Source organism: Papio anubis, chromosome 20 (assembly GCF_008728515.1).
Source record: "Papio anubis isolate 15944 chromosome 20, Panubis1.0, whole genome shotgun sequence".
Classification (NCBI taxonomy): Eukaryota; Metazoa; Chordata; class Mammalia; order Primates; family Cercopithecidae; genus Papio; species Papio anubis.
Genome location: NC_044995.1, coordinates 13,099,800 through 13,335,326, shown reverse-complemented (window position 1 = coordinate 13,335,326; position 235,527 = coordinate 13,099,800). Strand labels below are relative to the sequence as shown.

The following is a 235,527-nucleotide window of genomic DNA, read 5'->3' as shown; positions in this document are numbered from 1 at the left end:
ACAAGAGAGAATCTCCTGACTCCTTTCAAAGAGCTCATAGGATTGTTTATTTGGCAAAATGTGGGAATTAACATCAGGAATAGGGTTTGAAGGCTGGGCGGGCAAAGCACATGACTGGTAGGGCATGCAGGTCAGTATTACCTGGTTGCAATGGTTATCTTGTGTAATGGGCCACCTGGTGGTCTGGGTGGTGGCAACAAGGCTGTAAATCAATTGTTTAGCATTTCATCCTGAAGTGAGACACTCTACAACTTTGTGATATACCAGGGTTCTTGGAACCAATCCCCCACATATACTAAGGGTCAACTGTACTAGGACACTTCATACCTCACTTTCAAATAACCAGACCAAAGATAAGTAAGAAAAAACAAACAAACAAACAAGTAAGGAAATAGAGGATTTGAAGAACATTATACACAAAATTGACCTAAAACACATATATGGAATAACCCACACAACAACAACAGAATATACATTTTCTCATTTGCACATGGAATATTCTCCAGGATAGCTATATATTGGGCCATGAATCAAGTGTTAATAAATTTTAATACGATAAAATACTTTTTAAAATTACAATCTAGATCACAAAAACTAGAAATGATAGCAGCAAGAAAAGTGAAAATTCACAAGTATGTGGAGACTAAACGCATTCTTAAATAACCTATATGTCAGAGTAAATTAGAAGGGAAATTAGAAAATATATGGAGACCATTGAAAATAAAAACAATGTGCCAAAATTTATCAGATGAGATAAAAGCAGTAGTAGGTGGGAAATTTGTACCTGTAAATGCTTATATTAAAGACAGAAATATCTTAAATTCACGACCTAATTTTATATTCATGAACTACAAAAGGGCAAAGAATTTGAACCAGAAAGCTAGTAGAAGGAAAGAAATAATGCTGATTAATGCAATGACAATTGGAGAATAGAAAAACAGAAAATTAACCAAACTGAGAGTTGGTTATTCCAGAAGATTAAGAAATTTGAGAAACCTATAGTTAGATTGACTAAAAAATAGAGAAGCCTCAAGAAACAAAATTTACACACAAAAATGTGAACATTACTGCAAATTTTAGAGAAAAATGATTATAATAGAGCACTATCTGCAATTGTAAGCCAACAAATTGTACCACCTAGATGAAATAGACAAATCCCTTAAAATATATACCCTACCAAAAATGAATCACAAAGACAGAAAATCTGAGTAGATCCTTAACTAGTAAGGAGATTTAATCAGTAACCCAGAGCCTCTCAACAATGAAAGGCCAAAACTAGGTGGCTTCACTGGTTAATTCGTCCATTTAAAAAAAAAAATTATTTTTATTTTTAGTAACCCTTATTTTACTTAGAAGTATTCCAAACGTTTAAGGAACATTTAGCACCATAACTCCTCAACCTCTTCCCAAAAATGCAAGAGGAGGGAACACTTCCTAGTTCCTTCTTTGAGGCCAGGATTACCATGGTACCAAACCAGAAAAAGACATTGCATGAAAATTATAGACCAACATCCCGTATGAATACTGATGCAGACTCTACCATAAAATACCAGCAAAATTCAGCAGTATATTAAAAGGATTATACTCAATGACCAAACATTTATTTCTGGAATGCAAATATAATTTATGACTCAACATACAAATATTAATGTATTATGCTGCATGAACAGATTGAAAGATATAAAAATATAATTCACATGATCATGTCAGTGAATGCAGAAAATTCATTTAACAAAATTCACCTTTTCATGATTAAAAGACCACTGAAACAACTAAAAAGAAAAGAAACTATCTCAACAAAATAAAGGCTAGATGTGGAAAATCTCAAGAGCTTATTTTCATATTCAGTGGTGAAGGACTGAAAGCTCTTCTTCTAGTATCAGGAACACAATGAGTTTGCTCCACTTTTCCACATCTAGTCAACATAGTATTGGAAGTTCTAGGCAGAACAATCAGGAATAAAAGGAAATAAACCTGTTAAAATTGGAAACAGATAAAACTGTGTCTATATGCTGACGACATGTTCTTATAAATGTAAATTCTACTCAAGAAAAAAACCTCTTAGAGCTAACAAAGTCAAAAAGTTGCAGGAAAAATACCTAGATAGAAGAAGCAGTTATATTTCTACACAAAAAAACAATCTGAAAAGGAAAATACTTCTCTTGGCCATAGCATCAAAAAGAAACAATTACTTAGGAACTGTCATAACGAAGGACGAGAGAAGCACTTGAACACTGAACTCTGCAACACCTTACTGAAGGAAATTAAAGGAGGCACGAATAAATGGAGATATATCCATTATTAATGAGTTGACAATTAAATTACAAGGCAGTCAATACCACCTAAAATGGTCTACAGATTCACTGCAATCCTTAACGTAATCACAATGATTTTTTTTCAGAAATGGAAAAATTCACCCAAGATTCATGTGAAATATCAAGGGATGCTCTCTCCCATGGTCATATCCTAAACCTTGTCATTTCCTAGAAAATACTCTTCGGTAAAATTTGCAGCACTAGTCTGCAACAACTTTCACCTGTATTGCCACTTGCGTCGCATCAGCATTCTTGCATCAATAATCTTAGTACCTTGCCAATACCTACAATCCACTGAGGCTATCACCTTTTTGCTCTTTTATCCCCTTATGTCCTCACAGCCAGCCAAGTGCATCTCTTGTCAGGAGACGACTGCTCACTTCCACTTCTATCTTACATCCCAGAATATGTCCCATGAAAATCTCTAGCTAGACAAAGGCAGGGAAAGATAATATTTGATTTTTTAGGCTTTATGGAAGAGAGAGGAATGGCAATAGGGGTTTGGAGTAGACCCTGCAAGCAGCAGTCAATAGGGTGTATCCTGAATAAATAGCCAGTAAAGGACATTTGTTTTGATGCTCTGTCCAATTCCACTTCAGGAAAGCCTGTCACAGAGTTAGAGTGATGTTTTATTAGAATAATGATGACTTCCATGTTTTTGATTTTTGAATTATTCTCATGCTTTGGAATTAAAGAATTTCTCATTACAAATTATTCTTCAGATACATTGTGTATAATCATGTTCTTAGTTTCTAAGCACTTCTGTCGGGTTATACAGGGCAGTGAGTGGACATATCTGTGAAGCATTAACTCTGGGCATTGTGGTGAGTGTAATGGTAGAAGTATTTTCAATGTGTTGTGAGGGAAAGAAGTATACCAATTCATGATAGGTGAGTGGGCTATTGGTGTAACTGAAAGAAGGTCCAGCTGCTCATCACTTATAGAAAAAAGCCAAAATAACAAAAGGAATGTGTGATAAAAAGAGTGAATTTTATTATTTGTTGCTAGCAAGGGAAAGAGTGACTGGAATCTTTTCCAAAAGTTGCCACTTTTCAATTTGTGGAGAGAGGGCCACCATTTAAGAAGCGGGTTTGGAATTCAGAGAGGTAAGGGGGGTTAGGAGGTACCTGATGGCATGTCTCACTCTGATGATCTTGAATTATTGTTCCATCTAGTGAAGGCGCCAGCGCCATCATGGGCTCAATCAGACTATAAATTAATGGCAATCAATTTTGCAGTTCATCTGTCGCCAGGAGGAGAGAATTTCAGAGCTGCCTGATCCTCATCAGTATTCTTCTCATGAAGCTTCTAAGGAAAATATATGAGCAGATAAGTGAGCATGGTGTGAGCTTAACAAGCATCCAAGTAAATAAATGTGCATAGGGCATGGAAGCATAAGGTGAGAAAAAGAAGGGAGTAGAGTTTTAAAGCAGATTTGGAGGCTGTATTTCAATACGAAAGAAAACACATATGTAGTTTGTCTCAAAACTACTTCTTGAGACTGGGGAGAAGAGGTAAAGAAAAAACAGTTTTTAAAATGTAGTTTGAAGCTGAGGTGCTTGGTTACGTAGGCTCCAAAACACTATTAGGCCAACCAGCCCAACCTTGCTTAAACTTGAGTAATGATTCAAATATAAAATGCATCACTTTAAAATGTATCCTTTAGTGGTTTTTAATATATTCCTAAAGTTGTGCAACTGTCACTACTCTCTAATTTCAGGTCTTTTTAATCAGCCCAGAAAGAAATCTCCTATCCTTTGGCAGTCACTCCCAATTCTTGTCCTTTCTCCACCAGCTCCTGGCAATCACTATTCTACTTTCTGTTTCTACAGATTTGCACATTCTGAATATTTCATGTAAATGAAATCATACAACCAAGCTCTCTTCTGTATCACATCTCTTAGCTTTAATTTCTCTTGGTGTATACTTAGGAGTGAAATTGGGTAATAAGCTGTATTAGTCTGTTTTCACACTGCTATAAAGTACTCATATAAAGTATAAGACTGGGTAATTTATAAAGAAAAGAGATTTAATTGACTCACAGTTCCAAGTATTAACAGGAAGTATGACTGGGAGGCCTCAGGAAACTTACAATCATGGTGGAAGGCAAAGGAGAAGAAAGCACTAGAACAGAAGAGAGAGAGCAAAGGGTAAATGCCACACACTTCCAAACAACTGGATTTCATGAGAACTCACTCATTATCATGAGAATAGCAAGGGGGAAGTCCTTCCCCATGATTTAATCACCTCCCACCAGGCTCCTCTCCCAACATGTGGGAATTACAATTTGAGATGAGATTTGGGTGCGGACACAGAGCCAAATCATATAAGCCCAATCTTTTTGTCAGTCTATTTTGCCAGTATCAGCCTCTTTGGGATGTCCATGCCCTGAGATTCTGCGGTCTTCATTCTGGGAATGAACTGAGTCTAGGGCTGCAAAACAGATGAAGAATGCTTCCTGCAATACATATTACAACACATAGGATGATGAGTGTGGTGAAATGGTGAAATTGGCAATGGACAGAGAGGACAGCAGTACTGCCCTTAGATCCAGGGAAGTGATGTCCTGTGTGTCATGGGCCCACAGTTTCCAGTGCCTCCTTCACATTCTTCTTTGGTATCTGGAACTAATCATGCTTGGCAGTGCTGTTCAAGTGGAGTTCCCTGAGCCCTGACCTGGACCTGTGTTTGCCTCATTCTGTTTTCTGTTTTGTTTTGTTTTTAATCTAGAGCAGATGTTTGGTGTTATTTGCAATTTAAATTGCAAATTTCCATTTAAATTGAAAGCAAATTCAGCCTAGCACTATGGCTCATGCCTGTAATCCCAGCATTTTGTGAGGTCAAGTCAGGAGGATTACTTGAGACCAAGAGTTCAAGACCTACCTTAACAACATAGTGAGACTCCATTGCTACAAAAAATCTAATAAAGTAGACAAATACGGAGGCTGAGGCAGGAGGATCACTTGAACCCAGGAGGTTAAGGCTGCAGTGAGCTATGATTGTGCCACTGCACTCCAGCCTGGGTTACAGAGCAAGATTCTCTATCTAAAAAAATAAAATAAAATAGCAAATACAAACTATATGTGAATACCATTTTTATAATTAGATTGGGAAGATTTATAGTAAAATTTGAACCATGAAACTTGAGTCCTCTTGCTTTGTTCTTTTTCTGAATCGTTTTGGACATTCTGAGTCCCTTGAAATTTCATATGAATCCAACATTCAGCATGGTAATATTTAAAGAGAAGTCAGCTGGCATCTTGAGAAGTATTCCATTGAATTTGTAGAACTGTTTGGGGAGTGTCTCCATCAATGTTTAGTCTTATATTCCACGAAGATGGAGTGCTGTTCTATTTATGTAGATCATCTTAGCTTCATTCAACAAAATAGTAGACTCAACAAACTTAAATGGCCTAGTATTTCTTGGGGAAAAATATTCCTAAACATAAAGGAAAGTTTAATGAGTTTGATAAGCATAAAAAATAAAACTTATGAAAAGGGAAACAAACACTGGGCAAAGCTCACCACACATATATTTGACAGCAGAGGTATAAGCAGACTATACAAATACCTCCTACTTGGTGACAATAAAATGAAAAACTAATTTTTAAAAGACCAAAATGGTTAACTATACAGTTTTAAAAATTATATACAGATGGTTGCCAAGCACATTTGGAGGTATGCATCACCATTATTAATGAGAGAAATAGAAATTAAAATCAATATGTAACATCATTCCTCACCACTAGAAAGACAAAAATTAAAACAACGAGCAATACTAAGTCTTGGCAAAGAGTTGGAAGAACTATAGTGTTTAATACATTGCTAGCAGGAGTATAAAACAGTATAAATTCCTTGAAGAACTGTTTGGCAATTTCTTATAAATTTAAACATACAACTGTTCAGTAACCCAACATAACAGCATACTCAGATATGGCAGATGTTGCCACTAAAACAACACTTTAATCAAGCATTATCCTCTGTTTAGTGGTAGGTTGTATAAGGTATAGCATTGTGTCTTTCACCTTGGAGGGGATATCTGTGTTTCAGAAATTGAATTTCAAGAAACATCACCTAGGTCATGGTTCCCTACATTTTCATGGGGTTTATCATACCCCATGGTTTATAGATTTCTAAAGGATCTCATTTGCCACTTTCTGCACATCAGATTCTAACAGCATGGTGTCTTTTTTTTCTTTTTTCTTTTCCTTTTTTTTTTTTTTTTTTTTTTGAGACAGAGTCTTGCTCTGTCGCCCAGGCTGGAGTGCAGTGGCACCATCTCGGGTCACTGCAACCTCCGCCTTCCAGGTTCACGCCATTCTCCTGCCTCAGCTTCCCAAGTAGCTGGGACTACAGGTGCCTGCCACCACGCCTGGCTAATTTTTTTGTATTTTTTTTTTTTTTTAGTAGAGACGGGGTTTCACTGTGTTAGCCAGGATGGTCTCAATCTCCTGACCTCATGATCCACCTGCCTTGGCCTCTCAAAGTGCTGGGATTACAGGTGTGAGCCACCGCGCCCGGCCAGCATGGTGTCTTTAGTGTAGTGGTCCCATGTGATATTGTGGCGAATGCAAACTGTTGAGAGCATTTTAGAATATATGATGGCACAGGGAAGGAGATTCATGATAAGATGGAGAAACTTCACAATGGAGGGCTCAGATATCCCTAACATAAGAACCTTTATTGCTGGCAAACCTAGGAACAAGTTGCAACTACATCAAGCAAGAATAAGACTCTCTAATGAATCTTGAAAAAATTAACTCCTGGTTCTTAAAGCAAGAGGTTCTGCTGTCACATATGTGCCAGAGTTCAGGATTCGGAAGATAAAGACTATGTCATAAATTTTCAAGGAGATAGTTCCAATAATAACTAAAATTAAAAGTTTCCAGGAAGCAGAGCCTAAGATTCTTACAAGAAATTTATAAAAATGACTAAGTAATTAGAGTAGAGGTCAATAAATTTCCTTGAAAAATGTCCCATATAAATGCAATCAGTATCTTTTTCAGCTTCAGTTGGATTTGACATCACTGTGATAATGAAAGAGCACATAATAGTGAGTTTATTATAGTCACATGACTTCGGGAAAAACATCACCTAACCCTGCAGACAAATTTCACAGAAAATCCATATGTAATGAATGTGGACAAAAAAGTAGTGATGGCTCTAAACTTGAAAGGCATCAGTAATTAGATTAGATAGGGAAGCTCCATATATGTAGTAATATAGATTGGGCTTCAGTTATAGCTTAGTTCTTCCCATTCATAAGCCTTTCCAAACTCAAGTCATCATCTAGTCAACTCTGGAGAGAAGCCTTAGAAGTGTGGTTTATCTTCAGATAAATTAAAGTCTTCAAGTTCACAAAGATGTCTATAATAGTGATATATCTCTTACAGCTAATGAGTCTAGTTAGAGTTGTCTTCAAAGTTGAGAATCTTCATTTTAAGATACCATATAAGGGAGACACTCCAGAAAATTATGTGCTTCAAGTACTTCTGCATGTATTATAATCATCTTTATACCAATACAATTATAAAATATAATTTAAAAAAATTTTTAAAGGAAGGAGTCCAAGAAGATGGAGGTGTCCAAAATCTACAAGAGTCAAATGTGGCCTCCTCCTTATTACTTCAATGATATTGAGAGGATCCCTGTAAATGGAAAACCTTTATTAAGTTTATCAAAAGTTAATGCTAAGTTGCACTCAAATAAATAATACTGAAGGTGTAACCTTGCAAGTATTATTCAAGAACACCACCATCAATTCTATGCAGAAAACCACACAATGTTACATTCACAATAACAGAAACTAAAGTATAAGTTATACTGCTATAAGCCAAAAGTTTCTGTCTAGCTTCCAATGAGAGATGTAAAATAAAATTCTTATTATTTGGGTCTGCATCAGAACAATCAGAAATGAACAGAATATTTTCACCTCTTTTGTATTTTTGTTACAATACATACTGAATAAAAATTTTCCTCTTTTTATTTTTTACCTTATTATTATTATTATTTTGAGACAGAGTTTTGCTCTTTTGCCCAGGCTGGAGTGAAGTGGCGCCATCTTGGCTCACTGCAACCTCTGCCCCCCAGGTTCAAGTGATTCTCCTGCCTCAGCCTCTCGAATAGCTGGGATTATAGGCATCAGCTACCAAGTCCGGCTAATTTTTGTATTTTTAATAGAGACGGGGTTTTGCCATATTGGCTAGGCTGATCTCGAACTCCTGACCTTAGGTGATCCACCCGCCTTGGCCTCCCAAAGTGCTGGGATTACAGGTGTGAGCCACCGTGCCTGGCCTTTATTTATTTATTTATTTATTTATTTATTTATTTATTTATTTATTTATTTATTTTGAGATGGAGTCTCGCTCTGTCGCCCGGGCTGGAGTGCAGTGGCCGGATCTCAGCTCACTGCAAGCTCCGCCTCCCGGGTTTACGCCATTCTCCTGCCTCAGCCTCCCAAGTAACTGGGACTACAGGCGCCCGCCACCTCGCCCGGCTAGTTTTTTGTATTTTTTAGTAGAGACGGGGTTTCACCATGTTCGCCAGGATGGTCTCGATCTTCTGACCTCGTGATCCACCCGTCTCGGCCTCCCAAAGTGCTGGGATTACAGGTGTGAGCCACCGTGCCTGGCCTATTTATTTATTTTTTTAAGATAGGTCTCTCTGTGTCACCAAGGCTGGAGTGCAGTGGTGCAATCACAGGTCACTGTTGCCTTCACCTCCTGAGCTCAATCAATTCTACTGCCTCAGGCTCCTGAGTAGCTGGGACTACAGGTGCATGCCAACACACCTGGCTAATTTTTTTTTCTTTTTTTCTTGTAGAAACGGGGTCTCACAATGTTATCCAGGCTGGTCTGAATCTCCTGGCCTCAAGTGATCCTCCCGCCTCAACCTCCCAAAATGCTGAGATTACAGGTGTGAGGCACCATGCCTGGCCCAATAATTGTAGTTTTAAATTAAACTTTCTGTAACATTACACTGTTTTGTTTTTGTTTTGTTTTGTTTTGTTTTGTTTTGTTTTGAGGAGTTTCACTTTTGTTGACCAGGCTGGAGTGCAATGGCACGATCTCAGCTCACAGCAACCTCTGCCTCCTGGGTTCAAGCAATTATCCTGCCTCAGCCTCCAGAATAGCTGGGATTACAGATATGTGCCACCATGCCCGGCTAATTTTGTATTTTTTTTACTAGAGAGGAAGTTTCACCATGTTGGTCAGGCTGGTCTCGAATTCCCAACATTACACAGTTTTATATGATTTAATTTTTTGGACCCTACCTATAGTATAGAGAGAGGACTATTTTCTACTGTAACTCTTTGTAGTTCAGTAAAGTTAATAATGAAAAGACATTTGGGCCAGGCGCAGTGGCTCACGTCTGTAATCCCAGCACTTTGGGAGGCCAAGGTGAATGGATCACGAGGTCAGGAGTTCAAGACCAGCCTGACCAACATAGTGAAACCCCATTTCTACTAAAAATACAAAAAAAAAAAATTAGCTAGGCGTGATGGCGCATGCCTGTAATCCCAGCTACTCAGGAAGTTGAAGCAGGAGCATCGCTTAAACCCAGGAGGTGGAGGTTGCTGTAAGCCAAGATGGTGCCATTGCGCTCCAGCCTGAGTGGCAGAGTGATACTCCATCTCAAAAAAAAAAAAAAAAAGACATTCCTCTGATAATAATCAGTTGTGTTATCTTTTTGTAGTGAAATAATTTGAAATTCACAGGAAATTGCAAGGGAAGTACAGAGAAACCCCCTGGGTCTTCCATCTAGTTTCTTAATTACATTTTACATCATTTTAGTAAAATATCAAAACCAGGAATTCAACATTGGCACAATGTGTGTGTATACTACTTTTATTCATAGTATTTCATGTAGATTTAATGGAACCACCAAGGCAGTGATGATACAGAAAGAACTATTCCATCACCACAAAGATCTCTCTTGAGGTACCCCTTTATAGTCAACCCAGCTTGTGTCCTCACCATCCTCTGGCAACTACTCATCTGATGTCCATCTCTGCCTTTTGTCATTTTGGGAATGTCATACTGATGGAATCATGTATTATGTACCTTTTCAGATTGTCTTTTTACTCAGTATAACATTCTTTAGCTCAACTTATCCAGCCAGTGGCATGCATGCAGCCCAGGATGGCTTTGAATGTGGCCCAACACACATTTGTAAACTTTCCTAAAACATCATGAGTTTTTTGTTTTGTTTTGTTTTGTTTTGTACCTCATCATCTATCATTAGTGTTAGTGTATTTTATGTGTGGCCCAAGAAAATTCTTCCAATGTGGCCCAAGGAAGCCAAAAGATTAGACACCCCTGCTTTAGATCAATGCAAATTGCTGTATCTACCAGAAGTCTGTACTGCTTTTCTTTTCTTTTTTGTTTTTTTTAAGCGTTACATCTAACTCAACTGTACTGTTTGTTATTCTTGAGTGGCATTCCATGGTATGCACATACCACAGATTGATTTAACCATTCACCTATATAGAGAGGCTAATTTTGGCTGCTTCCAGTTTGGGACTCTTACAAAAAAACAGCTGTGAACAATTATGCACAGGTTTTTGTGCAGGTATAAATTCTCCTCATTCTGGCATAAATGCCCAGAAGTGCAATTGCTGGGTCATATGTAAATGGATGTTTTTAAGGAACATCCGATGCTCCTTCTTGGAGGGCTGTGCCACTCTTTACAGGCACTAACAAAGTATGAGAGAGCTAGATTTTCTGCATCTTCAGCTGCATTTAATGTTGTAACTATTACATACAATTCAACTGTTCAAATTTTGTGTAGCGATGCTCATAATTTGTATTTGTGCTCTTAATTTGTATTTCTCTAATGGCTAATGCTGTGAACATCTGTTTCTGTATTCACATACCATTCATAAATCTTCTTGAGTGAGTCGCGTCTTTGTGCTCTTTGCTCCTTTTTTTATTAGACTATTTTATGGTTGAGTTGTGAGAGTTGTTTATATATTGTAGATGTAAGGTTTTTTTTTGTCAGATATGAGGTATGCAAATACTGACAAAGCTCTAGGTACTACAGTTTTCCTACATTGTCTTCTTAAAATTTTGTAATTTTACATTGATATTTCACATTTAAATCTATGATCCAATTGGACTTAATTTTTAAATAAAGTCTCAGATTCTTTTTCTTTTTTGCATATGAACGTTCAGTATTCCCAGCAGTCTTTGATGAAAACACTGTCCCATTTCTATTTATTTGCTTTAGCATTTTGGCACAAATAATTTTGTTATAGTTGGTTAGGGTCATTTCTGGGTTATCTATTGTGTTCCACTGATCTGTGTGTCTGTACTCAGAGAGTATTACTCTGCTTGGTTAATGTGGATATATAATAACTGTTGACATGATTAGAGTGATTCCTTCTACTTTATTCTTCTGCGAAGTCGTTTTAGGTGATCTAGTGCCTTTGCCTTTTGATATGAATTTTTTATCAGTTAAAAAAACTTGCTGGCCAGGCGCGGTGTCTTACACCTGTAGTCCCAGCACTCTCGGAGGCCAAGGCAGGCGAATCATCTGAGGTCGGGAGTTCTAGACTAGCCTCTACTAAAAATACAAAATTAGCCAGGCGTGGTGGCGCATGCCTGTAATCCCAGCTACTCGGGAGGCTGAGGCAGGAGAATCGCTGGAACCCGGGAGGTGGAGGTTGTAGTGAGTCAAGATGGTGCCATTGCACTCCAGCCTGGGCAACAAGAGTGAAACTCCGTCTCAAAAAACAAAACAAAACAAAGAAACAAAGAACAACTTGCTGTGATTTTGAACCCTCCTGGGTTCAAGCGATTCTCGTGCCTCAGCCTCCCTAATAGCTAGGATTACAGGCTCCTGCCACCATGCCTGGCTAAGTTTTTTGTATTTTTAGTAGAGACGGGGTTTCACCATGTTGGCCAGGCTGGTCTCAAACTCCTGACCTCAGGTGATCCACCCGGCTCAGCCTCCCAAAGTGCTGGGATTACAGGAGTGAGCCACCATGCCCAACAGGAAACTCTTAATAATAAATCATGCTCCCTCACCTACAGAATCTTCTCCAGTTTTATGGCATTGAACCATAGATATTGGGTGTCAGATTGATACCAGTGCCAAGCTCTTCAACAGTTATACTTGCTTTAAGATACTTAGCAATTCACTAACTTCTCTGAAATTTAGTGTTTCTATATCTAAAGTAGAAACATTACTGCCATGAGAATGTTAAAGGTGGGAAGATAGCTTTTCCATGAGGACACAGCTTCTCCATTGATGGCTGGAATTTTGTTTTTCTTGCTAAACCAGTGGTACCACAGCATCTGGACTAGGGGTGTAACTGAGAACCACCATTTTTTCTAAGAGACAGCTTATTGATTTCTTTCTCTTTTCTCATTTCCTTAGTTTCCCACTTCCTACGTAGCCCTTTAAAAAATGCAAATATAGACTTTTACCTCCCCTTCACTAGACACTTCCTACAGGGCAAGTTCATCTAACTATGTGCTCCAAGCCAGAACTCTCCTCCGGAATTAACAGTCGATTTATAAACTAAAGCATGCTGACCTCTGAACTCTCACCCACCAGGAGGTTGCCTGAAGAGACAACAGTTGAAAGCATGCCTGCTACTCTCTCCCTTCTGGTTACAACTTGTTTCTGCCCATGAAAAAGCCAACTCAACTGCCTAATAGATAAGGCACCAAGCCAGCACACAGACCCCTGCCCTCTTCCTCCCCTACCTTTTAAAAGTGCCTGCCTTCTGCTCTAAAAGCCAAGCAGTACACTTAAAGACAACACCTGTGCTTCCTACCCTACACTAGCTCTGGATTAAATAACTTTCTTTATACCAGATCTCCCTCTTGTTAACTGGACTTTGCAAACGGGAAGCCACTAATCTACTTTTCAGTTACAGGGGCTGATGCTTTCCTGGCTTCTCATTGTCCCTCCCAACCCATTCTACCTGGCTCATTCTTTAAACCAGTGGTCCCCAACCATTTTAGCACCATGGACCGGTTTTGTGGTCCACCAGGAATGGTTTCGGGATGAAACTCTTTTCCACCAGGAATGGTTTCGGGATGAAACTGTTCCACCTCAGGCATTAGATTTTCATAAGGAGCGCCTAACCTACATTCTTCCCACGCACAGTTCACAATAGGTTTCACGCTCCTATGAGAATGTAATGCTGGGCTGATCTCACAGGAGGTGGAGCTCAGGCCATAATGCTCCCTCACCTGCCGCTCACTTCCTGCTGTGCCGCCCGGTTCCTAACAGGCAGTGGAACGGTACAGGTCTGTGGCCCTGGAGTTGGATATCCTTGCTTTAAACCCTGAGCCTCCTTTCAGCCATCTGACTGCTCAACAGTCACTCCCGCTAGCTCCTTGAATATTGTATCTCCTCGCTTGTTCCCTGTCCAAGAACACTCCTGTCAATCATGGGAGACATTTAGACTTCCCAAATTCTTGTTTATTCAATATTTTCGCTCGAGAACTCTGGGAAGGACAACTGTCAGGGTAACAGTCTACATTCCCCACCAGGCGCCTGGGGCTATGAAACTCATTCCCCCTGGGTGTTGCGGGAAGTGTAATCGAGGAGCACCATGTAGTCGAAACACTTGCGCCTAAAGGGTGAGTTGATGGACATTTTCCTTTTGCATCCGAGGCCCTGCAATCTAGACACCTTGCGGGATTCCTGGTACTTTAGCTCAGGTAGGCATTTCCGGGGACTTCTGGGAATTGTAGTCCATTTTATGGGAAGTGCAGTCCACTGGCTGGTGAAACACCGGGCATTTTGGCTCTGGCAGGTGGTCCGGTGAATTCTGGGAAGGATAGTCCAGATGCTCTGCGGAGTCTCTGGCCCTTTGGCTCAGGCGGGCGGGTCTGGGGAATTCTGGGAAGTGGAGTCCAGACACTCTGGCGCAGAGGACACTTCCGGTCTCCGAGCCTGAGATTCTTGCTTTAATGACCGGCGTCTTGCAGGACATTTTGAACGAGCCCCTTTTGCCTGAGGCTCGCAACCACCTGATGATCGATGATCGTCTCAGGGGAAAAGAAGCCTTGGCGAAGAGCAGAGGTTTAGAGGTGCGAGGGCGGGGTGTTTATTGTTCCCGTCAGTGGAGCCTTCTGGCGTCGGGGGGCTGTGCCGGCGTCCCCGGGGGTGGGTTTGGGGGGCCCTGTGTGCCCTGCTCTGAGGGTTTCCAGGGCTTTGACCTCGCTCAGTCCGCCTCCCTACGTATGCGGCCTCTTTCTCGCAGTGTGATGTGGAATGTTACTTAATGTCTCTGTACTTCCCATTGCTGTTCTTTAAAATGGTGCATATAGGATCATCCTAACATTGTTTTGCGAATTGAAAGAGATAATACAAATGAAAGCCTTAAAGTTGTCCCTGTTACTTGGTGAGTGGTGGTCTCTTGTTTCCTGATATTTTAAAACGTTTGATATCATTTCAAAGCTATAGAAAAATTGCAAAAACAGTATGAGAAATTCTCATATACTCTTTACCCAAATTTGCCAAATGTTTACATTTTTCCTGTTTGCTTTGATACCACCGGGAAAATACCTGTAACCAGAGACTGCTGATTGGTAGCTTTCTGCAGCAAGGAAGCCCACATACCATGGTAATTGTGGGGTGTCTTGGTAAGAGGCATTTAGGAAGGGCTGGTTATAGGGCTTCACATACCGTGGTAGATAATATTGGATATTATATTAAATAATACTGTTACCGATTACGTATCAGATAGATGTGTTAAAAGAATACTAGTATTTGTAGTGTACTTACTAGATAGTGTTGGATAGCATATTGCCTAGCATCATGTTATCTAATCTGCAGTTCCCTATATGAATTTGTTAAATTTTTCATTTAAAGTCCTTATGACTGTCCTCTCCCCACCCTTCACCTATTCAAAGTCCAGTTTATGCGTTGTCTTTAGCTGTCACATTTCCATAGTCTTTAGCTGTCACATTTCCATAGTTGTTCATTTGGAGTTTGATATTGAAGGGGACGTGCCTCTCCACACCTGTGGGTATTTATCACAAGGTGGAGACGAGAGACTGAGAAAAGAAATAAGACACAGAGACAAAGTATAGAGGAAGAAAAGTGGGCCCAAGGGACTGGCACTCAGCAAGTAAGGACCTGCACCGGCACTGGCTTCTGAGTTTCCTCAGTATTTATTGATCACAATCGCTATGATTTTGGCGAGGGGCATGTGGCAGGACTATAGGGTAATGGTGGGGAGAGGGTCAGCAGGAAAACATGTGAGCAAAGGACTCTGTGTCATAAATAAGTTTAAGGAAAGGTGCTGTGCCTGATTTATGTGTGACTTTACACAAACATCTCAGTGCAGTAAAGAGCAGTATTGCTACCAGCATGTCTCACCTCCAGTCATAAAGCAGTTTTCTCCTATCTCAGTAAATAGAATGTATGATCGGGTTTTACACCAAGACATTCCATTCCCAGGGACGAGCAGGAGACAGATGCCTTCCTCTTATCTCAACTGCAAAGAGGCCTTCCTCTTTCATTAATCCTCCTCAGCACAGACTGTTTATGGGCGTCGGGCTGGGGGACAGTCAGGTCTTTCCCTTCCCACGAGGCCATATCTCAGGCTGTCTCAGTGGGGGGAAACCTTGGACAATGCCCAGGCTTTCTTGCGCAGAGGTTCCTGTGGGCTTCCGCAGTGTATTGTGTCCCCGGTTACTCGAGACTGGAGAATGGCAATGACTTTTACCGAGCATACTGCCTGCAAACACATTTTTACCAAAGCACACCCTGCAGAACCCTAAATCCATTAAACCTTGAGTCAATACAGCTCATGTTTCTGCGAGCACAGGGTTGGGGTTAGGGTTGCAGATTAATAGCATCTTAAGGCAGAAGAATTTTTCTTAGTACAGATGAAAATGGAGTTTCTTATGTCTTCCTTTTTCTACGTAGACACAGTAACAGCCTGATCTCTCTTTCTTTCCCCCACAGATATATTTCACATTTAGGTTCAGATTATACATTGTTGGTGGGGATTCCACAGGAGTGCTGAGATGCCCTTTTCTTTTTTTTTTTTTTCTTTTTTTTATCTTTTTCTTTTTTTTGAGACAGAGTTTCGCATTTGTCACCCCGGCTGGAGTACAATGGTGAATTAAGATGCCCTTTTCATTGTAACATAACAAGGTCCAAGTGATGTTCGTTTGTCCCTTCATTGGCGATCTCAGCTTTGTCATTGGCCAAGAAGATGTCTTTCAGATTTGTCCACTCTTGTGTTACTTTTTTTTAAATTATGAAGCTTCTTATGGGAAAACACATTATTAGTGGGCATTTTCTTGTAAAGAAGAGCTTCCATTTCTCCTCTATTGGTTCATTGATGTGTTCAACTATAAATATTCTATCAATATGGACTCAGAATCCAGTCTTATTGATTCTAATAATATGTGCATTAACAGTTATTTAACTCTAGGTTTATTTTAGTTGTAGCATTCACCCATTTCAGGTGTACAAGTCAGTGATCTTTAGGAACTTTGATGTGGAGTAATCATCATCATAATTCAGCCGAGATCACTTTCATCCCCCAGTTGAACTCATGCCCATTTACTTTAAACCTCATTCTCACCTCAACTTTAGAACAACTACTAACCTACTTTCTATATATATTTGTCTATTCCAGACATTTCATGTAAATGGAATTGTAGGGTCTGTGGGTTTTTGTGACTTGCTTCTTTCACTTACTGTAATGTTTTCAAGGTTCACGGGTGTTGCTGCATGGCTCATTGTTTCATTCCTTTACATTTCCGAATAAGATTCCATTGTGTGAATATGCCACAATTTTTCTATCCATTTACCCATAGGAGAGCTTCTTGGTTGTGTGCAATTTGGGGTTAGTATGAATAATGCTGCTGTGAGCATTCATGTGCTAATTGAAACTATGAGTCCTTGTTGGTGGGTGACATCCCTGACCACCCTTTCATGTCTCTTTTTCTGTCTTCATGGCACTTTCCAGGCACAATTCTGCTTTCCCTTGAACTGCATCATTCAGGACTCTGCAAATTCCCTAAAGTAGGAGGAAAAATGACCACATCCAAGGTGAGTAGGGCTTTCCTCTCTTACTGTTAAAATTCCATCTTACTACCCAGATTGTTCTGTGTTTTTCTCTGTCCTGGGAAGACTCAAGGAGAACAACAGGACTTTGATGATCTCTTGTCGCCTGGCTAATTTTTGTATTATTAGTAGAGATGGGGTTTTATCATGTTGGTCAGGCTGGTCTCGAACTTCTGACCTCAAGTGATCTGCCCGCCTCGGCCTCTGAAAGTGCTGGGATTACAGGCATGAGCCACCGCACCCAGCCAGAAAGCCTTCATTTAAAATGTCTAGTAATACTGGGCCGGGTGCGGTGGCTCACGCCTATAATCCCAGCACTTTGGGAGGCTGAGGCAGGCAGATCACCTGAGGTCGGGAGTTCGAGACCAGTCTGACCAACATGGAGAAACCCCGAGTCTACTAAAAATACAAAATTAGCTGGGCGTGGTGGTGCATGCCTATAATCCCATCTACTCGGTAGGCTGAAACAGGAGAATCACTTCAAACCAGGAGGCAGAGGTTGTGGTGAGCTGAGATTGGGCCATTGCACTCCAGCCTGGGCAACAAGGGTGAAACTCTATCTCAAAAAAAAAAAAAAAAAAGTCTAGTAATACTGAAGATTGGCCAGTCACTTGTGTACTGTCACTCATTTACTTCTCAGAGCAGCAGAATGAGGCGGTTCCTGTTCTCTTCTCCTAAACTCATGAAATATGAGAAACCTGCAAAAAATCACAGAGGCAATCAAGGATCAGGAATCTTAGCCATTCTGCTCAAGTGAAAGAGAAAAATTCTTCATTGAGGGTGTGGTGCCCTGTTGTGTGAGTGTCTGGAGTGCTCCCTTGAGTGATGACATCCACAGGTGGCGCTGCTTCTCTTTGTCCTGCGTTGGTGTGACTTCTTCTTTTCCTGGCATCTACTCAGGTGTATTCATCGTTCCAAGTACCCAAGGACAGTGATTACCACAGGTGTTCTTAAAAATCTCTAAACTCCTTCTTATGGCACAAGATGCCTCACACATTGTTTTTTTGTTTTGTTTTGTTTTGTTTTTGAGACAGAGTCTCACTCTGTTGCCCAGGCTGGAGTTCAGTGGCGTGATCTCAGCTCACTGCAAGCTCTGCCTCCCGGGTTCGCGGCATTCTTCTGCCTCAGCCTCCCGAGTAGCTGGGATGACAGGCACCCACCACCACGCCCAGCTAAATTTTTTTTGTATTTTTAGTAGAGACAGGGTTTCACCGTGTTAGCCAGGATGGTCTTGATCTCCTGACCTCGTGATCCACCCGCCTCGGACTCCCAAAGTGTTGGGATTACAGGCGTGAGCCACTGCGCCCAGCCCGCCTCACGCATTGTTACCAGAAAAAAATGACAACCTGGGGCAAAGATATTTACCCCTTGGATAGTTAAGGAAGAATAAATTCAGAATAAGAATCTTCTAAAAGGATAAAGAAAATAGTTCAAACAGATTGGAACAAAGAACACTAAAAGGCAATTGTAAAAGAAGAAATAGAGATGGCAAAAGTGATGGTATTCATTTATAATAATAAGTGAGAATAATACAATGAATTGTTCTTCCTAATCAGATTACCAAAACCATGGGAATATTTATAAACTACCCTTGGCCATGATAAGGAGAATTAGGGTATCGATTAGAGAGGTAGGGAAAAAAGTGAGACGAAAGTATGCAATTATATGATGATAATATTAAATGTGGTTATTTTTCACATTTTAATTTTCACATGAAATTATTTTAAATGAGACAGGAGAGTTAGATGTTCTTACATCTTACTACTTATTATATTATCTTTGCAGGATTGATAATGGAAAATATGTAAAAATATTTATTCTTTAGTGTAGCTAAAAATAGATAATCAGTTCCCTGGAATACTGTGGAACCCTGAAATAGATAACGGTAATAAACAGTAATAAGTAATACTAGCTAGTGTTCATTAAACACTTAGTCTGTGCCATAGACTTTTCAAAATACTGTATATTTCCTTTCTTAATTCTTGAAACTCTGTCATATAAGAACTATTATTCGCAGAGGGAGCAAGGCTTGTAGGCAAACATGTCCGAGGTCACATGGTTAGAAAAGGGCAGACTCTTAGGCTGTGTACTGAGGCATACTGGCTTTTGATCAGGACACTAAATGCTGCAATAAGCATATGTGGTTTGTGCCTTGCAAGTGCAGAAGACACACTACATAGCTGTCTCACACCGAGTACCATGGAGCAGGTTCACTGTGCACTGTTTACCAACTCGTGTGAGTCCTGTGGGACAGAACACACTCACATGTAACAGATTACATGAAGCAGATTTATGACTACAGATTGGCAATAAGGGAGCCCAGAAGCCTGGGGTCCACTGTGAGCCGGCCATCCGGGGCTCAAGAAAGCTTCCTTGAGCAGATGGAATCTTGACTGTATGTGCCCCACTTGCACCAGAGCTGAGGCACCCCAGAAGGTAACCTGCCCTTGTTTATATACTTCAGGGTGCCATGACTCATGGAGAAAAACTTGAAGGACATCCTGCTTCCAGGTGAGAGAGGAACAAAGCCTAGACTGTCAAAGGCAGTTAATTCCTCCCCATAATACTGCATTCCTAGAATAATCTACAGTTATTCTTGAGAACTGCAAGGAAGAAAGGGGAGAGAACTGAGTCTGCCCATTTCTAACCATGTGACCTGGGACATGTTTGCCTACAACTGTCCTGCAGTCCATCCCCTGACCTAGATATCCCCCTTAGCCAACTGGTCCATTTCATGTGCCCATCGACCTCCCTAGGCCTGGAGGTGTTGGTTGATCTTGTTAGATCAGTGTAATACCTTGACTGACACAATCTCTGCCAACTTCATGGAATTATAGCTGGAATACATTCCGTGGACCCCAGAGGAGCATGACCACAAGCAGCACGGCCAGACCTTCCTGAAGTAGCAATCCTGCCTGGGTCCCAGTTATCAAAATAAGAAGCTGCTGAAGATACCAAAGAAGAATCATTCAGATGGCCCCAGTGTCTGAAGCCAGTGGGCCTGCTTCTGGGTTGCCTCTCATTGAGTTTTTACAGTAGCTATGTATCCAGAGAAGACCGGAGGTGTTGGCAGTCGCAGACCCACTCCTCCCAGTAGGGCTAAAAGCACAGAACACTTGTGTTTTTTGAACCTTCCTGAGGGAGTGAAGGGATGTTGCTGGGCTCCCGAGGCAGTGGCCGTGGAAGAAGCAGTATCTATCAACCATTGTCTGTGACAGGTGTCTCACCATTTTTCATGGGAATTGACTTGTAGGTGTAGAACATAAATCTGGAAGCTAGCTACAACTCCAGGCAGGTCCCCAGTCAGCCTGGGGCACAGCTTTAGCCTTCTTGCCCAGTGGTACATCTCGCTCCCAGGGTGAGATCTAGGGGCACCCCCGGCATACCCAATGTTTAGGATCTAACAGTCTGCCAGCTTTCCAGGCATGACATTGCCACCCTGTATCTGGGTCATCCTCCAAACCATCCACAGAGAAAGCCATAAGGCTCAGGTGCACACAACACCCATGCCCTTGTTTGGCTGTTCTGTGACCCATTTGTGGGAATGGGGACATTATCTTTTGCCAGCCAGAGCTCATTTTTGGCACAGTTGCATAAGGTCAGTTCCCCGCGTATGACGTTCATGCGGCCCTTACAGAGAGGAATGCCACTCATCCAGTTCTGGTTTTCATTATATGGAACACTTCTCATCCAGGTAGTCAAAGGAACATGGTGTGAGCAAGCACAGTCCACTGTAGCTTTGTTGAGGTTGTGTGATTCTGTTGCCTTACACCAGTTACCACTGGGCCCTCCAGCTCTCTCTCATGTGGCAGGTGCCAGGTCCTGACTTGACAAGCCAGGGTTATGGAGCTGTTGGTGAGCACTGTGGCATGAGGGATGCTGGTGTGGTTTACCATGGTCAGGATGAGAGGGTCACTGTGGTTGGTGATAGAATAAATCCAGGGTAGCAGATGGAACACTTAGCCAGGTGACATAAGGTGACTGCAGCTTGAGATAACTTAAGGAATGTGCTGTGCTTCCAGGCCTCTGCTGCCACACCCTTGGGGAAACAGCAGATTAATAGCTGTTGGATAGGGGGCGGGCTGAGGTGGTGTAGCGACCCAGTCTGTCTGTCCCTGTCCTGAGGCTACTACCACTGTAGACATCCATTCCCCTGGTTTTTTGGCCAAGACCTTCCTGCCTGAGTTGTTCAGTCAGGAAGGAGGTCATGTCCTGTACAAAAAGATATGCCTGATAGTGCCAGCCACCCAAATGGAAGGATCAGGTGTCCCCAGTACCATCAGAAGGACCCTGATACCCCCTACAGTGTTCTGTGGTCTCATTCTTCACCACTGTGGGATCCTGTAGAAGTCAGGGGATGTTCAGGGAAGCATCACCTCCAGATTAGAGTCAGGAGGACCTTTGTCGGTTACTGTGGTGATCTGAACCACAAACTACCAACAGGATGTGCACTATAAAGGGGAAAAGGAAAAATAATTATTGGGAATACTGAGATTGGGATTTCACAGCCACAGCCTCATCAACCGGCTGCCAGGTTGGGCAGATACTGACTGAATTGCTCACTGTTGCTGGGACTATTAGCAAGGTTCATTGAAACCTATATACCTGTAGCCCAGGATGCAGCATTTAGACTCCTAGGGGGGCTACATACCAGTAAACTCAAAGAGTTCACTAAATAAGACCACAGCACTTCTCCATCGTTGGACTTCTGATGACGCTTGGGACAATCAATGTGTGTCATTGTCAGGACACAGACTAGAATGAATGGGAATTCTATAAGTTGACCTACATCTCTGAAGATCCAGAAAAGCTTTCCATTTTTTCCCTTGACCTCCTCAATGTTGCTTCTCTCCCAGTAACCATTGGTTGTGAGATTGAGGTTGCATATGTTTGATGCTGTAGGAGGCAGTGACCTTCAAGGATGTGGCGGTGGTCTTCACTGAGGAGGAGCTGGGGCTGCTGGACCTTGCCCAGAGGAAGCTGTATCGAGATGTGATGCTGGAGAACTTCAGGAACCTGCTGTCAGTGGGTAAGGACAGGCATCGTCTATAAGGGAATGTCAGGTCCCAGGAGTGGTTTTGTATCCTAGGGTGTTCAAGTTTAAGTGTGCAGTGGGAACCTAAATTTCCAGTAAGTGTTACCCTGATATTATCTAGAATATGTTGGGATTAAGCATGTGACTTTGCCTGTTTACAGGGCATCAACCATTCCACCGAGATACTTTCCACTTTCTAAGGGAGGAAAAGTTTTGGATGATGGATATAGCAACCCAAAGAGAAGGGAATTCAGGTAAGAAGCAAGCAACTGTGTGTCCTTGTTTGTGACTTCCATCTGTTTTACTTCTGTGCGTGTTCAGCTGCATCACCTTGTTCTAAATGGCCAAACATCTTTCCTGGATTATTATAACCTCCTTCCAGCTGGTGGTCCTGCTCCGTGCCTTCCCACCCTGACATCTGTTCTCCTCATGGCGGCTAAAGTGATCCTTAGGACCTGGATGTCAGATTGTCATTCCTCAGCTTAAGAGCCATTCTGGCTTCTTATTTTTATGAAAGCCTCTTTAAGTGGCTTCTAGAAACCCCTGTGGTCTACTCTTCATTCTTCACTGCCTCTTCACTACATCTCCCATACTCTCCCTCTTTATCTTTTCTGGCCACCTTGTCATCCCTCTTGTTTCTCCATCCTGCCAAGTACACTGTATCACCTGTTGCTGGTACCCAATGACCACGAACTTAGATGATTAAATAAGAAGCATTTATTATTTCTCTTTTCTTTAGGCCTGAAGTGTAACACATCTCACTGGACAAAAATCAAGCTGTCTTAGGGCTTTGTTCCTTTCTGGATGTTCACGGAGAGAAGTCTTCGTTTGTTTTACCAGTCCCTAGACACTGTCCACATTCCTTGGCTCTAGTTTCCATTCCTCCATCTTTGAAGGCAGCTACATTGCATCCTTGACCATTCTTCCAGAGTCACGCTCCCTCTGCCACTCTTCTTATGCCTATATCTTCCACCTTTCAGGTCCCTTGTGATTGTATTCATCACTCCTGCATGATCCAAGTTGACTTTCCTACTTTCTGCTTAGCTGATTAGTGACCTCAATGACATCTGCAGCCTTAATCTGCCTTGCTGTGTAATGTTTCAGATTCATAGGTCCTGAAGGTTGGATGTAGACATCTTTCAGGAACAATTATGTTCCCTACTACAGAAGCTTCTGCCACAGAGCCCTCACTTGCTTTTGTCTCTGACTGGAATCCTCTGTCCCCACAAAACTTACTGACCCCCTCCCTTAGTTTATGCAGGTCTCTGCTGAGTTTTACTATCATGGGAGAGGTCATCTTCAAGCACCCTATTGAAAATACCATCCTATCTTTACTTGGCCTGCAAGTATTGTGTGTCATATGCTTTTGTTTACTGGTAGATCACCTATTCCCTTTCAAATATAATCTCCACAAGGTGTTCATCTGTTTGTTTATGACTGCATTTTCAGTGCCTAGAATAGTTCTAGTACATGGAGGGATCTATAAATATCTGGTATCCTGATGAATGAATTAATGGATGGGGGGACTTCACTGTCTGTAGGAATCATGGAGCTAGCTAATAAGTAATACATGAACCAGAGTGAATGAAATATATTAGTCCCTTGGAAGCCATAGGGATTTGATTTCAGGACCCCACACGGATACTGAAAGCCAGAGATGTTCAAGTTCCTGATATATGTGGAGTATTTGCCTATAACCTATGTACATCCTCCCATATACTTTAAATCATGTTTAGACCAGTTATAATACCAAATGCAATGCCTACCTGTCACTTCATTCACAAGGATTCAACATAGGACTTAGTTTGTGAGAAATTCCAGTTTTGCTCTTTGGAACTGAAATTTTTTTCCCTAAATAATTTTTAAGCACTGTTGGTTGAATCCATGGGTGCCAAACCCATGGATATGGAGGGCTGATTATATATTGCAGAACAGTTTTGTTTTTCTCTGTGGATGACTGCTTATCCATTTTCAACTTTCTTAGATTTCCTTGACATGACTGGTTTTATGTGTGTGCAGTTAACCCATGTCCTGTGGAAACTTCTAAGCATAGCATTTTTTTTCATGACCACGCTGAGTAATATGCCTTCCCTGGGACCTACCCTGGAGCTTTCCATAGGGAGCACATTTATATCTGGGAAGAAAGTCTTTTTGAATGAGGATTTCCAGCTACATTTCCTTTGAAAGATTTACCCATTTGCAGCCCATTTGCCTTTTCCAAAGTCGGTCTGCACTTCACTGCCCCCAGGTTCCTCCTTCCTTCCCTTAGAGGGGGAAGAATGAGGATGAGAAGACGCAAGTTATGTAGCTGAATGTTGACTCTGTTTCTGGTCATCTTTCTTCAAAAATGTGTATATTTCCTCATCTTTACATTATGCAAATTTAATTGTCAAAAAGTTAAAAGGACACAGATTTTACAGGCTTTTTGTTTATTTTGATAGATTTAGTGCTATATTTTGAACTGGTAAGCGGTATGACCTGGAAGGAATTGGGGAATTACTTTCTCAAAATAGAAACATCCTGAGAGACCTTCCCTTCTCCTTAAAGACCTCTTATTTATAAGTCACAGTGTATTAAATATATCCCTGTACTGATGAGAGGATTATTCCCTTGACCGTCTTTGTGGGCGGAAACTGCAGGGTTTGTTTCACTCAGCCCTCCGCTGTCCACTCCTTGCGGGAGAGAGCATGCAAGTGAGCGAGTGTCAGAACTGGAGCAAATGAATGCTGGAATTGGCTGGTCGCTCCTCTCTGGTGGGAGCAGGCTCTGTGCATGCCCCACAGCAGTGTCCAAGCATGTTACAACCCGTGCTGTTTCAGCTCTGCCATCTGGGGATGGCCAAATGCCAGCCAGCTCAGTGGAGCTTCAGAGTAGCTGCCCCTGCCCTCTTGGCAGCTGGGTTCTTGTCCAGCATCCAGGAAGAACCGGGTCACACGAACTGTGTGAAAGGTAATGAATAAAGAAGACTTTATTGAGCAGTAGGTGGCTCTCAGCAGAAAAGGAGGCTGGAAAGGGGATGGGAAAGTGATCTGTTTCTGAAACCAGGCCATTTGTGGCTAGACCGCTCTCCAAAGCCACACCTTCTGAAGTTAGCCAGATCTATCTATAGTTTCCAACACTCAGTTGCTTCTCTGCTTACTGCTCAGCAACTTGTATCCTTGCCACTCAGCTGCTTGTGTTGCTCTGCCAGCTGAAATCTTTTATGGGCACAGGATAGTGGCAGGCAGGCCAAAAAAGCAACATTTGGGCAGAAAAATGGGGTCATCTGTTTCCACTTAGGGCCGAGGTTCTAGGCTTAAGGGTGGAGTTTGGCCAGGAGCCCAGCCCTTCTTTGTCACCACTGTACACCAATAGGTATCCACTTACCTGTTAATATTTTCCAAGATTCAACCTTTGGAACTTAACTCTCCATCAGAAAAATTTACCTGATTCAGGACTTGGTAATATCCTGACAAAGGTTTGAACATTTTGTGAGCATGAACCATAGTAAGAAACACCTCTTTCAGTATAACGTGGACATTTTTCATGCGTGTAGATGTATGTGAGTGACTAGCTGACATTTCATTAACGATACCTTTCCTGCTTGTCTCCACGCTGTGATAATTTTCATTCTGGTTCCTTTCTATAAATGTCTATTGCAGGTTTTAACTTTATTTCAGCTCACTGATATGTAGTCTTGAATATAAAAAGTTATAAAGGCCTGTTTATCTACATTATAGGCTTTCTTTTCATTCCAAGTGATTCTTCACATCATTGATTGTCTGATCAAGAGCATCCTCCTTTGTGGACCCCTGGAAGGACAGCCTTTCAGATTCCCCTCAGAACTGCAGTTGTCTGTACTCTTTCAGATAACCAAGTTACTGTCCATATCAAAACAGAAAAGTAAGATTAAGTATTTTATACGTGTCGTGCAAAATTCTTGCATAGGAATACTTTCGATTTGTAGATATAAACACTCTAAGGTGTTTGATGTTTAGTATCATGAAGGGTTAAACTAAAAAGTTTAATGGGACATTTTACAGAGAACTGCTCTCACTTCACTCCAAGTGCAAATTCAGGAGTTTTTCAAAACTACCTTCACTTTCAATAATTTCCTAGAAAGACTCTCAGAACTCACTGGATGCATTTATTCTCACAGTTACTGACATTTACAGGGAAAAGATGCATATTATAGTTAGCCAGTGGGGAAAACCAAATAAGACAGAGTCCAGTGAAGCACCAAATGTGGATCTCCTATTGTATTCTCACAGTAGAGTAGGGCATGTTACATACCCAAAATTAGCATGTGACTTAGACACAGGGAACTACCAATCAGGGAAAGTCAACTGAGTGCTGGGATCAGAGTAATTATTGGGGCTCCATTACACAGCCATAATTGGTTGGTTGATTCCTTTGTGGTTATTTAGTCATTTGGTCCACTGGTTCCCTGTGACCTAAAGCCCCACATTAAATCACATTGTTATTTTTTCTGATATGGGGAATTCCACCTGCCATTTCCCATCCCCCAAAGCTGTGGCCAGTCACAACCCTAAATTATATTATTTCACTATCAAGAGTTACCCAAGATTTGCCCCCAAGCAAACAGAGACACTTTCCTCAGGCATGCCCCTTCAAGATCCTACAGATTATCTCTCAGATACTGAGGACAAAGTCCCAACCTCTTTTTAGTTAGGTTAACTTCTTTTCTTATTTTTAAAAATGTTTTTTAAGCCACCTTGTACAGAAAGGAAGGTTAACTTCTTTATAAGGAAATACAATATACAGGTAAATATACAAAGTATTTATTATGTTACTGCTTTCCCTTAGAGTTCCTTTTGATTCATATTTCATTATGTACATAATAGTTTAGTAATTTATCATGTAAGATTTCAGACTGAGTTGGAAATTTTAATAGTTACAGGTTAAATGTATGTGTCATATTAATTTTTTATTTCTATCAAGGATTTTATATTTGAGATGTGGTATCGTTCTTTCTTTCTCCTTTTCCTTTTCCTTTTCCTTTTCTTTTCCTTTCCTTTCCTTCTTGTTTTGAGACAGAGTCTCACTCTGTCGCCCAGGCTGGAGTGTAGTGGCACAATCTCGGCTCACTGCAACCTGTGCCTCCTGGGTTCAAGCAATTCTCTTGCCTCAGTCTCCCAAGTATCTGGGATTATAGGTGTGTTCCACTACACCTGGCTGATTTTTATATTTTTAGTAGAGACAGGGTTTCACTATGTTGGTCAGGCTGGTCCTGAACTCCTGACCTCAAGTGATTCGCAGGCCTCAACCTCCCAAAGTGCCTCAGCCTCCCAAAGTGCTGGGATTATGGGTGTGAGCCACTGTGCCTGGCAACATGGTATGGTTTTAGATTGCTCTCATGCAAACCAGTAACCAGGGTGCACTTGGAAAACAAAAACTGAATGTTCATTGAAGTTTCATACCATGTCCTAAGTGTGAACTCTTAAAAACACTGAACAGGGCATAGCTTGTCCTGATCTCTTAATTTTGTATTCTGATAGGAGGCAAGATCCAACCTGAGATGAAGACTGTTCCAGAAGCAGGACCACATGAAGGGTTGTCCTGCCAGCAGATCTGGGAAGAAATTGCAAGTGATTTAACCAGGCCTCAAGACTCTACCATAAATAGCTCTCAGTTCTTTGAACAGGGTGATGCCCACTCCCAGGCTGAGGAAGGACTATCTATAATGCATACAGGACAGAAACCTTCCAATCGTGGGAAGTGTAAACAATCCTTCAGTGATGTTTCCATCTTTGATCTTCCTCAGCAAATACACTCAGCAGAGAAGTCTCATTCCCGTGATGAGTGTGGAAAAAGCTTCTGTTACATCTCAGCACTTCATATTCATCAGAGAGTCCACCTGGGAGAGAAACTCTTTAAGTGTGACGTGTGTGGTAAGGAATTCAGTCAGAGTTTACATCTGCAAACTCATCAGAGAGTCCACACTGGAGAGAAACCTTTCAAATGTGAACAATGTGGGAGAGGCTTCAGATGTAGATCAGCACTTACAGTTCATTGCAAATTACACATGGGAGAGAAACATTATAATTGTGAGGCATGTGGGAGGGCTTTCATTCATGATTTCCAGCTTCAGAAACATCAGAGAACTCACACAGGGGAGAAGCCATTCAAATGTGAGATATGTAGTATGAGCTTCCGTCTTAGGTCAAGTCTTAATAGGCATTGTGTGGTCCACACAGGAAAGAAACCAAACAACACTGGGGAATATGGAAAAGGCTTCATCGGTAGGCTGGATTTGTGTAAGCATCAGACGATCCACACAGGAGAGAAACCATATAATTGTAAAGAATGTGGGAAGAGCTTCAGACGGTCCTCATATCTTTTGATCCATCAGCGAGTCCACACTGGAGAAAAGCCATACAAATGTGACAAGTGTGGGAAGAGCTACATTACTAAGTCAGGTCTTGACTTGCACCATAGAGCCCACACAGGAGAGAGACCTTATAACTGTGATGACTGTGGGAAGAGCTTTAGACAGGCCTCAAGTATTTTGAATCATAAGAGACTCCACTGCCAGAAAAAACCATTCAAATGTGAGGATTGTGGAAAGAAGCTTGTACACCGGTCATACCGTAAAGACCAACCAAGAGACCACAGTGGAGAAAATCCATCCAAATGTGAGGACTGTGGGAAGCGCTACAAGAGGCGCTTGAATCTTGATATAATTTTATCATTATTTTTAAATGACACGTAAGTGTTGTACATATTTAAGAGGGAAAATTTGATATTTAAATATACGTATATGATGTATAATGATCAAATCAGTGTAATTAGCATATTTATCACCTCAATGATCTCTTCTTTGTGTTGGGAAAATTAAAAATTCATTGTTCTAGCAATTTGAAAATACATCGTTGTTGATGATAGTCACCTTTAGTGCTGCAGAACAGTAGAACTTCTTCCTCCTATCTACCTGTACTTTTGCATCCTTTAGCCAACCTTTGGCCATCCCACCTATCCCCCACCCTTCCCTGCCTCTAGAGCCATTGTTCTCACTACTTCTATGAAATCAGCTTTTTTTTAGCTTCCACATGTGAGTAAGGACAGTTGGTATTTATCTTTCTTTGCTTGGGTTATATTGTTTAACATAATGTCCTCCAAAGCTCATCCATGTTGCCACAAGTGACACAATTTTGTTTCTTTGTTATATCTAAAGGGTATTTCATTGTGTGTGTGTGTGTGTATATATATATATATATGCCACCTTTTCTTCATCTATTGATGGACACTTAGGTGGGTTCCGTATCTTGGCTATTGTGAGTAGTGCTGCAGTGAACATGGGAGTGCAGATATCTCCTCGGCATACTGATTTCCTTTCCTTTGGATATACCCAGTAGTGTGATTGCTACATCACTGGAAATATTAGGCCTCAGAGGCTTCACATAGGAGAGAAACCATGGAAGTGTGGCAGAATGGTATGTGCTTCATTCAGACTTTAACTCTTCAACTTCATCAGTGTCCACACTGGAAAGAAACCTTAGTAGTGTGATGTGTGTGATAAAGCCTCTACTCAGTCTCACTACAGTCTCATGTGAGAGTTCACAAAGGAGAGAAACATTAAAAATAAGAGGCATGTGGTAAGTGTGAGTTCATATCTTGTCATTTATCACAGAATCAATGCTGCTGATAGTTTTCATCTGGTCTTATGGGAAGTAAAACATTTGTTTAAAGTTAGTGTTTCAGCCATAGCTCAGCATACCCCAGTGGTCATGGGACTGTCATAGCAGAGAATGCTTGTAAGTCGTGCTGCAGGGTTTCAAACAGAAGTTTGACAATTAGTTATTCAGGAGACAGGACTTAGTATAAGAGTTTATTCACACACTTTCAAAACACTAATGAATATGTCGAAATTGATGACCCCTAGAATGTCAGCCATGTGTCTTTGTATTTTTGCTGCATCCTTACATTGCTTGAGTCTGGAAGACTGAGGTTGTAGTGACCTATGATAGTGCTACTGCACTCCAGCCAGGGCAACAGAGTGAGACCCTGTCTCAAAAAAAAAAAAAAAAAAAAAAAAAATTAAATAAATACCTTTGTGTATTTCTGGACAAGCATATCTGTTTTTCTGGAATTTTTTTTTTCAGTGTACATACATAATGTGTTACAATTATATTCTTATTTTCTTCAGCAATGAATATTTGCTGGAATTTTTCTATTTTATAATTGTATGCATTAGTTTTAGATTTCTCAGTGAACATCAGAAACCCCACCTCTACAAGAAATACAATAATTAGCCAGTTGTGGTGGTATATGTCTGTAGTCCCAGCTGGAGACTACTGGAGAGGCTGAGGTGGGAGGATCACTTGAACCCAGGAGGCAGTCATATAGATAAATGGAATAGAATTGAGAATCCATAAAGAAACCCATACATCTAAGGCCCCTTGATTTTCAAGAAGGATCCAAGATTACTTTATGGAGACAGAATAGTCTTCAACCAATACTGCTGGGACACCTATACACAGACACACAACATAATGAAGTTAGATTGTATCTCACACTACACTTAAAAGTTAACTCAAAATTCATCAATGACCTAATGTAATAGCTAAACTGTAAACGTAGAAGAAAACATAGAAGTAAATCTTCCTTTTTATTTGGAATGGATTCTTCAATGAAACAACATGAGCAAAAGCAAATAAAAATACAAAAATGGGACCTAAGTTTTAAAAAATGCTATGCATACATGAACATTGTCAAGAACATGAAAAGACCATACAGCATGAGTTCTATCCAAATTATATAAAGAATTCTTACAACTCAATAACAGAAACCACCCAGTTAAAAAAATGGGCAAAGGGCTGGGCGCAGTGTCTCATGCCTATAATCCCAGCACTTTGGGAGGCTGAGGTGGGCAGTTTACTTGAGGCCAGGAGTTCAAGACCAGCCTGGCCAACATGGTAAAACCCTGTCTTTACTAAAAATACAACTAGCTGGATGTGGTGGCCTCCTGGGCTCAAACCATCCTTCCACCTCAGCCTCTTGAGTAGCTGAGACTACAGGCACGTGCCATTGCCTCTGGTTAATTTTTGTATTTTTTTGTAGAGATGAGGTTCCTCCATGTTGCCCAGGCTGGTCTCAAACTCCTGCACTCAAGTGATCTGCCCACCTCAACCTCCCAAAGTGCTGGGATTACAGTCATGAGCCACTGCACCCAGCCTAAAAAATTTGTAATTTTTATGGGTACACATATAGATTATGTGATACAGGCATACAATGCATAATAATCACATCAGGGTAAATGGGGTATCTGTTACAAGCATTTATCATTTTTTTGTGTTAGAAACAATCCATACTCATTTAGTTATTTTAAATGTACAATAAATTATTGTTGACTGTAGTAACTCTGTTGTGCTATCAAATACTAGATCTTATTCATTCTATCTATTTTTGTACCCACTAACCATCCCCACTTCCCTCACCACTAACCTTACCTTTCCCTCCCTCTGGTAACTAACATTCTGCTCTCTGTCTCCATGCATCCAATTGTTTTAGTTTTTAGCTCCTACAAATAAGTGAGAACATGTGAAGTTTGCCTTTCTGTGCCTGGCTTATTTCACTGAACATAATGTCCTCCAGTTCCATCCATATTGTTGCAAATAACAAAATCTCATCATTTTTGTGGCTGAATTGTGGCTCCATTGTGTATATGTCCATTTCCTGTATCCATTCATCTGTTGAAGGACAGTTAGGTTGCTTCCAAATTTGGGTTATTGTGAATAGTGCTGTAATAAACATTGCAGGGGAGGGTGCAGATATCATTTTGATATGCTGATTTCCTTCCTTTTGCGTACATACCCAGTGGGATTGCTGGACTGTATGGTAGTTTCAGTTTTAATTTTTTGAGGAACCTCCATACTGTTCTCCGCAGTGGTTGTACTAATTTACATTCCCACCAACAATGTGCAAGGATTCCCTCCCTCACTCCTTTCACATCCTCACCAACATTTGATATTGTCTGTCTTTTGAATAAAAGCCATTTTAACTGGGGTGAGATGATATCTCACGGTAGTTTTGATTTGCATTTATCTGATGATCTATGATGTAGAGCACCTTTTCATATACCTGTTTGCCGTTTGTATGCCCTCTTTTGAGAAATGTCTATTCAGATCTTTTGCTCATTTTTAAATTGAATTATTAACTTTTTTCCTATTGGGTTGTTTGAGCTCCTTACATTCTGGTTATTAATCCCTTGTCAGATGTATAGTTTGCAAATATTTTCTCCTATTGTGTGGGTTGTCTCTTCACTTTGTTGATTGTTTCCTTTGCTATGCAGAAGCTTTTTAACTTGATGTGATCCCATTTGTCCATTTTTGCTTTGGTTATCTATGCTTTTGGGGTATTACTCAAGAAATCTTTGCCCAGACTAATGTCCTGGAGCATTTCCCCAATGTTTTCTTGTAGTAGTTTCATAGTTCGAGGTCTTAGATTTAAGTCTTTAATCCATTTTGATTTTATCTGTGTATATGGTGAACAATGGGGTGAAGTTTCATTCTTCTATATGTGGATATCACGTTTTTCTGGCACCATTTATTGAAGAGACTGTCCTTTTCCCAATATATATACTTAGCACCTTTGTTGAAAATGAGTTCACTGTAGGTGTAGAAATTTATTTCTGGATTTTCTAGTTTACGCAGTGCTAAAAAGAATGTACTGTACATGAAGTGATTTCTAGGATATGTTGTTACATGACCATAGAAGAGTTAGAAACAAGCTTTCTTTTAAGTAATAATGGAAAATAAGAAATCTACACACATTGATATGGTTTGGCTGTGTCTCCACCCAAATCTCATCTTGAATTATAGCTCCTATAATTCCCACATGTCATGGAAGGGACCTAGTAGCAAGGACAGATAGAAGAGTGACTTTGAATAGAATGGGAGGCAGGTTTGCCCTAAGCTATTTCCAGCTTGAGGTTTCCTTAGTGATTTTGGGGGCCCAAGATATTTTCCTTTCACAATACTAAGCAGTTTAATTTCTCTGGAATGTGGCGTTTCCACGTCTAAAGAATATTAATATGAAAACTTTAAAGTGGGAAAATAGGTTTTCCAGGAGGGCAATTGGCCCTCCATATTGGCTCTTGACAGGGCAGGAGCATTGCCATCTTGGACAATCACTGCCATTTTAAAGTTCACCTTGATCAAAAACTGCCTAAATCCCAAGGGCATCAGCCTAATGGCTAAGGTCGGCATGACCATAGACCATAAATGACATCTCCAACCAGAAACATTCCAACCATAAGATAAACCCCTCCCTGACCAGAGACATGCCAGCCCTGAGATAACCTCCCTTCCACTGGAGAGATGTCAGTCCCAAGATAACCTCCCCTCCAACCAGAGATATTCCAACCCCACAACAGACTTCTCCCCAACACAGAAACATTCTAAGCCTGTGATAAGCTCTCTCACCCTAAAGTCAATACTCTTAGTCTGTAAGAGACTGTGCTCCTGACGGCAATCGGCCAGAAGCCCCTCTCAGGTTTATTCTCCAAAACGAGCCTGTCTTTGACTGTTGAGCCGCTTTTCGTGTTTCTTTTCTCTTTCTTTAATTCTTACAGCCCTCATAAACACTTAAACCGTGGTTGTTTTTCTTGCCAAAGCAGTGGTACAACAGTGTCTGGAGCAGGGGCTGGTGCCCCAGGAATTGCCTGTCCCAAACCATTTTTTCCTGGCCCATTATTTAAGCTCTTAGATTTAGCTCATACTGTTAGCGTCTAGTATATTAGCCTTTCAGCCATCTCCTGACCGCTAACTCCTTGAAGATTGTATCTCCTTGCTTGAAGATTGTATCTCCTTGCTTTGTTCTCTTTCAGTAACACTCCTGTCATCATGGCAGGCGTGTAGACTTCAGGAATTCCTGTCAATTCAATATTTTCTCTCGAGGACGCAGGGAAAGGGAAGGACCACTCTCAGGGTCACAGTCCATATTCCTCACCAGGCGCTCGGGTATATGGAATTCATTCCTCGTGGGCATTGCGGAAAGTCTAGTCAAAGAGCACCGCGGAGTTCCAGGCTTCCCGCTGGAGGGTGATACTATAGAACGTCTCCTTTGGCATTCAAGGAAGTGTAGCGCCGGCGATCCGTCGAATGACGGGCAAGTTGGCGCAGGGCGGTGTATCCGGGGAATTCTGGGAAATGTAGTCCACACGCTGCGCCGGGTAGGGGGCACTTCCGCTCCCGGGGGGTGAGGTTGCTGCCGTGCATTTCGGTGGTAGTTTTGTGTCAGTTGTGTGTCTTGTCGGTCTTTCTCAGCATGTCCCTTTACGATGCGGGCTCGCAACCACCTGGAAGTTGACTAAGAGGAGAAGGAGCCTCGTTGGAAAACGGAGGTTTGAAGGTGCAACAGCCGCTCTTTTCGTTCTTGACCGCGGAGCCTTCTTGGTCTTGGGGTTGTCCTCGCGTCCCCGGAGATGAGGCTGGGGGTTGGGACTTGGTCGGGACGCCGCCTGGTTTGAGGGTTTTGGGGGCTCTCAGCTCGCTCAGCCCACCTCCCTCCATCCCACCTGTGAGGCTACTTTCTCACAGTTTAGGGTTGGGATGTTATTAACCTCCCTGTACCTCCCACTGCTGTTCTTTAAAATGGGGACTTTAGGACCATCCTAATGAAATCGTTCTGGGAACTGGAAGAGGTAACACAAATGAAAGCCTTAAAGCAGTCCTTCCTTTAGTGACTGGTGGTCTCTTCTTAGTGTTAATTTCCCACGAAGCCTGTCAGGTCCCCGGGTGGGGTCAGAGCTCCAGCTACAGGGATCCCCGCCCTTGTCTCTGATTCCTGCAGGACGCTGGGTGATCCCGGACGCTTCTGACCTGTTTTTAGGAAGGCGAGGGTTGTGTCCATTTCCACGAAGGGAGAGGAACATTTAACTTTTATGCGGGCCGGCAACGCGATCAGGGTGTTTCACAGCTTTCTCCTTCCCCAGCGTGATTCTCAAAAAGACCTGCAGGGAGGGACTTCTTGGCTACCAAAGCTCTACGTGAGTGGTCCTTGGCTTTTTTTCTTTTACAGAGATGCTCACCCCAACCAAGAGTGTAGGATGTGTCCTCAGGCATGGGTGGTGATAATAATTAAGCCTCAATTGGTAACTTTATTCCAAGGGCTTTATAAAAATAATCAAATTTTCGCCACACCATGGCTCTGTGGAGAGGTACTACTTTTTTCCGTTTTAAAGATGAGTCAGATACAAAGGAGCAGGAGTTATCTGCGCATAGTCACCTAAGTAGTAAGAGGTGGATCTGCGGTTGAAACCTGGGCATTACAGGTCAGAGCCTTAGTTGATAATCTTTTGGATACATTCTCATTGAGGCAGAGGAACTGGCTGGAATCTGGTGGGGAAAGCAAGTTAGGACTTGATTGAAGGGACCTCGAGAGCAAGGCTTATGGGCTTGGACTGTTCTGGGAGTTTGTCAACTATTTCATTCATTACAACTATTTCATTTGTTACAAGTATTTCACTTGTTATGCAACGGTATCATTGTGGAGCGTTCAGAAATTGGAGAAATATGAGTAGTACAAGTTTATAATTACCCATGAATACAGCATGTAAAGATAGTAACTGTTAAACTTCGAATGCATTTCTTTTTAGTCTTTCTTTTGGTATATTTGCATATTTATTTATAAACATTTAAAGAAAATTTTATAATTTAAAAAATATGTTTTCCCTTATGTGTTTAACTGTGGAAATTTGGAAACACTGCCAAAAGGGAAATTAACTAGTGAACTGCCATGTTATATCATGCTCATCCTAATTTATCTCATTGTTGTCTAATTTTTTTGTAAATGTTTCCTGATATTGGCCGGGCGCGGTGCCTCACGCTTGCAATCCCAGCACTTTGGGAGGCCGAGATGGGCGAATCACCTGAGGTCGGGAGTTTGAGAGCAGCCTGACCAACATGGAGAAACCCCATCTCTACTGAAAATACAAAAATTAGCCAGGCATGGTGGCGATGCCTGTAATCCCAGCTGATTAGAGAATCACCTGAACTGAGACTAGCCTTAATTCATTATAATTCAGCCTGGGCAACAAGAGCCAAACGCCTTCTCAAAAAAAAAAAAAAAAATAAATAAATAAATAAAATAAAAAAAATTGGCCGGGCGCTGTGGCTCAATGTACTTGAATCCTAGTATCTTTGAGGCTGAGGGCTGGCGGATCAGGGGCGTCAGAGATCGAGATCATGGTGAAACCCCGCCTCCACCAAAATAGAAAAAATTAGCCGGGCTTATGGCTGGCCTGTGGTCCCAGCTACCGGGAGGCCGGAGGACACGAGGAGTTCCGAGGAGTCTGATGAAACATCAGTCTGGGACTCCCCGCCTCAAAAAAAAAAAAAAAAAAAAAAAAAAAAAAAAAAAAAAAAATTTAACACTTATTTTAATATCATTTGAAACCTATAGAAAAGTTGCAAAAATAGTATTAGAAATTCTCATATACTCTTTACCCAAATTTGCCAAGTGTTTACATTTTTCCTGTTTGCTTTGTTGTTGCTCATCAGCCAGATACCACCAGGAACATACCTGTAGCCAGACAGTTGCTTGTAGCTTTCTGCAGCAAGGAAACCCACATTTCAAGATAATTGTGGGGTGTCTTGGTAAGAGGTGTTTAGGAAGGGCTGGTTATAGGGTTTCACATAACATGCTAGATACTATTAGATATTATACTAGCTAGGCATGGTGGCTCATGTCTGTAATCCCAGTACTTTGGGAGGCTGAGGCAAGTGGATCACTTAAGGCCAGGAGTTTGAGACCAGCCTGGCCAACATTGAGAAACCCCATCTCTACTAAAAATACAAAAATTAGCTGATTTGTCCACTGTGAAGTTACTTTTTTAAAATTTGAGGTGGTGCGCGCCTGTAATCCCAGCTATTAGGGAGGCTGATGCATGAGAATAATTTGAACCTGGGAGGCAGAGGCTACAGTGAGCTGAGATGGCGCCCCTGCACTCTGGCCTGGATGACAGAGTGAGACTGTGGCAAAAAAATAATTAAATATTATATTAAATAATATTGTTATCTATTACATATCAGATAGATCTGTTAAAAAGCTACTAATAGTAGTTGTAGTGTTATTTATTAGATAGTGTTGGATACCATATTACATAACATTGTTAGCTAATCTGCAGCTTCTATATTTAAATTTGTTCAGTTTTTAAATTTTGGTCCTTATAACTATCCCACTTTTTACCTGCAACCCCATTCAAAGTTGAATTTTATGCATTGTCTTTATTGTCACATTTCTATACTTTTCTTTAATCTAGAAGGATTCCACAGCCTTTGTCTTTTACATGCATGGTTTTTTGAAGAGTATAGGCAGTTGTTTTATAGAAAGACATTCATTTGGGGTTTATCTGATAAATTTCATGTTTAGGTTTAGATTAGGCATGGTTGGTAGGGATACCATAGTAGTAGTGAGGTGTCCTTTTCATTGCAACATAACAGTGTCCAAATGATGTTGGTTTGTCCCTTCTGTGGGGAAAAGAAAGAGAGATCAGACTGTTACTATGTCTATATAGAAAGAAGTAGACATAAGAGACTCCATTTTGTTCTGTATTTGAGATGCTGTTAATCTGTGACCCTACCCCCAACTTTGTCCTTGCAAGAGACATGTGCTGTGGTGACTCAAGGTTTAACGGATTTTGGGCTGTGCAGGGTGTGCTTTGTTAAACAAGCACCTGAAGGCAGTATGCTTGTGAAAAGTCATCACCCTTCTCTTAATCTCAAGTACCCAGGGACATGTACACTGCCAAAGGTCGCAGGGACCTCTGCCTAGGAAAGCTAGGTATTGTTCAAGGTTTCTCCCCATGTGATAGTCTGAAATATGGCCTCATGGGAAGGGAAAGACCTAATCGTCCCCCAGCCTGACACCCGTGAAGGGTCTGTGCTGAGGAGGATTAATATAAGAGGAAAGAAGGCCTCTTGGCAGTTGAGATAGAGAAAAGCATCTGTCTCCTGCCCATCCCTGGGCAATGGAACATCTCGGTGTAAAATCCGATTGTATGTTCTATTTACTAAGATGGGAGAAGACCGCCTTAGGGCAAAAGGTGGGATGTGCTAGGGACAATGCTGCTCCTTATGCACTAAAAAGGTTTATGGAGATGTTTGTATAGGCATATCAAGGCACAGCACTTTTCCTTAAACTTATTCATGTCACAGAGATCTTTATTCATATGTCTTACTGCTGACCTCCCTAGATGATCCTATTATCCTGCCACTTCCCTTTTTCTAAGATGGTAAAGATAATGATCAATAAATACTGAGGGAACTCAGAGACCGGTGCTAGTGTGGATCCTCTGTATGCTGAGCGCCGGTCCCCTGGGCCCACTTTTTCTTTCTCTATACTTTGTCTCTGTATAGACTTTCTCTGTCTCATTTCTTTTCTCAAGTCTCTTCTTCTAGCTAACGAGAAACGCCCACAGGTGTGGAGGGGCAGGCCACCCCTTCATCTTCACTAGTGATCTCACTTTTGTTCACTTGGCCAAGATGAAGTCTTTCAGATTTGTCCACTGTGAAGCTACTTTTTTTAAATTTTGAAAATAATAAAGTTTCTTATGGGGAGATACATTATTAGTGGACATTCTACTGTGAAGATGAGTATCCATTTCTCCCCCATTTATTTATTCCTTCATTCACCTATAAATATTCTATAGATATGGACTCAGAATTCATTCTTACTGATTTCAGTGACATGCAGATTAACAATTATTTTTTCCAATTCTGTCAAGATATATTTCACATATAGCTTTCATCCATTTCAGGCATAGAATTCAATGATTTTTAGGAATTTTGTGAAGTGGAATAACCATCATCACGATTCAGTTTAGATCATTTTCATCTCACGTTTGGACTCCTTGCGCCTATGTACAGTTAAACCTCATTCTTACCTCAAATGTGAAGCAACCACGAATCTACTTTCTCTATTATACATTTGCCTATTCTGAACATTTCACATAAATGTGATCATACAATCCATGGCTTTTTGTGACTTTTTGTGTCTTTTGTTTAACATGTTTCCAGGGTTCATGCATGTTATAGCATGAGTCAGTACTTCATTTCTTTAAATTTCCAAGTAAGATTTCATTGTATGGATAGGCCACATTTGTCTGTCCATTTACCCGTAGGAGGGCATTTTTGTTGTGTGCAATTTGGGGTTATTATGAATAATGCTGCTGTGAACATTCAAGTGCTAATTCACAATACATGTTCATGTTGTTGGGCGGCATCCCTGACCACCTCTTCATGTCTCTTTTATTGCCTTCCATGGCACGTTCCAGGCACAATTCTGTCTTCCCTTGAACTGCATAACTGAGAACTCTGCAAATTCCCCAGAGGAGGAAAAATGACCATGTTCAAGGTGAGCAAGTCTGGTCTCTTTTGCTGTTCAAATTCTGTTTCGCTACTTAAGATTGTCACGTGTTTTTCTCAGTCTTGGGAAGACTCAAGGAGAACAACAGTTATTTGTGCACCTGCTGTGTGCCAAGTGCTTGCTTGTTTCTTTCGTGTTCAATTTGCATTTGGTTTTGGTTTTGTTTACTTTTACCATTATTTGTGTTATGAGTAGAAATTCTCCCATTTCACTGCATCTCACTAATTAGGGGTTTTTATTTTCTCATGCTATTCCTCATGTATATTCATAACTGTATTTGTATTGATACTTATCTAATTTAAACTGTGTTCTTTTTGTTTAATATTATGTAATGTTCATTATTTATGGTTGCATCATGTTCCCATTGCATTGATGCTTCTTTTTTTTTTTTTTCCTCAAGATGGAATCTTGCTTTGTCACCCAGGCTGGAGTGCAGTGGCATAGTCTTGGCTCACTGCAACCTCCACCTCCTGGGTTCAAGCAATTCTCCTGCCTCGGCCTCTTGAGTAGCTGGGATTACAGGCGCCTATCACTACGCTTGGCTAATATTTGTATTTTTAGTAGAGACGAGGTTTCACCATGTTGGCCAGGCTGGTCTCGAACTCCTGGCCTCAAGTGATCTGCCCGCCTCAGCCTCCCAAAATGCTGGAATTACAGATGTGAGCCACCGTACCCACCAATGTTTCTTTTTAACTACTTCATACTCAGGCACTAGGAGCTCAGTTTTGAAAGGGTACTTTTGACATGTGCCATGTTGGCTGTTTGGTAGATAAAATATCCACATGTGGCACAGCACAGCAGGCTGTAACTGTGGCTTCACAGAAGAATTTTTGGAGATTTTCACATAGGAAGAGCTAGCTTTTGTTTTCCCCATGCTTAAGTCATGCATTGTGTGTATTTTATTTACTGGTCTTTTCTTATTCCTTTATGTGTTAAGGAGTTTGACCAAAATGATAGGTAACTTTAGTTTCAAATGTCCATGATATCAGAAGATTCTCTAGTCACTGTGTTCTGTTCCTTTGTTTGTTCCTCAGAACAGCTGAATGATGCAATTCTCAGCCTCATCTTCCTCTTAAATATGTGAAATATGAGAAACCTACTGAGGTTCAGAGAGGAAACCCAGGGTTGGCATGTTAGCTATTTTGCTAAATTGAAAGAGAGAGAGAAGAAAGAGGATTCTCCATTGAAGGACCTGTGCCTTCTGGTATGGGTGTCTGGAGTGCCCTCTTGAGTGATGACAACCATTGGTTACATAGCTCCTCCCTGACCTCTCCTCAGGGGACCTCTTCTCTTCCTGTTGTGTCACCTCCTCAGGTGCACCTAGTACTCCAGGCACCAAAGGACAGTGATTGCTACACTCATTATAGAAAATCTTTACATTCCTAATGGCAAAGATGGCTTACAGAGTGTTACCAGGAAACATAACAGCCTAAGGTGAAAATATTTACCACTTTGATATCTAAAAAGCACACACTCCAGAATAAGAATCTTATGTACAAAATGGAGAAAAAAAAAATCAAAGGAATATGAATAAAGGACAGTACATTAATTGGTAAATTTTAGAGAAGAAATAGAAGTGGCCAGTACATGTTTGAAAAGGTGATAGTATTATTTATAATCAAATACATGGGATTAATAAGGTGAATTATTCTCTCTAATGAGATTATCAACATCACAGGAAATTTGATAATCTGCCTTTGGCTATTTTAAGAAAAACCAGGGTAATGTATCCCCTTGAAAGATTTTGGAGTTTGACAAAAAATTGGGATGTGACATACATGATCACAATTTTGAACATTCTTATTTTTTGACACTGTAATTTTCATTTGAAATTATTTTATTTTAGTTTATTCTTATTCTTTTAGAGACAGAGTTTTGCTCTGTTGCCCAGGATAGAGTACAGTGATGTAAGTGTAGTACACTGCAGCCTTGAACCCCTGGGGTCCAGATCTCCCTGCCTCAGCCTCCCAAGTAGCTAGGATTACAGGCACGCATCACCATGACTGGCTAGTTTTTAAAATTTATAAAGACGGTGTCTTGCTCTGTTGCCTAGGCTGGTCTTGAACTCTTGAATTCAAGCAATCCCCCCACCTTAGCCTCTTAAAGCACTGGGATTACAGGTGTGAATCACTGCACCTGGTTTGAAATTATTTTGTTTAATTAAATTAATTTATTTATTATTTTATGTTATTTCTTTTTAGAAACAGAGTCTTGCTCTGTTGCCCAGGCTGGAGTGCAGTGACGCAATCTTGGGTCACTGCAACCTCCACCTCCTGGGTTCAAATGATTCTTCTGTCTCAACCTCCCAAGTGTCTGGGATTATAGTCACGTGCCACCATGCCCAGCTAATTTTTGTATATTTTGTAGAGACAGAATTTTGCTATGTTGCCAAGGCTGGTCTCGAACTCCAGAGCTCAAATGATTTGCTTGTCTCAGCCTCTGAAAGTACTGAGATTACAGGCATGAGCTACCATACCTGGCCCAAATTATTTTCAATAATCAGACAGGAGAGTAAGGTCCACATAACACGATTTTCTTTGCAGGATTGGTAATAATGAAAATGACATAAAATTAAATATTCATTATTTAGAATAGATAATGATAGATCATCAGTTCCCTGTAATACTATACCGACATGAAATGAAATAGATAACTATAATGAAAGTTATAATAAAAAATCCAAAGAAATATGAATAAAGGACATTACCAGCCGGGTGCGGTGGCTCAGTTTTTTTTTCCTAGCACTTTGGGGGACCGAGGCGGGCAGATCATCTGAGGTCGGGAGTTTGAGACCAGCCTGACCAACATGGATAAACCCTGTCTCTACTAAAAATAGAAAACTAGCTGGGCATAGTGGTGCATGCCTGTAATCCCAGCCACTCAGAAGGCTGAGGCAGGAGAATTGCTTGAACCGGGGAGGCAGAGGTTGCCATGAGCTGAGTTTGCACCACTGCATTCCAGCCTGGGCAACAAGAACGAAACTCCGTCTCAAAAAAAAAAGAAAAAAAGGTAATAAAATCAACTAATGTTAATTAAATACCTAGTCTGTGCCAGAGACTTTCCCCATTTATATTCTCTTGTTTATTCCTGGAGAAAACTGATGTGACACTCTTTATACAGAAAGGAAACGAATGCATGCAGGCAAAGTTATCCAAGGTCCCGTGGCTGGGCAGGCAAAGGCACAGAGCCTTGGGATTGAGCCTTGTGAGGGAGCACACACGCTCAGTGTGATCATAGGCACACTGGCTCTAGATCATGACATTCAATGCTGCAATTAATATATGTAGTTTGTGTCTTGAATACAGAGGACCCACTCCATAGCTGTCCCACACAGATCACCATAAACTTGTTAGTTTGGCAGATACTGAAAAACATGGGCCGGGTGCGGTGGCTCACGCCTGTAATCCCCGCACTTTGGGAGGCTGAGGTGGGCAGATCGCCTAAGGTCAGGAGTTCATGACCAGCCTGGCCAACATGGTGAAACCCCGTCTCTACTAAAAATACAAAAATTAGCCGGGCATGGTGGTGGGCGCCTGTAATCCCAGCTATTCGAGAGGCTGAGGCAGGAGAATTGCTTGAACCCAGGAGGCGGAGGTTGCAGTGAGCTGGGATAGCGCCACTGTACTCCAGTCTGGGCGACAGAGCAAGACTCCATCTCAAAAAATAAAAATTAGGAAAAAAAAAAAGAAAAATGATTATATCCAGGGTTCAAGTACGAGAGAGAACAATGGGCATTATCAAACAAGGTTGGGACTGAATTGCTAAATGTTACTGGGGCAACTGGCATGATTCATTGAAACCTATATATGCGTAGCCCAGGATGCTGCATTTAGAGTCCTAGAGGGTTACTTACAAGGAGACTCAGTAAGTGCACAAAGTAAACCTATAGGACTTTTTCATCATTGGACTTCTGGTGGAGCTCCGGAAAATCAGTGTGTGTCATTGCCAGGATACAGACAGAATGAGTGGGAAATCTGTAAGTTGACCTACATCTCTCAAGATCCACAGCAACTTCTCACTCATCCCCTTCACCTGCTCAGTGCCACCCCTCTCCCAAGAATCACTGGTCATGACATTGGGATTATATATGTTTGATGTTGTAGGAGGCAGTAACCTTTAAGGATGTAGCTGTGGTGTTCACTGAGGAGGAGCTGGGGCTGCTGGACCCTGCCCAGAAGAAGTTGTACCGAGATGTGATGCTGGAGAACTTCAGGAACCTGCTCTCAGTGGGTGAGCACAGGCACCCTCTGTAATGGAATGTCAGGCCCCAGGAATGGCTTTGTACCCTAGGGTGTTTGTATTAGTTTGTTCTTACACTGCTAGGAAGAAATACTAGAGACTGGGTAATTTATAAAGAAAAGACAGGCTGGGTGCGGTGGCTCACGCCTGTAATCCCAGCACTTTGGGAGGCTGAGGCGGGTGGATCACTAGGTCAGGAGTTCGAGACCAGCCTGGCCAATATGATGAAACCCCATCTCTACTAAAAATACAAAAATTAGCTGGGTATGGTGGCACTTGCCTGTAATCCCAGCTACTCAGGAGGCTAAGGCAGAAGAATAGCTTGGACCCAGGAGGCAGAGGTTGCAGTGAGCTGGGATAGCACCACTGCACTCCAGCCTGGGTGACAGAACGAGACTCCATCTCAAAAATAAATAAATAAATAAATAAATAAATAAATAAATAAATAAATAAAATAAAAAAATAAAAGACGTTTCATTGACTCACAGTTCCGCATGGCTGGGGAGGCCTCAGGAAACTTACAGTCATGGTGGAAAGCCAAGGGGAAGAAAGGCACCTTTTTCACAGTGCAGCAGGAAGAAGTGCCAAGCAAAGGGGGAAAGGCCCCTTATAAAACCATCAGATCTCGTGAGAACTCACCCACTCTCATGAGAACAGCATGAAGGAAATGGCCCCTATGATTCAGCTACATCCCACCAGATCCCTGTTATGACATGTGGGGATTATGGGAAATACAATTCAAGATGAGATTTGGGTGGGGACACAGCCAAACCATATCAGTTTTCAAGTTTGAGTGTGCAGTGAGAACCTAAATTTCTAGAAAATTTTACCTAAGGCCGGGTGCGGTGGCTCAAGCCTGTAATCCCAGCACTTTGGGAGGCCGAGATGGGCGGATCACGAGGTCAGGAGATCGAGACCATCCTGGCGAACACCGTGAAACCCCATCTCTACTAAAAAATACAAAAAACTAGCCGGGCAAGGTGGTGGGCGCCTGTAGTCCCAGCTACTCGGGAGGCTGAGGCAGGAGAATGGCGTGAACCTGGGAGGCGGAGCTTGCAGTGAGCTGAGATCCGGCCACTGCACTCCAGCCCGGGCGACAGAGCGAGACTCCGTCTCAAAAAAAAAAAAAAAAATTTTACCTAAGATGTATTGGGATTAAGCATCTGACTTTGTTCACAGGGCATCAACTTTCCTACCAAGATACTTTTCACTTCCAAAGAGAAGAAAAGTTTTGGATCATGGAGACAGCAACTCAAAAAGAAGGGAATTCAGGTAAGAACCAAGCAACCATGAATCCTCATATGCGACCCTCCCATCTGTTTTACTTCTGTCCATTACCCAACTCCATTGCCCTGGCATAAACGGCCAAACCTGTTTCCTGGATTCTTACAACCTCCTTCCTGCTGGTTGTCCTGCTCCCCCAGCCCCTCTTCCCACCCTGACATCTGTTTTCCTCATAGCAGCCAAAGTGATCCTTAGGAAACATAAGTCAGATTGCCATTCCTCAGCTTAAAAGCCTTTGTGGCTTCTTATTTGTATTAACGTTACAACTGCTTTAAGTGACTTTTAGAGACCCTGGATCTGCTCTTCATCCCCCACTGCCTCCCTGACTACATCTTCATTTTCCAGCCAAGTTATATTCCCTGCTGTTTCTCCATCCTGCCACAGACACTGTATCGCCTGTTGCTGGTACCCAGTGACCACACACTTAGCAGATTAAACAACAAACAATTATCTTTCTGTTCTTCAGACCTGGAGTCTCACACATCTCACTGGACAAAAATCAGGGTGTCCCTAGGGCTTTGTTCCTGACTAGATGTTCTTGGGGAGAAGCCTTCACTTTAGTTTACCAATCCGTAGGCACTGTCCACACTCCTTGGCTTTTGTTTCCCTTCCTCCATCTTCAAAAGCAGCTACATTGCATCCCCGACCATTCTTCCATAGTCATGCCACCACCCTTCTTAAGCCTCTGTTTTCCACCTTTTAGGTCCCTTGTGATTGGATCGGTCACTCCTGCATAATCTAGAATGATCTTCCTACTCTCTGTTTAGCTGACTAGTGATCTTAATTGCATCTGCAGCCTTAATCTCTTGCTGTATAACGTAACAGGTTCATAGGTCCTGGGAATTGGATGTGGACATCTTTCAAGGACCATCGTTCTGTCTACTACAGAAGCTTCTGTCTTAGAGTTTATATATGCTTTTCTTTCTGATTGGAATAATCTTTCACCTCAAACCCTTCTGACCCTTCCTTTATTCTGGTCTCTGTTCAGTTTTAGTATCATGAGAAAGGCCTTCTCTGACCACTCTATTTAAAATACCAGCTGGGTGTGGTGGCTTACACCTGTAATCTCAGCACTTTGGGAGGCTGAGGCAGGCAGATAGAATGAGATCAGGAGTTTGAGACTAGCCTGGCAAGCATGGCGAAACTCTGACTCTACTAAAAATACAAAAATTAGCTGGGTGTGGTAGCACAGTCCTGTAATCCCAGCTACGTGGGTGGCTGAGGCACAAGAATCACTTGAACCCAGGAGGCAGAGGTTGCAGTGAGCTGGGGTTGTGCCACTACGCTCTAGCCTGGGTGACAGAGTGAGACTGTATCTCAAGAAAGAAAGAAAGAAAGAAAGAAAGAGGGAGGGAGGGAGGGAGGAAAGGAGGGAGAGAGAGGGGTGGGCGAGAAAGGGAGAAAGGAAGAAAAAAGAATGGAATACCATCCTATCTTTACCCTTCTGGTGTTGCCTTATACTGTGTTTTATATATTTCTATTTAGCTGTCGTCTCTACCCACTGTAATAGAATGTCTTAAAAGGAGGACTTTCAGCTGTTCAATTTTTATTTTAAGATTCAGGAGGTACATGTGCAGGTTTCTTACCTAGGTATATTGTGTGGTGCTGAGGTCTGCGTTGCAAATGATCCTGGCACCCAGGTACTGAGCACAGTACCCAACAGTGGTGGCAGGATAACCCTCAGGTTTCCAGGCTGTGTGCACTGGTGTTAGAGGTAGTGGTGATGGGCTGGGTGGGCCAGTCCTGAGGCCCCCCATGGTGTGTGCAGGGGAGTATCAGCGGTGGTGGTGGCAGCAGGTTTGTAGGACCTTTCCTCAGGTCACTAGGAGGAGTGCACAGATGCCAGTGGTGGTGATCAGGGCAGGGAAATCCTTAGGCCTCCGGACAGCAGGCTTGGGCACCTGTGGCAGGGTTCTGGGTCTGTTGTAAGGCTCCCTCCATGGTACATGCTCATGCCTGGGGCAACCAACATGGCAGGGTGATCTCAGTAGCCCCAAGTGGTATGCTTGGGTAGTGGAGGCATGACGCCAGGCCAGGTGAGCCTGTCCTCAGGCCTTTCAGTGGCGCGGGCAGATGTAGGCTGTGGTGGAAGAGGCGGCGTGATCCCTAGGCCCCCAGATGGCATGCTCCAGCACTGCCAGCACACAAGCTGGGTCTTTGTCAGGTCTCCTGTTTGCACACACGTGTGCCTGAGGCAGCACAGGGTGGAGCAATCCCCAGGTCCCTCTGTGTCATGCTTTGGCACTGAGATGGGTGGCACCAAGTGAAGTGGGCTTGTCCTGTGCACGGGCACAGGTTGTGGTGGGCAGTGCAAGGGGTTCCCCAAGCCTTTAGGAGGTGTGCTTGGGTGGCAGTGGCAGAGTGTGCAGAGAGCCTTTCCTCAGAGTGAGAACACATGTAAGTGTACAGTGGCCCTGCTGCTGGGGGTGAGGGAGCGTTGCTGTTAGAGGCAGCAGCCCCAGACAGGCAGCTTTCAAGCTCTGGTGAGTGCACACTTTGGGTCCTTTTGTACCGTATTGGGGGCAGACTCCCTGGTGTGCTGCACTGCCCATTCGCCAGAGAATAGGACACTATGTGGCCTAGATTGCTGGGGACTCTGCCGTACTGCTGGGTCTAACAGGCATTGCACTATTGCAACCCTCCGGGTGGCTGTGGGGACATGTCGATGGGGCTCCAGGGATTTGGAGATGCAAGGGCTGTTGGGCCCCAGGACAAGATGCAGTCTGGTGGGGGTGCGGCTCTCAAAATAGCGCTGTGCCATAACTGCTTGAGTCTCAGGAAGTGTGTGGAACCCATCATGAGCGCCTTCTCTGAAGCAGTGCCCTTGCATGGACTCCAGGTAGCCCCCTACACTAGTCTCAGGGCCCGCAGGGGTCGAGGGCGTCTCTCATGGCTGACTGCTGGAGTCCACAGTGGAAATGTAAACCACTAGGGCCCTCTCACTTACCCTTTCCCAGCACTGAGGAGCCTTTCCGGGCTTTCAGGTGATCACGGCTAGAAGGGCTACCTCCCTTCGCTCTCCTTTTGTGCTTTGGGTGTTTCTTGTCACTTCTCTGCTGAATTCCAATGATCCCTCTTAGATGCTATTTGATGTATGATTATCTATTTGCTTTTTAAATTTTTTACTAATAAAATATATAGAACACTTCATGAATTTGCATATCAGCCTTGCGCAGAAGCTGTTCATTCCAGTTTTACCATATGCGCTGCTGAAGTGAGCACTGCTCATTATTTTGGCTCTTTGTGGAGGAGGCAAGCTCTGTGTGTCTTTAGTCAGCCATCTTGAAGTCTTCCTACCCTTAAAGTTCCTTCTGATTCATCACATATATAATTTAGTAGTTACATAATATACCATGCAAGATTTTAGACTAACTAGGAAATTGGTAGAAATAGTAACAAGTTAACTGTATTATATTACTATTTTAAATTAAGTCTTTCTACCACGTAGGAGACATTATGTAGTTCAAACTGGCTTCGTGACAAGAGACCGTGGTGCACTTGGAAAACACAAACTGTGCCTTCCTTGTATTCAGTAAAGTTTCAGGCCATGTCCTAAGTGAAATCCTGAAAACACTGAACAAAGGCTTCACTTACCCACACCTCTTAATTCTGTGTCCTTATAGGAGGCAAGATCCAAACTGAGTTGGAGTCTGTGCCAGAAACAGGACCACATGAAGAGTGGTCTTGCCAGCAAGTCTGGGAACAAACTGCAAGTGAGTTAACTAGGCCTCAAGACTCCACGATAAGTAGCTCTCAGTTCTCCACACAAGGTGACGTCCCCTCCCAGGTTGACGCAGGACTATCTGTAATTCACATAGGACAGACACGTTCCGAGGATGGGAAGTGTAAAAAATTCTTCAGTGATGTCACCATCCTTGATCTTCATCAACAATTGCACTCAGGAAAGATGTCCCATACATGTAATGAGTACAGGAAGAGCTTCTGTTACAGCTCAGCTCTTCATCAGAAAGTTCACATGGGAAAGAAACTCTATAAGTGTGATGTGTGTAGTAAGGAATTTAGTCAGAACTCACAACTGCAAACTCATCAGAGAATCCACACTGGAGAGAAACCATTCAAATGTGAGCAGTGTGGGAAAAGTTTCAGCCGTAGATCAGGAATGTATGTTCATTGCAAATTACACACAGGAGAAAAACCTCATATTTGTGAGGAATGTGGGAAGGCCTTCATTCACAATTCCCAGCTTCGGGAACATCAAAGAATCCATACTGGGGAGAAGCCATTCAAATGTTATATATGTGGTAAGAGCTTCCATAGTAGATCAAATCTTAATAGGCATTCCATGGTCCACATGCAAGAGAAATCATTCAGATGTGATACCTGCAGTAATAGCTTTGGTCAGAGATCAGCACTTAATGGTCATTGCAGGGACCACACAGGAGAGAAGCTATACAAATGTGAAGAATGTGGAAGGAGCTTCACTTGTAGGCAAGATCTCTGTAAGCATCAGATGGACCATACAGGAGACAAACCATATAACTGTAACATATGTGGGAAGAGCTTCAGGTGGTCCTCACGTCTTTCGAGACATCAGCGGATCCACAGTGGAGAAGCAACATTCAAGTGCGATGGATGTGGGAAGAGATTTCATATGAATTCACGGGGCCATTCTCATCAGACAGCCCACAGAGGAGAAAAACTGTATAAATGTCAGAAGTGTGGGAAGGGCTACATTAGTAAGTTTAATCTTGACTCGCACCAGAGGGTCCACACGGGAGAGAGACCTTATAATTGTAAGGAATGTGGAAAGAGCTTCAGGTGGGCCTCAGGTATTTTGAGACATAAGAGACTCCATACTGGAGAAAAACCATTCAAATGTGAAGAGTGTGGGAAGAGGTTTACTGAGAATTCAAAACTTCGTTTCCATCAAAGAATTCACACTGGAGAAAAGCCTTACAAATGTGAGGAGTGTGGAAAGGGCTTCAGATGGGCCTCAACTCATCTAACCCATCAGAGACTCCACAGTAGAGAAAAAGTACTTCAATGTGAGGACTGTGGGAAGAGCATTGTGCACAGTTCATGCCTTCAAGACCAACAAAGAGACCACAGTGGAGAAAAAACATCTAAATGTGAGGACTGTGGGAAGCGCTACAAGAGGCGCTTGAATCTCGATATGATTTTATCATTATTTTTAAATGACATATAATTATTGTCCATATTTATGGGTTACAGCATGATATTTCAATACATGTATACAATGTGTAATGATCAAATCAGTGTCATTAGCATATCCATCACCTCATTTATCATTTATTTGTGTTGATCATTTATCATTTCTTTGTGTTTTGAACCTTCAAAAACTGTTCTAGTTATTTGAAAATAAATTATTATTTATTATAGTCACCTTTAGTGCTGTGGAACACTGGAACTTGTTCCTTTCATTTTACTGTACTTTTGTATCTGTTAACCAATCTTTCATCATCCACCCCCCCTCCTACTTTTCCCTTCTAGTAATTGCTATGCCACACTGCTTCTCCTTTTTTATTTTTATTTTTATTTTTATTTTTTGAGAACAGAGTCTTGCTTTGTTGCCCCGGCTTGAATGTAGTGGCATGATCCTGGCTCACTGCAGCCTCCACCTCCTGGGTTCAAGTGATTCTCCTGCCTAAACCTCCTGAGTAGCTGGGATTACAGGCATGCACCACCATGCCCAGCTAATTTTGGTACTTTTTTTCTTTTTTTTGAGATGGAGTATCACTCCGTCGCCCAGTCTACAGTGTAATGGCATGATCTCGACTCACTGCAACTTCTGCCTCCCATGTTCAAATGATTCTCCCTGCCTTGGCCTCCCGAGTAGCTGGGACTACAGGTGGCCACCACCCCAATCGGTTAATTTTTGTATTTTTAGTAGGGAATGAGTTTTTGCCATATTGGCCAAGCTGTTCTCGAACTCCTGACTTCAGGTGATCCCCCCACCTCAGCCTCCCAAAGTGCTGGGATTACAGGCGTAAGCCACCATGCCCAGCCTAATTTTTGTATTTTTAGTAGAGACTGGGTTTCACCACGTTGGCCAGGCTAGTCTTGAACTCCCAACCTCAAATGGTCTACCTGCCTTGGCCTCCCAAAGTGCTGGGATTACAGGCATGAGCCACCGTGCCTGGCCAATGCTATGCTGCTTCTGTGATTTTTGAGAATAGTCTTGCTCTGTTGCCCAGACTTCCACATATGTGTGATAACCTGTAGTATCTGTCTTTCTGGGCCTGAATTTACATCACTCAACTTCATGTTCTCCAAAGCTTATCTTTACCTTGCCATAAATGACAGCATTTTATTATTTTTTATGGTTAAATAGTGTACCTTTGTGTATGTGTGCCACATTTTCTTTACCATTTTCTGTTGATGAATATTTAGAATTGTTCCATACGTTAGCTATTGCAAATAGTACTATAATAAATATAGGAGTACAGATAGGAGTTCAACACACGAATTTCCTTTCCTTTGGATATACAGCTAATAGTGGGATTGCTGGATCACTTGAATCTTAATATGCATAAGAGGATCTACACTGGAGAAACACCATGGATGTGTGGAGAGTGTGGTACATACTTCAGTCAGGGCTCACATCTTCAAATTCAGTGCCTATTCTGTAGAGGAACCTTAATAATATGATGTATGTGACAGCAAAGAGTTATAAGGTATGAATATGTTAATTTTAGTAGATACTTCCAAAAACTATTTCAAACTGGTTGTACCTCTATAAACTCTGACCATTATTAGGCAAGACTTGGCTTTTTTTTTTTTTTCTTTTGAGACAGTCTTGCTCTGTCACCCAGACTAGCATGCAGTGGAATGATCAGGGCTCCCTGCAGCATTGACCTCCCAGGCTCAAGAAATGCTTCTGCCTCAGCCCCTCAAAAGCTGGGACTATAGGCATGCAACAACACGCCTGGCTAAATTTTTGTTGTAGAGATGGGGTCTCACTATGTTGCCCAAATTAGTCTCAAACTCCTGGGCTCAAGTGACTCTCCCTCCTCAGCCTCCCAAAGTGCTGGGATTACAGGCATAAGCCACTGCGCCCAGCATTTTGTTTTGTTTTGTTTTGTTTTTGAGATGCGGTCTCTCTGTGTTGCCCAGGCTGGATTGTTTATTCACAGATGCATTTACAGTGCCCTGTAGCCTCGAACTCCTGGGACTAAGTGATCCTCTTGCTTTAACCCCCTGAGAAGCTGGGACTATAGGCATGGACCACCACCCCTGACTGATCTTCTTTAGTTTCTGTCAACAAAATAGTACACTGTTTCCACTAACTTGGGAAGGCTAGTATTTTTTGGGGGAATATCACTAAACAAGAAAGAAAATCTGATGAATTGGGCAGCATAAAAATATTGGCATAAAGATGAACATAAGCAGGAATATTTAAAGCACTTACTTTTTATAGTGTCTCCTCTGTAATGTCTCTGGTTAAATGAAAGGCTTTCAACTGTGAAGACAACCCTAACCATACTCATTACCTGTAAAAGATGTAGCATTGTCATGGACTCCTTAATAAACATGAAGACTTTAATCCATCTGAAGGTGCGTCACATTTCTGAAGTTTCCAACACTGACAAGGTGATGGGCTTACAGATGAAAACTCATGAATGGGAAAAACTCAGCTATCGTTAAAGCCCAATATATTTTATTAAAGATATTGGGGCTGTCTCCTAAATCTAGTTAGTGATGAATTTCAACTCTAGAGCCATCACTGAATCCTTGTCCACATTCATTACACATAGGTTTTCTGAGAAAATTGTCTGCTGGTTATGAGAGGTCTTCTCCAGTGCCAAAGTGAGCATAATAAGCTTGCTTTCGGCTGGGCTTGGTAGCTCATGCCTGTAATCCCAGCACTTTGGGAGGCTGAGGTGGGCAGATTGCCTGAGATCAGGAGTTTGAGTCCAGTCTGGCCAACATGGTGAAACCCTGTCTCTATTAAAAATACAAAAAATTTAGCTGGGTGTGGTGGTGGCATGCGCCCATAAGCCCAGCTACTCAGGAGGCGGAGACAAGGTAATTGCTTGAACCAGGGAGGTGGAGGTTGCAGTGAGCTGAGATTGCGCCACTGCACTCCACCCTGGGCGACAGAGCGAGACTCCGTCTCAAAAAATAAAAATAAAAATAAAAGTAAACAAACTTGCTTTCTTTTATGTGCTCCTTGATTTTGATGGTGATGTAAAATCAAACCGAAGCCGAAAATACAATAATCACATTTATACAGGGCATTTTTCAAGGAAATTTGTTGATTTTTACTTTAATCATTTAGTGACTCACTTTTGTAAGTCTCTTGTAAGTGGCCAGGCATGGTGGCTCACACTTTTAATTCTGTCACTTTGGGAGGCTGAGGCAGAAGGATCACTTGAATCTAGGAGTTCGAGACCAGCTTTTTACAGAGTGTCTCCCCTATAATGTCTCCGGAAATGAAAGATTTTCAACTGTGAAGACAACCCTAACCATACTCATATTCTAGTTCCTTTGCCTTTCCATATAAATTTTAGAATAGTTTTATATCTACAGAATATCTTGCTGTGATTTTGATAGTAATTATTTTAACCCTGTGTATCAATTTGGGGAGAATGAACATTTTTGCTGTATTGAGTCCCATGATCCTCAAACATGGAATATCTCTCCATTCATTTAATATTGTTGGATTTTCTTCATCAGTGTGTTGTAATTTTCATCTTACAACCCTTGTACATCTTTTGTTGAACTTCCATCTAGGTAAGAACTTTGATTTCCATTTGTTCATTGCTAGTATAATATATATAAATTAATTTTGGTATGCTGATAATGTATCCTATGATCATGCTGAATTCACTTATTATCTAGGCATTCATGGATTGGAAACTTCACGTTTTTATGATGACAATACTATCCAAACCAATCTACAGTTTTACTGCAATCACTATCAAAATCCAAACAGTCTTTTTTTGCAGAAATAAATTCATATGTAATTGCAATGGATGCAAATAGACATCTTTTTTTTTTTTTAAAGGAACACAATGGGTGGCTCCCACTTTCCCATTTCGAAACTTACTACCAAGCTATAGTAATGGAATAGAATTGAGAGTCCATAAAGAAACCCATACATCTAAAGTAACTTGATTTTCAAGAAAGATCCAAGATGGCTTAATGGAGAAAGCATAGTCTCTTTAGCAAACAGTGCTGGGCAACTATATATACATATGCAACATAATGAAGTTAGATCCACACTTCACGCTATACCTAAAAATTAACTCAAAATGATCAATGACCTAAATAAAAGAGCTTAAGCTATGCAACTCCTAGAATAAAACATAAAAGTTCATCTTTAAAGCTTTTTATTTGGAATGGATTCTTAGATAAGACACCATATGCACAAGCTAAGAAAAGCCCACATAAATTGGACTAGAGCAAAAAAATGCTTTGCATACAGAGACATTGTCAAGAGCATGAAAAGACCATACAGCATGGTGTCTAGTATCAGAATATATAAATAACTCTTAGACCAGGTGAGGTGGCTCTCACCTATAATCCCAGCACTTTGGAAGGCTGAGATGGGTGGATTGCTTGAGCCCAGGAGTTTGAGGCCTGCCTGGGCAACATGGTGAAAACCATGTCTCTACAAAAATGAAAAAATAAATGCAAAAAGCAGCCAGGCATAGTGGCCCACACCTGTGGTCCCAACTACTCGGGAGCTGAAGCAGAAGGATCGCTCGAGCCTGGGAGGTCAAGGCTGCAGCAAGGCATGATGTGCCATTGCACTCCAGCCTGGGCAACAAAGAGAGACTCCATCTCTTAAAAAGAGGAAGAAAAAGAAAAAGAAAAAAAAAAAAGAACTCTTACAACTCAATAACAAGAAGAGAAATCATTCAATTTTCTAATGGGCAAAGATACAAATAGAAATTTCAGATATATAAGTTACCAACAATCGTGTGAAAAGATGCTCAACTATTAGTCATTAGGAAAATGCGAATCAAACCAATAATGAGATACCATTTTAAAACAGCTATGTTGGCTATCATCTTTAAAAATAGAAAATAGCCGATGTGGTGGCAGGCACCTGTAGACCCAGCTACTTGGGAGGCTGAAGTAGGAGGATCGCTTGAGCCCAGGAGTTTTGAGGTGTAGTAAGCTATGCCCACTGGGTGTCCACCATCAACATGGTGACCTCCCAGGAGCAAAGGACCATGAGGTTGCCTCAGGAGAAGTAAACTGGTCCAGGGTGGAAACACAGCAGGTCAAAACTCCCATGCTGATCAGTAGTGAGATGTTGCCTGTGAATAGCCACTGCAATTCTGCCTGCACAACACAGGGAGACCCCGTTTCCAATTTATACATACACACATATACATATACATATATATTTTATACATATATACACACACACACACAAAATAAGTATTGGAGAGGATGTGCAGAAATTACTACCCTCACACACTGAAGGTGGGAGTGTAAAAACGGTGCAGTTGCTGTGGAAAATTGTTTTGTGGTTCCCAACATGGAATTACCATACGAATCACTAAATTTCATATCTAGGTGTATACCCAAAAGAACTGAAAGCAGGTGATGAAAGAAATACTTGTATGCCACTGTTTGTAGCAACACTATTGACTACTGCCAAAAGGTGGAAATAACCCAAATGTCCCTCAATGAATGAATGGATAAACAGTGGCACAGGCCTGTAATCCTAGCACTTTGGGAGGCTGAGGTGAGTGGATCACCTGAGGTCAGGAGTTCGAGACCAGCCTGAGTAACATGGTGAAACCCTGTCTCTACTAAATACAAAAAAATTAGCCGGGTATGGTGGCACATAGCTGTAATCCCAGCTACTTGGGAGGCTGAGGCAGAATAATCGTTTTAACCCAGGAGGCGGAGGTTGCAGTGAGCTGAGATCACGCCATTGCACTCCAGCCTGGGCATCAAGAGGGAAACTCCATCTCAAAACAAAACATGATAAAGCAAACAAACAAAAAAACAAATCGTAGCGTACATATAAAATATTATGAAGTACTGGTACATGCTGTGATGTGGATGAACTTTAAAAGCAGTATGCTGGCCGGGTGCGGTGGCACATGCCTGTAATCCCAGCACTTTGGGAGGCCGAGGCGGGTGGATCACGAGGTCAAGAGATCGAGACCATCCTGGCTAACACGGTGAAATCCCGTCTTTACTAAAAATACAGAAAAATTAGCCGGCGTGGTGGCACGCGCCTGTAGTTCCAGCTACTCTGGAGGCTGAGGCGGGAGAATCGCTTGAACCCGGGAGGCGGAGGTTGCAGTAAGCTAAGATCGCGCCACTGCATTCCAGCCTGGCCACAGAGTGAGTCTCAAAAAACAAAACAAAAACAAACAAACAAAAGCAGTATGCTAAGTGAAAGGGGTCAGAAACAAAAGGTTCCATAGTTTATAATTCCATTTACATGAAATGTCCACAATAGGTAATTCAATAGGACAGAGATTGCTTAGTGGGTATGGGGTCTTTGGGGTGATGAAAATGTTTCCTAACTTTTGGTGACTTTCACGTTTTGTGCATTACACCTCAATAGAGATGTTTTAAATAATAAAATACGTTAAAATGTTTCGCATAGATAAGAAAGAAAAAAACAAACGTTTTTGTTGAGAAAATCTTTGCGAGATAAAATGTTAATATCATGAATATAAAAACAGTGCTTGAAAAGTGAGGGATAAAACCAAAAAATAAAAAAGTGGGCAAAACATCTGGACAATTTACAAAAACTGTAATAATGACACCTGAAAATATGCAAGAATATTCCATTTTGTTTACAAGAGATTTAAATTAAAACTACATGCCATTTCTTACCACTGGCAAAACTTAATTATTTTATGATTGTATCATCTCGCTTGGTCCCTTTCCAGTAACCCTCCTGTCATCACTAGAGGCGTTTAGACTTCAGGAATTCCTTTCTATACGATATTTTCTCTTGGGCACCCAGGGAGAGGAAAGGAAGGACGACTCTCAAGGTAGTCCACATTTCCCAACAGGCGCTCGGGGATATGGGATTCATTCCCGGTGGGAAGAGCAGTCAAGGGCTTCCTAGTAGTCGTCAACACTTCCCCTGGAGGGTGATGCTGCAGGAGTACAGTCCAGACTCTCAGTGAAATCGCGGTCAGTTTAGCTACGGCAGGCGGGTCCCAGGGAATTCTGGGAAGTGTAGTCCAGACGCTCAGTGGAGTAGCGGTCAGTTTGGCTCCGGCTGGCGGGTCCCGGGGAATTCTGGGAAGTGGAGTCCAAACACTCAGTGGAGTCGCGGGCACTTCCGTTTGGGGACTGAGGTTGCTGCAGTTTTTCTGCGACAGTTTGGGTCAGTTCCGCGCCTTGCGGACCGTTCTGAATTTCCTGGACCTATGCATTGGATCCTCAACCAACTGGCGATCGAATTAGGGGAAAAGGGGCCTCGTCGCAGAGCAGAGGTTTGGAGCGGCAAAGGCAGCTGTCTGCGTTCTCGTCCGTGGCACCTTCTTGGGCTTGGGTCTGTCCTCGCGTCCCGGGGGCACTGGGACTCGGTTGGGTCGCGTCTCACCTGGTTTCAGGGTTTCCGGGGCTCTGAGCTCGCCCACTCCGCCCCCTGCACCCCAAGCGCGCGGCCACTTCTTCGCGATGTAACGTTGGGATGTTAATCTCCTTGGGTTTCCCGTTACTGTTCTTTAAAATGGGGACTTTAGGACCATCCTAATGGAATCGTTTTGGGAACTGGAAGAGGTAACACAAATGAGAGGCGTAAAGCAGTCCCTGTCACTTGGTGACTGGTGGTCTCTTGTTAATTTCCCACGAAGCCTGTCAGGACCCCGGGTGGGCTGAGAGCTCCAGCTGCAGGGGGCCTGGCCCTTGTCCCTGATCCCTGCAGGACGCCGGATGATCCCGGAAGCCTTCTGACCTCTTTAGGAGGGCGAGGTTTGCGTCCACTTTCATGAAGGGTGAGGAACATTTAACTTACGGGGGACGGCGACGCGGTCAGAGTATTTCATAGCTTTCTCCTTCCTCAACCCGACCTTTCCAAAAGAGCTGCAGGGAGGGACTTCTTGGCTACTGAGGGCAAAGCTCTACGTGAGTGGTCCTTGGCTTTTTTCTTTGACAGAGATGCTCACCCCAACCGAGAGTGTATAGGATGTGTCCTCGGGCATGGGTGTCGATAATAATTAAGTCTTAATTAGTAACTTCATTCTAAGGGCTTTATACAAATAAATTTACGCCACACCGTGGCTCTGTGGAGAAGTATTGCTTTCTTCTATTTTAAAAACGAAAGAGAGACACAGGGCGCATTGGCACCCGACTAGTGAGAGGTGGAGCTGGGGTTGGAACCTAAGCAGTCCGGGTCAGGGCCTGATTTGATCTTCTGTTGGATACGTTCTCATTGAGGCAGAGGAGCTAGTTGGACTTAAGTGGGGAAAGCAAGGCTTAGGGGCGTGAACTTTTCTCAGTTTTTAAAAATGTTGTCAACTATTTTGTTTCAATCATTACAAATATTTTGTACTCTTACAGAACCATATCATTGTAGAGCATTCTATTTTTCTTTATTAAGAATAAAATGGGCCGGACGCGGTGGCTCACGCCTGTAATCCCAGCACTTTGGGAGGCCTAGGCCGGCGGATCACGAGGTCAGGAGTTCGAGACCAGCCTGGCCAAGATAGTGAAACCCTGTCTCTACTAAAACATAACTACAAAAATTAGCTGGGCGTGGTGGCGGGCGCGCCACCGGGTACAATCCCAGCTACCCGGGAGTCTGAGGCAAGAGAATCGTTTGAATCCGGGAGGCGGAGCTTGCAGTGAGCCGAGATCCTCCATTGCACTCCAGCCTGGGCGACAGTGCGAGACTCCGTCTCAAAAAAAAAAAAATGTTTTTATTACCCACTAATCCATGATGTAAAGATAGCAACTGTTAAGCTTGTAATGTGTTTCTTTTTTTTTTTTTTTTTGTATATTTATAGGTTTATTTATGAACATTTTAAAATTTTTATAATTTTTTCTTAATGTTTCCCCCTTATGTGTTTAACTATGGAAATTTCCAAATACTGACAAAGAGACTAAACTAGTGAATTATCATGTTATATCATACTCATTAATCTCATTGTTGTTATTATTTTTCTTATGTTTTCTGAAATTATAAAACTTTTTATTTTCATATCATTTAAAACCTATAGAAAAGTTGCCAAAATAGCCTAAGAAATTCTTATTTACTCTTTACCCACGTTTGTCAAGTGTTTACATTTTTCCTGTTTTGTTGATGACCATCAGCTGAATACCACCAGAAATATACCTGTAACCAGAGACAGCTGATTATAGCTTTCTGCAGCAAGGAAGCCCACATAGCAGGAGCTATCTTGGTGAGAGGAGCTTAGGAGGGGCTAATATATGGTTTCACATAACATATTAGATAATATTAGATTGTATACTGGATAATGTTATTTATTTAATATTAGATATCTATCCAGACTGCTAATAGTAGTTTATTGTATTATCTATTATATAGTGCTAGATAACATATTACCTAACTTCATGTTATGTACTCTGCAGTTCTATATTTAAATTTGTTCTGTTTTCACTTAAGGTTCTTACAAGTGTCCCCTACCCATCTGCCACCACCACCCGTGTTCACAGTCTAATTTTATGCATTGCCTTTAGTTGTCACATTTCCATAATCTTTAATCTGGAGTATTCTACACCCTTTGTCTTTCTATGCTTGATATTTTTGAAGAGTATAGGCAAGTTATTTTGGAGAAAGGCATTAATTTGGAGGTGTGTCTGATGTAATTCACGTGCGGGTTCAGATTATGTATTGTTGGTAGGGATACCACAGAAGTGGTGACATGTCCTTTTCATTGCAACATAACAGGGTCCAAGTGATGTTAGTTTGTCTCTTCATTGGTGATCTCAACCTTGTCCACTTGGCCGAGATGCTATCTTTCAGATTTCTCCACTATAAAGTTACTTAAAAAAAAAATGAAAATAATAAAGTTTCTTAGGAATAGATAACATTATTCATGGGCATTCAGCTGTAAAATGATCTTCTCCTCCATTTATTCTTTGTTCAACTACAGATATTCTATCAATATGGACTTAGAATTGACTCTTGTTAAGTTAAATGACGTGTATGTTAACAATTATTTATTCCAACCTATGGTATCATAGAACTTTCTTATATCAGGTGTACATCCAGTGATCATTAGAAAGTTTGCTGAATGGAGTAACCATCACCACAATTCAGTGATCATTTCATTCTCATATCGATCTCCTCATGCCTACTTATGGTTAGATATCATTCTCACTCAGATTTGAAGCAATCACTAATCAATTTTCTCTCTATATGTGTTTTCCTACCTGGACATTTTATAGAAATGGAATCCTGCAATATGTGGCCCTTTGTAACTGACTTCTTTCATTTAGCAATAATGTCTCAAAGGTTCATGTATGTTGTAGCATGAGTCAGTACTTCATTTCTTTAAATTTCCAAATGAGATTCCATTGTATGGATAGACCATGATTTGTCTACTCATTTACCCCCGGGAGGGCATTTTGGTTGTGCTGTTTTGGGTTTTTATGATTCATGCTGCTGTGAACATTCATGTGCCAATTCACAATACACATCCCTGTTGGTGGGTGGCATCCCTGGCCACCTTTTCATGTCTCTTTTTCTGCCTTTCCTGGCACTCTGCAGGCACAATTCTGCTTTTCCAGGAACTGCATCACTCAGGACTCTGCAAGTTTCCAGAAGTAAGAAGGAAAATGACCATGTTCAAGGTGGGTAGGACTTGTTTCTATTACTCTTAAAATTCCATCTCAGTACTCAGATTGTCACAAATTTTTCTCTGTCTTGGCAAGACTCAAGGAGAAAAGCAGACATTTGAGGATCTCTTGTGTACCAGGTGCTTCCTTTGTTACTTTTGAGTGGATTTTGCATTTGTTTTTACTTCTTGTTTTCTTGTGTCATTTATTCCATGGAGTAGACAAGATAGTAGGAATGGATAATTATTTCATTATACTACTTCTCTGCTCACACGTTAGCTGTTTTTATCCTGTGATACTCTTCTTCATGTACATTCATAACTGTATTTGTATTGGTGATATTAATCTAATTTAAATTGCACTCTTTGTATTTAATATTATATAATGCTCATTTTTAATGGTTGCACCATATTCCCATTTAATCAATGTTCCTTTTTAATTACTTTATACTCCCAGACACCAGGAACTCAGTTTTGAAAGGCTACTTTTGATGTGTGCCACGGTGGCTGTTTTGTAGATAGAGTATCCATATGTGGCACATCACGGCAGGCTGTAACTGTGGCTTCACACAAGGAGTGCTGGAAGTTTCCACATAGGAAGAGCTAGATTCTCTTTCCCCCATGCCTGAGTCATGCCTTCTGTGTCTTTTGTTTACTGGCCTTTCTTTATTCCTTTATATATTAAGGAATTTGACCAAAGTAATATGTAAGCTAATTTTTTTTTTTAAATTTTTTGAGATGGAGTTTCACTCTTGTTGCCCAGGCTGGAGTGCAATGGTGCAATCTCAGCTCACTGCAGCCTCTGCCTCCTGGGCTCAAGGGATTCTCCTGCCTCAGCCTCCTGAGTAGCTGGGATTACAGGCATGCGTCACCACGCCTAATTTTGTATTTTTAGTAGAGATGGGGTTTCTCGATGTTGGTCAGGCTGGTCTCGAACTCCCGACCTCAGATGATCCGCCCACCTCGGCCTCCCAAAGTGCTGGGATTACAGGCATGAGCCACCACACCCAGCCTAACCTAAATTTTTTGTGTATGATACTAGAAGATTTGCCAGTCATTTGTGTTTTGTTTCTTCATTTACTCCTCAGAACAGCTGATTGAAGCAGTTCTTATCTTCCTCTTAAACACATGAAATATGAGAAACCTGCTTGGGTTCAGACAGGAGACCAAGGGTTAAGAATATTAGCCATTTTTGCCATTTTCCTCAGTTGAAAGAGAGAGAAGAAGAAAGAGAGAATTCTCCACTGAGGGGCCTGTGCCCTGTGGTGTGGGTGTTTGGAGTGTCCTGTTGCGTGATGATGTCTACAGGTGGCATTGCTCCTCCCTGGCCCTACCTTGGGAGGGGGACGTCTTCTCTTCCTGTCATGGTACCTCTTCCATGGCCCCCAGCACTTCAGGCACCCAAAGACAGCAATTACCATAGTCATTATAGAAAATTTTAAAATTCATTATGGGAAAAGATGCCTTACACAATGTTACCAGAAAATGTAATAGTCTAAGGTGAAAATATTTACCATTTGGATATCTAAAAAAAGATACAATCTAAAATAAGAATCTTATGCACAAACTAGGGAAGAAAATCCAAAGAAATATGAATAGAGGACATTACCAGGAATGTATAGAAGGAGAAAAACAGACGTCAATAAATATTTGAAAAGATGGTGGTATTCATTTATAATCAAATAAGTGAGAATAATAAAACAAAATTGTGGCCAGACCCATGACTCACACCTGTAATCCTGGCACTTTAAGAGGCTTAGGAAGGAGGAGGGTTTGAAATCAGGAGCTCAAGACCATCCTGGGGAACATAGCAAGACTCTATATCTACAAAAAGAAAAAGAAAAAAAGAAAAAAACCAATTTCTTCCTAATCAGATTGCCAAAATAATGGGAAAATTGAAAACCTGCTTTTGGCTATGTTAAGAAAAATCAGGATAATGTATCCCCTTGAAAGATTTTGAAGTTAGGTAAAAAAAAAAGTTGAGAAAATGTGACATAATCACGATTTTAAACATTCTTATTTTTTGACATTTTGCTATTTAAAACTTACTTTAAATAGGAGAGTAAGATCTACCTGAAATGATGTTCTTTATTGGATTGGTAATCATGGAAAAGATATAAAATTAAATATTCATTATTTAGAATAACAATAGATTAGTTCCATGGAACACTATGCAGACATGAGATAAAATCAATAACAATAATTGACAAAAATCAAAGCAGCTAATGTTTATTAAGTATTCAGTCTGTGCTGCACACTTTTGCCCAGTACCATATGTATGTTCCACTGTTTAATTCTTTAAAAACTACATCATGTGACAATCATTATACAGAGAGGAAAGTAATGCATTCAGGCCAGCTTGTCCAAGGTGACATGACTGGGAAGGGACAGAGCCTTATATATGCGCTCTGAGGCATGCTGGCTGCAGATCATGACATTCAATGTTGCAATTAATATATGTAGTTTTTGCCTTGAGAGTACAGAGGGCTCACTGCGTAACTACTCACACATGTCACCATAAGCTTGTCAGTTTGGCAAATGTTGAAGAAAAACAATAACATCCAGGGTTCAAGTTTGAGAGAGGAAGACAATGGGCATCATCAAGCAAAGTCAGGACTGAATTGCGAAATGTTGCTGAGGTGATTGTCAAGATTTATCAAAACGTATATATGTGTAGCCCAGGATAACACATTTAGAGTCCTAGAGGATTACTTACAAGGAGACTCAATGATTGCACGACGTAAAAATACAGGAGGTCTTTTTCATCATTGCGTTTCTGGTGGAACTCAGGAAAATCAGTCATTGTCAGGATTCAGACAGAATGAGTAGGAAACCTATGAGTTGACCTATGTCTCTCAAGATCCAAAACAACTTCCCACCCCTCCCCTCTGTCTGCTCAGTACCACCCCTCTCCCAGGAATCATTGGTCATGAGGTTGAGATTGCATATGTTTGATGCTGTAGGAGGCAATGACTTTCAAGGACGTGGCTGTGGTCTTCACTGAAGAGGAGCTAGGGCTGCTGGACCTTGCCCAGAGGAAGCTGTACCAGGATGTGATGCTGGAGAACTTCAGGAACCTTCTCTCAGTGGGTGAGGACAGTGAGTGTGCAATGAGAACCTAAATTTCTAGTACATTTTACCTTGATGTTACCTAGAATGTGTTGGGATTAAGCACGTAACTTTGCCTATTTGCAGGACATCAAGCATTCCACAGGGATACTTTCCACTTCCTAAGGGAAGAAAAGATTTGGATGATGAAGACAGCAACCCAAAGAGAAGGGGATTCAGGTAAGAATCAAGCAACTGTAAATCCCTGTACATCTCTTCCATCTGTTTACTTCTGTCTGTGCTCAAATCCATTGCCCTGGCCTAAATGGCCAGACCTCTTTCTTGGATTATTGACAACCATCTTACACCTGGTGGCCCTGCTGCCTGCCTTCCCATCGTGACATCTGTTCTCATAGCAGCCGAAGTGATCCTCAGGAAATGTAAGTCAGATTGTCATTCCTCAGCTCAAAAGCCTGTTTGGCTTATTTTTATTAAAGTTACAACCTCTTTAATTGACTTTTAGAGAACCTGTGTTCTGCCATTCATCCCCTCTCTGCCACCTCTCTAACTGCATCTCCTGTCCTCTCCCTGTTGCTCTGTCTTTACCAGCCACATTATTCTCCCTGCTGTTTCTCTGTCCTCCCAAGGACACTGTGTTGCCTTTTGCTGGTACCCAATGATCACAGACTTAGCAGACTGAGCAACAAACATTTATTATTTTTGTGTTCTTTAGGGATGAAGTCTGATACATCTCACTGGGCAGTTATCAAGTTGTCTGTAGGGCTTCATGTTTTCTGGATGCTCTTGGGGAGAAGCCTTTGCTTTGGTTTATCAGTGTCTAGGCACTGTCCACACTCCTTGGCTCTTGCTTTCCTTCTTCCATCTTCAAAGGCAGCAACTTGCATCCCCGTAGTCGCGCTCCCTCTGCCACTCTTCTTATGCCTTCTTTCACCTTTTGCATCCCTTGTAATTATATTGATCACTCCTGGATAATCCAGGATGATCTTCCTGTTCTCTGGTTAACTGACTAGCAACCTTAATTGCATCTACAACCTCTATTCCCCTGCTGTATACGTGATCATATGTCCTGGGGACTGGATGTGGACATCCTTTAGGAACCATTATTCTGTTTCTACAGAAGCTTCTGACTCAGTCCTTACTTGCTTATCTCAGTCATTGGAATACTCTGTCACCTTAAAGCCGTCTGGCATCTCCTTCAGTTATTCAGGTTTCTTTTCAGTTTTAAAGTCATGAGAGAAGCCATCCCAAACCACTCTCTATAATTCCGTTCTATTTTGATTCTTCTTGTGCTGTCTTGTGCCAAGTCTCATAAACTTCTGTTTATCTGTCACTTCTACATGCTGGACTGTAATGTCTAAGAAATTGTAACTCTTCTGGCTGTATTTTCAGTGTCTAGAATAGTCCTGGTACATGGCAGGTTTCCAAATATTTGTTAACCTGATGTATAAGCTATTGAATGGGGTGACTTCACTGTCTCCTGGAATCATGGAGAGAGCTAAGAAGTGAAACACAAACCACGGTGAAAGAGAGATATTGCAGAACGTGTTTTTTGTCTTCCAGTGGCCATGTATTTAATTAGAACATTCTTAGATTCCCTTATTTGACTACATTGTGTGTTTACAGTGGGCCCACATCGCATGGAAACTTCTAAGCATTATTTTTATTACCACACTGATCAATATGCCTTCCCTGTGACTTATCCTGGAGCTTTTCATAGGAAGCATACTCATTTCTGGAAAGAAATCATTTTTGGATGAGCATCCTGATGTCTGCTAGTGAGACAGCTTTTCTACAAGGGGAAAAAATCTCCATTTTGTGATGTGACAGATAATAACCAGCTTCCCAGCTAGCTTTCCTTTGAGACATTTACCCATCTGCAGCCCATTTGCCTTTCCAAAGTCTGCATGCACGTCACTGACCCCAGGTTTCTCCTTCTCCTGGATGGGGAAGGATGAAGAAGAGAGCAACACAATTCACGCAGCTGAACATTGCCTACATTTCTGGTCATCTTTGTTCAAAAATATGTATATTTCTGCATCTTCATTGTATACAAATTTAATTGTTAAAAACATAAAAGAATATAGATTTTTACAACATAACTTTTCCTTTATTTTTTAGAGACCTAGTGCTCTATTTTCAACTTTATAACTTGGAAGGAATCAGGAAACTGCCCTCTCAAAACATCATAACCCTGAAAGAGACTCTCTCCTCCCCAAAAACCTCTTAAGTAACAGTGTGTTAAATATATCCATATTCCAGTGTGTACCATTGGGTACACATTTACCTATTACTGTTTTCCGAGATTCAGCCTTGGAAGTTATCTTTCCATTTGACTGACTTAATTTAGGACTTGGTAATATCCTGACCAACGTTTTCAACATTTTTATGAGTGTGAGTCATAGTAAGAAACACATCTTTCATCATAACCAGGACAAACATTTTTCATGCATGTAGATGTTTATGGGTTACTTTAGTAGGCATTTCATGAAATGATACCTTTCTTGCTTGTCATGAAGATGTGATCATTTCTTTTCTAGTTCTTTTTTCCTAAATGCTCATTAGAAGGTTTTAAATTTATTTCACAGCTCCCTTCTTGTCTATATTATGCCATTTGGAAATAGGTATAAAGGCATATTTATCTATGTCATATATTTTCTGCCTTCTTTTTTCTTCTTTTTTCTTTTTTTTGAGACAAGGTCTCACTCTGTCACCCATGCTGGAGGGCATTGGCATGATCTTAGCTCACTGCAACCTCCACCTCCTGGGTTCACATGATTCTTTTTTTTTTTTTTTTGAGATGGAGTCTCGCTCTGTCGCCCAGGCTGGAGTGCAGTGGCCGGATCTCAGCTCACTGCAAGCTCCGCCTCCCGGGTTCACGCCATTCTCCTGCCTCAGCCTCCCGAGTAGCTGGGACTACAGGCGCCCGCCACATCGCCCGGCTAGTTTTTTTTGTATTTTTTTTTTTAGTAGAGACGGGGTTTCACCTTGTTAGCCAGGATGGTCTCGATCTCCTGACCTTGTGATCCGCCCGTCTCGGCCTCCCAAAGTGCTGGGATTACAGGCTTGAGCCACCGCGCCCGGCCCACATGATTCTTATACCTCAGCCTCCCACGTAGCTGGGATTATAGATGTGCGCCACCATACCTGGCTAATTTTTGTATTTTTAGTAGAGACAGGGTTTCACCATGTTAACCAGGCTGGTCACCAACTCGTGGGCTCGAGTGATCTGCCTGCCTTGGCCTCTCAAAGTGCTGAGATTACAGACGTGAGCCACTGCGCCTAGCCTCTGCTCTTTTTTTTTTTTTTTTTTTTTTTTTATAAAGAGTCTAATACTCCCCCATGGAACCAACCAGGGCATGACCCCTCAGGCATTCTTTTTATCCCAAGTGTTCTCATCACCTTTCATTGTCTCATCAGGAGCATCACCCTTTGTATGCCCCTGTCAAGTCCAACCTTTCAGATTCCCATCAAAACTGCAGTTGTCTGTTTCTTACCTATTTCAGATAACCAAATTATTGTTCACATCTACAGAAAAATAAAATTAAAGATACATGTTATGCAAAATTCTTGTATAGGAATATTATGAATATGTAGATATAAACACTCGTAGGCCTTTGATATTATTGTGAAGAGTTTAACTGACTACACAGTTTAGAGCAAGAGTTTACAGAAGATCATTCTCATTTCACACCAACTGCAAGTGTGGGGATTTTCCAAAACTACCTTCACATTCAGTAATTACTTAGAAAGGCAAGCAGAACTCACTGAATGCTTTTATACTAAAAGTTATGGATATTTACAGGGTAGAGGTGCACATTACATTTCACCAAGAGAAAAATAAGGAACAGTTCTGGGAAGTACCAAATGAGGATCTTGTATTCTTGCGATAAAGTAGGATGCGTTACATTCCTAGAATTAAGGTGTGACGTAGAGAGTACAGCGAATCAGGAAAGCTCACCTGAGCCCTGGCTTTACAAGTAATTTTTGAGGCTCCATTACATAGCCATTATTTGTTGATTGATTCCCATGTGGCTAGTCAGTCTCCTGGGCCACTGATTGCATGTAACCTAAAGCCCCACCTTAAATCACATTGCTTTTTGTGACATGGGGGGCACCAACCCCCAAAGGCGTGGCCAGCCACAACCCTAAATCATATTGCTTCACTTTCCAGTGACCTAGTTTTGCCCCCAAACAAAGACACTCTCCTCAGGCATAAACTCCTAGAAATTACCTCTTAGATCCTGAGAACATCCAGACCTCATTTTGAGTGAGGTTAATGTCTTTACTTTGTAAGGATACACAATATAAACACAAATGTACCAAGTATTGATTATATTACTTTTCTTTAAAGTTGGTTTTGATTCATATTTTATTATATACATAATTTATTAGTTTCATAATTTACCATGCAAGATTTTAGACTGATTAGGAAATTCACTAGGAAGAGTAGCAGGTATAATGTTTGTATCATATTAATTTTATTATTGTCTTTTATTTTATTTAAAAATTTTTTTTTCCAGTAGCTTTTGGGGTATAGTGGTTTTTGGTAACATGGATGAATTGTCTAATGGTGAAGTCTGAGATTTTAGTGTACCCATCACCTGAGTAGTGTACACTGTACCCAACTTGTAGCTTTTTATCACTTACCCTACCTTCCAGCCTCCCCATTTTGAGTCTCCATAGTCCATTATATCACTCTGTATGCCTCTGCATACGCATAGCTTAGCTCCCACTTATAAGTGAAAACATGGTATTTGGTTTTCCATTCCTGAGTTAATTTACTTAGAATAATGGCCTCCAGCTCCATCCAAGTTGCTGCAAAAGATATTATTTCATTTTTCTATGGCTGAATAGTATTCCATGGTGTATATATACCACATTTTCTTTATCCACTCGTTGGTTGATAGGCACTTAGGTTGGTTCCGTATCTTTGAAAATGTGAATTGTGCTGTAATAAATATAGGCGTGCAGGTGTCCTTTTGATGTAATGACTTCTTTTTCCTTTGGGAAGACAGTAGTGGAATTGCTGGATCAAATGGTAGATCACTTTTAGTTCTTTAGAGAATCTCCATACTGCTTTTTATAGAGGTTGTACTAATTTACATTCACACCAGCAGTATATAAGTGTTTCTTTTCACCACACCCATGTCAACGTCTATTGTTTTTTGTAAGTCTTTTATTTCTACCAAGCATTTTACATACGATACTTGGTTTAGTTCGAAATTGGCCTCTTCCAAACTGGAGATTATGGTGCACTTGAAAAATAAAAACTGAATGTTGCCTGTACTCTTGAGAGTTTCATGCCATGGCCTAAGTGAAATCTTGATAACACTGAACAAAGGCTTCACTTGTCCTCGTCTTTTAATTCTGTATTCTGATAGGAGACAAGATCCAAACTGAGATGGAGACTATTTCAGAAGCAGGAACAGATCAAGAGTGGTCCTGCCAGCAAATCTGGGAAAAAATTGCAAGTGATTTAACCAGGTCTCAAGACTTGGTGATAAATAGCTCTCAGTTCTCCAGAGAAGGTGATTTCCCCAGCCAGTCTGAGGCAGGACTATCTGTAATTCACACAAGACAGAAATCTTCCCAGGGCAATGGATATAAACAGTCCTTCAGTGATGTCTCCATCTTTGATTTCCATCAACAATTACACTCAGGAGAGATGTCTCATACATGTGATGAGTGTGGAAAAAGCTTCTGTTACATCTCAGCCCTTCGTATTCATCAGAGAGTCCACCTGGGAGAGAAACGCTACAAGTGTGACGTGTGTGGTAAGGAATTCAGTCAGAGCTCACGTCTGCAAACTCATCAGAGAGTCCACACTGGAGAGAAACCATTCAAATGTGTGGAATGTGGGAAAGGCTTCAGTCGTAGATCAGCGCTTAATGTTCATCATAAATTACACACAGGAGAGAAACCTTATAATTGTGAGGAATGTGGGAAGGCCTTCATTCACGATTCCCAGCTTCAAGAACATCAGAGAATCCATACTGGGGAGAAGCCATTCAAATGTGATATATGTGGTAAGAGCTTCTGTGGTAGATCAAGACTTAATAGGCATTCCATGGTTCACACGGGAGAGAAACCATTCCAATGTGATACGTGTGGTAGGAGCTTTCGTCAGAGATCAGCACTTAATAGTCATCTTATGATCCACACAGGAGAGAAACCATACAAATGTGAGGAGTGCGGAAAAGGCTTTATTTGCAGGCGAGATCTTTATACACATCATATGGTTCACACGGGAGAGAAGCCATATAATTGTAAAGATTGCGGGAAGAATTTCAGATGGGCCTCGTGTCTTTTGAAACATCAGCGAGTCCACAGTGGAGAAAAACCCTTCAAATGTGAAGAATGTGGTAAAGGATTTTATACAAATTCACAATGTTATTCCCACCAGAGATCCCATAGTGGAGAAAAACCATACAAATGTGTGGAGTGTGGGAAGGGCTACAAAAGGAGGTTGGATCTTGACTTTCACCAGCGCGTCCATACAGGAGAGAAACTGTATAATTGTAAGGAATGTGGGAAGAGCTTTAGTCGGGCCCCATGTCTTTTGAAACATGAGAGACTCCACAGTGGAGAAAAACCATTCCAATGTGAAGAGTGTGGGAAGAGGTTTACTCAAAATTCACATCTTCATTCCCATCAGAGAGTCCACACTGGAGAAAAGCCATACAAATGTGAGAAGTGTGGAAAGGGCTACAACAGTAAGTTTAATCTTGATATGCACCAGAAGGTCCACACAGGAGAGAGACCATATAATTGTAAAGAATGTGGGAAGAGTTTTGGCTGGGCCTCATGTCTTTTGAAACATCAGAGACTGCACAGTGGAGAAAAACCATTCAAATGTGAAGAGTGTGGGAAAAGATTTACTCAGAATTCACAGCTTCATTCTCATCAAAGAGTGCACACTGGAGAAAAGCCATACAAATGTGATGAGTGTGGGAAGGGCTTCAGATGGTCCTCAACTCGTCTGACCCATCAGAGACGCCACAGCAGGGAAACACCTCTCAAATGTGAGGAGCATGGGAAGAACATTGTACGGAATTCATTCTCTAAAGTCCTAGAAAAAGTTCACAGTGTAGAAAAGCCATACAAATGTGAGGACTGTGGGAAGGGCTACAACAGGCGCTTGAATCTTGAGGTGCATCAGAGGGTCCACGTGGGAGAGAAAACATGGAAGTGTCAGGAGTGTGATATGTGCTTTAGTCGGGCCTCAAGTCTTCAGCTTCATCAGAATGTTCATGTTGGAGAAAAACCTTAGTGATGTGATGGTGCGATAAAGTCTTCACTCAGTCTTCATGAATGCAATCTCATCTGAAAGTTCACAAAGGAGAGAAACATTAAAATATGAGGCACATAGTAAGTACTTCCCTTTGAGTACTTTATCTCTGAATCCATGCTGATGATAAATTTCACCCATTCTTGGAAGAGGTAAAACCTTTGTTTAAGATAACATCAGTGCTTCAACCATAACTCAGCATGCCCCAGTAGTCTCAGGACCACCATAGTGGAGAATCCTTGTAAATGATGCAATAAAGCTTCATTCAGAAGTTTGATAATTACAGCTATCATTCAGGAGACAGGCCTTAGAAAGAGTAAGAGTTCATGAATTTGCTGAACTCTAACGGTGGACATGCCAAAATTGACGTCCGCTAGAATGTAAGCTACATGTGTCTTTCTTTACTGCTAAATCGTCACAGCCTTAACATTGATTAGCACTTGGTATGTGTTCAGTACTTGTTTGTCAAATTAATGAAAGGATAAAACATATGTATGGATTTGGATACAATTTTATGTATCCAAAAAGGGAAGCCTGCAAAAAATAATTCTGGGAAACATGAGTTGAAATGCAGAGTAAACTCAGTACTGCAATCCATAGCAATATTTTGAATGTTATTATTTTTTCCTTTTAATTTTTTTCTTGATCAGATTTATAATATTCATTGAATATTATTTTATTGCACTTGGCTCCTGACTTCCCCCCATCCTGTGTTCTTAAGTTGGATTATTATTTGTGCCTCTATCAAATGTTCATTGCTTTATACGGCATAAATTTAACCGTCTTTTGTAGTTTTTCTCACAGTATAGACTGAAAAGGTTTGGTTAATTTTGCAATGACAGGCCACTGCATATTTTACAATTAAGTGTTCTCAACAGTATTAAGGCAAGATTTACAGTAACACTTTTAAAGTGCCAGATGTACATTGACAGAAATTTTCTTAGTCAATCCTAGATTGATCATGATTTGTGATTTCTATGCAGGCCTTGGTATGATTGCCTTTTAATTGCTGTACAATTTCTTTTTTTTTTTCTGGTATAAAATATTCTAAATTTGAAGGACAACTTTTGTCAACTTTCTTATCCAATATTCTTCCACCAACCCTATGAAACAGGAAGAGAAACTTAATGGAGTTTGGTAATTTTATCAAATATATTCATTATTGGGGGCAGGAATAACACTTAAATCCTCCTCTTTATTGCTGGCAGTAAAAATATGTCTTTTGGAGAGCAGAACATGTCAGAATGTATAAGGTGCAACTGTTTGATATGAAAACCATAGGTTAGGAAATTATGCCTATGACACTAAAACTCCAAAAAGTAGAAGACCACATTGATGTCACTCCATTTTAAAATGGAAAGAACAAGTGTTCAAGAACAGGAATTTGTGTGAATTGCATTTATTCCTATAATAACATGAAATCAATGAGATGATGACATAGACACAATAACAAAAGGAGAAAATGTGGCTTTTTTTAGCCTTCATAACCTAATCAAATAAATATCTTTGTGTGTTTTGTGTTCTTTTAAGTGTTTACATACTGTATAAATGAATATTTTTACTGATCTTTGCTGGCAATGAGGATTTGCAGGCATTTTTCCATTTTGTACTTCCATGCATTTTTAATTTTTTTATGCCATGATCTTTTTAAACAACCAGCTCTTGTGTGAATTAATAGTGTGAACTCACTCATTACCTTGGTGGGGACACCAGTGTTCATGAAGGATCTGCCTCCATGACCAAGCACCTTCCAATAGTCCCCACCTCCAACACTGGAGGTCATATGTCAACATGAGATTTGGAGGGGATACATATTCAAACTATTGTCAGATGCTAACTCATCAGGTATACACCACAGTAATATCTTAAGTGTGTTAAGTTAAAGTGATATCTTTTCTAAGGTATAGGACAAGTAGGGCATATGACCCCCGCTACAAGCAAAGAAAAGTGTCACAATGCTTAGTGTACCACTTTTGATATTGGATGAAACTTATTGTTTTGATTGTGCTCTCTGACTTTTATGAGTGACCTAAAAACTTTTTGACTTGTCCCAGACAAGTTTGTATAATATGTCCCAGCTGCCACGTAAGCTTCTCTGCCACTAAAACCCTATGATCCCGGAGGTCCAAAAGTGTTTGAAATGTCAGTGGCAGATAGTGATGTTTGAAGCCTATGGCTGGCCCTAATTGGAGAATCAAAATTCAGATGCTTAGGATTTTGAAGCAAATCTCTGCCATCCTCTGCATATATTTACTCTCCTCTTGAGAAGAAGCTTTTCATTTTGCTAGAGTTTTTTGTTGTTGTTGTTTTTTGACGGAGTCTTGCTCTGTGGCCCAAGCTAGAATGCAGTGGCACAATCTTGGCTCACTGCAACCTCCGCCTCCTAGGTTCAAGCGATGCTCCTGCCTCAGCCTCTTGAGTAGCTAGGATTATAGGCGCCTGCCACCACGCCTGGCTGATTTTTGTATTTTTAGTAGAGATGGGGTTTCACCATCTTGGGCAGGCTGGCCTCAAACTCCTGACCTCAGGATCCACCCGCCTTGGCCTCCCAAAGTGCTGGGATTACAGGTGTAAACCACCACGCCCGGCCACTAGGGGTCTTAAAAGGGACAGAACACTTGACCACAGACCACAAAATTAACATGTGACTTACGCTTTCCATCATGAACTGGGTGTCGACCCCTGCATCTCTTTAAGTTACATGTGCAGATTAGTATTCCATTTGGAAGTGGTGTATATGATATTATTTGTGCAGGCTCTGAAGCCATAGGTAAGTGCACCTAATATTCATCTCCCTACTCTTGCTATATTATCTTCAGAATGAGTGAATATAAAGATAAGTCATCTGAAATTATTGTCTCAGCAGCAGAAAGAAGTGGAATACAGTTGGGCGTGGTGGCTCACGCCTGTAATCCCAGCACTTTGGGAAGCCGAGGCGGGCCAATCACCTGTGGTCGGGAGTTCGAGACCAGCCTGACCAACATGGAGAAACCCCGTCTCTACTAAAAATACAAAATTAGCCGGGCGTGGTGGTGCATGCTTGTAATCCTACGCAGGAGGCTGAGGCAGGAGAATTGCTGGAAGGCGGGAGGCGAAACAACGTCTCAAAAAATAACAAAACCAAACAAAAAACTGAAAGCTGGTAATGAAACAAATACGTGTACATGAACATTTGTAGTAACACTGTTCACTACAGCCAAAAGGTGAAAAGAAGCCAAATGTGCATCAACGTATGAATGCAGAAACAAATTGTAGTATAAACATAAAATATTATTCATCTATGAAAAGGAATGAAGTACTGATATGTGGTATGATGTGAATAACATTAAAAATATTATGCTAAGCAAAGGGAGTTAGAAACAAAAGCTTCCATTCATTTTTATGATTTGTCCAAAACAGGTAATAGAAAGGAGAGAAAGATTAATGTTTCCCCAGGAGTGGGATTATGGGCAACAGTAGTGATTTGCGTAGTGGGCATGGGGTTTTCTTTGGGTGATAAAAATGTTTTGGAATTCAAGAGGTAGTGGTTTCACAATGAAGCAGCTACGTTGTCTGAGGTATAAACCCGGGGTTCGTCGTTAAGTGCCCGGAAAATTAAGGACAGGGACACACAAGAGGAGTTTAGGCACGGAGGTTTAATAGGGAGAAGAGAAAGAGAAATAGGTTACTCTATAGAGGAAGGGGTCTCCGAGAGGAAGAGGGTCGGCTGGCAGCGAATGTGCTGAGTTTTACAGTCCAGTTTGAGGAGGCACTGTCAGATTTACATAGGCGTCACAGATTGGTTCCATCAGTTATGACGTTTACGTAGTGCCTGGGGAAGGCTGGTCGCCCCACCCTAATCTTTTTATGCAAATAGACTTCCCAGTTGATTGGCCCATCTTGTCTACTCCTTACTGTGCACCTGGCTGGCAAAGAGAAGGGAAGATGGAGCCGCCATCTTGAACATGATTGGCACAACTGGCGGTATCTATGTCTGCGGCAGCTCCATTTTACAGGCTGCTCTTCCTTAGGAAGGGAAATAATTTGGGGCTGTTTTTCATTAAACAGAAAAGCCTTACCTAGGGCTCCCATACCCTATCTGCCTAAGTGATTGCTTCTTAACTCCTACATCAACAACACTCTATTTGTACTAGATGCCATTGCATTGCATTCAATTGCCATTGAATTACGTGCCTTAAAATAATTTTGTTTTGTGAATTACACCTCAAAAATGTTTTTTAAATAATAAAACGACTATGTTAAAAACGTTCTGCATAGCGAAAAACAGAAGTCAAAGGAAAAGCTTTTTGGTTGAGCAATATTTGATACAATGTTAGTATGAATCTGTAAATAATACTTAACGGAGGGAAAAAGACTAAACACTCAATAGAAATGTGGGCAAAACATTTGACCAATTCACAAACACTATAATAATGGCAACGGAAAATATGCAAGGATGCTCCACTTCATTTACAAAAGAACAAATACAAATTAAAACTACATTTAGATACCACTTCTTACCATTAGATTAGCAAAACTTAACTCCTCGAAGATTGCGTCTTCTCGCTTGTTCCCTTTCCAATAACACTCCTCTTATCGTTGGAGGCGTTTAGACTTCAGGAATTCCCGCCTATTCAATATTTTCTGTCCTGAACCAGGGAGAGAGAAGGACGATTCTCAGGATAACAGTTCACATTCCCCACCAGGCAGGCGCTCGTGAGGCTTTGGGATTCGTTTCCAGTGGGCACCCAGGAGTGGCAACGCTTCCCCCTGAAGAATGAGATTTTGAGCGTTTTTCCTTCGGGATTCGGAGGAGTGTAATCCAAATGCTCTATGGAGTCGCACACACTAGCTCCAGGAGGAGGACACAGGCAATTCTGGTAACAGCGGTCCAGGTGCTCAGTGGAGTAGCGGTCAGTTTGGCTCCGGCAGGCCGATCGGGATTTCTGGGAAATGTAGTCCAGACACTCAGGGGAGTCGCAGTCAATTTGGCTCCGGCAGGCGGATCCCAGGGAATTCTGGGAAGTGTAGTCCAGACGCTCGGGGTCGCCGCGGTCAGTTTGGCTCAGGAATTCTGGGAAGTGGAGTCCAGACGCTCTGGAGTAGAGGGCACTTCCGCTCCGGGACTGTAAGGTTGCTGCAGTTTTGTCCCTGGTGGTTTGGGTCAGTTCCGCGGGACCCTTCTGAATTTCCTGGACCTACGCATTGGATCCTCAACCAACTGGTGATCGAATTAGGGGAAAAGAAACCTCGTCGGACAGCAGAGGTTTGGCGGGGCGAGGGCCGCTGTTTTCGTTCTAGTCAGTGGAGCCTTCTTGGGCTTGGGGCTGTCCTCGCGTCCCCGGGGTGTTTGGGACTTTGTCGGGTTGCGTCTCGCCTGGTTTTAGGGTTTCCGGGGCTCTGAGCTCGCCCACTCCGCCTCCCTGCACCCCACGCGCGTGGCCACGTCCTCGCGATAAAACGTTAGGCTGTTAATCTCCTTGGGTCTACCGTTACTGTTCTTTAAGATGGGGACTTTAGGAACATCCTAATAGAATCGTTTTGGGAACTGGAAGAGGTAACACAAATGAGAGCCTTAAAGCAGTCCCTGTCACTTGGTGACTGGTGGTCTCTTGTTAATTTCCCACAAAGCCGGTCCCCGGGTGGGGTGAGAGCTCCAGCTGCAGGGGCACCGGCCCTTCTCCCTGATCCCTGCAGGACGCTGGATGATTCCGGACGCCTTCTGACCTCTTTTTTTAGGAAAGCGAGGGTTGCGTCCACTTCCATGAAGGAAGAGGCGCATTTAACTTTTATGGCGCACGGCGACCACGGTCAGGGTGTTTCACAGCCTTCTCCTTACCCAGCCCGACCTTTCCAAAAGAGCTGCAGGGAAGGACTTTTTGGCTTCTGACGGCAAAGCTCTACGTGAGTGATCCTTGGCTTTTTTCTTTGACAGAGATGCTCACCCCAACCGAGTGTGTATAGAATGTGTCTTAGGGCATGGGTGTTGCTTTCAGTTGTCAGGTTTTTCTAGTCTTTAATCTCGAAAAATAGCATAGCTTTCATCTTTTTTTCTTGATATTTTATCCTTGTTATTTTTGAAGAGTATAGATGAAGTTATTTTGGTCAAAGATGTTCATTTTGAGTTTTCTGATGTATTTCATGTTTAACTTCAATATATGCATCTTTTTTTTGCGGGAATACCACAGAAGTGGTAAATCTCTCTCTCTCTTTTTTTCCTTGAAACGGAGTTTCGCTCTTGTCGCCCAGGCTGGAGTGCATGGCACGATCTCAGCTAACTGCAACCTCCACCTCCCGGGTTCAAGCTATTCTCCTGCCTCAGCCTTCGAAATAGCTGGGATTACAGGTGCCTGCCACCACACCCGGCTAATTTTAGTATTTTTAGTAGAGACGGGATTTCACCATGTTGGCCAGATTGGTCTCAGACTCCTGACCTCAGGTAATTCAACCGCCTCTGCCTCCCAAAGTGCTGGAATTACAGGCATGAGCCACCGTGTCCAGCCTGAAGTGGTAAATTTCTTATTGCAACATAACAGGGGCATATGTCAGTTTGTCACTTCATTGGCGATCTCAACTTTTTTCACTTGGCCAAAGTCATGTTTGTCAGATTTCTGCATTGTAAAGTTATTATTTTGAATTTTTTTTTTTAACCCCAGGAACACAGATTCAAGTTGCTCTCAATATACACTCCCTAATTTTTTAGTTAAATAAAAATTTTTAAGGAGAAATACATTTATTAGTGCACATTCTACTGTAAAGGTGAGCTTCCCCTCCTCCTTCATTTGCTTATTCATTCGTTCAACTATAAATATTCTATCAGTGTGGATGCAGAATCCAGTCTTATTAAGTTAAATGACATGTGGATTAACAATTACCAATACTTTGTCCAATTTTATTGAGGTGTATTCTATATATCATAGAATCTACCTATTTCATGTGTACACTTTAATGATTTTTTTTTTTTTTTTGAGACAGTCTCACTCTGTCGCCCAGGCTGGAGTGCAGCGTCGCGATCTTGGCTCACTGCAAGCTCCGCCTCCCGGGTTCACGCCATTCTCCTGCCTCAGCCTCCGAAGTAGCTGGGACTACAGGCACCCGCCACCACACCTGGCTAATTTTTTGTATTTTTAGTAGAGACGGGGTTTCACCGTGTTAGCCAGGATGGTCTTGATCTCCTGACCTGGTGATCTGCCCGCCTTGGCCTCCCAAAGTGCTGGGATTACAGGTGTGAGCTACCACGCTTGGCACTTTAATGATTTTTAGGAACTTTGTGGAGTGGAATAAACATCACCATAATTCAGTTTAAATCATTTTCATCCCCCATTAAGACTCCTTATGCCCACTTATAGTTAATCCTCTTTCTCACCTCAAATATGCAGAGATCACCTACCTACTTTCTCATTATATACACTTGCCTACTCTGGAACTTCATAGAAATAGATCATGCAATATGTGGGCCTTCCTATGTGACTAGCTTCTTTTACTTAGCATAATGTTTCCAAAGTTCATGTGTGGTGTAGCATGAACAGTACTTCATTCCTTTTAATTTCCAAATAAGATTCCATTGTAAGAATAGGCCACAATTTGTCTATCCCTGTACTCATAGGAGGGCATTTGTTGGTGTGCAGTTTTGGGTTACTATGAATGATGCTGTTGTGAACATTCATGTGTTCATTTACAATACACATTCGTGTTGGCGGACAGCATCCCTGGCCACACTTTCATGTTTCTTTTTCTGCTTTCCCTGGTACTTTCCAGGCAGGATTCTGCTTTCCCTTGGACTGCATCACTCAGGACTCTGAATATTCCCTGAAATAGGAGGAAAAATGAACACGTTGAAGGTGAATACAGCTTTCTTCTCTTGCTGTTAAAATTTCTTTTTTATTTTTGAGATGGAGTCTTGTTCTGTCACCAAAGATGGAGTGCAGTGGCCTGATTTTGGCTCATTGCAATCTCTGCCTCCCGAGTTCAAGTAATTCTCCTGCTTCAGCCTCCCGAGTAGCTGGGAGTACAGGCACACACCACCACACCTGGCTAATTTTTGTATTTTTCATAGAGAAGCTGTTTCACCATCTTGGCCAGGCTGGTCTCAAACTCCTGACCTCAGGTGATGCACCCATCTCAGCCTCCCAAAGTGCTGGGATTGCAGGTGTGAGCCACCATGCCTGACCGTATTTCATCTGACTACTCGTATTCTCAGATGTTCTTCTCAGTCTTGGGAAGACTTAGGGAGTACAACAGAGATATAGCATGGGAGAAACAGAATCTAGCTCCTCCTGTGTGAACACCTCCAATAATCCTTGTGTGAAGCTGCAGTTAAGCAGTTATAGCCTGTTGTGTTGTGCCAACCTGAGAGCCAGCATCCACACGTGGCACTGCTTCTTCCAGGCACCATTTCGGGGTGACCTTCTTTCTTCCTGACTTGACGCCTACTCAGATGGACCCAGTGCTCCAGGCACTCAAGGACAGTAATAACCATAGTCATGATAGAAAATCTTTACTTTCAGTATGGTAAAGGATACCGCACACAATGTCATCAGAAAATATAACAGTCTAGAGCGAAAATATTCACTACTTGTATATCTAAAAAAGATAAAATCCAACATAAGAATCTTACGTACAGAATAGAAAAAGAAAATCCAAAGGAATATGAATAAAGGGCATTAACAGGTAAGTTTAAAAGAAGAAATTGAGATGGCCAATAAATATTTGAAAAGGCGATGGTATTATTTATAATCAAATAAGTGAAACTGTTAAATTCTTCCTAATATGATTATAAAAATCATGGCAAAATTGATAACCTGCTCTTGATTATGGTAAGACAAATCAGTGTACATGTATCCTCTTGAAAGATCAGAGTTTGGTAAAAAATTGAGACCTGATATTATATGATCACAATTTTAAATATACCTATTTATTGACATTTTAATTTTCATTTAAAATTATTTTAAATAAACAGGAGCAAAATCTACCCAAAATTTTTTTTACAGTATTGGTATTAATAAGCATATATAAAATTAAAGATTTTTTTTTTTTTTTTGAGACGGAGTCTCGCTCTGTCGCCCAGGCTGGAGTGCAGTGGCCGGATCTCAGCTCACTGCAAGCTCCACCTCGCGGGTTCACGCCATTTTCCTGCCTCAGCCTCCCGAGTAGCTGGGACTACAGGCGCCCGCCACCTCGCCCGGCTAGTTTTTTGTATTTTTTTAGTAGTGAATTAGTAGAGACGGCGTTTCACTGTGTTAGCCAGGATGGTCTCGATCTCCTGACCTCGTGATCCACCCGTCTCGGCCTCCCAAAGTGCTGGGATTACAGGCTTGAGCCACCGCGCCTGGCCTAAAGATTATTTAGAGTAGATAAAAATAGATTATCAATTGTTTGGAATACTGTGCAGACATGAAATGAGATAAAATGGATGGCAACAATGACAGTAATAATAAAAAATAATTTTAAAAAGCTAGTGTTTATTAGGTATTTAGTCTGTACTGATCAACTTTCCCAATGCTCCATGTATTTCCTTGTTTAATCACTGAAAAAACTACAATATGAAAATTGTTAGAGAGGGAATAAATAGGTGAACTGGTCCAAGGTCATGTGACCAGGAAGGCACAGAGCCTTGGGATGTGCTCCTAGGCACACTGTCTGCAGATCATAGATCAATGCTGCAATTAATGTATGTAGTTTATGCCTTGAGAGTACAGAGGATGTACTGCATAGCTGCCCCACACAGGATACCACAAGCTTGTTCGTTTGGTAGCAGATATTAAAGAAAAATTATAACATTCAGGGTTCAAGTATGAGAACAATGGGAATTATCAGACAAGACTGGGACTGAATTGCTAAATGTTACTGGGGCAGTTGGCAAGATTCATTGAAACCTATATACGTGCAGCCCAGGATGTTGCATTTAGAGTCCTACAGGGTTACTTACAAGGAGACTCAGTAAGTGCACAAAGTAAACCTACAGGAGGTCTTTTCCATCATTGAACTTCTGGTGGAGCTCAAGAAAATCCATCATTGTCAGGATACAGATAGAATGAGTAGAAAATCTATGAATTGGCTGGGCGCAGTGGCTCATGTCTGTAATCCCAGCACTTTGGGAGGCCAAGGCAGGTGGATCACCTGAGGTCAGGAGTTTGAGACCAGCCTGGCCAATGTGGTGAAACCCCATCTCTACTAAAAATACAAAAATTAGCCAGGTATGGTGGTGGGCACCTGTAATTCCAGCTACTTAGGAGGCTGAAGTGGGAGGATCACTTGAACCCAAGAGGCGGAGGTTGCAGTGAGCCAAGATCACGCCACTGCACTCCATCCTGGGCAACAGAGCAAGACTGTCTCAAAAATAAATAAATAAATAAATAAAATAAATAAAAAATAAAAAAGGAAATCTATGTGTTGACCTATGTCTGTCAAGATCCAAAACAGCTTGTCTTCCCTCCCCTATGTTTGCTCTGTGCCACGCCTCTCTCAGTAGTCATTGGTCATGAGACTGAGGTTGCATATGTTTGATGCTGTAGGAGGCAGTGACTTTCAAGGATGTGGCTGTGGTCTTCAGTGAGGAAGAGCTGAGGCTGCTGGACCTTGCCCAGAGGAAACTGTACCGAGAAGTGATGCTGGAGAACTTCAGGAACCTGCTCTCAGTAGGTGAGGACAGGCGCTCTTTGTAAGGGAACGTCAGGACCAGGAGTGGCTTTGTATCTTGGAGTGTTCAAGTTTGAGTATGCATTGGGAACCTAAGTTTCTAGTAAATTTTACTTATTCGATTTTTTTCTAGGATGTATTAGCATTAAGCACATGACTTTTCATGTTCACAGGGCATCAACCACTCCACAGAGATACTTTCCACTTCCTAAAGGAAGAAAAGTTTTGGATGATGGAGACAGTAACCCAAAGAGAAGGGAATTTAGGTAAGAAGCAAGCAACTGTGTGTCCTTGTGCATGACTCTCCCGTCTGTTTTACTTCTATCTGTTTCCCAGCTCTGTTGCCCTAGTCTAAATAGCCAAACTTCTTTCCTGAATTATTATAGCCAACTTTCGGCTGGTTGCCCTGCTCCCACTTTTCCCACCCTGACATCTGTTTTCCACATGGCAGCCAATGTGTTCCTTAGGAAATGTAAGTCAGATTTCCATTCCTCGGTTCAAAAGCCTTTCTGGCTGCTTATGTTTACTTAAGTTACAAGTGTTTTAAGTGCCTTTTAGAGACCATGTGATATGCTGTTCATCCCCCACCACCTCTCTGACTACATCTCCTGTCCTCTCCCTTTTGCCTTGTCTTTCCAGCCACACTGTCCTTCATACTGTTTCTCCAACCTGCCAAAGACACTGTATTGCCTGTTGTAGTAACCAGTGACCACACATTTACTCGACTAAGCAACAAAAATTTATTATCTTTCTGTTCTTTAGGCCTGAAGTCTGACACATCTCACTGGATAATTATCAAGGTGTCTGTAGGTGTTTGTTTCTTCCTGGATGCTCTTGGGGAGAAGCCTTTATTTTGGTTTACCAGTCTCTAGGCACTCCTTGGCTCTTGTTTCCCTTCCTCCATCTTCAAAGGCAGCTACTTTGCATTTCTGATCCTTCTTCCATAGTCATGCTCACTCTGCCACTCTTCTTATGCCTCCGTCTCCTGCCTTTCAGGTTCCTTATGATTGTGTTGGTTACCCCTGGATGATCCACAATGACCTCACTTTCTAGTTAGCTGATTAGTGACCTTAATTGCATCTGCAATCCCAGTCCCCCTTGCTGTGTAATATAACATGTTTGTAGGTCTTCGGTACTGGATGTGGACATCTTTTATGAATCATTGTTCTGTCTACTACTGAAGCTTCTACCTCGAGAGCCCTTACTTGCTCTTCTCTCTGATCAGAATACTCTTTCACCTCAAAACTTTCTGGCTTCTCCTTTAAGTATATTCAAGTCTCTGTTCAGTTTTAGAGAGGCCACTTCCAGCTACTGTATTTAAAATACTGTTCTAGGCCAGGCACTGTAGCTCACGCCCATAATCCCACTACTTTCAGAGATCAAGGCAAGTGGATCACTGAGGTCAGGAATTCGAGACCAGCCTGGCCAACATGGTGAAATCCCATCTCTACTAAAAATACAGAATTAGCCAGGTGTGGTAGCGTGTGCCTGTAGTCTCAGCTACTCGGGAGGCTGAGGCAGGAGAATCACTTGAACCCAGGAGGTGGAGGTTGCAGCGAGCCAAGATGGCTCCACCACACTCTAGCCTTGGTGACAAAGTGAGACTCTGTCTCAAAAAAACAAACAAAACACAGTTCTATTTTTTTCTTCTTGTGCTGTCTTGCACTGTGTTTTATGTATTTCTGTTTACCTGTCACCTTTACCCCCAGGAATGTGATATCTAAGAGGAGGAATTTTAGCTGTTTTGCTCATGGCTATCTATTCACAGGCTAGAAGGTATTGTTCTGGTACATGGCAGGTATCTAATTATTTATTATCCTGATAAATAAATTAATGGATGAGGGGAACTTCAGTGTCTCCAGGAATCATGGAGATAGATAGTTAATAAGTAATACACAAACTAGAGTGAATGAGAGCTATTGCAGAACATGTTTCTGTCTTTTGATGGCTGCCTATCTAATTAGAACTTTCTTAGGATTACTTGTTGGGATACTATTTTTAGGTACATGCAGTTTACCCACATCCCATGGAAACTTCTAAGGGTTTTTTAATGACCACACTGAGTAATATGCCTTCTCTCTGACTTGTCTTGGAGCTTTTTTTTAATTTTTATTTTTAAAAATTTTTTCTGTAAGTTATTGGAGTATAGGTGGTATTTGGTTACGTAAGTTCTTTAGTGATTTGTGAGAATTTGGTGCACTCATCACCCGAGTAGTATATACTACACCATATTTGTAGTCTTTTCTCTCTTGCCCTCCTCCCATTCTTTCCTGCAAGTCCCCAAAGTCCATTGTCTCTTCTTTTTTTTTATTTTTTATTTTTGAGATGGAGTCTTGCTCTGTCGCCCAGGCTAGAGTGCAGTGGCGCGATCTCTGCTCACTGTAAGCTCCACCTCCCGGGTTCATGCCATTCTCCTGCCTCAGCCTCCCGAGTAGCTGGGACTACAGGCGCCTGCCACCATGCCCTGCTAATTTTTAAAATATTTTTAGTAGAGACGGGGTTTCACCATGTTAGCCAGGATGGTCTTGATCTCCTGACCTTGTGATCCACCTGCCTCAGCCTCCCAAAGTGCTGGGATTACAGGCCATTGTCTCATTCTTATGCCTTTGCATCCTCATAGGTTAGCTCCCACATATCAGTGAGAACATATGATGTTTGGTTTTCCATTCCTGAGTTACTTCACTTAGAATCATAGTTTCCAGTCTCATCCAGGTTGCTGCAAATGCTATTAATTCATTCCTTTTTATGAATGAGTAGCGTTCCATCATATATAATACCACAGTTTCTTTATTCACTCGTTGATTGATGGGCATTTGTGTTGGTTCCATGATTTTGCAATTTTGAATTGTGCTGCTATAAACATGCGTGTGCAAGTATCTTTTTCGCGTAATGACTTCTTTTCCTCTGGATAGATACCCAGTAGTGGTATTGCTGGATCAAATGGTAGTTCTACTTTTAGTTCTTTAAGGAATTTCCACATTGTTTTCCATAGTGGCTGTACTAGGTTACATTCCCACCAGCTGTGTAGAACTGTTCCCTATCACCACATCCACGCCAACATCTACTGTTTTTTGATTTTTGATTATGGCCATTCTTGCAGGAGTAAGGTGGTATCACACTGTGGTTTTGATTTGCATTTCCCTGATCATTAGTGATTTTGAGTTTTTTAAAAATATGTTTGTTGGCCATATATCTATATTCTTTTGAGAATTGTCTATTCATGTTCTTAGCCCACTTTTTGATGGGGTTGTTTGGTTTTTTCTTACTGATTTGTTTGAGTTTGTTGTAGACTCTGGATATTAGTTCTTTGTCAGATGTACAGATTGTAAAGATATTCTCCCACTTTGTGGGTTGTCTGTTTATTCTGATGACTGTTCCTTTTGCTGTGCAAAAGCTCTTTAGTTTAATTAGGTCCCAATTATTTATCTTTGTTTTTATTGCATTTGCTTTTGGGTTCTTGATCATGAAATCCTTGCCTAAGCCAATGTCTAGAAGGATTTTTCCAATGTTATCTTCTACAGTTTTTATAGTTTCAGGTATTAGATTTGAGTCCTTAATCTATCTTGAATTGATTTTTGTATAAGGTGAGAGATGAAGATCCAGTTTCATTCTCCTACATGTGGCTAGCCAATTATCCCAGCACCATTTGTTGAAAAGGGTGTCCTTTCCCCACTTTATGTTTTTGTTTGCTTTGTCGAAGATCAGTTGGCTGTAAGGATTTGGGTTTATTTCTAGGTTCTCTATTCTGTTCCTTTGGTCTAAGTGCCTATTTTTATGCCAGTATCACACTATTTTGGTGACTATGGTCATATAGTATAGTTTGAAATCAGTTAATGTGATGCCTCCAGATATGTTCTTTTTGCTTTAGTCTTGCTTTGGCTCTGTGAGCTCTTTTTTTGATTCCATATGAATTTTAGAATTGTTTTTTCTAATTCTATGAAGAATGATGGTGATATTTTGATAGGGATTGCATTTAATTTATAGATTACTTTTGGCAGTATGGTCATTTTCACAATATTGATTCTACCCATCCATGAGCATGAGATGTGTTTCCATTTGTTTGTGTCATCAGTGATTTCTTTCAGCAGTGTTCTGTTGTTTTCCTTGTAGAGGTCTTTTGACTCCTTGGTTATGTATATTCCTGAGTATTTTATTTTTTTTTTGCAGCTATTATAATAGGGGTTGAGTTCTTGATTTGATTCTCTGCTTGGTTGCTGGCGGTGTATAGAAGAGCTACTGATTTGTGTACATTAATCTTATATTCGGAAACTTTGCTGAATTCTCTTTTCTTTTTTTTTTGAGATGGAGTCTCGCTCTGTTGCCTACGCTGGAGTGTGGTGGCGAGATCTCAGCTCACTACAAGCTCCACCTCCCGGTTTCACGCCATTCTCCTGCCTCAGCCTCCTGAGTAGCTGGGACTACAGGCGCCCGCCACCCTGCCTGGCTAATTTTTTTGTATTTTTTTAGTAGAGACAGGGTTTCACCGTGTTAGCCAGGATGGTCTCGATCTCCTGACCTCGTGATCTGCCCGCCTCGGCCTCCGAAAGTGCTGGGATGACAGGCGCGTGCGCCCGGCCGGCCTTTTGCCATTATATAATGCCCGTCTTTGTCTCTTTTAACTGCTGTTGCTTTAAAGTTTGTTTTGTCTGATACAAGAATAGTTACCCCTGCTCATTTTTTGGTGTCCATTTGCATGAAATGCCTTTTCCACCCTTTTACTTTAAGTTTATATGACTCCTTGTGTGTTAGGTAAGTCACCTGAAGGTAGCAGATGGTTGGCTGGTGAGCTCATATCCATTCTGTAGTTCTGTATCTTTTAAGTGGAGCATTTAGGCCATTTACATTCAATGTTAGTATTGAGATATGAGGTGCCGTTGCATCCATCTTGCTATTTGTTGCCTGTGTACTTTGGTTTTTAAATTTTTTTGTTTTTGCTTTCTAATATGTTTTTGTTTTATAGGTCCTGTATGATTTATGCTTTAAAGAGGTTCCATTTTGATGTGTTTCCAGGATTTGTTTCAAGATTTAGAGCGCCTTTTAGCAGTTCTTGTAGTGGTGGCTTGGTAGTGGCAAATTCTCTCAGCATTTGTCTGAAAAAGACTGTATCTTCCCTTCATATATGATGCTTAGTTTTGGTGGATACAAAATTCTTGGCTAATAATTGTTTTGTTGGAGGAGGCTGAAGATAGGGCCCCAATCCCTTCTAGCTTGTAGGGTTTCTATTGAGGAATCTGCTGTTAATCTGATAGGTTTTCCTTTATAGGTTACCTGGTGCTTCTGTCTCACAGCTCTTAAGATTTTTTCCTTCGTCTTAACTTTGGGTAACCTTATGACAATGTGCCTAGGCAATGATCTTTTTGCAATGAAATTCCCAAGCATTGTTTGTGCTTCTTGTATTTGGATGTCTAGGCATCTAGCACGGCTGGGGAAGTTTTCCTCTATTATTTCCCCAAATATGTTTTCCAAGCTTTTAGAATTCTCTTCTTCCTCAGGAACACTGATTATTCTTAGGTTTAGTAATTTAACATAATCCCATACTTCTTTGAGGCTTTGTTCATATTTTCTTATTCTTTTTTCTTTGTCTTTGTTGGATTGGGTTAATTCAAAGAACTTGTCTTGAAGCTCTGAATTTCTTTCTTCTACTTATTCAATTCTATAGCTGAGACTTTCCAGACCATTTTGCATTTCTATAAGTGTGTCCAGTGTTTCCTGAATTTTGTATTGGTTTTTTTTAAGCTATCTATTTCCTTGAATATTTCTCCCTTCACTTATTGTATCGCTTTTTGGATTTCCTTGCCCTGGGCTTTGCCTTTCTCTGGTGCCTCCCTGATTAGCTTAATAACTAGCCTCCTGAATTCCTTTTCAGGTAAATGAGGGATTTCTTCTTTTTTTGGATCCATTGCTGGTGAGCTAGTGTGATTTTTTTGGTGGATGTTAAAGTGCCTTGTTTTGTCATATTACCAGAGTTGGTTTTCTCATTTGGGTAGGCTCTGTCAACGGGAAGGTCTAGGGCTGAAGACTATTGTTCAGAGTCTTTTGTCCCACAGGGTATTCCCTTGATATAGTACTCTCCCCCTTTTCCTATGGATGTGGCTTCCTGTGAGCCAAACTGTAGTGATTGTTGTCTCTATTCTGGGTCTAGCTACTCAGCAAGTCTACCCAGCTCTGGGCTAGTACTGGGGGCTGTCTGCACAGAGTCCTGTGATATGAACTGTCTGTGGGTCTCTCAACCATAGATATCAGTGCCTGTTCCGGTGGAGGTGGCTGGGGTGTGCAATGGACTCTGTGAGGTTTCTTAGCTTTGGTGGTTTCATGCTTTATTTTTGTGCTGGTTGGTCTCCTGCCAGGAGATAGCACTTCCCTTCATATATGATGCTTTAATTTTGCAGAGCTCACACCTGCAAATTCATCAGAGAATCCACACTGGAGAGAAACCATTCAAATGTGAGCAGTGTGGGAAAGGCTTTAGTCGTAGATCAGGACTTTATGTTCATCGTAAATTACACACAGGAGTGAAACCTCATATTTGTTTGCCTCCAGGCAAACAGAGACACTCTCCTCAGGCATGACATTTTAGGACCGAGAGATTGCCTGTCAGATGCTGAGGATATCACCCAGGCCTCTTTGTGACTTAGGATAATTTCTTTACTTCATAAAGATATGCAATACAAACTAAAATATACAAAGTTTTGATGATGTTGTGGCTTCTCCTTAAAGTTCACATTTGATTCATACTTCACTGTTTACATAATTTACTAGTTACATAATTTACCATGTAAGGTTTTATTTCTACCAAGTATTTCACATCTGACACTTAGTGTGGTTCTGAATTGGTCTCATGCAAACGAGAGTCCATAGTGTACTTGAAAAACACATTGGCTGGGCACAGTGGCTCAAGCCTGTAATCCTAGCACTTTGGGAGGCCAAGATGGGAGTATCAGTTGTGGCCAGGAGTTCAAGACCAGCCTTGGCAATGTAGCAAGACCTCGTCTCTTCAAAAAAATGTAAAAATTAGCTAGTCATGGTGGTATGTACCTGTAGTCCTAGCTACTCAGGAGGTGGACGTGGGAGGATCACTTGAGCCCAGGAGGTCAAGGCTGCAGTGAGCCATGATCGTGTCCCTGCACTCCAGCCTGGGTGACAGAGGGAGACACTCTCTTAAAAAAAGGAAAACACAATCTGAACATTCCCTGTATTTAATACAATTTCAGGCTATGTCCTAAGTATGAAATCTTGATAACATTGAATAAAGGCTTTACTTGCCCACATCTCTTAATTCTGTGTCATTATAGGAGACAAGATCCAAACTGAGATGGAGACTGTTCCAGAAGTAGGAACACATGAAGGGTTGTTGAGTCATCAAAACTGCGAACAAATTTCAAGTGACTTAACCAGGTTTCAAGACTCCATGGTAAACAGCTTTCAGTTCTCCAAACAAGATGATATGCCCTGCCAGGTTGATGCAGGACTATCTATAATTCACATAAGACAGAAACCTTCTGAGGGTAGGAAGTGTAAAAAATTCTTTAGTGATGTCTCCATCCTTGATCTTCATCAACAATTACAGTCAAGAGATAAGTCTCATACATGTGATGAATGTGGAAAGAGTTTCTGTTATAGCTCAGCTCTTCGTATTCATCAGAGAGTTCACATGGGGGAGAAACTCTATAATTGTGATGTGTGTGGTAAGGAATTCAATCAGAGCTCACATCTGCAAATTCATCAGAGAATCCACACTGGAGAGAAACCATTCAAATGTGAGCAGTGCGGGAAAGGCTTTAGTCGTAGATCAGGACTTTATGTTCATCGTAAATTACACACAGGAGTGAAACCTCATGTTTGTGAAAAATGTGGGAAGGCCTTCATTCATGATTCCCAGCTTCAGGAACATCAAAGAATCCATACTGGGGAGAAGCCATTCACATGTGATACATGTTGTAAGAGCTTCCGTAGTAGAGCAAATCTTAATAGGCATTCCACGGTTCACATGCTAGAGAAACCATTCAGATGTGATATATGTGGTAAGAGCTTTGGTCTGAAATCAGCACTTAATAGTCATCGCATGGTCCACACAGGAGAGAAACGGTACAAATGTGAGGAATGTGGAAAACGCTTCATTTATAGGCAAGATCTTTATAAGCATCAGATAGACCACACAGGGGAGAAGCCATATAATTGTAAAGAATGTGGAAAGAGCTTCAGATGGGCCTCAGGTCTTTCAAGACATGTGCGAGTCCACAGTGGAGAGACACCATTCAAATGCGAAGAATGTGGGAAGGGATTTTACACAAATTCACAACGTTATTCTCACCAGAGAGCCCACAGTGGAGAAAAGCCATATAGATGTGAGGAGTGTGGGAAGGGCTACAAAAGGAGGTTGGATCTTGACTTTCATCAGAGGGTCCACAGAGGAGAGAAACCCTATAATTGTAAAGAATGTGGGAAGAGCTTTGGCTGGGCCTCATGTCTTTTGAATCATCAGAGAATCCACAGTGGAGAAAAACCATTTAAATGTGAAGAATGTGGGAAAAGATTTACTCAGAATTCACAACTTTATACCCATCGTAGAGTCCACAGTGGAGAAAAACCATTCAAATGTGAGGAGTGTGGGAAAAGATTTACTCAGAATTCACAACTTTATTCTCATCGCAGAGTCCACACTGGAGTAAAGCCATATAAATGTGAAGAGTGTGGGAAGGGCTTCAACAGTAAGTTTAATCTTGACATGCACCAGAGGGTCCACACTGGAGAGAGACCTTATCATTGTAAAGAATGTGGGAAGAGCTTTAGCCGGGCATCAAGTATTTTGAATCATAAGAGACTCCATGGTGATGAAAAGCCATTCAAATGTGAAGAATGTGGGAAGAGATTTACTGACAAATCACAGCTTCATTCCCATCAGAGGGTTCACACTGGGGAAAAGCCATACAAATGTGAGAAGTGTGGAAAGGGTTTCAGATGGGCCTCAACTCATCTAACCCATCAGAGACTCCATAGTAGAGAAAAAGTACTTCAATGTGAGGACTGTGGGAAAAGCATTGTACACAGTTCATGTCTTAAAGACCAACAAAGAGACCACAGGGAAGAGAAAACATCTAAATGTGAGGACTGTGGGAAGCGTTACAAGAGGCGCTTGAATCTTGATATGCTTTTGTCATTATTTTTAAATGACACATAATTATTGTACTCGTTTATGGGGCACATGTGATAGTTGGTACAAGTATACGATGTGTAATGATCAAATCAGTATAATTAACGTATCCATCACCTCAAACATTTATCATTTCTTTGTGTTGGGAACCTTTAAAATTAACTCTTCTAGCTATTTGAAAATAATACGTTGTTAATTACAATCACCCTGTAGTGGTGTAAAACACTAGAACTTATTCCTCCTACCTGCCTGTATTTCTATATTCATTAACCAACCTTTGGCTACTGCCCTGCCTCCTCACCTCTAAGAACTACTGTTCTACTCTCTACCTCTATGAAATTAACTTTTTGAGCTTCCACATATGTGTGAGAACATGTAGTATTTATTATTCTGTGCCTGGTATATATCACTTAGTATAATGCCCTGTAAGGCTCATTCACTTTGCTGTGAGTGATAGAATTTTGTTGTTTTTCATGGCTACATAATACTCCGATGTGTATATTTGCCACATTTTCTTTTTTTTTTTTTTGAGATGGAGTCTTGCTCTGTCGCCCAGGCTGGAGTGCAGTGGCCGGATCTCAGCTCACTGCAGGCTCCGCCTCCCGGGTTTACGCCATTCTCCTGCCTCAGCCTCCCGAGTAGCTGGGACTACAGGTGCCCGCCACTTCGCCCGGCTAGTTTTTTGTATTTTTTAGTAGAGACGGGGTTTCACCATGTTAGCCAGGATGGTCTCGATCTCCTGACCTTGTGATCCGCCCGTCTCGGCCTCCCAAAGTGCTGGGATTACAGGCTTGAGCCACTGGCCACATTTTCTTTATTCATTCATCCAGTGGACACTTAGGTTGATTACATATCTTGGCCTATTTCTTGGCTATCGTGAATGGTGCTGCAATAAACATGGGGGGTGGAGATAACACTTTAACATACTGATTTCCTTTTCTTTGGGTATGTATCAAGTATATAATAATATGACATGACTCAAAATTAAGGAATAGGATTGTGGAAATTGGTTTTCAAAACAAAATGTTCTCTAGTTTGAATATAGAGAAAAATTGGTGAGTGTCTTCAGCTGTCCTCGTACATAATGCATGTGAACTTGCTTTAAGCATAAGTGAAGGAGTGGAAAAATCCTGGAGATAGAAATAAAGGGGTATACATGTGGACATAAAGAATCAACAAAGATTCTTTTAAGAAAAAGTGTGTATGGGTTGGGAACAATAGCATGACAGCAGTGGGGCCTCTAACAGTCTGGAACCAGTTAGGACACAGAGCAGGATTGTCATTCTATTCATAGACACCGTGGTGACATTTTGGGTACATTAGGTTAAACGGCTTTCTTCAGCAAAATGTCTACTAGAGATAGATTTGATTTTTATTCTTAATGTTCTAGACTGTATCTTTTCAGGATGCTAGGTACTTTATGAACATCCTTGCTGTCTCAATTTGCATAGTGGGTTGGAGGTCCCTAAGACAATCTCTCCAGGTTCTGTGATTTGCTAAGAGGACTCAGAATATAGTTGTACTCATGCCTATATTATGGTGACAGGATACAAATAATCAGTAAAGGGAAAAGGTTCTTGGATAATATCTGGAGGGAATCAGATATAAATTTGTAAAGATCCTTTGTGCATGGAGTAACAGGTCACAATTCCTCCAGTATTGAATTGTGATTGTACTTGTGAAATGTCTACAATGGAAGTTAATTATCAACCCGTACCTAAGGTTCTTATTGGGACTAATCATGTAGGTATCATCCCTCCGGTACATATCAAGATTCTAGACTCCAAGAAGGGGAGCAAGTGTTCAGAATAACTTGAACCATGCCTACCAGTTATGGAATGGTGGCAACCCTCTCAAACTCCATGTATCCTAACACCAGCTAAAGGCCAGTCTTGTAAGCAGTCCTGTCTAGGATTTGCAGTCTCAGGCCTGTTATATTAACTTTTTGTGCACATAGTATTAGAAAACTATTGGCTGCAGTCTTCTTTTTGTTTTGTGTGTTTTGGTTTTTAACTGTCACCAGATACCAGAATAGCTCATCTCCAAGGTAACTGTAACAGAATACTCAGCAGGTTAAACAGAAAATACTTGCCTATTACAATTATTAAAAGTTTGGTAGGGTCTATATCTGCTCTCTGGTGTGTCCTGCATCATCAACTTGGTTACAACATGGTGTTAACATGTGGGACTTATTGTGTTTCTGGTTAATATTTCTGTTTCTCCCAACCACACTGAATATTAAATACCTAGTTTTATATCTAGTACCCTGAGCTTATGTGGGGCTAATGTTCTTTGCCATTTTTCACCACAGATTTTATTTCCTTTTTCTTTTGTGGACACTGGTGAGTTCCCTGGTATAACTTTGACTTGGGTGTATTTTCACAATTGGTGGGGATTATTACAGATTATCATCCTTTCTCTGTGTTTGAAAAAGGAGGGAGGCTTCAAGTCAGGTTAGCTGAACTTCCTTTGTTGGTCTTGTTATCCATAATATAAAAAATAAATTGATGAGGCTGGGCATGGTGGCTCACGCCTGTAATTCCAGCACTTAGGGAGGCTGAGGTGGAGTTTTAGACCAGCCTAGTCAACACAGTGAAACCTCATCTCTACTAAAAATACAAAAAATTAGCCAGGTGTGGTGGTGTGTGCCTGTAATCCTAGCTACTCAGGAGGCTGAGGCAGGAGAATCACTTGAGCCTAGGAGGCAGAGGTTGCAATGAGCCAAAATCGTGCCACTGCACTCCTGCCTGTGTGATAGAGTGAGTCTCCATCTCAAAAAAAAAAAAATAATAATAATAATAATAAATAAGTTTGTGAGAAATCTATTAAATTGTTACATAATCTATATAGGTAGAAGGTTTCTATTTCAAGTGAACCAAAGTGTAACTTAAATCCTCTAATGCAGACTCACAGCCCAAAAATAAATTCCAAGACATGTCCAGTTTACAAATCCACAATTCCTTTGATGGGGTGGGAGGGCAGTTCTGGATAAGGATGGACCCTGCTAGATTGCAAAAGTTTACAGCACTAATTTTTTCCCCAGAGATCTCCATAAGGACCTACAGTCATGAACTTCTGTGACTATGTACTCAAAAAGAGAAATAATCACACATTTTGGCAGCGACTGAATTATTGTTTTCAAGTAGGATAAATCCAAAGAGACCCACACTGAGACACATTATAATCAAAAGACAAAGGAACACCTTGAAAGCAGCAGCATGAAAGTGACTTGTCATGTACAAGAGATCCTCAATAATATCAGTGGCTCTGGCCAGGTACAGTGGCTCATGCCTATAATCGCACTTTAGGAGGCTGAAGCAGGCGGATCGCATGACGTCAGGAGTTTGAGACCAGACTAGCCAACACGGTGAAACCCTGTGTCTACTAAAAATACAAAAATAAGCCAGGCATGGTGGTGCACACCTGTAATCCCAGCTACTCGGGAGGCTGAGGCAGGAGAATCGCTTGAACCTGGGAGGCGGAGATTGCAGTGAGCTGAGATCATGCCCCTGCACTCTAGCCTGGGTGATGGAGACTCTGTCTCAAAAAAGGAAAAAGGAAAAAAAAAGATCATCAGTGGATGTCTCTGCAAATCTCCAAGGCCAGATGATGTATTAAAGTGCTGGGAAAAAACCTGGTGTATTGAGGATTCTATATTCAGCAAAACTATACTTCCAAAATGAGTGATCAATTAATAACTTTTCAGAAAAACATAAGCTGAGAGAATTAATTGCCAGTAGACAAGTTATTCAAGAATTGATAAAGGGGCCAGGTGCAGTCACGCCTGTAATCTCAGCACTTTGGGAGGCTGAGGCAGGCAGATCATTTGAGGCCAGGAGTTTGAGACCAGCATGGCCAACATGGTGAAACCCTGTCTTTACTAAAAATACAAAAATTAGCCGGGCTTGCTAGTGGGCACCTGTAATCCCAGCTACACAGGAGACTGAGGCAGGAGAATTGCTTGAACCTGGGAAGTGGAAGTTGCAGTGAGCCAAGATTGCGCCACTGCACTCCAGCCTGGAAAACTGATAAAGGGAATCAATCCTTCCAAGTTGAAATGAAAGGATTTTAGACAATAACTTGAAATCATATGAAAATATAAAGATCTATACTAAAGGCAATTACATGAAGCAATACAAACAACATTATGATAGTAATTTTAGTTTGTAATCCCAGTTTTTATTTTCTATACGGTGTAAAAGACAAATGCATAAAAATGACTATCAATCTATGTAAATAAGTACACAATACGTAAAGATATACTATGAGATCAGTAACAGTATGGGAAGGAAGAAGCTGTGAAGGAGTAGGGTTCTTATATGTGATTGAAGTGAAGTTGGTATCAATGTAAAACATTGTTATAACTTTAGGATGTTGCCTATACTTATGATAGCTATAAAGAAAATACCAATGAAACATGCACAAAGGAAAATAAGAAGTGATTCAAGGCAGGGCACAGTGGCTCATGCCCGTAATACCAGCACCTCCAGAGGCTGAGGCGGGTGGATCATGAGGTCAAGAGATCAAGACCATTCTGGCCAACATGGTGAAATCCCATCTCTACTAAAAATACAAAAAAAAATTAGTTGGGCGTGGTGGCATGTGCCTGTAGTCCCAGCTACTCAGGAGGCTGAGGCAGGAGAATTGCTTGAACCCAGGAGGTAGAGGTCTTGTAGTAGGCTGAGATTACGCCACTGCACTCCAGCCTGGGCGACACAGTGAGACTCCATCTCAAAAAAAAAAAAAAAAAAAAAAGAAAAAAGAAGTGATTCAAAATGTATCACTACAAAAAAAGACCTCAACACAAAGGACAATAGTAATGAAGGAAATGAGGGGAAAAAACACAATAGGACATACAAAACACAAATTTAAAATGGTAATCCTTACCTGTGTATAATTAGTTTAAGTGAAATTAATGAAACTTCCCAATAAAAAGATGTAGTTTGTCAAAATGATTGAAAGACAGTATCTAATTATATGCTCTGCACATTAGAACTAATGACATGCATAGATGAAAGGCAAATGATGGAGAAAGGTATTCCATGTAAAAAAAGTAACAGTGCAGGTAGCTATACTAACAGCAGATAAATTAGATTTTAAGTCAAAAACTGTTAAATGAGACATTAATATTGCTAAAAGGTTCATTTCACTAAGATGAAACACTTATATATGCACCAAATGTCAGAGTTCTGAAATATAAAATATAAATACTGACAGAATTGAAGGGAGAAATATACAGCTCTCCAATAATAGAAAGAGACTCCCTACCTTTCTTTCAAATGCATAGGACACCCAGACAAAAGATAAATAAGGAAACAGATAATTTGAAGAACATTATACATCAATTCAACCTAAGAGACATTTACATAACTCTCCGTCCCTCAACAGAATACACATTTTCTCAACTGCACATGAAACAGTCTTCAAGACAGACCATATATTAGGCCACAAAACAAGTCTTGATAAATGTAAAAGTTTGACACTATAAAAATGTATTTTCCAATTGCAATCTAGATCATAACAAGTAGACATCAATAGCAGTATAAAAAGTGGAAAAAGACTGAGGCGAGAGGACTGCTTGAGTCTAGAAGTTTGAGACCAGCCTGAGCAACATGGTGAGACTCTGTCTCTACCACAAAAAAACAAAAACAAAAAGGCCGGGCCGAGGTGGGCAGATCACTCGAGGTCAGGAGTTCAAGACCAGCCTGACCAACATGGTGAAACCCCATCTCTACAAAAAATACAAAATTAGTTGGGTGTGGTGGTGCATGCCTATAATCCCAGCTACTTGGGAGGCTGAGGCAGGAAAATCGCTTGAACCTGGGAGGCAGACATTGCACTGAGCCGAGATTGCATCATTGCACTCCAGCCTGGGCAATAAGAGCGACACTCCGTCTCAAAAAAAAAAAAAAAAAAAAAAAAGAAAGTATATATTTGCTAGTTTTGTCAGCTGAGAGGGTCAAGAATCAATAACACTAAGGTAGCAGTGATCACACCCAGCACTCAGTTCTTTGTTTCTAACTACATTTTCCACAAATAGGAACCAGAAGTCCTAGGAGAAATATCTGATCTCATGGCTAGGGTAGGGAAAATACCCAATGAACTTGAAAAATACCTAATGAACTTGGAACACACAGCACACAGTATCAGAAAGTAAACCAGCGCACAAGGAGCTCATATCATGATGAACAGGAAGAGCTAGAAGGCAAGAGGGGACTGCTTGAAGAGGATTTTACTGGCAAAATCTGAGACAACCAGAGAATCAAAATAACAGTAGTAGATGTGAACTCATTAATATAATAAAAATTCACAAATCCACACTGGTATAAACAAATAAATAATATAGATGGAAAGCTTTTGCTTAGAGCATAATGCCAAGAAATAAACAGAATAAGTTGGAGTATCTCAATTTTTCACCAGATAGTAGTAACTTTTTAGGGGAAAAATAATTTTAGAGTGCAGAATTCTGGAGAGAAACACCTTAATCAACTGTTCAAGTTTAGCAGCACCATTAATGGATAAAAACTAGTATCTGGTACATCCTGAGATCATGCACTAAGGAGAGGAATTGATCATAATCCAGAAAGACATAATCTTGAATGTTGGAGTCGCTGAAGATCAAAATGTTAAAAATATAACTCTGGAAAAATAATTTCAAATTATGTAGAAGATATTGATTGATTTCATTTCTTTCTTTCTTCCTTTTTTTTTTTTTTTTTCTGAGACAGTCTTGCTCTGTCACTCAGCTGGAGTGCATTTCGCTTCCTTCCTCCCTCCCTTCCATTTATTATTATTATTTTTTTCTGAGACAGTGTCTTGTTCTGTCACCCAGATTGGAGTACAGAGGTGTGATCTTGGTCTCCCAAGTTCAAGTGATTCTTGTACCTCAGCCTCCTGAGTAGCTGGGATTACACGCATGTACCACCATGCCACGCCCAGCTAATTTTTTGTATTTCTAGTAGAGACAGTGTTTCACTATGTTGGCTAGGCTGGTCTCCAGCTCCTGGCCTCAAGTAATCCACTGGCCTTGGCCTTCCAAAGTACTGGGTTTACAAGCGTGAGCCACTGCGCCTGGCCAAGATAGAGCATCTCAATGAATTTTGTCATTTGGAAGGGCAGACTAGAGCAACAATACAGCTGTAACTAGTATAGAAATGGCAGTCAATTTTCAAAGAAGGGGGATGTATGGCATTGTGTGGTTAGCATAGTAACCTTGTTTTTATGTGTAAACAAAATTGTGAAAATGTATTTTTTTAGTTTATAAAATGAATCTAGAACGTGAGACTTCGTTTTTTAAAAAACAAAAACATAGATTGATGTGTATTAGTCCATTCCCGCATTGCTATAAAGAAATACTTGAGTCTGGGTAATTTATAAAGAGGTTTAATTGGCTAATGCAGGGTCCTGCAGGCTGTAGAGGAAGTATAGCAGCATCAGCTCAGCTTCTGGGGAGGCCTCTGGAAACTTACAATTATGCTGCAAGGCAACTAGGGAGCCAGCACTTCACATGGCCACAGTAGGAGGAAAAGAGCGAGCAGTGAGGTGCTACACAATTTTGAACAACCAGATCTCATGAGAACTCTATCAGGAGAACAGCACTAGGGGGATAGTGCTAAACCATTAGAAACCTCCCCAATGATCCAATCACCTCCTACCAGGCCCCAACTCCAACATTGGGGATCACATTTCAAAGTGAGATTTGGGTGGGGACACAGATCTAAACAATATACATAGGCCAATGTATGTTTATGAGGAGAAAAAAATCTGGTTATCTTTTTTTATTTTTTCCCGAGACGGAGTCTTGCTCTGTCGCCCAGACTGGAGTGCAGTGGCACGATCATCTGCTCACTGCAACCTCCGCCTCTCAGGTTCAAGCGATTCTCCTGTCTCAGTCTCCCGAGTAGCTGGGATTACAGGCACACGCCACCATGCCCTGCTAATTTTTGTATTCTTAGTAGAGATGGGTTTTCACCATATTCTCCTGGCTGCTCTCAAACTCTTGACATTGTGATCCGCCCGCCTCGGCCTCCCAAAGTGCTGGGATTACACACGTGAGTCACCGCACCCAGCCCCTGGTTATCTTGAAGGATTTTAGATGGGTTGTTTTCTGATTTTGCCTTATTCTATTATTAATTTGTATCAACCAACATAAGCCAGATTCCAAATTGCTAACTATAATAACGATATTTTAACCAAAAAATATAAAGGGAGAAAATAAAGTATTTTCCCTATGTATAAGATCCTTCTTAATGCTACTGCATTAAATAAATCATAGGCATTGGGTGTCTGACATCAATGCCAAGCGCTTCACCAGTTACAGTTGCTTTGAAGTACTGGGCAATTTACGGCCTTCTCTGAAATTTGGTGTTTTTACCTCTTCAGTAGACATAATACCACGAAAAGTGTAATGAAGGAAGATAGCTTTTCCATGAGGACGAGGCTTCCCCACTGGCCCTTTCCTGCCAAACCAGTGGTACCACAGCGTCCAGAGTAGGGCCTGGCGCCTCTGTTCTTCATTGCCTCTCCCAAATCATTGTACTTTGCTCATTCTTTAAACTTTTAGTTTTAGCCTTATATTATCAGTTTATAGTAATCAATCATCAATCATCTACTGACCCCTAAAAAGTCATTCCTCGTTTATTCCTTGAAGATTGGATCTCCTCGCTTTCCAATAACGCTCCTGTAGTCCTGGGAGGAGTTTAGACTTCAGGAATTCCTGTCTGTTCAGTATTTTCGCTCAAGGACTCAGGGAGAGGGAAGGACGATCCTCAGGGTCACAGTCCACATTCCCTACTAGGCGCTCAGAGATATAGGATTCGTTCCCCATGGGCATTGCGGAAATCGTAGTCAAGGATCACCGCGGAGTCCCAGCGCTTTCCCTGAAGGGTGAGATTCTGAACGTTTTTCCCTCAGCGTTCTGAGCGCAGTCCAAACGTTCAGTGGAGTCGTGGTCATTTTGGCTCACGCGGGCGGGTCCGGGGGATTCTGGGAAATGTAGTCCCGACAATCAGTGGAGTCGCGGGCACTTCCGCTCCGGGGAAGAGGGAGCGGTTGGCGCGGCGCATTCCAGCGTAGTTTGTTCCAGTTCCGCGACTTGCGGGCCATTTATACTGTCAGGGTCTTAAGCTTGGGGCTTGCTGGGACCTGGTGATCCGGTTATGGGAAAAAAAGCCTCGTCGGAGAGCAAAGGTTTGGAGGAACGAGGGCGGCGGCTTTTGTTGTGTCAGCGGAGCCTTCTTGGGCTGGGGCTCTCCTCGCGTTTCGGGGCGGGAGGCGGGGGGCATTGGGACTTGGTTGGGTGGCGTCTCGCCTGGTTTCAGCGTTTCCGGGGCTCTGAGCTCGCCCAGTCTGCCTCCCTGCACTCCAGGCGCATGGTCACTTTTTTACAGTGCAAGGTTGGCTTCTTAATCTCCCTGGGCCTCTGCTTGCTGTTCTTTAAAATGGGGACGTTAGGACCATCCTTGTAGAATCGTTTTGGTAACTGGAATAGGTTACACAACACAAGCAGTCCCTGTCACTTGGTGAGTGGTGGTTTCTTGTTAATTTCCCACGAAACCTGTCAGGTCCCCGGGTGGGGTCAGAGCCCCAGCCCTTGTCTCTGATCCTTGCAGGACGCTGGACGATCCCGGACGCCTTCTGACCTCTTTTTAGGAAGGCGAGGGTTGCGTCCACTTCCACGAAGGGAGGGGAGCATTTAACTTTTCTCGGGGACAGCGACCCAGTCAGGGTGTTTTCACAGCTTTCTCCTTCCCCAGCCTGAAAAAGGACTGCGCGGACTGACTTCTTGGCTACAGAAAGCAAAACTCCACGTGAGTGTGACTTGTCATTTTTCTTTTACAGAGACTGTGTCTTTGTAGCATGTGTAATAGGGTATGGGCATTTATAATAATTAAGCCTTAATTGCTAACTTCAATTCTAGGGTCTTTATACAATTAGAACGTTTAAGTCGCAGCGTGACTGTGGAGAGGTACTGGTCATCCAAGTAGTAAGAGATGGAGCTGAGGTTGGAACCTAGGCACTCAGGGTCAGAGCCCGAGTTGATCATCTCTTGGATATATTCTCATTAAGGCAGAGGAACTAGCTGGACTCAGGTGGGGAAAGTAAGTTAGAACTTGATTAAAGGACCTTAAGAGCAAGGCTAATTGGCTTGGAGTTTTCTCAGTTTTTAAAAACTGTCAACTATTTTGTGTCATTTATTACAAATATTTCACATTCTAATAGAACCATATTACTGTGGAGCATTCAGAAATTACAGAAATATGAAGATACAAAAATTTTAATTACCTATGAAACCAGGATGTAAAGATAGTAATGGTTAAATTTCTAATACGTTTGGTTTTCGTGGTTCTATGTTTATATTTATTTACTTATGTTTTACAACATTTTTATTATACATTTCTCAGTGTTTTTCTACTTATCTGCTTATCCATGGAAATTTCCAAATACGGAGATAATAAACTAGCAACCTGCTGTGTTCTATCATGCTCATTCTTATTCTTCTCATTATTATTACTCCTGTGACTATTTCCCGATTTTTTTTTTTTTTTGAGACGGAGTCTCACTCTGTCGCCCAGGCTGGAGTGCAGTGGTCGGATCTCAGCTCACTACAAGCTCCGCCTCCCAGGTTTACGCCATTCTCCTGCCTCAGCCTCCCAAGTGGCTGGGACTACAGGCGCCCGCCACCTCGCCCGGCTAATTTTTTTGTATTTTTTAGTAGAGACGGGGTTTCACCGTGTTAGCCAGGATGGACTCGATCTCCTGACCTCGTGATCCACCCGTCTCGGCCTCCCAAAGTGCTGGGATTACAGGCTTGAGCCACCGCGCCCGGCCTATTTCCCGATTTTAAAAAAACTTTAGTACAGTAATTATACAATCTTAAGTCTATAGAAAAGTTGCAAAAATGGCATAAGAGGGCAGGGCATGGTGGGTCAGGCCTGAATCCTGAGTTATGGAACCAAGGCACCCGGGGTCAGAGCCCGAGTAATCCCAGCACTTTGGGAGGCCAAGGCCGGTGGATCACTTGAGGCCAGGACTTCGAGACCCACCTGGCCAACATGGCAAAAACCCCTGTCTCTACTAAAGATACAAAAATTAGCTGCATGTGGTGGTGCACGCCTGCAGTCCCAGCTACTCTGGTGGCTGAGGCATGAGAATTGCTTGAACCCAGGAGGAGGAGGTTGCAGTGAGCTAAGATTGCACCACTGCACTCCAGCCTGGGTAACAAGAGCAAAACTCCATCTCAAATAAATAAAATAAAATAAAATTAATTTTTATGGGTAGATATACTTGTTAGCAGGCATCATACTGTAAAGACCAGCATCCCCTGTTCCCCTGTTTGCTTATTCATTCATTCAGAAGTAAATATTCTATCAATATGGACTCAGAACTCAGTCTTGTTAAATGACATGTAGATTAATATTTTTTTTCCAACTTTATTGAGGTGCATTTTACATGTCAGAATTCACCCATTTCAAGTGTACAATTCAGTAATCTTCAGGAACTTTGCTGAATGTAGTAATTGTCATCATAATTTAGTTTAGATCATTTTCATCCCCCAATTGGACTCCTCTTGCCCATTTACATTTAATCCCCCTTCTTACCCCAAATCCCCATCAACAAGTAACCTACTTTCTTTTTATATACATTTGTCTGTTCTGGACGTTTCATATACATGAAATCATACAATCTGTGGTTTTGTGTGCCTGGCTTCTTTGACTCAGCATAGTGTTTCCAAGGTTCATGCATGTTGTAGTGTGAGTCAGTACTTCATTCCTCTTAATTTCCAAGTAAGATTCCATTGTATGGATATGCCAGGATTTGTCTATCCATTTTTCCATAGGAGGGCATTTTGGTTGTGTGCAGTTTGGGATTATTATGAATAATGCTGCTGTGGACATTCATGTGCTAATTCACAATACACTTCTGTGTTGGTGGGGACATCCCTGGCCACACTTTCATGTCTCTTTTCATATCTTCCATAGTGTTCCAGGCACGATTCTGCCTTCTCTCAAATGGCATAACTCTGGACTCTGCAAATTTCCAGAAACAGGAGGAAAAATGACCACATTCAAGGTGAATAAGGCTTGTCTCTCTTGCTGTTAAAATTCCATCTCACTATTCACATTGTCATGTCACCTGAGGAAGACTCAAGAACAACAGGCATTTGAGGACCTGTTTATGCTAAGTGCGTCCTTCTGCCTTTTGAGTTGACTTTGTTTTTAGATGTTGTTTATTTTATTATTTCAGTCGACCTTCTGTATCTGTGGGTTTCACATCTGGGGTTTTGCATCTTTGAATTTTGCATCTGTGAATTCAACCAACCACAGATTGAAACCTGAGTACACGTAAGGCTGACCATACGTATTTTCCTTTTGTGGTTGATTGAGTCTGCAGATGTGGAACCCATGGATGTGGAGGGCTGACTGTAGTACAAACACTATTTTAGGTAAGGGACTTGAGCATCCACAAATTATGGTATCCTCAGGGGTCCTTGAACCAATTCCCCAAGCATATTGAGGGACAACTGTATTTATTTTATGGAGTAGAAAAATTAGTGGGAATGAACAGTTCTCTTGCTTTACTTCTCTGCTTACATATTAGCGGTTTTTATTTTCTTAGAGTCTTTTCCTAATGTGCATTCATAACTATATTGGTATTCATGATATATATCTCATTTTTTGTTGTTATTTTTTCCTTAAGTACTAAATAATGTTCATTTTTTGAGGTTATGCCATATTCCCATTTAATTAATGTGTCTTTTTATTTTTGACTACTTTCCACTCATGGACATTTAGGTGATTTAAGAATTTTATTGTTTTAAATAACACTGCAATGACAATTTTCCTACATGACCATTTCCTCAAAAATCAATTCTGAAAACTTTCTGCTGATTTTTTTGTCACTGCAACTTCCACCTCCTGGGTTCAAGCGATTCTCCTGCCTCAGCCTCCCGAGTAGCTGGGATTACAGGCGTGTGCCACCATGCCCAGCTAATTTTGTATTTTTAGTAGAGATGGAGTTCCTCCATGTTAGTGAGGCTAGTCTCAAACTCCCAACCTCAGGTGATCCGCCCGCCTTGGCCTCCCAAAGTGCCGGGATTACAGGCATGAACCACCGTGCCTGGCTGTAGATAGAATATTCTAACATGGCACAGCACAACAGGCTATAATGGTACTTCACACAAATAATATTGTTGGAGTTTTCATATAGGAAGAGCTAGATTCTGTGTTCTCTGTGCCTCAATCATACTTTGTATGTATTTTATTTACTAGTGTCTTATTGCCTTTATAAAGTAACCATTTTGACCAAAGTAGTAGGTAATAACCTTCATTTAAAATGTCCAGTGATACTGAAGATTTGCCAGTCACTTGTGTTCTGTTACTGCATTTACTCAGAGCAGCAGAATGAGGAGGTTCCTGGTCTCTTCTTCCTCTTAAACAGGTGAAATATGAGAAACCTGCTCAGATTGGCATAGGAAGTCAGGGGTCAGAAACATTAGCCATTCCATTCAAGTGAAAGTGAGAGACAAAAAGAAACAAATATTTCTCAATTGAATGACCCATGGTGTGGATGTCTGGAGTGCCCTGTTGGGTGATGACATCCACAGGTAGTGGGGGACCTCTTGTCTTCCTAACGTGGTGGCACTGTCCTAACATGGTGGCAAAACTCTGTCTCAAAAAAAAAAAAAAAAGAAAAAGAAAAAGAAAAAGAAAGACCTACATGAAATGATGTTCTTTGCTGGATTGGTTATAATGAGAACAATATTGAAAATTAAATATTCATTATTTAGAACAGGTAGATGCAGATCATCAGTTCCCTTGAACAATATGCAGTCATGAAATGAGGTGAAATAGATGATGACAACAGTAATAAATAATAGCTAATGTTTCTCAGGCACTTAGTCTGTGCCATACACTATTTCAAATGCTATTTGTAGTCTCTTGTTCAATGTTTGAAAGAACTCTGACATATAAGAACTATCATACCGAGATGAAACTAGGTGAGCTTATCCAAGGTCACACAACTTTGAAGGGTACCCTTGTGTGCACTGAGGCATGATGGCTCCAGATCATGACACTGAATGCTGCAGGTAATGATGGTGCTGTGTGCCCTGGGTGTACAGAAGGAAAACTACATAGCAGTTTCAGATACGTTACCAAAAGCTTGTTAGTTTGGCAGACTTTAATGAAAAGGGATAGCATCCAGGGTTCCTATGTGAGAGAGGAGGAAGGTGGGTGTTATCATGTATGTTGGTTCTGACTTGCTAAATGTTTCTGGGGCATTTGGTAATATTTACCAAAAGGTAAAACCTGTATGGCTCAGGATGCATCATTTAGAGTTCTAGATGGTTACTTACAAATAGACTCAGTGAAGCCACAAAGGAAATGTCGAAGGCTATTGTAACTGATGTACTTTTACTGACGCTAAGGAGAATCAAAGTGTGGCATTGATAAGATGGAAGGAGAAGGGCTGAGAAATCTACACATTAAGTCTCTGAAAATCAGGACCAGCTTCCCCCACATACTCTCCACTTTCTCAGTGCTGTTTCTTTTCAAGAGGTTATTAATAAGGCTGAAGTGAGGTGTGTTTAATGTTATAGGAGGGACTGACCTTCAAGGATGTGGCAGTGGTCTTCACTGAGGAGGAGCTGGGGCTGCTGGACCCTGTCCAGAGAAATCTGTACCGAGATGTGATGCTGGAGAACTTCAGGAACCTCCTGTCAGTGGGTGAGGACATGAGCCTTCTGACACTCAATGTCAGTCTCCTGGAGTGATTTTGTGTCTTCATGGGTTCAGCACTTTGGAGGTCTTCAATTAGTTGCCTGCATTTGTGGACCTGACTTTCCTATCAGTAGTTTTAGTGAAATAAAAGAGATAGAAAATATTAGAGTTCATTAAAAGAGGTGGAATACATAGCAAATAAAACTGGTAAATCACATGAGTGGTGTGAGAACCTGTGGGAGGAGATTTATTGAAAATAGGTGGGGGCCAAGCACAGTGGCTCACGCCTGTAATCCCAGCACTTTGGGGGGCTGAGATAGGTGGATCACCTGAGGTTGGGAGTTTGAGACCAGCCTGGCCAACATGATGAAACTCCATCTCTACCAAAAAATAAAAAAATACAAAAATTAACCACGTGTGGTGGTGCATGCCTCTTATCCCACCTACTTGGGAGGCTGAGGCATGAGAATTGCTTGAACCCAGGAGCCAGAGGTTGTAGTGAGCCTAGATCACGCCACTGCACTCCAGCCTGGGTGACAGAGTGAGACTGTCTCAAAAAAAAAAGAAGACATTAGTTAGAGATGTAAGTTTAGTAACGCAACAAGATGTAACAGTTTTTCTGTTGTTTGAGGTAACACCCAGAGTTTTTTGTTTTATTTTTAAGAAGATTAATGAGTGCAGACAGAAAGGTGAGGTTGGAGTAAAAGTTTAATAAGCAAAAGAAGAAAGCTTTTTGCCAGCAGAGAGGGGGACCCAAACAGGGTTCCCCCTATGAGGCAGGGGTGTGGGGTTTTTATGGACTGTGAAGGGGAAAGAATGTGCTGTTTGTGGGCTATTTTGGAGAAAGTGTGACTTAGCTTGGCCCCGGGACCTTGGCCTGGAACCAATCAGGTTGAAGTGAAGATTTATAGAGGCCGGACTTATAGTTTGAACAAAAGAAAGTAGAGTGCCCACTGGAACCCACTAGAGCGCACTGTACCCATGCCCACAAAAGGAGAAGAAACTTTCCTGGGAGCCTGCTGACTACAAAGGACAAAGGCATTCTTATGCCAGGCCTTCCTCCTTTATCTGAGTGAGCTGGAGGTTTGTATAAGTTTTTATCCAAATGGGCTGGAGGTTTTTCTATCTGTGCAGCCGTGGGCATGTCTCCAGGCACAACACCCTGTGCTAGTTCTCTTATTGGTGCCTGCAGCTTAAATTTTTTTTCCAGGCTGCTTTTTATGTTTTATAAAAATAAGGCACTAACCCATGGGTCAGGAGCTCTCCAAAGACCCTTCCCTTGCTGTCTACCTAAGGCAAGCGAACTAACTCCTTTCAGAAATAGGTTTTTATAGCACATATTTGTGTATATGTTTCTGGATCTTGAAATACTGATACTACTTCATTAGGTGTTTCTAAAAGTGTTTGAAAACCCTTCTTTTGATTGATTGATCAGTATACAGTAGTAATTCAAATTGCCAGTAAGTTCAGTTGTACCTTTAGTGTGTTTGTTTTAAACATGTGACTTTGCATGTTCTAGGGCATCACCCCTTCAAACATGATGTATTCCCTTTAGAAAAGGAAAAAAAGCTTGGTATGATGAAGACAGCAACTCAAAGAAAAGGGAAATCAGGTAAGAACCAAGTAGCTGAGAGTCCTTGTACGTGATTGTCCATCTGTTGTACTTCTGTCCCCTGCTGTTGCTGTCATCTGGTCCAAATTGCCAAACCTCTGTCCTGGATGATTGCAGCAGCCTTTGTACTGGGCGCACTGCTTCCACCCTTCATAGTATAAAGTATGTTCTCCTACAGGCTGTTCTCCATGTCGCAGCTAAAGTGATCCTTTGGAAATGTAAGTCAAATTGCCATTCTTCTGCTTAAGACCTTGTACAGGGCTGGGCATGGTGGCTCACGCCTGTAATCCCAGCACTTTGGGGGGCCAAGACCGGAGGATCACCTGAGGTCAGGAGTTTGAGACCAGCCTGGCCAACATGGCAAAACCTCATCTCTACTAAAAATACAAAAATTAGCCAAGCGTGGGGGCGAGCGCCTGTAGTCCCAGCTACTTGGGCAGCTTAGGCAGGAGGCAGAGGTTGCAGTGAGCCGAGATCACACCACTACACTCCAGCCTGAGCAATAGAGCGACACTCCATCTAAAAAAAAAAATAAAGACTCTGAATGGCTTCTTATTTTTCTTAAAGTTGAAGACTCTTAAAGGAGCTTATGGAGTCCTACGTGGTCTGCTGTTCATCCTCCTCTGCCTCACTGACTACATCTCCTGTATTCTACCTCTTGCTCCATCTTTTCCAGCCACATCATCCTCCCTGCTGTTTCCCAGACCTGCTAAGGACACTGCTTGCTCTGTCGCCCAGGCTGGAGTGCAGCGGTGCAATCTCAGCTCACTGCAACCTCTGCCTCCCAGGTTCAAGCGATTCTCCTGCCTCAGCCTCCCAGGTAGCTGGGATTACAGATGCCTGTAACCACGCCCGGCTGATTTTTGTATTTTTTGTAGAGACAGGGTTTCACTGTGTTGGCCAGTCTGGTCTCCTGAACTCAAGTAATCTGCCTGCCTCAGCCTCCCAAAGTGCTGGGATTACAGGCGTGAGCCACCGTGCCCAACCTGGACACTGTATTCTTACTGCTCTCATGACATATTACCCCAAACTGAGTGGATTAAATGATAAAAATGTATTGTCTTTCAGTTCTTTGTTGGAAGTCCAACATGGGTCTCACTAGGCTGAAATCAAGCTGTCAGCAGGTCCGTTTCTTCCCGAAGGCTCTAGGGAGGGAGAATCTGTATCCTTACCTTGTCAGTGTGTAGGGGCTGCCAAAAAATTTCATAGCTTGTGACCTCTTCACAGCCCAGCAACATTGCTTCTCTGATCATTCTTCCATAGTCACATTTCCCTTTTATTCTCTCTTTATCCTTTTTCCACTGTATAAGGACCTTCTAATTACATTGGGCGCACTTGGATAATAGAGAATTGCCTTCTATTTTTAGTTCAGCTGATTTGCAACCTTAATTCCCTCTGCAACTTAAATTACCCTTTGTCATAACCTGACATATTCTTAGGATGAGAATTAGAACGTGAATTCTTTGGGGGATGATTATTCTGCCAACTACAGATACTTCTGCCTCAGAGCCCTTATTTGCCCTTGTCTTTGCCTGGAAAAACTCACCTACAATCCTCTCGGCCCCTCTCTTAGTTCGTCCTGGTCTCTGCTGTTTTAATTTCACAGTGGAGGCCTTTTCTGACGACCTTGCTGGAAATGCCATCCTTTACTCTCTGCCCTGCCTTCTCTTGTGTCTCATAGACTTTGGTTTACTTGCTTGTCCCCTCTTTCTCCCCACTGGAATATAATCTCTAAGAGTGGAGGAATTTTTTTGTTTGTTTATTACTCTACCATTGGTGCCTAAATAATTCTGTTACATGGCAGATATCTGTTAATATAATTATTTGTTGGTGTAATGAAGGCGTTATGGATGGATGCGACCTCACTCTAGGGGTCTTGCAGCTAGGACAGGTCATACACAAACCAGAGTGAATGAAGGGGGTTGCAGAACATTATTTGTTTTCTGATGGCTGCACATCCAGTTTCTTCTGCCTTAGGTGCCCTTCACATGAATGTTTGTGTGTGCACTTGAACCTCATCCCATGAAAACTTACAAGCATCGTGTTTGTGACCACACTGAGTAACAAGCCTTCCCGTTGGCTTTCCTGGAGGCTTTCATAGTATGGAACACATTCATTTCTAGGAAGGAATAATCTTCGAATGAAGATTCTGATGTCTACTTCTGAGACAGCTCACCACACAAGAAGATAATTATTTCCTAAGGTGTCAGATAGTAACTAGGTTGCAAACTGCTTTCCTTTCAACAGACTGCCCATCTGAACCTCATTTGCTTGTTCCAAAGTGCCCATCCACATCACTGCCCCCAGGTTTCACCTCCCCTATGCCAGAGGTGGAAGATTTGAGTGGCAAAAGTGACACAGTTGAATGTTGCCTAACTCTCTGGTTCAAAAATATGCTATGCTTTTATTTTCTACAAATGTAGTAGCCACTAAGCATATGCTAAAGAATATAGATGTCATACATTTTTTCCTTTATTTTTATAAAGACCTGGCTTTTATTTTCAACTAGTTGACATTATAACTTGGGAAAAATGAAGAAACTTCTTGCTCAAAATTGTCACATTATCAGAGAGACTTGTCCCCCTCCAAAAACTATTTTTAAGGGTTAGTTTGTTAAATATAATCATATATTCATCATATATATATACACACATGTGTATATATATATAATATACCAAGAGTTACATACTCTCCTATGAATATTTTTCCAAGGTGTCGCGGTTGGAAATTATCTTTCCATTTGAAGCAGTTTGTTTAATTCAGGACCAGGTAAGTTCTAGAACCAAAGTTTTCCAGCTCTTTTGAGCATAAGCCATAGCAAGAAATGCATCTTTCATGGAAACTAGAGAAATGAAACAAACATTTCATGTCTGTATCGATTGACATTATAGCTTTAGTAGGCATTATACATAAGGACCCCTTTCCTGTTGGTGTTAATACTCTGATAGTTTCTATCCTGGTTCTTTTTTTCTGATTGCTTATTACAAGCTCTTAAGTTTATTTCACAGCTCACTAAAGGGCTACAGTTTTTAACTTGAAAAACTGTTGTGAAAGGCCCAACTTACCTACATTGAGAGCTTCAGAAGGAACCAGTGTATAGGGCTTCCTGCTTTCTTTTCATCCCAAGTGATTCTTGCCACCTTCAAATTTTCTTATTAGCCTCACCCTGAATGTGCCTGTCTCTTATACAGCTTTTCAGCTTCTCTGAAAAATTACAATTTTCTGTTCTTTTCCTATTTCAAATAACTTATTTGGAAAAGATGTTTAAATTCTGGCAAAAAAAGAGTCAAGCTGGGGTTCATTTATTCATTTGACATGCATTTATTGAGCATTCACTGTGACAAGCACAGTTCTGGACAATGGTTAGAAAGTAGGAAAGTGTAAAATGAGTATTATGTCAAAATTAGAAAGTGCTTCCCTCATTGATGCTGCATTGTGGTGGGAAGGACATACATTAAACAACCAGTAACTTAGTGTGCCCAGTGGTTAAAAGTGCTGTGAAGAACATAGACAAATTCAAGTTGCCAGAGGTGAATAGGGTGAAGACAGCATTCATTATTTTTCAATGGGTAATAAAGCAAGCCTCATTGGTGAGCTGACATTGAGCAGAGACCTACAAGATGTGAGGAACCGTCCATCTCGCTATCTGGGAAGAGTTCCTGCCTGAATATAACTCCTGCTGTGGGGGCGGCTTTCAAAGTTTACACTGTGACATCATCTTTTTCTTTTCTCTGTCTCCATATCAGTTGTGAAATATTGGAGTCTACTTCTTTTTCACTTCTTTTTTTTTTTCTGGAGGTCTGAATTACTGCCAGATTTTAGAATAATATATGTTATCAGTTCAACTTTCTTTCCTTTTAGTCCTCATGTAGGAAACTTGCTGACAGAAGCTAAAGTTTCACCATCTGCTTATCTGCTTATATTTTAGTCAGTATGTGGTTAGATACTTGCTCCCAGCCTGCAAGTCATGTTAACCATTCCAGTCACCTGGACATTGAAGTAACTTTCCAATAAAATGACCCAAGGCAGAGTTATATAGACTCCATTTAACAAATGTCTACTGATACAGTAGACTTTTTTTTTTTTTTTTGAGACAAAGTCTCACTCTGTCACTCAGGCTGAAGTGCAGTGATAAAATCATGGCTCACTGCAGCTTCTAACTTCTGAGTTCAAGTGATCCTCCATCTCAGCCTCCCAAATAGTGGGAACTACAGGTGCGTGCCACCACATCTGGCCAATTTTTTAAAAAGTTTTTTTGTAGGGACAGAGTCTTGCTGTGTTGCCCAGGCTGGTTTTGAACTCCGGGGCTCAAGTGATCCTCCGGTTTCAGCCTCCCAAAGTGCTTGCATTACAGGTGTGAGCCACTGCACCCTGCCAAGAGGCAGCTTTTAAATGACTATTCCTGCAGGGAGGGGAGTAAGTTTTTCCCCTGTAAAAATTTTCTTAGAGGTACTTCTTTCCACTAAACTTTTGTGGAGAAGTTCATTTAAAAAATAATTTCCAAATATTTATATGTCTTTGTACAAGATTACACATTTTGGAATATTATTAAGGATAAATAAACCTTTCAGAAGACACATTTTAAATCTAAGTTATATTAGAAGTGGTCAAGAGTTTATAATAGCTGCCAACTCATTTAATGTCTATCAACACAGAAAAATAAGATTAAGTGTATGTGTTATGCAGAATATTCAATAATATGGTTGATCCTTGAACAATATGGGGGTTAGGGACACCAACTCCCCTCACAGTAAAAAATCCATGTATAAGTTTTGACTCCCCCATAAAACTTTACTCATAGCCTACTTTGACTGAAAGACCTACTGATAACATAGTCAATTAACACATATTTTTATGTTATAATGTATTATATACTGTATTCTTACCATAAAGGAAGAATTCTTTATTCTTACAATAAAGAGAAGAGAAAATGTTATTAAGAACATTATAAGGAGGAAGAGGAGGGGTTGATCTTGCTGTCTTAGGGATGGCAGAGATGGAAGAAAATCCATATATAAGTGAACACATGCAATTCAAACCTGTGTTGTTCAAGGTTCAACAGTATTTTGAACATGTAAATATAAATATTTCAGGTTATTTAATAATTTGAATATGTAACATGAACCTAAACTGCAAAGTATTTGATTATTTTCTTACTTTCCCTTGAAGTTCTTGTTGATTCATATTATCTACATTTTTTTAACTTTTAATATTTTTAATAGAGATACATTCTTGCTTTGTCTCAAACCCCTGGCCTCAAACTATCCTTCTGCCCCAGCCTCCCAGAATTCTGGGATATACAGGCATTACCATGCCTGGCCTATGCTTTTTATATTTGTATAATTTACTATTTATTATTCTACACTGACTTTAAAATTGGATGGAAATGGCAGTACTTTAACAATTTGTATCATGTTAAATTTTAAAATTAACTCTGACTTCTACCTTGTGTCTCACATAGGAGACTTGGTATGGTCTAATGCCTGGTAGATAGCAGCCAATTGGACCACCTCTTGATTTATCTAGGCATGGAAATCAGAGATCATGATACACAGTGGAAAAGACCATTACACAAACTGGACCTTCTCTGGATTTGTTAAAATCCCATGCTCTCACTTAAGTATGACATCTTGAAAACTTTTAACAGAGCTTCCACATCTCTGAATTCTCTGTCTTTACAGCAGACAAGATCCAAAGTGAGATGGAGACTGTTCCAGAAGCAGGACGACATGAAGAGCTTTCCTGGGGGCAAATCTGGAAACAGATTGCATGTGATTTAATCAAGTATGAAGACTCTATGATAAATATTTCTCGGTTCTCCAAACAAGGTGATTTGTCCTGCCAGGTTAGGGCAGGACTGTATACAACTCACACGGGACAGAAACTTTACCAATGTGATAAGTACAAAAAATCCTTCACTGACATCTGCAACTTTGATCTTCATCAACAGTTACACTCAGGAGAGAAATCTCATACGTGTGATGAGTGTGGAAAAAGCTTCTGTTACATCTCAGCCCTTCATATTCATCAGAGAGTCCACATGGGAGAGAAACGCTATAAGTGTGACGTGTGTGGTAAGGAATTCAGTCAGAGCTCACATCTGCAAACTCATCAGAGAGTCCACACTGTAGAGAAACCATTCAAATGTGTGGAATGTGGGAAAGGCTTCAGTCGTAGATCAACACTTACTGTGCATTGCAAATTACACTCAGGAGAGAAACCTTACAATTGTGAGGAATGTGGGAGGGCCTTCATACATGCTTCCCATCTTCAGGAACATCAGAGAATCCATACTGGGGAGAAACCATTCAAATGTGATACATGTGGTAAGAACTTCCGTCGTAGATCAGCACTTAATAATCATTGCATGGTCCATACAGGAGAGAAACCATACAAATGTGAGGACTGTGGTAAGTGTTTCACTTGTAGCTCAAACCTTCGTATCCATCAAAGGGTCCACACAGGAGAGAAGCCTTACAAGTGTGAAGAATGTGGAAAGTGCTTTATTCAGCCATCACAATTTCAGGCCCACCAGAGAATCCACACTGGAGAGAAACCATATGTATGTAAAGTGTGTGGTAAGGGTTTCATTTACAGTTCAAGTTTTCAGGCCCATCAGGGAGTCCACACTGGAGAGAAGCCATACAAATGCAATGAGTGTGGGAAGAGCTTCAGAATGAAAATTCATTATCAAGTGCATCTGGTAGTCCACACAGGGGAGAAACCCTATAAATGTGAAGTATGTGGGAAAGCCTTCCGTCAGAGTTCATATCTTAAAATCCATCTGAAAGCACATAGTGTACAGAAACCTTATAAGTGTGAGGAGTGTGGGCAGGGCTTCAATCAGAGCTCACGACTTCAGATTCACCAGCTGATCCATACCGGCGAGAAACCATACAAATGTGAAGAGTGTGGCAAGGGATTTAGTCGTAGAGCAGATCTTAAAATTCATTGTAGGATCCACACAGGAGAGAAACCATATAATTGTGAGGAGTGTGGGAAGGTCTTCAGTCAGGCCTCGCATCTTTTAACCCATCAGAGAGTTCACAGTGGGGAAAAACCATTTAAATGTGAAGAGTGTGGGAAGAGCTTCAGTCGGAGTGCACACCTTCAAGCCCATCAAAAAGTCCACACTGGAGAAAAGCCATACAAATGTGATGAGTGTGGGAAGGGCTTCAAGTGGAGCTTGAACCTTGACATGCATCAGAGGGTACACACAGGAGAAAAACCCTATACATGTGGGGAGTGTGGGAAGCACTTCAGTCAGGCATCAAGTCTTCAACTTCATCAGAGTGTCCACACAGGAGAGAAGCCATACAAATGTGATGTGTGTGGTAAAGTCTTCAGTCGGTCTTCACAACTACAGTATCATAGGCGAGTTCACACTGGGGAGAAACCTTACAAATGTGAGATATGTGGTAAGAGGTTCAGCTGGCGATCAAATCTTGTAAGTCATCACAAAATTCATGCTGCTGGTACATTGTATGAAAATGATGAGAATAATAACATCAGAGAGTTGTCAGAGGAAGGAAGCTCTACAAGGTGATTAAAAACAAACAAAAAAAACTCATGTACAACCTGAATGCCTGTAATCAGATTTCATAGGAGAGAAAAAATTTTCTTTATCAACCTCCTTGAATTTATTCGATTTGTAATGCTTCACATTTCCACCTAGACTTTTTTTTTTTTTTTTGAAACAGAGTCTCGTTCTGTTGCCCATGCAGGATGCAGTGATGCGATCTCAGCTCACTGCAACCTCCACCTCCTGGGTTCAAGCAATTCTCCTGCCTAAGCCTGCCTGGGTGGTTGGGATTACAGGTGTGCACCACCACACCTGGCAACTTTTTGTATTTTTAGTAGAGATGGGGTTTCACCATACTGGCCAGGCTGGTCTCAAACTCCTGACCTCATGTGATCCACCCACCTCGGCCTCCCAAAGTGCTGGAATTACAGGTGTGAGCCACTGCCCCGGCCTCCATCTAGACTTTGAAATGATTGCCTTCTAATTACAATAGCATTCTCTTATTTAAAATATTTGTTTTATTTAAGTCAGTGTTTAAGCAATAGCTCAACATATCCCAGTGGTCCAGTGACCACACAGCTGAGAACCCTTGTTAAGTGGTACAGTAAAGAATCTGTCAAAACTTTGACATTTATGACATGTCACCTAGGAAATAGGACTTAGAAAATGAGTTTGACCTGGGCTTTAAAAAAGTATACTGATGAAGGTGCCAGAATTGATGTCCATTACACTGTAAGCTTCATGGGGTCAGGAAGTTTGCTGCTGAATCTATACAATGTTAACATTGACTAGTGCTTGTAGGTGTGCTCAATACTTGTGTGTTAACTGAATCAAAAGGAGTACATGTACAATATTTTAACATTGCATCCAAAGGAAGAAACCTGCAAAATAAAATTATTTGGGGAAATGAACATTGTTGAAATGCAGAAAACCATTGGATACTACAGCCTACAATATTAATATGGTATTACCCTTTTACAGTTGACACCTGTCTTCTCTCTAGTCTCTCCTCTCAAATTTGGTTCTTATTGTTTGAGAGCCTGTCTAGTTTCCCAAGGGTTGTATAAAACATAAGTTGAAGTACCTTTATTTTTAATTTTATTTTTGAGACCAGACCTCGCTCTGTCATTGAGGCTGGAGTGCAGTGGCATAATCATGGCTCACTGCAGCCTCGTCCTCCCAGGCTCAATCCATCTACCCATCTCACCCTCTGAGTAGCTGGGACCACAAGCACGTGCCACCACTCCCAGCTAATTTTCGATGTTTGGTAGAGAAAGGGTTTCCCCACGTTGCCCAGGCTGGTCTTGAACTCCTGAGCTCAAGCAATCCACCCTCCTTGGCCTCCCAAAGTGTTAGAATTACAGGCGTGAGCCACCACACCTGACCAAGTTGAAGTATCTTGTGATTTTTTCTGACAGTGCAGACTGAAAAAAATTTAACCTGACAACAAGAGATTACTGAATATTACATAATTGAGTTTTTAATCCATTAATGTTAAGGCAGGAGTTTAACACTTTTAAAGTGTCAGAAGTAGTTGCCAATGCCAAATTTTTATCAATCCCCTTGAATTTATTTGATTTCTATCTTTCCACATTTCCATCCAGACTTTGAAATGATTGCCTTCTAAAAACTGTAGCATTCTCTTATTAAAACTTCTGGCTGGGCATGGTGGCTCATGCCTGTAACCCCAGCACTTTGGGAGGCCAAGGCGGGTGGATCACCTGAGGTTAGGACTTCGAGACCAGCCTGACCAACATGGTGAAACTCCGTCTCTACTACATACAAAAAATTAGCTGGGCATGGTGGCAGACGCCTATTGAGTCTCCCTCTTTTGCCCAGGCTGGAGTGCAGTGGCGCGATCTTGGCTCACAGGTACTCGGGAGGCTGAGGCAGGAGAATTACTTGAATCCGGGAGGCGGAGGCTGCAGTGAGCTGAGACTGCGCCATTGCACTCCAGCCTGGGCGACAGAGCAAGACTCTGTCTCCAAAAAAAAAAAAAAAAGACTTCTCAGGTAGGGGCTCTACCATATTTTTACCCCACACCCATTAAGCAAATACCAAAAACAGCTTGTGGAAATTTGATAATTTTATAATTATTTGATAATTTTGATAATTTTTTCAAATGTATTATTTGGGCAAGATTGACATTTACCATGCTTTTCCCTATTCCCAGTGAACGGGTTTAAGGAAGAGTGTTTTTCAGAATTTACACTGTATATCTCTGATCTGGAAGTTATATAATTGGAATTTATGATTATGAGATTAAACTACCAAAAAGACTAAGTAACATATCAATGATATCAATGAATTGTTTTAAATGGAAGTGTGTGTTCCTCCGTAATAAGTTGACTTTTGATATTTTCATTCTTGTATTGACCTGAAGCCATTAAAATGGTGGCAGGTATCTGTAATGACAGGATAAAGAAATAATATGGCCTTTGGAAGATCATAGACTATAGCCTTTGTAGCATAATGAAATCCATACATTTTTGTGAGTGAGTGTGTATGTACATGCATAAGATAATGTGTAAAGGATACTATTTTTTTTTTAAGCAATTTTCTCTAGCAATGAGCATTTTGTGGTATTTTTCCATTTTATAATTCCATAAATTAATTTTAATTCCTTATTAAACATCAATATTACCAAAGCAGTAAATTATGTACATTAGAATTTTGAAAAGTGCTACATAATAATCCCTTACAATTAAAGCCTCAAAATGTGTTCTATATCATTATATGGCACATAAGATCATAAGTAATGGATTCTGAAAGCCAATTATAAAAACAAAAAAATTATCTGTCCAAATACGTGGATAAATGGGTGAGTGTGAACAACATTATCTTTGCAATTAATGCCTACTACACTTTTTTTTGTTGTTGTTTTGAGATGGAGTCTACCTCTGTTGCCCAGGCTGGAGTGCAGTGGCACGATCTTGGCTCACTGCAACCTCCGTCTCCTGAGTTCAAGCGATTCTCCTGCCTCAGCCTCCTGAGAATTACAGGGGCATGCCACCAACTAAGTTTTTTTTGTTTGTTTTGTTTGTTTGTTTGTTTGAGATGGACTCTCACTCTGTTGCCAGGCTGGAGTGGAGTGGTACAATCTCAGCTCACTGCATCCTCTGCCTCCTAGGTTCAAGCAATTCTGCCTCAGCCTCCTGAGTGGCTGGAACTACAGGCGTGCGCCACCACGCCCAGCTAATTTTTGTATTTTTAGTAGAGACAGGGTTTCACCATGTTGGCCAGGATGGTCTCAATCTCTTGACCTTGTGATCCGCCCACCTCGGCGTCCCAAAGTGCTGGGATTACCACCGTGAACCACCGCACCCAGCCTAAGTTTTGTATTTTTAGTAGAGACGGGGTTTCACCATGTTGGCCAGGCTGGTCTTGAGCTCCTGACCTCAAGTGATCTGCCCACCTCGGCCTCTCAAAGTGCCAGGATTACAGGCATGATCCGCTGTGCCCAGCCTCGGTTGCTACATCTTTTAAAGCAGTAATCCATAACACACAGAGAGAAAATCCCGGAAGTGAAAACAAAGTGGGATACATATGTTAGGGAAGTATGTTTAAAAAGGTTCACTGAGGAAAAGGTGTGCATAAGGGGAGAATATACTGCAATCCACTTACTGGATGTGGAACAAGTGAGGTCTAAGGGTGGGTTTGAATGCCATTCCACATTCCTTGGACATGATGGTGATATTTTCAGTACAGTGGATTAAAGCATGGGTCCCTACCCCCTGGGCCACAGACCCTGTTGGGAACAGGGCCAGACAGCAGAAGGTGAGCAGTGGGCAAGTGAGCAAAGCTGAGTTCTGCCTTCTGTCAGATCAGTGGCATGAGCCCTATTGTGAACTGTGCTTGTGAAGCACCTAGGTTGCAGCCAGGCGCAGTGGCTCATGCCCGTATTCCCAGCACTTTGGGAGGCAGAGGCGGGCAGATCACCTGAGGTCAGGAGTTGGAAACCAGCCTGACCAATACAGTGAAACCCCATCTCTACTAAAAATACAAAAATTAGCCGGGCGTGGTGGCAGGTGCCTGTAATCCCAGCTACTCAGGAGGCTGAGGCAGGAGAATCACTTGAACCCAGGAGATGGAGGTTGCAGTGAACCGAGGTCACGCCATTGCACTCCAGCCTGGGCAACAAGAGTGAAACTATGTTAAAGAAAAAAAAAAAAAAACTAAGTTGCTTGCTCCTTGTGAGAATAAAATGATAAATGTAATGTGCTTGAATCATCCCCAAACCATCCCCATCCCCTTCACCTCACCTTGTGGAAAAATATTGTCTTCTGCAAAGCTGGTCCCCTGTGCCAAAAAGGTTGGGAACTGCTGGATTAAAGGGCTTTACTCAATAAATTATATCTAAGTGGGGAGACTTTTTTCCACTATTGATTTTCTTCAGTATACCTTCACTGGATGCTTGCTAGTCATTAAGGTCCATGCTACCTCAATTTGCATGGTGTGCTGAGAATTGGTAATACCACCTTCACATTCTTGTAATTCACTAGGAGGACTCAAGACACCCTATGTTATCATAGTCACTATGATTTATTATAGTAAAATATATAAAGTAAGTTGAGCAAAGGGAAAATGTGCATGGGATGAAGTCCAGAAGAAATCAGGTACAAGCTTCCAATAATCCTCTTCCTGTGGAATCATTCATGATGTACTGTTTCTTCAGCATTGAATTGTAACATGTGAAATGTCTATCCAGGAAGCTCAATGGAGACTTAGTGCCCTAGGCACTGTGTTGTGTTTTGTTTGTTTTGTTCTGGAACTGGTCACATAGGCCAGCTTGGGCCAAAATTCTAGATTCCCAGAAGGAATTCAGCATAACTCACATTATACAAATAGCTGGGGCATGGTGAGCCACTCTTATCAGGGAATTCTGGAAATCCTCCTGAAATTCAAGTTCCTGGACACCAGTCAAGGGCTAACCTTGTATCTTGTGCTGCTATAACAGAATACCACAGATTAGGTAATTTATAAACAATATAAATTTATCTGTCACAGTGCTTGAGGCTGGGAAGTCCATAGTGAAGATGCTGGCAGGTTTAATGTCTGGTGAGGGCTGCTGCTTTCTGCTTCCAATATGGCATCTAGTTGCTGCATCTTCTGGAGGAGACAGGTGCTATGTCCTCATATGGTGGGAGCAATGAAAGAGCAAGAAGGGATTAAGTTTTAACAAGGCAACACCATCAAACTATAGCCTGTTGCAAGCAGGCCTTTTAAGTATAACAGCCTCAGGCCTATGTTAACTCTTTTTCTGAACACAGGGCTTCAGAAATCCAGTACCTATATTCTTTTCTTTTTCTTTCTTTGTATGACCAGATACTACATTAAGTCATCTTCCTTCAAGGTAATTTGTAACCAAAACTAGTAGACTAAACCAAATAATTTCTTGCCCCTCCACCCCATAACTGATGACTGTAGGTACAGTCTACATCTACCTTCCTTGTGACCTGAGTCTTCAGGTTAGTCACAAGATAGCTGTAGAAACTGGGAGCTATCTGGCTTTATTTGTTTTTTTTTTTTTTTTGAGACGGAGTCTCGCGCTGTGTCACCCAGGCTGGAGTGCAGTGGGCGATCTCGCTCACTGCAAGCCTCCGGCCCCAGGGAAGTTCACCATTCTCCTGCCTCAGCCTAAGTGGACTACAGGCCACACTCCTGCCAGCCTGCTGTTTTTTGTATTTTAGTAGAGACGGGTTTCACCCATGCCATAGGGCTAGATGGTCTCGATCTCCTGACCTCGTGATCCACCTCACTTCGCCTCCAAAGTGCTGGGATTACAGGCTTGAGCCACCGCCCCCGGCCGCTTTATTTGTTTTTGGTTGGTGGTTGGTTGTTCACAGTCAAGAGGAGAGAACTGTCTCATTTGTAGTATTGTATAGTTCATGTCTCCCAAAATGCATGGCTACTCTAACTCCCATCCACACTCAAGATTAACTCCTTAGCTCTTACCTAGTATGCCCAGCCCTTGTGGGATAATTCAGTTTTGCCATCTGTGGGCTTGACTTTCCTGTTCATCTTTGGCCCTTGGGATTTCCCTGTCTTAGCTTTGAGTTTAGCTACATTTTAACACTTAGGGGATACTGTCACATAACATTTTTGTGTCTTTGAAAAGATCCACGATATTGTGCAATGATTACCACTATCTAATCCTAGAACTCTTTCGTCTGCTCCCAAAAGAAACCCCCTACATGAGCTGGGTGTGGTGGTGCATGCCTGGAGTCTCAGCTACTCAGGGGGTTGATGGGGAGGATCACTTGAGCCCAGGAATTTAAGGCTGCAGTATGCTATGATCATGCCTGTGAATAGCCACTGTACTTCATTCTGGGAAACATAACAAGACGCTGTCTCTAAAAAAGTAAGAAAAAAAAAAAAAAACCCTAGGTATTAACAGTCACTCCCCATTCCCAGCTACATCTCCCCAGGCCTGGAAACAACTAATTTACTTTCTGTCTCTATGGATTTGCCTATTCTGCACATTTGATACGAATGGAATCATACCACATATGGTTTCTTGTGTCTGGCTTCTTTCATTTGGCATAATGTCGTCAGAGTTCATCTATGTTGTAACATGAATCAGTATCTTGTTTGTTCACATTACTAAATATTGCATTATATGGATAGACCACATTTTGTTTATCCACTCATCAGTTGATGGACATTGGGTCGTATCCACTTTGACTATTATGACTAATGCTGCTATGAACTTTTTTAGATCAAGTTTTTGTGTGGACATGTTTCAATTCTCTTGGGTATTTACTTAGGAGTGGAATTGCTGGCACATAAGCCCAAGATTGGGTGCCAGCAGATTCAGTGTCTGGTGAGGTCCCGCTTTCTAAGTCATACATGGTCCTTCTGGCTGTGTCCTCACATAACTAAAGAGGCGAAGGAGCTCCCTCAGGCCACCTCTAAGAGATCATTAATGCTAGTCATGAGGGCATTGCCCTTTTGATCTGATCACTTCCCACATGTTCCACCTCCTAATACCATCATCTTGGGAGTTAGGATTTCAACATATGAATTTGGTGGGGGCCATAAAACACTCAGACCATAATAATACCTAAAGAGAAGTGAGGGATTCTGGGAAATGAAAACCAGGAGCTCAAGGTAGTTGAGTACTACCACATCAGGTACTTCCACATCAGAAGGGTTGGATATTCCGGAAGTGTAGTCCAGGAGGGCGGTACTGTTCTGTTTTTCCCCCAACTCTAGCATTCTGTGATATGTAGTCCGGAGCTCCGTGTACTCGCACATACCTCAGCTACAGTTAAGGCTGTAAACATTTCCCCTGGAATCCTGGGAACTACAGTCCAATCGTTCCAGGTAGTTGTAGGCACTTCCGGCTCGAGGAAGGCAGTGCTGTGGAATTCTGGGAAGTGTAGTCCCGGTGCTCTTGATAATTGCAGGCACTTCCGCCCAGGAAGACGACGTAGCAGCCATCTTTTCCCCGGCTCTGGTGATTCAGGTCAGCTTCTGAGGAACCTTTCAAACTTCCCCGAAATGGGCTTGTGTCAACAGCTAGCGGTCTTTTGTTTGGAGAAAAAAAGGAGTAGCGGCAAAGAGCGGCGGTTTGAGGGGCCAGGATGGTCTTTTGCGTTTCCCTCGACGGAGCTTGTTTGCATTGGGGGCGTAGTGGCTTCGTGCGGTTGGGGTGATGCTTCGTCGGGTTTGAAGGTCTCTTGGGCTATTCGCTCCCTCATTGTGACTCCCCCACCTGATGAGCCAGCCCTCCCACTTCATACAGTATCACACTGGGCGAGTTAGTTAATCCCCGTACCTTCGTTTGCTGTTCTGAAGGAAAATGAAAGCCATACCTTCCTAATGTTTTGAGAGAAAACGAGGTAGTACAAAAAGTTTAAAACTGCCTGGCACGTGAATTACCAATACTACCAAAATTTCCCTAGAAACTCCCATTTTGTAGCGAGCTCCTGGGAGCCCATGAAGCTGGATTGCCTCTGACCTCTTTTTAGGAAGGAGAGGGTTGCTTCTAACTGGTACTGGGAGATGCCACTGTGATGTATCGGGGATGGAGACATAATTCTAGTTATTTCACAGCCCCTTTTTCTTCCCCAGCGCTGACTTCTCAAAAAGCACTGCACAGAGGAGGAGGCAGCAGAGCCCCATGTGAGTAAGATTTGTTATTATTCTTGTTTTATTCACATAAATCAGAGAATGTGTGGGTCATGTATTTGGGCATGAGAAGTGATTATAATTTAGCGTTAGTTGCTAAGTTCCATTCTAAGGGATTTATACAAATGAACACCTTTCCACTATACAGTGGCTCTGTGAAATGATACTCTTTTTCCGAGGAGACTGGGACATAAGAACATAACTTGTTTGGTGATAGCCACCCAGCTAGTAGGAGGCAGAGCTAGCATTGAAAGCGAGACAGTCTTGAGTCTAGACCTGAGTTTTCTTTGGTATGTTCTCCATGAGCCATAGGCAACTGGCTGGTATCATGTGAAAATAGGTTGGGACTTCACTCAAGGTTTGGGCTATTCTGTTAGTTTTAAAAAATAGTGGCTGGGCGCGCTGGCTCATGCCTGTAATCCCAGCACTTTGGGAGGCTGAGGCAGGCAGACCACTTGAGGCCAGGAGTTTGAGACGAGTTTGGCCAGCATGGCGAAACCCCATCTCTACTAAAAATAAAAAATTAGCCAGCCATGGTGGCAAACACCTGTAATCCCAGTAGCTTGGGAGGCTGGGACAGGCGAATCGCTTGAACCTAGGTGGCGAGGTTGCTGTGAGCTGAGATCACACTGCTGCACTCCAGCCTGGGCAACTGAGCAAGACTCTCAAAAACAGAAAAGAGTTTTTAAAAATAGTTTTCTTGGCCGGGCACGGTGGCTCACACCTGTAATCCTAGCACTTTGGGAGGCCGAGGCGGGCGGATCACGAGGTCAGGAGATTGAGACCATCCTGGCTAACACAGTGAAACCCTGTCTCTACTAAAAATAAAAAAAATAAAAAAATTAGCCAGGCGTGGTGGCGGGCGCCTGTAGTCCCAGCTACTCAGGAGGCTGAGGCAGAAGAATGGCGTGAACCCAGGAGGTGGAGCTAGAAGTGAGCTGAGATGGCGCCACTGCGCTCCAGCCTGGGCGACAAAGCGAGACTCCGTCTCAAAAAAAAAATAATAGTTTTCTCAATTATTAGTTTTATTTGTTTCAAATAATAGAGGTAACACATAATCATGCAAATACAGAAATATATTTTTAAAATGTAAATTCGCCATGACCTTAGGATATAAAGATAACAACTATAGTTTTAGTGCCTTTCTGTCAAGTTTTTCTTGTATATATTTCTGTTTATTAGGGGTTTTTTTGGGGAGCGGGACTGAGTACAATGCAACACTACTCAACTGTGGTTCACAAAGCAGCAACGTTGGCATCACCCATTCTTGAGCCCTACCCAAGACCTTCTGATTTAGCATTTTTGCAGATAGGACCCAGAAATCTGCATTTCAACAAGATCCCAGGGCGATTAAGGTGCAAGTTAAAGTTTGAGAAGCTCAGGAAAAGGTCTTATCTGGAAACTCAGGACTAGAAAACTGACCCTGCCAGATGTCACAGATAAAACTGAGCTGGCCATACGAGAACCCTACTGAGTCCAGTGATTTTCTTTCCCACTAAATATTAACTGTCAAGTTTCTTTGCAAAAACCATGACATGAGTAGAAGGCAGCTGGCAAGTCTAGAGTCACAATGGAGGGATTTAGTGTCCTGAAGATCTATGTCTCCCAGGCTTTGGGGAGTAGATTCCTTGCCATCTTTGGTTCTGGAGGCCTTCTGTCTGAAGTGGGAAGATTAGCTACCTAGTTATTGTTAATTTAACATTTGATATCATTGCCATAGTTGTCATCATCGTCACGTCATCGTTATTATTGTGATTAATGACTGTTTCCTAATTTAACCTTTTTTTTTTTTTTTTTTTGGAGACAGAGTTTCACATTTGTTGCCCAGGCTGGAGTGCAATGGTATGATCTTGACTCACTGCAACCTCTGCCTCCCAGGTTCAGGTGATTCTCCTGCCTCAGCCTCCTGAACAGCTGGGATTACAGGCGTCTGCCACCATGCTCAGCTAATTTTTTTGTATTTTTAGTAGCGATGAGGTTTCTCCGTGTTGGCGAGGCTGGTCTCGAACTCCTGACCTCAGGTGATCCACCCACCTCGGCCTCCCAAAGTATTGGGATTATGGGCATGAGCCACCATGCCCAGCCAACTTTTTTTTTTTTTTTTAAATATAATTTCAAACTTACAGAAAAGCTGCAAAAATCATAGTATAAGGAAATCTCATATGCTTCTCACCCAGATTCATCAGTTGTTTATGTTTTGCCTGTTTGCTTTGTTAATGACCATCATCAGCCAGATATCACCAGGAACATACCTGTAACCGAAGACAGTTAAGTTTGTTTTAGCTTGCTGCATCCAAGGAGCCCACACATGCATGGGGTGTCTTGGTAGGAGGCAATTAGTAGGGGCCTGGTTATAGGGTTTTGGTTTATGTTAGCTGAGTTGGGGAGAGTTTTAGGCTATGGGTTTGTTCTGGATTGGATGCTGTCAAAAAGCAGCAGCAATTTGATCAGGCTATTTTAATTTTTATGTAGGAAGTGGGGAAATAACGAGACTGGAGTTGTTACTAATAACAAAGTGGTCATGTTAGATGGAGGAGGCAATTATTTGGCTATTTTTGTCATTGTAGAATGTATTTCTCTCTGAGTTATAAGCTGTCTTGTTTTTTTCTTTTTCACCATGATCACTGAGTAGACCTGTCTCATTCTTGTTGACAAATTGAAAACACCAGGTTCTGGCTGTTGCTGCTGTTAGTTGTCAAAGCAGTTTTTTTTGTTTTTGTTTTTGTTTTTTTTGTCTTTTTGCTTTCACTTTGTCATACTTACATTTTGTTTTTGTCTTTTTGCTGAAGCATTTGAGAGCAAGCTAGAGATAGTGATCAAAATGAAATTAGTTACATTGCTAACTTACTGTTATCTAATCCACAGTTTGTATTTAAATTTATTCCATTTTCCCATTAAAGACTTTGAAAGTCATTTCTTCCCCCAGGTGAGTTTCCCGTCTAATTGTATGCATTGCACTGTTTTTGTTTCATTAGTCACCTTTAGTCTAGAATGATTCCTTAGACTTTCTTTTTTGCTCTTGATATCTTTGTAGAGTATTGAGAAATTATTTTGTAAAATGCTCTTTTTTTTTGTTTCCTTAATATTTATTCATGATTAAATTCAAGCTATGCGTTGTCAGCAGAGATGCCATCAAAGTAGGCATCCTTCTCAGTGCATCATAGGAGAAGTCAAATGTTGGTTTGTGGGTTTGTCCCACTAGTGGTCTCAACTTTGTTTTTTTGGATAAAATGTCTGCCAGGTTACCTTTTTCCTTTTGCACTTAATACTTTGAGACTATGTAGCCGTCTTATTCCTCACCAAACTTTCACCAGTTTTTAGCATCTATTGATGATGTTCTGGTTATCTTTCATTCTACCTTTATTAGTTTATCTGTTTTACTATAGGAGCTTTCTCTTGTCACCCATTTATTACACATTCTTTTATTTGTAACAATATAGAGTAATGTTCCTCCTGTTTCCTTTTTTTTGAGACAGTGTCTCACTCAGTCACCCAGGCTGGAGTGCAGTGGGACAATCTCAGCTCTCTGCAACCTCTGCCTCCTGGGTTCAAGCAATTCTCGTGCCTCAGCTTCCCAAGTAGCTGGGATTACAGGCACCTGCCACCATGTCCAGCTAATTTTTGTCTTTTTAGTAAAGACAGGGTTTCATCATGTTGACCAGGCTTGTCTTCAACTCCTGACTGTAAGTGATCTGTTTGTCTCGGCTTCCCAAAGTGCTAGTAGGATTACAGGCGTGAACCACTGTGTCTAGCCAGGTTCCTGCCTTTTTAATTTAAGTTAGGTGTGGATTGTCAAACTGTGTTTTTTAATTGCAGTATCTTAGGTTTTATTAGTTCAGTGTTAGCAAATTATTGGAAAGACAGAAGATGTTTTTCAGAAGTTGTAAGACACTTTCACGTGACATAGCAACAACCTGTGAACTCCAGCTATCTTATAATATTCTATTGGTGGAAATTATACTTTTAAGGATAATTTCAAACCATAGACTATCTTCTACTTATTGCAGTTGCAAAGAAATAAGGTACCTGACTGTGTTGTAAGAGCTTTCTACCTTCCAGCAATCCGATGAGGTTGGTACTGTTGTTATTTGCCACTTGTAGATGACAGAAGTAAGGCAAAGAGATATTAGTAATTTCCCCAAGGTGATACTTCTAGTGAGTACCCTGTCGGGATTTTAACCCTTGCATATCAATTCCAGAGCCTACTGTGCTTATATTGTCTCAATTTATACCATACTCAGAATAAGAATTACTAGGGTGGAATGACAGGCATGTGGGCAGTGAAGCCACTGTGTGGTTAGCCTGGTTCTGAACTACTGCTGAAAGGGGTAGATGGATATCTAGGATCCATGTCATAATCTACTTAAAAGCCACATAAAGCTGCAGCTACCCCAAGAAGCACACACCTTTGCTAATTCCTAAACAGCAGCCACATGGATTAGCAACATACTTGCCCAGTTTTCATTTACTTCTCTCTTCTTTCCTCGTTCAGCTTCTTAGGACTCTGCACTTCCCCAGAAGGAAGAATTAAAAATGAATATGTTCAAGGTGAGTAAAGCTTGCCTTTCCCACCTGTTAAAAATACCATTTTAGTACTTAGAGATGGGACCAGGTTTTTCTTTTTCAAGTAAGAGTCAAGGCATTTGAGGATCTGTTGAGTGTGCTAGGTGCTTATTTTGTCCCGTTTAAGTTTAGCTGGTTTTGGTTTTAGTTTTATTTCATCATTTTTATTTTACAAATAAAAGTAGAAAAATTAATAGAATGATGGGCGGGCACAGTGGCTCACACTTGTAATCCCAGCACTTTGGGAGGCTGAGGCAGGGGGTGGGATCACTTGAGGTCAGGAGTTTGAGACCAGCCTGGCCAACATGGTGAAACCCCGTCTTTACTGAAAATACAAAAATTAGCCAGGTGTAGTGGCACACACTTGTAATCCAAGCTACTCAGTTGACTGAGGCAGGACAATCACTTAAATTTGGAAGGCAGAGGTTGCAGTGAGCCGAGATCGTTCCACTGTACTCCAGCCTGGCCAGTAGAGCGAGACGCCGTCTCAAAAAAAAAAAAAAAAGGAAAAATTAATAGAAATGACAAATACCTTATTTCTGCAATCTCTTCATTGTATGTACTCGTAATTATATATTTGCATTCATAACATAGATATGATTTTACATTTCTTAAATTTAATATGTAAGATTAATTTTTGTTGTATTTCTATCAAATTTATGTATCCAGTTTTTAAACTATTCTCTCTATATAGACAGTTAGTGTAGAATTTTTTACTATTTTAGGAACTATAGTGTTAGTTTTCTTGCATTTAACTTTTTCTGAAAAAATCAATTTTGAAAAATACTGCCTTTTAAAATGTGTAACATTAGGTATTCAGAATTGAAAAGGTATGTTTTGTGTGTGGTACTTCCGATGTTTTTTGATAGAATATTCAAATATGGCACAGTGCGTCAAGATTTAACAACTGCTTCACACAGAAAAAATATTAGACTTTTTTTACTCCAAGAGCTAGATTCTGTCTTCCCCCTGCCTCAGCCATACCCTGTGTGTTTACTAGTCTTTTTCCCTTTGAATATTTTTTTAGTCAAAGTGTAATATGTGACCTTAATTTAAAATGCCTAGTGGTAGGAAAGGATTTGCCAAGCACTTACACTGTGCCCCTATATTGATACCTCACAGCAACTATGAGGAGGTTCTTTGTTTTGTCTTCGTTTTAAACATAAATAGAAAAGGGATTGTGAAGAATGAGGAACCTGCTCAAGTTCACATGGAAAACTAAAGATCCAGGATCAGTGTATTACATTCAAGTGAAAGACCAAGACAGGAGGACAGAGAGAAAGAGTCTTTCATTCAGAAACCTGACATGCCCTTTACGTTTATTTCCACATGTAGTACTGCTTCCCACCTCAGTAGGAAGACAGGTGCTATCAAACACTGTTGGGACTAAATTGGTAAACCTTTCTGGGGAAATTGGCAATGTTTTAGGTTCAGTAGGTAACAGTTCTAGGAAATGCCCTTATAAGAGTACTCACTGAGAGCATCCAGTAAATATACAAAGCTTTCTTTTTCATAGCAGCACTTTTGGTAAGTCAGTATATGGCATTGGCAAGACAGGAGAAGGGCTGGGAAATCTACAAACGTCTCGGCATCCAGAACAACTTTGCACCTGTTCTCTTCACCTTCTCAGTGTTACCCATCTTCCAGTGGACATTGGTTGTAAGATTGAGGTCATGTGTTTTTGTCGTAGGAAGCAGTGACCTTCAACGACGTGGCTGTGGCCTTCACAGAGGAGGAGTTGGGGCTGCTGGGCCCTGCCCAGAGGAAGCTGTACCGAGATGTGATGGTGGAGAACTTTAGGAACCTGCTGTCAGTGGGTGAGGACAGCCTCCCTCTGGAGTATCTTTGTGACCTTGGAGTTTTAAGGCTTTGTGGCCCTTGAAATGGTTCCCTGAGTGTGGAAACCTGACTTTCCTAATTTTTATGGGATGCAGAGACACTGGATGTTTCTGATCTTTCTGAACAGAGTATTTTAGGTCTTTTTCATTTGTGTTTTATAGAAGAACTATAAATGAACAGAATATTGCTATGCTTTGTCTATTCTTTTTCATATTTTACACCTGTCCCATTATTGAATTATAAAACCAATTTATTGAATACCGCCAGCAGATTTCAATGAAATAATATAGGGTAGAAAATACTAGAACTCCTTAGGAAGAATGGCGCACACTGCAGCAAAAACTGGCCAATTTCTTGACTGATGTGAGAACTAATGGGAGGAGATTTAATGAAAACAGACAATAGTTAAAAATAGATTATTCAAACTTGGTTTTCATAATATGTATCTATGCATGTGTGTCTGGGTCATGAAATAAATGGTGTTTCTTTACTGAGTCACAATTTAAATAAAGGTTTGAAAAACACTGCTTTCAGTGTCTTGAATATGCAGTTGCAGCTCAGATTTCCAGTGTATTTTAACTCTAATATGTTCATTTTCAACTTGTGATTTGGCATTTTCACAGGGCATCAACCCTTCAAACAAGATGTATCACCTATAGAAAGAAATGAGCAGCTTTGGATAGTGACGACAGCAACCCAAAGACAGAGAAATTTAGGTAAAAACCAAACAGTTGTGAGTTCTTATAGTTAACTGTCCATCTGCTTTGCTTTTCGTCAGCCTTATTGCCGTCACCTTGTCCAAATTGCCAAATCTCTTTCCTGGATTATTACAACACCCTTCATACCGCTTGCCCTGCTCCCACCCCTCTCCTCTTACAGTCTGTTTTCTAAGTGACAGCCAAAGTGAGTTTTTGTTACCTTGTGTCAGACTATGTTGCTGTTCTGCTCAAAATTATCTGTAACTTATTTTACATAGAGTAAAATCCACTTAATGTGACTGACAGAGTCCTACATGGTGTGCTCTTCATCCCCCACTACCTCTCTAAATATATCTCCTATACTCTCTCTCTCTCTGTGAATTCCAGCCACATTGTCCTCCCTCTTGCTTTTCAGACCTATCAAGGATGCTTCTGCCTCACAGCCCTGTGTGTGTTCTTCTCTCTGCCTGAAATAATATTTCACCTATAAGCCTTCTGGTCTTTTCCTCATTCAGTTCTTTGCTCAGTTTTAGTATTATAAGAAAGGCCTCCTCTGACCACCCTATTAAAAACACAGTCTTTTCCTTTACTCTCTGTGCATTGCCTTATATTGTGTGTAAGCACTGATCATCACCTCATATATGCTTTCGTTTAGTGACTTACCACCTGTGTCTCCTCACTGGAGTGTAATCTCCAGGAGGGGAGGAATTTTATCTATTTGTTGCTGTCTCTTCAGTACTTAGAATAGTCCTAGTATATGGCAGAGACACTATAAACATTAATTGAATAAATAAATGAGTTAATGGAAATCTGTCTTCTATGGAGCTAATAGGTGGTGAACAAATCAGCATAAATAAGGGATATTGCAAAGTATTTTTTGTCTTCCAATAAATTCCTAACCTAATTTAATTTCTCTTTGTGTATGAGTATCTGTGTTTGTATATTTGCATGTGTTTGCCTGTCTATACAAGTTGACCCATGTCTTAGGGAACCTAGCGTCATAGCTGTAACCAAACTGAATAACATGCTTTCCTTACGACTTTCTTTGAGTATTTGTAGCAGAGCATATTCATCGGGGAGGGAATATTTTCAAATACAGACTTTTATTTCTATTTCTTAGGTATTCCCCCATAGAAGGGAATAAAATTCGATTTTCTTATCCATTATATCAGGAAAGAAAAAGTAAAACTAAAAGTCAGGACATGAGCATTAGCCTTTTCCTTAAAAAGTTTGCACAGTTGGCATCCCATTTGCTTCTTCCAAAGTCCACTCTCATAAAAAGAAATGGATCTTACATTGTTGCCTCTCGAACATTTATATTGTGTAGGCTTATATGTATGTCTTTAGAAGGCCTTTTATGTAATGACACCATTACTGCTTGTGATTATTCTGATATGATACTTTATCTGATTTTTTTCCTAAATATCACAAGCTATTAAATTTATTTCACGATTCATTAATAGACCACTTTGTCAATTTGGAAAACATTCTTGTTAAAGACAAATATATCTACATCCAGAAACTTTCCATACCTTTCTTTCAAAGAGACAACATTCTTTGCTAACCTACCAATTTTGACTCAATGCAAAAGCCTTAGAAGGATCCAGTGCATAGGTCTTCATGCTTTGCTTTCACCCCAAGTGATTATCACCTTTGATTTTTCTCTTCAGCAATAACTCACTTGGTATACCCCTGCCTCAGGTACAGCTTTTCAACTTTGCAGCAAAACTGTACTTTCCAGTTCTTTTTCTATTTCACATACCTTACTTGTAAAAGCTCTTTTGCTCTATGACCTGGCTCAAACTTAAACTTGGATTTGAAGTTAGAAGAACTATCAGAAGTCAAACAAGGATTCATACATGCATACATTCCTTGAGTGACTGTTAATAACTGCCACGCAATAACTTCTGGGCTGTGGTTGTAAACTGTGAGCACTACAAAATGTTTTTCCTTATTGATACCATATTATGGTAGGAAAGACATGGAATTAAAAATTTAGTATGTCAGTAGTTGTGTTTTTAAATGGGTTTCATTAGTGCTTAGCAATTGGGAGCTTGGTGGACCATCTCTTGGTTTCTGTCAGTATGTAAACCAGAAACTTCAAATGTGTCGAAAAAGATGAGCAGAACTATCCCGAGGCTCATTAAAGTCTTTTAATCTGTCCTCAGTGAGAAATCTTAAATCTTTGAACAAAAAAATTCACTGTCTATCTCTCTGAATTCTTTGTCCTTACAGGAGAGAAAAATCAAAGTAAGTTAGTAACTATTCAAGACAGAGAATCAGAAGAAGAGCTTTCTTGCTGGCAAATCTGGCAACAAATTGCAAATGACTTAACCAGGTGTCAAGACTCCATGATCAATAATTCTCAATTTCACAAACAAGGTGATTTCCCTTGCCAGGTAGGGGCAGAACTGTCTGTTCAAATTTCCGAAGATGAGAACTATATAGTAAATAAAGCAGATGGTCCCAGTGATACTGGGAATCCAGAGTTTCCTATCTTGAGAACCCAGGATTCTTGGAGGAAAACATTCCTGACTGAGTCACAGAGATTGAACAGAGATCAACAAATTTCCATAAAAAATAAATTATGTCAATGTAAGAAGGGTGTTGATCCCATCAGTTGGATTTCACATCATGATGGTCATAGAGTACACAAAAGTGACAAGTCTTATAGACCCAATGATTACAAAAAAGACAACATGAAGATTTCGACATTTGATCAGAATAGCATGATTCACACAGGACAGAAATCTTACCAGTGTAATGAGTGTAAAAAACCCTTCAGTGATCTCTCCAGCTTTGATCTTCATCAGCAGTTACAATCAGGAGAGAAGTCTCTTACATGTGTTGAACGTGGAAAAGGCTTCTGTTACAGCCCAGTTCTTCCTGTTCATCAGAAAGTACATGTGGGAGAAAAACTTAAGTGTGATGAGTGTGGTAAGGAATTCAGTCAGGGCACTTATCTACAGACCCATCAGAAAGTCCACGTGATAGAGAAACCATACAAATGTAAGCAATGTGGGAAAGGTTTCAGTCGTAGATCAGCACTTAATGTTCATTGTAAGGTCCACACGGGAGAGAAACCTTATAATTGTGAGGAGTGTGGGAGGGCCTTCAGTCAGGCCTCTCATCTTCAGGACCATCAGAGACTCCACACTGGGGAGAAGCCATTCAAATGTGATGCATGTGGTAAGAGCTTCAGTCGGAATTCACATCTTCAATCCCATCAAAGAGTTCATACAGGAGAGAAACCATACAAATGTGAGGAGTGTGGTAAGGGCTTCATTTGTAGCTCAAATCTTTACATTCATCAGAGAGTCCACACAGGAGAAAAACCCTATAAATGTGAGGAATGTGGTAAAGGCTTTAGTCGGCCTTCAAGTCTTCAGGCCCATCAGGGAGTCCACACTGGAGAGAAGTCATACATATGTACTGTATGTGGGAAAGGCTTTACTCTGAGTTCAAATCTTCAAGCCCATCAGAGAGTCCACACTGGAGAGAAGCCATACAAATGCAGTGAGTGTGGGAAGAGCTTCAGGAGGAACTCCCATTATCAAGTTCATCTAGTGGTCCACACAGGAGAGAAACCCTACAAATGTGAGATATGTGGGAAGGGCTTCAGTCAAAGTTCATATCTTCAAATCCATCAGAAGGCCCACAGTGTAGAGAAACCTTTTAAGTGTGAGGAGTGTGGGCAGGGTTTCAATCAGAGCTCACGACTTCAGATTCACCAGCTGATCCATAAGGGTGAGAAACCATACAAATGTGAAGAGTGTGGCAAGGGATTTAGTCGTAGAGCAGATCTTAAAATTCACTGTAGGATCCACACAGGAGAGAAACCATATAATTGTGAGGAGTGTGGGAAGGTCTTCAGGCAGGCCTCAAATCTTTTGGCCCATCAGAGAGTCCACAGTGGAGAAAAACCATTCAAATGTGAAGAGTGTGGGAAGAGTTTTGGTCGGAGTGCACATCTTCAAGCCCATCAAAAAGTCCACACTGGAGAAAAGCCATACAAATGTGATGAGTGTGGGAAGGGCTTCAAGTGGAGCTTGAATCTTGACATGCATCAGAGGGTGCACACGGGAGAAAAACCATATAAATGTGGGGAGTGTGGTAAGTACTTCAGTCAGGCATCAAGTCTTCAACTTCATCAGAGTGTCCACACAGGAGAGAAACCATACAAATGTGATGTGTGTGGTAAAGTCTTCAGTCGGTCTTCACAACTACAGTCTCATCAGAGAGTTCACACTGGGGAAAAACCTTATAAATGTGAGATATGTGGTAAGAGCTTCAGTTGGCGATCGAATCTTACAATTCATCACAGAATCCATGTTGGTGATAAATCCTATAAAAATAATAGGGGTGGTAAGAACATCAGAGAATCCACACAGGAAAAAAAATCCATAAAATGATTATTTGTGAAGACTCGTGTCATTTGAATTCTTCCAATTATCAAGTCTCAGAAAATTACTAAAGTCAGTGTTTCAGCCATAGCTTGTCTTGTCCCAGTGGTTCAAAGACAACAAAACAATCTTTATGATTAGCATAGCAAGGGCTTTAGTCAGAACCTTGACCTTTATAAAATGTCACTTAGAAGAGGGGTGTTAGAGTAAGATTTTTCTCAGGCCTTTTACAACATGGTGGACATGCCAAAATTAAGTGTCCACTAGAATGTTAACTCCATAAAGGCAGAGACTTTGTTCACTACTGAATCTACATAATCTTACCATTGCCATATACTTCACAGGTGCTCAATATTTGTTAATAGGAAACATTTTTGAAAATTATGTTGAGATCACCTCCAGAATATCTTGAATTTGTAAACAGGAAACAAAGTAGCCTTAATAAGATTAAGTCAGAGACAATTGAAATGTAGAAAACCACTCAATACCGAACTCTCCAATGTTAAGTTGATATTGTCTTGTGATTAGATCCTGTCCTTTAGCCTCACTAATCAAGTTGAGTACTATCTTCCCAGACGTCTAGTTTTCTACTGGTTTTATGTAGTATAGATTCAATTATCTTTTGTAAGAGATAACTTTGTTCATCTTGTAATAAGTGGATGCTACATACTACACTTATGTTTTCAACATTGTTAAGGCAGATTTTAAGTGTCAGAGTTGCTAATGACAAACATTTTTTAGTAGATGTTGAATTTATCATTGGTTTTTTCACATTTTCATTCAGGCTTTGACATGATTGCCTTCTAAGGGCTTTAGCATTACTTTAATCAGAACTTAGTTTGAGGCTATTGCAGATTTCTTTTGTCAACTTCTCTCTCCCATATTCTGAGAAAAAGGACAAAATATTTAACATTTGATAAATTTCATCCAAAATCGATTTTTGGAACGTGACTGACTTTTACCTTTTCCTAGTGGTGGCAGTGAAAAAAATGCTTTTGGAAGAGAAATTAGTATGTATCAATATAGAATGTGCATCTCTTTTTTCTGGAATTCATAGAATAGGAATTTTTGATTAGGAGATTCAAATAGAAAATGTGAGTAACACAGCAGTGTGTTGCTGAATTTTGTAAAAATATAAATAATTTTTTATATATTATAGTAAAAATCCTTGAAAATGATGGCCACATTTTATAACAGCAAAGTGTAATGGTTTAGTTTAAGAACATCATAGGCCGGGTGTGGTGGCTCATGCCCATAATCCCTGTACTTTGGGAGGCCAAGGTGGGTGGATGACCTAAGGTCAGGAGTTCGAGACCAACCTGGCCAACATGGTGAAACCCTGTCTCTACTAAAAATACAAAAGGTAGCTGGGTGTGGTGGTGCATGCCTGTAATCCCAGCTACTTGGGGTGCTGAGGCAGGAGAATTGCTTGAACCTGGGAGGCGGAAGTTGCAGTGAGTCGAGATGTTGCCACTGCACTCTAGCCTGGGCAATAGAGTGAGACTCAGTCTTTAAAAAAAAAAAATCACATACCTTACATTCGTGTGTGTCCATGTGAGTGAACAGTGCATCTAGTGATGTGACAGTCTATCCTATGCCCCCACAGCATCGAAGAGAATGCAGGAATTTTTTCACATTTAACTTCTATATTTTATTTTTTTCACTGAGCATCGGTTTTATAGTAAAATACTGTTAGTTTACAGTAACATAGTAAAACTAAAATATAGTTTGAAAAATTACTAGAAGATATTAATCCCTTACAGTTAAGAAATCTTGTGTCATCATATAGTATATAAGGCCAAAATTAAAGAATGGAACTCTGGAAATAAATTATAAACACTTGTTCAAAGATACGGATGCATTGGTGAGAGTGAATATATATTTGCAGTGAATGCATTTGAACCTTCTTACGTGCAAATCTGTGCAATCAATACGGTTTTAGTGTAATTCCAGTAGTAGGAATGTTGCTTAGTTCTTGACAGACTTACTCACTGGCTGAATGGATAGATAACCCAGGGCACTGGCTTGTCTTTTTAAGTGCTTGATCTGATTGGGGGAAATGGCTGGGCCTTTCTAGGTACTGTATGGCAAGGAAAATCAAGTTGTGGAAAAAAGAAATAAAATTTACAAAGAGGCCAGGTGCGGTTGCTCGCGCCTGTAATCCCAGGACTTTGGATGGCCGAGGCAGCTGGATCACCTGAGGTCACGAGTTTGAGCCCAGCCAGGCCAACATGGTGAAACCCCATCACTCTTTTAAAAAAAAAAAAAAAAAAACAAAAAAAACTAGTCAGGTGAGGTGACAGGTGCCTGTAATTCCAGCTACTCGGGAGTCTGAGGCAGAAGAATCATTTGAACCCAGGAGGCAGAGGTTGCAGTGAGCTGAGATTGTGCCACTGCACTCTAGCTGGGGTGACAGAGGGAGACTCTATCTCAAAAAAAAAAAAAAAAAAAAATTCTGAAGATACAGAGTGGAAATACATAAATTTTGAGGTAAAATTTAATAAAGATTCCCTGAGGAAAAGATGTGCATAGGGAGAGAACAGCATGATGCCAGTGAAAACAAACCATGGGAACAGGCAGTTAAACAGGATTTAATGCCATTTCTTTCTTAGGTGTTTCTGTGACATTTAAAGCTTATTTGGCTAAAGGCTTTACTCAGCAAAGGGTATATCTTTATGAGGTTTCTACAGTTTTCTCTACTTGGATTACAATTCCTGTTGTTCCTGGACTGCAACTTCACATGCTAAGTATGTAAAGTCCATGATACCTCAAATTGTGTTAGATATCAGAAATCCTGAGTCTTCGATGTTTAGTTTGCTCTTAGATATCAGGATAGCCCACCAACTCTCTGTAGTTTAGTGGGTTAAGTCAGGGGTCAAAAAACTACCCCCTGTGGGCCAAATCCAGCCCACTCCCTTAAAGATTTATTAGAATATAGCAATGCCTATGTTTTAATGTATTATGTATGCTTTCTTGCTGCAGTGTCAGAATTTAGTAGTTGTGACAAAAACTCTGGACCACAAAATCTAAAATATGTACTTTCTGGCCCTTTACAGAAAAAATTTACCAACCCTTATGTTAAACCAAAATGATTTGTCTCCCATAACTTAAAAGACCCCAGGTAGAGCAGGACTTAGACCTGCTTCGGTCAGGATTCCAAAATGATTTTCTTTTGATTTTCATATCTACCCTTCTGGTTAACCCTGGTCTTTAGGTTCAAGACGGGGCTAGCAACCAGGGAGCACCTATCTTTTCACTGTCAGTGGAAGGGAGGTGCTGTTTAATTTGTAGTGTTGGGTAGTTTACTACTCACCATGTTTGTGGTTCCTCTGGCCTTGATTCTCACCTACACTCAAGATTAGACAGCTAGTTGTGTATCCAGTTCTTTTGGCCTTTATGAGCTATTAAGTTTCAACGCAGTCAGGTGCAGTGGCTCACACCTGTAATCGCAGCCCTTTGGGAGGCCGAGGTGAGAGGATCTCTTGAGCTCAGGGGTTCAAGATTAGCCTGGGCAATATAGTGAGACCCTGTCTCTCCAAAAAAAGTTTTAAAACTTAGCTAGCCATGGAGGCACACATGTGTGGTTCCAGGTACTCAGGAAGCTGAGGTGGAAGGATCACTTGACAAAATAAGGATTTTTGTAATTTATATCAATAGAAACCTGAGAAATGGTTGTAGATCTCACGGATATTGAATCAGGTGGAAATAATATAGTGATGGATTAGGCTGGATCTGCTGATATGGGTGCAGTGAACAGTGATTCCAGACCCACTGTTAGCTTGAGCACCTGGGAATAGTTTCAGTAGTTTTCTGAGTTGTGTGAAACCTGGATGCAAAAACGTTAGCCTACCCTAAAGTAAAAAAAAAAAAAAAAGCCAGAACTTTGTAAGTATGTTATAGAATTTCTCAACCTTGGCACAACTGACATTTTGGACTGGATAGCTCTGTTCTTAGGGGATGCTCTATGCATTGTAGGATGTTTAGCAGCATCCTTGGTCTCTAGACACTAGATGCCAGTACTGCGTGCGCGCGCACACACACCCCCCTCAGTTAGAACAAGCAAAAATGTCTCCAGACACTGCCAGACATCAGTGCGGGGGTTTGGAAATTGTCCCCAACTGAGAACCAGTGTTATAGAACATATACAGAGACATAGGAATGCCAGAATGCTGGAGTGGATTTATGTAAAGCCTTACTCAACCCTTGTACTCTGGGAAGATTCAGAAGACACTCTTTGCCAAGGACTTGAGAAATTCACTGGCGAGAGGAGCATTGGCAGTTCGGGAGAACTCTGTAGTAACTCTTCTCAGCAGACCAGGAATGAGAGAGGAAAATTGTGACATTGAAATGGGCTTAAAAAAAAAAAATTCAATGAGGATGATGGGATCCTGGAGCATCTGGGGTCAAGTGGAGGCACTTCATTGGTAAAGACAAAATGAGCGTGTTTATCATAATGACCAGTGAAGTCCAAGGGATTATCAGAGATCTTTGCATTTGTTCATAGATTGTGTTGTCCCTCTCGCTGAAATAGACCAGAAGCCTACTGAATCCCTGCTTGATTTGAATAAGTGGAAAGACTCTGGGTCTGGTTAATCAACATGAGAGAGAATTGTGGCCTCTCAGGCAATTCCATAATGTGAATGAATTCTCATTCCCAGAACACCTTGAATGAAGTGTAGACCAAGTCTCCTTGAGAAAGTACACTGACATGCTGCCAAAACTGACTTATCTACCATAAATCATCCTGCACTTCTGCAAAGTGACTTGCAGCCATATTTAATGGAGCTGTGATTAGGTAATTGGAAACAGCCTAAACAGGTAATTGGAATCAATCCCATGGAGGGATTGATTACCGGTCACTAGAGCTGAATTGACATTAACTCTGAGAACCCTAAAATGTTCCTGTAGCCCACCAGGTAGCAGAAGGGCTTATAGAGGACTAATAATTACTGAATGCTTTTGCTCAGGCCCCTTTGTGGCGGTCTGAATGGATGCCTGAACTCATCCTCTGATTATTTCCCAAGTTTCAGAATGCAGAATTGCAACGGCTGCATTCAATCGCTGGCAGAATCCTCATACTGAATGTTCCCTGATCCATGGAAAAAGGGCTGTTTTGCCAAGGACAAACACTATAAATGCTTTGTATGTGCCAAAAAATGGTAACCTGAAAGCAAAACCACATTCATGGAGGCATTGCAGAGGTTAGTGCCACTAGCAGTATCTTGAAAGTTGCAAGGGTTATGGTTTCTGTCACATCCTGATTCAACCCTGGTGATCAATAGGGTGACAGATGTTGCAGCCAGATCACCTTCATGTTTATATGCTGATTCATTCACTCAGTTGACCTGTGCAGAGACAGTTATATCCTAGAGAATTACATGAAATTATTTGAAACTTAATTAGAAGTTGACTTCATTTGCAGTTCCAGATGTGGTTTTATTGGTACAGCAAATCAACATGTCTGCTGACACCTGATATAGAGAGCCACTAAGCCAATATATGCCTTTTTCTCTATACCTGCCTGTAAATATCATCCACAGAAGTTTAGTTTGGTAGGGCCATCAGTACAGTTTTAAGGTCCCAGCTCAGTTCTGTATCTACTTTCTAGTATTTTTCACAATTTACCCAGGGATTGGTAAACTGTATTTCATGGACAAAATCTCCAGCAACTTATTTTTATAAATTGTCTCATTGAAACATAACCATAACCACTCTTTACATATTACATGAGTGCTTTTATGCTAAAATGACAGTGTTGAGTGGTTAGGCCACAGAGATCATGTGACCTGCAATGCCTAAAATATTTACTGCCTGGCTCTTTACAGAAATAACTTTCTGACCCCTACTCTAGTCTGTAGATACAATGCTGATTGTACTTTTTAAGCAGAAAGAAGCAATTACAATAGACATTTTGGTTAGAAGATGGATAATACAAAAATTCAGGAGCTGGCTATGTTCGTTAGATTTCTAGAGGACTGGCCAGGCGCAGTGGCTCATGCCTGTAATCCCAGCACTTTGGGAGGCCAAGGCAGGTGGATCACAAGGTCAGGAGTTCAAGAACAGCCTGGCCAAGATGGTGAAACCCTGTCTCTACTGAAAATACAAAAATTAGCTGGGCATGGTGGTAGGCGCCTATAATCCCAGCTACTCAGCAGGCTGAGGCAGAGAACTGCTTGAATCTGGGAGATGGTGGAAGTTGCAGTGAGCCGAGATCGCGCCACTGCACTCCAGCTTGGGCGACAAAGCGAGACTCCGTTTCAAAAAAAAAAAAAAAAAAAAAATTTTTTTTTTCTAAAGGCCAGTGATATCAGATATACCAAGATATCTATTCCAAAGTAAAGAGCAAATAGCTGCATATGACCCTTCTAAAACCAGCAGAGAAGAGAGACAATGACTAGTAGTAGTATTAGTGAGTTTTGTATGTGTATGCTTGACTTTAGAAATGTATTATGGTAAAAAAAACACACTAAATTTACCATTTTAACCATTTTTTAATCTTAACATTTTTAAGTGTACAATTCATTAGTGTAAATTCTATTCACATGATGCAACAGATCTATAGAACTTTTCATCTTACAACACTGAAAATCTATACCAATTAGATACTATTTCCTCCCCCCTCCTCCCAGCACCTGGTAACTACCTTTCTAAATTTTGTTCCTATGATTTTGACTACTTTAGATACTTCATATGAGTAGAATCTTACAGTATTTGCCCTTTTGTGATTTGCTTATTTCACTTAGCATAATATTCTCGAGGTTGATTCATGTCATGCCATGTAACAGGATTTCCTTTTAAAGGCCGCATAATATTGCATTGTATGTGTATAGCACATTTTCTTTATCCATTCTTCTGTCAGTGAACAGTTGGATTGCTTCTGCATGTTGGCTATAATGCTGTGATGAGTATCTATTCCTTTGAGATCCTGCTTTGAGTTCTTTTGGATATATACCCAGAAGTGGGATTGCTGGATTATCTAGTAATTCTATTTTTAATTTTTTGAGGAGCCTCCATATTATTTTCCATAATGGCTATACCATTCTACATTTCCACCAACAGTGCACGGGTCTTCCAACGTTACATCCTTGACAACACTTGTTATTTTTCTCTTCCTTTACCAGTGACTACAATAGTGGGTATGAGGTGATATCTTGTTACAGTTTTGATTTGCATTTTCTAAAAGTTTCGTGATATTGAACATCTTTTCATGCACTTATTGACAATTTATATATCTTCTCTGGACATGTTTATTTACGAACTTTACCCATTATTTTCATTGGATTATTTGGGTTTTTCTTTGTTGTTATAGAGCTGTAGAAGTTTCTTATATAATCTGGATATTAACCCTTTATCAGATGTATAACTTTCAATTTTCCTCCATTCTGTAGGCTACCTTTTCACTCTGTTAATTGTTTATTTTGATACACAGAAGTTTTTGAGTTTGATATAGTCCCATTTGTCTATTTTTCATTCCGTTACCTGTGCTTTTGTTGTGATAGCCAAGAAATCATTGCCAAATCTAATGTTCTGAAAGTTTTCCTTTATGTTTTCTTCTAGGATTTTAATAGTTTTAGGTCTTACATTTAGGCCTTTAATCCATTTTGATTTGATTTTTGTATACAATGTAAGGTAAGGGTCTAACTTTATTCTTTTGCATGTGGATATCCAGTTTTCCCAATACCATTTTTTGAAGAGATTGTCCTTTCCTCATTGTGTAATCTTGGCACTCTTGTCGAAAGCATTTGATTATATATGCAGGGGTTTATTTCTGGGTTCTGTGTTATAATGGTTATATGTCTATATGCCAGTACCGTGTCATGTTAATTACTGCTGCTTTGAAGTATGTTTTGAAATTAGGGAATGTGAGGCCTCTAAGATTGTGTACAAATTTTAGGATTTTTTTTCCTATTTCTGAAAAAAAGTCATTGGGATTTTGATAGTGATTGCATTGAATCTGTAAATCACTTTGGGTAGCATGGAAATTTTAACATTATTGTCTTCAAACCCATGAGTACAGAATGAGTTCCCATTTATTTGTATCTTCTTAGACTTCTTCTTTTATTAATAGCAATGTTTTGTAGTTTTCAGTGGAAAAATATTTCAGTTATTTGATTAAGTTCTTTCCTGAGTATTTTACCTTTTTTGATGCTATAGTAAATGAAATTTTCTTTTCACGTTGGTGACTGCTAGTACATAGAGATGTAACTGATTTTTTAGCGCTAATTTTGTATCTTGCAACTTTGCTGAGTTATTAGTTGTAGCTTTTGTGTGTACGTGGGATCTTTCTACATATAAGACCAAGTCATCTGCAAACAGAGAAATTTTTAATTCTTCTTTTCCAATTTGGATGCCTTTTTAAAAACTTTCTGATCTGACCTGGATAGAATATCCAGTTCTATGTTAAATAGTAGTGGTAAGTTGGGCATCCTTGCCTTGTTCCTGATCTTAGAGTAAGAGCTTTCAGTATTTCTCCATTGAGTATGATACTAACTGTGGGCTTTTCATATATGACTTTCATTATATTTAGGTACTTTCCTTCCATTTCTAGTTAAGTGGTTTTTTTTTTTTAATCATGAAAGGCCCTTTATTTTGTTATGTGGTGTATGACTTTGATTGATTTTTATATGTTGAATTATACCAGATATAAATCTTGCCTGATCAAGACATGTGATTCTTTTAGTGTGCTGTTAAATTTAGTTTGCTAGTGCTTTGTTTAGGATTTTTGCATCAATATTTATCAGACATATTGATCTACAGTTTATTTTATTGTGTGTCTTTGCTTTCGTATCAGGCTAATGCTGACCACACAGAATGAGTTTTGAGAGTGTTCCTTCCTCTTCAAATCTTTGGAAGAGTCTAAGAAGAATTTGTGTGTTAATTCTTCTTTAAATATTTGGTAGAATTCTACAGTGAATCCATGTGGTCCTAGAGTTTTCTTTCTTGGGAGGCTTCTGATGACTACGTCCAATGCCTCACTAGTTATACAACTGTTCGGTTGTTTTCTTAAAGTTTCTTCATGATTAAGTCTTGATAGGTTGCATATTCCTAGGAGTTTATCCATTTCTTCTAGGTTATCCAATCTGTTGCTGTATTCTTCTTCATAGTAGTCTCTTATACTTTTTGATTTCCATGACATCAATCATAATGTCTCCTCTTTCATTTCTAATTTTAAATGTTTGAGTCTTCTCTCTCTTTTTCTTAATCTAGCTAAGAAATTAATTTTAATTATTTTTACTAATTAATTTGTCAATCGTGTTAATCTTTTCGAAACAGACTCTTTAGTTTCCTTTTTAAATGTTATTTCCTTTTCTCTATTTTCTGCTCTAATCTTTACTATTTTATTCCTTCTGCTGACTCTTGGTTTGCTTGTTCTTCTTTTCCTATTTCCTTAAAGTATAAGGTTAGGTTGTCGATTTGAGATATTTCTTGTTTTTAAAGGTAAGTGTTTACCACTATAAACTTCCCTATTTGGATTGCTTTCACTGCATCTCATAAGTTTTGAAATGTGTATCTCTGTTTTTATTTGCCTCCTGATGTTTTCTAAATTCCTGTATGATTTATTCTTTGGCCCATTGGTTGTTTAAGCATGCATTGTTTAATGTCCACGTATTTGTGGAATTTCTTGTTTTCCTCCTACTATTAATTTGTAGTTTTATTCCAGTATGGTCAGAGAAGATACTTGGTATAATTTCAGTCTTCCTAAATTTATTAAGACTTGTAATGTAGCCTAACATGGTCTGTCTTAGAGAATGTTTCATGTGCACTTGAAAAGAATGTGCATTTTGCTGTTGTTAGGTGAAGTGTTCTGTATATATCTGTTAGATCCAATTGGTCTGTAGTGTTGTTCAAGTCCTTCGTTTCCTTATTGATCTTCTGTCTGGTTCTATCCGTAATTGAAAGTGGGATATTAAAGTATCCTACTATTATTGTGTTGCTATAATAGTATCCTACTATTATTGTGTTTATTCCCCATTCAGTTCTGTCAATGTTTGTTTTATATATTTGGGCACCCTAATGTTAGGTGCATATATATTTACATAGCCCTCTGTATCCGCATGTTCTGCAGCCACAGATTCAACTAATCTTGGATCAAAAATATTTGAAAAGAAATGGACAGTTGCGTTTGTACTAAATATGTACAACCTTTTTTGGGTGATTATTCCCTAAACAATGCAATATAATGACTATTTGCATGGTATTAACATTTTTTTTTAAAATTTATTTATTATTATTATACTTTAAGTTGTAGGGTACATGTGCATAACGTGCAGGTTTGTTACATATGTATACTTGTGCCATGTTGGTCTGCTGCACCCATCAACTCGTCATTTTATTAGGATAAATAGCCCAGAGATGATTTAAAGCATATGAGAGGATGTGCATAGGCTATATGCAAATATTGTGCCATTTTGTGTACAGGATCTGAGTATCCATGGATTTTGGTATCCACAGAGTGTCCTGGAACTAATGCCCTGTGAATACCGAGGAACAACTGTCATTGTTGTATCTTCCTAGTGAGTTGAACTTGTAATCATTATATGATATCCTTCTTTGTCTCTTGTGACAGTTTTTGTCTTAAGTCTATTTTGTCTGATATAAATTTCAATCTAAGTAAAAGAGAAAGAGGCTGTCTAAAATTAAATTACATTTATTCAGGAATGAACATTTCAATGGGAATACAGTGGGTATATTCAGGGAGGTACATGAAGACAAGAGTTTTATAAGGAAAAATGAAAAGGGCCACATAAGTTGCTTTAAAACAATTTTTCTTGACCACAGGGATCAATAACAGCGGTGATATCAGTCCGAGGTTGGACAGCCAGTTCCTGGGCAGATGTCTTCATGGAAGTAGTTTTGTTTGTGTAAGGTCATGACATTTGAGCAACAATGGAGGTTTGGAGGGAGTGGCTCTTAGGCTAGGTCTACCTGGAGTCCATTGTTAAGTTCAATTTTGTTTGTTCTGTAGGTGTTGACTATTATTTCAAAGCTGTGGGTCAGCATTACTGTGTTAGGAGTTGTACTTCCACAGAAATTTGACAGGCAACAGGTACAAAGTTTAAAAAGAAAGATACAAAGTAAAATTTATGATCATCCCAGTTTGCATAATGGTTTCGAGCCTTGAACCTGGGCTTAAAGGCAAGCAACTGAATCAATCGAATGACCATTGGGAATTAGGTGAGACCTAATGTAACTGTGTGCCTGTTTTCTTATTTTGTGTATTTGGGTCTCAACTTCCCCGGAGGAATTTGTCCAGGTACAGCATGTAGTCCTAGCAATAGCATAAACACTACCTTATTTAACCAATAGATAATATAAATTTTGTCATCTGATATCTCATGACTGGGTTGAATTAAAAGCATAGAGTGAGTGACAGTTGTATTAGGAATATTTTTAAAGTTGGACTAAAGGATTCTTCGGTCATGTAAAGATCTAAGGTTGGCATAACAGATCTAACATTTTGTCAAATTGTCCACATAAGCTACTAATTGTGAAATTTTAATTACACCGTTATTGTGCCCAGTGAAAAAGTTAGGCATAGGCAAGAACAAACTAAGAGGAGCAACAGTCTCATTATGATAAAGATTGTTCTGACATCTTGAGAAAACTGTCCACAACATAAAGACATCAACTTCTCATCCTGGTTTGTAGTTTGAATATCTCTGGTTATAGCATTGGGTGGTTTGGTGAACTTTCTACATGACCCACAAATTAGGCATGAGGCTTGTTTCTTAAAGTTTACATCAAGTTTTCTAGCTTCAGCTTACCAGGCTTTAGGAAAGAATAGTTCCCATTCTTAGTAATAACATGGGAGAAAATTGGATTAGGGAACCTAGAATAACTTAGGATGCAGTCTCGTCTACAGGTAGATAATAAAAACTCAAAGACAATGCACAGAACTACAGTCTAATAACAGATGTATTATAGTCCTTTTCTAGAAACATAATTTTGTCTCTGTATAGTTATCCTAATTTCTACCAAAGATAATTACGGTAAGATTGATTTGTTTATAAATAAGTTTAGTTTTTTTATTATTTTAGTTTCTAGTATTATTTTATTAGTTTTATTATTTTAGTTTTTTAAAGTTTATTATTTAACCTAATAATTTACATAAGACAGCAAGAGTAGTAAATTGACAATATAAGAATCTCAGATTTTAAAACCCCTTGAGTCTAGAAAGCCAAACAAAGGCAGACTTCAGACTTTGTTTGCAGTACCAATAAAAATTTAAATATGGCATTCCAGTCAAAACCTTGGTAATACAACCAATGTTTTTAATTGTATCATGTTACAAGGAGGTACAGATTCATATGTATGCAAATAATTATATTATCATTTAAAAAACACAAATCATTTCCAGATTTTGAAGGGACCAAATAGAAAAAAATAAATATTTCCACCTTTGTTCACAAAAGTATATTTTACTAAATTGTTGTAAACTATATATAGCTTAAGAAAAAATGTTTCCTTAAACTTGGAAGACAAAACATTTCAGTAAAAAACCAACGATGTTTAAATTAAAGTTATAAAACATTATCAGTTATTCAGTTTCATGTAATTAGTTTTTGTTATGCTTGATCTTGATTAGCAGTTTCACAAATTCATCAATTTCTTCAGTGCAGTTGTGAAAAGTTTTATTTAGTTCATTAATCTTGAAGTTATTAGAAATTTATATTTAAGAGTACTTATTAGAGTCTTTTCCATGAATCTGATTGCAGATACCTTTAGAGAAAAATCAAAACTGTGGATGTCAAAGACTTAAAATGACCATCATTAAAAATCTGATGGGAGTTCAGCAATTGAGAAGGAAATTCAATTATTTCTATTGTATTTAGCATTTTAAGGTAACAACCAGAATCGTGGTTGACAGCATTATATCAGGACCATCACACCTTTATAAATTTCACATAATATTTAACATACATCAATAACATATCCATGTAACTTAAAGAAAATTTAGCATCACTTTATTACTTGACATTGATTCCCGTACAATTAACTAAATAAGCCAAATTAACATCTCTACAAGATGATACCTCCTTTAAGGTTCTCCAGGGGCCCAACTGGAAAATCTCTCAGTTAATTATAGGTCAAGTGGCTGGGCGCGGTAGCTCAAGCCTGTAATCCCAGCACTTTGGGGAGCCGAGACGGGTGGATCACGAGGTCAGGAGATCGAGACCATCCTGGCTAACACGGTGAAACCCCGTCTCTACTAAAAAATACAAAAAACTAGCTGGACGAGGTGGCGAGTGCCTGTAGTCCCAGCTGCTCGGAAGGCTGAGGCAGGAGAATGACATGAATCCGGGAGGCGGAGCTTGCAGTGAGCTGAGATCCGGCCACTGCACTCCAGCCTGGGTGACAGAGCGGGACTCCCTCTCAAAAAAAAAAAAAAAAAAGTCAAAAAGACTTAATTTAGAACTTTGATCCTGGAGAGACCTGCCAAAATGTCAAAATGCTTAAAACATTTAATTAAAACAGAATCACAGATTATTGTGGAATAATAGTCATTCACTTAATCAGAGTGAAAAGAGATTCCAAAAGCAAATACAGAACATTACATGGATTAAAAAAAAAAAAACAAAAAAAAAAATCTTAATTCTTTCAAAGCTCCTGAGTAATAAAAAACCTAATAAAGACAACACGAAGCATGAGAAATTATTTTGATAAAACAAAAAATCTTCATTTCCTAGGCCAGTTACCAAAAGATAAAAACCTTCTACATATTTAAAAACCCCTTGTGATTGCTTCTCCCTATGGGAAACTCATTTCAAAAACCTGGAAGTTGAGCCTGATGAAAAGGTACTTGAATTCAACTAAACACTGGAAGAGTGTGTATCCAAGGTTATGAGTGTACCATATTATAGAAAAGATAAGTACCTTGAGCAGGGGGATATGTGGCTCTTAGAAAAAGTAAAAGAATGTGGAATTTATTGGTTAAACAGCAATTCAGACACATCAAGAAAAGACAAAATTACAGAATCAAGTTATTCTGGAAGAAAATAATATTCCCCTAGATTCTCCTAGGCCTTATAAGACAAACATTTTTAGTGTTAGGCCGCAATAGCAGAGTCAGAACTGGAGAGAGAGCCATAGAGAGAGAGAGAGAAGAGGTTACAGGAGCTGACACCAAAGTTGAGGGAGAGGGTTATCATCCCTAAGGAGACAAGGAGGAACTGAAGGCAATGATGCATGATTTTCGTCGTTCTCTTAATCAGAGTGAAAAAAGCTTCCAAAAACAGATACAGAACATTCCATAGATGTAAAAAAAAAACAAACCTTAATTCTTTCAGAGCACCTAAGTAATCAAAAACCTAATAAAGACAACATGAAGCATGTTTCTCATCAAATCATGTGCAATGAGATACAGCAAAGTCAAACTGAGATATGAATTTGAAAAGCTTCAAAAGGAAAGTTTTTTTGAGAAACTAAATTACTATTTTTAAGTGAAGGAGATAGTATTCTGAGGCTGGAATAAGGGAAATTAAGTGGAAAGTATAAAACAGGAAAAAGCTGCAGTTCAGAAGACGATTGAAAATTTAAAGAAACAGATTTCAGAATATCAAAACCTCTTGCAGATTTTTTTTAACTAAAATCAGGTAAATACTTCAAGAAAACCTTGTTGCTTTAAACATGGATGACTAGATTCTGGTTGTGTATCACGGTATTAATACTCAATTTTTGATAAAACCTATGAATAATTCCCTTTTAACTATAGGCAACTTGATTAAACACAAATTTTTTCCATAAGATTCATCTTATCTGAAAATACATTTTTTCTTTTGAAAAGAAATTCTCTTTCTCTATTAATTCTCTATTAAATTCCTAACAAAAAAATTTATCCTTTTACATAGAATGTTTTTCATATATCTCTCTCCTGCTGACTGGTTCTTTTCTGCCTTGATTCTATAGTATTTTTTAAATCTATGTTTTAAAACAAGCTTTAAATTACCTCTGAATTAGACAAAATTATTTTTTGCAATAAAAAACAACATTTTATACCTTTTGTATAATTTCTCTGATGAAAAACCCTGTTTTCTAGTACACTTTTTATGCATAATTATATATATGCTGGAATTTTTAACTTTTGATAACTTTAGTTCCTATTGAAAAACCTAGAAAGTAAGCAAACTTTGAACTGTTTTGTATCAGCATCTTGTAGGTGAGAACTATTTTATAATTTTCAGAAACATGTTTCCCCATAACATAGTTTTTTTCATGTTTATTATTTATTTGTTTATTTATTTAATTTTTTGAGACAGGGTCTTACTGTGTGCCCAGGCTGATCTTGAACTCCTAAGTTCAAGTGATTCTCCTGCCTCAGCCTCCCAAAGTATTGTAATTGCAGGCATAAGCCACTACACCCAGCCCAATTTTTTCGTGTTTATTAACAGATCAAGATATTTTAGTTTCTCTGAACCATAGAAAAAGAAGATGCCCAATATATATATACCTTAAACTTATGTTTAGGAATTAATGTTTTAGTATTTTAACTTAATTTGAAATGATCTAGGTATTTAATGAATATCTGTTATGTAATTTAACATATCATATCTTTAGGATTTTAAATTACATGAAAAGTTGGTTTATAAATGTATATCCCATTTAAATTCACCAAATTCACTTTTTTTTTTTTTTTTTTTTTGAGACGGAGTCTTGCTCTGTCGCCCAGGCTGGAGTGCCGTGGCCGGATCTCAGCTCACTGCAAGCTCCGCCTCCCAGGTTCACGCCATTCTCCCGCCTCAGCCTCCCGAGTAGCTGGGACTACAGGCGCCCGCCACTTCGCCCGGCTAGTTTTTTGTATTTTTTAGTGGAGACGGGGTTTCACCGTGTTAGCCAGGATGGTCTCGATCTCCTGACCTCGTGATCCACCCGTCTCGGCCTCCCAAAGTGCTGGGATTACAGGCTTGAGCCACCGCGCCCGGCCCAAATTCACTTATTTTTAACAGATTGCTTATGAAAACTGAAATATTAAACAGAGCTTGTCATTACTTCAAGTTATTACCTTGTTAACCATTTTTACAGTATGTGAATGTTAGATGTTCACCTAAATAATAACCTTAAAGTAAAATACATGGGTATTTTGCTAGTAACTCAGAAGACACAGCTGTCTTCATTAAATCAACAATATTAAACTAGTGTTATTCATCAAAGAAGTACATAAGCAGAGACCATTTTACTCTTAAGCTGGATTTATAGTTATGCATTTGAGTCAAACCTGATAGCATAAAATATCTATCAGAGAAAAATATAAAACTATCTGACAAATATATCCAGGCAAAATGTATGCTAGCAATTCTGAAGACCTCACTATTTTACCAACAATTTTAAAATCAGTTTATTTACCAAAGATTTACCTAAGTCACACAAATTTTAAAAAGTTGGGTTTATTACTATTTTTAGTAAATAGTTATTTACTATTTTTCTGATAAATTGCTTATTTTTTTCTTTACATCAATTACATAGAGCTCTTTTATATATTTCTGTAGAAAAATACTATGTATATATAACACAGACCCAGAAACATACAGAAACACAAAAAGATCTTACAGCTTGTCACTGTAAAATTGTAGTCAAGAAACAGTAAAATATACTAATATAAACTCACTAGTATATAAAAAAGGACAGTTGGATCCAAATTATATTTCTGAAAAAATGGGACAAGTTAAGATCAGTTGTTCATCTTGTGAATTTTTTTTTTTTTTGCCTTTGATAGGTAATCTTACGAGGGAAGTGGACCAGATTTTGGGTAAAGCTGTTTTTATAGCGTTTTAGTTTTTGAAAAATATTTTACCCTTTTTTCCTCCTTAATTTCAAATGAGTTGTTTTAGTTAACTTCTGGATATTTACATTTCAGTTAGGATTGGCTAGAAAAATAAACTTCCAAGAATCCTTGAATTTATTACCAAATTTAATACAAGCAAACAAGTCAGCAGATTCAGAGCAAGCAGAGAAAAAAAGAGAGATAACTTAGAAGCCCCTACATGTTAATCCTACAGTTGCATTCTCTTAATTCAGCTCTAAGGAAACAAGCTTAGAGAGTTTAAATAATTCCCATAATGGCCATACATTATCCTTAGTGTAATTTGCCAATTATCTTTTAAATGTGCATGAGAAAGGATGATACATTTCAAATGTATAGCTGCCTCAAGCACCAGAGGGCTTGGCATTCTTTAGAAGTTGAAGATCCCATTGCATTTCTTATCAGTCTCTCAAGAGCAAAGAAAAGTCCATAAATTTTGTCAAAAGCGTTGAGCAAACTATTTTAACAAGTGTACCTGGCACAGAATTCATCTTTTTATACTTGGCAGATGGCCTTTGTCCTAGTTGTCTAACCTTGGTCAAAGTTGTCTAACTTTTTTTTTTTTTTTCTGTCCCCGGTTGCACAGAAATTTTCTTGAGACTGGCCGGTGCCTCAGTGGTAATCTTCCTTGTCTGTGACTGTTTTATCCTTACATGGGAGATGTTTTCTTTGGAGACTGGAGTCCCTCATAGATGGCAGTGACCTTCCTAGTGGCATTTATTATTATTCTTATTTTGTTGTTGTTGTTTTTGTTTAGATACAAGGTCTCACTCTGTTGCCCAGGCTGGAGTGCAGTGGTGCAATCATAGCTCACTACAGCCTTGAACTCCTGGGCAAAGTGATCCTCTTACCGCAGCCTCCTGAGTAGCTGGGGAGACAGGCGTGCATCACCACACCTGGCTAATTTCTAAAGAAATATTTTTAGAGACAGGGTCTTGTTATGTTGCCCAGGCTGGTATGAAAATCCTGGTTTCATGTGTTTCTCTCATCTCAGCCTCCCAACTGGCTGGGATTACAGGCACAAGCCACCATGCCTGGTCCTAGTGGCTTTAATTGTCCACTAGAATCAGTTTATTTACCAAAGATTTACCCAAGTCATATGAAATTTTTAAAATGTGGGTTAACTACTATTTTTCTGATAAATTACTTAAATGCTTAATTTTTTTTCTTTAAGTCAATTAAATAGAGCTCTTTCATATATTTTGGTAGAAAATATTATACACATATAAGATACAGACACAAGAACATACAGACAACACAAAAAGATATTTTCCCTTTAAAATTTTAGTCATGATACATTAAAACAGTAATATACTGTGCCATTTAGAATGTTTATTTTTTCTCTTGGAAGATGTTCGGAAACAAGTAGGGAAAACAAATAAAAGAGCCAAATTATTTACAGTTGCATGTAACCAAACTGACATGAAACCAAATGAAGCGTGCTCACAAAAATTTTAAGCCAGGCTTGCAGAGCAAACAAAATATAAAACCATGTTTGCAGAAAAACCAAAGCAAATTCACTAGAAAATACATGCCTCACAGAACGTAAGTTCTGTAGGAACCAGAGTAGTCTCCAAAAGAACACTTGGCCTTATACCAGAAGAGGCTTTCCAGAAAAGACAAAAAGTCTTTTGTAGTCCCATAAGCGTTGCAAGGTCATTAATTTAAGGTGGCCTTATAGCCAAACCCAGATCCTGAATAAAGTCAAAAGAACTTACCGAACAAAGGACATCTGAGAATCTAAGCGAAGATTCACTAGAGCAGAAAAGGAAGGCCATAGAAGCATGGGCTCAAAAGGGGTCAACGTTGGTATCTCACTAGGCTCCAGGAGATGCTGGCCCATTTGAGGTCAGCTGACTTCAGTCTCACTTCTTGACACAAACTTTATGTCAACCTAAATAGCAGACACAGAGAGAAGATGTCTAAAAGAAAATTGTATTTATTCAGGAATGAGTATTGCAATGGGAATATAGTGGGTGTATTCAGGGAGGTAAAGAAAGACAAGGACTTTTAAAGGAGAAATGAGGAGGGTTACATGAGTTGTTTGAAACAATTATCTTTTACTGCAAGGGTCAGTAACAAAGGTGGTAGTAGTTCAAGGTTGGACAGCCAGTTGCTGGGCAGCTGTCCTAACCAAAGTATTTTTGTGTGTGTAAGGTTGTGGTGGCCTTTGTGCAAGATTGTGATTTTTTCAGTCTTTTGTGCAAAAGTTCCTCTTATCAGGCATATGTGCATGAGAACCTTCTTTTCATGACCTTCCCTGGTTCCATTTGTCCTGCTATAGTGACACCAGTCTTTTAGTCCATACATTTGACTTCATGGGGAGCTTGCTATAATCAGTTGAATGAAAGAAACATGTGGACCTGGTTTATAGGTAATTCTTCATAATATTCTAGCATCACCTAAAACTGGACAACTGGCACACTATAGCCTCATGCTGTGGTGGCCCCAAAGGAGAGTGGTAAAAGAAAATATTCCCATTTGTTAGAATTTTGAGTAGTGTACTTCAGTTTTTTTTTTTTTTTTTTTTTTTCCAGAAGGAAAGATGCCAGGGGAACGAATAGTTTTGCTAGATGGTCATGGACTTCAAATAAGCATGATTGATAATTGGTGACAAGGCAAATTGACAATGGTGTGTGAGTGGACTACTTTTAATGAGCAGAGTATAAAATTACTTGTGTCCTATTTAATTGTCAATAATGAGCAACCTCACAAGAAGATGAGCTTAAAAATCAGGTGATCAAGATGGTACATTCTGTGAATGTTCTTCAAGATTTTTCTCTAGCCAACCATGTCCATTCTCAGTGGGTGCATGAACAATGTAGTCATGGTGGAGGAAATGGAGCTTATTAGTTCAGTACTATGAAATTCCATTCACTGAATCCAATCTGGCTACAATCACATTTATATGGCCAATCTATCAAAAATACAGACTAACACTGGACTTCAGATAGGCACTGTTCTTCAAAGGGGACTACCAATCTCCTGCTGGAATTTGATTACACCGAACCACTTTCATCATGAAGGAGACGCACTTTGTTTTCAATGGAAAAAACAATTACTCTAGATAGGAATTTGCCTTTCCTGTTCCAATGCTTCTGATAAAAGCATCACTTGTGGACTTTACAAAATGTTTTATTCTCTCCTATGGAATTCCACCCAGCATTGCTTGTGACCAGGGCAGTCATTTTTCGAAAAATGAATTGCGTTTATTGGACTCATGTTCATAGAATTCACTAAACTTACCATGATTCCTGTTACCAGTTCCATTTCAGTAGTGGGACATGCCTCAATTCTCAGAGTCCTACCATCTCTGATTTGTCTTCCCATGTTTGTGTACCTAATTCCTACTTTAAAATGTCCTTGTCCCTAAAATCCTAGTGATTCCACTTTCCTGATTGAACCCTGACTGATATTGAACCATTTCTGCTCCTTTTCAGACACTACCCCTCTCTCAACCATAATCACTTTCCTAACTTCTATCGTTGTTGACTACTTTTCCTTTTGTATATCTTTATATATATGAAATCATACTGTATATATCCTTTTGTGTCTCTGTTTTGCTCAACATTATGTTTGTGAGATTGAACTATGCTGCTGTTTTATAGCAATTGCTTACTTACTTTGTTACTGTAGGGCAAGTATAGGCACACTACATCCCATGGGTGAAATCTTGTATATATTTCGGGTGTGTGTGTGTGTGTGTGTGTGTTTCTGCTTGCTAGAAGTGGAATTTCTGTGTCATGGAGAATGCATAAATTTATCTCTAGCAGATACTGTGAAACATTTTCCAAAGTGATTGTACCAATTTACATTTTTACAAGGACTGTGGTAGAGTTCCATCTGCTTCATGTCCTTGCCAATGCTTGGTGTTGTCAGACGTAAATTGTTTTAAAATTATTTTTTAAATTCATCATTCTAACATTTTAAAAGAAATAGAGTATAATGCTACTCTAGGGGCACTAGAGTAGCTACTCCAACTCCAGGGATTGGAGTGGAGGGATTGGGACATATTGGTCAAAAGATATAACATGTCAGTTAGATATGAGTCTAAATTAGTCATTCTGGTGTGTCGATAGAGTTGTCTCATTGAGGGTTTAATTTATACTGCTGTAATGACTAATGAAGTTGAGCAAACAGAGCATGTATCTGAAGCCTTGTTGTACATTTGTATATTCTTCTTTGTATAGTGCTTACTTAGTCAAGTGATTTGTTGATTTGTCTATTTGGTTGTCAGTTTTATTCTTGTATTTATAGGATTTATTTATATTCTGCTTATAAGCCTTTTGACATGTGTGTGTGTATTGTGATTATCTTTTCAACTGTGGCCAGCATTTTCACTTTCCTTGTGGTACACTTGGTGAACAACCATTCTCATTTTAAGTTTCTCTATTGTATTTTTCAGTTGGTGCTTTAAAAAATCTTTACCAACATTAGAGAAGCCCACAAAGATATTTTAGTAGCTATTTTTAAAAATCCTTTAAGATCCATATTCCATCTCATATTGATATTTACATATGAGACATGCTAAAGGTCAAGATGAATTATTTTTCCATTGAAGAATATACAAAGGACCTATCCTCACTTCTTAAGAGATTTCTCTATTTCAGTTATTATCTTTGTCAAATACCAAATGACTAGATATATGTAAATCTGTTTCTGAACTTTCTGTTATCGTCCGTTAGTCTATTCATATTGCATATATAACACACTGTTTTAATTACTACAAATACATAAAAAGTCTTGATGTCTTATTGCATAAACCTACCTCTTTCTATTCTCTTTTGATGCTTTGGTTATTCTTGACTGTTGCTTTTCTTTACAGATTTTAGACTCAGCTTGCTAGTTTTCACCAAAAAAATTGCTAAGAATTTTATTAAATATATAGAGTATTCAAAGGAGCACTGATAGCTTTATAACATTGAATTTTCCAGTATATGAATAGCACCACGTATTTTAAATTTTCATTGAAGTATAAATAGATGTAGAAAAATGTATATGTCATATGTGTCATGATTGTTTAATTTTCAACACACTCAAAATACCAGCATCTGTATCAAGAAACTGCACATAACCAGCATGTGGTAGCTATGAAAATGTACTTCACAAATATTTTAATGCAAGTAACCAAAGACCCCTATTGTTGTGTTTTGAGGTAAATCCTGTGTTAGAACCAAGACCAGATTTTCTGGGGCTGCTGCTCCCAATCAATGTCTGAGAGCAGTAAGGCTTCTAAGGTAGACCTGTTCAGGGAGACATGGATCTTCTCTGTTGGGTAGATAAGATTGTGAATACCTGACTTTAATGGCTTTTTCTTTAATGTAACTTTTCTTTCTTTTGTTTGAGATTTAGTCTCACTCTGTCACGCAGGCTGGAGTGCAGTGGCGTGGTATCAGCTCACTGCAACCTCCGCCTCCGGGGTTCAAAGGATTCTCCTGCCTCAGCCTCCTGAGTAGCTGGGATTACAGGCACACCACCACACCCAGCTAATCTTTGTATTTTTAGTAGAGACAGGGTTTCAGCATGTTGGCCAGATTGGTCTTGAATTCGTGACCTCAGGTGATCTATCCGCCTCAGCCTCCCAAAATGCTGGGGTTACAGGTGTAAGCCACTGCACCCAGCCTAATGTAACTTTTCTTAGGCTGTATGGAAGTCCAGAATGATTGTATCCAATCTTCCTTTGTTGTTGTTGTTGTTGTTGTTGTTGAGACAGGGTCTCACTCTGTCACCCAGGCTGAAGTGCAATAGCACAATCTTGGCTCACTGCAACCTCTGCCTCCCCCGCTCAAGTGATCCTCCAGCCTCTGCCTCCCAAGTAGCAGGGACTACAGGCATGTGCTACCACACCCAGTTAGTTTTTGTATTTTTTTGTAGAGACAGAGTCTCACTTTGTTCCCTAGGCTGCCTTTTGTTCTTTACTCAGTGTTAGATTTACGTCGTGGTCTGGCAATTAATTCTTCCAGCTTCTCTCCTGGTTTCTCTCACGGTCATTTCCCCTAATAAAATTCTGACACAACTAATCCTGCCTTTGCATTTTTTTTCTTTTTCTTTCTTTCTTTCTTTCTTTTTTTTTTTTTTTGAGATGGAGTTTCATTCTTGTTGCCCAGGCTGGAGTGCAATGGCGAGGTCTCGGCTCACCACAAACTCGGCCACCCATGTTCAAGCGATTCTCCTACCTCTGCCTACTGAGTATCTGGGATTACAGACATGTACCACCATGCCCGGCTAATTTTGTATTTTTCGTAGAGATGGGGTTTCTCCATGTTGGTCAGGATGGTCTGGAACTCCCGACCTCAGATGATCCCACCCACCTCGGCCTCCAAAAGCGCTGGGATTACAGGCGTGAGCCACTTCACCTGGCTGCATTTTTATTTCTAAGAGGACATGCATTAGCACATCACCCTAAAAACGTTCATGCCCAATTCAAATCCCTACTTTTCTCTGAAGGTAGGCACTATTCTGATTTATAATAGCATAGATTTACTTTGCTGTTTTTTATACTTCATATAAATAGAATAATAAAATACGTACAATTTTGTGTTTTCTTTATTTGTCCACATTATGTCCATGACATTTATCCATACTGTTGGAAGTGAATATAACTGGTTTACTCTCATTAATGTGTATTATTTTAATGTATAAATATCACATAACTTATTAATTCATTTAATTGTTGATAGATTTTGTGTAGTTTCTTGTCCTTGGTTATTAAAATCAGTGCTTGTAGGCTGGGTGCGGTGGCTCACGCCTGTAATCCCAGAGCTTTGGGAGGCCGAGGTGGGCGGATCACAAGTGTTTGGATCACAAATTTAGGAGTTCCGGATCATCCTGGCCAACATGGTGAAACCCCATCTCTAGCAAAAATACAAAAATTAGCTTGACTTGGTGGCATGTGCCTATAATTCTAGCTACTCAGGAGGCTGAGGCAGGAGAATTGCTTGAACGCGGGAGACAGAAGTTGCAGTGAGCTGAGATCGCACCACTGCACTCCAGCCTGGGCGACAGTGCAAGGTTTCATCTAAAAAAAAAAAAGATACATAAATAAAAAATGATTAAAATAAAATAGTGTTTGAAACATAAAAAGACATGTCTTTTGCTGAACATATGAATCTCCTTCTATTGATAATATATATATATATAAGCATGGATCTAAAGGTTATATGACAGTTTTAGTAATAGCACTAAAAGTTTTAGTAGTAGCATTAAAACTACTCAGCTTCAGTAATTACTGCAAAACTTTATTGCAAAGTGGTTGTATAAAACTACACTCCTACACGATCCAAGTATTTGCATTTTTGTCAACCTTTCTTTGACTAATTCCTAATTTTTTTTTTTGAGACAGAGTCTTGCTCTGTTGCCCAGGCTGGAGTGCAGTGGCGCGATCTCGGCTCACTGCAAAATCCGCCTCCCGGGTTCACGCCATTCTCCTGCCTCAGCCTCCTGAGTAGCTGAGACTAGAGGCGCCTGCCACCACGCCCGGCTAATTTTTTTGTATATTTAGTAGAGATGGGGTTTCACCATGTTAGCCAGGATGGTCTCGATCTCCTGACCTCATGATCCGCCTAATTCTTAATTTTAACCTTTCTGGTTGGAATGTAGTGGAGTTCTCACAATATTTTGAGTTTCTTTGATGACTCAGGAACTTGAGTATCTTTTTATTTGATTTTTGAGTATTTTTGTCATCTTTTCTGAACTATCTGTTCAGTTATTTTTACATTTTTCTTATCTGTTTGCCTGACTTTTTCTTATAGATTTTGGGATTAACGTATTCTTTATATGCTCAGGATATGAATCTTTTGTCACATACATGGTTTACAAATTTTCTCAATTTGAGAATTGCCTTTTCATTTTCTCATTGCTGCCTTAATTAAGAGAAATTCTTCATTTTTAAAATAGTCTAAGTCAACTAATTTTTTTAAAATTGTGGATTATTTTGGTCTCATATAATAATTTTTTCTACTTCAAGGCAACAAACAGGTTCTTTTGTTTCCCTCAGTGTCATTGCTTTACTTTCCAAAATTAGATCTACAGTTTTTCTGAAAGTTGTATTTGTGAATTCTGTGAAGTACAGACGAATATATATTTTCTCATGTGGGTATCTAATTGATGAAGAAGCACATATTATTTTATTTTATTTTATTGAGACAGAATCTCGCTCTGTCCCCCAGGCTGGAGTGCAGTGGCGTGATCTTGGCTCACTGCAGGCTCCCCCTCCCGGGTTCACGCCATTCTCCTGCGTCAGCCCCCCAAGTAGCTGTGACTACAGGCGCCTGCCACCACGCTTGGCTAATTTTTTGTATTTTTAGTAGAGATGGGGTTTCACCGTGTTCACCAGGATGGTCTCGATCTCCTGATCTCGTGATCTGCCTACCTTGGCCTCCCAAAGTGCTGGGATTACAGGCGTGAGCCACCGCGCCCGGCCAGAAGCACATATTAAAAAGAACTTTTAAAATGTGTACAGCAGCATATCCTTTTCACAAATGAAATGACAGTATTTACTTTGATCTACACTCTATTCTCTTCCTTTATCTATATATCTTTAAGCAAATGCCACACTGATATTGTAGCTTTATAATATGATTTAATATCTCATAAAGTAAGTCTTCCATTTTGTTATTCTTTCACATTATACTGACTATTCTTAGTTCTCAGATTTTACTCCAAATTTTTTAATATTTGTACCAATTTCCAGAAAAATTCTAGTATTTTTATTGGGTTTGCATTGATACGATGGATTACTTTGGGGAAGAATATTGACATGTTTAAAATATTAAATTGTCTATCCATGAATATGATTATTTATTATAATTATTTTTAAGGTTTTTTTTGTATATGCAGGAAAATAAAAGCAGATCCTTACCTAATAATATTTACATAGATAGACTTCAGAAGGATTAAAGGGCCTAAATGGCAAAGGTAAATTTAGAAAGTTAATTTTTTTAATGTAGGAGAATATTCTTGAAACCTAGGAATTTCAAAAGCACAGAAATTAAGGAAAATGCTTATCAAATTTCTTTCCTCAAAATTAAGGATGTTTATTCAATGTGAGACACAGTATGTGAATATTAAAATCAAGTACAGGTGCCAAGACAATTCAATGAAAAAAGAACAGTCTCTTCAACAAATGGTGAATGGTGCTGAGAAAATTGGATGTGCACATGAAAAAGAGCGAAGCTGGACCCCATACTTTACATCATATACAAAAATTAAAGTGGGTAAAAGGCCTAAATGTAAGAGCTAAAACTATAAACAACTAGATGAAATCATAGGTATAAATCTTCATGACCTTGAAATAGGCAATGGTTTCTTAGATATGACATCAAAAGCTCAAGGAACAACAAAATATAAATTAATGAATTGGAACTCATCAAAATGAAAAACTTTTGTGCATCAATGGATACCATCAAGAAACTGAAGACACCAACATAATGGGTGAATATATTTGTAAATCATATATCTGATAAGGGACTTGTAGCTAGAATATATAAAGAACACTTGCAATTCAACACTTTAGAAAGACAGATAACCCAATTAAACAATGGGCCAAAGTATCTGAATAGACATTTTTCAAAAGAAGACATACAAATGGCCAATAGGCACATGAAAAGATGGTCAATGTCATAAGTCATTAGGGAAATGCAAATCAAACCCACAATGAGATATTACTTATCTACCAGATTGGTTGCAGTAAAAAAGACAGGTAATAAAAGGGTTGCCAAGAGAGTGGAGAAATTGGAACCCTCATACATTGTTGGTGGGAATGTAAAATGGTGCAATTTATTTGGCAAACAGTCTGGCAGTTTCTCAAGGGTTTAAACATAGAGTTATTACATTACTCAGCATTCCACTCCTAGATATACAACCAAGAGAAATTAAAACCTATGTCTACATATAAGCTTGTACATAAATGTTGAAAGCAACATTATTCATTAGAGCCAAATGTGGAAACAATCCAAAATATCCATTAATGAATAAATAAGATGTTGTGTATTCATCCAATGGCACATTATGTAGCCATGAAAAGAAATGAATAACTGATTCATGCACCAACATGGATGACCCTTCAACATGTTATGCTAAGTAAAGAAAGTTTGTTTCAAAAGACCACATATTGTGTGAGTACACTGACAGAAAATGTTCAAAATATGTATATCTACAGAAAGTAGATTAGTGATTGCCTAGGGCTGAGGAGTTTGGGAAAAATTGGAAGTGACCGTTAATGGGTATCAGGTATCTTTTTGAGATTATGTAAATGTCCTAAAAATTGATTGCAGTGATAGTTGCACAACTCTGTGGATATAATAAAATTCATTTAATTGTGCTCTTTAAATGGGTAAACTGTATAGTATTTCAATTATATCTCAATAAAGTTTCTATAAGAAATATCAAAAAATACCAAGTAGTAGGTATTGCTATGTCTCAAATGCATAAGGTATTAATATTCATGGTATCTAATCCAAGTGAACAAGGAAAATATAGCACCTGTAACTGAAGAAAAGGGCATAAATATACAGTTTACAGAATAGGCTGTAAAGTATTTTGAAAAAATGCTCAAACTTATTAGAAATCAGATAAACTTAATTAAAACAGTGAAATACCAGTATGTGTTTAATCGAGTGGCAAGACATAGGATGACTGATCATGGCAAATGATGATATGGAAATGGGTGGTTACACAACAAACTCTATTCAGTGCTCATGAGAATGTGGAATGGTTTAACCATTCAGGAGAGCAATATAGCTATTAATATTATTCGTAAATGTGTAAGTATATGACTGCTATGAACCAACAACTGCACTTATGGATATGTGTCCTAAATAAATTGTCACACATTTCTATGAAGATGTATAGTGATGTTCCTAGCATTGTTATTGCCACTGACAATCCAGGTTTCTGTCATGGAATAGTAAATAGATAAAATATTTTGGGTGTAGACAATTAGTCCTATAAAATAGGTTAATGTATGCTGAAACATGAATGAATCTTTAAAACATACTGCTGAGTTTCAAAAGTCTTGACATTTATTTTTATGACATAATACCACTTATATAAACTAAAACTGTGCACACATAACCACATCACATGCACTTTGCACAAAACACACACAAAGAGAAACACAACAAACAGAATATGGGGCTGGGGGAGGAAATGAAAGTGTTCCATAGGGGAAAGAAAGGAATAAATAAATAATAAAATTATTTTGACCAAGTTGCTAGATATAAGGTTCAGTACAATTTGTTTAGAAGTGGTGATATTCAGCATCTCTTCCCATTCTCATTCTCAGAGATAAATTTTCAACATTTTGTTAATTGTTGTGTATGTTTTAGTTTTAAGTGGGAATTTATATTTCTCAAATGTATCATCATAATGTTCCTCATAATATTCTCTTAATATATTTAGTGATGCTCCCTTTTACTTCTGAAATTGGTAATATGTCATTTCTGTCTTTTTTGTTTATTGTCACTGGACTTTGTGAATTTTACTGTTCTATTTATAGAATGATCATTTTGCTTTTTAAGATCCATTCCATTTCGTGTTCTATTTCATGCATTTCCTATTATCTTGATCATTTCGTTCCATCTACCCACTGTGGTTTTGATATTTGTTTACTGAATTCCTGAGATGAATGTTTTTATTTTTTTGTTCAGCTTTTCTCCTGTTTTAGGATAGATGCTCCTCAACTTACAATGGGCTTACATTCGGATGAACCGTAATTTGAAAGTATCCCAAGTCGAAAATGCATTTAATACACACAATCTACCAAACATCATAGCTTAGGCTAGCCTGCCTTAAAGGTGCTCACGACATTTACATTAGCCCCGAGTTGGGCAAGATTTTTTTTGTTTCGTTTTGTTTTGAGAGGGAGTCGCTCTGTTGCCCAGGCTGGAGTGCAATGGCTCTATCTTGGCTCACTGCAACCGCCGCCTCGCACGTTCAGGCGATTCTCCTGCCTCAGCCTCCGGAGTAGCTGGAACTACCGATGCGCACCACCATGCCTGACTCATTTTCATAGTTTTAGTAGAGACAGGGTTTCGCCATATTGGCCAGGCTGGTCTCAAACTCCTGACCTCAGATGATCCAAGGGCAACGTTATCTAACAAAAAGAAGCTTATTTCATAACAAGTGTTGAATATCATATAATGTATTGAATAGGTATTGAAAGAGAAAAACAGAAGGGTTGTATAGGTACTGTACTGAATGTGTATTGCTTTCACCCCATCATGAAGTCGAAAAATCTTAAGTGAACCATTGTTAACTCCAGGACCTGTATATGATTTCAAGACTTTCTGTGTTTCCTTCTAATTATGTATTAAAAGCTCTCCTGTTAATAAGTGTTTTTCTCCTTATGAGTCTGTCAATCAATTTTTCTTTATAAAGTTTGCTTTGTATTATGTACGGCTGTTATAGTTAATAGAAAATTTTCATTATTATGAATTGTTTCTTTGTATATCTTAAAATGTTCTTTTCTTCAAGGACTATTGTACTTTGTCCAATATTAATATATTTTAAAATTAGAGAAAGAATATGAGGCCTAGGACGACAGTCTCTTTCTCTATTAGAAAATTTTATTTGTTTATGTCAGGTACCTGCAAACACTAACAGAAAAGGTTTACTTTAATCTATTTTCAGGTACGAATGTGATTTCAAGTTTTGCTTTAGTCCCCTAGTGAAGACGATCTATTTGCCTTTTATCTTTATTCCTGTAGTGTAGCTCTTTGGGTTTTACTAGGTACCCTTCTCCAGATCCGTAACTTCTTCCCCGAGGCCCTTGAACAACAGAATCGGTAGGTACCACCAAGACAGATACTTCCACTCTAAATTGCAAATCTTGGCTAAGATTCGCTCTGGCTTTCTAGGATACCCGGAAGCTCAAGTTACTCGGAAGTATTTCCGCTCCAAGGGGCGGAACTATGGCCGTTTTCCCCCTGGGGCATTCTGGGAAGTGTAGTCAGGGGTCCGCGTAGCCTGGGGCACTTCCGCTTTCGGATGGCCGAGCTAGGGAATTGTGGGAAGTGGTCCAGGGTTTCTCTTTAGTTGCTGGAAGGCTTTTTCGCTCTAAGAGGGCTCAAGGAGACAAGTGTTTGGATCCGCAGGGACCCTCCAAGTTTTCTCAACCTCGTTGGGGAGCAAGCGGGGTCCTGGGCCTCGTCTGGAGGAGGGCCTGAGAAGCTGTGGCCAGCTTCGAGGCTGGAGTTGGGAGCAGTTTGTTTTCTTTCTCCTCGGCTGAGCCTCACGTTTGGAGCAGTTCGTGCGTCCCCGGGTTGGGAGCGTCCTGGGTCGGTTGTCGCTTGGTTAGAGGGTCTCCTGGCGTTCCCCAGCCAGCCTCTCCCACCTACTGGGCAGCTCTGCCTCTTACTAGTGTTATAACCTTTTGTGAGTTAATCTTAATCTTTATGCCGTTCTCCTCATTTCTGAAGTAGAGTCATTAGTAGGAGGTCCTTATACTTTTATACGAATTATTCATTAGATGTCCAAAATAGCGTTATGTGGTAGGTACCACTACGTTCTAACAGAAAGACGAAGATAATAGACCTCTCTACACAATGTAGAAAAGAAAGCTGTCTTATTACTGAATAAGGATAACCACTGTATAGTATTGTAGGCAATCTGAATAAAAATATTATTTAAAAATTCCGCCGTATGTGTACAGTCAAGCAGTTTTAAACTTTTTATACAGTTTTACTTTTGACTACTCTGTACATAAGTTCTCAAGATTAATGATTTTTCAATAAGAGGACTCATCATTTACTGCAAATTCTTTTATACATTTATTCTAAATTTACTTGAGAATCCAGTCTTAGTTAACTAACTTTATCCGAAGTGATAATAAAATTTCTCTTACCTCATCTGCTAGCCGATTTACAGTTTAAAGAGAGGCACCATGGTTAAACTCTTACAGTGTTAGGGACAGCGGGTTGTTATTTTCTCAGATATTTATATTCAAAAGGGACAAATCTCAGAACTTTCACAAATACTTCTATGTTGTACACCTGGCTAGAGGCTCACATAGCCTCTAACGAAATTTACATGCATATCAAAAGGTTAGAGAAAGGATTCAGAAGCACTAGGTTTCTTATGGAAATGCTCTAAGAACAAAAGGGAAAACGAACCCTAAAACGTTCAGTTACTAAGAGACAGAACGTCCATATGAACCCAAGAATTTGGAGCCTCAAGTCTGTGTTCATATTCTCCACGCTGTACATTTTTCTTAGAACCATGCAAAATAATCTTGTATATGGTTTGTGGAAGTCTTTTTCTATCAGGTTTGGATCTGGGGCTTTAGAGTCTATGTTCTCCTTATAGAAATAATGCATGACCATTATAGAGAGATTAGAAAATACAGAAGTGTATAAAAGGAAATGAAAGTTACCCATATTCACTGCTGTATATTTAAACAATTAGCTGGGTGTGGTGTCGCATACCTATAGTCCCAGCTACTTGGGATGCTGAAGTGGGAGGATCGCTTGAGCTCAGGAGTTTGAAGCTGCAGTGAGCTAGTATCACGGCACTGCACTCCAGCTTGGATGACAGCGAGACCCCATCCCTTTAACCCATAATCTCAGGATTTAGAGATAACCACTGCTAACATTTTAAATGCATTTATTCATTGGTGCCATACCACCCACATGGTATTTCTGTAATTTTTCTTATAGAAATTCCCAAACATACACATAGAGAAAATAGTGTTAATGACCCCAACCCCGCCATCATTTGTCTTTAACTCTTGTAAACATTTTGCCTATCTTACTGCATCTATTACTCTTCTCCCACATATGTTTTTGGTGGGTAGAGGAGGAATTTGACTATTTAAAATCAAAACTAAATCCTAGTCAGTAGAAATTAAAAGTAACTAACATAAAGTAATTATGAATGAAGAGCAAAGGAAGCAAATAACTTCAGAGTTTTCTTTCCTGGAAACTAGGAAGAAGGTAGTTATGTGAAAAACCTAAGGGAGAGGGAAACATTGAGATTTGGAAAGGAATAGTGATGAATTTGGCTTCCTTATTTGGAATGTTTTACTTAGGGTCTTTTGGATCTGATCTGTTTCTCCCTTAGGCTGCATGTTAATTTGTTGCAGGGACTATGTCCCATTCTTTACCACGTGCTTAGCACCCAGCACAAGACTGGCAAGGAGGGGTTTAGTGTTTATGGTTTGTGGAGCTGCCCAGTATCTTGAAACAGAAACCTGCAGATCATTTAGGTTGTATTTAGAATTCCCAAAATGGATTTAGGAAAAAATAAAAGGAAATAATGTCAATATTAGTGACCCTTTATCTCACTTTTGGTGGGATGCACTTGCATATTCTTCTAGTTTTTTCACAGTAATCAAAAGTTGATTTGTGGTTATTGATAATATTTTAATGATCAAAGCAAATTTTTGTAGAAACCTTCCATCCATAATTTATGTGTCCTGTGTTTATCACCTGAGGTTAACATTTGCTAACTTTTTATAGGGTAGTCATGAATCAGGCAGAATTTCCAATGTTTTAGGTGTATTTATTCATTTGTACCTGATATCAACCCTATTATTGTCTCCATTTTACAAATGAAGAAAAAAGGGACAGAAGAAATGGAAGCACTAGTATTTTAATCTAGGAAGCTTCATACTAAGTCTGTAATCTTGGCTACTACACATTACTTTTATTAGTTTCCAAGGCAAGAACCCACAGTAAGTCTTCCTAGAGCAGGGAATATTTAAGCTATGGATGAAGACTGTCACCCAGGAGGGAAAAGAGTAGCAGATTATGACAGAAGGGACAGCAAATACAAAGAATTTGAGGCTTTTTGTAGGAGTACAAATAATCCACTATGACTGGACATGTAGAGTGGAAAGTGGATTTGAAGAGAGAAACAGCATCTGGAAAATTCCTGTTTGTGTGACTTGTTAAAGCATTTGAACCTTCTCTTAAGGGCACTGGATAGACATGCACGTGAAAATAATCAAATTTCCATTTTAGGAGATATACTTAACCTCTCTCTGCCTCTGGACCCCAAAGAGTAAACTAGAGGACATTACATTATTTGTCTTAAAAAAGTTGTGAAAATGGGCTAAGTGCAGTGGCTCATGCCTGTAATCCTAGCACTTTGGTAGGCTGATGTGGGTGGATCACCTGAGGTCAGGAATTCGAGACTAGTCTGGCCAAGATGGCAAAACCCCGTCTCTACTAAAAATACAAAAATTAGCTGGGCGCGGTGGTGGTGCTGGGGGGTACCTATAACCCCAGCCACTCGCGAGGCTGAGGCAGAAGAATCGCTTGAACCCTGAGTGAGGCAGAGATTGCAGTGAGCCGAGATTGTGCCACTTCACTCCAGCCTGTGCAAAAGAGCGAAACTCCATCTAACAACAACAACAACACGAAAAAAGAAAAGAAAAAAGAAAAAAGTTGTGAAAATATAGCGAGGGTCCCAGAGTCTGAATAGTTTGGACTAGTTCCTGGCACATACTTTGTTCTTTATAAGAGATAGTTATATATAACAGAATAAAGAATATATATTTAGTAAATGAGAACTGCAAACATGTACTGTAGTGGATATGTGGATATTTTTAGGTATTGATCTCTTCTTTCAACCCTCAATTCTTGGAAACATCAATTCCATCATACATTTAATAAGCAAATAAAGATCATGGTTTAAACACTGAAGTAATAAACTTGTTCATCTTTCAGAGTCAGAAACTCCTTGAGGAATGATTACAGTGGCCTCAGTTGCTTTGAGGAGTTGATCATACAATATGCCAAAGCTTGTGTTTTCTATGTCTAGCTATCTTCAGCAAGCAAGCTATTCTGAATTATATGACTGTGCTATTAACAAAAGTGGAAATCCACAATATATTCTGCCTTCCTTGCATTTTTTGGTTGTTCTTTCATTCTTTTTGTAACTAAAGAGTAGTTTTCCTATTAGTTGATCCTGTTAAATGTGAAAAAGAGTCTCCCCTGCCTTTTTTGGGGACGTGGTGGGTATAATTCTATTAGTACAGGATCACATGATCTGTTTCTTATAAACGTTTGTTTTATTTTTTGTTTTTCTGAGACAGTGTCTCACTCTGTCACCCAGGCTGGAGTGCAGTGGCACGATCTTGGCTCACTGCAACCTCCACCTCCCGGGTTCAAGTGTTTCTTCTGCCTCAGCCTCTCAAGTAGCTGGGACTACAGGCGCGCGCCACCACACCCGGTTAATTTTTATATTTTTAGTAGAGACAGGGTTTCATCATATTGGCCAGGCTGGTCTCGAACTCGTGACCAAGTGATCCGCCCCCTCCAGCCCCCCAGCCTCCCAAAGTGCTGGGCTTACAGGCGTGAGCCACCGCGCCCGGCCTATAATCTTTTTTTTTATTTTAGGGCTCCAATTCTTCACACATTTGCTGTTACTTTTTGTTAATAAGAAAAACCTAAATTCCACTGAAATCAGAGAACTGCTTTGGCCTGGCTAAACAGCAAGAAGCCATAAAGGGGATTCTGGATGTTGTAGTCCGGGAGCTCCGAGAATTTGGAGGTTCTTTTGTCACACTCTCGGTAACCCTCTCTCACTCGCTCTTTCTCTTCCTTTTGTTTGTTTGTTTGTTTGTTTGTTTGTTTTTTAAGCGCGAAGAGGGCGGCAGCTGGATGATTCTTGCTCCTGGGAATTCTGGGAAACGTATTCCAGAACTCTGTCCGGAAACAATTGGGCCTCAGGAGCGCGGGCCTTCTGGGAAGGGTAGTTCAAGAGCTCTGGGCAGGGAGAGCCACTTCCGCCCCAGAAAGCGAGGCCGCCACCATCTTTTGGGTCTGGGAGGTGAGTCAACCCGTCACCCACGACCCCTCTTGAACCTTTTCAGCCTCCGCTTGGGAATAGGCGCTCCCCAGCCATCAGTCTTAGGATGGAGAGGTCGCGGCCGCGGCGGAGGCCGAGAGGCCGAGGGTGGAAGTTTGCTCTCCTCCTGCACTTGGCGAGCAGCGCCGCTACTTCTGTGGGTATAATAAACAGCGAGTTAACTATGATCCGCGCTCCTATTTCCTCATCTTTAAAATAGCAGTAAAGATAGTAGTTACTGGGTAGGGTTGTAATTAGAATTAAGATAATACGCGTGAAACCTTAGAACAGTGGTGGCACCAGATACTGGGTTGGCTTGTGCTGGTTATATAGTGATTACCTCACAAGCGCCCTTTTTACTGGAAGCTCCAGTGAAGAGAGAAGAAAGGTCAGGGCTTTATGTCTTGACGTATCCTTCAGGAGACCGAGCTCCTTCCGAACTTTTACTGATTTTTTTTTTTTTTTTTTTTAAAGGAAGGATTGAGTCCCCGGGCTCCAATGCGTGGGGATATTTACTGCCGTTTATCCGGGATGGAGACTCCATCGTGCTGACAGCGTCCTTTTATTCACCGGCTCCTAATTCGCAAAGAGGAGGAAGGAGGGACTTCTTGGCTTCTCCCAGCATAGCCCCAGGTACCTGCTCTTGAACGCACTTTGTTGCTCCGTTTTCTGCCCTTTCAGTTAGTCAAGTTTCCTTCACTCAGTAAGTTACTACTGAAAAATGATGAAATATTTGTTGAATAAATGTGAGAGTGGGTAGGAAAGCTATTTGGAAATGAGTATTACCAATAATATCTTACCACTTTGATTTTAAGCCTTTCGTCTGTGGACCATAGCTATTGATGAAGTAGGTCTAGTTATTATGTTATGAGGAAATTAGGCAGAGCTTATGTTATTAAATACTTTCCCGAAGTTATTCAACTGATAGTAAGAGGTGGATTTGGGATTGAACCCAAGCATTCCTTTTCAGAGTGTGTGATCTTTTTTGTTTGTTTTTGTTTCTTCGGTTTTTGTTGTTTATTTTCTATTCCTTTTTCAGTGTCTGTGATCTTAATGATATAGTCATCTTCAGTTATCTTAAATAGTAATCCATATGGCTACAGGTGAGTCGTTGGAAATCAGCCTTGGGAATGTAGGTATAGATTTTACTGTGGAAGACCTCAAAAACTGCACTGATGAATTTTGAATTTTTTAGAAAAATCTTACAACATCTCACTTACTTAATTTCATTGCATGTCAAAATATGTCATATTCTGGTTATAGAAGTAATGAATGCTCATTATAGGATGCACTATCCAATCCAGTAGCTGTAAGCCATGTGTGCCCTAGGAGCACTTGAAATGTGTCTAGTTCGAATTGAGATGTGCTATAAGTGTTAAATACACACTGGATTTCAAAAACTTTGTGCAAAAAGTGTAAGATGCCTTACTGACAATTTTTTGTATTATTTGTCAAAATGGTAATATTTTGGATTCAATGGCTTAAAATATATTGTTAAAATTAACTTTGCCTATTTTTGTTTGTTTTTGTTTTGCCTTTTTTATATGTCACTGCTAGAAAATTTAAAATTACGTATGTGTCTCAGTATATTTCTATTGGACAGTGATTCAGAAAACATAAGAATAAAGAAAAAATTACTTATAATAAAACTGCTGACACTTTATAGTGTTTCTCTTTAGTATTTGCTATGGATGTTTCTCAAAATAGGTTTGGTATTCTGTGTAGTTTTTTTCTTAATATATTATGAAAATTTTCTTTTTTTCTTTCTTTCTTTTTTTTTTTTTTTTTTTTTGTGATACGGAGATTCACTCTTGTTGCCCAGGCTGGAGTGCAATGGCACAATCTCAACTCACTGCAACCTCCACCTCCCAGGTTCAAGTGATTATCCTGCATCAGCCTCTTGAGTAACTTAGGGATAACAGGTGTGTGCCACCACCCCCAACTAATTCTTGTATTTTTGGTAGAGACAGGGTTTCACCATGTTACTCAGGCTAATCTCAACCTCCTGACCTCAGGTGATCCGTCCACTTCGGCCTCCCAAAGTGCTGGGATTATAGGCATGAGCCACTGCCCCCAGCTGAAAAATTTCAAGCATATTCAACTGTCAAATGAGTGGTGCAGTGAATCTCATGTAACCAACACAACATTTACTGCAGACTATCTCCACCTCCTTCCACCCCCGGTCCTTTAAAAAAAAAAAAACCAAAAAAACTAGATTGTCTTAAAGCAGGAGTCCCCAACCCCTGGGCAGCAGACCTGGTACTAGCCTGTGGCCTGTTAGGAACCTGATGGCACAGAAGGAGGTGATTGGAGTGGTACCACCTGAGATCTGCCTCCTGCCAGATTAGCAGGGGCATTAGATTCTCATAGGAGGGACTGCATATGCAAGGGATCTAGGTTGTGCGCTCCTTATGAGAATGTAACTAATGCCTCATGATTTGAGGTGGACCATTTCATCCCCAAACCATCTCCCCTGTCCCCATCCATGGAAAAATTGTCTTCCACGAAACTGGTCCCTGGTGCCAAAAAGGCTGCAGACGGTTGTCTTAAAGCATATACGAAACATCAGGTCAGTTTTTTTTTTTTTTTTTTAAATGGAGTCTCGCTCTGTTGCCCAGGCTGGAGTGCAGTGGCCCCATCTTGGTTCACTGCAACCTCCGCCTCCTGGGTTCAAGCGATTCTTCTGCCTCAGCCTCCTGAGTAGCTGGGGTCAGTTTTTTTTTCATATTTTACCATGACCTCTGAAACTGAAGCTTTATTTTGCTATTTGCTCAGTATATTATATCTTTTTTTGGTCTTTTTCTTTCAAACTTTTTGTCATTATGTTTTTGTAGTGTCTTTTAGAATATATTTATATAATTTTTTTTTTTTTAGTGCAGTCTGGGATAATTTGCTTTTACTATCTCTGTGTATATTTTGTTCTCCTTTCTTGTGTTTGTTTGTTCAACTTATCCCTTTTATTTGTGCTCAACTGGTCTGGGGTTTATATGGTTTTGTGTCATTCTTCTAACTTTAAAAATATTCTCTTAGCAAATACTAAATTTAATCAGCATGTGTTCTTATTCTGAAGAATATTGAGACTAAAAAAAATCTAAAAGAAGATGGGGCCAGGCACAGTGGCTCATGCCTGTAATCCCAGCACTTCAGGAGGCTGAGGCAGGTGGATCACATGAAGTCAGGAGTTTGAGACCAGCCTGGCCAGCGTGGTGAAACCCCGTCTCTACTAAAAACACAAAAATTAGCCGGGCGTGGTGGCGTGTACCTGTAATCCCAGCTACTCGGGAGGCTGAGGCGGGAGAATCGCTTGAACCTGGGAGGCAGAGGTTGCAGTGAGCTGAGATCGCACCATTGCACTCCATCCTGGGTGACGAGCAAAACTCCGTCTCAAAAAAAAGAAAGAAAGAAAAAGAAGATGATGTACCTTTTTTTTTTTTTAAGAAGACTAGGTTTTTATAGGTCTACTTTTTATTATAACCACCCTCAAAATTTGTCATTATAGTTCTTTGGCTTTTTTAAAACAAAGATTATATTACCAATATAGTCACAAATGTTTTCTTACCATTGCTTTTTACAGTCCATCTTTTAGGGTTCACATGGTTACAAATTTTTCTTCGTTTTTTTTCAGCTAAAATATTGCTTCTTTCTCATGTAAATTATCATTTAGTTGAACATAGAATTCAGGTTGACAATTTCTTTATTTTGGAGGTAATATTCATTTGTTTTAAATTTCCATTCTGTTACCCTATTTCTGTCAAGCCAATTGTTATTTCTTTTAGGTCAACTATATTTTCTTTCTAGGAGCTTTAAGGTGATTGTTGTTTCCAGTTCTTTATGTTTGTTTAGTCTTTTGCATTCCTGAGTTTTACTGTGATTTGTTTAGGAGTATGTTTATTTTTATTTATACTGTTCGGAATTTCTGTATGCGAACTTGTATCTTTTATCAATTGTGTGAAATTCTCAGCAATTGTATCTTGAAATTAAGATCTCTCAGTCATTCCCTCCATCCTGCATTCTCTTCTCCCATTCCTGTTAGACAAATATGGAACCCTCTCAATTTATCTTTCATGTTTCTTGATTTTTCATTTGCATCTTTATCTTTCCCTTTGCTGTGTGTTTTTCTCTGTGCACATAAAAGAGATTTACCAATGATTGTTTCCAGGCTTAATAAAGTAAATTGACCTAGAATGATACATTTTAGAAAACTGATATCAGTGTCAGTAAAATATTACTAGCTGGGCAACAAATTAATAAAAAGAAATTTTAAGTCAGATTTTGGCTTATCAGAAATTAAAGGTGACTTTCATAGGAGAGCAATATTTGCAAGCCAAGTGTATGATGCAAAGTATCATCTGCTTTTTTTTTTTTTTTTTTGAGACAGTCTCACTCTGTTGTCCAGTTTGGAGTTCATTGGCGCCATCTTGGCTCACTATAACCTCCATCTCCCAGGTTCTAGCAATTCTTGTGCCTCAGCCTTCCAAGTAGCTGGGATTACAGACGTGCACCACCACGCCTGGCTAATTTTTTATTTTTGGTAGAGATGAGGTTTTGCCATGTTGGCCAGGCTAGTCTCAAACTTCTAACTTCATGTGATCCTCCCTCCTTGGCCTCCTCAAGTGCTGGGATTACAGGCAGGAGCCATCATGCCAGGCCTCATCTGCTTTTTTGTAACTATAAGAGAAAGGGACTCCTGGTTCTTGGAACTCTCCATCTACTTATTTAATCCTTGGAAAAACCCTATGAGGGAGGTACGATTTATGATTCTTACCATGTCCTCATTGTATACATAACAGAAGTGAGGCACAGAGAGGGTTTTTAATATCCCCAGGGTTTTTAAGTATCATTTGTAGGAATTAAACCCAGATACTTGACTTGAGAGCCCTCATGTTGTTACACTGCCTCTTGTTTCCTACTGTCTCTGCCATCAGATATCCTTGTAGCAGGGATGCTGCGTTTGTGCAGACTGTTCACTGCCCAATGGCCCTGAACTATCATGCCTTTTTGTAGCTGGAATACAGTCCATGTTCTGCTTACCAACCTGTATGTGGCTATACCTGTCTGAAGTAGGGCTGTTTCTGTAATTTCCTTATATGTCCACCTGGGCTAACAGCAGGCTTGTGTCTCATGGTGTCTTTGGTCTTCCCCAGTTATGCCATCTCAGGACTATGACCTTCCCCAGAAGAAGCAGGAGAAAATGACCAAGTTTCAGGTAAGTAAAGGATTCCTTACTGTCTTTTAAGGTGTGATTTATTTCTCAAAGATTAGAGATTTATTTTTTCTCTTTCTTGGAAAGGTTAGTGGAAAACAGATCTTCAGGGCATGTTGTATGCTAACATGTATGTGTTTTGTTTGTTTCAGTTTATCACCTTTACTAATTTACAAAACAGTGTTTGAAAAAATAATAGAAGCTTTAATCAAAAATAATCTACAGTACTATCCTGCTTATGAACTAGCTTTTTTCATTTTCCCATGTTCCTTTTTCATAAACATTTTGCAATACTTGGGTAGATGAAATTTTCAAGTGTGTATTTTCCACTTAATTGCATCACCTGCATTGTATGTGATTACATCATATGCCATTGAATTGCAGTGCCCTTAAAAAACAACAAAAAAAACTATTCCTTATTTAGCCTTTCAGATATTTTAAGAATTTTACTACTTTAAAGTAAATCCAGTGACTTTTTTTTCCTACACATAAAAACAATTCCATCAAAAGAAATTCTGATGGAATTCAATATTATTTGTCCTTAAAGTTTTAGGAACTCTGCATTGAAGAGGTTCATGTCTCAGTTTCATGTTGGTTCCCTCAGGTGTTTTGTAAACAGAACATCTAAAGAATGACATGGTGTAATTTTATTAGATGCTTTCAGAGAAGAGCTATATGTTTTTTCCTGTTTATGTTTTTATCACTCATTTATTTCTTGTATGAATTTATTTCATCAAAGTAACTACATGTACGTAAGTTTCGGGTCTAGTAGTACTTAGATGTCTTGCCAGCCCTTTCTATCTGTCATTGCATTTTTCAGATGTGAGGATGGAGATGATTTATCTGCAGTTTAAATAGGAAGAAACAGGTTATGGGAACATTTTATGGCTGCCCCAAATTTCCCAGGTAGCTGACTCATTGGACACTGAAGCTTCCAACTATTAGGAATATCTGGCATTCTATTTTCATATAAAGGTAGACAGAACAAAAGAGTTTTCCATTCACAGACATGAGCACATATCATAGAAGTACCTGATGTTACCTTTTTATTCTTTTGAGACAGAGTTTCATTCTTGCTACCCAGGCAGGAGAGCAACGGCATGTTCTCAGCTCACTGCAACCTCTGTTTCCCAGGTTCAAGTGATTCTCCTGCCTCAGCCTCCCAAGTAGCTGGGCTTACAGACATGTACCACCATGCCTGGCTAATTTTGTATTTTTATTAGAGACGGGGTTTCACCACGTTGGCCAGGCTGGTCTCGAACTCCTGACCTCAGGGGATCCACCCACTTCGGCCTCCCAAAGTGCTGGGATTATAGGCGTGAACCAGTGCAGCTGACGCTGATGTTACCTTTTGGAGGACAGACCCCAGCAATGCCCCTCATCCAGTTTCCATCTCAATGCCTATCTCTTCTCTAGTTTTGTCTCTTAGTCATTCCATGAATGTAGATACTCAAGCACAGTTTTTATATAAGTGTTTTAAATTTCCCTACAGCAAAAGCTATCAGGCAGCAAACCAGTGGCATATACGTAAACATTAGGTAAAGGTTTAATAGCTAAAATTCCTGTTAAGATTAGTAATATAGAGAAAATTCCAACTGGAATATGAGCAAAAGAAATGAGTAGGAGTGTCATAAAGAAAAGAAACAAATTTATGAAAAAAAAGATGGTCAGTAATAAATCTGTGAAAATGTTAATAAAATAGCTTTCTATTTATATATTGGTTTTACTTACATTGTCAATGACCTTTTTAGAAAAACTGAGTCCTATTTAGCCAGGGTCTAGAGATTCAGGAATGCTTATACTGTTGCATGAAAAGTGAACTGGGAAAACCTTTGGAGAGGAAAATCTTCCATTACACTTCTAAAATTTTTAAAGTAAATATTCTGTGACTTTGCAGTTCCTTCTTCTTGACCATGATCTCTGTAAAAGGATCTTTGCAGTATTGGTTAGAGTAAAAATCTGTAATTAATTGTACATTATTTGGATTGGTTAAAGATAAATCATCAGTTCCAAGGAATACTATTGTATGTAGTCACAAAATGGGACAAAAGAGATCATAAAGATATTCGTTGTTTGAATTTGTTGAGCATGTATGGTGTGCCAGGCACTTCTAAGTGCTTTACATATATTCATTCATCTCATCCTTTCAAACACTTTATGATCTATTTATTTTAATTTTAAACATTTATTTATTTTAAGACACTGTCTCACCCCTGTCATCCATGCTGGAGTGCGGTGGCGCCATCTTGGCTCACTGCAACCCCCGCCTCCCAGGTTCAAGTGATTCTCCTGCCTCAGCCTCCTGAGTAGCTGGGATTACAGATGCACATCACCATGCCTGGCTAATGTTTTTGTATTTTTAGTAGAGATGGGGTTTCAGCATCTTGGCCCGGCTGGTCTCAAACTCCTGGCCTCAAGGGATTTGCCCGCCTCGGCCTCCCAAAGTGCTGACATTACAGGTGTGAGCCACTGCGCCTAGCCTGAAAATGTATTTATTTTTAAAAAATGAGACAGGCTGAAGTGCAGTGGCACAATCATGGCTCACTGCAGCCTGAAACTCCTGGGCTGAAGTGATCCTTCTGTGTCAGGCTCATACACCTTATAATTTAGATACAATGATAAAGAAGAGGAAATTGAGTTAGTGAGAGATTAAGGAATTTGCCCAAGGTCCTATAACTAGTAAAAGGCAAAACCTTGAAATTTGAACCTGGCCAGACTCCAGAGCCAGTGCTTTAAGCAGCTGTGCATCCTGTAGTAGGTGGATGTGACATGTGCCTTGAAAGCACAGGAAGAGCTATATACCCGTCCTGGGGGTTGCTGAAGGCCTGTGAGCTTTGCAAACATTAAAAACAATGATAGGGATAGGTGGGGTGGCTCACACCTGTAATCACAGCACTTTGGGAGGCCGAGAGAGCTATATACCCATCCTGGGGGTTGCTGAAGGCCTGTGAGCTTTGCAAACATTAAAAACAATGATAGGGCTAGGTGGGGTGGCTCACACCTGTAATCACAGCACTTTGGGAGGCCGAGGCGGGCAGATCATTGGAGGTCAGGAGTTTGAAACCAGCCTGGCCAACATGGTGAAACCCCGTCTCTACTAAAGAAATACAAAAATTAGCTGGGCATGGTGGTGGACGCCTGTAATCCCAGCTACTTGGGAGGCTAAGGCAGGAGAATCTCTTGAACCCAGGAGGCGGAGGTTGCAGTGAGCAGAGATCGCACCACTGCACTCCAGCATTGGTGACAGAGTGAGATTCCATCTCAAAAAAGAAAAAAAACACAAAACACTGATAAAGTCCAGGCTTTGTGGGGACGGGCGTAGGAGATAGTGAGAGAGGGAAAAGTGTCACAACTGAAAATTGACAGATCTCTTGGAATCTATAACAATTTTTTTGTGGTGCTCTTTTCCTTCTTGATGCCACCCTTCTTCCAGTAGAGGTTAGTTGTAAGATTGAGGTTACATCTGTTTGATGTTGTAGGAGGCTGTGACATTCAAGGATGTGGCTGTAGTCTTCTCCAGGGAGGAACTGCGACTGCTGGATCTTACCCAGAGGAAGCTGTACCGAGATGTCATGGTGGAGAACTTCAAGAACCTGGTTGCAGTGGGTGAGGACAGGCACTGTCTGACCCTGAATTTCAGCTCCCTTGAGAATCTCTTTGCTCTCAGGTGTTCAAGGGTTTGAACCTTTTAAAACGGTTCCTTGCTCTTGAAGACGAAAGGTTTTCTAATCTCTGGGAAAACAGCATAGGTTTTTCTGGTCTTTCTGTTCAGGCAAAATTCTGTCCTTTTAAATTGCTGGTTCTCACCCACAGGTGATTTCGCCCCCAGAAGATATTTAGCAATGTCTGGAAATGGTTGTTACAACTGATGGAGGGGTGCTGTTGGCATCTTGTGGGTAGTAGCCAGGAATTCTGCTAAATCTCCTACAGTGCACAGGACAGTGCTCCCAAGAGAGAATTGACCAGTCCAAAATAGTAGTGCCGCAGTTGCAAAACCCTGTTTTAAATGAACCGTAAATGGACAATTTAGCTTCTATGCTTTATCTTTCAAACACCTTGTCTTTCAAATGAAACCCATCAATACATTAACTTGGTACATTATATTGGCTTTTTTTTTCAGTGAAATAAAACAGATAAGGATAGAAAATATCAGAGTTCCTTATCAGGAACTGCTCACATTGCATCAAAAACTGTGACAATTTTCAGTGAATGGTGTGAGATATAGTGTTGCAAATGTGATGAAAACAGACATTGGCTAAGTATAACTTGATATATATATATACACACACACACACACATATATATGTATATGAACTAGGCCACAACCTAAATTTCTTATTATAGTTCATGATCTAAAAACATCTTAAAATAAATCACTCTAGAGGTCGGGCATGGTGGCTTATGCCTTTAATTGCAGCAATATGGGAGGCCAGGATGGGTGGAGCACTTGAGGTCAGGAGTTCGAGACCAGCCTGGCTAACATGGTGAAACCCTATCTCTACTAAAAATGCTAAAATTGGCCGGGCATGGTGGCAGGTGCCTGTAATCCCAACTACTCAGGAGGTTGAGGCAGGAGAATTGCTTGAACCCTGAAGGCAGAGGTTGCCGTGAGCCGAGATTGTGTCACTGCACTTTAGCTTGGGCGATGGAGTGAGACTCTGTCTCAAAATAAAAAATAAATAAATAAAATAAGTAATAAAATATCACTCTAGAGGTTGTGAGGCTTATACGGTTCAGACAAAAATGTGTTTTAGTTGTGTGTTCATCTTAAATACATATAAATCTACATTTTCATAGGGCATCTTCCCTTCCAACCAGATATGGTATCCCAATTGGAAGCAGAAGAAAAGCTTTGGATGATGGAAACAGAAACCCAAAGAAGTAGGTATTCTGGTGAGAACCCTGTGTCTGTTCTTTCAGGTACTGGTTAGTCTGCATCTTACCATGTCCATTACCTCCCTGGTCCGAATGTGGTCATCTTTCACCTGGATTATAACAACAGCTTCCATGCTGGTCTCCCCACCTCCTCCCTTGTGCTCCTACAGTTTATTTTCTAAATGGTAGCCAGATGGTTATTTTTTTAAATATCTTTATTTTTTGAGACAGGGTCTCACCCTGTCACCCAAGCTGGAGTGCAGCAGCGTGACTGTAGCTCACTGCAGCCTCAACCTCCTGATTTCAAGCGGTTCTCCTGCCTCAGCCTCCTAAGTAGTTAGGACTATAGGTGTATATCATGACACCTGGCTAATTTTTTATTTTTTGTAGAGATGAGGTCTTCCTGTGTTGCCCAGGCTGGTCTCAAACTCCTGGACTCAAGCATTCTTCCCACCTCAGCCTCCCAAACTGCTGGGATTATAGATGTGAGCTGCCACACCTGGCCCAGTATGGTTCTTTAAAGAACACATTAGATTATGTCATTCCTCTGCTCAGAAGCCTTCACAACCTTCCCATTTCACTCAAAGTCCTTGTACTGAACTGCAAGACCCTTCCTGGTCAGATTTCACCAAGTTTCTCTTTGATCTCCCATTCCTTTCCCTTTGCTTAGATCATCTCAGCCATGCTGGCCACCCTTGGAGTATTTGTTAAACCTACTAAGTTCCCTTCTGTTCCATGGCTTCTAACTAGCTCTCCTCGTTGCCTTGGTGGAGAGTCTCCCCAGCACCTTACTTATTGCACTCAAGTCATTGCTCAAATGTTGTATCATTAGAGAGGTCTTGTATGTTTAAATTTACCATTTTAATTTAAAATACCATCTTCTTTCCATTTTCTATCCCCTTACCTTTCATTTCTCTCCTCTTTGCTTTCTCTTTAATTCGCATATTCCTCAGGTCTACTTACTTAAAAATTAAAAGTAAGCTGGGTATGGTGGTGCACACCTGTAATCCTGGCTACATGGGAAGCTGAAGTGGGAGGATCACTTGAGCTGAAGAGTTCCAGACCAACCTGGGCAACACAATGAGACTCCATCTCTACAAAAAAATAAAAAAAATTAGCCAGGCATGTTAGCATACACCTGTAGTCCCAGCTACTTAGGAGGCCGAGGCAAGAGGATCAAGTGAGCCCAGGAATTTGAAACCAACCTGGAAAACATAGTGAGACCTTGTCTCACACACACACAAAATTAAAAATAAAAATTAGGTATTCCTAGATGATGTGAATTTTTTTATTTTATTTTATTTTATTTTATTTTTTGAGACCGAGTCTTGCTCTGTCACCCAGGCTAGAGTGCAGTGGCGCCATCTTGGCTCACTGCAACCTCCGCCTCCCAAGTTCAAGTGATTCTCCTGCCTCAGCCTCCCAAGTTGCTGGGATTACAGATGACCACCACTACGCCCAACTAATTTTTGTATTTTCAGTAGAGATGGGGTTTCACCATGTTGGCCAGGCTGGTGTCGAATGTCTGATCTGATCTACCCACTTTGGCCTCCCAAAGTGCTGGGATTACTGGCGTGAGACACCGCGGATGATGTAAATTTATATGCTCTCCCCACCCCAAAAACAAAACAAGTAAGCTTATCTATTAACATGATAGACTAGGCTCTGAATTCTGTGAGTAGTTGATGGATATAATTCATCCTCTTTGGTTCATCTCCCTTTTTAGGTCTACATGCTGCTTCATGTTTGATGTGTTTAGGAATGTTAGATATTTGCTTCACTTTACTGGGTCTCATTTTCATATGCAAACTTAACCTCAGGAATTATCCTAGGTATTGTTACTTTTCATTTTTGCATAATTTAAACAAAGTCCTTCTTTTAACAAACCTTGTAGCATTTTCTGCCACCTTATCTCAAAGGTTTTTCTTTGATACCTTCAACATGTTTCAGGATTTTGCAACCATGCTCCATGTACAAGTAATATTCTGAAACATTCTTCATAAGTCAGAGGAACACATGTTAAAGGGCTTCCCCTGCCTCCTTACCCCCGCTCCCCGAGATGTAGTTTGGCTGTGTCACCCAGGCTGGAGTGCAGTGGTGTGATCTTGGCTCACTGCAACCTTTGCCTCCTGTGTTCAAGCAGTTCTCCTACTTCAGCCTCCTGAGTAGCTGGGATTACAGGCACTTGCCACCACGCCTGGCTTGTTTTTGTATTTTTAGTAGAGATGGGGTTTCACCATGTTGGCCAGGCTGATCTCGAACTCCTGACCTCGTGATCTGCCTGTCTCAGCCTCCCAAAGTGCTGGGATTACAGGCATGAACCACCATGCCCAGCCAAAGGGTTTATTTTTATAAGAATTATTAACAAAAAACTTAAAGAGAATGGAGACAAGTAGATATCACATCCCTTTTACTCTGAGAGTTAACTCATAGATTGAGAGCACGGCAGTGTGATTAATTATTTGGGAACACTGTCTTCTAGTGGATGTCTAACATAACTCGTAATTTCTAAGACATTTTTGGATATATAAATATTCAAACCTACTAACCTTAGAAGATAAAAGCTATTCACAGCTGTTGGAATGTGTAACTACACTATCAAAAATTATCAATGGCAATATGGCAGGTATTACAGTTCATCAGTTTCCTTGTATCAGTATCAAGTTGACTTTACTCATTGGTGAAAACTGCCTTATCCATACAGCTGACTTACCACTTTCCCATTTTCCCTTCCCTCTAATACCCAAACAGTTATATAACTTACATACAGTAGTTCTTCAGCAGTTTTGAATTGGACATTTCCAGAAGTCCAAAGGCACTGACATACCTGTGGAGTTGAGGTGAGTCTTGATTAGGCAAAGAAAATTCCAGAATTTCTAAATTGGTTTTCCTGTGTAATTTGCATCCACATGTATTAATCTTAGCTTCCACCACAAGCAATGTGAGAAGCACTTTACATGTTGTGGTGACTTCTGGTACCAAACACCTGAAGTTAGTCTGGACTTTCAGAGTAAGGGCATAGTCTTCCACAAGACTGCTCTCTATACCAGCTCTAAGTTTAGGGATTCCCAGATAATTTTGCTCACCTCTGACCAAGTAGCTACAAATTTGAGAGTTCCATGATAATTTGTTAGAATGACTAACAGAATTCAGGAAGGTGCTGGACTTACAGTTTGTTTTTTTTTTTTTGTTTTTTTTTTTTTGAGATGGAATCTCGCTCTGTCACCCAGGCTGGAGTGCAGTGGCACGATCCTGGCTCACTACAGCTCCGCCTCCCAGGTTCTCGCCATTCTCCTGTCTCAGCCTACCGGGTAGCTGGGACTACAGGTGCCCGCCACCACGCCTGGCTAATTTTTTGTATTTTTTAGTAGAGACGGGGTTTCACCATGTTAGCCAGGATGGTGTCAATCTCCTGACCTTGTGATCTGCCCGCCTCGGCCTCCCAAAATTGCTGGGATTACAGGCGTGAGTCACTGCACCCAGCCTGGACTTACAGTTTTATTATAGCAAAAAAGATACACATTGGAATCAGCAAAAGGGCGAGATGTATAGGGTGAAATCTGGGAGGGTTCCCTCTTCCCTTTTGTAAGGACTTGTGATTACTTCGGGCTGATTGGATATTCTAGGATAATCTCCTTAAGAGCTTTCATTTAATCATATCTATAAATTGCTTTTTAAAAAAAATTTTTGTAGACAAAGAGTCTTGCTCTGTCGTCCAGGCTGAAGTGCAGTGGTGCAATCTTGGCTCACTGCCACCTCCACCTCCTGGGATCAAGCGATTCTCACGTCTTAGCTTCCCTAGTAGCTTACAGGTGCCCACCACCACGCCAGGCTAATTGTTTTTGTATTTTTTTTTTTTTTTAGCAGAGACGGGGTTTCACCATGTTGTCCAGGCTGGTCTCGAACTCCTGACCTCAAGTGATCCACCCGCCTCGGCCTCCCAAAGTGCTGGGATTACAGGTGTGAGCCACCTGGCTTGTAAATTCCTTTTTGCCATGTACATTAACTATTCACAAGTTTGAGGGTTCAGGATGTGGACATCTCTTGGGGGTCGCGTGTCATTACTCAGCCTGCCATATCCAGAAATGTGTAGATACCTGTCAATATCTTTTTTTCAGTTTGTATTATTAGAATGTAACATTTCATTTAGGCAAATTACTTGATTAGGACTTGGTAAACCACCCCCTAAACATTTTAAGCCAAAGTCTTTCATATGTTTCTAACCATGACCCTCAACATAAGTATAATTTTACATCTTGACTAAGCATAAATATGTTTATATTTATGTGTATGTTTACAAACTACTTTTATTGCTTTTAATACACTAAGCATGTTCTTATTCTGGTTTTTCTTTTTTTTTTGGTCACAAGTTATATACTTGGTTTCATGGTGCACTAATGCATTGCAGCAATTTGAAAACCCTTGTTACAGTGGGGATAAAGCAATGAAGAAAACAAAATGCGTGTTTTTTTTCTTGACCATTACATTCTAGTGGGTCTAAAGAGACAAAGGAAAAAAAAGAAAGTATATAGTAAATCAAATAATAAGTACTGTGGGGAAAAGTCAAGCAGGGTAATCGAACTGGGAAGAGTCGAAGGTGTATGGCAGGCCAGGTGTGGTGGCTCAGCCTGTAATCCCAGCACTTTGGGAGGCCGAGGTGGGCAGATCACTTGAGGTCAGGAGTTCGAGACCAGCCTGGCCAGCATGGCAAAACACCATCTCTACTAAAAATACAAAAATTGACTGAGTGTAGTGGCATGCTCTACATGTGGCAGTAATCCCTGCTACCTGGGAGGCCGAGGAAGAGAATCTCTTGAACCTGGGAGGTGGAGGTTGCAGAGAGCTGAGATTGCGCCACTGCACTCCAGCCTGGGTGACAGAGCAAGACTCTGTTTAAAAAAAAAAAAAAAAAAGGTTTATGGTGGTACTGTTGATTTATTTTTAGATCATGTGTTATGGAAGGCATCATGGATAGAGTAACATGTAATATGTGAGCAGAGACCTGACAGGAGCAAGAGAACAAGCAAGGCTCCCTGCTTTCTGGGAGGAAGTTTCCAAGCTGAACATACCTCTCCCTCTCTTCGTCTTTTGTGTTGGCTTTGAGAGTTTGCATTATGCTCTATTTCTTTCCTCTCCGAAGTTCTCTCCTAGTTACACAAGATTGACTTTCCCTTTTCCACTTCTTGTCCAGAGACCTGGATTTCTACCAGATTTTAGAACAATGATCTTATTCCAACTGCTTTCCCAAATTTCCTGTTGGATAATAGTTTCTAACAGGATCTAAAATACTATTTTATGCCTACAGTCTGAACTTTTCTAACCTAACTGGTTATTAGAATCCCACTTATCATAAGCCTACTGAGGAAGAGGTGAGTAGGCTATTAATTGATGTTATTGTAGGTCGCAATGTGGATTGTCTTTTTGTTGCCTTGCAGCTACCTGATTTTAGCTTTTAGCTCTCATATTAAATTGTTAGACTTAAACGGTTCTAAATGGATCATGTTTATACTTAGTGAATGGGAGCCTGTGGACCCCATTCTTTGTTTACACCTGTATGAAAAACATGACAAAAGAATACACGATGCTGTAAGGACAAGGTCATTTTTTCCCTGGTTTATCAAGGCTTTCTCCCATGACCTAAGTGTGAAATTCTGATATTTCTGAAGAAAGCATTTACTGCTCTCATCTCTAAATATTGCCTTTTTTTTTTTTTTTTTTTTTTTTTTTTTTATAGGCAGCAAGCATCAAAATAAGATGGAGACGCTCCAAAAATTTGCATTAAAATACCTTTCAAATCAAGAGCTATCCTGCTGGCAAATCTGGAAACAGGTTGCAAGGGAATTAACCAGGTGTCTTCAGGGGAAGAGTTCCCAGTTACTACAAGGTGACTCTATTCAGGTTTCTGAAAATGAGAACAATATAATGAACCCTAAAGGGATTTATATTGAAAATCAAGAGTTTTCATTTTGGAGAACCCAGCATTCTTGCAGGAATATATATCTGAGTGAGTCACAGATTCAGAGTAGAGGTAAGCAAATTAATGTGAAAAATAACCTGCATATACATGAAGACTTCATGAAAAAGTCACCATTTCATGAGCATATTAAAACTGACACAGAACCGAAACCCTGCAAAGGTAATGAATATGGCAAAAACATTAGTGATGGCACCAATCAGAAATTACCCTTAGGAGAGAAACCCCATCCATGTGGTGAGTGTGGAAGAGGCTTCAGTTATAGCCCAGGGTTTCCCCTTCATCAGAATGTTCACACAGGAGAAAAATGCCTCAGTCAAAGCTCACATCTGCAAACTCTTCAGAGAATTCACCCAGGAGAGAAACTCAATAGATGTCATGAATCTGGTGATTGCTTCAGTAAGAGCTCTTTTCATTCTTACCAATCTAATCATACAGGAGAAAAGTCCTATAGATGCGACAGTTGCGGCAAAGGATTCAGTAGCAGCACGGGTCTTATCATTCATTACAGAACTCATACTGGAGAGAAACCCTATAAATGCGAGGAATGTGGTAAATGCTTCAGTCAAAGTTCAAATTTTCAGTGCCATCAGAGAGTCCACACTGAAGAAAAACCATACAAATGCGAAGAGTGTGGTAAGGGCTTCGGTTGGAGTGTTAATCTCCGTGTTCACCAGAGGGTCCACAGGGGTGAGAAACCCTATAAATGTGAGGAGTGTGGTAAGGGCTTCACTCAGGCTGCACATTTTCACATCCATCAGAGAGTGCACACTGGAGAGAAACCCTACAAATGTGATGTGTGTGGTAAGGGCTTCAGCCACAATTCACCATTAATATGCCATCGGAGAGTCCACACAGGAGAGAAACCATATAAGTGTGAGGCGTGTGGGAAAGGCTTTACCCGTAATACAGATCTGCATATTCATTTCAGAGTTCACACGGGAGAGAAACCCTATAAATGTAAGGAGTGTGGTAAGGGCTTCAGTCAGGCTTCAAATCTTCAAGTCCATCAAAATGTCCACACTGGGGAGAAACGATTCAAATGTGAAACGTGTGGGAAGGGCTTCAGTCAGTCCTCAAAGCTTCAAACCCATCAGAGAGTCCACACTGGAGAGAAACCATACAGATGTGATGTGTGTGGTAAGGATTTCAGTTATAGTTCAAATCTTAAACTACACCAAGTAATTCACACCGGAGAAAAACCATATAAATGTGAGGAATGCGGGAAGGGCTTCAGTTGGAGATCAAATCTTCATGCGCATCAAAGAGTTCACTCAGGAGAGAAACCCTATAAATGTGAGCAGTGTGATAAGAGCTTCAGTCAGGCCATCGATTTCCGGGTACATCAGAGAGTCCATACTGGAGAGAAGCCATACAAATGTGGTGTCTGTGGTAAGGGCTTCAGTCAGTCCTCTGGTCTTCAGTCCCATCAGAGAGTCCACACGGGGGAAAAGCCATACAAATGTGATGTGTGTGGAAAGGGCTTTAGATACAGTTCGCAGTTTATATACCATCAGAGAGGCCACACTGGAGAAAAACCTTACAAATGTGAAGAGTGTGGGAAAGGCTTTGGTAGGAGCTTGAATCTTCGGCATCATCAGAGGGTCCACACGGGAGAGAAACCCCACATATGTGAGGAGTGTGGTAAGGCCTTCAGTCTCCCCTCAAATCTTCGAGTCCACTTGGGTGTTCACACCAGGGAAAAACTCTTTAAATGTGAAGAGTGTGGTAAAGGCTTCAGTCAGAGTGCACGTCTTCAAGCCCATCAGAGAGTCCACACTGGAGAAAAACCATACAAATGTGACATATGTGATAAGGACTTCCGTCACCGTTCACGTCTTACATATCATCAGAAAGTCCATACTGGCAAAAAGCTTTAGAAATGAGAAGTGTGTTACCAACTTTTGTCTGAATGCACCTTTTCAAGTTTTTGGAGAGTGCATGCTGGTGGTAAACCCTATAAAAGTATTGAGAGTGGAAGGAGGTTTATTCACGTTTGGAATCTTTCTAACAAATCCATCAAGATGATGACATAGAACCATGAACAGGAATAGAACTCGTATTTAGGGGAAAAATGGGGCTTGTGGCTCTCTTGGTAAGATCTAGTTAATATAAATGATCACCTTTCAATGTGAATATATGCCTGAAGATAATGTGTGGAAGGATATTTGCCATATGCTAACTGGTTTTTTGGCCAGGGAGAGTTTTGAGTTATTATTCCTTTTCTTTAATTTTCATTTTATACCTACAGTGATCATTATTTTCATGAAAGCTGTAAAGCTATGAATAATGAATAAAATTACTGACTCAAAATTTTCTGTAACTAAGGACTCATAATATGATTATTTTATATGGTACATAGATTTAAAATTAAGGAATATATCCCCAGGGATGAATCTTTGATCTTCAGAAGTAAATATATGTCTGCCATAGAGGTATATTAAAGGATAGTATGGCCGGGCATGGTGGCTCATGCCTGTAATCACAGCACTTTGAGAGGCCAAGGCGGGTGGATCACGAGGTCAGGAGATCAAGACCATCCTGGCTAATATGGTGAAACCCCGTCTCTACTAAAAATACAAAAAAATTAGCCAGGCGTGGTGGCACGTGCCTGTAGTCCCAGCTACTTGGGAGGCTGAGGCAGGAGAATCGCTTGAACCCAGGAGGTGGAGGTTGCAGTGGGCTGAGATCACACGATTGCACTCCAGCCTGGTGACAGAGCGAGACTGTGTCCCAAATAAATAAATGAAGGATAGTCAGTGCATCATTGTTTTAATAGCAAACAGAAATAGTTGGATTGCCAAAGTATTTTGTGCTTTACCAATCCAGCAGCACGCTATGCAGACATCAAATGGGAAAAGGTAAATTTTTAGCTGTGGATGTTGGAAGATGTTCAGAGTATATTAACTTGAAAAAAAAAAGTGAGATTTTTATGTGATCCTATTTTGTAAAAACGCATAGATGAATAAGTATTTACTTATAGTTCTCTCTAAATAATGGGATTTTACTTTATGTATATTTTTATATTTCTTTAAACTTATTTTGAAATAATTTAAAACTTTCAGAAAAATTATAGAAATTATATAAAAGCTCCCATATACTCTTTACCCAGATTCACCAGTTGTTAACATATTTGAATTATTCTCTCAATAAGTATGAGCATATCTATACCCATACTTATACATGTTATATGCATTTATACATAAAGTTTTGCCATATGAATGTTATATCCTTCTCCCTACACTAAATACTTGTGTGCTTTCCTAAGAACAAGGATATCTACTTAGCTTTAATACAACATTCCAGTGATTTATTTACTTAGAGACAGGGTCTCATTCTGTTGTCCAGGCTGAGTGCAGGGGGGTGATTATAGCTCACCACAGCCTTGAACTCCTGGGGTCAAGCGATCCACTCCACTCAGCCTTTCAAGTAACTGGGACTGCAGGCATTGACCACCATGCCCACCTAATTTTAAAGATTTTTGTAGAGATGGGCTCTCGCTATGTTGTCTAAACTGGTGTAGAATTCTTGGGCTTAAGTGATCCTCCCACCTCAGCCTTGCAAAATGCTAGGATTATGGGCATGAGCCACTGTACCCAGAAAGAAAATTTATTATTGATACATAACACTATGTAACGTATAGACCTTATTTAAATCTTACAGTTATCCCAATAATATATTTATTGGTTTTCTGCTCTAGAGTCCAAAGATTACACATTGCATTTAGACTGCTTTAATCTGAATTGCTACCTCTTTCATTGTTTTTAATGACCTTGATATTCTTGAGATTATTTTGTAGAATGTCTCTTAATTTGGATTTGCCTGAGGTTTCCTTACAATTGGATTTGAATTACATTTTTTTCCCTGAGGACTCTAAGTGGTGTGCAGCACATCAGGAAACACGGTATGTTTGTACCTTTATGGGTTATGTTAACTTGGAACACTTGATTGGGGAGGGCCGTGCTGGGTTTTTCCACTGCGAAATTACTATTTTTTTCTTTGTAATTAATAATTACAAAGGCAACTTGTGGGGAGACACTTCCTGACTCTATAAATAACTTGTTTTTCGTAAATTTTCCTCCACTAGTTTAAGCATTCTTTAAGTCTGGCCTAAATCAGTAATTGCTCTGATGGTGTAAAAGGGTGATATATTCAACCTTCATCATTCCTCCAACACTTGTTAGACTGTTGTTCTACTCTAAGGAAGTTTCCCTTCTGTCCTGTTTGCCCGTCATGTATTTTCAAATAAATTTGAGCACATCTACACAATACAATGTTCCAAGCTCATCTGGTATTCTTCCTGCCCCATCCATGGAATTTGCTGTTTCTTTGAGAACTCAGATTCTTCTGATTGGGGGATGGTAGTTAAACATCAAGATCTGGGTAATAGCTGTAATAGATGTGCCTTTTCTTTTTTTTTCCACTAGGGGATGAAGGAGGGGAAAGAGGTATATAGACAGGAAGAGAAGTAGAAAGGTAGAAAGAATTAATGATGAGTTCCTGCTTTTATCTCCAGTTCTTAATATCCTAGTGATTTTTTTTTTTTTTCTAGCCTTACCCCTATTCTGTGTTGCATCTTCATTCTTCAAGAATCAGAAATTTGTCTCCCAGTATCATTCATATATTTACTGGGGAATGTGGACATGCATCCAACTAGAACTTGGGGGTTCTGTCTTTTGGAGAGAATGGGAGTATTGGATGACTGATGCCAGAGATGATTTTTGAATGGCATAGTCTCCCAAACATTACAATTTTTCGCATTCTCAGCGTATTGACCCTTTAAACCAAATAAAATGTTCCCGTAGGATCATGAAGAAAAGTATCTGATAGAAATATCCAAAGATAGATATATTCAGATGAGAGCCTTCCAGTCAATGTTTCCTTGCAGGTACTAGCACAGTTAATGTTAAGGAATGGTTTCTTGTGAACTGTTGTGGAGCTCTCCTAGCCTGTGAGTGTCACTGATGCCACTGATGAATATTGCTTTATTTACCTCTCATTCTCTTCTTAACCTTCTCAGAGGTAGTTTGACAAAGTCTCAAACCGCATCCCTCTACTGCTTCTTGAGAGGACCAAGGCATTTTAGGAGAAACTAGTGTTAAAGAGACCAAGTCAGAAGATTGGTAACAAAGTAGTATACTATAATAGCAGACTCTCAGCCAGGCACAGTGGTTCACACCTATAGTTTCAACTACTCAAGAGGCTGAGGCGGGAGGATCACTTGAGCCCAGGAGTTTGAAGCTGCAGTGAGCTGTGATTGCACTACTGCATTCCAGCCTGGGTGACGGTGAGACCCCATCTTGAAAAAGCTGGCTGGGTGCAGTGGCTGCCGCCTTTAATCCCAGCACTTTGGCTGGCCAAAGTGGGTGGATCACCTGAGGTTAGGAGTTCCAGACCAGTCTGGCCAACATGGTAAAACCCTGTCTCTACTAAAAATACAAAAAGTTAGCCAGGCGTGGTGGTGGGCGCCTGTAATCCCAGCTATTCGGCTGAGGCAGGAGAATTGCTTAAACCCAGGAGGCGGATGTTGCAGTGAGCTGAGATCGTTTCCACTGCACTCCAGCCTGGGCAACGGGAGTGAAACTCCATCTCAAAAAAAAAAAAAAAAAAAAAAAAAAGGAAAAAAAGAAAAAGCCAACCCTGGAATTAGACTTTCTTGTTCAGTGTAGCCATTTGCTAGTTGTGTAACTGCAGACAAAATGCTTAACCTCTCTATTCCTCAATTTGCTTGTGTTGTCAATGTTTGAGGATAATGTCTTTTAGTTCTGTGGTAAGGGTTAAAACTATATGCCTGGCATGTAGTAAGATCTGTATAGTGTTAACTATTATTTTCAACATACATGTCACTATTACTAGATATCTGCTAACTTATACTAGAAATTTCTAAACAAGGGATCAGTAAACTATAGCCTGCTGGCCAAATCTAGCATGTGTTCTTTTTTTGTACAACACGAGAGCTGAGATTTTAAATGTTTAAAGAGTTATAAGGTTAAAAAAAAGAATATGCTACAGAGACCATCTGTGGCCCACAAGACCCAAAACGTTACTGTCTGGCCCTTTTTAGGAAGTTTGCCATTCCCTGGTCTAAGCAAATTTTAGTTTCTCGGAAGCCTTGCTTCTGAGATACATACGTACTACAGATATGTATTATCTCAATTCAGCACTTCTCAAGTCTTTTAGGTTTAAAGAAATGCTCAAATTGACATAAGAAAACACAAGCATTTTTTTTTAGAGAAAATTAGGACCATGTATGAAGCAATGTGCTGTGTGTCCAATGTGTAGCTAATCTGCAATTCTATGAATAAATGTTATGTTTGTTTGTTTGTTTTTTTGTAAGTAAACTTAGGTTTTACAGGTTTAAGTACCTTCCCTAAGTCAGTCAGTAGTAAATGCCACAACCACAGTTTGAACTCAGGTCTATCTTGCTGACTTCAAAGCTACTCTTAAATGCTGTCTGCATAAATTACATTGCAAGGCCAGAATGCCTAAGTTTACATTCTATAGAGCATGCATCCCATTTCACATGAATAAAGTACAAATATAAGAATGGAATATCCTTCAAAAAGTACCAAATTTGCCTAGGAAGTGTTTTGCTCCATTTCAACTCAGGCTTTTCCTATAATAAGTTAATAATCTAAGGCAAGCTTGTCCAATTTGCAGTCCAGGACAGCTTTGAAAGTGGCCCAACACAAATTCATAAACTTTCTAAAACATGAGATTTTTTTTTTTGAAAAATTTTAAAGCTCATCAGTTGTTTTATGTGTGACCCAAGACAGTTCTTCTAGTGTGGCCCAGGGAAGCCAAAAGATTGGACACCCCCATCTAAGAGATATGTTTTGTATTTCCTACTTCCTTGATTACATTTCTGACCTTGTTGATGCCATTTTAAAATATTTCTTCTTGTTTGATGATTGAAAATCCAATACTGAAAAATTAACTCAAATGTTGAAAAAGCCATGTTTGAAGCTTTAACCTAGCAGCTGTAACCTAACTGAATGTACCTCTTCCAACTATAATTTTGCAGTCCACTTGAGGAAGGAATCCTTTTTAGGACTTATCTGAAACTATTTACTTGGTAGTTCCTCCACAAAATCAGGTTTATTTAAAAATATGCAGCTTTTGCCAGGCATGGTGGCTCATGCCTGTAATCCCAGCACTCTCAGAGGCTGAGGCAGGAGAATGGCTTGAGCCCTGGAGTTCAAGAGCAACATGGGCAGCACAGTGAGACCCCATCTCTACAAAAAAAATCAAAAAATTAGCCGGGCATGGTGTCACGTACCTGTAGTCCCAGCTACAGGCTGAGTGGCTGAAGTGGGAGGATTGCTAGAGCCCAGGTGGTTGAGGCTGTAGTGAGTTGTGCTGTTGCACTGCACTCCGGCCTAGGGCCCTGACTCATAGAGATAATAATCATCTTAAAAATGCAGGTTTTAGGATAGCCATTTACTTGAAAATTGTAAGTTGGAGAGCCCTTCAGCAATTTATACCCATATTTCTCTTCTCTTTTTCCCTCCCCCTTTTAAGTTTTGAGGTATAATTAACATACAATAAGCTGTACATATTTAAAGTGTTCGATTTTTAAAGTTTTAATATGTGTATCTTTGAAACCATCACCACAATCAAGATAGCAAAAATACCCATCATTCTTCAAAGTCACCTCATATCTCCCTTTTAATCTCCATTCTGCTCCTCCCCAATCCCTGAGCAACCACTGATCTGCTTTCTGTCACTGTAGAGTAGTTTGCATTTCCTACTATCCTAACAAATGAAAACCATACAGTATATACTCTTTTTTTCCCTAACTTCTGGCAGAAAGAGATTCATCCTTGTTGTCTGTATATAATTAATTCATTATTGATCATTACTGTAATCGTATAGATATACCACAATTTTTTTTTAATCCATCTATTGATGGGGATTTGAGTTGTTTTCAAACTTGGCTATTATAAATGCTATGACATGCTGTCAACACTTGTTTGTGTACAAGTGTTTGCATGGAGATATGTACAGTCCAGAAATATATATATATATACACACCATATATAACTCTAGACTATATATTTTATCTTGGATAAATAGCTAGGAATTGGATAACTGGATCATATGGTAAGTATATGTATGACTTTTATTGTATTTTTAATTTAGTATTTTTATTTATCACAGTTATACAAATTTGGAGGAGTACCTGTGGTATTTCAGTACATGTGTACAATGTGTAATGATCAAATCGGTGTAGTTGGGATGCCCATCACCCCAAACATTGTGTTTAACTTTTTTTTTTTTTTTGAGATGGAGTCTCTGTCACCCTGGCTGGAGTGCAGTGGTGTGGCAACCTCTGCCTGCTGGGTTCAAGCAATTATCCTGCATCAGCCTCCCAAGTAGCTGGAACTACAGGCATGCGGCACCATGCCCGGCTAATTTTTTGTATTTTTAGTAGAGACGGGGTATCACCGTGCTGGCCAGGCTAGTCTCGAACTCCAGACCTTGTGATCCACCTGCCTAGGCCTCCCAAAGTGCTGGGATTACAGCCACTGCACCCGGCCGTGTTTAACTTTTTAAGGAATTTCCACTCTTTTCCAAAGTGAGTGTGCTGTTTTATGTTTTCATCAGCAGTGTACATGTTTTCTTCACATTTTCATCAAAATGTATAATGGTCGGTCTCTTTTAGCTATTCTACCCTAGTAGTATCTTACTGTGTTTTTAATTTGCATTTTTCTAAACATGCTTTCCATGTGCTGATTTTCCACTATCATATCTTTGGTAAAGTCTATTTAAATACTTTGCCCAATTTTTTTTTTATTGGGTTACTTGTTTTCTTATTGAGTTTTATGGGTTCTTTGTATATTATTGATACAAGTGCTTTATCAGGTATGTGATTTGTAAAATTTTTTCACTCTGGTTAAGCAGAAGTTTAAAATTTTTATGAAGTCTAATTTATAATTTTCTTTGATGTATCATGCTTTTGGTGTCATATCTAAGAAACCTTTGCCTAATCCAAGGTCTCAAAGACTTTCTCCTATGTTTTCTTCTAATTTTATGAGTTTAGGTTTTACATACAGATGTATGGTCCATTTTTAATTAATACTTGCATATAATATAAAACATGTTTATTCATCTTAAAACTATGGATGTCCAGTTATGCCAACACCATTTATTGAAAAAATGATCTTTTCTCCATTGAATTGACTTTGCATCTTTGTCAAAAATCAGTTGACCGTATACGAGTGGGCCTATTTTTGAACTCTCTATTCTTGCTCGTTGATCTTTATGTCTGTTCACCATACACAGCCAGTTGTTCTTGATTACTAACATAGTTTTATAGTAACTCTCTCTAAATCAGGTAGCACGAGTCTTCCAACTTTGCTTTTTCAAAATTGCTTTAGCTATTCTAGTTCTTTTGCTTTTTCGTGTAAGTTGTAGAACCATCTTGTTGATTGTTTTAAAGAATATTTGCAGGGCTTTTAATGGGAAGCGTGTTGGAAGATTTGACTTCTTTAGTCTTCCAATCAGTGAACATGGCATGTCTCTTCTCTTATTTAGGTCTTTTACTTCGTCAGTGATTTGTATTTTTCAGTACACAGATATTGCCTGTTTTGTTAGACTTGTACTTAAAAAATTCCTGAAAATGTTGTTCTATTGTAAGTTTCTATTTGTTCATAATAGTATATAGAAATGCAACTTATTTATGTTAACATTGTATGTTAACATTGCATCTCAGGACCTTTTGAAACTGATTTATTAGTTCTGGTAACTTTTTCATTCTTTATACATAATCATGTTGTATGCAAATGGAGACAGTTATTTCTTCTTTTCCAATACGGTTTTTGTTTCTTTGCTTGTTTCCCTAAGAGCTTTTTCTGCATCTACTAAGATGATTAAAGAGTTTTCCTTCTTTAGTCTATTAATATGGTGAATTACATTCATTTTAAAATGTTTGAACAACATTGCATTCCTGAGATAAACCAATTAGTCATGGTGCAGTATTCTTTTCATATATTCTACTTGCTGGTATTTGTTGAGGAATTTTGTGTCTATGTTTATGAGGAATATTGATCTGTTGCCTTCATGCATTTTTCTAATTTTGGTAACAAGATAATGCTAGCCTTATAAAATGGAAAGTATTTTTCTCTTCTTTATTTTCTTCTTTTTCCTCAAAATGTTTGTGTGGTGTTGGTAGTTTCTTTTCCCTTAAATGTTTGATACATGTAAGAGGCCTAGGCCTGGTGGTGGTGTTTCTGGAGGTGTTTTAACTTGAATTCAATGTCATTAATAGGTAGAGGAATATTCAGGATGTCTATTTCTTCTTGAATGAATTTTGGTAGGTTTTCTTTTTTAAATAAATTGTCTATTTCATCTAGATTGTCACGTATGGCATAAAGTTTTTCATATTTATTTTCATTTTAATGTCAGGATCTGGCGTGTGTGTGTGTGTGTGTGTGTGTGTGTGTGTGTGTGTGTGTCTCCCAGGCTGGAGTGCAGTGGCGTGATCTTGCACTTATTTGCAACCTTTGCCTCCCAGGCAGGTTCAAGCGATTCTCCTGCCTCAGCCTCCTGGGTAGCTGAGATTACAGGCACCTGCCACAATGCCCAGCTAATTTTTGTATTTTTAGTAGACACGGGGTTTTGCCATGTTGGCCAGGCAGGTCTCAAACTCCTGACCTCAAGTGATCCACCTGCCTCAGCCTCCCAAAGTGCTGGGATTACAGGCGTGAGGCACTGCCCCTGGCCTATCATTAGGATCTGTAATCATAATACAGTCCTACAATTGGTAATTTCTGTTTTGTTTTCTTGTTCTTTTCAAAGTTTATTTATTTTATTTTTTCACCATTGTTCCCCTTTTAGTTTGGTTGATTTCTGCTTTCTTTTTTTGTTGTTGTTTGTTTGTTTTCTTCCTTCTTGCTTAGGGGTTTAATTTTCTTTTTTTTTCTTCTTCTTTTTTCATAGACAGGGTCTCACTCTGTTACACAGGCTAGTCTCAAACTCCTGGGCTCAAGCAGTTCTCCTGCCTTGACCTCCCCCAAATCCTGGGATTACAGGTGTGAGCCATTGAACCCAGCTTTTTTTTTTTTTATTAAGTTTATTAAGCTTAAAAAAGCTTAGATAATTGATGTAAGTTCCTTCTCTTCCAATAGAAGCATTTTCATGCTATAAATTTTGCTCTAAATGCTGCCTTAGTGGCGTTCTACAAGTTCTGATATGTTATCTTTTTATTTTTATTTGATTTAAGTTATTTTCCCTTTTCTCTTGTAACTCATGGGTTATTTTTTTCACCCATGGGTTATTTAATTTCCATGAGTATTGGGGGACTTTCCTGAGATTGTTTTGTTATTGATTCTCATTTAATTTTGTTGTGATATGAGAATATACTGTGTGTGGTTTCAATTCTTTTAAATTGGTGCAGTGAATTACATGGCCCAGAGTATGATCCATCTTGGTGTATGTTTTCTTTTTCATTGTGGCAAGATTTCATCATGACTTACAGGTTTTCTTCCTATTTGTTTTATTGATTAATGAGAATGAAGTCTCCAACTGTAATTGTGGGTTGTTTAGTCTTTGTCTTTATCAGTTTTGGCTTTGTATATTTTGAAGCTTTGTTGTTTTGTGCATACACATTTAATTTTATGTCTTTTTGGTAAAATTGCCTCTTTATTATATGTCCCTCTTATTTCTGGTAATAATCCTTGTTTTGATGCCTACTTTGTTTGCTTTGAATATCACTACTATAGCATTTTATTCGTGTTTGCCTAATAATAGTATAGCCACTCCAGCTTTAATTTGATTATTGTTGCTTTATTCTCCAATCTGATGATTTCTGTTATAATTGGTATGTTTATGTCATTTATATATCATTTAGTAATTGATATGGTCAGATATAAATCTGTTTTTGGTTACCTTCTGTCTTCATTTCTTTTCCTCTTGTTATACATTTTTTGCTAATTTTAAAAAATGATTTCATATTGTATCCACAATTAGCTTATTTATACAGGTTGAACATCCCTTACCCAAACTGTTTGGGATTAGGAGTGTTAGGATTTCAGATTTTTTTGGATTGTGGAATATTTGTATTGTAGTTATCAGTTGAGTATTTGCAGTCTGAACATCTGAAATCTAAAACACTCCCATCAGCATTTCCTTTCAGTTGTCATGTCAGCACTCAAAAAAATTCAGATTTTGAAGCATTTGGATGTTCAGATTGGGGTACTCAACCTGTACCTCTTTTCATAATTGTTTTAGCATTTACTGTAGAATTTACAATATACATCTATAGTTAATGACAGCCTCTCTTTAAATAATATATACCATTTTATTTATTTTATTTCACTAGGTTTTTGGGAAACAGGTGGTGTTTGGTTACATCAATAAGTTCTTTAGTGGTGATTCCTGAGATTTTGAATATGTACTACTTTACTTATACAACTGTACACTCCCAATTCCTCCCTTCGAACTTTTGTCCAGTTGTTGTCAAGCATTTGTCTTTTGCATATGCTATAAAGCCACATTGCTATTATTTTTGCTTTAGGGAGTCAAGTGTCTCTCAGAGCAATTAAAAGTTAAATTCTTAACTGCTTCTGGAAATCTTCATTACTTTACATGTTTACCAAATTTTATTTAGCATCCTTTCTGTTTGAAGAACTTTCTTTAATGTTTCTTGTATTGCTGGTTGGCTGCTACTGAATTTTCTCAGTTTTTGTCTTAAAAAGTTTTCATTATGTCTTCATTTTTGAGGGATATGTTTGCTGGGTATGGAATTATGTGTTGATTTTTTTTCTTTCTATACTGTTTGTATTCTGGTTTGCATAGTTTCTAATGAGAAGTGTCCTGTAATTCTCATCTTTGTTTCTTTGTATGTATTGTGTCTCCCCACCAATCCCCTGCCTTTGGCTGCCTTCAACATTTTCTCTTTATTTTGAATTTACTGCAGTTTGAATGTGATGTGTCTAGGTGTGATTGTTTTTAAACAATCTGTATTTTTAACTTAAAAAAATTAAAATTAAATTAAAATAAAATTTTATTTTAAAAATACAGATACTACCATTGAAAATCCCCAGAAATATATTCATTCACCTACAAACTCTTGTTTCTTACTACACTCTTCATGTAATAAACCAAAGGATGGAAGGGTATATATTTTAATACATTAGAAAAAGCTCATTTGTATATCTTTTGTCTTTGGTTATATTTTGTTGTTCAGTAATGTCATGCATATTCAAATCTTTGTACTTTAATTTGCAATTAAAGATTCAATTGAGAAAAAATAAATCACACTTTCACATAGGACAGTATGCATTATTAAGAGTTTAATGTTAGGTTTTAACTTAAGTAAATATATGCTTCTTGAATTTTTCATATGCACAAAGACCCACTGAAAGTATACATGAAAAACTAACACTGGTCGGGCATGATGACTTACGCCTGTAATCCCAACACTTTGAGAAGACGAGGCAAACAGATCACTTGAGGTCAGGAGTTCGAGACGAGCCTGGGCAACATGGTGAAACTCCGTCTCTACTAAAAATACAAAAATCAGTCAGGCATGGCTGTGCACATATGTAATCCCAGCTACTTGGGAGACTGAGGCAGTAGAATCACTTGAACCCAAGAGGCAGAGGTTGCAGTGAGCCAAGATTGTGCCATTGCACTCCAGCCTGGGTGACAGAGCAAGACTCCATCTCAAAAAACCAAACCAACAAAAAAACTAACACAAAGATTACATGTGGTACATGGGCTTTTGGTATAGTCAAACAACCTTGGGTCAGAATGGGATGAGTTCTCAACGTATACTGTTTATATTATTTTAATTTTGTACCATGTAAATGTATTACTTAGTATAGAAAAAAATTTAAAGCAAATTTCTGCAGATGCATTAATGTGCCTTATTTTTTCATTTGCCTAGTTTAATTATTTGATTAGAGTCTCAGTATTATTTATAATACATATAGACAGTTACACATCCATATTTTCATATTTACACAATTTTAGAAAGTATTACATTTCCCTACAGCCTCACTCCATGGGAACAGTATTGTTAATCGGCCATTGTGTTTTGACTCACCACTGGAAAAGAAAAATTAAACACACGTTTAACAACACAGTTTTAAAACCTAACAAAGACCCAGTCCACAGACCCCATATATGTTATTTGCTGCTGCTCAGGATGGTATTTTCATCCCTGAGAGACTGCAATGCTGTTTTATTTTTTCTTGTCAATGGATTTTCTCTTTCCTCATTCCAATCTTACTATTTTTCTGCAAAGCTTGTTTCCCTTGTCCTGCTTTCATCCAGAATAAAGTTCTTAAAAGCCTATTTCTATCATTGACTAACTCTAGCCTTCACAATGAGAACAGTGAAGATATAGTTTCTTTTTCCTGAATTCCATAATGAGAACTATCTTGCAGTTCATATTGTGGACTTTTGTTCATTTTCTTCTCTCCAGCATTAGCTCACTGATCCAATCCTCTGTTATCCCCAGTTGTCTCCATCTCCCCTGTACCCCCTAGAGTTACAGAGACCTCATTTTGCCAGGTATTTGAACTACAGGAGTTATTGCTACATTTTGCTCCCCATTCTAGTCCAATTGTACCTGACAATATTCCAATTTCAAATCCATTAAGGATAAGCTGTTTTAAGAATGGCAAAGTATAGGCTCAAAATAAAGGGATGGAGGAATATTTACCAAGCAAACAGAAAAAAAAAGCAGAGGTTGCAATCCTAGTCTCCGATAAAACGGACTTTAAACCAACAAAGATAAAAAAAAAAAAAAAAAAGACAAGGGCATTACATAATGGTAAAGAGATGAATGCAACAAGAACAGCTAACTATCCTAAATATATATGCACCTAATACAGGAGCACCTAGATTCATAAGGCAAGTTCTTAGGGACCTACAAAGAGACTTAAGACTCCCACGCAATAACACTGGGATACTTTAACACCCCACTGCCAATATTAGATCACCAAGACAGAAAATTAACAAGGATATTCAGGACAAACTCAGCTCTGGACCAAGTGGACCTAATAGACATCTACAGAACTCTCCATCCCAAATCAACAGAATATACATTCTTCTCAGTGCCACATAGCATGTATTCTAAAATTGACCACATAATTGGAAGTAAAACACCCCTCAGGAAATGCAAAAGAAGAGAAATCATAACAAACAGTCTCTCAGGCCCCAATGTAATCAAATTAGAACTCAGGATTAAGAAACTCACTCAAAACTGCACAACTACATGGAAACTGAACAACCTGCTCCTGAATGACTACTGGGTAAATAACAAAATTAGGGCAGAAATAAGTTCTTTGAAACCATTGAGAACAAAGACACAATGTACCAGAATCTCTGGGACACAGCTAAAGCAGTGTTTACAGGGAAATTTGTAGCACTAAATGCCCACAGGAGATAGCGGGGAAGATCTAAAATCGACACTGTAACATCACCGTTAAAAGAACTAGAGAAGAAAGAGCAAACAAATTCAAAAGCTAGCAGAAGACAAGAAAGAACTAAGAGCAGACCTGAAGGAGACAGACACAAAAAACCCTTCAAAAAATCAATGAATCCAGGAGCTGGTTTTTTGAAAAGACTAACAAAACAGACCACTAGTCAGACGAAGAAAAGAGAAGAATCAAATAGACCCAATAAAAAATGATAAAGGGGATATCACTACTGATCCCACAGAAATAGACTACCATCAGAGAATACTATAAAACACCTCTGTGCAAATAAACTAGAAAATTTAGAAGAAATGGATAAATTCCTGGACACATATACCCTCCCAAGACTAAACCAGGAATAAGTTGAATCCCTGAATAGACCAATAAAGAGTTCTGAAATTGAGGCAGTAATTAATAGCCTACCAACCGAAAAAAGCCCAGGACCAGACAAATTCACAGCTGAATTGTATCAGAGGTACAAAGAGGAGCTGGTACTATTCCTTCCAAAACTTTTCCAAACAATAGGAAAAGAGGGACTCCTCTATAACTCATTTTATGAGGCCAGCATCATCCTGATACCAAAACCTGGCAGAGATGAAACAAAAAAAGAAAATTTCAGGCCACTATCTTTGATGAACATCGATGTGAAAATCCTTAATAAAATACTGGCAAAGCAAATCCAGCAGCACATCAAAAAACTTATCCACCACGATCAAGTCAGCTTCCTCCCTGGGATGTAACGCTGGTTCAACATATGCAAATCAATAAACGTAATCCATCACATAAACAGAACCAATGACAAAAACCACATGATTATCTCAATAAATGCAGAAAAGGCCTTCAATAAAATTCAACACCCCTTCATAATAAAAACTCTCAATAAACTAGGTATTGATGGAACGTATCTCAAAATAGTAAGAGCTATTTATGACAAACCCATAGCCAATATCACACTGAATGGGCAAAAGCTAGAAGCATTACCCTTTGAAAACTGGCATAAGACAAGGAAGCCCTCTTGCCACTCCTATTCAACATAGTATTGGACGTTCTAGCCAAGGCAATCAGGCAAGAGAAAGAAAGAAAGCGTATTCAAATAGGAATAGAGGAAGCCAAATTGTCTCTATTTGCAGATGACATGATTGTATTTTTAGAAAACCCCATTATCTCAGCCCCAAATGTCCTTAAGCTGATAAGCAACTTCAGCAAAGTCTCAGGATACAAAATCAATGTGCAAAAATCACAAGTGTTCCTATACACCAATCATAGACAAACAGAGAGCCAAATCATGAGTGAATGTCCATTCACAATTACTACAAAGAAAATAAAATACCTAGGAATAAAACTTAAAAGGGATATGAAGGACCACTTCAAGGAGAACTGCAAACCACTGCTCAAGGAAGTAAGAGAGGACACAAACAAATGGAAAAACATTCCATGCTCATGGATAGGAAGAATCAATATCGTGAAAATGGCCACCATACTGCCCAAAGTAATGTACAGATTCAATGCTATCCCCATCAAGCTGCCATTGACTTTCTTCACAGAATTAGAAAAAACTACTTTAAATTTCATATGGAACCAAAAAACAGCCCGTATAGCCAAGACAATCCTAAGCAAAAAGGACAAAGCTGGAGGCATCACGCTACCTGACTTCAAACTATACTACAAGGTTACAGTAACCAAAACAGCATGGTACTGGTACCAAAACAGATATACAGACCAATTGAACAGAAGAGAAGCCTCAGAAATAACACCACACATCTACAACCATCTGATCTTTGACAAACCTGACAAAAACAAGCAATGGGGAAAGGATTCCCTATTTAATAAATGGTGTTGGGAAAACTGGATAGCTATATGCAGAAAACTGAAACTGGACCTCTTCCTTATACCTCATACAAAAATTAACTCAAGATAGATTAAAGACTTAAACATAAGAACTAAAACCATAAAAACCTTAGAAGAAAACCTAGGCAATACCATTCAGGACATAGGCATGGGCAAATATTTCATGACTAAAACATGAAAAGCAATGATAACAAAAGCCAAAGTTGGCAAATGGGATTTAATTAAAGTGCTTCTGCACAGCAAAAGAAACTATCATCAGAGTGAACAGGCAACCTACAGAATGGAAGAAAATTTTTGGAATCTATCCATCTGACAAAGAGCTAATATCCAGAATCTACAAGGAACTTAAATTTACTAGGGAAAAAAAAAAAAATCAAAAAGTGGGCAAACAATATGAACAGACACTTCTGAAAAGAAGACATTTATGTGGCCAAGAAACATTTAAAAAGCTCATGATCACTGGTCATTAGATAAAGGCAAATCAAAACCACAATAAGATACCATCTCATGCCAGTTAGAATGGTGATCATCAAAAAGTCAAGAAACAATAGATGCTGGAGAGGATGTGGAGAAATAGGAATGCTTTTACACAGTTGGTGGGAGTGTAAATTAGTTCAACCATTGTGGAAGACAGTGTGGTGATTCCTCAAGGACCTAGAACCAGAAATACCCTTTGACCCAGCAGTCCCATTACTGGGTACATACCCAAAGGATTATAAATCTTTCTACTGTAAAGACACATGCACACGTATGTTTATTGCAGCACTATTCACAATAGCAAAGACTTGGAACCAACCCAAATGCCCATCAATCATAGACTGGATAAAGAAAATGTGGCACGTATACACCATGGAATACTACGCAGCCATAAAAAAGGATGAGTTCATGTCCTTTGCAGGGACATGGATGAAGCTGGAAACCATCATTCTCAGCAAACTAACACTGGAACAGAAAACCAAACACCACATGTTCTCACTCATAAGTGGGAGTTGAACAATGAGAACACATGGACACAGGGAGGGGAACATCACACACTGTGGCCTTTCAGGGGTTGAGGTGCTAGGGGAGGGATAGCATTAGAAGAAATACCTGATGTAGATCATGGGTTGGTGGGTGCTGCAAACCACGATGGCATGTGTATACCTATGTAACAAACCTGCACGTTCTGCACATGTATCCCGTAACTTAAAGTATTAAAAAAAAAAAATGGCAAAGTAATGTCAGGGAAAAGATGGAGTAGGTAGCTTCAAGGGCCCATCCTTCCACAGAAACAAAACAAAAATGATCTTAAAAAACCTGTCAGATTCAATGTCATCAGAACTCTGAAAAGTAGTCCAAGGTTTACAACAACCCAGGGAATGTTGAATAGAGAAAACAGCAGCTTAAAAATAGTAGGGGAGCTTTGTGGTGCTTTCGTTTGCCCTTGATTTACTTTTCTCTGCAGCTGGGTGATGGTCCTGAAGGTGACAGCCTATATTCCCAGTGTAGGACACTGATACCTCGCTCCAGCGGCAGTGGAGCAGACCTTGTTCTCAATTGTATTTGTCTGTTTTGAACTGTCTGAGGGCTACTTGAAGGACTGTTGCAAGTCACTTGGTTTTATCTTATCTGACTTGGAACTCTATCATGGTGGAAAAGTGGCTAATTGAAGAGTACATTCCTCTAAATCACTGAAAGGCAAATGAACAACCCACTGTCACTTGAGGTGAGAGATTACTGTTGAAGCAAACAGTATACAGGATGACAACTTGGGAGGAAAATCTGGGGAGAGAGATTCTGTGAGGAAGTAGGGTATTGAAAAGCTCTCTACATACACCAGGAAATTTAGAAAGGCACGCACATGCTCAGAGGAGAACATATGTTCAGAAATGACCTGAAAAGACTGCAGGCTTTTACCACTGACTGATATTCGGCTTAGTGCAAGCAATAAGAGAAGGCTTTGGCAGAGTTGTAAATGGCCTGGTTAAGCATTGAAAGAGGGCTCCAACACAGAGTCATTGCACAAAGAGTGGGCAAATATTTTTCCTTTTTTGTTTGTTTGTTTTTCATCCAGACATTCAAGGAAATCCCTGTTAACACAATGGGTAAAAATAAGTGAAAAGAATAGAGGCCTTAGATACCACACAATACAGGAAATGTCAGTTTTACAAAAAAAAAAAAAAGTCATTTAGAAAACTCACTATTCATTTCCCAGAGCTGCTGTTACCACATGGCACAAAATTGGGTGGCTTGAACAATAAAAATTTATTTTCTCCCAGTTTTCTGCAGGTTAGACCTCCAAAATCAAAGTGTCAGAAGGGCCATGCTCTCTTTCATTACCTCTTAGTAGCTTCTGGTGGTATCCATTCATCTTTGATATTCCTTGGCTTTTAGCTGTATCACTTCAAGCTCTGCCTCTGTGGTCACATGGCATTCTCCCCATGTGTTTCTGTCTTGATATGGTATGTTACTCTTCTAATAAGGACATTGTCATACTGAATGAGGGTACACCCTAATGCCCTCATCTTGACTGCATCTTCAAAAACCCTATTTCAAAGTAAGGTCATGTTCACAGGTTAAGACTTCTACATATCTTTTTGGGAGACACAATTAAACAGTCACTAAACAAACCATTATAATCCACAATAAGATAAAAACAAACTGAGCAGGAGGAAGAATCTGACTTTAAGAGATACCACATTATAAAACAACAACAACAACAACAACAACAACAAAAAAACAGAGCATGCAAATAAAAAATTATGGTCCATTCCCAGAATAAATGAACAGAAACTGTCCCCAAGGAAACACAGACACTGGACTAGACAAACACTTTAAATAAACTGTCTTAAATGTTCTCAAAGAGCAACAGGAAACCATGAACAAAAATAATAAAACCAGGAGAATGATGTCTGAAAATAAGATACTGAATAGGTAGAAATTATTTAAAAACCATGAATTTTGGACCTGAAGAGTACAATAACTGAAATGAAAATTCACTAGAGGATTTCAACAGCATATTTAAGCAAGCACAAAAACCAGTGAACTAAGATAAGTAAATTGAAGTTATTCCATCTGAGGAGCAGAAGGAAAAATAAGTAGAACTAAGATATCTGTGGGATGCCATCAAGCATATCAACATATGCACGATGGGAGTCACGATAAGAGAGGAGAGAGAAAGGAGTATAAGGAATATTTGAATAAATAATGTTCAAACACTTCTCAAACTTATAAAAACGTGAGTCTACACATATAAGAAGCTCAAGGAACTCCAAGAGGAATAAATGCATAGAGATCCATACCAAGACACATTATAATCAAACCATAAAAAGACAAAGAGAGGCTCAAAATCAGCAAAAGGAAGTGACTCCTCATGTACAAAGGCTCTATAAAAGATTAATAACCCACTTTTCATCAGAAATCATGATCTCCAGAAGCCAGTATGATGACATATTTAAAGTAACAAAATAATTAAAAAAAAAAAAAAAAAAAAAAAAAAACCTGTTAGCCTAGAATCCTATATCTGGCAAAACTATCCTTCAAAAATTAAGAAGAAATTAAGATATTCCTAGATAAACAAACACTGAGGGAGTTCATTGCTAGTTGGCCTGCCCTACAAGAGATACAAAATACTTCAAGCAGAAGTGAAAAGACAGTAAATAGTATCCTGAAGCCATGTAAACGAATAAAGAACACTGGTAAAGTAACTACATAGGCAAACACAAAAGCCAATATTATTGTATTATTGGCTCATAACTCCTATATGATTTAAAGAAAAATGAGTAAAATAATTATAAATCTATGTTAATGGGGCACACAATGTATAAAGATGTAATTTTTTCAAATCCTAAAGGAAGAAGGACAGATATATGGGGGCAGGATATTTTATACTGTAGAAGCTAGGTTAGTATTAATTCAGACTATATTAACTTCTTTAATGTATTATAATATAGTTTGAATTAATACTATTCAACACTTTTGCATCTTTAAATTTTTTCACAGTAGTATTTGGAAAAATAGGCCAGCTGTGGTGGCTCACATCTGTTATCCCAGCACTTTGGGAGGGTGAGGCAGGAGGATTGCTTGAGGCCAGGAGTTTGAGAACAGCCTGGGAAACATAGAGAGACCCTGTCTCTACAATTTTTTTTTTTAATTAGCTGGGTGTGATGGCACATTTCTGTAGTCTTAACTATGCAGGAGTCTGAGGCTGGAGGACCACTTGAGCCCAGGAGTTCGAGGCTGCAGTGAGTCAAGATCACACCATTGCACTACAGCCTGGGTGACAGAATGAGACCTCATTTCAAAAAAGAAAAAAGATGTTAACTGTATTCCAAGGTTAATCACTAAGAAAATAAAATATGCAGAAAAGGGAATAAGAAGAAAATTTAAATGGTACACTACAGATCAGGCATGTGATTTATGCCTGTAATCCCAGCATTTTGGGAGGGCCAAGGTGGGTGGATCACTTTAGGTCAGGAGTTTGAGACCAGCCTGCCCAACATGGTGAAACCCCATCTTTACTAAAAATACAAAAATTAACTGGGCATGGTGGTGCATGCCTGTAGTCCCAACTATTTGGGAGGCTGAGGCATGAGAATCACTTGAACTCAGGAGGCAGAGGTTGCAGTGAGCTGAGATCACACTACTGCCCTCCAGCTTGGGTGACAGTGAGACCCTGTCTCAAAATGGAAACAAAACCAAAACAGGTATGCTACAAAAACGTCAAACAGAAAAGAAGGCATTAATCGAGAGACCTAGGAACAAAAAACATAAGCCATGTAGAAAACACATCACAAAGTGAAAGAGCAAGGCCTTTTCTAAATCGGGAATTAATTTAAATGCAAATAATTAAGCTCTCCAGTTAAAAGGCAAAAGTTGGCAGAATGGATAAAACAGCATGATCCAACTATATGCTGTCTATAAGAGACTTATTTGCAATCCAAAGACAAAAATAATGTTGAGTGAAAAAATGGAAAAAAATTATTCCATGCAGGATGTAAAAGAAGAGAACTGAGGTGACTGTATTAATATTAGACAAAAATAGACTTTAGGTAAAAACTTGACGAGAGACAAACAATGATATTATATATTGACAAAAGAGTCAATGCATCAAGAAGATATAACGGTACAGATATTACACAGCTAGTCCCCAAATATATGATGTGAAAATTGATGGAACTGAAGGGAGAAATGGATATTTCTACAATGTTTTCAGACTTCAGTGTACCACTTTCGATAATGGATAGAACAACCAGACAAAAGATCAATAAAGAATTAGAGGACTTGGAAAGACATAAACCAAACTCCTAGCAGATATATACAAAGCACCCCACCTAAAATCAGCAGAATACACATTTTTCTCAAGTGGTCACGAAACATTTTCTGGGATAGATCATACATTATGGCGCAAAACAGGTCTCAATAAAAATAAAAAAAATCACGTATCAACAGAAAGATAAAGTCATATGAAATGTTCTCAGGTCACAAAAAAATGAAACGGGGAAATCAGTAATGAGAAAAACTGGAAAATTCACAAATGTGTGGAAATTAAACAGCACCCTCATAAAAACCAGTGGGGAGAGAAGTTACAGGGACGTTAGAAAATACTTTGAGATGAAAACAAAACATGATTCAGAATTCCTTTGGTACTAAAATAATAACAAAATTCTGCTGACTGAACTAAAAAAATTGTAGTAGAAAATATCGAAGACAGTTTCCTACCCATCCTATACACAATACCCACCCCCTATAACTTAAATAAAACAGAACAACTTTCTCCTTTCTAGAGAAAACCACATTGGAAAGAAAGTCTCTGCAAGAAGTCTTGATACACGTGCTTTTACAAGGCTGTTAGATAATTACTTCGTTTTGGATTCCACATTGACTTGATGTGTTGATGATCATTCTATTGTATTTATCATCTCAAGAGCAAGCTGAGTGGATATAAAAAAATATAAGTTGAAATAAGCATTTTCAAGATATAATTTAGGTGTTTTTTTTGCAAATTACAATACAGTTGGCCCTTGAACAACACAGGTTTAAACTGCACGGGTCCACTTACATGTGAAAAAGCTCACAGATAAGCCATGTAGCCTAGAAATATCAAACAATTAAGAAAAATTTAGGTATATCATGAATGCATAAAATATATGTAGATATTAGTCTATTTTATCACTTACTACCATAAAATATATATGAATTTATTATAAAAAGGTAAAACTTATCAAAACTTACACACACAAACACAGACTGTACATTCACAGTGAGGAGAAATGTAAAACAAAGATGCAATATTAAATCAAAACTGCATAAAGTTAACTGTAGTACATGCTGCACTACTGTAATAATTTAATAGCTATCTCCTGTCACTATTGTGGTGAGCTCATGTGTGTGAATATCTGCTTAAAATTCCAAGTGATGCTAATCATCTCAAAATGAGCAGTTCATCTCTCCAGTAAATTGTATATTACAGTAAAAAGTGATCTCATGGTTTCCTCTTATTTCTTATTATGTTTAGTGCAATACCATAAATCTTGAATAATACCATGGGACCTATGTGAACTGCCACTAGTGATGTTGGAAGTGCTCCTAAGATGCATAGAAAAGTCATGACATTATAAAAGTTGGATTGCTTGTTATGTACTGTAAATTGAGGTCTGAAGCTGCAGTTGCCTGCTATTTCAGAAAGACAGTTTCTTAAACAGATGGTGTAAACTTACAGTATCAATACAGTACAGTACTGTAAATGTATTTTCTCTTTCTCTTGATTTTCTTTTTCTTCTTCTTTTTTTATTTTTAGATGGAGTCTCGCTCTGTCGCTCAGGCTGGAGTGCAGTGGCACAATATTAGCTCACTGCAACCTCTGCCTCCCGGGTTCAAGCAATTCTCCTGCCTCAGCCTCTGGAGTAGCTGGGATTACAGGCATATGCCACCAAGCCCAGGTAATTTTTGTATTTTTAGTAGAGATGGGGTTTCACCATGTTGGCCAGGCTGGTCTCAAACTGCTGACCTCGTGATCTGCCCCTCCTTGGCCACCCAAAATGCTAGGATTACAGGCATGAGCCACTGCACCTGGCTCCTCTTGATTTTCTTAGTAACATTTTCTTTTCTCTAGCTTATTTCATTGTAAGAATACAGTATATAATACATGGAACCTACAAAATATGTTTTAATTGTTTATGTTATCTATAAGGATTCTGTTTAATAGTAGGCTATTAGCTGTTTTTTTGAGAGTCAAAAGTTTTACGTGCATTCTTTTTAACTTTTTTTTTTTTTTTTTTTAAGGTTAGTCAAGTGAAGCAGTTGGAGTGAAGAAGGAACAAAGAAATCTGGAACTGGTTGTGATCACCAGTTGTAACACTACTGCACCCAAACCAGCCTATAGATGCATTTTTGACTGTGTGATGGGGGTGACTGTCCCAATCCCAGAGTTGTTCAAGGGTTGACTGCATTAATTCTTCCAATCAATAAATATGGAATATCTTTCCATTTTTCTGTGTCGTCTTCAATTTCTTTCATCAGTGTTTTATAGTTATCAACCTGGAGTTCTTTCACTTCCTTGGTTAAGTGTAGTCCTAGGTATAATTTTTTTGTAGTGTTTGTAAATGGAATAGTTTCTTGATTTCTTATTTTAGATAGTTCACTGTTAGCATATTTCCTTCACTTCCCTGCCAGCTCCTTTCATTTGCCAAAAATCCCTGTATTTCAAAGTGATCAATTAAACCCAACAAAAATGAGAAAATTTTGTTGTTCTGTGACCCGATCAAAGGTTACTTTTCCTTCCTGTGAGTCTTTAACATCTTTGAATCGCTCATGATAGATATCATTGTCTAGATATATCCAGGCACATGTAAAGAATGCAATAAGATAAAAAAGAGTTTGAGATTCTCTGTTCACCTTTCTCTCTATACAGCCACATTTACTTCATTTTTTAATTTTCTTTTTTCTTTTCTTTTTTTTTTTTTTGCCTCTCCACTCTTTGAAACAGCCACATTTAACTTTCCAGTCACACTTAGTTGTAGTGTCACTTTAGAAAGGAAACAAAGAAAACAGAACAGGGAAGGAACAGAAAAATAAAGGTCAAGCGCTAATAGCCCCTGAGAACAGTTAACTGAATCCACTAACATACTTAAAAATAAATAAATAATTTAAAGTGGCAAGGTCTGCCTTGCGGAAGATTTTAGGAAGCGTAGTGCGTGAGAAACAGGTAGCTAAGACTACTTCCGTTTGGCGGGGCGGGACGGTAGCCTGTTTCCGCTCGGGCATTCTGGGAAGTGTAGTGCAGGAGTCGTTGCAACCTTGTGCACTTCCGCTGCAGGAGGGCGAGGCAGCCGTCATCAATCCCCTCTGGGAGGTGAGTCAGCGCGGAACCTCTGCATCTACAGCGAGCTTTCCTGGCCTGGGCGTGGGACTCGCAGGTGCCTGCCTTCGCCCTCAGTAAAGAGAAGCTACAGAGGGCGGGGTCGATGTTTTGCTTGCTCTTTGCTTTTAGGGCGGTGCATGGGTCTCCAATTTGGGAATGGCTCCTGGTCGCACGTCTGGTTTGAGGGTGTCCTGGGCGCTCAAGTTCCCTGGTTTTCCCCACCTTCCACACGCTCTGCCGCCTTCTGGCAATATAATCTTGGCATATAATTTCTCCGTTTCTCCTCTGTAAAGTGAATTTCATAGTAGTACCTATCTGGTAGGAGTTTCGTGAGATTTACGTAAGATAGATGTAAAAATGCTTAGGACCGATCCTGGCACACACTGAAAAGGTGGCTGGTTGTTGCCAATCTCTTATTTCTTCCCGGAGAGGAGAGGCGTTCAGTCTCTGAAAGTTTCTGTGAGCCCGCGGTGGGTTCTGAGCTCCAGGTGCAGCGCCACTCACCCTTCTCTGATCCTTGCACTCCGCGGGGCTGTTCCTGGCTTCCTAACGGGGGGAGGGGGGCGTCAATTTTCTCTCCATCTTTTTTATTTTTCCTTCTCCTTTAAGGCATGAGTGTGTCTCACCTCCATGTGGTGCCTGGGGATGTCCACTGTCATTCATCCTGGACCAGAAACACAGTTTGGATATCTTCCAACCCCCTTTCCTTCCTCAGCCCTGACTAACCGGAGGGCTGCAGAGAGGAGGGTCTCGACCCCCTGACTCTTTGTAACATTGTCCCAACGTGAGAGGACTTAATACATGCTATTGCTATTTCTGCTCAGTTGGAGAACAGATTTCCTTCACTCATTAGCAATATTATTTTTCCTGCTGGGCAAAAGCTCAAATATTTATGGAATAAACGGGAGGTTGGATTAGGCATGTGTTCATGAATGAGTAATAATTGTTAATACAATGAGTGCCAGGGTCTCTTCTATAGGCTTTACATGCATTCATTAGCTTAATCTTCATAACAATGATAATATTATCATTCCTATTTTACAGATGACAACACTGATGGGTAAAATATTTATCTTCCCAAAGTAAAACAACAGGAAAGCGCCTGAACTGGGAGTTTGAGCTCAGGCAGAGTGGGTTCTTGACCTTTGTGCCACACTCTCCTTCAGCCCTGAGAAATGTCAGTCCCATGGGGGTGCAGTGGCTCATGCCTGTAATCCCAACACTTTGGAAGGCTGAGGCGGGAGGGTGGCTTGAGCCCAGGAGTTCAACACCAGCCTGGGCAACATAGTGAGACTCCATCTCTACAAAAAAAATTAAAAAATTAGCTGGATGTGGTGGTGCACACCTGTGGTCCCAGCTACTCGGGAGGCTGAGGTAGGAGGATCGCTTAAGCCCAGGAGGCAGAAGTTGCAGTGAGCTGAGATCATGCCACTGCACTCCAGCCTGGAAAAGAGAATGAAAGTGTGTCTCAAAAAAATTAAAAATAAAAATAAAAAGAGGAAAAGAAATGGTTTCACAGCTTAGGCAATGACTGGGAGATGCTCAAGAGTAATAATCAAAGAAAAAATTTTTAAAGGATTTGCAGGGAAGAACTCTGAGGAGATGACATTTGAGTAAATACCTGACACTGCTATTAAAATAAATAAATAGATAGGGTTTACATTATCCACAATCTATGACCCTTTTATGAATGATTTCACTTTTTTTTTTTTTTTTGAGACGGAGTCTCACTCTGTCGCCCAGGCTGGAGTGCAGTGGCCGGATCTCAGCTCACTGCAAGCTCCGCCTCCTGGGTTCACGTCATTCTCCTGGCTCAGCCTCCCGAGTAGCTGGGACTACAGGCGCCCGCCACCTTGCCCAGCTAGTTTTTTGTATTTTTTAGTAGAGATGGGGTTTCACCGTGTTAGCCAGGATGGTCTCGATCTCCTGACCTCATGATCCGCCCGTCTCGGCCTCCTAAAGTGCTGGGATTACAGGCGTGAGCCACTGCGCCCGGCTTAATGATTTCACTTTGAAGGATGACCTTGATGTTAATTGAGCAAAGCAAATGAAATTAAAAAGCAAGAAGAAATTGACAGATAAAGTTCATCTTCTCCTCCTCCCAATTAGGAATAGTCTCAGAATTTTGTAGCTCAAGAGAATCTTGGAGATCAATTAGTACAATCCTTGTCTGTGTGTCATTCTTTGATTCCGTGTGCATCAAATACTCACTATACTCTAGGTGCTTGGGATAAAAAGATGAGTAATTGTTCATTATCTCACAGGCAAAACAGATGCTTGATTTACTAATTATACCCCAAATGCCCCAGCTACTCAGAATGCTTCCAAGAGGAGGGATTACAGAGAAGGACAGGGAAGCTGGTCCTCTCTGGAGGCAGAGTGGCAGGAGCAAAGGCACGAGAGGACTTGACAACCTAGGAATGAACAAAGTCTGGAAATTCAGGCCTAGAAAAGTGGCCCTGGTACATATAGTGAGCAGAGCTGAGCCAGGCACTCCAGACCCCATTTGCTTTTTTCTACTAAATGTTGTGAAATGTCAAGTCTTGCAAAATCCTGTTACTGAGCAGAGCAGGAGGGTGCAGGGAAATATAGGACCAGAACAAAGGGAATTGGATGTTAAGAATTGATCTCTCCCTAGCTTTGAGAAGAGAATACATTGCTCTTTTCCCTACTAGAGTGTTTCTGCCTGAAGTAGGAGGACCCGTGAACGGGAGTAGCTATCTGTATTGAACGCTATCTTGTATATACTCACTGAAACCTCTTAATAACCCTACGAAGTAGATGCTGTTGTTGTCCTCACTTTATGGGCAAGGAAACAGGCACAAAGAGCTAGTACGTCAGAAGAGTCAATTAGGATATTAGGTTCCTCATCATCTGGCTCCAGTATCTCTCAGCAGATCATTTTCAGCAGTTCACACCCTCCAACTCCCCTTTCTCTGATCTCTAAGACATGACTCCTTCCATGTCTTCATATTTCTGATTAGAGAAGGAGACACGATTAAGAGACAGGCTCCGGACTCAGCTGGATTTAGATGCAGTCTCACCTCACCAGCTCTGTGACCTTGGGTAACTTAATCTCAGTAATCCTCAGCTTCCTCATCCACTAAATGGGAACAACAGTCATCATGTCATCACTTACTGAGAGCTTATATAATGTGCCCGACACTGAATCAAGGCTTTTCCCCACTATTTTAAAAATTGAGTCATAATTCATATACCATATAATTCACCCTTTTAAAGTGTACAATTCGGCGGCATTTAGTGTATTCACAATGTTAGGTTGTACAACCATCACTATTTTCTAATTCAAGAACATCTGTATCACCCCCAAAAGAAACCTCCTATTCCCTAGCCATCATTCTTTACTATCTCCTCTCTCAGCCTCTGGCAACTATTAATTTATTTTTTGTCTCTATGGATTAGCCTAGCCAAGACTATTTGATTTGCTCACTTAATCCCAAAAGCAACTCTGTAGATTAGGATCTATTATTAGTACTACAGTATTTTTCACTTAAGTGAGACACATACTGTCAAACTTTCATTCAAAATTAGAAAAAACAATCGCAGAGACACATTTTAAATTAGTATTTCCTTGCGACAGTGAGCATGGGAAAGGGAGATACACCACTAAGACTCTCCTGTCTACATGAAGAAAATTCATAAATATTTATACCTTTTATAAAACTGAACACTGATATCAATTAAATATTACAGGACAACAAAGTAGTAAGTAATGTAGCCAATCAGAATTATAGACTTTTCAGAGGTAAAGGTGAATTTCATAAGATAAAGCATTGTACAGTCTTTGAAATCTGGATGTTATAAAAGATTCTTTTGTTGGAAATGATGGCAAAAGACATTTGTAACAACAATTTTATGATGCATAATATCATCTGCTTTTGTGCAACTACAGGGAAATCATTTATAAGAGTTTCCATCTGTTCACACATTTGACCCTTATAATAATCTTGCAAGAAAGCACTATTTTTCTCATTTGCAGGTGACGGATTTGAGGAATGGGGAGGTTAATGAGCTTAAAGAGTTAGTAGCCAAGCCAGGATTTGACCCCAGACCTTGTGACCCCAGAATCCACTTTTGTAGCAAGTACATTCTGCTGCCTTTCATTTCCCACAGTGTCCAGTATGAGAATGATAACCCTGGAAACTACAAAGGGCTCTTATGTTAGGCTTGCTACTTAGAATCGGGCAGGTTGTTTACTGCAGAAGGGCCCCTGGCTGAGCGGCTAGTGATATGTGCTGAAGAAAGGGTCTTTTTTTTTTTTTTTTGAGACAAAGTTTGGCTGTACTGCCTAGGCTGGAGTACAGTGGCACCATCTTGGCTCACTGCAACCTCCACCTTCCAGGCTCGAGCCATCCTCCCACTTCAGCCTCCAGAGTAACTGGGATTACAGGTGTGTGCCACCACACCCGGCTAATTTTTGTATTTTTTTGTAGAGATGGGGTTTCGTCATGTTGCCCAGGCTAGTCTCGAACTCCTGAGGTCAAGCAATCTGCCTGCCTCGGCCTCCCAAAGTGCTGGGATTACAGGTGTGAGCCACCATGCTCGGCCACCTTTTAAAAATTCACCCAGAACGGCCATGTGGGCTATGTCCTATTTCTCATGGCTTCTTTCTTTTCCCAGTTCTGCCTTCGCAGGACCCTGCCCTTCCCTAGAAGGAGCAGGAGAAAATGACCAAGTTTCGGGTGAGTTGAGTTTTGATTTTTATCTCTTAAAATGACATCTCTTTCCCTCAAAGATTAGACACTTTTTTTTCCTCTTCCTTGAGAAAGATAAAGGAGGAAAACTGGTATTTGGGATCTGCTAGTTACTTGATTGTCGATTGGTTCAATTTTTTGTTTATGTCTTTAGCTTTTGTTTTGTTTTTAGTTTTGGTAGTTTTATTTTATCTTCTTTATTTCATAAGTAGTAGTACAAAAATTCATAGATATCAAAAAATGGGAGAAAACGTCCACATTACTACACTAAAATACAAATCATCTATTTCCTCCATACTACTTTATATGTATTTACATATTGTGTGTCTTATATGTATACTCATCAGTGTATTTTACAGAACTACAGTCACATTCTATATATAATTTTCTTTTTTCAGTTAATGTTATCGCTGGAGTTTTGTATGATTTAGTGTTTATGTATTTGTCTCAGAAGGGTTTTCATTTTGTGTCTAATTTTTCAGAGGCTATGAACAAACATACACAATATTGTGTCTCTAAATGTTATTTCAATTTGCAATACTTTTTCATGAGGCTTTAAAAATGCAATATTTACTTACAAAATTACATATCTCTTAAGTGGTCAGGTCAATAACAGTTGTATATCCCACTCTGACAGTTGTATAATTGCATTAGCCCACCACTCAGAACAAGATATAGGACACTTATATTACCCCAAAAAGGTCCCTCCTGTCTCTTTCAAGTTAGTTCCTTACTCCCCAGAGGCATCCTCTGTTATCCCTCAGCTGAGGCCCTAAAGTCCATTGTGTCATTCTTATACCTCTGGATCCTCATAGCTTAGCTCCCATTTATGAGTGAGAACATACGATGTTTGGTTTTCCATTCCTGAGTTACTTCATATAGAATAATAGTCTCCAATATCATCCAGCTTGCTGTGAATGCCATTAATTCATTCCTTTTTATGGCTGAGTACTATTCCATCATATATATATACACCACAGTTTCTTTTCCCTTTTTTTTTTTTTTTTTTTTTGAGACGGAGCCTAGTACTGTTGCCTGGGCTGGAGTGCAGTGGCGTGATCCTGGCTCACTGCAATCTCTGCCTCCCGGGTTCAAGCAATTCTCCTGCCTCAGCCTCCCGAGTAGCTGGGATTGCAGGCACTTTCGACCACTTTTTTGTATTTTTAGTAGAGATGGTTTCACCATGTTGGCCAGGCTGGTCTCGAACTTCTGACCTCATGATTCACCTGCCTCAGTCTCCCAAAGTGCTGGGATTACAGGCGTGAGCCACTGTGCCTGGCCACACAGTTTCGTTATCTACTCATTGATTGATGGGCATTTGGGTTGGTTCCACATTTTTGCAATTGCAAATTGTGCTACTATAAACATGCATGTGCAAACACCTTTTTCGGCATTGGTACTAAATTGACCCAACATTTCTAGGACAATTTCGTAGTATCAGTCAAGTTATAAAATACATATTCCGTGTGAGTCAAGGTTTACAGTGCTGGGGCATTTACTGTTGGAATACTTACAAATGTCACCAAATACACAGGGGTTATTTTTTAGTAGCATACACTTTTGATGTGACTGTGGAAAAGTAGTCTATGAGACTGGCATGTGGGATGGAGAAAAGGAGGAAGCTACTTAAAGTTGATTTGAGGCCTTCACAATCCAGAACATTTTCCTGCCTGTTCTTTCTACCTGCTTAGTGCTGCCTCTCTCCCAGTAGATATTGGCCATCAGATTGAGATTACATCTACTTGATGTTGTAGGAGATGGTGACATTCAAGGATGTGGCTGTGGTCTTCACCAGGGAGGAGTTGGGGTTGCTGGACCTTGCCCAGAGAAAGCTGTACCAAGATGTGATGCTGGAGAACTTCAGGAACTGGCTGTCAGTGGGTGAGCACAAGCACCTCAAATTGTAACTGAAAGTCAGCCCTCTGGACCGTCCTGCTTTCAATTATTTAAGACTTTGAGATGCTTAAAATGCTTCCCTGAACTTGGGGATGTGAATTTCCTAATTCCCCAGGGATACCTTGTCTATACTTTGTCTATTTTTCTCAAATTGCTGTTGTGAAATCTTGGTGGGCTTTGAAATCAGTTGGTGAGTTATATTGTGTTTAATGAAGTAGAAATATTATAGCTCCTTGTCAAGAACTGCACTCAGTGCAGCAAAAATTGTAAGCAGAAACAGGAAAGATGTGATCAAAGTAGACAATGGATAGGATCAGATTATCTGATCACTTGATTCAGTGATTGACACTTATGTATTTGTGTACCGGATCACAAATTAAAAGGTATTCAGATAACAGTTCATGATCACAATTTTGAAAAATACTACTTAGAGCGCATGAAAATGGTAGTGTTGGAATTAAAATTTTTGACTATAATGTATTCACTTTATATATATGCCATTTCTTTTTCACAGGCTATCACCCCTTCAAACTAGATGTGATACTACAGTTGGGAAGAGAAGACAAACTGTGGCTGACGGAGACAGAAATCCAAGGAGATGGCTGTTCAGGTGAGAACCATGCAGCTCTGAGTCTTTGCGTGGTACAACCCAGTCCTCTCCTCCTCACCACCTCCTAGGCCACCAGCCTGGCCCAAGCCCTCAGCATTCATCACCCCGGTTTACTGCAGCAGCTTGCACATGACCTTCCTCCTTTTACCTCCCTCCAGTCCATTCTCCACCTAGCAGCCAGATCTTGTAAGTCAGATCATATTGCTTCTTGGCTCAAAACCCTTCTGCAACTTCCCATCTCACTCATTAATTCCGAAATCTGTATGAGCCTTCAGGGTCCTATGTGACCTGGCCACCCACTCCCTGTGAATTTATTTTCTATCCTTTGCCTTTCACTCCTTTCCAGCCACACAAGACTGCTGTGTGTTTCTTATACATGCCCAGTGTGCTTTTGTTTTTTATGTTTTTTTAAAGACGGGTCTCATTCTGTGGCCCAGGCTGAAGTGCAGTGGTGCAATCATGGTTCACTGCAGCCTCGACCTCCCGGGCTCAATTGATCTTCTCACCTCAGCCTCCTGAGTAGCTGGAATGGGACTACAGGCACATGCCACTAAACCAGGCTAATTTTAAAAATACATACATATATTTTATATATATATGTATGTATTTTTTTGGTAGAGATGAGGTCTTACCATGTTACCAGGCTGGTTTCAAACTCCTGAGCTCAAGCAATCCTCCCACCTCAGCCTCCCAAAGTGTTAGGATTACAGGCGTGAGCCACTGTGCCTGGCCTGCATGTATTTCTCTCTACCTGAAGCCCTGCTGTTCTGTCTGCATGGGATGTTCTTACCTCATACATCCTCTTGGCTCCCTACCTACTTCCTTTGTATCTGGTCAGATGTCATCTCATCATAGAAACATCACAGAAACCTGCTTTGACTACCCTGTTTAAAATACCTATCCTTGGTTGGGCGAGATGGCTCATCCCTGTAATCTCAGCACTTTGGGAAGCCAAGGTGGGAGGATCACTTGAGGCCAAGAGTTTAAGACCAGCCTGGACAACACAGCGAGACCCCACCTCTACAACAAATAAAAAAATTAGCTCGCAGTGAGCTATAATTGTGCCACTGCACTGTAGCCTGGGTGACAGAACAAGACCCTGTCTCAAAAATAAATAAAATAAATAAATAAATACATTTAATTAAATACCCATCTCTTTATTCTGCCTTTGTGATTAACCATCAATCACCAGCTGACATATTCATGTATTATATTTTGTTTACTTTTTTATGGTCTCTTTCCCCACTACAGTGTAACTTCTTGAGTGTAAGAATTTTACCTGTTTTCTTTTCATTTTTCTTTTTCTTTTCTTAGAGATGGGGGTCTGGCTTTTTCACCTAGGCTAGAGTGCAGTGATACAATCATAGCTTGCTGCAGCTCAAACTCCTGGGCCGGGACTACAGGAGTACACTACTGTGCCCAACACTAATTTTACCTGTTTTAAAATTGCTGATCCTTATTGCCTTTCATAGGCTTGGCACATAGTACACGTTCATTCAATATTTGTTGAATGAGTAACTGAATGGGTTAATGGACTGATGTCAGTAACGTCAGTTAATGGATGAAGGATAGGTGTTTTCATTTGAATAGTAGTGAAATGGCTCCCTCACAGCTCTCCCTAACCTGTGTTATCTGCGTGACCTTTGGTGAGAGTTGCCTTATCCATACACCCAGGGACAACCTCCCTGCGCTGCTTTCACCCCTCTCTTTCTATTCTTTCTCTTCCTTATTTCATTCCCCCTTTTCTTCACTCCTTCCTTCATTTATCTTTAATTTGAATATACATCATAAATACCTAAAATATACGAATTAAAGTCATTCCTACTTGACTTTACCCACCAAAACCCAAAACTAAATCAAACAAACAAAAAAGCAAACCAAAAACCCAGGAGAATCTCTCTGCTTAGCTGAGAGAGACAGACCCTGGATTTTGGAAGTAGCTGGGGTAGTAAAATCTTTTCAATCTTCTTATCTTTTATTTTCTTGTATCTCCATGCTGCATGAAAGTTTACTGCATTGCAGTCAGGAATGCTGGATGCTGACTTCTTTGGCTGACTGCCTCATTTTTAAAAATTTTCTTTTTTTTGTTTCTGACTGCCTCATTTTTGTGTACAAACCTAAACTTGGGAATTTGATCCCAGTTATTGCCATTGTCCTTTTTTTTTTTTTCTTAATAGGTAGCTTCCCAACTTCTTCTTTGCCTCCTTGAGCAAATCTTTACTTTTTTTTCTTTTTTTTTTGAGATGGAGTCTTGCTCTGTCGCCAGGTTAGAGTGCAGTGGCACAATCTCGGCTTACTGCAACCTCTGCCTCTCAGGTTCAAGCGATTCTCCTACCTCAGCCTCCCAAGTAGTGGGGACTATAGGAGCACGCCACCACACCCAGCTAATTTTCGTATTTTTAGTAGAGATGGAGTTTCACCATGTTGGCCAGGATGGTCTCCATCTCTTGACCTTGTGATCTGCCTGCTTTGGCCTCCCAAAGTGCTGGGATTATAGGCATGAGCCACCATGCCCAGCCACAAATCTTTATTTTTTTTTTTAATTTTTGGCCAAATTTTTATTGAAATATATACAGAAAACTGTACAAATTATAAGTGTATAGCTCCCTAAATTTTCAGAAAGTAAAATGGCTTGTTTTACAGTTCTTTTTTACTGAGTTAAAATTTACATGTGCACACCTTAAGTGTGCAATTGGATGAGTTTTGACAAAAGGATATAACTATGTAACTTACAGCCCTTGGAAAACTGAACAAATCTGACAGTGTATTCTACCCTCACCTCTCTTCAGAGTGAACATCAGAATTTTTCAGGGTTTCACACTCTGCCTGTCCATCTAGGTACCCAGCTCCACCTACACAAAATATTCCTGAGGTCTATTTTCACTGGACAGAAGTACAAATTAAAGGGCATCTTCTCCCTCAAGGATCAATAAAACAAAACCTCACAGAGAAGGGTGCTGAGTGGATCTCACTGTCTTTACTTCTCCTGGAGAAAGTTCACCGGCAGGGAATAAAGAGGTGTCATTAAAGGACTATTTCAGCACATAGTTACTCTTCTGACGTATGTTCAGCCTAGTTATAATTTTTATGACACCTATGTTAGTCATCAATTATTGTATAACAAATTACTGTAAAACTTAGCACCTTGGCCAGATGCGGTGGCTCACACCTGTAATCCCAGCACTTTAGGAGGCTGAGGCAGGCAGATCACCTGAGGTCAGGAGTTCGAGACCAGCCTGGCCAACATGGTGAAACCCCATCTCTACTAAAAATACACACACACACACACAAATTAGCCAGGTGTGGTGGCGGCTGCCTGTAATCCCAACTACTGGGGAGGCTGAGGCAGGAGAATCACTTGAACCCTGAAGGCAGAGGTTGCATTGAGCTGATATCATACCATTGCACTCCAGCCTTGGGAACACGAGCGAAACTTCGTCTCAAAACAAAACAAAAACCTTAGCACCTTAAAACAACGAACACTGGTTTACAGTTTCTGTGGGTTAGGCATACGGGAGCAGCTTAGCTGAGGGGTTCTCGCTCAGGATCTCAAAAAGCTGTTGTCAAAGAGTGACGCAGCTGCAGTCCCCGGAAGGCTTGACTGGGACTGAAGGACCTGCTTCCAAGGTGGGCTCGTTCACATGGCTGTGGCAGGAGGCCTCGCATCCTTGCTAAGTGAGCCGTTCCCTAGGCTGCTGAAGTGTCCTCAAAACATGGCAGCTGGTTTCCCCCAGACCCAGTGATTCAGGAGAGTGGAAGATAGAAGCGCAGTGTTTTTATGACCTAGCATCAGAAGTGACAGATCATCACTTCTGCCATATTCTATTGGTTTCACAGACCAAGCTTGATACAGTGTGGGAGGGGACTTCAAAAGGGAGTGGATTGCAACGGGGAGTGATCACTGGGGACCATCTTGTATTAGCCATTTAGGTTTATCAGAAAAGTCAGTCAAACCAAGTGGCAACAATTTTCAATGCCTTTACTCTCCTATAGGGTGTGTCAGCTATGGGAATATGTTTTCTCATTTTTTTTCACTTATCATGTTCACTAATTGAATATTATATACTTAGAACCTCATTGAAAAGAAGGAGAATTCTCCCAAATCTAGCTCATCAAATGTATATTTTAAGGACTAAATTAAGGAAATAATGGTACTATCTTATGGGTTCATTCTCAAGACAGAGAAGATATTTTTCTATATTCTCTTCACTTTTGCCAAAGATGTCCCCTCTTTCTCTGAGAATTCTTGGCATCACTTAACAATCCACTTATAAATGCTGAAGGAGAGATTCAGGCTTTTCTAACCATTTTGGACTTTTTATCATATACAGATGCAGGTTGTACAATGTAACCATGATTCTGAGGCTTACATATAGCCAGGATTTTGTAGATTTTATACATCTGCCATGGAAAAGAGGAGAGGATTTTTAAGTGATTATTCTTATGGACAAGGAGGTAAAGTTACTCTTCTATAACATCTTTCTAGGACATCTTTTTGTTGCTCTGTATGTGTATTTGACCACATACATAAGTCTTGGTATTGGCCAGGCATGGTGGCTCACACCTGTAATCCTAGCACTTTGGGAGGCCAAGGCAGGCAGATGACTTGAGGTCAGGAGTTCAAGACCAGCCTGGCCAACATGGTGAAACCCTGTCTCTACTAAAAATACAAAAAAATTAATGGGGTGTGGTGGCATGCACTTGTAGTCCCAGCTCCTCCAGAGGCTGAGGCGGGAGAATCACTTGAACCCCAGTGGTGGAGGTTTCAGTAAGCCGAGATCATGCCACCACACTCCAGCCTGGGTGACAGAGTGAGATTCCGTCTCAAAAAAAGAAAAAAACAAACAAAAACAAAACAATCTTGGTATAGCTCTAAATGAGTCTCATTAACATTTTGTATATAGAAACCAGCCTTTTTTGTTCCCATAGGCATGAAAAAAACCAATGATAGGCCGGGCACGGTGGCTTGTAATCCCAGCACTTTGGGAGGCCAAGGCGGGCAGATTATGAGGTCAGGAGATCGAGACCATCCTGGCTAACACAGTGAAACCCCATCTCTACTAAAAATACAAAAAAAAGAGCTGGGCATGGTGGCGGTTGCCTGTAGTCCCAGCTACTCGGGAGGCTGACACAAGAGAATGGCGTGAACCCAGGAGGCAGAGCTTGCAGTGAGCCGAGATCACACCATTGCACTCCAGCCTGGGTGACAGAGCATGACTCCGTCTCAAAAAAAAAAAAGAAAAAAAAAAAAAAAACCCAATGATAAAGTCAAGCTGAATTCTCCACTGGTTTATTAAGGTTTCCCAGTGTGGTCAACCTGTGAAATGTTTTTTATTTCTGAACAAATATTCACTTGTCTTCATTTTCATTTCTGAGTTCTCTTTATCATTCCAGGACACAGGAATCAAAATGAGATAGATATCCTTCAAGAAGTAAGATTAAGATTCCTTTCATATGAAGAACTTATATGCTGGCAAATATGGGAACAATTTACAAGTAAATTAACCAGTAATCAAGACTTCATAATAAATCTTCAAGGCCAGAGGTCCAAGTTGCTAAAACAAGGTGATTCCCCCTGTCAGGTGTGGACAGGAGAATCTATTCAGGTCTCTGAAGATGAGAACTATACAATAAAGGGGCAAGGGGAGAGTTCAAATAGCATCAAAAATCAAGAGCTTCCAATGAGGACCACCTGGGATTTCTGGAGGAAAATGTATCTGAGAGAACCACAGAATTATCAGAGTAGGTGTCAGCAAATTGATGTAAAAAATAATCTCTGTAAATGTGACCATTGTGTTACGCAAAGGATTGCTTATCAACATGATGGTCATGGAGTACACAAAAGAGAGAAAGCTTTTAGCCACAATAATTGTGGAAAAGACTGTGTGAAGGAATCATCCCAACATAGCGTAATCCAATCAGGAAAGCAAACCTCTAATGAGAATGAAAAAGGCTTCAGTGTTAGCTCTAATCTTGAACTTCACCAGCAACTACACTTAGAAGACAAGCCTCAGGTAAGTGTCGAGTATGGGAAGGGCATAGGTTACAGCTCAGGGCTTCCCAGGCATCAATGTGTCCACATAGGAGAGAAATGCTATCAGAATGGTGACAGTGGTGAGGGCTTCAGTCAGGGCTCACATGTGCAACCTCATCAGAGAGTCAGCACAGGAGAGAACCTCTACAGATGTCAGGTATGTGCCCAGAGCTTCAACCAGAACTCCTGTCTTCCCTCCCATGAGCTTACTCACCCGGGAGAGAAGTTGTGTACATGTGGCACGTGTGGGAAGGGCTTCCATCATAGCTTAGATTTTGACATTCACTGTGTAGATAGTGCTGGAGAGAGAGCCTGTAAATGTGATGTATATGATAAAGGCTTCAGTCAGACATCACAACTTCAAGCCCATCAGAGAGGTCACTCTAGAGAGAAGACATACAAATGGGAAGTAAGTGACAGGATATTTAATAGGAATTCTGGTCTTCATCAGAGAGTTCACACTGGAGAGAAACCATATACATGTGAGGTATGTGATAAGGGCTTCAGTAAGGCCTCAAATCTTCAAGCCCATCAGAGAATCCACACTGGAGAGAAACCCTACAAATGTGATGTGTGTGATAAGAACTTCAGCCGTAATTCCCACCTTCAGGCCCATCAGAGAGTCCATACAGGAGAGAAACCCTACAAATGTGACACATGTGGGAAGGACTTCAGTCAGATCTCTCACCTTCAGGCCCATCAGAGAGTTCACACAGGAGAGAAGCCATACAAATGTGAGACATGTGGGAAGGGCTTTAGTCAGAGTTCGCATCTCCAGGACCATCAGCGAGTCCATACTAGAGAGAAACCCTACAAATGTGATGTGTGTGGGAAAGGCTTCAGTTGGAGTTCACATCTTCAAGCCCATCAGAAAGTCCACACAGGAGAGAAACCATACAAATGTGAAGAATGTGGGAAAGGCTTCATCTGGAACTCATATCTTCACGTTCATCAGAGGATCCACACGGGAGAGAAACCCTATAAATGTGGCATGTGTGGTAAGAGCTTCAGTCAGACCTCACATCTTCAAGCCCATCAGAGAGTCCATACTGGAGAGAAACCATACAAATGTTTTGTGTGTGGTAAGGGCTTTAGTAAGAGTTCATGTCTTCAGATTCATCAGAGAGTCCATGATGGTGATAAATCCATTAATCATGATGAGTGTGATAGAGGTGCTCTTCAAGAGTTAGACTTCTCATTTTCCTAGAAAATCCGCACAGCAGAGAATATTTATAAAATGTCATGTTTTAAGAATTCACGAGTGAGCTGAGTTTTTATAGTCATCTGAATTCCATTGAAGAAAACCTATTTTTTGTATGAATATGACCAGTTTCAAGCAGAGCTCAAAATGTCACAGTTGTCAAGAGAACACAAAACAAAGAAACCCTATAAAGAATGATACAATACATTTGAATCAGAACCTTCACATTCAATAAGCAGTATGCAGGAGTGAAGACTTCAAAATGATAAGGTCAGAACTTTATCAAAAGTATAATGAGGGACATGACAAAATCTGTGTCCACTAGAATCTAAGCTCCATGCAGGAACATTGTTTGCTGCTGTATGATCATGACCTTGAACCAGTACCTAACAAGTAGTGGCTTCCCTGGAATTGTTTAATTTGATAGGAAAAATCTATCATATATAGGACATATATTTGAACATTTTAGTGAGCTCAGCCCCAATTCTTCATTATAATTGTACTGAGAAAAGGATTCTTGCAAGAAGCCTTAAAATAAATTCAAGGAAATGACATTTAATTAAAACACAGAAAACCATGCAGTCTACAATTTGAGTAATATTTTAGCAGTTGGCTTCTGTCCTCAGTTCAGCTTCATTTTTCAAGCAGTAACAGGCCAAAATTTCTATCTGATCATTTAAGACTTTTTCCATACAGTGTACAGCTGTGCTGTTTTTTTGGTGGGGGCTTTTACTATCTTTCTTTCTGGGAGCTTTTGTGACAGAAACAGACTGAATGAAGAAAAAATTCCCAACTGGTTTTTAGTTCCATAAAGCTTCATGAGAAAGGTTTTGCAAAAAAGGGGAACATCATATGGCATGCATTTTAGATGTTAGACTAACCTGTTAAGGACACAGCATTTTGGACAACACCCCACACTTCTCAGACACCATTACACGTTATGCAGTGTGTAATGATCAAATCATAGTAATTGGATGAAGGGTTTACTCAGGTGTATTATTTAGTGGAGGTGGCAGAAAGTTTCCCACTGGTTTTTTTTGTCCTGAACCTTACCTTCCAGGACAATGAGTACTTAAGTTCCATGATATCTTGTTTCATGCTACCATCAGAAATACAGGGCCAATAAATGAAAAAGAAAAAATAAATAAAAAAGATAAAAACAAAAAAAGAAATACAGGGCCAATAATGCTCTGCTTTGTCACCACCAGATTACTAGGGTGGGCTGCTGGAGCTCATGGTTGTTTAAATCAAGATGTTTTCAATTGTGAGAAATAGAAAATCACACTCCAACTAGCTGGAACAAAATTTATTGGCATGCATAATTAAAAAGAAGAGGCTGGGCACGGTAGCTTATGCCTGTAATCCCAGCACTTTGGGAGGCTGAGGCGGGTGGATCACGAGGTCAGGAGTTCGAGACCAGCCTGGTCAACATGGTGAAACCCCATCTCTACTAAAAATACAAAAATTAGTCGAGTGTGATGGCGGGTGCCTGTAATCCCAGCTACTCAAGAGTCTGAGGCAGGAGAATCGCTTGAACCCGGGAGGCGGAGGTTGCCATAAGCCGAGATGGCACCATTGTACTCCAGCCCAGGTGACCAGTGTGAGACTCCATCTCAAACAAAACAAAACAAACAACAAAAAGAATACAGGTAGGACAGGACTAGGTTTGGTTGAAATAGGGCTCTGGGTCAATTCTGTAATTCCCTCACCTCTGCCCTTCTGGTTGAGTTGATTCCCATATTTGTTCATTCCAACCTACTGAGGAAATTTACTTAAAGAAAAAATGCTCAGTTAACATTCTCATATCACACTCCCTTTTCTGTGCACTTCTAAAGCAGCTATTTTCTGAACCTCTTTTTGCTCTTAGTCATGTAGAGACTTTTCATTTTCCTAAATACATCATATCTAAATAAATATTCATAGCGGTACTGTGGGTTATGGTTTGCCATTTGAACCATGCATCAACCTTCTGGAGAATCTTTTAAAGTATACACATTTTTCCAGAGTAGAATTAATATTTTTTTCTAAAAATAAACACTTGAAATAGTTTTTATTAATATATTAATAGTTCTATATATTTATGGGATGCATGTGATATTTTGATTTGTGCACATACAATGTATAATGATCAAATCATGGTAATTGGGATATCCATTACCTCAAACATTTATCATTTCTTTGTGTTGGGAACATTCTAAATCTTCTATTTATTTTGAAATATACAATAAATTATTAACTGTAGTTGTCCTACTGTGTTATTGATTAGATAGAATAAATAAGTTCTAGTGTTACTGACACTGTTCTATCTAATCATATTTTTGTACCCATTAACTAACCTCTCCATCTTTCCCTCACCCCTGTCCATCCCAACCTCTGATAACCACCATTCTAAATCATTTCCTCCTTGGGATCAATATTTTTAGTTCCCATATAGGAATGAGAATATGTAAAATGTGTCTTTCTATGCCTGGATGATTCCACTTAACAATATCCTCTGGTTCCATCCATGTTGCTACAAATGACAGGAGAAAGAAAATGTGGTATATACACACACAATATTGTCCAGCCATTAAAATAATAAAATCCTGTCATTTGCAGCAGGAGATTGTCTGGCTTTTGTTTTTTATTTTTTTTATTTTTTTTATTTTTATTTATTTATTTTTTTGAGACAGGTCTCAGTTGACCAGGCTGGAGTGCAGTGGTGCAATCTTAGTTCACTGTAGTCCCAACCTGCCGGACTCAACCAATCCGCCTCAGCTTCCTGAGTACCAGGGACTACAGGCATGCACCAACATGCCCAGCCAATTTTTTGTAAAGACGGTCTCACTGTGTTGCCCAGATTAGTCTGAAACTCCTGAGCTCAAGCGATTCTCCTGCCTTGGCCTCTCAAAGTGCTGGGATTACAGGCATGAGCCACTGCGCCTGGCCTGAATAAAGAATTTTATCTATATATACTTGGTCTAAAGAGAAAAAGATCTGCAAACAAATCATGAACACTAACAAAGTTTGTTATGTGCATTCATGTTATTTAGCAACTCCAAAACTAGTTGCCATGTACTGGAGAACTGAACAGATGAGTAAACATACTGATGATGCTGGGAGCCAATTTCTGACTCTTAGAGAAAGAAGTAAATATGGAATGGGAAAATACCTTAGCAAGAATCCTGCAATACTTATTTAAAATGAGAGGGATCATTATTTTGCACAGACACACACACACACACACGACTATTATCCCAATAATGATTAGTATGCACAGCACCCAGATCTTGGTTTCTAAGTATCATTCCCCACTAAAAGCAATCAGAGCTCTGTGGCTGGGACAGGGAATATACAAGATAAACCTAATATATTATTGTACCAGAAAACAAAGGTTCATATGGACGACAGACAGGTAGAGAGATATGGGGGTAGGGGAAGGAAAAGCTCTTCTAACAAACAGTAGGATGCCAATTCCTAAAAATAGAAGGAATGACAGAGTCAGAAAGTCATCATTTTGCAGTCATCACAATAATAATTGATTCAGACAAGAATCATCAATGAACACTAAAACCAGTGGGTGAAAGATGAGATCTTCCACACAAATTGCTCAAAGATCTTCCTGCAAATTGCTTATCAATTTCAAAGCCAAAATAGCCATTTTTTAGTGGAAAAACCTGGGAGACACCAGTTTATACAAGTTATCAATGCTAACACCAACAAAACACATCATGTGTTTCCTATTGTGATGCACTGAGAAGTATGCATTATTCATGCAATACTCAATCTACAAACATTTAACTTGAATCTAATCATGAGGACTCAAATTTAGGGTTGTTCTACAAAATAGCTTGTTGTCTTCAAAAAGGCTCATTTCATGAAAGAAAAAATGGCTATGGAACTGATCTAGGTTAAAGACTAAAGAAACATGACAATGAAATGCAGGGCATGACACATTTTAGATTGGACCCTGAAATAGAAAATGCTATAAACATTATAGGATGACTGTGGAAAATGAATAAACTGTAGATTAGGAAACATTACTGTATCAACTTACAATGGTCTTAAAATATGTTTACAGATTATTTTCCTACCCCCTTGATTGTGGATAGGCTTTTCACTGTCTCAACGAACTGAGGCAGAAGTAATGTTGGAACTTCCAACGCTAGATTAGGAAAGGCCATAGTACTTGCGCTGGCTTTTATCTGGATACTAGCTTTGAGCCACCATGTAATGTCCAGTTTCTGTGAAGTCACCATGCTGAAGAGGTCACATGCCTGAGGAACCAAAGCTGTGTCGTTCTCTCAGTTCAGGCAGTAGATGTGGAAATGAACAGGTTTAACTGCAATCACATTAGAGACCCCAAGAATATGTGGGATTCTTTTGTATTATTCTTGCATCTTTTCTTAATGTTTAGAATTAATTCAAAATAAAAGTTTTAGAACATTTACAAAACATTACAAAAATGTTAAAAATTACTACACTAGCCCCCTTAAAGTAACAAGATCATATGCATACATACATACACACATCACATACACATATATACACATTCACACAAAATCCTGTCTCTGCCCACTTTCCTAAACTTATTCTGAGTAACTACCAATGCCAATAATTATAAATTTACCTCCTCTCATTTCACTCTGTATTCCGCTGAATGGATAAGCCATCAAACATTTTGTCAGTCCAACTGATAAATGCAAATTTTGCTGTTATCAACAATGCAACTATGAACATCCATTTACATACATCTGTAACCGAGTGTCTCAGTCTTCAAATGCATCTTAAAACTTTTTTCCCTTTCCTTCCTGATATGGTTTGGCTGTGTCCCCACCCAGATCTCATCTTGAATTCCCATGTGTTGTGGGAGGGACCTGGTGGGAGGTGATTGAACCAAGGGGTCAGGTCTTTCCTATGCTGTTCTCATGATAGTGAATAAGTCTCACAAGATCTGATGGTTTTAAAAAGGGGAGTTTGGCTGGGCGCTGTGGCTCAGGCCTGTAATCCCAGCACTTTGGGAGGCCGTGGCAGGCAGATCACGAGGTCAGGAGTTCGAGACAAGCCTGACCAACATGGTGAAACCCCGTCACTACTAAAAATACAAAAATTAGCCGGGAGTGGTGGCGTGTGCCTGTAATCCTGGCTATTCAGGAGGCTGAGGCAGGAGAATTGCTTGAACTTGGGAGGGGGAGGTTGCAGTGAGCCGAGATCGCACACTACATTCCAGCCTGGGTGACAGAGCAAGACTCCATCTCAAAAAAAAAAAAAAAAAAAAGGTGGGGGTTTCTGCACAAGCTCTCTCTTTGCCTGCTGCAATCCAGAGACTCCGTCTCAAAAAGAAAAAGAAAAAGAAAAAAAAGGGGGAGTATCCCTGCACAAGCTCTCTCTTTGCCTGTCATCCATGTAAGACGTGACTTGCTCCTCCTTGCCTTCCACCATGATTGTGAGGCCTCCCAGCCATGTCAAACTGTAAGCCCATTAAACCCTTTTTCCTGTATAAATTACCCAGTCTGGGGTATGTCTTTATTAGTAGCATGAAAACTTGCTAATACACTTCCCAATCTCAGAACGTAGCCTTGTACTTTAAAACTCTTTGTATTTCCTTTTCCCACCAGGTACTTCCATGCACAGTGCTTGCATATCTAATTATGTGTTTGCTTAGAAATTCCGGGGCTAATTATAAAACAGCCCAGACATAGAGACCCAGCTGCATAATCCTCTCACTTAGGGAGAGTTACAATTAGTTCACCACTAATTGGGCCAAAATCAGGATGACACAAACTATTTCTCTGGATGGGCAATTACTCAAGATATCCATTGGAACAAGACATACAGATCTGCATTTTCCTGTATCACTCCCACACATATGTCCCACACCAAGTTTTCCTTCTTAAACCCCCTCAGTCAACCCAAAAAGAAAGACTGGACTTTTAAGGCATGAGCTTGGCCATTCCCCAACTACTTGCATTTAATTAATAAAATTGCGTTTCTTTCACAACACCTTACTTGTGTTTTCAGCCTTTGAGTGGCAAGCAGTGGATTTTAGCTGGTTACAAATTTCGTGCCCCATGTTACAAACTGTGTGTTTTGAGCAGCTCAGCCTGTACACCTGGTTTCCAATGAATGGAGCAATTGGGCACAGCAGATGCCAGAACTTACCCATTCATGCTACCAGGCAGTACAGCAGTCACTTGCAAATGCTAGCTGCTTATGGCTAGCTGACCCTGCAGTTGGGACCTTACGGAATTCCCAACAACCGTCAATACTGTTTGTCTTGGGGATTTGCCCTTCTCTCTTCTTCATGGCATCAGCTGCTATAATACTGTGTTGGAGTGAGGAAAGCCACATCTGGGAAGCTGATGGGCTTCAAGAACTGGGCAACCAGAGTGCATCCAAAAATCCTCTGTCTTTGCTATCTGGGCTTTCCAGCTATCAGGACCTAATGCAGGTCACTCCATGGTCCCATCTGGGTTTGAGACAAGATCTCAGGACTTTTCTCTAAAATACCCTGAGTACCAGTCTGGAACACTCTGTCTACACTGGATCCATCTGTGGTTTTTGTCTGTTTAGTGATTCGTATCCTTCTGAGGATGCTTTGGCAGTTTCCATCCCACCAGCCAAGACCAGGTCCAACTGATTATCAGAGGGCAGCAAGATAGGCTACTCTTCTTGCTAGGGGAAAAGCAGGTTTTATCATTTTGGCCACCAATTTTGTAACTCTGAGACTTTAGAATATTTTAGACACTTGTGTCAAGCTTTGTGGGGAGAATGTGTGAGAATTCTTTTCTAGACTATCTGGGAATCCAGCTGGTTACATATCTATGGCCGTTTTTGTACACATTTTAAATTGATGGGAAAATTACAGCAATAAAAATTCAGAGCTCAAATGGTTAACCTGCAACTATAAAGTTAAGCAGAATCTTCTAAAGTCTCTATTTATGTTTCTCTTTTGTTTTCAGCCTGTGCTGACTCTACTGTTAGTAAGCTACTGATGTTGAGATAAAACTCACTGTTTCAAAGTAATGTAGATAATTTTTTATTCTTATACAGTTCAGCTAGTTCTGGCTAAAATATAAACATTGCAAACTCCTTTAAAACTTAATTTAAAAAAGGTAAAAGAGGTTTTTAAAAATTAAAACTGCCATAAAAACTGTTTTACCCAAAATTTTGATCCACCCTTTTTCTTGGATTACCTATCAGGGCAAACAAAGTTTAGCCATGTAAACAGATTCCATTTCATAAAAAAAAAAAAAAAAAAAAAAAATTTGGATACAGCTGTCTTTTATAAAATGGTGAGTCTGTATTGCTATCTTATGGCTAGAACTCTAAGGTAAAAGCTATTGGATCTTTGTTTGTATATATGTGTATACATATTTAGATATGTTTATGTGATTGCATTATTACATGTATGTAACATGTATTGTTATGTGTTGCTCTAGCATGCTACCAAATGACCTTATAAGTAGATGAGTAATTATAAATTAGGTAAGTACAAATGCTTTTCAAGTTCACACAATAAAACTGGTTTTAAAATCATTAGTAAGATTAAAATGTCTTCAGAATTGTCAGCATACATTTTTGTCTGGGTTAATAAGTTTTATAGTTTTATAGTTGCCTTGGCTAAATGTTTTAAGGTGTCATAGTTTGGCACAAAGGTTCTGAGACTATAAACCCAACTGAAAACAGAGTAATCTTTGTGCAATTTTTTTTTTAAAAAATAAAATTTACAATTGTTAGTTTAACAGCTAAATCTTCTGAGTTACTGGCAAAATGCCCAGTGTTTAAGGTTCTTAGTTAGATGCATATCTGATATTCAGACTGTAAAAATGGTTAACAGGGAAATAACTTTAAATAATGACCAACTTTATGTGATATCTCAGTTTGCAGTAGTAATCTAGATAAGCTGTTAAAAATGAGAAAATACTGAGTACATATAAATGAGATAAATGCTTATAGACTTTTTGTGTAATTTAAAACCCTAAAAATTTTAAATTAAATAATACTCATTCACCCTTTCTACTTTCCCATACATTATGGCATAGAACGGTTGAGGACAGTGTAAATCCAGGTAATGGGTCAAGACTTTTATGAACTGAAAATAAAGTGCTACTAAAATCCTAGAGAAATCAAGGGCCAGACCAACAGCTAGCCAAAAAGTAGACAGTAACTCAACCATCCATTCATCTGTCAGATTGGATGGAGTAAGACCATGGATACATCACACTGAGGTGAAGGCAGCTCCTCCTGAACCTGATGCCTCAGACAACCGGACTGCTTGGTCATGTAAACCAAGAGGACCTAAAGTTATTTATTAAAGAAAAATCATACAAATAAGTAACACCCTTCTGTTAACATAAATTGTTAATGAATTGTACAGTTATAAGTACGTTCTTTATCTTTGCTAAAACTAACCTGTTTGCTGAATGGGCACAGCTGGTGAGTTACCTCTAAAATAGAAGACTGTTGGATCTGCAGGGTGCCACCCCTTTCTTTAATCACAGGCTTGCCATGGTGCATACAAACTGCTAACCTGAGCACTTGAGTATTTTTATACTTGGGGTAAAAATACTAACCTGTTTCCCTTCTATGATTAGAGCAGCACTTACCATGAGTTCCCCACCTCTGAGAAAACACATAAACATATTTTCCTTCTGTTTCATAAACAGGTTAACGCCACCCCCACTACAGGATATGCCATACACGATGGCATAGGATGGCTGATGGCAGCGTAAATCCAGGTAATGGGTCAAGACTTCTATGCACTGAAAAACACAGTAACAGTACACCCTGCACTATCTCCCACGATATGGGATGATTACCTCTTCAACAATGTGGCCAAACCCTTGGACTGACTAATAACATGTGACCAGGACGCACAATCAAAATAGCATCCACCTCCATAACAGAGCTTTATCCTTCCCCCTGGGGTTTGCTATGGGTCTGCAGCACCCATGGTTGGCCTTACCGTTGGGGACCAGCCTTAACACCACCCGTAGGGTACCCGAATTCCAGTGGCAAAGTGGCGACAAAGGAATGAGAAGACACAGGTTAAGAGTTCATAAAGGTGGGAGCCAGGGGGCCAGAGCAAATCAGAAGCTGCAAAGGCCCAGAGTTTCGGTCTCTACACTATTTATTGAGTATAATCACTTAGATCTAAGATGTTCAGGGCAAACCAGTGAAAGGGAGGCAGTGCGTTATACGCGTGATCTATAGCAGTGGTGGTTTAAGTGAATCTCCTTTGTGCTTAAACAGTGTTATCTTTAATTTATCGGAGAGTAGCTGGTGGGAGTGGGCTTAAATAGGAGCCTGCGTATCTGTCTACACTTCAAGGCTTTAAAGGAGTGTCTTTTTTCTTGAACACAGTGTTTACAGGTAAGAGAGCAGGTCTCGCTCTGAGTATGGGAACATGATGGCAATTAGGAGGCTTTCTTCCTCAGAGGCCTCTTGTGGCTTTCCACAAATTATTGTCCCATATTTTTATGGCCAGTTTATGTAGGCATCCCCAAGCCCTTTTCCCAACACTTACAACTGGACTGGTAGGCGCACCTTCCCTACCAGGATGTATCCTTTCCCATTTAGACTCTCTCCATGCCAACTGGGAAAGTGTAAAGGCTAGACAACCCCATCAAAAATAGGCATCAAGGTGGTTGTACCCACTAGGCTTCCCCCCCCCCCCCCCGGCAGTGGCCATAGATGTAAAATTACAAATAAAAGACCTGGTTAAACATACGGCTGCTACTTTTAATAATATCCATCATGCCATTCCCTTTCTCACTGAAAGACCCTCACAAGATTAGACAAGTGGCCCTGCAGAACTATACGGCCTTAGATACCCTGACTCAGCACACGGCAGCCCTTGTGCACTGATTAAGACTGACTGTTCTGTCTGGGAGCAACGGACCACAGTGCCTGTAATCCCAGCACTTTGGGAGGCCGAAAAGGGTGGATCACTTGAGGTCATGAGTTTGAGACTGGCCTGGCCAACAAAGTGAAACCCTCTCTACTAAAAATACAAAACTTAGCTGGGCATGGTAGTGTACACCTGTAATCCCAGCTACTGGTGAGGCTGAGGCATGAGAATTGATCTTGAGAGGCAGAGGTTGCAATGGGCCAAGATTGTGCCATGGCACTGCAGCCTGGGTGACACAGCAAGACTGTCTCAGGAAAAAAAAAAAAAAAGACTAAGTATTATGTATATATACCACATTATTCT

At 40.1% G+C, this 235,527-nt stretch overlaps 7 protein-coding genes and 2 long non-coding RNA genes across 23 annotated transcripts; 8 read left to right on the top strand and 1 right to left on the bottom strand.

Moving 5' to 3' along the window:
- The first annotated feature begins 13,465 nt into the window (after positions 1-13,465).
- On the top strand, positions 13,466-29,265 carry ZNF223 (zinc finger protein 223). 2 transcript variants are annotated; one of them, XM_009194672.4, is made up of 5 exons: positions 13,466-14,365; positions 17,266-17,348; positions 22,266-22,392; positions 22,560-22,652; positions 27,897-29,265. In XM_009194672.4, exons 2-5 carry the CDS (start codon positions 17,334-17,336, stop codon positions 29,108-29,110), a joined length of 1,449 nt encoding a protein of 482 aa, XP_009192936.1. In that variant the 5' UTR covers positions 13,466-14,365; positions 17,266-17,333; the 3' UTR covers positions 29,111-29,265. The 2 variants fall into 2 exon arrangements, with proteins under 2 accessions (XP_009192936.1, XP_017807977.1); XM_017952488.3 differs by lacking the exon at positions 13,466-14,365 and having other exon boundaries at positions 14,452-17,348.
- Positions 29,266-33,303: 4,038 nt separating this feature from the next.
- Positions 33,304-72,878, top strand: LOC101006178 (zinc finger protein 224). Of its 2 annotated transcripts, XM_031659386.1 has the most exons (8): positions 34,527-34,749; positions 39,674-39,753; positions 43,869-43,995; positions 45,184-45,276; positions 60,938-61,020; positions 63,968-64,094; positions 64,200-64,292; positions 69,455-72,878. In XM_031659386.1, exons 2-8 carry the CDS (start codon positions 39,739-39,741, stop codon positions 71,341-71,343), a joined length of 2,427 nt encoding a protein of 808 aa, XP_031515246.1. In that variant the 5' UTR covers positions 34,527-34,749; positions 39,674-39,738; the 3' UTR covers positions 71,344-72,878. The 2 variants fall into 2 exon arrangements, with proteins under 2 accessions (XP_031515247.1, XP_031515246.1); XM_031659387.1 differs by lacking the exons at positions 60,938-61,020; positions 63,968-64,094; positions 64,200-64,292; positions 69,455-72,878 and adding an exon at positions 48,912-52,817 and having other exon boundaries at positions 33,304-34,749.
- Positions 64,540-76,288, bottom strand: LOC116271644. 2 transcript variants are annotated; one of them, XR_004180250.1, is made up of 3 exons: positions 75,862-76,288; positions 67,568-71,396; positions 64,540-65,568 (listed from the first exon to the last, which is right to left on the bottom strand). It is a non-coding gene; the product is annotated as an uncharacterized LOC116271644 (long non-coding RNA). The 2 variants fall into 2 exon arrangements; XR_004180251.1 differs by lacking the exon at positions 64,540-65,568 and having other exon boundaries at positions 67,364-67,598; positions 68,032-71,396.
- Positions 76,261-91,252, top strand: ZNF225 (zinc finger protein 225). Its single transcript, XM_031659389.1, has 5 exons — positions 76,261-76,606; positions 79,099-79,181; positions 81,855-81,981; positions 82,152-82,244; positions 89,271-91,252. Exons 2-5 carry the CDS (start codon positions 79,167-79,169, stop codon positions 91,154-91,156), a joined length of 2,121 nt encoding a protein of 706 aa, XP_031515249.1. The 5' UTR covers positions 76,261-76,606; positions 79,099-79,166; the 3' UTR covers positions 91,157-91,252.
- A 7,943-nt stretch (positions 91,253-99,195) lies between these two features.
- Positions 99,196-115,894, top strand: ZNF234 (zinc finger protein 234). 3 transcript variants are annotated; one of them, XM_031659384.1, is made up of 6 exons: positions 99,196-100,318; positions 100,869-100,938; positions 103,111-103,201; positions 105,729-105,855; positions 107,369-107,461; positions 113,143-115,007. In XM_031659384.1, the coding sequence occupies exons 3-6, from the start codon at positions 103,187-103,189 to the stop codon at positions 115,005-115,007; spliced, it is 2,100 nt and encodes a 699-aa protein (XP_031515244.1). In that variant the 5' UTR covers positions 99,196-100,318; positions 100,869-100,938; positions 103,111-103,186. The 3 variants fall into 3 exon arrangements, with proteins under 3 accessions (XP_031515244.1, XP_031515243.1, XP_031515245.1); XM_031659383.1 differs by having other exon boundaries at positions 99,197-100,318; positions 100,885-100,938; positions 113,143-115,894; XM_031659385.1 differs by lacking the exons at positions 99,196-100,318; positions 100,869-100,938; positions 103,111-103,201; positions 105,729-105,855 and adding an exon at positions 106,335-106,932 and having other exon boundaries at positions 113,143-115,894.
- A 6,347-nt stretch (positions 115,895-122,241) lies between these two features.
- Positions 122,242-134,639, top strand: ZNF226 (zinc finger protein 226). Of its 2 annotated transcripts, XM_021931161.2 has the most exons (7): positions 122,242-122,451; positions 123,060-123,110; positions 127,124-127,187; positions 127,609-127,664; positions 129,370-129,496; positions 130,142-130,234; positions 132,452-134,639. In XM_021931161.2, the coding sequence occupies exons 4-7, from the start codon at positions 127,650-127,652 to the stop codon at positions 134,626-134,628; spliced, it is 2,412 nt and encodes an 803-aa protein (XP_021786853.2). In that variant the 5' UTR covers positions 122,242-122,451; positions 123,060-123,110; positions 127,124-127,187; positions 127,609-127,649; the 3' UTR covers positions 134,629-134,639. The 2 variants fall into 2 exon arrangements, with proteins under 2 accessions (XP_021786853.2, XP_031515242.1); XM_031659382.1 differs by lacking the exon at positions 127,124-127,187.
- A 34,394-nt stretch (positions 134,640-169,033) lies between these two features.
- On the top strand, positions 169,034-187,582 carry ZNF227 (zinc finger protein 227). Of its 9 annotated transcripts, none has more exons than XM_017952494.3 (6): positions 169,034-169,189; positions 169,682-169,840; positions 174,352-174,413; positions 177,890-178,016; positions 179,229-179,291; positions 185,020-187,582. In XM_017952494.3, the coding sequence occupies exons 3-6, from the start codon at positions 174,354-174,356 to the stop codon at positions 187,137-187,139; spliced, it is 2,370 nt and encodes a 789-aa protein (XP_017807983.1). In that variant the 5' UTR covers positions 169,034-169,189; positions 169,682-169,840; positions 174,352-174,353; the 3' UTR covers positions 187,140-187,582. The 9 variants fall into 9 exon arrangements, with proteins under 9 accessions (XP_017807983.1, XP_017807981.1, XP_009192945.1 ...); XM_017952492.3 differs by having other exon boundaries at positions 179,208-179,291; XM_009194682.1 differs by having other exon boundaries at positions 169,138-169,189; positions 169,686-169,840; positions 179,208-179,291.
- Positions 187,583-209,405: 21,823 nt separating this feature from the next.
- LOC108583292 lies at positions 209,406-210,002 on the top strand. The gene is made up of 2 exons (XR_001897754.2): positions 209,406-209,455; positions 209,799-210,002. It is a non-coding gene; the product is annotated as an uncharacterized LOC108583292 (long non-coding RNA).
- Positions 210,003-210,797: 795 nt separating this feature from the next.
- Positions 210,798-225,909, top strand: ZNF233 (zinc finger protein 233). Its single transcript, XM_009194679.4, is given in 6 exon segments — positions 210,798-210,867; positions 215,518-215,579; positions 217,346-217,472; positions 218,002-218,097; positions 223,492-225,234; positions 225,237-225,909. Coding segments are annotated over 5 exon segments (2,010 nt in total). The 5' UTR covers positions 210,798-210,867; positions 215,518-215,564; the 3' UTR covers positions 225,266-225,909.
- Positions 225,910-235,527: the final 9,618 nt, after the last annotated feature.

What these genes read in the sequence shown, in the direction of transcription:
- ZNF223 (XM_017952488.3), top strand. Translation starts at nt 17,232, where the DNA reads ATGTCTCTTTTTCTGTCTTCATGGCACTTTCCAGGCACAATTCTGCTT. An exon ending in GAAAAATGACCACATCCAAG is followed by an intron (nt 17,349 to 22,265) that starts GTGAGTAGGGCT and finishes TTGATGCTGTAG; the next exon opens with GAGGCAGTGACCTTCAAGGA. An exon ending in CCAAAGAGAAGGGAATTCAG is followed by an intron (nt 22,653 to 27,896) that starts GTAAGAAGCAAG and finishes GTATTCTGATAG; the next exon opens with GAGGCAAGATCCAACCTGAG.
- LOC101006178 (XM_031659386.1), top strand. An exon ending in TCAAAAAGAAGGGAATTCAG is followed by an intron (nt 45,277 to 60,937) that starts GTAAGAACCAAG and finishes GGCACTCTGCAG; the next exon opens with GCACAATTCTGCTTTTCCAG. An exon ending in CCAAAGAGAAGGGGATTCAG is followed by an intron (nt 64,293 to 69,454) that starts GTAAGAATCAAG and finishes GTATTCTGATAG; the next exon opens with GAGACAAGATCCAAACTGAG.
- ZNF225 (XM_031659389.1), top strand. An exon ending in CAGGAACCTGCTCTCAGTAG is followed by an intron (nt 81,982 to 82,151) that starts GTGAGGACAGGC and finishes TCATGTTCACAG; the next exon opens with GGCATCAACCACTCCACAGA. An exon ending in CCAAAGAGAAGGGAATTTAG is followed by an intron (nt 82,245 to 89,270) that starts GTAAGAAGCAAG and finishes GTGTCATTATAG; the next exon opens with GAGACAAGATCCAAACTGAG.
- ZNF234 (XM_031659383.1), top strand. An exon ending in CAGGAACCTCCTGTCAGTGG is followed by an intron (nt 105,856 to 107,368) that starts GTGAGGACATGA and finishes TGCATGTTCTAG; the next exon opens with GGCATCACCCCTTCAAACAT. An exon ending in TCAAAGAAAAGGGAAATCAG is followed by an intron (nt 107,462 to 113,142) that starts GTAAGAACCAAG and finishes CTGTCTTTACAG; the next exon opens with CAGACAAGATCCAAAGTGAG.
- ZNF226 (XM_031659382.1), top strand. An exon ending in TAGGAACCTGCTGTCAGTGG is followed by an intron (nt 129,497 to 130,141) that starts GTGAGGACAGCC and finishes GCATTTTCACAG; the next exon opens with GGCATCAACCCTTCAAACAA. An exon ending in CCAAAGACAGAGAAATTTAG is followed by an intron (nt 130,235 to 132,451) that starts GTAAAAACCAAA and finishes TTGTCCTTACAG; the next exon opens with GAGAGAAAAATCAAAGTAAG.
- ZNF227 (XM_017952492.3), top strand. Translation starts at nt 174,354, where the DNA reads ATGCCATCTCAGGACTATGACCTTCCCCAGAAGAAGCAGGAGAAAATG. An exon ending in AGAAAATGACCAAGTTTCAG is followed by an intron (nt 174,414 to 177,889) that starts GTAAGTAAAGGA and finishes TTGATGTTGTAG; the next exon opens with GAGGCTGTGACATTCAAGGA. An exon ending in GGAAACAGAAACCCAAAGAA is followed by an intron (nt 179,292 to 185,019) that starts GTAGGTATTCTG and finishes TTTTTTTTATAG; the next exon opens with GCAGCAAGCATCAAAATAAG.